Source organism: Bubalus bubalis, chromosome 5 (genome assembly GCF_019923935.1).
Source record: "Bubalus bubalis isolate 160015118507 breed Murrah chromosome 5, NDDB_SH_1, whole genome shotgun sequence".
In the NCBI taxonomy this organism is placed as follows: domain Eukaryota; kingdom Metazoa; phylum Chordata; class Mammalia; order Artiodactyla; family Bovidae; genus Bubalus; species Bubalus bubalis.
Window position 1 is genome coordinate 26,096,618 of NC_059161.1, and position 288,358 is coordinate 26,384,975.

General features: G+C 41.4%; 4 protein-coding genes and 1 long non-coding RNA gene across 15 annotated transcripts in view; 4 read left to right on the forward strand and 1 right to left on the reverse strand.

Moving 5' to 3' along the window:
- Nucleotides 1-1,050: 1,050 nt before the first annotated feature.
- PRDX6 (peroxiredoxin 6) lies at nt 1,051-12,800 on the reverse strand. Its single transcript, XM_006063640.4, has 5 exons — nt 12,629-12,800; nt 8,439-8,595; nt 6,436-6,582; nt 3,446-3,592; nt 1,051-2,153 (listed from the first exon to the last, which is right to left on the reverse strand). Exons 1-5 carry the CDS (start codon nt 12,721-12,723, stop codon nt 2,025-2,027), a joined length of 675 nt encoding a protein of 224 aa, XP_006063702.1. The 5' UTR covers nt 12,724-12,800; the 3' UTR covers nt 1,051-2,024.
- Nucleotides 11,848-178,275, forward strand: AADACL3 (arylacetamide deacetylase like 3). 10 transcript variants are annotated; one of them, XM_044942824.2, is made up of 9 exons: nt 12,935-13,113; nt 37,954-38,077; nt 90,644-90,881; nt 153,531-153,609; nt 166,750-167,028; nt 168,696-168,829; nt 171,519-171,735; nt 173,749-173,812; nt 174,985-178,275. In XM_044942824.2, exons 6-9 carry the CDS (start codon nt 168,710-168,712, stop codon nt 175,757-175,759), a joined length of 1,176 nt encoding a protein of 391 aa, XP_044798759.1. In that variant the 5' UTR covers nt 12,935-13,113; nt 37,954-38,077; nt 90,644-90,881; nt 153,531-153,609; nt 166,750-167,028; nt 168,696-168,709; the 3' UTR covers nt 175,760-178,275. The 10 variants fall into 10 exon arrangements, with proteins under 10 accessions (XP_025141418.1, XP_044798759.1, XP_025141417.1 ...); XM_025285632.3 differs by lacking the exons at nt 153,531-153,609; nt 166,750-167,028 and adding an exon at nt 56,535-56,560; XM_044942825.2 differs by lacking the exon at nt 166,750-167,028.
- Nucleotides 178,276-193,474: 15,199 nt separating this feature from the next.
- CFAP107 (cilia and flagella associated protein 107) lies at nt 193,475-233,753 on the forward strand. The gene is made up of 4 exons (XM_025285638.3): nt 193,475-194,370; nt 218,993-219,106; nt 231,632-231,809; nt 233,351-233,753. The coding sequence occupies exons 1-4, from the start codon at nt 194,257-194,259 to the stop codon at nt 233,533-233,535; spliced, it is 591 nt and encodes a 196-aa protein (XP_025141423.3). The 5' UTR covers nt 193,475-194,256; the 3' UTR covers nt 233,536-233,753.
- A 17,197-nt stretch (nt 233,754-250,950) lies between these two features.
- Nucleotides 250,951-255,273, forward strand: LOC123333841. Of its 2 annotated transcripts, none has more exons than XR_006641038.1 (3): nt 250,951-252,108; nt 252,532-253,112; nt 254,105-255,273. It is a non-coding gene; the product is annotated as an uncharacterized LOC123333841 (long non-coding RNA). The 2 variants fall into 2 exon arrangements; XR_006641039.1 differs by lacking the exon at nt 250,951-252,108 and adding an exon at nt 252,128-252,436.
- A 29,247-nt stretch (nt 255,274-284,520) lies between these two features.
- Nucleotides 284,521-288,358, forward strand: part of LOC102411360 (PRAME family member 8) — a 21,494-nt gene continuing 17,656 nt past the window's right edge. The window contains exon 1 of the mRNA XM_025285640.2: nt 284,521-284,640. The gene's annotated coding sequence lies outside the window, so the exon portion shown is untranslated. The remainder of the gene's footprint in view (nt 284,641-288,358) is intronic.

Below are 288,358 nucleotides of genomic sequence, written 5' to 3' on the forward strand. Positions count from 1 at the left end.
GGTTACTCAGAAGAGATGTGCCAAAGAGCACCAGATAGTCTTGGTTCTTTACGTACAAAACACAGTGACTTGGAGACAAGGTGACAGCAAGATGCCAGCCCAGTTAAATCTCTCAGACCAGCATTCCCAAGGATATGACTTGGAATTTTCACCTTCCTTCTCAACCTTCTTAGCATCACCCAAATTTTACATGTGGTGAAATCAAGGAAATGAAAAAGTAATGACTTCTCTAAAACATGGCACCAGGGATCAGATTTTACATTATTCTACTCAATAAAAGTATAGAGGGCTACATGCAAGAGATTATACCAGGTATGGGACCCTTCTTTCTAAACCTAGGACAGTATACTAAGTCTGAGAGACTCTTGAGTTGGGAATCCTTCATACCCTTTCCAGAGAAGGCAATGGCAACCCACTCCAGTACTCTTGCCTGGAAAATCCCATGGATGGAGGAGCCTGGAAGGCTGTAGTCCATGGGGTCACGAAGAGTTGGACACGACTGAGCGACTTCACTTTCATGCATTGGAGAAGGAAATGGCAACCCACTCCAGTGTTCTTGCCTGGAGAATCCCAGGGGCAGTGGAGCCTGGTGGGCTGCCATCTATGGGGTCACACAGAGTTGGACAAGACTGAAGCAACTTAGCAGCAGCATACTCGTTCCAGAAAAGCAAAAGATGTCCCATCACCCTCAAGATTGGTATACTTAAATCTAGCACCCCTGTTAAGGTATTAGGTTAGAGGAGCTCTTTGTTGCAGGGGTCAGAGATTCCACAGGGCCCAGTTAATACAAAGGTGCAAAGTAGGCCAGGAGATGTGGCAGGATCACATTTTCATCAGCAGCTCCTCCATTTTCATTACATGAACTTTTATATACCTGTCTTTGGAGAGAAGCATCAGTGTCAGTCCTAGCGAGGAGACGTCTTGCCTTCAGGACATGAGTCTGAACTAGTACTTCAAAATGTGACAAATTTGATATTTGGCAAAACTAATACAATTATGTAAAGTTTAAAAATAAAATTAAAAAAAAAATGTGACAACAGAATTCTCTGATCACGTTTTTGACAAAGGATTTATTTGCTGATCCCTAAGAAGCAAAAATCAGAAAAACATCTCCGTCCCCCACTGCAAGAATAGATAATAAAACATTTTCAGTCATCCTCTTCCCTCTTCCCATGGTGGGCCGTTTCACATGCACATCATCGTGGAACAGACTGACAGCCAGAAATTCTCCAAAAGGCACCTGGCACCATCATGTTGCTCATGCCTTCTGCTCCACCTCTCTGGCAGGCAAGTGGAGCCTTTTCTGTAGCTTCTCGCTTTCAATAGAAATTTATTGAAAAATTTTCTTGATAGCAAAATATTTAAAGATTCTCTCCCCAGGCTCATCTTTCATTTATCTACTAGAGAAGTATTGAATTGAAAAGGTTTTTTCTCCCAGTTGTGATCAAAACATGGAAAACTGAAGAACTTGCAGGTTACTCTAAGTTCTTAGGTTACACACGTAGATATGTACAGAGGAAGTTGAACCCCAAGTTCTATTCCTTCCCAAAATGGATAACAGAGGATTTGATTAGAACAGAAAAAAAAAAAAAAAAAAAACCCAAACCTGATAGTCATTCTATTGGCTTGGCCAAAACGTTCGTTCAGGTCTTAAAAAGCCAAATGAACATTTTGGTCAACACAGTATGATGGAGCAAAGCAGGCTTTTTCAACCGTAAACTGATACCACCTCTTAGTCATAAACCCTGCAGAGATCCAAGATAAGTCCCAAATTTCAAAGAAAGTCAGCAGAGAGTGTGAAGATATATGAACAGAGGAGAAAGCTGCTGAAGGCACAAAGGATCCCAAGGAATTTTCAGTGCTGTTTTCATTTAATAAGCCAGTAGTATAGCAACCTAAAGACCTTGGCTGTGATCACACCAGAATGTTTTTAATGGACTGCTGCGGGGAAACATGATGGACAGTTGGCATCCTCTGGCTCATGGTGCTAAGTGGGCAGCTCCAGAACCAACTCCGTGGCGAGCCTATGGCTGGGGTGTGTAGCGGAGGTATTTCTTGCCAGATGGGAGCTCTTTGGTGAAGACTCCTTTAGGGAAAAGTTTTTTGGCTTCCTCTTCAGGGATGGTTGGAAGGACCATCACGCTGTCCCCATTCTATTGAAAAGACATTGAGAATGGTGAAGTTCAATCTTTCATGATGAGAATAATCAAGTCTCCTTTGCTTTGCTCTATCCCCCTGAGGAATTTTGCTTTCACAAATTGATCTTTGACACTTTTGGGAAGAGAAGTGTTTCCCCACCTTAATAAGAAATAGTCCTGCTTTAAACCCAGTAACGGTTTGCTATTAGATTTTAAAATTTATTCTAAATAAGTCCTTTTCACTACCCTGTGTGACTGAACCCAGCTTCCTCTTTCACCCTTGGTCCCTACCTTCACCTCCTGCTGCTGCTTTTCCAGGCATGTTGGCTCTCCTGTTCCTTGAACATGCCAAGCTCACTTTTAGGAAAACTCCTTAGCTGTTCCTTTAAGCCTGCAGGGCTCTTCCCTCCTAAAGATGCATGACTTGGTCTCTTGCTTTCTTTACGTCCTCCCCAAAGGTCTCTTCAGAGAAGAGCTTCCTTCTTTGACAGCCAAATATAAAAGCAACTCCTCCCACCTCTGCTCCCCTTCTCCCCACCTTTGCATGATTACTCTCTGTCATACACTGTCACCTAAGATACTGTAAACTTTACTGTTGGTCTTTACCCACTGGAATGTAAGTTTTGTGAGGGCAGGGACTTTACACTGATTGTTCACTGCTAAATCCCAGTGCCCACTGTCTGGGCTCAGTAAACATAGGTTCAATGAATGGACACAGAATTTCAGTGGTTTGCCAGTCAGAAGAAACAAAATAACAAGACCAGGTATTCAGGTTATTGAATTAAAAAATGTAGTGACGTTAAGAAACTCTTGTGGTATTATCCATGTCCTACATATTGCTGGAATAATAGAGATTAAAAATTCATGAACAGGTTTCAGAGAATTCTACATAGGTTTAAAAGACTGGAGCTTAAGAGAAATATTTCAAGACATTAATACACCAAATAGTTTTATACCCATGACTTAAGTGGTCAAACTAAGTTCTGCTATAAATATTTGCCATCAGGGAAGAGTTCAAGTTTTTTTTTTAAATCCTTTTATTTAGGAAAAGGAATCATTCTAACCAATTAATCTGCCCAAATAACCTAAAAGTTAGAAATATAGGGAGTTTGTATTTTGTATAAAAGGTGTTAAAGACACTGAAAAATAGCCTCGCAGTAAATCCTAAACTCAGCCAGGAGGAAAAATCCTCCCAATATATCTGCATGCCAGAAACAGAGCCCTAGATAACACCCTAAAGGGAGCCATTCAGATGGCCCCATAGGCCTTCTAGGCAAGATGGGTTTCTGCCCTTTTAAGATCTTTACCTTCCAGTCAACTGGGGTGGCCACCCTCTTTTCTGCCGTCAGCTGGAGAGAGATAATTACTCTGAGAATCTCATCAAAGTTCCTGCCAGTGGTAGCTGGGTAGAGGATGGACAGTTTCAGTTTCTTATCAGGACCAAAAATAAACACCTGCAAAGTACACAGACACATAAACAGGAAGAACTCTCTGAGTGTTTTTGATATTAAAGCCTCTTATAAGGCTCTTTAGTCATTAAAAATATTCAAGGGTATAACAAAACAAAATAACAAAAGCCCCCAAGTATCTAGAAAGACATGCCAAACAAACTGGGTAGTTGGAATAGTTATGATTTTCTTCTCTATATTTCTAAACTTGAAGGGAATTATATTTGGTTTTGGCTGTCTCAGTAAGAAAAACTAACTTGTGAACTGAATCCAGAAAAGGCCTCAGGAAGGTACTATGTTAACTATGGAAAATGATCATAAAAATAATAATAATGGGAGTTGATGGTGTTGTTTACTCGCTAAGTTATGTCCAACTCTTTTGTGACCTATGGGCCACAGCCTGCCAGGCTCCTTTGTCCATGGGATTTCACAGGCAAGAATACTGGAGTGGGTTGCCATTTCCTACTCCAGGGGATCTTCCCAACCCAGGGATCAAACCCACCTCTCCTGCTTTGGCATGCAGATTCTTTACCACTGAGCCACTTGGGAAGCCCTATGGGAGTTGACACTGGTCCTCAAAATTTTGTATATTTTTGCAGATGTGGGAATAAGTTTGTTCTCTGGTGGATAAGGACAGAACAAATAAGAATTCAAAACGAGAGATGCCTTAAGAAGGCTATGACCCACTGCTTTAAAGAGGGCTGTCAGGAGAACTATAGCAAAAGATTTCACTATTCTAGATGACAGGATAACTTTTTATGTAGATTTTCAAAAGCTGTGAATTAAGCAGTTTATGTATGGGAAGGCCTTACAAATAGCTGTGAAAACAAGAGAAGCGAAAAGCAAAGGAGAAAAGGAAAGATATAAACATCTGAAAGCAGAGTTCCAAAGAATAGCAAGAAGAGATAAGAAAGCCTTCTTCAGCAATCAATGCAAAGAAACAGAGGAAAACAACAGAATGGGAAAGACTAGGGATCTCTTCAAGAACATCAGAGATACCAAAGGAACATTTCATGCAAAGATGAGCTCAATAAAGGACAGAAATGGTATGGACCTAACAGAAGCAGGAGATATTAAGAAGAGATGGCAAGAATACACAGAAGAACTGTACAAAAAAGATCTTCACGACCCAGATAATCACGATGGTGTGATCACCGACCTAGAGCCAGACATCCTGGAATGTGAAGTCAAGTGGGCCTTAGAAAGCATCACTACGAACAAAGCTAGTGGAGGTGACGGAATTCCAGTTGAACTATTCCAAATCCTGAAAGATGATGCTGTGAAAGTGCTGCACTCAATATGCCAGCAAAATTGGAAAACTCAGCAGTGGCCACAGGACTGGAAAAGGTCAGTTTTCATTCCAATCCCAAAGAAAGGCAATGCCAAAGAATGCTCAAACTACCACACAATTGCACTCATCTCACACGCTACTAAAGTAATGCTCAAAATTCTCCAAGCCAGGCTTCAGCAATATGTGAACCGTGAACTTCCTGATGTTCAAGATGGTTTTAGAAAAGGGAGAGAAACCAGAGATCAAATTGCCAACATCTGCTGGATCATAGAAAAAGCAAGAGAGTTCCAGAAAAACATCAATTTCTGCTTTATTCACTATGCCAAAGCCTTTGACTGTGTGGATCACAATAAACTGTGGAAAATTCTGAAAGAGATGGGAATACCAGACCACCTGATCTACCTCTTGAGAAATTTGTATGCAGGTCAGGAAGCAACAGTTAGAACTGGACATGGAACAACAGACCGGTTCCAAATAGGAAAAGGAGTTCGTCAAGGCTGTATATTGTCACCCTGTTTATTTAACTTATATGCAGAGTACATCATGAGAAACGCTGAACTGGAAGAAACACAAACTGGTATCAAGATTGCCGGGAGAAATATCAATAACCTCAGATATGCAGATGACACCACCCTTATGGCAGAAAGTGAAGAGGAACTAAAAAGCCTCGATGAAAGTGAAAGTGGAGAGTGAAAAAGTTGGCTTAAAGCTCAACATTCAGAAAACAAAGATCATGGCATCTGGTCCCACCACTTCATGGGAAATAGATGGGGAAACAGTGGAAACAGTGTCAGACTTTATTTTTTTGGGCTCCAAAATCACTACAGATGGTGACTGCAGCCATGAAATTAAAAGACACTTACTCCTTGGAAGGAAAGTTATGACCAACCTAGATAGCATATTAAAAAGCAGAGATATTACTTTGCCAACAAAGGTCCATCTAGTCAAGGCTATGGTTTTTCCTGTGGTCATGTATGGATGTGAGAGTTGGACTGTGAAGAAGGCTGAGCGCCGAAGAATTGATGCTTTTGAACTGCGGTGTTGGAGAAGACTCTTGAGAGTCCCTTGGACTGCAAGGAGATCCAACCAGTCCATTGTGAAGGAGATCAGCCCTGGGATTTCTTTGGAAGGAATGATGCTAAAGCTGAAACTCCAGCACTTTGGCCACCTCATGTGAAGAGTTGACTCATTGGAAGAGACTCTGATGCTGGGAGGGATTGGGGGCAGGAGGAGAAGGGGACGACAGAGGATGAGATGGCTGGATGGCATCGCTGACTCGATGGACGTGAGTCTGAGTGAACTCTGGGAGTTGGTGATGGACAGGGAGGCCTGGCGTGCTGCGATTCATGGGGTCGCAAAGAGTCAGACACGACTGAGCAACTGATCTGATCTGATCTAGCTGAAAATTTTACTTTGTACCAGCATTTAGATAAAAAGTGAGAGTGTCAGCACAGACTTATTTCCTAACTGGAGATATTCACTCATTTACTTGAGTTGCCCCAAGCATTTACTGGGATAGATGTTGCCTGGTCAGATTATCTAGTAGTATACAACTCACCACACGAGCAGTCACAGGCATGCCCTTTTCGTCTTTCTCTGCTGGGTCCAGCATGCCCAACTGGATGGCAAGGTCCCGATTCTTATCATCAATGATGGGAAAAGGTAACTTTTCTGTGGGCTCTTCACCATTGTAAGCGTTGATATCCTGAAATGCAGGGGAAAGGGAAAAAGGGAAGTCTAAAGCAGGCATATTCTCTAAATGCAATCAGTTACCAGCCATCATTTTGTAAGACAGGGAAGAGAGGACCATAATCATAATAATTTCTCTATATAATTTTAATAAGAAAATTAATAAATGAACACTCCTTATCCCAACTGTTCACTGACAGAAATAACAGTAGGGTATAGTACTTAGGTTATAATCTAGAGCCTTTTCATGCCCAAGGCTCTTCAAATTCAGCGTGTTTTTATTGCTTTGAGAAAGCAGCATTAAACTCTCTAAAAGTGGAATAATACAGAGTTAAGACATCAATCCCAGGTACCTCTGGGTACCAAAACACTGTAAAAAAAAAAATCAGTAACAATGAGTTCACATCCAGAAATTATGTCACAGGCAAAGATAATTCTGTAGATATGGTACTGATCTGACCCCTGCCTCAAAAGCACCCTGACTCAGACATTAAGCTACTGAAACAAAGATATTAAGAAATGAGAAGAAACACAAAGCTTAGAGCAAAAAGAATAGAGAGTTGAATATTCACTTCAGGAACAAGTCAAAGGTAAATCTCTTATGGGTAAAAAGGCAGAGGTAAGTTTACACTAGGGTGAAATGCACATAAAAAGCAAAGCATTCCAAGTCTGAATTGAAGGACAATATACTTGCTTCCGCTCTATGCCTTCCTCCCCTAGTGAAAAAACTTTATTCATTTTTCTATCCTGGGAAGTTTTTTGCGGAGAAAAAAAAATCTAGCTTTATTATTTGATCTGGCATTGAAATTGCACTTGAGGTGGGCTAGGCATTATGGTAAGTACATGTGGGATACAGATAAGTAAAGTTCCTGCCTCTAAGGGAACTTCTAATTTGGTTAGATGATTTCCATAAGAAGCTACAACAAATACAAGACGGTAATATGCAAAAGGCAGAAGCTGAAGTACACCAGCCTCCCCATGTGTAAGACTGCTGAGCTAGGAAAGGGTTTAAGGATGGGGTATGACTTTGAACTGGGCCTTGAAGGATGGATACAATTTTCACAAGGCAAAGGAAGGCATTCTAGGGAAAGGGAGCAATATTAATGAAACATGTAGGCAAGTTTGAGTATAAACTATTGACTGGAGAATGAGGAATTTATCTGGGTAGAGTTTTAGGAAGTAAGGAAAAAGAGTTAATGCTGGAATAAGGTCTATGTATTCTGTGGCACCGTGAAAGTAAAACAAGAGTTGGTGGCATCACAGATTAAGAACCTCTGTGGATTTCGCCACAGAGACGCCACAGGATAAACGTAGCATTCATGAACTTTGAAATGGATAAGAAATTATACCATGTTTCTTAATTCTATTAGCTTAACTTTCTTCCTTCTGTCACTAGCAGTCTATCATGTCACCACCACTAAAATAACAACGGATATGGTTTCATGCTGCAGGCACCCTGAGGTTTCCTATATAACCAGGTGTAAAGCTGGGACTTGTTTCCTATTTAATGTGATCACAATTCTGAAAATTCTAAGGCACAAGCTCACCAGGAAACATGAACCTGGGTGTGTTCCTATACTTTAAAGAGTATCATATCATTGGCTATAAACTCTTCTTTCTGCCACCTTGTAGTCTCAATGATTGCTATGCAGTAACTCTCAACCCTGCTATTTGCATGACAGGCATTACATTACACTCATGAAAAGCAAAGAACCATATGCTTTGGCTTTATTCTATATTAAATCAAGCTAATTCCTACCCTCTATCATTTAGTATCAAAGAAAGTATCACCTTCATCTCAAAAAAGCCAAGCTACTCTATAAAATTTATAACATGATCTGTAACCTCAAAGCTTCTGCCAACAGGTAATACCTTGCTCCATGCAAGATGGTCTTCCACACTGTCTATGGAAAGAGCAATCATCTTAACATTTCTCTTGGCAAATTCTGGTGCCAGCTTTGCTGCTCTGCCGAGCTCCGTGGTACACACTGGGGTAAAGTCCCGAGGATGGGAGAAGAGAATGCCCCATCTGAGTAAGGAAAAGAAGGTCACAAGTGAACGAAGAGATGATCACCAACATCATGTACAGTGAAAACTCACACATCCAAGATCAAAAACGGCTTTCTTTTTAAAAATGGATGCTTATGAAGACAACTGGGGCTTCCCAGGTGGTGCTAGTGGTAAAGAACCTGCCTGCCAAAGCAAGAGATGTAAGAGATGTGGGTTCCATCCCTGGGTCAGGAAGATCCCCTGGAGGAGGGCATGGGAACCCACTCCAGTTGGGATACAGCTGAAGCGACTTAGCATGCACGCATGAAGACAATCACTTTTAAACTTTTTTGTTGAGGAATGCTTTTCAATTATCCCCAGAAAAACCTGTTTCATGCCCAATTCAATCAAATATATGAAATTCAATAAGGTAAATATTTAAAAAGACTGTCAGGGTATTGCTACTTTAGTAACTCCAGAGCTACCCTGAGTCCTTTTCAGTTAAAAAAATCTGTGCTATTCAAACTAAATACTTACTAAAATAGCTTCCCCCCTCCTTTACACTTTCTACATTTTTTTCTAAGCGCAGATATTCTGACATTCACCTCCAATAATGGATGAGCCAGTATGCCTGAATCTAGACCAATGCCTGACTTAAATAATAAACACATTATGTAACCTGAAATAAATAGGCTTCTATCCTCTATTTATATGTAAAGTTAAAGCTGACACTTGGCTTCTTTTACATGAACAGATATAAAAACTTTTGTAAAACTAGTTTACTGATCTAACCTGCTACACAGGACACCCAATATTTGTACCCTGACAAAACAACAGCATTTTAAGAGTTTCACCTATCTCTTCACGTGCAGTTTCTTCTTCCTTTAGACCAAGTGTGTAGAAAAAATATAGCCTTCGCTGTTGATTTCTACAACTACAGATTCTTAGGGAAACAGTATTATTTAAATCATCATTGCCTAAGATTAAACTTGTATGAATTTTAAGCACATTTCAAGCTAAGTCACCAAGAATCTTTGGAGTATTGTCTTCTCCTGGGCAGCAGAAACTATTCTTTTAACTGAAAATCTAACACTCAGTTTCCACACTCGAGTTGACTTAACAACATTAAAGCAGGACCTTAAACTAGTAGATTTCTCACGGTAGCCTAGACACCACGCTGTCCTCCTCGAAGTTTGCCAAATTTCCTGAAGCACAAATAAGAAAGCAGAGACAGGGTACCTAATTCCCACCTACATCTGCCACTCAGCTCCCAAGGTTTCAGGAAAGGAAAAGACTTTCTTATAAAAAGGATGGATGGCTCTGTGGCAAAACTGGGAAGAGAAAGGTAATATTTTTAAGATTGTGGGAGGGTGTGGTATGTTTTTATATATATATAAAGGGCAATAAGATTTATTTAAAATGTTTAAAAATAATCTAGTTATGAATACAATCTAGGCCTTAGAGTCCATGGTGAAGGATCTATTTAAGGGTCTGATGAGACTTAAGGAAAGTCTCCAGAAGTTGAGGAAAAAAATGAACAGGGCAGTTCCTCTTGTATTGTTAAAGAGGTGATTAGTTAGAAAAATCAGGCCTTCTCTTTGCATTGTGAGTCAAGAGACTGTTTTGCTGAATCATGTTAAGAAAACTTGTCTGAAGCCACTTCACATCCTCCCCTTCAGAAGCCACCCTCTATAGTTTGCTCCAGGCGAGGAACAGGATAACCCCTGAGAATGTCTTACTGTGGCCTGTTCCCTTCTAAGTCTCCCTACTGCTGCTCTTCAGAGGAATACAATTACAGTATCCCCTTTCCTTCCTTCTTCATTTTCAAAAGACAAAAAGGTTTGATGGTCCCAACTCACTAACCCCCTGGAAAAACCCACGTTTTGTTTGGTGAAGATGTACTGGGAAGAAGCTGCTTCTGTCACATATATATGGTGACTGGGCTCAATAAACTCATTAAATAAGCTCCCAAACCCCTTGGCTGTTTCCAGGTGTCCAGGGGAAGGGTAGGTACCCATAATGTTTGAAATTGTAATTTTTTTTCTTCAAAACACATCTGATCAAAAATTGACAGTCTGAACTGAAATCACATGAAGAATGGAGTTGGGAAAAATTCTGTTTGGCACAATCCATTTATTATAGTGTTATAAAAGGCTCAAACTTATTTTGGGGGTAAGGCAGGAAATAGTACTCTTCCATACTTGACCCAAGGCAGACTTGTGTATTATTTGTTTATAGATGCAGTTTTCTCTCTCATCTTCCTCCTGCTGATTCCCTGAGAAGGTACCACTTTTAATCAGATCAACAAAAAATCCAAACAATTAGGGTTAGCTTAAATGGTGACATCATTTATAACTATTGCTACAATCAATATGCTTCATAATAATATTTAGCTTTAACCTATACAACTTAAGAGCTTTGGCAAGATTTTGTTTTATGTGGGTGGGGGCTGTAGGTAAGAATGGGAAGAAACATTCTCTGAAAATCCCATGGAGTTTTGGAGAAATACTAATAACTAGATACTTGAGTATGAGACAGGACATGGTCTGTATTTCTGGTCTTTGCCTGCTTTTAAGGTCTGAGTGTTCCATTTCTCATCCTTTTTCTAGCCTAGTCCTCTCTTTCAAAGAACTTAGCTTTTCCCTTAATCAGTGGTTGGAAAAAATCCCCAGTGGCTCAGGTGGTAAAGAATCCACCTGCAATATGGGAGACCCAGGTTTGATCCCTGGGGTGGGAAGATCCCCTGCAGGAGGGAATGGATACCCACTCCAGTATTCTTGCCTGGAGAATCCCATGGATTCTCCCTGGCAGGCTACAATCCATGGGGTCACAAAAAGTCAGACACAACTGAGCAACTAACACACTTAGAAGAGGTTGGTTAGGCCTAAGAATCTCTCCCAGGTGGGGGTGTGTGTGTGTGTGTGTGTGTGTGTGTGTGTGTCTCGGGGGGCGGGGGGGTGGGGGGAGAGGGGTGCAGGCACTGGAATATAACTAGACACAGCTGGGATGTTTCATATTAAATCTAATCATCTTGACGTTTGCTGATTCAGAAGCTGTAAAACCACAGTTCCACCAATATACTCCTAGTCATAATTTAGTATGATTGCCAGGCTAGATCACGGGTCACCAGTTTGGCCAGACTGCGTGCGGCTGGGAGCAAGGCAGAAGGGGGAGGGGCAGTAAGAGGCACTCTGCTGTGAAACAAAAGGGCCTCAAAGTGGGAGGTGTTGGTGTCCATGACCTACCCATAGTTACTGCAAACTGAACAACCTCAGAAAGCCCTTCCCTCAGGGTGCTGCAAGTTCTGGAATAAAGGACACACCCGCAAACAGAGCGTTCTGGGTTCCTCCCAAAGCCGCTATCAAATCAAATTCTAGCAGCTGGGGGAGGCTCTGGACAAAAAGTCTTTCAGCCACCAATTTGGCAGCTGGTGGTCTAAATTTTTTTGTGCTGAGAAGCCTGCAAATACCACTGCAGCAAGCAGAACCCTCAGATAACACGCTGGGCCCTTCCTAAACCTTCAGCCAGCAGCAGTGCCCTTTGACTGGCCTTGGCTACCCACCTTCCCCCGGGAATGAACTGCAGAACGGAGAGAGGGAGGGAGGTACGACCCTGGGCACGAGTCCCAGGAACTGACCGCCGATGCTGCCCGGCCCCTGCCCGCTCCGGGCCTCGGCTGGACCATGCTACTCGCACAGTTTACCCAACAGGAAGTAAATGGACTTAAACTCTCCTCCGCACCGGCCTCCCGTTCCTGGGACCCGCGGGAACCCAATTTTGTTTCCCCTCCCCCTTCCTCATCCGGGAGCCAGCCCAACCACGCGGGGGCCGAGAAGCGAGAGGCGATCAAGTGGCCGGTGCAGGGTGAGCCGGAGGGTCGCTGCCCCTCCGCAGCCCCGCCGCGAAGAAGCGGCCAGACAACGAGACGCACGTGCAGGAACCGGTGCGGGGAGGAGACGGGCGACGAGCTGGGGGCCGAGCGGTGAGGAGGACCGAAGGGAGGAAAAAGGGAAGGCACCTCTGAGTTCGGGCGTAACCCGAGGCTAGGGCAGGGCGACGAAGTGGCCACTTACGAGTCTCCCAGATAGTCGTGGAAACGGATGCGGCCGATGGTAGTATTTGCCTCGAAGTTGGGAGCCTCGTCCCCGAGGAGGAGACCTCCGGGCATGGCGGCAGCAGTGACGCGGGGAGTAAGAGAAGGTGCAGTACCGACAGCCACTAGCCTGCGGGTTCTGGCGGTGTAGGTGCTGGGGGCGGAATAAATAGGGCTTTCAGGGGCGGGACCAAAGCCGAGTCCAGATAGGCGGGGTCGCGGCGGGAGCTATGGGCGGGGCCAGGTCATTTGCAGGATGGGCGGGGCCGCATCTGGCGTCTGGCAGCGGCGGCGACCCGGGCGAGAGTCTGGAACCGGCGGGAATCTGAGGCAGGGCTCGGGGCGGATTGTTCTGGGCCCGGTCCAGCACCCCGCCAGGCCTCTGCCCTGCCGGGAGCCTGTGAACACTGTCGCGTCTTCCATGTGACAGGGGACTCAATGACGTTGCCCTTTGGAGGCTTGGAGGTGCGTTCTGGGCTTTGGAGGTAAAGGAAGAGGAACGCAATAGGAAGGGGTGCCCCTAGGCGGACAGCCGCCCTACGGAGCGGCCAGAATCCGCGGAGACCCTCCTGCCCACCTCTTCATGGCCGACTGCAGGCCGAAGCGGTCCAGAGACCCCTGCACTCCCGGCTCTGTTAGCGTGAGGGTCTGGAATCCTGACCGCCCCAGCCAGCCTAGCCATCCTGAATTCTGTTATCAGAGGATGTGGCAAGACGCAGGCATGTGGGCCACCTTACGTCAGAGGAAGTGGCTTTCTTGTTGCCCCAAAAATTCCAGCAATCATGTCAGTACGTGCTTGGGGGAATGTGACGAAACTTTTAGTTTTATTCCACTCCCAGAATTCATTATGGACCATAAGATATTCAACACAATTATCCTGAAATTTAAGCATAAATATAAAAACCTACTTGTGATCTACTGTGTGCAAGTCAACAGGGCCACCCAAGGAAATGGAAGTTTAGATTCATTTATTTAACTTTCTACCTGCCAAGCCCAAGTTAGGCAAGATGACTATTCTCTTGGAGCTTTCATTATAGTGAGGGAGACATCATTAAACAGGAATATATTAGACAGTAGCATGTGCTGGAGGGTAACAGGTGCTGCTTGGACTGGATGGTCTGCTCAGGGAAAGCCTCCAGGATAATGTAGATAAACTGTAAGTAGTTAACCTCTGCCATAGTGCACCAAGGGCTCTTTCATAGGGATAAGACCCTCAACTTCCAGGCCAGTAATACCAATTGCAGGTGCATCTGTTTTCATAACTATCTTAGTAGTTTACATAGTAAGTGCTCTGGAAATGGTAGCTATTACTTGGATGATAGTAGTTTATGCAATAACCCTCGCTTTGCCAACTGTGTTCTATGTGCTATGCTAGGCCTGGTGATACAGAAGAGAGAGTCTTTCCTCTTAGAAGGAAAGCAGGTATACATACAGTTATGATAAAAACAGTAAATGCTGATGGAGGGTTGGGGGAGGGCAGGATGCCAAATTGTTAAAAGGTAGGAAGGAAAAAGTGAAGGGTTTGGCAATGGCCGTTTGGAAGAACAATAGTACATTGCGATTGTGAACTCCTAAAAGTTAGACCATATTTTACTGATAAATGTTTGTGACCTGTTAGATATAATGGGTGTGGAACTAGATTGCACAAAGTATTGGAGAACCATTTGGCCATCTTCCTGCAGCCACAACAGCAAAGTTTCTTGTCCATTTTCTGCTGGGAATGAAAGAGCAATGTATCTCTAGTTATAATAGCAGCTAGGCAAAAATTCTTACCCACTTTGGGCTTCCCTTGTGGCCCAGCTGGTAAAGAATCCGCCTGTACTGCGGGAGACCTGGGTTGGGAAGATACCCTGGAGAAGGGAAAGGCTACCCACTCCAGTATTCTGACCTGGAGAATTCCCTGGACTGTTTAGTCCATGGAGTTGCAAAGAGTCGGACACGACTGAGTACCTTTCACTTTCACTTGGGAGGAAATACTTAAAACTTGAAATTAATGTCAGAAAGGTGGGATGATGTTTTTAAAAGTAATTCTTATAAAGCTTTCTTGTTAAATTAGATTTTCTTTTCAGAAAAAATATAGAGGGCTGGAGTACAGGAAACTCTTGATCAGGGCAGTACTATCAAGCTGCTGTGTGAGTGGGGCTGATAATCTCCACTGCTCTTCTGTATCATATTTAATGTGGTTACTCCTTCCTGTCATGTCTGCTACAAGACATCTACAATCTGGAAAGAAAGCAAAATAGGACATGTGGGAATAAAAATGAAAAGACAACAGCTTATGAAATGCTAGAATGATGAATCGTTCTCAGAGGGACATGGGAGCAGTAAATTCTGACACTTCTTTCCCCAAATACAGCACTCTTCCTGAAAGTTTACTGTTTACAATGAAAGAGACTGTTTAGTAGGTTTCACAAATAATGATTTGGGGGGGGCGGTGGATTTTTTTCATTAATGGTTAAAGAATTAGATTTTAAAACATAATAGAACGAAGACCAAGTTAACATAATAGAACGAAGACCAAAAGTCAACTTGGAATTACTTAAAGGATGATGAATTAAGTTACCAATTTTCTTAACTGCTTTTAGTTAAGCATAGGAGACTTGATGCTATAATGGAAACAAATTAATATTTTTAAAGAGTGAGCAGTGAATATCAAGTTGTGAAGCTTCATATCTGTATATCTACAGAGATTATCATAGAGAGGAGACGGGAAGGGTAAAGAGGGAGAGAAGAGAAAGCAGATAGCAGACAAGTAGTAAGAACTGAGAAAGGGAAGAAGAAAGAAAAAGGAGAGAAAAAGAAGTGTTTGGGGAGAGGAACCAATTTGAATGCCTGCCTTGCCCTGATTTCTCCTCAGCAAAGTCAACCACATGGCCCTGCCACTCTGGCTTTTGGTGGTTGCCCAGGACTGGGTACTTGACTCAAAGGCAATCAACCTGCAGACTGGGTAATAGCCTGTGGGAGCCTGGTACAAAATGTTTTGTTACTGGTTCTTCTTTTGATGACTGGAATGCAAGACAGCCAATTAAATTAACAGTTCAAAGTAGTTCACAGGAAAGGTAGAAGCTGAAAAATGGTTAAGTAAGGTAGTAAGCAGAAGCCATGAGATGGCCCAGAGAAGAGTGGAAGTGGCAGAAACTCTAGAAGCAGAACAGCAGACGACTGATGCTGAATGGTACAAGATAACCCACGTAGTCATTAAGGGATACTTTATACAGGATACTAACTAATAGCCTCCTAGCTTCCCAACTTAAATTCTTTGAGGCTTACTGCCAGGGTGAACTCGGAGAAGGCAATGGCACCCCACTCCAGTACTCTTGCCTGGAAAATCCCATGAATGGAGGAGCCTGGTAGGCTGCAGTCCATGGGGTGCTAAGAGTTGGACACGACTGAGTGACTTCACTTTCACTTTTCACTTTCATGCGTTGGAGAAGGAAATGGAAACCCACTCCAGTATTCTTGCCTGGAGAATCCCAGGGATGGAGGAGCCTTGTGGGCTGTCGTCTATGGGGTCGCACAGAGTCAGACATGACTGAAGCGACTTAGCAGCAGCAGCAGCAGCCAGGGTGAACTAAAGCTAGGTGGTGAGAGAAGTCCTCCCCAGGTACAGGCAATCAAGCTATGAATTTTCTGAGAATTTAAAGATGATGATGATTATAATAATATCAGGCTGCTTGTCATTAGCACCAAGATCTGGAACTTCTAAGCAATGTTCATGATAAAATACTTAGAAAAATCTTAATGTTGGTCTAAATTGTAAACAATTGCTTCAGTCACTGGTGAGTATTAATAATGTAATATATACCTTAGCTCTAGGTTAGCACATTTAACTTATTTGTGTTCTGTGCTTAGTCGCTCAGCTGTGTCCAACTCTTTGTGACCCCATGGACTGTAGCTCACCAGGTTCCTCTGTCCATGAAATTCTCTAGACAAGTCTGTCGCCATGCCCTTCTCCAGAGGATTTTCCCAACCCAGGGATAAAAACTGGGTCTCCCACAATGCAGGCAGATTCTTTACCATCTGAGCCACCAGTGAAGCCCACATTTAACTTACTTATCCTTTTTTTCTTTTTAAGAAAGTCTTCTACATAGAAGTTAATTTGGAGAATTCTCCACTCTTCAGTCAGCTCTCTCAGTATTTGTAGACCTCATTTATTTCAATTATAAATTCATTGTGGTTCAAGCTGTTTTCCAGCATTGTTTCTGTCTCTGAGTCCTGAGGTAATAATTCTTGCATTTAAACAACAGGTTTGAAGTAAGCAACAATAGCTCAATGATTATAAAGTTAAAGTAACAGAACTCAAGTTATGTCATTGTGAGTGACCACTTGGAATTTTTGTGTATAAAATGTGTAGGGTATCATGTCATATGCAAAGAGTGATGGTTTTACTTCTTCTTTTCCTACTTGGATTTCCTTTATTTCTTTTTCTTCTCTGTTGTGACTAGGACATTCAAGATTATGTTAAATAAAAAGGGTAAGAATGGACATCATTGTCTTGTTCCTCATCTTAGAGGAATTGTTTTCAGGTTTTCACCATTAAGTATGATCTTTGCTCTGTGTTTGTCATGTATGGCCTTTATTATGTTGAGATCTGTTCTGTCTGTGCCTGCTTTCTGAAGAATTTTTATCATAAATCGATGCTGAATTTTGTCAAAAACTTTTCATGCGTCTATTGAGATGATCATATGGTTTTTATTCTTCAATTTGTTAATGTGGTATATCACATTGATTGATTGGTGGATTTTGAAAAATCCTTGTATTCCTGAGGTAAATCCCACATGATCATGGTGTATGATCTTTTTAATGTAAAGATATAACCAGAGATCAAATTGCCAACATCCGCTGGATCATCGAAAAAGCAACAGAGTTCCAGAAAAACATCTATTTCTGCTTTATTGACTATGCCAAAGCCTTTGACTGTGTGGATCACAATAAACTGTGGAAAATTCTGAAAGAGATGGGAATACCAGACCACCTGACCTGCCTCTTGAGAAACCTATATGCAGGTCAGGAAGCAACAGTTAGAACTGGACATGGAACAAGAAACTGGTTCCAAATTGGAAAAGGAGTATGTCAAGGCTGTATATTGTCATCCTGCTTATTTAATTTATATGCAGAGTACATCATGAGAAACGCTGAGCTGGAAGAAGCACAAGCTGAAATCAAGATTGCCGGGAGAAATATCAATAACCTCAGCTATGCAGATGACACCACCCTTATGGCAGAAAGTGAAGAGGAACTAAAAAGCCTCTTGATGAGAGTGAAAGAGGTGAGTGAAAAAGTTGGCTTAAAAGCTCAACATTCAGAAAACGAAATGGCATCTGGTCCCATCACTTCATGGCAAATAGATGGGGAAACAGTGGAAACAGTGTCAGACTTTATTTTTCTGGGCTCCACAATCACTGCAGATGGTGACTGCAGCCATGAAATTAAAAGACACTTACTCCTTGGAAGGAAAGTTATGACCAACCTAGATGGCATATTCAAAAGCAGAGACATTACTTTGCCAACAAAGGTCCATCTAGTCAAGGCTATGGTTTTTCCAGTGGTCATGTATGGATGTGAGAGTTGGACTGTGAAGAAAGCTGAGTGCTGAAGAATTGATGCTTTTGAACTGTGGTGTTGGAGAAGACTCTTGAGGGTCCCTTGGACTGCAAGGAGATCCAACCAGTCCATTCTGAAGGAGATCAGCCCTGGGATTTCTTTGGAAGGAATGATGCTAAAGCTGAAACTCCAGTACTTTGGCCACCTCATGCAAAGAGTTGACTCATTGGAAAAGACCCTGATGCTGGAAGGGATTGGGGGCAGGAGGAGAAGGGGATGACAGAGGATGAGATGGCTGGATGGCATCACTGACTCGATGGACGTGAGTCTGAGTGAACTCCGGGAGTTGGTGATGGACAGGGAGGCCTGGCATGCTGCGATTCATGGGGTCGCAAAGAGTCGGACAGGACTGAGCAACTGAACTGAACTGAACTGAATGATGCCACCAGAAAACTATTAGAGCTAATCAGTGAATTTGGTAAAATTGCATAGTTGCATCTCTATACACTAACAATGAAGTACAGAGAGAGGAATTAAGGAAACAAGCCCATTTACTGTCACATAAAAAAGGGTAAAATATATAGGAATAAACCTAAGTAAGGAGGCAAAAGACCTATACTCTGAAAACTAGAAGACACTGATGAAAGATATTGAAGACAACACAAACAGATGGACAGATATACCATAGTCTTGAATTGGAAGAATCAATATGGTAAAATAATACTACTCAAGCAATCCACGGATTCAATCCAATCCCTATCAAAATGGCAATGTCATTTTTCACAGAACTAGAACAAATAATTAAAAAAATTTTGTATGGAAACACGACCCTAAATAGCCAAAACAATCTGGAGAGAGAACAGAGCTGAAGGAATCACATGTCCTAACTTTAGGCTATATTACAAAGCTACAGTGATCAAACAGTATGGTACTGGCACAAGAACAGACACATATCAGTGGAACAGGGTAGAGAGCCCAGAGATAAACTCTCACACTTATGGTCAATTGATCTATGACAAAGGCAGTAAGAATATACAGTGGAAAAGCAATCGCTTCAATATGTGATGCTGGGAAAACTGAACAGCTACCTGTAGAAGAATAAAATTAGAACATTCTCTAATACCATATACAAAAATAAATTCAAAGTAGATTAAAGACCTAAATGTAAGACTGAATACTATAAAATTCCTAGAATAAAACATAGGCAGAGCACTCTTTAACATAAATTGCAGCAATTTTTTTGGATCCATCTCCTGAAGTAAAGGAAATAAAAACAGTTGGAACCTAATTAAACTTAAAAGCTTTTGCACAGCAAAGGAAATTATCAGTAAAATGAAAAGACAGCTTACTGAATGAGATAAAATATTTGTAAGTGATATGACCAATAAGGGGTTAATATCTAGCATATATAAACAGATGATACAACTCAACATTAAAAAAAAAAAAAAACAAAACTGAGCAGACATTTTTCCAAAGAGGAAATGCAGATGGCCAACAGGCACATGTAAAAATGTTCAGCATCACTAATCATTGGGGAAATGAAAATCAAAGCCACAATGAGATAACACCTGTGATTTTATTTAATCATACATTTTGAGCCTTTGACATTTTTGACAAACTTGCCAAAATCAAATTCTGAATGAAGTTTTTTGACCATAAACTAACTTTGGGAATTTATCAGAGAGCCCCAGAATATATCAAGAAATTTCTTTTCTTATAAAAAAGAGATAATAAACTAATTAGGCTTACTTGACATGTTAAATTACATGAGAAGTGTTGTCAAGTAAGACGTGATGTTTGACTTTTTTGGGTTATATTGTGTATAAATAATATATATATTATTCATGTAAGTGTTACAGAAATTACATGAGATTCTGAGAAATCTGATATGTCCTGGTATAATGTTATCAGTTAAATTCCAGTTATCATCTTAAAACGTTGTATGTCTCAGAAATAACCATTTTTTCCCCAATTGTATCTAAATAGACTCTTATTAAGTCCTTCACTTTGGATATTTTTAAATCTTTTGTTATTCACAGTTATTGTTTTACTCTGATGCCTTCCTGAAAACTTGTAAGCAACTATGATCCAAAACTGCTTGTCCTCAAAGGTTAGTGGAAAGGACCTTGATGAATACTTTAGAATACAGAATTCTGATAACTTTTAAGATTGTGCCATTGAACTGGGTGTAAATTTCCAAAACTCAAATAGGGAAATTGATGGATTCTTAAAACTGCAAACCCAATATCAAACATCAGTTCAGTTCAGTCGCTCAGTCATGTCCGACTCTTTGCAACCCTATGAATTGCAGCATGCCAGGCCTCCCTATCCATCACCAACTCCCAGAGTTCACTCAAACTCATGTCCATCAAGTCGGTGATGCCATCCAGCCATCTCATCCTCCTTCGTCCCCTTCTCCTCCTGCCCCCAATCCCTCCCAGCATCAGGGTCTTTCCCAATGAGTCAACTCTGCATGAGGTGGCCAAACTATTGGAGTTTCAGCTTTAGCATCATTCCTTCCAAAGAACACCCAGAACTGATGTCCTTTAGAATGGACTGGTTGGATCTCCTTGCAGTCCAAGGGACTCTCAAGAGTCTTCTCCAACACCACAGTTCAAAAGCATTAATTCTTCGGCCTAATAACAATTAATTATATGACACTGAGTGAACTGGTGAGAATGATTATAATTTTTATGAATTTTTGTTTGGAACATTACTAGTTCTTTAATATTTTGTTTTTCAGATTTAAAGAAACCTTTTCCTCTCTTCCCTGAGCTACCTCTAACTTACAGCAGCTTGGTAAATTATATCTCTAACTTACAGCAGCTTGGTCAATTATACCTTTGTGGACAAGGGTGAAACAGTTACTCTTTTCCCCTATATGATGCCTCCAGAATTTGGAAAAGCTTATTGAATGTTTTTATTTTCATGATAATATATTTTCATAAATTCAGTAAAAATCTGTTCTTATCAGTTCAGTTCAGTCACTCACTCGCATTTGACTCTTTGCGACCCCATGGACTGCAGCACATCAGGCTTCCCTGTCTATCACCAACTCCTGGAGCTTGCTCAAACACATGTCCATTGAGTCAGTGATGCTATCCAACCATCTCATCCTCTGTCATCTCCTTCTCCTCCTGCCTTCAATCTTTCCCAGCATCATGGTCTTTTCTAATGAGTCAGTTCTTTGCATCAGGTAGCCAAAGTATTGGAGCTTCAGCTTCAACATCAGTCCTTCCAACGAATATTCAGGACTGATTTCCTTCAGGATGCACTGGTTGGGTCTCCTTGGTGTCCAAGGGACTCTCAAATGTCTTCTCCAACACCACAGTTCAAAAGCATCAATTCTTAGGCACTCAGCTTTCTTCACAGTCAAACTCTCACATCCATACATGACCACTGGAAAAACCATAGCCTTGACTAGATGGACCTTTGTTGGCAAAGTAATGTCTCTGCTTTTTAATATGCCATCTAGGTTGGTGGCACTAGGCCATCTAGGTTGGTGGAAGGAAAAGTCATTTTCCTTCCAAGGAGTGAGTGTCTTTTAATTTCATGGCTGCAGCCACCATCTGCAGTGATTTTGGAGCTCCAAAAAATAGTCTGACACTGTTTCCACTGTTTCCCCATCCATTTGCCATGAAGTGATGGGACCAGATGCCATGATCTTCGTTTTCTGAATGTTGAGCTTTAAGCCAACTTTTTCACTCTCCTCTTTCACTCTCATCAAGAGGCTTTTTAGTTCCTCTTCACTTTCTGCCATAAGGGTGGTGTCATCTGCATAGCTGAGGTTATTCAGATTTCTCCCGGCAATCTTGATTCCAACTTGTGCTTCTTCTGGCCCAGCATTTCTCGTGATGTACTCTGCATATAAATTAAATAAGCAGGATGACAATAGACAGCCTTGACATATTCCTTTTCCAATTTGGAACCAGTTTCTTGTTCCATGTCCAGTTCTAACTGTTGCTTCCTGACCTGCATATAGGTTTCTCAAGAGGCAGGTCAGGTGGTCTGGTATTCCCATCTCTTTCAGAATTTTCCACAGTTTATTGTAATCCACATAGTCAAAGGCTTTGGCATAGTCAATAAAGCAGAAATAGATGTTTTTCTGGAACTGTGTTTGCTTTTTGATGATCCAGCAGATGTTGGCAATTTGATCTCTGGTTCCTCTGCCTTTTCTAAAACCAGCTTGCACATCTGGAAGTTCATGATTCACGTATTGCTGAAGCCTGGCTTGGAAAATTTTGAGCATTACTTTACTAGCATGTGAAATGAGTGCAATTGTGCGGTAGTCTGAGCATTCTTTGGCATTGCCTTTCTTTAGGACTGGAATGAAAACTGACCTTTTCCAGTCCTGAGGCCACTGCTGAGTTTTCCAAATTTGCTGGCATATTGAGTGCAGCACTTTCACAACATCATCTTTTAGGATTTGAAATAGCTCAACTGGAATTCCATCACCTCCACTAGCTTGGTTTGTAGTGATGCTTTCTAAGGCCCATTTGACTTCAGATTCCAGGATGTCTGGCTCTAGGTGAGTGATCACACCATCGTGATAATCTGGGTCATGAGGATCTTTTTCGTATAGTTCTTTTGTATATTCTTGCCATCTCTTCTTAATATCTTCTGCTTCTGTCAGGTTCATACCATTTCTGTCCTTTATCGAGCCCATCTTTGCATGAAATGTTCCCTTGTTATCTCTAATTTTCTTGAAGAGATCTCTAGTCTTTCCCATTCTGTTGTTTTCCTCTATTTTTTGCATTGTTCGCTGAGGAAGGCTTTGTTATCTCTCCTTGCTATTCTTTGGAACTCTGCATTCAGATGCTTATATCTTTTCCTTTTCTCCTTTTCTTTTCGCTTCTCTTCTTTTCACAGCTGTTTGTAAGGCCCCCTCAGACAGCCATTTTGCTTTTTTGCATTTCTTTTCCAAGGGGATGGTCTTGCTCCCTGTCTCTTGTACAATGTCACGAACCTCATTCCAAAGTTCATCAGGCACTCTATCAGATTTAGTCCCTTAAATCTATTTCTCACTTCCACTGTATAATCATAAGGAATTTGATTTAGGTCATACCTGAATGGTCTAGTGGTTTTCCCTACTTTCTTCAATTTCAGTCTGAATTTGGCAATAAGGAGTTCATGATCTGAGCCACAGTCAGCTCCTGGTGTTGTTTTTGATGAGTATAGAGTTTCTCCATCTTTGGCTGCAAAGAATGTAATCAATCTGATTTCGGTGTTGACCATCTGGTGATGTCCATGTGTAGAGTCTTGTCTTGTGTTGTTGGAAGAGGGTGCTTGCTATGACCAATGCATTTTCTTGGCAAAACTCTATTAGTCTTTGCCCTGCTTCATTCCGTCTTCCAAGGCCAAATTTGCCCGTTACTCCAGGTGTTTCTTGACTTCCTACTTTTGCATTCCAGTCCCCTATAATGAAAAGGACATCTTTTTTGGGTGTTAGTTCTAAAAGGTCTTGTAGGTTTTCATAGAACCGTTCAACTTCAGCTTCTTCAGTGTTACTGGTTGGGGCATTTACTTGGATTACTGTGATATTGAATGGTTTGCCTTGGAAATGAACAGAGATCATTCTGTCGTTTTTGAGATTGCATCCAAGTACTGCATTTCGGACTCTTTTGTCGACCATGATTAAGGAAGTAAAGTTGACTTAAAAAGCCAGAAAAGATAACTTTGAAAATCCAACTTGTATCTTGCTTATAGGGTTCCCACATCACAGTGAGTGAGGGAGGTCACTACCTCGTAGAGCAGGAACCTCAGAATATTTGGGGGACCTTAGAAAGAGAGGAATTCACCCAAATCAATGTGTGTTGTAGGCAAAGTCTTGTGATGACTCCTTGACTTGGCTTACTAGCCTTGAGAAGCTTTTAAAAGTCCAATCTGAGATTCCTTATGAAAAGTTCCAGCAAAGAAAAATCAGAAGAACTTTGGTCAGTCTTGCTGCTCTTATATAAGTAATGAGGCCAAATCTAGTGAGATTAGACTATTTTGCCAAACAAATTTGTCTTACTTTAGACAGAAAAATTATCAGTGCCATAAAAAGTGGCACATCTTTTTGGGTATTAGATTCTAGCCCTTTTCATTGTCTTTGAGGTTTTAGTCCCTACCTGTAAACTGTACTGGTTCCTGAATTCTTCAGGTTTTCTCAACACCTGGCTACAACTCACCAAATTATTATTTTCATTTTTTCTCCCAACTTTCTGACTTGGAATCACTAAGAAGTACAACTGCCCTTTTCCCAGAGCACTGCAAACTAGATGAATTGGTTATAAATTTAAGAGAAATCAGTACAACAGATGTGATGTATGGACATTCTTCATGCCTGCTGCTTTGTGGGTCACTCAGAAAGTTTACTAGAACATCCAACACCAACATAGGCATTCAAACTGCAAACCAGGAAATTCATCAAAAATTGACACTGCCATTCTTACTTTAGAGAAAGGATGGGGTTTACTGAAAGAAACCCCATATCTAGGTATATTCTCTACTGCTTGGTCTCCAGACTAAAAAAATTGGTTTGTAAGTTTTCTCCTATCATTAAACTTTGTTTTTAAAATTTCTATAGGAATACGTTTTATTCAATACCTGATTGCTTGCACCATACACAGAGACCATGTTTAGGTGGAAACCTGCAACATTGCCTCCTTAGATGAAACACAATTGTTTAACTGGACTGACCTATTCATAAGAGACTGAAGTAAGATATGGGACATTGTAATTAGATATATTCTTTTCTGCTTTTTCCAATTTTTTTTTTTTTTTACCCTTTGACTTGATCTCTTATTTCACAATATCTAACTCAAGTCTTTCTGCAGCTTCAAACTCAGCCTTAATACGTGAAACCTCCTGAAGATAAAGTTTCAAATGGGAAACGGAAGAAAATCAGAATGTCACCTCAAAATATGCTTCTTTGACATGAAAATTATTTGAGCTGAAGGCAATTAAGAAGCATCAAAGCCAGATAAAGCTGCTCCCTTTCTTTCTAAAGGCAATATGTAAATTCTCCTTTTGCTGGAGACAGACTTTTATCAACTCAGAGATGGCACCAGAGAAATCTGCAAGCAAACTTAACTCCATTAGTTTCCTCACATATATTTACCTTCCTTTGGCTTGCCAGTCTTGGAAGCCTAAAACTACTGTCCTCTGTTCTGGCATTTCTGTTCAAATTTATTCCTCCTTGTTGAAAATGCTACATAAGTCACACTTCTAAGCAGGTATCTCTCCATCCTCAGGGCAGCCAGATGCCTCAGGGAGGCTGACCTCACCTTCAGCTCCAGAGATAGTCCTAATTTGTCCAAGATAATCAATATTAGCATTACCTGGGGACTTACAAGAAATACACATCATCAGGCTCCATGCCAGACCTACTGAATCAGAAACTGGGGATGGGACCCTGTGATATGTGTTTAAATAAATCTTCCAGGGGATTCTGATGCTACAGACTAAAACAATACCTTGTCATTTATTGGAATTGGCCCAGGAATAGACATTTGATCTAGTTCTTTCTACTGAGACATGACATCTGCTAGGAGAGCTTCTGGAAAAATTGTCCTTTCTCTGAAGTGAAAATCAAAGGGAGTCATTTTTCCATCTTCCTCTGAGAATTGTGCCTGGATGCTTGAAAATACTGCTGTCATATTTCTACAAGACTAGCAATGACATAACACCAAGAATGGCACAGAAGAGACATGGGGAAAAAAATCTGGATTTTTAATAACATCATTGAACTGCAGCCTGTCCTAAAACTTACTCTACCTCTAGACTTCCGTCTGAGTCAAGAAATACTCATGTGGTTAAAAATAATTTGAATCACGGTTTCTGTTGGCTGCTGTCAAAAGTATCCTATAGTGTGGTAAATTAGATTTGTTAATATTTTACTTTGGATTTTAAAATTTATATTCCGTGGTGAAAATGACCCAAGGTTTATTTTATTTTTGCTAGCATTGTTAGTTTTTATTTATAATTTTTTATGATTTGTTTGGTCGCACCGTGTCTTCCTTGCTATGCGAGGGCTTTCTCTAGTTACGGTGAGCAGGGGCTACTCTTCGTTAGGGTGCACGGGCTTCTCACTGTGGTGGCTTCTTTTGTTGCCAAGCATAGGCTCCAGGCCCAAGGGTATCAGTAGGTGCAGCATATAGGCTCAGTGGTTGCAGCCCTTGGGCTCTAGTGTGCGGGCTTAGTAGCTCCAAGGCATTTGGAATCTTCCCAGACCAGGGATCGAACCATGTCCCCTGCGTAGGTAGGCAGATTCTTACCCACTCTACCAGCAGGGAAGTCCACATAGTCACTTTTTAGAGTCAGGATAAACTTCTTAAAAAAGTAAATTGGGAAGCTTGTCATAGTTTTTATTATCTGAATGATTTAAATAACTCAGAAATTATCTGTTCTTTAAAATATATTGGACTTTCTGGTAAAACAGTCTCGACTACTGCTTTTTTGAAGTTAGAACTTTTGCTACATTTTTAAGTTCTTCTCTAATTATTAGGCTAGTTTTCACTCTTAAAGAGTCAATATTAGTTATTTATATCTTTCTAAAATATGTCTATTTCATGTGAAAGTAAGTGAAAGGAAAGTGAAGTCGCTCGGTCATGTCTGACTCTGCGATCCTGTGGACTGTAGCCCACCAGGCTCCTCCATCCATGGGATTCTAATTTATTGGCATATGTTGGAAATTTTAATTTTAGTCCGTTTTTGGTTATATTCACTTTCTCATTGTATATATTTTTATTTCCGCTTCCTTTTTTCTTGGTTCTGCTAACTAATGGTTTTTATGTTGTAGTATTTAACAACAAAACAAAAACAAAATTACTGTTTTATCAGGTTTATGCAGTTTTCCTATGCTTTCTAGTTCATTAATTTCTACTTTTACTTAGTTCCCCCTATTCTCTGTTGGTTTATTTTGATGTTCTTTAATTGTTGTTCAGTCACTCAGTCATGTCTGACTCTTTGCGACCCCATGGACTGCAGCATGCCAGACTTCCCTGTCCTTTATCATTTCCTGGAGCTTGCTCAAACTTGTGTCATTGAATCAGTGATGCCATCCAACTGTCTCATCCTCTGTCATCCCCTTCTCCTCCTGCCTTCAATCTTTCCCAGCATCAGGGTCTTTTCTAATGGGCTGGCTCTTTGCATCAGTTGGCCAAAGTATTGAAGCTTCAACTTCAGCAAGAGTCCTTCCAATGAATATTAAGGATTGATTTCCTTTAGGATTGACTGGTTTGATCTCCTTGTTGTCTGAGGGACTCTCAAGAGTCATCTCCAATACCATAGTTCAAAAACATCAATTCTTCAGTGCTCAGCCTTTTTTATGGTCCAATTCTCACATCCATACATGTGTACAGGAAAAACCATAGCTTTGACTATATGACTATATTGACCTTTGTCAGCAAAGTAATGTCTCTGCTTTTTAGTATGCTGTCTAGGTTGGTCATAGCTTTTCTTACAAGGAACAAGTGTCTTAATTTCATAGCTGTAGTCACCATCGGCAGTGATTTTGGAGTCCAGGAAAATAAAATCTGTCACTGTTTCCATTGTTTCCCCATCTATTTGCCATGAAGTGATGGGATCAGATGCCATAATCTTTGTTTTTTGAATGTGAGTTTTAAGCCAGCTTTTTCACTCTCCTCTTTCACTTTCATCAAGAGGCTCTTTAGTTCCTCTTTGCTTTCTGCCATAAGGGTGGTGTCATCTGCATATCTGATGTTATTGATATTTCTCCCAGCAGTCTTGATTCCAGCTTGTGCTTCATCCAGCCTGGCATTTCTCATGATATACTCTTTGTGATCCCCTCGAGTATGCAGTCCATGGAATTCTCCAGACCAGAATACTGGAGTGGGTAGCCTTTCCCTTCTCCAGGGGATCTTCCCAACCCAGGAATCAAACCCAGGTCTCCCGTATTGCAGGCGGATTCTATACCAGCTGAGCCACAAGGGAAGCCCAAGAATAATGGAGTGGGTAGCCTATCTCTTCTCCGGTGGATCTTTCTGACTCAGGAATCGAACTAGGGTCTCCTGCATTGCAGGCATATTCTTTACCAACTGAGCTATCAGGGAAGCCCTGGTGTACTCTGCATATAAGTTAAATAAGCAGGGTGACAATATACAGCCTTGACATACTCCTTTCCCAATTTGGAACCAGTCCATTGTTCCATGTCCAGTTCTAACTGGTGCTTCTTGACCTGCATATAGGTTTTGCTGGAGGCAGGTAAGGTGGTCTGGCATTCCCATCTCTTTAAGAATTTTCCATAGTTTGTTGTGATCCACACAGTCAGAGGCTTTAGTGTAGTCAGTGAAGCAGAAGTAGATGTTTTCCTGAAATCCCTTGCCTTTTCTGTGATCCAGTGTATGTTGGCAAGTTGATCTCTGGTTCCTCTGCCTTTTTTAAATCCGGCTCGTACATCTAGAAGTTCTCAGTTCATGTACTGTTGAAGCCTAGTATGGAGAATTTTGAGCATTACTTTGTTAGTGTGTGAGATGAGTGCAGTTGTGCGGTAGTTTGAATATTCTTTGGCATCGTCTTTCTTTGAGATTGGAATGAAAACTGACCTTTTCCAGTCCTTTGGCCACTGCTGAGTTTTTCAAATTTGTTGGCATATTTAGTGCAGCACTTTAACAGCTTCATCTTTTAGGATTCGAAATTGCTCCACTGAAATTCCATCAGTTCCACTACCTTTGTTCATGGTGATGCTTCCTAAGGCGCATTTGACTTTGGGTGGCACTCCAGGATTTCTGGTTCTAGGTGAGTGGTCACACCATCGTGGTTATCTGGGTCATTAAGATCTTTTTGTTAGTTCTTCTTTGTATTTCTTCTGTGTATTCTTTTATTAGTTTCTTGATTTGAATGCTTAAGTCATTTAGTTTGTCTTCAGTATGTTAAGAAAATCACTAAAATTCTGAATGTTTCCTTCCGTTAAGGCTTTGGTGGGATCAGATGAATTTTGAAATGTAGTTGTTGTTTTTTTTTTAATTTCTAAACATTCTGTATTTTAGTTTTGACTTCCAGATAACCCAAGAGTTATCTAGAGAACTGTTTTATATGGTTCATGATGTTAGATTGAGTTTGCTGCCTTTTTCTTGTGAATTTCTTATTTTCTTGCAATATGAACTGAACCTTTGAAAGCATATTAAGATTTTATTTGCAGCCTTCAGTTCAGTTCAGTTTAGTCACTCAGTTGTGTCCAACTCTTTGCGACCCCATGAATTGCAGCACGCCAGGCCTCCCTGTCCATCACCAACTCCTGGAGTCCAGCCTAGACCTTGGTAAATGTTTATTAATGCTTCATGGCCATATATAAAGATTGGATAGCCTCTGTTTACTGGAGAAGGAAATAAATGGCAACCTGCTCCAGTATTCTTGCCTGGAGAATTCTATGGATGGAGGAGCCTGGTGGGCTACAGTCCATGGGGTCGCAAAGAGTTGGGTGTGACTGAGTGCACACCGTTTCTTTTTAAAGGATATGAGAAATATGTGCAGGTGTACATCTGTCTTTCTCTCTGTCCATCAATCTATGGTTGTTTCCCCACTTCTCCTTATCTCTTAAAGCTTATTTATGATTTCCCTCTTCTGCTTTCTCTTTCTACATTTATCAATCTCTGCTTCTCCCCTGCTCATTCTGTTAGCATGCAAACATGCTCTAATACAGTTCTCTCTAATAGGAAGATAAAGTGAGCCATGTATGTATTTAAAATTTTATGATAGCCACCTTAAAAAAGTGAAAAGATGGATATTCCTGGTGGTCCAGTGGATAAGAATCCGCCTGCCAATGCAGGGGACATGAGTTTGATCCCTCATCTTGGAAGATCCCACATGCCACAGGACAACTAAGCCCGTGCACCACAACTACTGAGCCCTCAGACCTAGGGCCAGTGCTCCACAACAGAAGAAGCGGCGACAGTGAGAAGCCTGAGCACCACAACTAGAAAGTAGCCCCTCCCCCTTCGCTTAACTAGAGAAAGCCCACACGGGGCAGTGAAGACTCAGCACAGCCAAAAACTAAAATACATAAATAAAATTCTACCAAGAAAAGTGAAAAGAAGAAAAACTAATTGTAATACACTTTATTTAACACATTATATACAAAATTTACCATTTTAACATGCAAGTAATATAAAAATTATTAACAAGATATTTTATACTTTTTTTGTACTAAGTTTTAAAAACTTGGTGCATTATTTATACCTGTAGCACATCTCATTTTGCACTAGTCATATTTCAGGTGCTCAGGAACTACCTGTGACTAGAGGCTCTCATATCAAACAGCTCAGTTTAAAAGTCCTACCTTGACCCACCGTTTCCTCTTGCTACAACTCACTTCTCTGCTCCTTTCTCTTTTCCTCTGTTCATTTAAACTCATCTTATTAAATCCAGTGGAATTGGTATTTGACAGAATTGACTACTTTGGGGGTAAACCCTTCTTACTCTGCCTCCATAACCCCAAATTCTCCTGATTTTTTCCCTCTTCTCTCACTGGCTAATTTGTCTCCTTTACTCGCGCCTCAATCCCTTCTCTGATTTCTATGTGTTCGAGCTTCTCAGAGCACACTGTTGCCCTTTTATCTAAGTACAGTTTCTCTGTAAGTGATGTCCTCTAGTCCTGTGACCTGAAATAGCATCTACCTGCTGATGATGCCCATTTTTATCTTCAGCCAGCCTCAAGTTTTGCATTGCTGTCTGCCATTTGACACCTTGACCTCTGTCATAGATATATGGAATATGCCCAAAATGTAATTCTTAATTCCCTACCTCCCCCACCAAACAAAACTCATTTGATACAAGACTGAACATCCCCAGTTTTCCCCCTTCTCTCAGGAGAACATCATCCTGAGCCCTCCTTTTACTCATTTCCAAAAGGACTCAAAATCAAGTACAAGTGCTTCTGCCTCTAAGTATATCTTGTAATTATTTACCTCTTTCCATCTTTCCTCCTAGTGTTTATGTTCAGGTATTCCAATTGCTCATTCATTTTCCTTTAGCTCCACATCTGCCTTTCATCATACTGCTATATGATCCTGGAACTGTACTCTTGCAAGCTACAGTTTTTTCTCTGCCAGATGTTGGGTTTGACCAACTGGGGGTGAAGGGTGTGCTGATGGGATTCTCCAAACTGGAGAATGAAGGACTCATCTTGATTGTTTTTCTCCACATGACAGTGAATGAATCAGGCCACAGCTGGCCTTGTCAGTATTCCTTGTGGTGGTGCTTTGCTCCCATGGCTCCAGCTAGTGAGTGTCCTCTAGAAGGTTTACTCTTCATCCAAGTGGTGAGTGACGTGTTTCTTTAATAGCTGAGCCATCTCCTTAGAGACCCAAATCTTAGCCTGGAGCAGCTTTTCTCTACATTTTGAAGTTTCCTCCTTATTTATCCTTCCCTCAGCTCTGAGAATAATAGCTGTATTCTGTGGTTGCCATTTCTATTCCCATAAAATTCTCTTACACTCTTGTAGTAGCTAACTACCTTTTCACCAAGTGAATAATTCATTATATTATGCTTTCCCTGGTTGAATTGCTGCAGTTTCTGCATCTTAACTGAACCCTGACTGAAATAGAAATTGGTATTAGGATTAGTCCAAGGAGAGAAACTCTTTTGAAGATTGTTTCTGTGGTTGGGTTGGTCTGAGCCCCTCGCCAAGGGGAAATGTGATGCTACTTTTACATGACACTCAGTGGCATCACAATCAAATAGCCACATGTGGTTGATGGTGATGAAACACATGTTCTTTGGGGGCCCAAGTGGCTGCCGCACCTGTTACAGAAGCAGCAATCACTGCAAGGACCTTGTTGCAGATTGGCTGTTACTGAGTACAGTGGAGTGCTTACAGAAAGAAAGTGAAAATCTCAGGATCTTAAACTCTTAAACAACTTAAACAACTTCATTTCTTGGCCTGAGAACCAGAGAGTTTCCACAGAAACCCTAAAAGGATCTTTTATTTCTTATAGTCATAGGCATGATATTATTGAAAATCAAATGCAAAATTTGATTGTGCAGATTGCAGAATTACATCAGTTTAGTTCACAGCCTTGCAAGGTGTTCCATGGGAAAGTAGGTCATTGATAAGGAAGGAATGAGGTCCCAAAACTTGAAATAAGGAGTTTTGGTTGAACTTGAAACTTGAGAATCTTGAGTCACTCTTAGTCTCTCTTGCCTGCACCTCTGTATCTGAGGAGTCTTTTTCTCCCTCAAAAACCCTACAGTTACCTCACCTGGAGCAGATAGCTTACAAAAGAGAAGATGCCCATCCTCCTTAAAACCTACCCAAGGGATTTCCGTGGTGGTACAGTGGTTGAGACTTCTTTCAATGCAGGAGGTACAGCTTTGATCCCTAGTTGGGACGATAAGATCCCACATGCCTCATGGCCAAAAAACTAAAACATAAGAAAAGAAGCAATAAATTCAATAAAGACGTTTTAAAAAGCTTTAAAAAACCTACCCCAAACACTCCTATTGTCATTAGACCCATAACTAGGGTTACATTTCAGCATGTTCTAGTGGCTTGGAAGTGGGCAGGTCTCTGCATATAACTGGTGCTGAATCCAGGTTCCCAGTTTTGCCCCTTCTTTCAGAAATCACTATTTGCTCTGTAGAGTGAATATGGATCAAATAACCTCAATAAATACTAGGTTCCAGATTCTCAGCCAGTGTGTTTTAAAACCATGATTTTGAAAACTAAATTTGAGAGGTACTTTTCAGGCTCTTGAGTAGAGGAATTCTCCTTAAATATATCTGTGGTAACTATCGTTCACTTCTGGACCTATCAGCATTGTCTCTTTGATGGCTTTCAGACTACATGGGTGATACTTAGGTGGCATGTAAATATTGGGTGGGAGAAGTGGGGCATTTCACAGAGGCAGTTTCTCTTTGAGATTTGTTCTCCTGAGCTTTCTGGGCACTGAGTCATCTTTAGCATATGGCTGGAATTTAGTTGTTGAAATAAAAGATCTCTGTGTTCCTAGGAGAAGGAATGTAGTCCTTAGATACTGAGCTCAAATGTCTCTGAACTAAATTCTTTCATTTTTCAGGAAGCCAGACAATTAAGATTATATATGCAAAGTATTTATATATATTATCCAGTCAGTGACACTGTTTCCCAAGGGTCTCCATGGGCAAATAGGCTTATTTTGCAATTAACAATAAGATCTTTTGTGAAATTTTTGTAGATTGGAAGCCCAGAATTTCATCTTATACCTTTGGTTTATTTTTTTTTGTATATGCACTAGGTATGTAGTCAGTTCTTATAAATAGGCATTCAGCCTTCATTTCCGTCTCATGTTAGTTGAGAGTATAGTTCCACTGGAAACCAAATTGTGGGTTCAGATCTAATAGGCATCTGTTGCTCTTTTCCATTCTGGGATCAACATCCTGGTGATAAAGGGAGATGGGTAGGATATATGGCTGATTCATATCCAATAGAGGATAAACAATAGGAAGTACATATTTCTGATTGGAGGAGCTTGGAAGGAGTATCATTAGTGTTATCTTTTTATATAAAGGCACATGTGCTTAGTATTTAGAGAGTTAAACCTATTTATAAGTTAACATATTCATGTATCTTGTTTCTCGCTCATTTTTCATGAATGTTCATTCATTCATTCATTGAATAAGCATTTCCCTCTCTAAGTGCAAGGTACTGTACAAGGTATTGGTATATGGCCTCAGTGAACTTATAGGGTAATGTTCTCCTTCCTTATTTCTTCTCTCTTTTTTTAATATAAATTTATTTATTTTAATTGGAGGTTAATTACTTTACAATATTGTATTGGTTTTGCCATACATCAACATGCATCCGCCACAGGTATACATGTGTTCCCCATCCAGAACCCCCCTCCCTCCTCCCTCCCCGTACCATCCCTCTGGGTGGTCTCAGTGCACCAGCCCCAAGCATCCAATATCATGCATCGAACCTGGACTGGTGATTTGTTTCATATATGATATTATACATGTTTCAATGCCATTCTCTCAAATCATCCCTCCCTCTCCCACAGAGTCCAAAAGACTGTTCTATACATCTGTGTCTCTTTTGCTGTCTCGCATACAAGGTTATCATTACCATCTTTCTAAATTCCATATATATGCATTAGTATACTGTATTTGTGTTTTTCTTTCTGGCTTAATTCACTCTGTATAATAGGCTCCAGTTTCATCTACCTCATTAGAACTGATTCAAATGTATTCTTTTTAATGGCTGCGTAATACTCCATTGTGTATATGTACCACAGCTCTCTTATCCATTCATCTGCTGATGGACATCTAGGTTGCTTCCATGTCCTGGTCTACTTTTTCATCCCTTTGTCATTCTCTTTCCCCTAAACATCTCTCCTTTCTCATCCCTTTTGCCCTTTACATTATTATTGAAGTATATGATTAAAAAAAAAAAATATATATATATATATATTTTTTGCTTAAAGAAACAACTCAAATCAGGAACATTTAAGTAGTTCTTATAGCAGTGATGGGCTTTACTCCTGGGGTTTACCTTGTCACCAACAATACCTGCTGGTGGGACAGTTGGGGACTTGGGGTAGCACAAGCAATGAGATCCTTACCTTACTGAGATCAGTTCCATGATGTTGGACACTAACCTCTAATCACCTGCTCTTTCAAAGTCTATCTTTATCCTCCTCCAGTGTAAGTACAACCCCTACTTCCCTTAGAAACAACGGGATTGAGTTTTAGGAGATTCTCTGCCTAGCTACCTTGCGCATATGAAGCCTAGAAACTTTAGTCACACAGAGGCATGCCACCCAATGAAAAGAGTTTGGAATTGCTCTGTAAACACAGTCTGTGAAAACATAAAGGTATATGCTTACTCTTCATCAAGAATGGACTGTGCACAAATCTGGCTTTGTGTCTTCTCGTGGTTGCATACTACATGATCAACTTTAATTGCACAATAAATCTCTTGTGATTACTTAATAGATATTTACTGATTGCAGTGAATAAAAACTGAGAATCTGAGCTGGTTATTTCAGTGGTCATGGGGACAGATTCTGTGAGAACAAACATTTCTACCTTCCCTTCCAAGCTGGAGTTTGCTTTTGTACTTCAGCTTTGGGTCCTTAGTTGGAGCCAGAAACTGTGGGTCAAAGGATTATATAACCACTGAAAATAAACAAGGCCAGAGATGGGAGCTACACATACTGCAGTCTTTTTTTTTGTTTTTTAATACTTATTTGTCTTTATTTGATGTAGTTGCAGCATGTGGGATCTAGTTACCTGACCAGGGATCAAACACAAGTCCCCTGCATTGGGAGCCTGGAGTCTTATCCCCTGGACCACCAGGAAAGTCCCACCTCAGACTGTTTTATAGCAGGTGTTTAGTGAAGGCATAATATATAGATTATTTTGGTCCATACTTATTCTGAAGAGGAGGTAGTGCTTCCTTGGAAGAAGGGGCAAATCTGAGAACCTGCACTCAGCACCAGTTGTACCCAGGGATGTGCTACCACTTCCAGGCCACCAGGACATTGCAGAAATGTAACCTTTGTTATGAGATGAATGAAAATAGGGATATTTGGGGTAGGTTTTAAGGAGGATGGTCATCCTCTCTTTTGTGAGGTTTCTGCTCCAGATGAGGTAATTGTAGGGTTTTTTATATTGGGGAAGGTTCCTTAAATACAGAAGAGCAAGCTAGCTACGTGTTTTTTTTTGTTTGTTTGTTTTTTATGCTGAGGTATAATTGACACATAACATTAAATCTAGTCACCACAAAAAATCTAGTTAACATTGTCACTGGACATAGAGAATTTTTTTGTTCTGATGAGACTGCAAGCTACTTTTTCTCCCTAGAATTTTATTAGTTTTAGATTTTTCATTTAGGTCTGTCAGTTGATTTTGTATAAGATAGAGGGTATTTGTCAAGGTCTATCTTTCTTACATAATATGTATATACACGTATATATATACATATATGTATAATACATATATTATTAGCTTCTAAATGTCCAAATGTTCCAGCACCATTTGTCAAAAATAGCATAATTTCTCTGTTGAACTGTTTTGTAACTTTGTTAAAAACCCACTGACCATAAATATAAGGGTTTATTTCCAGACTCTCAATTCTGTTTCATTTATCTATATTCCTATCTTTTAATTTCATGGCTACATTCACGGTCTGCAGTGATCTTGGAGCTCAAGAAAATAAAATTTGTTACTGTTTTCACTTTTTTCCCCTCTATTTGCCATGAAGTGATGGGACCTGATGTCATGATCTTAGTCTTTTGAATGTTGAGTTTTAAGCCAGCTTTTTCACTGTCCTTTTTCACCCTCATCAAAGGGCTTTTAAGATCCTCTTCACTCTCTGCCATTAAAGTGATATCATCTGCATATCTGAGGTTATTGATATTTCTCCTGGAAATGTTGATTTCAGCTTTGGTTCATCCTGGCATTTTACATGATGTACTCATACAAGCATGGTGACAATATACAGCCTTGACATACTCCTTTCCAAATTTTGAACCAGTCCATTGTTCCATATCTCGTTCTTACTGTTGCTTCTTGACCTGCATAGTAGTTTCTCAGGAGACAGGTAATGTGGTCAGGTATTCCCTTCTCTTTAAGAATTTTCCAGTTTGTTGTGATCTACAGTTAAAGGCTTTAGTGTAGTCAATGAAGTAGAAATAGATGTTTTTCTGGAATTCCTTTGCTCTTCTTCTATGATCCAACAGATGTTGGCAATTTGATCTCTGGTTCCTCTGCCTTTTCTAAATCCAGTTTGTACATCTGGAATTTCTTGGTTCATGTACTGTTGAAGCCTTGCTTGAAGGACTTTGAGAGTTGCCTTGCTAGCATGTGAAATGAGCACAATTATACAGTAGTTTGAAAATTCTTTGGTTTTGCCTTTCTTTGAGACTGAAATGAAAACTGACCTTTTCCAGTCCTGTGGCCACTGCTGACTTTTCTAAATTTGTTGTGAGTACATACAGGCAGCGTGCAGATTAAGGTACATGCAGTTAACCAGAGCTATGGGAGCCCCCTGATCCTGAGGTTGAAAAGTTGGAGGTGGCATCCAAGCTAGTTCCTGAAATGTGAAGTCAAAGGGCTTCTCAGCAGGGAAGTACAGTCGGACAGACCAAGTGGAGCTAAGGAGACATGTGCTTGGAGAAAAATGCTTAAGTCGGTCTGGGCAAAGGAGAAGTTATTGGAGACGAGGTGGAAAGGCACAGTGTGACAGACCTTGATGAAAGTGATGATTGGGGGAGGCTGAGCTGGTGGCAAATGGCTGTGTTTGGTGCATCACAGGCACCAAGAAGATTTTTTTCTGTTGACGAAGTGCGGTCTTTCTACACCAATGCCAACATATAACTGGATAAGAGGAGGTGACTTTCCTCAAGGAGGTGTGTGGGAGCTGGCTTGTACCAGTTTATGAGAACAAAATGTTACATTTTCAGAAATTTTGCAAGCTAGTTGTCCAGTATAGCCATTATTAAAAAATAAATTATGTATTCTTAAACTTAAATAAGTTAAACTGTGAACAAAGGTAAAAATACTAAAACCCCATTACTTTCTAATTATTTTAGCAAAATTTAGTATTATCTATCCTTGAGGTTATTTACATCTAGTGTATCTGCATGGTAGAAATACTATTTAACAGTGGGCTTACTGTGCATTGACTCTCAACTCCGTGTTCAGTGATGCCATGGTAGTAGCTTGAAATTGGTCATGATGGGAGCATTTACGCCATAGTAACCAGCAAGTGCTACAACTCAGATTTTACCCTTGACCAAGTTAAATATTACTGGCATGACATGACTTCTCATTCCTCAGTTTGCCAGAGCAATTGGAAACTCCAGCCATCTTTTGGGGGATGCTTCGTGTGAACCTGGTAAGAACGCGTCAGCCCCCTCCTCAGGACTTTATCTTCAGGTGTCTGTGCATCCAGAAGAGATAAGTGAGTTCAAGCAGATTTGAAAGGGCTTGTCCCAATGTATTATAACTCTAGAGCATATATCCTTTTTCTCTTTCAAGGTCCACTGATCCTCATGGGGAACACTGTGAACACCTGTAGGCACAAACACACATCCGTGGGAAAAGTAAATGTTTATTTTAGAGTTAAAAATGGAAAATATTCAAAGCACCCACTTTAAAAATGAAAACAAACAGTTCTCAAAACAAACAATAACAATTTGTGTTTGGACTTCATTTTATAGCCTTTGAATGGCAAGGAATGAGAGGTGCAAGGGAGGGCAGGGAAAGACTGAGTTAGAGAATGGGGGAAAGAGGAGGGGGGAAATGGAGGAAAAAGAGGGAAAAGATAAGAAAAAAATGTGCAGAGAGGAAAATATGTAAAGGGCAGGTAGGAGAAAAGGTAGATGGTGAGATAAAGGATGAGGATGCTGCTGGTGGTGTTAGAGTTAATTCTGTTCTGGTTTCATTTAAATAAAAAGATAGGAGATGTGTTACCCTACTCTGAGCAGCACTCCAGGGGTGAGCAACAATAGAAGTAGCTTTAGTGTATTTGTTTCTTTTTTTCAAATTGAAGTATAGTTGATTTACAATATTGTATTAGTTACAGGTGTACAACATTAGTTTCAGTATTACGTGGGAGCCTGCTGGGCTGCCGTCTATGGGGTCGCACAGAGTCGGACATGACTGAAGCGACTTAGCAGCAGCAGCAGCAGTCCATTTAAACTTACTATAAAATATTGGTTATATTCCCTGTCCTGTACCATTATACCTTATTTATTTTATACATAGTACTTTGTACCTCTTAATCCTCTACCCTTATCTTGCCTCTCCCTTCTTCCCTCTCCCCACTGATAACCAATATTTTGTTCTCTATGTCTGTGAATCTGTTTCTGTTTTCTTATATTCATGCAATTTATTTTACGTTTTAGATTCCACATGTAAGTTTTATCATATGATATTTGTCTTTCTGTTTGACTTACTTCTTAAAGCATAAGGCCCTCTGAGTTTCATCCATGTTGTTGCAAATGGCAAAATTTCATTCTTTTTTTTTATGGTGAAGGAAAATGCAGCATTTATTGTTGTTTTGTTGTTTAGTCATCAAGTCTTGTCCAACTCTTGTGACCCCATGGACTGTAGCCTACCAGACTCATCTGTCCATGGGATTTCCCAGGCAAGAATACTGGAGTGAGTTGCCATTTCCTTCTCCAGGGGATCTGCTCAACCCAGGGATCAAACCTGTGTCTCCTGCATTGGCAGGTGGATTCTTTACCTCTGAATCACCAGGATAGTTAGTGCTCAAAGAAACTCTAACTTCTCATTTTTTTCTTATGGCTGAGTAATTTTCCACTGTGTGTGTGTGTGTGTGTGTGTGTGTGTGTATCAATTCTTTATGCATTCATCTGCTGAGGAAGCTTTTATTCTTTTTGGGGGAGCTTTGATTCTTATTTTCCATTTTATTGTTTATTTTTGACAATGAAGGTATTTTCTCACAGAATTTTGAACGTCTTCACTTTGTGGCAAAATTATTTAGAATTTAAGATTTTAGTAATTTATATTACATTATATAAATATAGGCTGCATTTTGGTTTGAGGGATTTTAAACTTGACAGATTGTATTATTTTAAGAGAGATTTAAATGCCTCATCTCACAGTATCTATAGATTATACCTGAAAACAATGTTTATTTAAAAATAAATCTTAAAAAAACTTTGTTTTTGGTCTGTTTAGGACTCAGTATGAAGAACATACAATGCAAACAAATATAAATGAGAAGAGGTATTTCAACAGGAGGCTTCACTAGCTTATTGTTTCATTAATGGCTTTGAATGAAATGCTTGGTTCTTACTTAAATGAGAAAGTGAATGAGACTCAGGTATCTACAAGGATGAAAATTAGATTCTGATTGAAGCTTCTGCTGCCAGACAACACTGTCTCCTCTAGCATGGATGAGCAGCACTGTCAAGCAGGTGAAATTAAGAATGTACAGAACTGGGTTTCCCACCACGGAGGAGTGTACATTTGATTGATTATTTACAAGTTGTATACTTGATGGTGGTGGTAGGGGTAGGGGTCATACTTGCCTCTTGATCACAAGCAAGTCTCTAGAATCATTCAGCAGCTTTTCTGGCAGACTTAGCCTGTGTCTCAGGGTCACTGACTTTCTCCTGAAGTCATAATTGGTGGCCCTTAACTTCTCATCATATATGATGCATGGGGTGTGTCTCTTTTCTTCTCAGGCTCCTTCTCAATTTCTGTGAAAGATAATGAGATCGTGGCCACTGACTGCCACTTGGGGTGTGTGAGAATGATGCATGGGGTGGCATGGAATCCCATCTTGAGGAGATGGGGTTGGTGGAGGCCGCTGATACCCCTGTTTGCACATGCTGCAGGCAGTTGATCCATCAAAAGGAAGGCAGCTGTGATCAGCAATGGCAGAGTCTCACTATGGAGAGAGTAGAGGATTCCAGAGAAGAAAAGTGTCAGCTGGTGCTGAGTCAGTAGGAATTGATGCTGTAGGTGGCAAATGGCAGAGCAGGAAAAAGAAAAGCAAGATAATGCAAGCCTGAACAGGGAGTAATTGGAGTGAGAAGAGTCCTGTTGGCTGTAACAATCTCAGATATTTGCATGTACAGCACGTTTCTGGTTAGAAAAGAAGGTCTTTATTCTGAAATGTCTTCATCAGTTAAAGTCAAGGAGATGAGCTCAGCAGGGACGCAGTGAACACAAGTCCTCTCCTCTTCACTGATGGGGTGTCAGGACTTGTCTGCAGAACTCAAAGTTACCTTCTGCAACAGCTTTTCCTGGCTCTCAGCCTACACATGCTCCTCTGTCTCTCAAGTTCCTGCAGTCCATCAGCTTAGCAGGCGTTGATGATTGATGGTGGGAGCAGTCTCAAATTGTTTTCCAAGTTTTTACTCTGTTAGATCAAAGATTATGCTTTATATTTCCCCTGTACCCCCGTTTATCTGTCATATAGTTGGTGTGTTGCTGGCTAAAATCTTGTCTTCCTCTGCCCAATGAAGCTGAATGAAAAATGTGGAGACAGAGTTTGGAGGAAATAGAAAGGGCTTTAATTCTCAGCCAACGGAGAGGGGAACACAGTAGGCTCCTGCCTCAAAACTTGTGCCTGCCCCCCCACCACCCCGCCACCTTGAGGAGCCTCAGTTCAGTTCAGTTCAGTCGCTCAGTTGTGTCTGACTCTTTGCAATGCCATGAACCACAGCACGCCAGACCTCCCTGTCCATCACCAACTCCCGCAGTTCACCCAAACTCATGGCCATTGAGTCGGTGATGCCATCCAACCATCTCATCCTTTGTCGTCCCCTTCTCCTCCTGTCCCCAATCCCTCTCAGCATCAGGATCTTTTCAAATGAGTCAGCTCTTCACATCAGGTGGCCAAAGTATTGGAATTTCAGCTTCAACATCAGCCCTTCCAATAAATACTTAGGGGCTTATATAAGGTAAGGGCTCACAATCAGAAGTTGGTGATGAGGAACAAAATGCTTACAGGTCTAAGAAAACATATACCTGCTTAGTCTTCTCTTTATCTTCTTTGTTCTCAGGAAAGGGATAGAAAAAACTCATTTGTTGAGTTCCTTTAATGGACCAGAACCTTGTGGTCCAGAGTCAACGATAAGAAAGTAAAAGAGAGAGAAAGAGGCTGATATTCCTTGGTTTACGCAGAAAACCAATAAAGCCCTTGCCACGGGGCTTGCACTGCTTCACATAGGCACAGGGGGCCCTCTCGCGAGGGTCTTGCAAGCCCGGGCAAAAAGTGACTTCAGAGAGCTTCTGTGCTCCAAAGAATTAGCCTGAGAGAGAGAGAAAGAAAGAGAGAGAAAAAGAAAGAAAGACACTGGGACCCAAGCTCGAATGGAACAAGGGTGTTTTATTCAACATAGTGTGGGTATATATACTGTCTTACAAGGTAGCTTTGTTCAGCAAAGATAAAGATCAAAAGTCCAGACTTAAAATTATCAAGGAAACATAAGGCAATCCATATCAAAGAGAGAGGGTTGTAAATAATCACTTTTACCATATGGTTCATAAAAGGAAGAGGGTCGTAAATAGTTACTTATCACCGTATGGAAAAACTAACAAAGGAAATGCATGCATTCCTCAGCCCCACTGCAGTTTGCCACTCCTTTTAATTCCTGAATATTCAGGAATTAATAAGGAACAGAGGATTCATGACAGATCCAGAATAGCCACAGGAAGCCTCCTGTTAAATGATTCCTGACAATTGCCCCTATTTTATTATATTTGTAAAAAGGGTCCTGACCAATTGAATTTGCCAACCTTATAGAAAGGCAATGATAAACAGCAAATATAATTACCAAGATAATCATCAAAGTTACAGTTCCAGACCCGATGCTGTGGGAAATACTTTGAAACCATCCTCATGGTCTAGCCCAGATAATTGATCAGCTAGTTGTTCAGCTAAAGTTTCCAAATTAGTGGAAGAGGGCAGACGTTTAGAAAAGGTTTCAAAGATTTCCTTTTGCAGTAATTGTACATTCAGAGAGGAATTATCATGTATGTTTTGTAAATGAAATTTGATTTGTTCCCAGTTGTAGGCACTATGATTGAAATGAACAGGAGTAACCCAAAATTCAGTAGAATTCCAATCACATTTTAGTATCACTTGTTTTTGCAAATCTATTAATTGATCTCCAACCCATTTGATGGCTCTTTTTAGTTCCTGTATTTCCTCTTGAATATCCTCATCTTCCTGAGGCTGAGTAGCCCATATATTATGAGCATCTTCAGTCCAATTTTGGATAAAATTATGTGTTTGAATCGAGGTATATAAAGCAGCACCGGCGACAGCAGCAGTGGTGCAAATAGCTATTAACCCCAAATGCCAAGAATCAGCCATCCAATGAATTGTTTAGATTGTTGGAGCAGCTTAATAAATAATCTGGAAGCAAGTCCAGCCATGGGACCTTCTTCCCAGGGTCGTTGGAGATTTATTGGTAACCACAAATTATGTTGAGATCGAAGAATCAAAAGCGAATAATTTCTTAAAGAAATAGAGGAGTTAAGACAAGTATATAGTTTGCAATTAATACAAGTTACAGAACGTAAAGTCTTATTAAATTGTAAATTTCCCATGGCTATAACAAAAGGAAGTGGGACACAGGCCTGTATAAAATATGATTGATTATAGCGAAAGAAATAGTTACTATGACTATGACTGGTCCCTGTGAAATGTCTGGTCCAAGTCCCAAGTTCTTCAGTGCTCCCAGCAAGTTTCAAAATGTCCCATTGTTCAGGCCCACTCTGTTTATCAAGGACGATCCTAGGACGAGGTGGGGCTAATCCACCGTCAAGCCACCCAAGAAGTCCTTTGTCATGGTAATGCTCCATCCTAGTGTCAGTGACCTCCCATGTCCCTTGAGTAGCATAGTCACACACACAGTGCTGTTAATATCATCTGAGCAGTTAGATAACCACATACCATGGGGTCCCCAATCAACAATTGTATGATTAGCCACAAACATTAATTTTCCTGATTTGGCTTGACATTTGTCCCAATGAACAGGAGTATATGTAAAGTTCTTATAAGTAAACCCTTTGTATAATGTTTTTTGTTTTTTCCCTAACTCTTTCCCTAAAGTCTCAGTAGTATAAACGTGGTTCACAGACAAAGAAAGGACAGTAAATAATCCAATCAACTTCCGAAAGTCCTTTTTGGGAGGCAGGGCAAAAGCCCAAGTTTGTCGGCTAACGTTTATGCATAATTCTGCTGGGCCCATGCACAAAGGAAGGACTTCATAACCTAGAGAAATATTAATTAGCTTTCCTTCTTCTTCAGGGTGTAAGGGCCCTTTAATGCTCCAGGGAGAAGGCATATGTATAGAGTCATTGGTTGAAACGATTGGTCCTCTCTCCATCCATTCGACCACCTGTAGTAGAGGGGTGTTGGATATGTAAGCTCAGTAAGTATGATTAGTTAGAGCTCGAATGGAGGAGGCACAGGCAAGCAGACAGTATGCCAGGAGAATGTATTCAGGACTCCGAGGCATTTCCTGTTGAGAGACCAAACTTTCAGCTCGATTAGTAAGGGTTTTTATTTGTCCCCGCATGGAGAGATCATAAGGTTGATGTCGCCAAGGGTGGTGCTTCCTGGAGATCTTTAGAGCTGCCATGGCCCGTATTGGAATTTCTTCCTCCTGGGGTTTTTGTTGTTTTGTCTCTATTTTGAAGGCCTGGGGCCCCCTTGGGTTGAATCTCCTGAAGAGGAAGCCATGATTCATTGGATACATCTGGGGAAACACAAGCATACTCCTTTCCCTGTAAGATTAGTTTCCCAGATTTCCATTGTTTCATTAACCCGTCTTGGTACCAAATGGGCAGAGGAAGAGAAGTATCCTTCAATTTCTCGAAATGCTTTTCTGCTCTTGTTAAGATATCTCCCTGTGGTACGTTAAAAAAATTAAAACAAATAAAGCTGTATTAACAATAGTTACAGGTATAGAAAATATCTAATGTTGGAATCTAGTAAAGTCTGTTTTAGATAAGGAAGACTGTAGTGTTCCTGTGTATTCCCCCTTTAAAAAATTTTTTTATTTGCAACTTTAGTGTGTGATGTGCTCGTTTGACTATTCCTTGTGCCTGTGGATTATAAGGAATACCTGTAATATGTTTAATAGAAAAATATTGTAAAAATTGTTTAAAGTGTCTAGAAATATAGGCAGGGCCATTGTCTGTTTTTATAGAACTAGGAGTTCCCATTACAGCAAAACGTACAGCTAATAAGTGAGTTATAACATGCTGTGTAGCCTCACTGTGAAGAGGTGTGGCCCAAATAAAAGAAGAATTAGTGTCGATACGGACATGCAAGAAAGAAAATGGAGAAAATTCAGGACAATGAGTTACATCCATTTGCCATAGTTCATTAAGTTGCAAGCTGCGAGGATTAACACCTTGTGCAATGGGTTGAAGGTGTAGGCGTCTACAAGTAGAGCAATTACTAATAATTTCTTTAGTCTGGCGGTATGGGATTTTCCATAGCTGGTATAGGGAGCCAGCAGTGTTATGCAACAGAGCATGCTGTTCCTCCGGAGTAGCAAAGGAAATCAGTTTATCAGCCTGCTCATTACCATGAGTCATGGGGCCGGGAAGGCAAGAATGTGCTCAAATATGTGTAATATAAGTGAGAGAATTGCAGTTTCTAACAACAGATTGTAGTTCGAAAAAGAGTTGTTGGATAATAGGTTGATTGGAGTTTATGGTGGAGATTTATATATTTTTTAATACAAAAACTGAATATATAGAGTCAGAGACTATATTAATGGGGTAAGGATGTAAGCAAATAACTTTAATAAGAGCGTATAATTCATTTTGTTGAGCAGAATGAAATTTAGTATAAAAGACTTTATATTCCTTAAGGGACCAGAATGAAGCTTTGGCGTTTTTCAGTCAGTTCACTTCTGTCACTCAGTCATGTCCGACTCTTTGTGACCACATGAATCGCAGCATGCCAGGCCTCCCTGTCCATCACCAACTCCCAGAGTTTACTCAAACTCATGTCCATCGAGTCGGTGATCCCATCCAGCCACCTCATCCTCTGCCGTCCCCTTCTTCTCCTGCCCCCAATCCCTCCCAGCATCAGGGTATTTTCCAATGAGTCAACTCTTCACATGAGGTGGCCCAAGTATTGGAGTTTCAACTTTAGCATCATTCCTTCCAATGAACACCCAGGACTGATCTCTTTTAGAATGGACTGGTTGGATCTCCTTGCAGTCCAAGGGACTCTCAAGAGTCTTCTTCAACACCACAGTTCAAAAGCATCAATTCTTTGGCACTCAGCTTTCTTCACAGTCCAACTCTCACATCCATACATGACCACTGGAAAAACCATAGCCTTGACTAGATGGACCTTTGTTGGCAAAGTAATGTATCTGCTTTTTAATATGCTGTCTAGGTTGGTCATAACTCTCCTTCCAAGGAGTAAGTGTCTTTTAATTTTATGGCTGCAATGACCATCTGCAGTGATTTTGGAGCCCACCAAAATAAAGTCTGACACTGCTTCCACTATTTCCCCATCTATTTCCCATGAAGTGATGGGACCAGATGCCATGATCTTAGTTTTCTGAATGTTGAGCTTTAGGCCAACTTTTTTACTCTCCTCTTTCACTTTCATCAAGAGGCGTTTTAGTTCCTCTTCACTTTCTGTCATAAGGGTGGTGTCATCTGCATATCTGAGGTTATTGATATTTCTCCCAGCAATCTTGATTCCAGCTTGTGCTTCTTCCAGCCCAGCGTTTCTTATGATGTACTCTGCCTTAGCCGCCCGTAATTTCTCTTTCGTGAGGGGCTACTGCTCTGTCTAAATAGGCTCGTCATTCTTCCAAGTTATTTTAATAATTGTATTGTTTGTTAAATGAGCAGTGGCCCCTAGGAAAAATGTGGAATGTATATCTGAGTTTGCCATTGCATAAGTAAGTCACTTCCTATTAGATTAAGGGGTGTATCTATCACATAAGGTCTTAATGTTGCAGGTTGGCCTTCTGGTCCCTCACATGGATAAATTTGAGTACTCTGATAAACCTCTTGTACTTTGGTTTGAGAAATCCCTGGAATTTGGCAAGAAATGTTTTGTACAGGCCAGGATTTGGGCCATAAATGTTTGGAAATAATAGTAATATCAGATACAGTGTCAAGGACACCAGAAAATCTTTTACCATTAATTTTGATGTTTATAGTCGGTCAGGCAAATTCAGATACTAATGATGTCCAAAAGGACTGTTTTTGATCTGTACTGCTGAATCTGCCCATCCGTACATCATTAGAGGAGTTAATAGAAATGTAAGATAAAAGAAATAATTGAGCAACTTTATCCCCCTTTTTGAATTGCCATAAAATCTGAGATGACATCATAATAGGAATTTCTCTTTTATAATCTGAATCAATTACTCCAGGGTGAGCAGTAATTCCTTTAGAAGTTAAACTAGATTGGCCAAGTAAAAGACCAAAGGTTTGTGGGGGCAGGGGTCCAAAAAGTCCGGTAGGTATTCTAGAGGGGACTGCTTGAGGGTAAAGGAGAAAGTAATTTAGGGCTGGTATATCAATGGCAGCACTGCCAGATGTTGAGGGTTTGAGGGAAAAGATGAAATTTGCCCCTGGATTTTGTTGAAGGGGACCTGTGGGGTCCCCTGCTTGGAGTTTCCCAGAATAGGTTTCCTTTCAATGTCAAATTTAGATTTACAATCTTTGGCCTAATACATTCCTCTATGGCAGTGAGGGCAGATTTTTGGAGGTTTTTTTTTGTTAGCTTTCTTAGAGCAGTCCCTTTTAAAATGGTTCTTATCTCCACATGTAAAGCATCCTTCATTTCCCTTTCTTAAGGCAGCAACCATTGTTTCAGCTAGCATTTGCATCTTTTGAGTTTCTGATCCTAGATTGTGACAAGCCTTCAAATAATCAATAATAGTCCCTGTTTCATGAATTGGAGCTATAGCCTTTGACATTCCTGATTTGCATTTTCATAAGCAAGTAATTTCTCTAGTTGCCTTTTGGCTTCTTCTCCAATTACAGTACAGGAAATAGCAGTTTCTAAGCTAGCTAAAAAATCAGCATACGTTTCATTAGGTCTTTGCAATATTTTAGTGTGGCTACCTGTAGGCTTCGCTTGAGGAGTAATTCGATCCCAACCTTCAAGGGCCACTGTTTTTAATTGTTCGTGCAACAAAGGAGGGCACTGTATTTGAGCTTCTATAGCATCAAATTGTCCTGTACCAGTTAGCATCTCAAAAGTAATTTGATTTTGGGGAGCGCCAGCTCGAGCATTTCTGTTAGCATGATCTCTGGCTATATCATGAAACCACATTATCCATTGAAGATATTCTCCTGGTTTAAGGAGAGCTTTTATTGAAGTTCGCCAATCATGGGGAATAAAATTTCCAATACAGGATGTTATAGAATTTAGAAGTACTTTGGTAAAAAGTGAATGTGCGCCGTACATAGTTATAGCTTTTTTAATTTGTTGCATGTGATAAAAGTTAATACCCTCATATTGAGGTATTATATGCCCTTGAACGTCAGGATTTCTAAAAACTGGAAAGGTGGAGAAACCATCGGCTTCAGAGACTTGTGATTGCAAAGCCAGCAATTCAGAGAGCCTCTGTCATGAAGGAGAGTGAGTAGGTAGCACATTCTTACAATTAAGAGTATGTGGTAAAAACTTATTATTGTTATTCAGAAAGGTGTTGTCGGTTTTAATGTCAAAGGGTGTCTTAGGGGAGTTGTTGCCAGAGTCATTAGGTTCTAGCAAGGGAGAGACTTTGGGATTTGTGCCCACTGGCAGGGGAGGAGCACTTGGAGCAACTGGGGCAGGGCTTGTAGGAAAATTCTGGAATATTTTATGTTGTTCTAATGGGGCCTTCTGTAAGATTTCATCATCTAAATCATATTCATGTAATAAGTGTTCTGCCTGTTGCCGAATATCAGGAGGGCTAGACTTACCTTGAAATGTCAGAATCACAGCTTTAATGAGAGCCCATAGGGGCCAGAAATCTATTGGAATATTTTTTCCCTGTCTGGTGGCTCGTTTAACATTCTCTTTCACCCAGTGCCAAATTTCTAAATCAAAACTAGCTTCATCAGGGAACCAAGGGTTACATTCAACCACTGTCTGAAGGCAAGCCTCTATTCGCTGGCGCGAAACTGAAAGTCCCTGAACTTTAAATACGTGATGAAGTAAAATAGAAAAGTGATGGGGCTTTCCAGCCGTTTGACCCATGTCTTAATACTTACCGACCTCAATAGGTCCTTAAGTCACTCTGTCCGAATCTGCCACGTGTACCAGGCCTGTTCTGGGCGCCACTTGTTGAGGTCCTTTAATGGACCGGAACCTGGTGGTCTGGAGTTGACTATAAGAAAGTAAAAGAGAGAGAGAAAGAGGCTGATATTCCTTGGTTTACGCAGAAAACCAATAAAGCCCTTGCCACGGGGCTTGCAATGCTTCACGTAGGCACAGGGCGCCCTCTCACGAGGGTCTTGCAAGCCCGGGCAAAAAGTGAGCTCAGAGAGCTTCTGTGCTCCAAAGAATTAGCCTGAGAGAGAGAGAAAGAAAGAGAGAGAAAAAGAAAGAAAAACACGGGGACCCAAGCTCGGATGGAACAAGGGTGTTTTATTCAACATAGTGTGGGTATATATACTGTCTTACAAGGTAGCTTTGTTCAGCAAAGATAAAGATCAAAAGTCCAGACTTACAAATTATCAAGGAAACATAAGGAAATCCATATCAAAGGAAAAGTGTTGTAAATAATCACTTTTACCATATGGTTCATAAAAAGGAAGAAGGTCGTAAATAGTTACTTATCACCGTATGGAAAAACTAACGAAGGAAATGCATGCATTCCTCAGCCCCAGGAGTGGTTTGCCACTCCTCTTAATTCCTGAATATTCAGGAATTAATAAGGAACAGAAGATTCATGACAGATCCAAAATAGCACACAGGAAGCCTCCTGTTAAGTGCTTCCTGACACTCATTCTTTTTTAAAAATTCTTTTTCACTGCAACAGGTGCACAAAAATACATTCTAAATGAAACTGGAGAATGCAGAGGGTTTTGAACTTGGAGGCAGATGACCTGGACTTTAATTCAGTTTTATACTTGTCAACTGTCTCATCTCTATGCAGAGAATACTGAGATCTGCTTTGCCTGCTTCACTGGATTAATGTAATAATTCATAAAAAATGCTGTTGGTTTGCAAACTGGTACCTGTACATGAAGGGCAAGGAGAGACTGAAGAAAGGGACAGAGCACTCCAGATAGGCAGGTGATGTTTTTAATAAGCAAGGGAACTTACTTGTAAGGCTTGCCTTGGGGGAGGCCACTAAATGAGTAGATCTCGGTACCTGCTCACCAGAATCTTAAAAAGTTTTACATATAGCTGGGTTTGTTACCCAGTCCAAGCTCACTCTCCTTGCCACATGATGGGCCAATAAATCTGAGAGATGAGGGGTTGAGGCAAGGAAGAACCTTTATTCAGGGAGCCATCTGACTGAGAAGATGGCAGGCTAGCACCTCAAAATAACCATCTTATTGGGGTCTGGATGCCAGGTTCCTTTGTAGAGTCAGAGAGAAAGAAGCAACTAAAGTCATAAGGCAGAATAGAGAGGGAGAGACAGTGGGGAAGAAAAGTGAAAGGGTCTTCAGTCTTGAAAAACATCTCCAAGAAAATGGCCAGCCTTTGGAAGGGGTGTGTTAATCTCTTCTCTCAGCAGGGAGCTTTCTGGGAGCAAAGGAGGAAACAGACAGAACAGGCTCCATCTTGAAAGCAGGACTCCATCTTGGGCTGGACTGTGGAGTTTGAGCTATATGCCCAGTATCTATGGAAACAACATACCAACTGCAAAACCAGACCCCTGGATGGAAGAGCCCCAGGGCTTGCACCTAGACTCTCCATTGCCTGAAAGAATACCCTAATTGTCTGTGTAATCGAATAGAATCATAAATTCTATTCTGCTTATTGGGGTATGACCACAGGCCTATTGATAATTGTCCACTGTTAACACCTAGGCCTAAGGCATATGATCACAGGTTAGCTTTGATTATATCTTTCTTTTCCTTTGTTCAGACCAGTTTCAGGGAATTTGGGGAGGTAGATTTGGGCCTGTACACTTAGGGTATATAAGGTTTTCACAAAAACTGGTTGGGGTCCTTGGCTAAGAGGAGACTCTGCCTTGGGCCTGCCAGTGTAATAAACTGGACTCCACTATCTGCATTGTCCTTCTGAGTGAGTTTGTTTCCTGGAACATGTGGCTATAACAGGAGAAATATCAATAAGCTCAGATATGCCAATGACACCATACTTATGGCAGAAAGGGAAGAGGAACTAAAGAGCCTCTTCATGAAGGTGAAAGAGGAGAGTGAAAAAGTTGGCTTAAAGCTCAACATTCAAAAGATGAAGATCATGGCATCCAGTCCCATCATTTCATGGAAAATAGATAGGGAAACAATGGAAACAGTGACAGCCTTTATTTTCTTGGGTTCCAAAATCACTGCGGATGGTCACAGCAGCCATGAAATTAAAAGATGCTTGCTCCTTGGAAGAAAAGCTATGACAAACCTAGACAGAATACTAAAAAGCAGAGACATTGCTGACAAGGATCCATCTAGTCAAAGCTATAGTTTTTCCTGTAGTCATGTATGGATGTGAGAATTGGACCATAAAGAAGGCCAAGTGCCGAAGAATTGATGCTTTTGAACTGTGGTGTTGGAGAAGACTCTTGAGAATCTCTTGGATTGCAAGAAGATCAAACCAGTCAATCTTAAAGGAAATCAACCCTGAATATTAATTGGAAGGACTGCAACAAAGGTCCGTCTAGTCAAGGCGATGGTTTTTCCTGTGGTCATGTATGGATGTGAGAGTTGGACTGTGAAGAAGGCTGAGCGCCGAAGAATTGATGCTTTTGAACTGTGGTGTTGGAGAAGACTCTTGAGAGTCCCTTGGACTGCAAGGAGATCCAACCAGTCCATTCTGAAGGAGATCAGCCCTGGGATTTCTTTGGAAGGAATAATGCTAAAGCTGAAACTCCAGTACTTTGGCCACCTCATGTGCAGAGTTGACTCATTGGAAAAGACTCTGATGCTGGGAGGGATTGAGGGCAGGAGGAGAAAGGGACGACAGAGGATGAGATGGCTGGATGGCATCACTGACTCGATGGATGTGAGTCTCAGTGAACTCTGGGAGTTGGTGATGGACAGGGAGGCCTGGTGTGCTGCGATTCATGGGGTCGCAAAGAGTCGGACACGACTGAGCGACTGATCTGATCTGATCTGATGCTGAAGCTGAAGCTTTGGCCACCTGATGCGAAGAGCTGACTCACTTGAAAAGGCCCTGATGTTGGGAAAGATTGAAGGCAGAAGGAGAAGGGGATGACAGAGGATGAGATGGTTGGATGACATCACCAACTCAATGGCCATGAGTTTGAGCAAACTCTGGGAGCTCGTGAAGGACAGGTAAGCCTGGCATATTGCAGTCCAGGGTGGTCAAAAAGAATCGACACAACAGAGCTACTGAACAGCAACAATCTTTTCTATTCACAAGTGGGCAGGGACAGATTATCTGTCTATGAGCTGAACAAAGGCACTTCAGTTTACAGTCAGGCAGAAGGATAGGGTCCTCTGAGGCAAGTTATTAAGTATGATTATAATAACAAAAGCAATGACCATCACGTCAAAGAAACAGTTTCCAACATGGAGTCAGAATTGGCTTCCTCTCTACAAGAGGTTCCATTACATATACTCTCCAGATGATCTCAACAATGCCTTAGTCCCTCAAGGCTTTGTCTTTGAAAATGGTTCTTAAGCAGAAGTGTATGGAGTGTACGCTCTAAGGACAGGGGCATTGAATAAGAATCCTGATTGCCTGGGTCCAACTCTAGGGTCAGCCTGAGGTCACATCCTCTCAACAAACTTCTCCAACAAATGTGAATCTCCTTTTGTGAGCTTGTGTACTGAATCTAAGCTCGTTCTGCTCACTGCACAACAGGGCAATAATTGGGAGGTGAGGTTTGTGGCAAGAAAGAGCAGCTATTCAGAAAACTGAGCTTCTGAAAAGATGGTGGATAGGTGTCCTAAAGCAGTGGTCCCCAACCTTTTGGGCACCAGGGACCAATTTTGTAGAAGACAATTTATCCACGAACTGGGGGTGGGGGGGATGGTTTCAAGATGATTTAAGCACATTACATTTATTGTGCACTTTATTTCTAAGCTAATGAATGCTGCCACTGATCTGACAGGAGGTACCAGTCCACTGCCTGGAGGTTGGGGACCCCTGTCCTAGAGTACCATCCATTGGGGTCTGGATGCCAGTATCTTTTATAGAACACAGAGGTGGAGGAGGTGAGGAAGTCAAATAAAAAGGCCATGAGTCTGGCAGAATATCTCCTGGCTTAGTTAGCATTGGGAATTGGATGTGTTAATTTCTTCTTCTCTGTAGCCATTCACAGGTGGGCAGGGTCAGAAAGTCTCCCTGTGACCTGAACAAAGACATTTTAGTTTAACATTCAGGCAGAGGGGCAGGGCTCCTTGAGGCAGGTTGTTATATATGCTTAAAGCTATAGACTCACATGCTAGCAAAGTAATGCTCAAAATTCTCCAAGAGAGGCTTCAACAGTAGGTAAACCAAGAACTTCCAGATGTTCACGCTGGATTTAGAAAAGGCAGAGGAACCAGAGATAAATTGCCATCATCCGTTGGATCATAGAAAAAGCAAGAGAGTTCCAGAAAAGCATCTACTTCTGCTTTATTGACTATACCAAAGCCTTTGTGTGGATCAGAACAAACTGTGGAAAATTCTTCAGGAGACAGGAATTCCAGACCACCTTACCTGCCTCCTGAGAAATCTGTATGCAGGTCAAGAAGCAATAGTTAGAACTGGACATGGAACAACGGACTGGTTCCAAATTGGGAAAGGAGTACATCAAGGCTGTATATTGTCACCCTGCTTATTTAACTTATATGCAGAATACATCATGAGAAATGCCAGGCTGGATGAAGCACAAGCTGGAATCAAGATTGCAGGAGAAATATGAATAGCCTCAGATATGCAGATAACACCACCCTTATGATACAAAGCGAAGAGGAAGTAAGAGCCTCTTGATGAAAGTGAAAATGAGAGTGAAAAAGCTGGCTTAAAACTCAACATTCAGAAAATGAAGATCATGGCATCTGGTCCCAACACTTCATGGCAAATAGATGAGGAAACAATGGAAACCATGACAGACTTTATTGTTTTGGGCTTCAAAATCACTGCAGATGGTGACTGCAGCCATGAAATTAAAAGATGTTTGCTCCTTGGAAGAAAAGCTATAACCAACCTAGACAGAATATCAAAAAGCAGAGACATTACCTTACTGACAAAGGTCCATCTAGTCAAAAGTATAGTTTTTCCTGTAGTCTTGTATGGATGTGAGAGTGGACCATAAAAAGGCTGAGTGCCAAAGAATTTATGCTTTTGAACTGTGGTATTGGAGAAGACTGTTGAGAGTCCCTTGGACTGCAAGGAGATCCAACCAGTCCATCCTAAAGGAAATCAGTCGTGAATATTCATTGGAAGGACTGATGCTGAAGCTGAAGCTCCAATACTTTGGCCACCTGATGGGAAGACGTGACTCATTAGAAAAGGCCCTGATGTTGGGAAAGATTGAAGGCAGGAGGAGAAGGGGACGTCAGAGGACGAGATGGTTGGATGGCATCACCAACTCAATGGACATGAATTTGAGCAACTCTGGGAGATGGTGAAGGAAGGGAAGCCTGGCGTGCTGCAGTCCATGGGGTCACAGAGTCGACATGACTGAGTGACTGAACAACAACTAAGCTATAGATAGCATCCTTTCAGTGATTATAGTAACAAAAGCAATGGGGAGAAAAGCTTAAAATGAGAGAAACAGGTGTAACTTGGAGTCAGATTCTCTTCTTCCTTGTTACACTTGGAACTAATACAGAGACATACTCTACCCATCCTTTAGGGGTTTTTTTGTTGTTTTTTTTTTTTTTTTTTTCAGCTGTCACCTTCACTGTAAGAACTTTCTGGTTCTTTAGACAGATCTAGACTTGGGGAAGTGACTGGCCTGAAGCCTGGACTTACCTTTGCCTGTCACACCCTGTCCTGTGAATGAGTTATTTGCAAAGGCTCAACTGTTTCCCTAAATTCAGCTTTTTATTGTGGACGCTTAAGAGGTGTACGCTGCTGAGGTGGTACAATCTTGGTCTGTGTTGTTTATAGGGAGCAGGCAGGCTATGTTTCTTGTTTATTTATTTATTTATTTGGCAAATTGTGTCAAATGTTAAAGAATCAGAAATCAATTTTTGGCAAATTGTGTCAAATGTTAAAGAATCAGAAATCAATTTTTAAAGAAGACTTACAGTCCAGTGAGGGAAACAGAACACAAGCAAGTAGACAAGTATATGATTACAAATTGTGATAAGTGCCAAGAAGGAAACTAACAGAGAGGATATGGTTGGAGGGAGGTATCCTCTGTTAGCAGGGACCTGAGGGAGAAACATGCCAGCCATGCAGAGAGCTGTGATAAGAACATTGTGGGCTGAGAGAGCAGAATGTAGGAAGGCCCAGAGGCTAAGTAAATTTTCTAAATGAAGAACTGAAAGGTGGCTGGCAGGACTGGAGTCTAGTGCAGAGAAGCAGAAAGAGAATGCCCCAAGTGAGTTGGGAGGGTGGACTAGGGTCAGGTCACAAGTGACTGAAAACCGTAGAGTGTGTAGTTCTAAATCACCTCATTGTCTGAGTCCGAGACATTCTCTGTCTCAAAGCCAAACTCAGAACATTGCCTTTGATGCTCACACTTTCATACTCATTAAAACCTGGGAGATATTCTCCTCTTGTTAATGATTTCAAACTCGCTCTGTTTGCTGCATGAGAGGTCGATGAATCCAAGATATGAAGTGTTGAGGCAAGGAATACGACTTTATTCAGAAAGCCTGCTGATGGAGAACATGGTAGACTAATGTCTCAAGTTAACCATCTTGTGGGTTCTGGATGCCAGGTTCTTTCATAGAGCCAGAGGGAGAAAAGCAATAAGGAAATAAAGTCAGAAGGCACAATAGAGAGGGAGAGGCAGTGAGGAAGTAAAGTAAAAAGGGGTGTTCAGTCTTGCTGAACATCTCTGGGAAGGGCCAGCCTTTAGAAGGGGTGTGTTAATCTCTTTTCAACAGGTGGGCAGGGTCAGATTATCTCCCTGTGAGCTAAACAAAGGCACTTGAGTTTAATAGTCGGGCAGAGGGGCCGGGTTCTCTGAGGCAGGCTATTATATATTATTGTAATTTAAAAAGCAATAAAAAGCAAATCAAAGAAATAGCTCCAACATGGAGTCAGAATTGGCTTCTCCCTACAACACTCTCTCGCCTCACCTTGACCACCCCATCCCATATCCAACCTGTCAGCACCTCCTGCTGATTCCATCTGTAAATAACTTTCCAAATCCATCCACTTCCCTTCACCTCCACTGTCACCACTCTGGATCACACTGCCTCTCTTCCCTGATCCCCTGTAGAAGCTTTATAGCCTCTCCAGTGCTGGTAAACTGGCTCTGGAGGGTGGACAGGTAGGGAAGTCCTGATTTGTAGTATTTGCAGGTTTATTTGGTATAAATATTCACACCATGGCTTCCTTCAGCCTACCAACCTGAGGCCACTACATGTGGCTTTGGGAAAATTATGGACACAGTCAACTTTCTTGAGCCAGAGCAAACCAGCAGCTGCATGCCACCATGTAGGCATACCTGCTCCCTTCTTACAGCATTCCCCTCCATTGTCCATACAGCAACCAAAGTTCTTTTTTTCTTTTCAATTAAGTATAGTTGATTTATAATGTTGTGTTAGTTTCATGCATATGACATATATACTATATATATAAAAAATATATATATATAATAAATTCTTTTTCATATTCTTTTCCATTATAGGTTATTATAAGATTCTGTGCCATACAGTAAGTAGATCCTTATTGTTTATCTGTTTTATATATAGTAGTGTGTATCTGTCAAACCCAAACTTTAAATTTGTCCTTAACCCTCCCCACAACTTTTCCTTTTGTTAACCACGTTTGTTCTCTATGTTTGTGAGTCTAGTTTTTTTAATAAATAAGTTCATTTGTAAAATTATTTTTAGATTCCACATATAAGTGAGATCATATAATAGTTGACTTTGACTTCCTTCACTTAATATGGTAATCTCTAGGTCTGTCCATGTTGCTGCAAATGGCATTATTTCATTCGATTTATGACTGAGTAATATTCCCTTGTGTATATATACCACATCTTTATCTGTTCATCTATCATTGGACATTAGGTTGCTTCCATGTCTTGGCTGTTGTAAATGGTGCTGCTACAAACATTGGAGTAAACGTATCATTTCGAATTATGATTTTCTCCAGATATCTGCCCAAAAGTGGGGTTGCTGGATCATATGGTAACTCTGTTTTTAAAGAAATATCCATACAGTTCTCCATAGTGACTGTACCAAGTTACATGCCCACCAACAATGCAAGAGGGTTCCCTTTTCTCCACACCGTCTCCAGCATGTTATTTGTAGACTTTTTCATCATTGCCTTTCTGACCATTATGAGATGACACCTAATTGTAACCAGAGTATTCTTTTTAAAGCACGGATCTGGTCATATCCCTCCCTTCTCAATGCCTTTCCCTTGTGTGTTTTTTAAAAAACTTGTTTATTCGATGCACAGGCTCTCCATTGCTGTGCGTGCGTGGGCTTTCTCTAGTTGCAGCAAGTGGGGGCTACTCTCTAGTTGCGGTGTGCCAGCTTCTCCTTGTGGTGGCTTTTCTTGTTGAGGAGCACAGATTCTAGGGCACGTGGGTTTCAGTAGTTGCAGCATGGGCTCAGAAGTTGTGGTGCATGGCCTTAGTTGCTCTGTGGCATGTGGGATCTTAGTTCCCAGACCAGGGACTGAACTCATGTCCCCTGTATTAGCAGGCATATTTTTAACCACTGGACCACCAGGGAAGTCCCCTCCCATTATGTTTTGACTTTATCCAGACTTAGGCAGTTTCCCTGAAAGAAGAGCCCAGACTTGGTCCTGGGTTCATGTCAAGAATTTTGAACCTAATTCTTATAGGTACACAAACACATCTTTGAGCCGGCCAAACTTTTTTATTTAGTTGGCTGCACCAGTTCTTAGTTGCCCCATGTGGGATGTAGTCCCATGACCAGGGATTGAACCCAGGTCCCCTGCACTGGGAGTGCAGAGTCCTAGCCACTGGACCACCACGAAAGTCCCGAGCTAGCTAAACTTTTAAATCATTTTACAAGTATCCCATTGACTCCACCCAACTTGTATGTAAATTTATCTCACTTTCTCAGTCCTGTAACTGCCCAAGGATGAGAATGTAGTTAGTTCATACTTGCAAACACCCTCTGGCCTATGATATATGTGCCAGTGATATTTGTCCATAATGAATCATTATGGACCTCATGAGTCTGATACAGTGAAAATTAAAGCAAAAAGTGCCAGGACTGGCCTCATGTGTCTCTATTTTGCTAGCATATCTTTCAGTGCTCCACATATGGTAGGTACTCAATAGATGTTATTCCTCTTTTTCCTTCCTAGACACAGTGCTTACTTTCTTGAAGGCTCCAGGCTTAAGCTAATGTACTCTCTGCCCTGGGAAGTGCTATGGGCAGGAAGCATGCATGGTTCAGAGGTGGGGCATGACTCGAGAGGAGGCAGTGGGTGTCCATATAGTGTTTCCCCAGGACAGGCTGAACAGGCCAGGGACAGCAGGTGTTACCTTCTCCTCTTGAATTAGAAAAGTAGAGTAAGTTCAATTATAGGCTAATTAATAGCTACTAATGTTTGGACCTGTGCATTACAGTTTACATAATATATCCCTATAATTTTTCTCATTTAGTTTTTGCAGTAGTCCTATGAGGTCACCCGTTTTATAAGAGAGGAAATTGAAACTCATTAAAATGATTTATGAAGATCAAATCACTGGTGTTGGAACAAAGACTCCTGGCTTTCAGACATTCAATATAATGTTCCTTGTACTGTACCGTATTTGATTTCGAGAGAGGTTTCTCCTGCTTCTTAGGTTTGCTGTGTTGATAGTACATTGCTGGAAATCTTGAACCAGATCTGCCAAACACATTTGATTTCTCAGAGAGTTTTGTTTCCCTTTGGTTGTAAGAATGCCAAACTTGTGAGTGTAAATTAATTCTCTGTACCCTTGGGGGATTGAGCCTTCCAAGTGATTTGTAGCAACACATTTTTACAGATGGTGCTGGTAAAACAACCTCTTTAGCTCTTTGCAACTTTCAGAGGACTCAGGAAAGTCCTAATGCTATGGCAAGTAGCAGTTGAATGATACACAACATTCTTTAAGCTAAAAAGTATCTTGTTAGATACACTAGAGAAGGCTTCAGCTGTAATTGCTTAAATTCCTTTCATAATGAGAACATTTTATTACTCCACTGAAATGTGTGCCAAGAAATTCTGTACTTAAAAATTACTAAGTAAACCAAATCACTTTGACACAGAATAACTTCCAAAAAGAGAATGACCATGGTTCAATATACAGACTTAAATAAACTAATCCCTAAAACTCAAAATGAATCCCAGGCTTTATTTCATTTTTACTATGTGTGTGTTAGTTGCTCAGTCATACCTGACTCTTTGAGACCCAATGGACTATAGCCCTCCTGGCTCCTCTGTCATTGAGATTTTCCTAGCAAGAATAGTAGAGTGGGTAGTCATTCCCTTTACCAGGGGATCTTCTGCACCTAGAAACTGAACCTGGGTCTCCTGCATTGCAAGCAGATTCTTTACTGTCTGAGCCACCAGGGAAGCCCATTTATATCATAAACATAAAATCAATGTAGATTTGGGAATTAAAATTTAAACAGAAGAATATATACATGACTATAAGAAAACAGACACAAATGTTATATGATCTTTGAATTGGAGGACTTCCTAAGTATAAGTGAAGAAATTGTAAAGAATAGATTTACATAGATAGAAAATTTTAAAATTCTATATATCCAAAAACATAATAAACAAAATTAAGAGGCAAATGATGTACTGGGAAAAATACTTCCACCTGGGGAATCAAAGTATATTATTCTTAATATAAAAAATAGGCAAAAAATAAAATAGGCAAAAGTTCACAAAGAAAGAGATACAACTAATCAATAAATATGTTCAGAATCATTCAACCTCATGAAAAGTCAAAGAAGTGCACATTATATCTATAGTGAATACTTTTTTTACCTGCTCAGACTGGCAAGAGGGCATTTTCAGTTTTATATTTTGTGAAAATTTTGTGGAGATAAATAATGTAGCGATGTGCATTAAGAGCCATAAAATTTCTTATTTCCCTGAAGTTAACAAGAAACTTGCTGGACCTATATGAAGAACATCAACATTTTTTAATGTATTTATTTTTACTGTGGGACATATCATATTTCTGCCTGGACAGACTTAGCCTTATAAATGCATATACCAATTTTCCCCAAATTTTTAAGTTTAATGTAATTCCAGTGAAAACCTATATTAGTATTTTATTTTGGGAGGTCGATGGGAATTGACAAACTGATTTTAATTTTTCTTTTATGTTCTGAGTAAAACATTTTCTTGGGACACAGAAAATTTTGTTGTGGAAGAATAAATAGGAAAGTAAGCCAAGAAGATTTTAAATATGAACATTAAATAGGAAAGATGCCTGCAGGGGGATATTAATACATGTTATGAAGCCAAGAAATCTAAAAGCAGGATGGTGCAAGAAAAGATAGCCATATAGATCCAACAGAATAGATTGACCACATGCAAACCCTAATATATGTGGGAATTTTGCATGTGGGAACAAGGTAGAAAAATATGATTATTCAAAAGCTGTTGCTGAGTCAATTGAGAAACTGTATGGGGAAAAAAGTAACAACAGATTTTTACTTAGTAGCATATGGAACATAAACCCCAAATGAAATTAGTTAATAAAGAGAAATAGTACTGTAAAAAACTAGAACATAAAGATATAGGAGCATGAGCTGGGATTCTTGGTGTCCCCACTGGCATAAGCTTCAGTGTGATGCAGGGAGGACCAAGGAAGCAGAGGCAGCTGGTGCCAGAGCCAGAAAAGAGAGGAAGAAAATAAAGATGAATGCCTATTTCATTTTCTAGTGAAAAAGGCCTTTTTAAGTAAACAAAAACTTTAACGGGAAAGATTGATAAAGCTGATTACACAATAGTTTAAAACTACCACAAGTTAAATTAGTAAGTAAATAACTATTTACTACAGAATAAAAGACAAAGTTAAAATCCTTAAAAAAGAAAAAAACCTAAAGAGCCATGACCATCCTCAGGTTTCGTAACTCACTAGAATGACTACAGAACTCAGGGAATCACTATAATTATAATTAAACTTTTATTGTAGTAAAAGGACAAAAGAAAAACACTAAAATCAACAGAAGGAAGAAACAAGTCAGGGCAGAGTCTGGGAGGGGTCCAAGCATGAGGCTTCTGATTTTCCTTCCCCCCCTGAGTCATGGATGGCATTGCTTCCTGGTCACGATATGTGACAACAGTCACAGAATACTGCCAATCAGGAAAGCTCACCAGAGCTTTTGGCGTCCGGAGTTTTTAGTGGAGCTTGATCACATATTGTCCACAGGGCTGACTCTGTTTTCATCCACTCCAGGGGCTCAGACTAATGCTTTTAGTCTCTAATTCCTACAGCATGGCTCAAAGCTCCTATCATAATCACATCATTAGACTGTCCTCCAGGAAAACAAAGACACTCTTGACTGTAAGGGCCCTTCCTGGGGCCCGGAGATCACCTGCTGCTGCTACTGCTGCTAAGTCGCTACAGTCGTGTCCGACTCTGTGCAACCCCATGGACTGCAGCCTACCAGGCTCCCCCGTCCCTGGGATTCTCCAGGCAAGAACACTGGAGTGGGTTGCCATTTCCTTCTCCAATGCATGAAAGTGGAAAGTGAAAGTGAAGTCGCTCAGTCATATCTGACTCTTTGCGACCCCATGGACTGCAGCCCACCAGGCTCCTCCGTCCATGGGATTTTCCGGGCAACAGTGCTGGAGTAGGGTGCCATTGCCTTCTCCGGAGATCACCTACCAGCTGCCAAGCACAAAATTGAGGTGCCAGTGGATTCCAGTCCTGGTGAGGGCCCTCTTCCGACCTTGCAGATATCCACCTTCTTCCTGTGTCCTCATGTGCTGCGGAGAGAGAGTGTGTCTCCGCTAATAAGAACACTAATCCTGTTGGAACAAGGCTCCATCCATATGATCTCATTTAACCTTAATTACTTCTTTACTCCAAATATAGCCACAATGGGGGTGAGGGCTTCAACACAAGAATTTTGAGGGGATACAATTCAGTCCACAGCATATATTAATAAATAGCTCAGTTATTTAGTGAGTTCTAGAACTTTAGTGTTTGCTCTGCCTTGGCCATTTCCAGCTTCCCGTGTTATATCTTTTAATTAGTATCTCTAGTAAGCATGGCTCTGTTCTCTTGTCAATTTCTGGATCCATCAGAATAGGGGCATTTGATGTCATTACCCAAAAGATTCAGCCTTGCTTCCTATCCTGTGGTATCAGAGTGCCAGAAATGACCATGAGTACCCATGAAGCTTGGAGTCTTAGCAGTCCCCACAGACTTCATTTGCTGTGTCTTCCCACAACCCTGGAAAATTCCATGGACAGAGGAGCCTGGCGGGCTACACTCCATGGGGTCTCAAAGGGTCAGATATGACTAAGTGACTGAACACATGCCCCACCCCCCATCCTGCTTTGGTGGTCCAGCCTACAGGTGGAACCTCAGTATTCATGTTCAGCATTCCAGTCTTCACCCTAGGGATGAACCTAGGCTAGTTGATGAGGGTTCTGTTTATTTAGTGTTTCCCCATCTCCCATAGGAAATGGCAACCCACTCCAGTGTTCTTGCCTGGAGAATCCCATGACAGAGGGACTTGGTGGGCTACAGTCTATGGGGTTGTAAAGAGTTGGACATGACTAAGCAACTAACACACACACACATCTCCCATAGGAGTACTGGATGCTCTCCCAGAAAAGAGCACACCTATCATCAGAATTTCCCTGTATTTCCTTCTTTTGTCTGCCAGGTTAGAAATAATAATAATAAAAAAACATGTGATCTATGCCTATATTTGCCACTTTCTGCGGACACTGTATCAGTTACTCAGATGGCTTTATGTGTGCCAACCTCTGCAGAGGCGACTCTTTGCTGTCATCCCTCATTCGGTCCCTGTGTCATTGAATGCCTGCACATTTTAACACCTACTCCATTTCATGGCCCTAAAATCTCCCAAACATTAAATTATAACTTTTGAAAACTACTAAGTAGTTTGAAGAGTCCTGCCTATCCCTCCCGGTGCATCCACGGCCTCTCAGCCTATCTCTGCTTGCACCCCATCTTTCACCCCATTCCCATGTTGAGTCTCAGTGGCATCATCTACTTATTCAGCATTTGGTGATAAAAAAGGTGAAAGGTTAGTGATCAAATTGGCTACATCAAAATATCCTATTTTGTTGCAGTGCACCCATTTTTGCTTACTCACCGATTTTTCTACTAGGTCTCCAAAGTGATTTTTGTACAAAAAGAAGAGAAAATGCCACAAGGTAATTTATGGGGCTTAACAGGGACTAAAAAGCAACTGAAAGAAAAGAAGTGAAAGTGTTAGTCTCTCAGTTGTGCCTGATTCTTTGCCATCCCTTGGACTGTAGCCCACCAGGCATCTCTGTCCATGGGATTCTCCTGGCAAGAAGACTGGAGTGGGTAGCCATTCCCTTCTCCAGGGCATCTTTCCCAACCCCATGGATCCAACTTAGGTCTCCTGCATTGCAGGCAGATTCTTTACCATCTCAGCCACCAGAGAAGCCCCCCAGTAGCAACTAGATCATAATAATAACAATTACCACACACAGGTAATATCATAATTAGACACAAGGCAAGAAAATGAAAGGTAAAGTCATCAAAAATTTTTGTGTGTTAGTTTTCTAAGACTACCATAACCGATTACCGCAAACTGGGATGCTTGAACAACAGAAATTACTGTCTCAGAGTTCTGGAAACTGGAAGTCTTAGAACAAGATGTCAGCAGACTTAGTTTCTGTTGAGCCTCTCTTCCTGGTTTGCAGGTGGCCACCTTCTCACTGTATCCTCACATGGCCTTTCCTCTGTGTGCAGAGAGAGCCTCTGGTGTCTCTTCCTCTTCGTGTAGGACACCAGTCCTATAGGATTAGGTCCCTACCCTTTAACCTTAATTACCTCATTAGAGGCCCCATTTCCAAATACAGTCACACTGAGGGTTAGGGCTTCAACATTTGAATTTGGGGAGACACAACTCAGTCTATATAACTCTGGTTCTAACTGTAATTTTCTAATAAAGACCTAGCTATCTTGGGCTCAGTGGTGCATTACCTTACTTATTTCTCATATAGCCCATTCTACCATGAGGGTCAGAGATTCTCAAAGGTTAGGTGGTGTCCTCAGGCCACCTGCAAGTAAGTGCTTGGCCAGGATCAAAACTCCAAACTTCATCTAACATCAAAATAGTTTATGGTCCTGAATGCTCCTTTTATGCCATGCATCCTGAGACCATGGATTCCTGTCAGTCGAGGACAGCATGTAGGGTAATACATTTGAAAGCAATTTGCGAACTGTGAAATACTTTATTCAGAAAGCAAGTACTGGCAAAAATAATCTTTTTAACAGCCAACCTTCTTCCTGGGGAGAAAGCTCAACTGAGTTTGGTTCTCTAAAGATAGATGAATTGGCACTTGCAGCTGAGGTCCAATGAAGGGCAGTATTTCTCTGTGCTGGTAGGAGGCCCCAGCAGGGTGCAAAGCCCAGAGGACAGGGTGAGGTTTCTCTTCTGTTGCACTTCTAACAATTGCTGCCCCAGGATGCTGAAAGCACCCTTTATGACCCAGCATCTTAAGAAGGTAAAGACCTTTAAGAACCTTAAGCTGGAAGGCACCACAGTATTTCTGAATTTCAAGCTCAATTTGAAGGTTACTGTTTAAAGGACCTTTCTTAAAAGGATCTTTCTTAAAAAAGAGATTGTATTTGGAGATATTCAGAATGTAAAAGTATTCTCTAAAGAAAGTTGAAACAACTATAGTAATTCATCCACTTTACGTCTATAAATAAATATTCATTTAACAATATAAATAACATGCTCTTTGGCTCTTTGGAGGATGGCAGTGGGGAATACCTAAAAATAATGATTGGCTAAATAACATTGTAAGAAATCTTACTAACATGAAAGGTGAAAATTCAAACATATCCCTTTGGAGGCTGGTATTCACATTATAAATGGATCCTTCATTTTACAGAAGTCTTCAGCATAGGTCTAGGGTTGATTGCCAATTATCTTCACCCCAGCAGAGCTCTGAAGATCTGAAAAAGTGGGGGTTTGTGGGCTCTTGGGGCACAAGGGGAAGACTTTTTTGTCTTGGGTTTTGTTTTGTTAAATTAAGTATACAGCCTGAGTCATATCTGACCTAAGTGACAAATTATATAAAATATTGGGATTGCATATGTTGTATGTGTGTGTGTCAGTCACTCAGTCATGTCCAACTATTTGGGACCCCATGGACTGATTGACTGTAGCCTGGCCAGGCTCCTCTGTCTGTGGAATTCTTTAGGCAAGAATACTGGAGTGGGTAGCCATTCCCTTCTCCAGGGGATCTTCCTGACCCAGGGATTGAACTCAGGTCTTACGCATTGCAGGCAGATTCTTTACCATCTGAGCCACCAGGGAAGTAGTACAATGATTTATTTGTTCATACAGAGTATGAAGTTAGTTCCTGCTGTGAATATCTTCATAGTCCCTTTATCTTAAGAGTGAAATCATATTTACTATGCTCACACTCTTTAAAAGAATCTGCTAGGAAATATGAATGCCAAGCTAATTATTCTTGTAACAAGCAACAAGAAGAAAACAGTGAAATGCCTATTCTATCTCTTCCCCCATGATAGTTCCACTCTCCTTTGCTAAAAGTGTCTCCTCTTGTAACCAAAAGTAGGATCTGGTTACTCGCTACTCAGAAGCCAATAAAAGGCCAGGCAGATGGATAGCAAAGTTTGCTTTATTTTGGATGCCAAGAGGTTGAGGGGGGATTTCTGTCCAAAGACTGACTCCCCATCAGTGATAGTCAGTGATCAAGAGCTTTTGTAGACGAAGGGAGGAGGCTACCATGCAGAAACAGCACAGTCAGCTCAAGTCATCTTGAAATTGGTCCTGTGGTGGTCTGATCAGCATCTTCTTGATTGTTTTAGGTACAGTAACTCTTCTAGGGTTTGTTTGTGCCCATTTCCTTGAAGCCAGTTCTCAGGATTGTGGCAGTTTATGTCATGTGCCCATTGTCTGGTCATCCCGCACCTGGTGGAGGTTTCAGTATCTACAAGACAGCTCACAGGATATGGCTCAGAATATTATCTATAGCCCTTGAGAAGGAACTAAAGGTCCTTGACTATGTTTACTGACTATCATTGTTTAGTCTTTTTGAACTGTTTTCCTTTGTTTCTGCATTTTCTCGCTTCTCTGATTAAACTTATTCTTTGGCTAAAGTTTTTGCACAGACAAAAGGCAGGCAGAGGATGGGGGGTGGGGAAGGACCATAGGGTCTTGCCTGGTTTTATTCTGGCATTGTCTCCTTTAAGCCAGATGGCTATCAAATGTTTGTTTTCTCAAGCATGCTAAGTTTCATAACATCTGCTCTCGATACAGAACGTGGAAGACTTTTTAAGAAGTCATTTATATTAAACAGGAAAATATGAAGAAAGTTTGGTAACCAGCAGAGTGTGCCAAGGAAGCATTTGTGAATTCTGTACCCTCAGTATGAAATATCTTTGTGTCTGATAGATAGATCTTTGTCTGGGTAAATAAACACCATTCTAAACAGCAGGCTGTTCTTTCTCAATGCTGGCTGAATATTGGGTTCCCTGTAAACCTGTTGTGTTCTTTGACCCCATGTTCCTTTGAATAGCAAGCTCAGCAATGCTTCTTTATTGAGGTAGGATTGTTAAACAACAAACTATACATATAGTTGTCTCTTGAACAACTCAAGGCTTGGGACACTGACCCTCCTGGGTGCTGAAAATCCAACATAGAGTTGGCCCTCCTCATCAGTGGTTCCCCTGTATCCTTGTTTCCCCCTTATCTGTGGTTCTACACTGGCAGATTCATCCAACCACTGATCATGTATTACTGTAGTATGGATTATTGAAAAAAAATTCTGCGTACAACTGGATCTGGGCGCTTCAAACCTGTGTTCTTCAAGGGTCAACTGTGTTTAATGTATACAGTTTAATGAGTTTGGAGATAGCTGTGAGACTATCACTACAATATATGCCATAACATATCCGTCTCCTCCCCAGAGTTTCCTCCCACCTTTATTTATGTATTTATGTAATATGTTTATTTGTTTGTAATAAGAACACTAAACAGGAAATCTACCCTTTTAGCAAGTTTTTAAGTATATCGTGCAATAATGTTACTTCTCTACTGTACAGCATAGCTGCTGTATAGCAACTCTCTAGCCCAAGGTAAGGAGGGGTGGGGTGAGCTTAGGGGTGACTCAACAGCTGTGGGCGAGACTTTCCACATCTTACCTTGAGAACTGTGATAAAGGTTAAAAATAAGGTGCACTGGAGTGGACTTGTGAAGAGTAGCTATTTAAATATAGGATTTGTCTTACAAAGCAGCACCTGACAGCTTTAGCTACAGCACCTTCCCAAAAAGTCCCTGCTAAGACAGGAAACTCTACATCTGTGGTGGTGAGGTCACTTTACGGGCATGATGGTTGTAAAGCAAAGACATCTGTGGAGGAATGGAGGCTATTTCTGACATGCCATAAAACATGTTATCCATGTTCACTTAAAGACTAAACCTGCTCAGGGCTTCCCTGGTGGTCCACTGGTTAGGAATGCACCTACCAGTGCAGGGAACACAGGTTCGATCCATGGTCTGGGAAAATCTCACATACCTGAAGGCAACTAAACTCATGAGCCACAACTGCTGAAGCCAGGGGCCCGAGAGCACATGCTCCACAAGAGAAGCCATTGCAGTGAGAAGCCCACACATCATAACTAGAGAGCAGACCCGATTCTCACAACTAGAGAAAGCCCACGCACAACAATGAAAACCCAGGGCAGCGACACACACACAAAAAAGCCACCCCTCCAAAATAAAATACTAAAAACAAAAAACAACTAAACCTGCTAAATCAACCCCCTCCTTCTCTGCCTTCCAAATATGTGCAGTATGCCCAAGTGCCAGCACAGTGCCAGGGGCTGATGGTAAGAGATGAATGCGGCGTGTAGTCTTTTTCCCCACAGGTGGTGGAGGTGGTAGCCCAGCCCGTGCCCAGTCCTGGGTCTCAGCTTTTTGAGCGTCGTTTCCTCCATCTGCTCTGTTTTATAAGAGCCACAGAGAGCTATTGGAATCTAACACAGGACAGGGGCCCTCCCAGTTTCTCTCTTCACAAGTGAATCCACACACTTGAAACTGGAATATTTTAAATGTATTTAGCACCTAATTAATGGCAAGTGAACTCTGAGTATGTTTTCTTCTGTTTTGATCCAGAGTACATTTCTGAGCATGGCAAATGTGAACAGATAATTTGGAGCAATGAGGGAATATAGGAAAAGGGGAGAGACATTCTCTCTTTCTGAAAAATAGACATATTTAAAGTAGAAACAGATAGTTTTGTAATATTCTTTTAAAAATGCTTTAATATGGAAAATTTTAAACATGCTTTAGAGAGAATAGCATAATAAACCCTCCTTGTGCCCTTCATCAACTTCAGCAATTATCAACTAATGGCCTAATCTAGTTTCAAACACAGCCCCTCTCCTATATTATTTTGAAGGAAATTTGATATACTGTTTCATCTGTAAACATTTCAACATGTAGTTCTAATAGATAAGGACTCCATTAAAAAAGTAGCCACAGGACAACTCACCTAAATTAGCAATAATTCTTTTATATAATACATCATCTGCTGCTGCTAAGTCACTTCAGTCGTGTCTGACTCTGTGTGACCCCATAGACGGCAGCCCACCAGGCTCCCCCATCCCTGGGATTCTCAGGCAAGAACACTACAAATATATCATCTAGTCAGTATTTAAATTTCTAATTATCTCATAAATGCATATGTGCATTTTTATAGTTTGTTTGAATTAGAATTCAAATCATCTCCATATATTCCAATTGGTTACTTTGTCTCAAGTCTCATTTATTCCTTAGATTCCCCCCACCACTCCCCCACCCCTTCCATTTCCTTTTGTTTTTTATTACTCTTGCAGTCTGTTGAAAAACTTTGTCCAGTAGATTTTACTGATTGGATCCCTGGATGTTATATAACAGAATCGTCCATTCTTTGTTTCCTGTAAATTAATAAATTAATAGTTGGATCTAGAGACTTGATCAGATTCAGGTTTCATTTTTCTCTCAAAATGACATTGTAAGTAGACTAATCACTCTTTTTATCCCCCATGACATTCTTTTTTTTTTTTTAATACTTGTGTTAATTTCTGCTGTACAGCAAAGTGATTCAGTTACACATATATGTGCATTCTTTTTTAAATATTATTTTCCATTATGATTTTTATAGAATATTAAATATAGTTCCCTGTGCTATAGAGTAGGACCTTGTTGCTTATCCTTTCTATATATAATAGTTTACATTTGCTAACACCAACCTCTCACTCATCCTTCCCTCAACCCCCTTCCCCTTGGCAACCACAAGTCTGTTTTCTATACCTGTAAGTCTCTTTCTCTGTCATAGATAAGTTTATTTGTATCAAATTTTAAACTCCACTTAAAAGTGATTATTGTTGTTATTCAGTCACTGTGTCATGTCCTACTCTTTGTGACCCCATGGACTGCAGCACACCAGGCTCTCCTATCCTTCACTGACTCTAAGTGATCATATGATATTTGTCTTTCTTTTCCTGACTTACCTTCACTTAGTATGATAACCTCTAGTTGTATCCATGTTTTTTCAAATAGCATTATTTTGTTCCTTTTTAATGGCTGAATAAAGGCAATGGCACCCCACTCCAGTACTGTTGCCTGGAAAATCCCATGGATGGAGGAGCCTGATAGGCTGCAGTCCATGGGGTCGCTAAGAGTCAGACACGACTGAGCGACTTCACTTTCACTTTCCACTTTCATGCATTGGAGAAGGAAATGGCAACCCACTCCAGTGTTCTTGCCTGGAGAATCCCAGGGACAGGGGAGCCTGGTGGCTGCCGTATATGGGGTCGCACAGCGTCGGACACGACTGAAGCAACTTAGCAGTAGCAGCAGCAGCAGTATTCCATTGTGTCTTTGTACCACATCTTTACCCATTCATCTGTCAGGGAACATTTATTTTATTTTTTTTTAATTTTTACAAAAGCATATTTTAATTGACTGCATATTTCATTGAGTAGCTTTACCATGGTTCAATTAACCAATATTCTCTTATTGATTACTCTCAGTTTTCCTATGATAAACAATACCAAAAGATACATCTTTGTGCAATAAATATTTTTTCCACATTTAAAATTATTGACTTTTGCAAATAATACCAAAAACAGATTTTCAGAAATGAAATTATTTGATCAATGAGTATGAATATTTACAGGACTTATGTGCATATCTTTTTTTTTTTTTTACTTTACAATATTGCATTGGTTTTGTCATACACTTACTTGAATCCGCCATGAGTGTACATGTGTTCCCCATCCTGAACCCCCCTCCCACCTCCCTCCTCATCCCATCCCTCTGGGTCATCCCAGTGCACCAGCCCTGAGCACCCTGTATCATGCATCAAACCTGGACTGGCGATTCATTTCACATATGATAATATACTTGTTTCAATGCCATTCTCCCAACTCATCCCACCCTCGCCCTCTCCCACAGAGTCCAAAAGACTATTCAATACATCTGTGTCTCCTTTGCTGTCTTGCATACAGGGTTATTGTTACCTTCTTTCTAAATTCCATATATATGCATTAGTATACTGTATTGGTATTTTTCTTTCTGGCTTATTTCACTCTGTATAATAGGCTCCAGTTTCATCCACCTCATTAGAACTGATTCAAGTGTATTCTTTTTAATGGCTGAGTAATATTCTATTATGTATATGTGCTACAGCTTTCTTATGCATTCATCTGCTGATGGATATCTAGGTTACTTCCATGTCCTGGCTATTATAAACAGTGCTGCGATGAACATTGGGGTACACGTGTTTCTTTCCCTTCTGGTTTCCTCAGTGTGTATGCCCAGCAGTGGGATTGCTGGGTCATATGGCAGTTCTATTTCCAGTTTTTTAAGGAATCTCCACACTGTTCTCCATAGTGGCTGTACTAGTTTGCATTCCCACCAACAGTGTAAGAGGGTTCCCTTTTCTCCACACCCTCTCCAGCATTTATTGCTTGTAGACTTTTGGATAGCAGCCATCCTGTCAGGGAACATTTAGATTGTTTCCATGACTTGGCTATTGTGAATAGTACTGTTGTGAATATAGGGTTGTGTGTCTCTTTTTGAATTAGAGTTCTGTCTGGATGTATGCCCAGGAGGGGGATTGCTGGATCATATGATAATTCTATTTTTAGATTTCTGAGACGCCTCCATACTGTTTTCCATAGTTGCTGCACCAACTTACATTCCCACCAACAATGTAGGAGGGTTCCTTTTTCTCCACACCCTCTCCAGCATTTATTATTTATACGCTTTTTAATGATGGTCAATCTGACCAGTGCACGGTGGTACCATCTTGTAGTTTTGATGTGCATTTCTCTACTAATTAGCAATGTTGACCATCTATCTGTATGTCTTCTTTGGAGAAATGTCTGTTTAGGTCATTTGCCTATTTTTTTGATTGGGTTTTCTTTTTATTGTTGAATTGTATAAGTTTTTTGTGTATTTTGGAAATTAAGCCCTTGTTTGTTGCATTGTTTGCAAATATATTCTGCCATTCGGAAGGCTTTTTGTCTTGTTTATGGTTTCCTTTGCCGTGCAAAAGTTTCTAAGTTTAATTAGATCTCATTTTTTAATTTTTGTTTTAATTTCTGTTGCTCTGGGGGACTGGCCTAAGAAAACATTGGTATGATAAATGTTTTGCTATGATCTCTTCTAGGGGTTTTATGGTGTCATGTCTTATGTTTAAGTCTTTAAGCCATTTTAAGTTTATTTTTGTGCATGGTGTGAGGATGTGTTCTAACTTGGTTGATTTAAATGTAGCTGTCTGACTTTCACAAAGCCACTCACTGAAGAGACTTTGTTTTTCCTGTTGTGCATACTTATCTCCTTTGCCAAAGATTAATTGGCTGTAGGTTGTTGTTCAGTTGCCCAGTTGTCTGACATTCAACTCTTTGCAACCCCATGGACTGCAGCATGCCAGTCTTCCCTTTCCCTCACCATCTCCCAAAGTTTTCCCAAGTTCATGTCCATTGTATCGGTGATGCCATCCAGCCATCTCATCTTCTGACACCCTCTTCTCCTTCTGTCCTCAATCCTTCCCAGCATCAGGGACTTTTCCAGTGAGTCAGCTGTTTGTATCAGGTGATCAAAGTACTGGAGCTTCAGCTTCAGCATCAGTCCTTCCAGTGAGTATTCAGGGTTGATTTCCTTTAAGATTGACTGGTTTGATCTCCTTGCTGTCCAGGGGACTCTCAGGAGTCTTCTCCAGCACCACAGTTTGAAGGAATCAATTCTTTGGTGCTCTGCCTTCCTCACAGTCCAGCTTTCACAACCATATGTGACCACTGGGAAGACCATAGCCTTGACTATACGGACCTTTGTAGGCAGAATGATGTCTCTGCTTTTTAATACACTGTCTAGATTTGTCACAGCTTTCCTGCCAAGAAGCAGTTGTCTTTTAATTTCATGGCTTCATTCATCATCCGCAGTGGTTTTGGAGCCCAAGAAGCGGAAATCTGTCACTGCTTCCACGTTTTCCCCTTCTATTTGCCATCAAATAATGGGGCCAGATGCCATGATCTTAGTTTTTTAATATTTAGCTTTAAGCTGGCCTTTTCACTCTTCTCCTTCACTCTCATCAAGAGGTTCTTTAGTTCCTCTTTGCTTTCAGCCATTAGAGTGCTATCACCTGCATATCTGAGGTTGTTGATGTTTCTCCTGCCTATCTTGATTTCAACTTGTAACTCATCCAGCCTGGCGTTTCTCAGGATGTGCTCAGCATATAGGTTAAGTAAGCAGAATGACAACAACATGGTGTCATGTCTTATGTTTAAGTCTTTAAGCCATTTTAAGTTTATTTTTGTGCATGGTGTGAGGATGTGTTCTAATTTGGTTGATTTAAATGTGGCTGTCTGACTTTCACAAAGCCACTCACTGAAGAGACGTTGTTTTTCCTGTTGTGTATACTTACCTCCTTTGCCAAAGATTAATTGGCTCTGTTGTACTCCTTTCTCAGTCCTGAGCCAATCAGTTGTTCCATACAGGATTCTAACTGTTGCTTCTTGACCCGCTTACAGGTTTCTCAGGAGACAGGTAAGATGGTCTGGTATTCCCATCTCTTTAAGAGCTTTCCACAGTTTGTCGTGATCCACACAATCAAAGGCTTTAGTGTAGTCGATGAAACAGAGGTAGATGTTTTTCTGGAATTCCCTTGCTTTCTCTATGATCCAGTGAATGTTGGCAATTTGATCTCTGGTTCTACCTTTTCTAAACCCAGCTTGGATGTCTGGAAAATCTTGGTTTGCATAATGCTGAAGCCTAGCATGCAAGATTTTAAGCATGACCTTACTAGCATGGGAGATGAGTACAATTGTCCAGTGGTTTGAACATTCTTTAGTTCTGCTCTTCTTGGTAATTCAGATGAGGATTGACCTTTTCCAGTCCTGTGGCCACTGCTGGGTCTTTCAGATTTGCTGACATATTGCGTGCAACACCCTGATAGCATCATCTTTTAGGGTTTTGAATAGCTGTACTGGATTTCCATCACATCCACTTCTTGACAGCAGTGTTTCCTAAGGCCCACTTGACCTCATACCCCAGAATGTCTGGCTCTGGATGATTGAGCACACGATTGTAGTATCCAGTTCTTTAAGGTCTTTTTTTGTGGAGTTCTTCTTTGTGTTCTTTCCATTTCTTCTTGATCTCTTCTGTTTCTACTAGGTCTCTACTGTTTTTGTCCTTTATTGTGCCCATCTTTGGCTGAAATGTTCCCTTGATATTTCCAACTTTCCTGATGAGATCTCTAGTCTTTCCCCTTCTGTTGTTTTCCTTAATGTTCATTGAAGGTCTTCTTGTCTCTCCTTGCTATTCTTTGGAACTCTGTGTTTAGTTGGGTGTATCTTTCCCTTTCTCTCTTGCTTTTTGCAAGGTATGTTGGTTTACATCTGAGCTCTGTATTCTGTTCCATTGATCCATGTGTCAGTTTTTGTACCAAAAGGTTTTTGTACCATGCCATTTAATTACGATAGCTTTGTAGTATTGTCTGAAGCCAGGGAGGGTTAGGTCTCTTGTATTGTTTTTTTTCTTCAGGATTGCTTTGGCAAGCCTGGGTCTTTTATGGTTACATATAAATTTTAGGATTATTTTTTTCTGGTTCTGTGAAAAATGTCATGGATAATTTAATAAGGATCACATTAAATCTGTAGATTGCTTTGAGCAGTATGGCCATTTTAGCAATATTAATTCTTCTAGGAGATGGGATATCTTTCCATTTCTTTGAGTCATCCTCAGTTTCCTTTATTAATGTTCTATAGTTCTCAGGATGTAAATCTTTCACTTTCTTGGTTAGGTTTATACCTAAATATTTTATTTTGTGCAGTGCTATTGTTATTTTAAAAGGTTTTTTTTTTTTTTTACATTCCCTTTCTGATATTTCATTGTTAGTGTTGAGAAATGCAACAGATTCTGTATGTTAACCTTGTATCCTGCTACCTTGCTGAATTCATTTAAAAGTTCTAGTAGTTTTTGTGTGGAGTCTTTAGGGTTTTTTATATGTATATATATAATATTATGTAACCAGCATATAATGACAATTTTACTTCTTCCTTTCCAATTTGGATATCTTTTATTTCTTTTTATTGTCTGATTGCTATAACTAGGACTTCCAATACTACTTTTAATAGAAGCATTCAGAGTGGGCACTCTTGTCTTGTTCTAGATTTTAATGAAGGCTTTCAACTTTTCACCACTGAGTATTATATTGGCTGTGGGTTTGTCATAAATAGCTTTTATTATGTTAAGGTAATACCTACTATAGTAAGAGTTTTTATCATGAATTGATGTTGAATTTTGTCAAATACTTTTTCTGCATCTATTGAGATGATCATGTGATTTTCCTCTTTTCTTTTTTTTGATGTGGTGTATCACCTTTTTTGATTTGCGTATGTTAAACCATTCTTGTGAACTTAGGAAGAATTCTGCTTGGTCATTGTGTATGATCTTTTTGTGTGTATTGTTGAATTTGGTTTGCTAATATTTCATTGTGTATTTTTGCATCTACATTCATCAAAGATATTGGCCTGTAATTTTCTTTTTTGGTGGTATTTTGGACTGATTTTGGTTTCACAGTGATAGTAGCTTTGTAGACTGTTATTTGAGAGTATAAGTTCTTCTTTGTATGTTCAGTAGAGTTCTCCTGTGAAGGCGTATGGTCCTGGACTTTTGTTTGTAGGAAGTTTTTCTCTTTTTGTTACAGATTCTATTTCACTTCTATTGATCAGTCTCTTCAAGTTATCTACATCTTTGTGATTCCGTTTTGATGGACTGTATGTTTCTAGAAGCAAAACATGTCCATTTCTTCTAGGTTGTCCAATTTTTGGCTTATAATTGGTCATAGTATTCTCTTAGAGTTTTTTGTCTTTCTGTGGTATCAGTTGTGATTGCTCCTCTTTCATTTCTTATTTTGTTTACTGTCTCTCTTCTTCTTGGTGAGCCTGGCCAGAGGTTTGTCAACTTTGTTTGCTCTTTCAAAGAACCAGCTCTTGACCTTATTGGGGTTTTTTTTCCTATTTTTTTTTAAGTCTCTATTTTATTTCCTCTCTGATCTTTATTATTTTGTTTCTTCTGCTGAGTTTATATTTTGTTTGTTCTTCTTTTTCTAATTCTTTTAGGTAGAAGATTAGATTGTTTGAGATTTTTCTTGTTTCTTAAAGAAAGCCTGTGTTGCTATGAGCTTCCTTCTAACAGCTGCTTTTGCTGCATCCTATAGATTTTGTCAGAGAAGGCAATGGCACCGCACTCCAGTACTTTTGCCTAGAAAATCCCATGGACGGAGGAGCCTGGTAGGCTGCAGTCCATGGGGTCACTAGAGTTGGACACGACTGAGCGACTTCACTTTCACTTTTCACTTTCATACATTGGAGAAGGAAATGGCAACCCACTCCAGTGTTCTTGCCTGGAGAATCCCAGGGACGGGGAAGCCTGGTGGGCTGCCGTCTATGGGGTCACACAGAGTCAGACATGACTGAAGCGACTTAGCAGCAGCATAGGTTTTGTATGGTAGTGTTTTCATTGTCATTTGTCTCAAGGTATTTTTAAAATTTTCTCTTTGATTTCACATTGTTGATCCACTCGTTTTTTAGTAGCATGTTGTTTACTTTCCATGTAATTTGTTTTTTTATCGTTTCTTTTTCTGTTATTGATTTCTAGTTTCATGCAACTGTGGTCAGAAAAGATGCTGGAAATAAGTTCTATGCTCTTAAATTTGTGGAGGCTTGTTTTGTGCCCTAGTATGTGATCAGTCCTAGAAAATATTCCATGTACAGTTGAAAGGAATGTATATTCTGTTTTTTTTTTGCTTTTTTTTTTTTTTTATGTAATGTCTGCAGTGATACCCACCCTGTGGTCATGACCATCAAATATATCTCAGACTTTCACAATGTCCCCCTAGGGAGAGGAGGGCAAAATTCCTCTTGTGAGAACCACATTTAACATTCTTAAATGTTATCTGTCCACAACCTTCCATTTCTCAAGTGCTAATCAACTGAATAGCTTAGGCCGTTCACCACACCTGTTGTATTAGTTTCCTATTGCTACTGTGACAAATTACTGCAGAAATAGCTTAAAACAATACAGATTTGTTATTTTATAATTCCAAGGGCCAAAAGTCTGAACTGAGTTTCACTAGCCTAAAATCAAGGTGTTAACATGGCTGTATTTCTTTTAGACCGTCTAGGATAGAGTCTGTTCCCTTGCATTTTCCAGCTTCTAGAGGCTGTCCGAATTCATTGGCTCATGCCCCTTTCTTATCTTCAAAGCCAGCAGGCTAGTCACATCTTCCAACACATCTTCCATCTCTCTCTGTCTCTCTGACTCTCTGCTGCTGCTAAGTCACTTTAGTCGTGTCCGACTCTATGTGACCCCATAGACGGCAGCCACCAGGCTCCCCCATCCCTGGGATTCTCCAGGCAAGAACACTGGAGTGGGTTGCCATTTCCTTCTCCAATGCATGAAAGTGAAAAGTCAAAGTGAAGTCGCTCAGTAGTGTCCGACTCTTCGCGACCCCATGGACTGCAGCCTACCAGGCTCCTCCATCCATGGGATTTTCCAGGCAAAGTACTGGAGTGGGGTGCCATTGCCTTCTCCACTCTGACTCTCTATACCCCTTTTATAAGATCACTTGGAATTACATTGGGTTTACTGGAATTGTCCAGAATAAGCCATCATTTTTTTAAAAAATTTAAACTTAATTAGGGTTACAAAGTCCCTTTTGTCCCACAGGGTAATATATTCAGTTCAGTTCAATTCAGTTCAGATGCTCAGTCATGTCCAACTCTTTGCAAACCCATGAATCGCAGCACACCAGGCCTCCCTGTCCAGCACCAACTCCCAGAGTTCACTCAGACTCACGTCCATCGAGTCAGTGATGCCATTCAGCCATCTCATCCTCTGTTGTCCCCTTCTCCTCCTACCCCTAATCTCTCCCAGCATCAGAGTCTTTTCCAATGAGTCAACTCTTCGCATGAGGTGACCAAAGTACTGGAGTTTCAGCTTTAGCATCATTCCTTCCAAAGAAATATATTAACAGGTTCCAAAGATTAGGACATAGACATCTTTGGGGAGCTGTTGTTTTGTTATAATGTCCATATAATTGAGAGTCAGAAAGAATGGAAAGTTTTCAGGAGGTTTACAAAGCGTTATTTTAATGGAAAGACACCAAAAGTGTCTAGAATGTAGAAACAGTCCATGATTTAGTCACAGTATGCTGACTAAGCCTTCCAGCTTCTGGTGTGAACATACAAAAGGCTGTGTAAATGTCAACCCTCTAGTTCTCCCTAAACAGGCTGAATTCTTAACTGCTGTTAAAAAAAAAAAAAAAACAGAGATGAACATAAAATGGTAAAAATAGATTTTATTTAGAAAAATTATTGCAATAGGAGAAAAAGATCTTGGTATAAAACTTAGCTCATTTCAAAACAGAAGAACAAGTGGGAAGGAGAAGAGTTTGGGTCAGTGGATGGACAGTTATAAGAGGAAACCTCAAGGAGAAAGGGGTGGGTTCTGGCTAAACTGACCTAACAGGATTCTTGCTGAAGGCAGACCAGGATGATCAGACATCACATGGAGGATGAAGAACCCAAATAGATATTGAGGGTGATCACATAGGGAGGATGGAGTTTCTGGCTAACCTGACTTAGCAGGATTCTTGCTAAAATGCAGAGACAGACATGGAGTCTGAGCAGAGTTTGGTCAAGGAGAGAATCTATAAAGAACTCTCTCTTTCTTATTTTTTCCCTGCCTGGTTACACTATTACTGGCCCCTAACTGAATGTGTCCCAACAGATTCAGTGATTTTCTTTCCAAATCTGCTCCTTTTTTCCCTCCTCACTAGTTCTGTTAGTGACAGTAAAGTCCTCGTAGAGCCCAGATTTCAACCTCTTCCTTTACTTTATTTCACACATTAGTTCTTTGCCAAGTCCTCAGGATTCTATTTCAGTGAGAGCTTTTAAATTTATCCTTTCTTCTCTATCCCCACCACCTTTCTCTTATTTCAGGCCTTCAGATTTTTTTCTTGGATTATGTAATAGTCCTCCTAAATTACCTCTTAGCCAGTCTCCATTACTTCAGTTTCTCCTCCTTCACTTTGTCTCTCAGTGATAACTATAGCTATTCTTACAGAACACTCAATTTTTGTAATCTCATTAATCCTTGTAAGCATTCTTTGAACAGAGTTGAGCCAAGGGATGGGCCAGAAGGGCATAAGTTCAAAATCACAGCCTATAAGGGATATTGAATTCACCAGGAACTCCTATTGAAGGGTCTGAACATAGTTCAAAGAGAGGAGAACACTCATATTAACTACAGGGTGTTGTTTGACTGCCTGGAACTTTGAAATTGCTTGAGACAGTAGAAGAAAGGCAGGTGTCTCTACCTGCCTCAGTGCTCAGCCTGTCTTTTAGAAAATTTGAATCCATATTTAAAGAATATCAGATAGAAGGGACATCACATTATTGCTTGCCTGGGGACCCTCCTGTCTGGTCCCATTTTACAGATGAGGTAACTTGAGTAACTGGCATTCAGGAATTTAAATAATTTGCCCAAGACCACATAAGCAGGAAATGATAGAATAGTAATTTTTTCACAGGACTCCAAAGTTTCATGTTCTTTTCACTCCATGATATTGCTTCACTTGTGTTTTAACTTAATTTTCCACTCTTTGTATCTACAAGATTGCAGTAAAATGAGACCCCTTACACATCTTTGCTGGATTTGAACTTTCCTACCTTTCTTTTTGTGTGTGGGTTTCTCTGCCTCGTGGAACAGCCTGGAACGCATCTTCATCTTTGCAAATCCTATCCTCCTTGCAAAGCTAGCAGCAACACCATTGTTTCTAGGAAGCTATCAGAAAGACCCCCACCTGGAAGTGATAGGTTCTTCTAATGAACCATAGCAGTCCATATCTTGTTTATGGTTGTTTCAACTTTGTACATTTTATTAGAGATATTTATGTATAGGTCTTCCTCTCCTTGCAAGCAGGAGAAGATAGGTCTGTGAATAATTCATCTTGGTACCTCTCACAGAGTCTTGTCCATAGAAGGCCCCCCAAAAAGAAGCACATATAAGATGATTCAATCAGAATTGTTTATTTCTCTCTAATAATCAGAGATTTGGCAAAATATAACATTAAAGCCAGAGACCTAGAAGATAGATGTAATATTGTTTTTCCCCTTCCTACCCCAGATGCATTTAGTAATTCATAGCTTCCACTGTCTTCAAGACCTGGGTCAAAGCCTGTTGCTGCTAAGTCGCTTCAGTCGTGTCTGACTCTGTGCGACCTCATAGATGGCAGCCCACCAGGCTCCCCTCTCCTTGGGATTCTCCAAGCAAGAACACTGGAGTGGGTTGCCATTTCCTTCTCCAATGCATGAAAGTAAAAAGTGAAAGTGAAGTCATTCAGTCATGTCCAACTCTTAGCGACCCCATGGACTGCAGCCTACCAGGCTCCTCTGTCCATGGGATCCCCCAGGCAAGAGTACCAGAGTGGGGTGCCATTGCCTAAGCCTGCTGCTGCTGCTAAATCACTTCAGTCGTATCTGACTCTGTGTGACCCCATAGACAGCAGCCCACCAGGCTCCCCCGTCCCTGGGATTCTCAAGGCAGAACACTAGAGTGGGCCTAGCCCTTCACATAAGACTTCTCTCCTGAGTCCAGGCTGCTGTGGTTGCTCTTTTCCCCATGGTTACATTGTACCCACACAGATCAGCCCTTGCTAAACAATCATTGATTATCATCTTCAAACATTAAACTGTTACTGAGTGCTTGGCCTATGAAAGGCTGTGTGTGCTGTAGCAGAGGCCAGAGAAAGCTTTGCAAGGAGGTGGGATTCAAGCGAGGTCTTGAAAGCTGTATTTTCATTAAAGAGGTGGAATGGAAGGGGAAATAAAATTGTGCATACTATTGAAATTCAGTTCCTGTTCTTTCTGTTAGTGGCTGTGATCTTGAGAAAAATCATTTAATGTCTTTGGGGATCAGTTTCCTCATCTTTATGGTGGGATAATAAAATCTATGTTAGGATGGTTATGAGGGTTAATGTCATGTATTGATTAGGTCTCTTTTGGTTGCAAGTGATATTAATACAGTTAAGATACAACATGTAACAATATTTTCAGTGGTCAGTACGTGAAGCAGACAAAACTTTCTCCATGTCACCAAATCTCCATCTTGTGGTATTCACCCTCTTAACTCAGGTTGGCTAGCGATGCGAGAAGTCTTTTTCTTAGGGGACCTTTGTGGGTTGTATATAGTTCTAGTAGCTACATGTTGCTCAATAATTGACTGGTTTCCCAAGGCAGAGGGGAACTGAAGTGTTCCCACTTCCCCTGTACACATTTGGCTGCTTTAAGTCTGTGTCTGCTTAGTGTTCCTTTTTCACCTGGAATGGTCCATCTTCCCAGCTTTAGCCTGGCCAGCTCTCACTGCCCCAGAGAGGCAGCTCTGGAGTCATTCTAGGACATTTCCCTGACCCCTGTTTGACCTCCTCGACTGGCTTTGGTTCCCTTTGTCTGTGCTTCCCTGCTGCACTGGGCATCACTCTTTCATTGCAATTATCACATTGTACTATAAAGACCTGCCTCCCTTATCAAACTCCTCAGCCTTTGAAAACTGGCATGTAGCACTCATTTGCTAAATGGCTATTGAATGAATGAGTGGACTTTCTTCATTCTCTCTTAATCTTATCTTTTTTTTTTCTTTTTGCCTCTGGCACCACCATTCCTTCTGTCCCTTTCTGCATTATTTATGACTTACTAGTTATAAAATCACTTCCTGATCTAACCATCCATTTTGTCCCCAGGTATTGAAACTAGCTTACATCTACTGAGCACTTATTCTTTGCCTGGCACTGTTTTAAGCATTTTATGGGTATAAATGCCTTTAAATGTTTGCTTGTTGTCAAATGTTTCCACTAGAAAATGAAAGTCACTCAGTTGTGTCTGAATGTTTGTGACCCCATGGACTGTATAGTCCATGATATTCTCCAGGCCAGAATACCGGAGTGGGTAGCCTTTCCCTTCTCCAGGGGATCTTCCCCACCCAGGGATTGAACTCAGGTCTCCTGCATTGCAGGTGGATTCTTTACCTGCTGAGCCACAAGGGAAGACCAAGAATGCTGCTACTTCTGCTGCTAAGTTGCTTCAGTTGTGTCCGACTCTGTGCGACCCCATGGATGGCAGCCTACCAGGCTCCCTGTCCCTGGGATTCTCCAGGCAAGAACACTGGAGTGGGTTGCCATTTCCTTCTCCAATGCATGAAAGTGAAAAGTCAAAGTGAAGTCACTCAGTCGTGTCCGACTTTTTGCGACCCCATGGACTGCAGCCTACCAGGCTCCTCCATCCATGGTATTTTCCAGGCAAGAGTACTGGAGTGGGGTGCCAATGCCTTCTCCGAAGACCAAGAATACTGGAGTGGATAGCCTATCCCTTCTCCAGAGGGTCTTCCTGACCCAGGAATCGAACCAGGGTCTCCTGCATTGTAGACAGATTCTTTTCCACTAGAAGTTAGCTTTAACCTTTGATGTTCTGTCCTGTTATAGTCTCACCATAGCACAACAGATTGTGTAGTAATGCACAAGCTTAGTAAATCTGTTATCATTAGGCACTTAAAGATATGACTAGAAAAAACAGAAATGAAAAGAAGTGTTGAACATGTGGTATCCCTATAGTGCAGTAACACTAGAGTTTTTATGTTTAGGTCTAAATTGCTATATTATGTTTTAGGTAATTTAAGCCAGATGCACAAGTTGGGTTTGGCTATTGTATTAAAATTTCAGTTTCCCAGAGACAGAAAGAATTATAGAAACATAAATATCAGTATGAGAAAAATTAGGCGATTGTTATTGTTTTTCTAAAGGAGGTAAATTAGCTGGGGTCTCTATTGTCCCATTGATCTATATGTCTGCTTTTATGCCAGTCCCATACTGTTTTGATTACTATAGCTTTGTAATAATGCTTGAAATCAGGAAGCCTGATGCCTCAGCTTTGTTTTTCATTCTCAAGATTGCTTTCACTGTTTGAGGTTTTACACATTTTCGAATTACTTTTTCTAATTCTATGAAAAATATCATCGCAATTTTGGAAGAGATTGGATTGAATCTGTAGATCACTTTGGTCAGCATGGAAATTTTGATAGTATTACTTCCTCCAATCCATAAGCATAGAGTACCTTTCATGTAATTGTGTTTTTAGTTTCTTTCACCAATATCTTATAGTTTTCATGAGAGATCTTTAACTTCCTTGGTTATTTTATTATTTTTTATGCAGTTTTAATGGGATTATTTTCTTAATTTCTCTTCCCTTTAGTTTGTTAATAGTGTACAGAAGCACAATTGATTTTTCTGTATTAACTTAATCTATATTTTTAATTGCATCCTAAAACTTCACTGAATTTATTATTCTCATATTTTTTGTTGTTGTTGAAATATTTAGGATTTGCTCTATATAATGTCATGTCATCTGCAAATAGTGACAGTTTTACTTCTTTCTAATTTGGATATCCTTTTTCTTGTCTGATTGCTCTGGTTAGAACTTCCAGTGCTAGATTAAAAAAAGTGGCAAGAGTAGGCATTCTTTTTTTTTTTTTTTAATTTTTTTTATTTTAATTTAATTTTATTTTTTTAAACTTTACATAATTGTATTAGTTTTGCCAAATATCAAAATGAATCCGCCACAGGTATACATGTGTTCCCCATCCTGAACCCTCCTCCCTCCTCCCTCCCCACACCATCCCTCTGGGTCGTCCCAGTGCACCAGCCCCAAGCATCCAGTATCGTGCATCGAACCTGGACTGGCAACTCATTTCATACATGATATTTTACATGTTTCAATGCCATTCTCCCAAATCTTCCGAAAGAGTAGGCATTCTTATCTTTTTCCTGATCTTAGAGAAAAAGCTTTCAGCTTTCCCCATTGAGTATGTTAGTTATGGCTTGTCATATATGGCCTTTGTGTTGTATATACTCATTTGTTGAGAGGTTTGTTTTTTTGTTTTTTTTTGTTTTTTTAAATCATGAAAGGATGTGGAATTTTTCAGATGCTTTTTCTGCACTGTTTGAGATGATCTTATGATTTTTATCCTTCATCTTCTTAATGGTTGTATCACATTGATTGATTGTGAATGTTGAACCTTCCTTGCATCTCTGGAATAAATCCCATTTGGTCATGGTGTTTGATCCTTTTAGTGTACTGTTGAATTATATTTACTAATGTTTTTTTGAGAATTTTTGCATCTATGTTAGTTGGGGATATTAGCCTATAATTTTCCTTTCTTGTAGTATCCTTGTCTGGTTTTGGGGTCAAGGTAATACTGGCCTTGTAAAATGAGTCTGCAAGTGTTTACTCCTCCTCTTTTTCTGAAAAGAGTTTGGGAAGGATTGGTATTTATTCTTATTTAAATGTTTGTTAGAATTCACCATGAAGCCATCTTTTCTTGAACTTTTTTTTTTTTTGGTAGGAGGTTTTTGATTACTGATTCAAGCTCCTTACCTCCTTAATAGTAATTGATCTGTTCAGATTTTCTATTTCTTCTTGATTAAGTTTTGGTAGGTTGTATATTTTTAGGAATTTATCCATTTTCTCTAATTTGGCTAATTTGTGGGCAAATAGCTGTTTATAGTCGTCACTTATGCTCATTTGTCCTATGTAATGTCAGTTGTAATGTCTTCTCTTCCATTTATAGTTTTATTTATTCAAGCCCTCTCTTTTTCTTGTTGAGTCTAACTAAAACTGTGTCAATTTTGTTTTTCTTTTCAAAACCTACCTTTGAATTTAATTGATTTTTTTTCTATTGTCTTTTTTAGTCTCTTTTATTTATTTCCACTCTTATCTTTAATAGTTTATTCTTTATACTAATTTTGGACTCAATTTGTTCTTCTTTATTAAGTTTCTTGAGGTGTATATTTAGTTTTTTTGAGATATTTCTTATTTCTTAATGTAGGCATTATTATTAAACAATAGTATATTGTGTAATATCCACATATTTGTGAGTTTCCCAGTTTTCCTCTTGTAATTGATTTTTAATTTCATTGTAGTTAGAAAAGGTACCTGATTTGATTTCAGCCTTCTTAAATTTATTAAGACTTGTTTTGTGGACTAACATATGATCTTTCCTAGAGAATGATCAATGTGCAATTGAGAGGAATTTGTAATCTGGTGCTGTTGGATGGAATTTTCTGTAAATGCCTGTTAAGTCTACCTTGTCTAATATGGTTTTAAGTCCCATGCTTTCATATTAATTTCAGTCTGCATGATCTACTCATTGTTGAAACTGTGTATTGGATTCTCTGAGATCTATTTCTCCCTTTAATTCTGTTAATATTTACTTTAAATATTTAGTTGCTCCTATATTGGATGCATAAGTATTTACAAATGTTACCTCCTCTTGTTGGATTAATCCCTTTGTCATTATATAATGACCTTCTTTGTCTCTTACTAGTCTTTGTCTTAAAGTATGTTTTGTCTGTTATAATATGCTACTCTTGCTTTGCTTTGGTGTCCATTTGCATAGACTATCTTTTCCCAACCATTCACTCTCATTGTGTTTATGTATATTTAAAGCTAAAGTGGATCTCTTTAGGCAGTATATAGTGGAGTCTCTCTCTCTTTCTCTGGTATGGAAGTTAAAATGGAGGAAGTCTTGTTCAGGCTTCAAAAGCAGGCAGGCGGACCTTTGACCTGCTTCTGACCTTCCTGGACACTGCCTGGATTCTATGCCTGCCTGCAAGCACAGCAAGTTATGCAGACTTTAGATAAGAAAGGGGGGAGTGGGTCTTGGCATTTTTGAGCCCCTGAGGGTCTGGCCAACCCTCTGGGGTATAAGAAAATCCTATGATTTACCAGGTGAAACAAAGAGCTTTGTAAAAGTTAAGAAAAACCAGAGCTGCATTTTTGCAGAAAAACTGATGATAATAACACTTTACAGCCTGGGATTATAAGCAGAGTCCCCAAAACTGCAATTTGAAGTCTCACATGTGGAGTGGATGAACCATCTGGGACATTTTCACAACTGGGACTCCAGCTTGCTGTTAATGAGAGTATTTCCAGCACTCTTCAAGACTAGATGTAGGGTGCCCCAATTTTGTGATGTATGTGCTTTTGCTTCTCTCTTTTCTCATCTTTTAATGACTGTATATTGAAATTAAGTCAAATGATCCTCTACTAAATATTGAAATTGTTTGGGGTGTGTGTGTGTGTGTGTGTGTGTGTGAGAGAGAGTGGTTTCTTTTGTTAGTGAATCCTTTGGACCTAAAATGAAAGTAAAACTTTTGGGAAAACACTCTTCTTTCCACATAGCTACTCTATGTATTCTGATTGGAGAATTTAATTTATTTATATTTAAAGTGATTAGTGATAGTTATGGACTTAAATTGCCAGTTTGTAGTGGTTTTCTGGATACTTTGTAAGTCCTTTTTTCCTTTCTTTTTCTCTTGCTCTCCTCCTTTGTAATTTGATGAGTTCCTGTAGTAATATGCCTATATTCCTTTCTCTTCTATTTTGTGTATGTACTGCTGCTGCTGCTGCTGCTCCTAAGTCGCTTCAGTTGTGTCTGACTCTGTGCGATCCCATAGATGGCAGCCCACAAGCTTCCGCCGTCCCTGGGATTCTCCAAGCAAGAACACTGGAGTGGGTTGCCATTTCCTTCTCCAATGCATGAAAGTGAAAAGTGAAAGTGAAGTTGCTCAGTCATGTCTGACCCTCAGTGACCCCATGGACTGCAGCCTTCCAGGCTCCTCCATCCATGGGATTCTCCAGGCAAGAGTACTGGAGTGGGGTGCCATTGCCTTCTCCATATTTTAGGCTAGTAACAGTTTATTTTTGAACATGTACTAAAACCTCTCCCTTTTTACTGTCCCTCACACATTTTTCTTTGTTTTCAGTGTAACAATTTACTTTTTTAACCTTGTGTATCCACTAACAAATTATTATAGTTATAGTTATTTTTACTACTTGTGCTTTTAACCTTTATACTAGATTTATAAGTGATTTATCCATTACCTTTACAACATTAGAGTATTTTGAATTTCATTATATATTTAACTTTAGAGTTATACTTTCATGTTTTCCTATTACTAATTATCATCCTCTTGCTTGAGCCTGAGGAAGTCCTTTTAACATTTCTTGTAAGACTGGTCCAGTGGTGATGAAAACTTAGATTTTGCTTGTCTAGAAATTGTCTCTCATTCATTTCTGAAAGACAGCTTTGCTGGGTAGTATATTCTTGGTCAGCAACCTTTTCTTTCATCACTTTGACTATATTGTGGCACTCCCTTCTGGCCTGCAAAGTTTCTACTGAAAAATACGCTTATAGTCTAATGGGAGTTCCCATGTACTTAACAGGTTATTTTTCTCTTGCTGCTTTTAAGATTTTCTTATTTTTAACTTTTGAAAATTATAACATGTCTTAGTGTGGGTCTCTTTGAACCTTTTTTTGTATTGTCTGGGCTTTCTGGATTTGGATATGTATTTATTTCCCAGGTTAGGAAAGTTTCAGCCATTATTTCTTTAAATATGTTTTCTTCTCCTTTCCCTTCTTTACTTCCAGGATCTCTGTGATGAATAGTTGATCTTCTTCATGGTATCTCCTAAGTCCCATTAAGCTATCTTTACTCTTTTTCATTCTTATTTTTCTCCCTTGTTTGGATGAATGCCACTGCCTTATTTTTGAGTTTGGTGATCCTTTCTTCTGCCTGATGTGGTCTGATGTTGAGTCCCTCTATTGAATATTTCAGTTCAATTATTGTATTTTTCAGCTCTGTGATTTGTTTGGTACCTTTAAATATATTCTTTGTTGAAATTTCATTTGGTTTATGCACTGTTCTCTTGGCCTCAGTGGTCCTTGTTTTGAACTTTCTATCCAGTAAATCACTTATCTCCATTTCATTAAGATCTATTTCTGAAGTTTTGACTTGTTCTTTTATTTGGTACATAATCTTGTTTTCTTCATTTTCCTTGACTCTCTGTATTGATGTCTGTCCATCAGCTAAAACAACTGCCTTTCCCCAGGTCTTGTGTAGGGGATGAACTTATCATTCAGCTTGGTCCGAGCTGTGGGTTGTTTCTCAAACCTTCATGATGTCCAAGCTGTTCTCAGTGACTCACAGTAGTTGGAGATATGTTGAGCTCCTTTTATATGTGGGTATTTTGTTATTCACCCAGTGTGTAGTAGTCACTCTGCTGATTTCTGGTTTTCTTTCAGAGGGAGTTGCCTCATGTGTATCTGCAGGTTTGGTGTGTCCATGAGAGGAGGTGTGTTCAGGTGCCTTCTATGTGCCATCTTGTACTGGAACCCTTTCAAGAGCCTGTCAGTCCAGCTCCTACCTGAACACCTTCTCTGAACCCTCCAGCCCACAGCAGCAAAGTCTCGGTGCATCTTATATCTTTAGTTTTATTTCATGTTCTGAGCACACTGCTTTCAGAATGAGGTACTTAAATATTTTCTCCTCAGCAGAGACACAACTCAGCAAGGGACCCCAGCATCCATGAAGTCCTTTAAGTGGCAATATGCCTTACAGGGAGCCCTTGGTGAAAGTTTCTGAATCTAATTTAGGGAAAGGTAAATTATAAGTGAAATCTGGGAACAAGATTTAGAATCACATGGTATTAACTCGGAGAGGGGGAGAATTGATAAATTATGTCTTTATTTAATTACTTCGGAGATTTCTCTTTGAAAGTTTGTTCCCTACTAAGGCAGACTTTATTCAGGACTTTATTCAGAATACAAAGTTTTATTCAGAATACAACTTTATTCAGTTGTAATAGATACAGGGACCACTGCAATATGGGCAAGTGGTATCTATAGCCAAGAAGCAAATGGGGGTCAGTGTATGGAAAATTACTAAGAGTTAAATCGACTAACAGGAGTCTTGCTAAAGACAGCCAGGGTGATCAGACATTACCTCAGAATGCTGGAGGATGAGGAACCTGATCAGATATTGATGGTGATCAGATGTTGAGGGTGGGGTTTCCGGTTAAACTGATTTATTAGCATTCTTGCTAAAACTAGATTTTACAAGGACATTTACAGATGGGCCTAAAAAAAGTTTCAGGAGTCTGACTAAACTTTTAAATGTTTATTAGCATCATTAAAAAATATATATGTATGCTAGTCAGATTGATGTTTTTAGTGTCATGTATTTTTTTGTTTCATTTTTAAATAGAGGGAAGGTATATTTAACTTTCTGAAGGAAATTTAGCATCTTAGGGAAATTAAGTAGTCTTAATATTAACCCTGATAGTAGGCTCTTCTGACAAGGAAAAAAGACCTTTACCGCCACCTGATGGCCATATCATCTTACCGCAACATTTCTAAGAGCAGCCCTAGAGGAAAGTCAAGTGTTTGAACTTTGCCAAATTCAGAGAACCCTGACTGTGTGGTGACAGTAAGAGCCGTGAACAACTGTGTCTTTACCCCCAGTTCCCTCCCTCCCAACACCTCAGGTTGAGAATTAGTGGCTAACTAGAGGAGGTGAAGAGGCAAAACAGGGGAAATAGTGAAGTCCATGCACTCCTCCTCTGTACAGTGGGTTTCCAAGACTGAAGAAACAAACTGGAGAGGAAAGCTTTGCATCGAGTGGGGTGCTATTATTACTTTGGGCTGGTCTTTTAAAGGAAGACAAAGGACCTCTTTGTTGCACGCCTAAGAGTGGTTAGAAAATCCATGTATTGTTCAGGTTTCATCCAAACGGCAGGGAAAACACATATCCAGATCAGATCAGTCGCTCAGTCATGTCCGACTCTTTGCGATCCCATGAATCGCAGCACGCCAGGCCTCCCTGTCCATCACCAACTCCTGGAGTTCACTCAGACTCATGTCCATCGAGTCAGTGATGCCATCCAGCCATCTCATCCTCTGGCGTCCCCTTCTCCTCCTGCCCCCAATCCCTCCCAGCATCAGAGTCTTTTCCAATGAGTCAACTCTTCGCATGAGGTGGCCAAAGTGCTGGAGTTTCAGCTTTAGCATCATTCCTTCCAAAGAACACCCAGGACTGATCTCCTTCAGAATGGACTGGTTGGATCTTCAGATAGTGGGGCTGAAAGGGCCAAGGGAAAAACAAGGGCTTTTTACTTGCACTCTGTTGCGTGCAGCTCATTCAGTACACACATGTCATAGGTGTGTCATGAGGGAAGAACCAGTGGGAAAAGAAGCATAGGGATGCTGCCAAAGGACAGGCCAACTGAATTGTGTTTGGATCCAGCTTTTCATCTTAAACATGAACAAACTGAGGTTAAAATCAGAGGAGGATTGAGGCCAGGGTAACATTAACAGTGGAGTTAGAAGCCTATTTAAAAAAAAAAATCTTAAAAAATCCTTCAGTCCATTATAGCAGAGACATGAGGGGAGTCCACTCCTGGCCCACCTGACCCGACTCTGGCCTGTAGCTGTTTTCTCTTGTCCTCTCTTCCTTTCCCCATGGATCTTTTGCAGGCACTGCAGAGAGTTGTGGACTTCCCAGGTGGTGCTAGTGGTAAAGAACCCACCTGCCAATGCAGGAGACATAAGAGACACGGGTTTGATCCTGGGTCGGGAAGATCCCCTGGAAGAGGGCATGGCAACCCACTCCAATATTCTTGCCTGGAGAATCCCATGGACAGAGGAGCCTGGTGGGCTACTGGTCCATAGCATCGCAAACAGTCAGACACGACTGAAGTGACTTAGCACGCATGCATGCAGCAAGGTGTGGAAGCTGGTTCAATCAGTGTCTCTTCCCCAGCATTCATCCTTCTCTCTTTTCTATGAACTCTCTGTCTTCTGCCTCTGTAGCTGGAAATAATGCCTATCTTTGAATACTGCCTGGCAGTTGGCCCAGGCTCACACCCACTAATCTTCCCCACCTCCTAGGGAGGCATTGATATCTCTCTTCACATGGGAGGATCCTGAGAGCAGGGGCTGACCTGCCCATGGAACACCTGGAAGTGGCAGGGCTGCCTGGGAACTTGGGTCTTTGGTTTATGTTCAGGCCTCTCTCTGTTATATTTGCTGCCCTAGCCTCTCTACCCTCAATTTCTGGCTTCCCATTTTGGACTGGCGACTTTCTCAACTCTTTTTTTTTCTTTTTTAGTGTGAAAGTTTTCAAGACGCCCACAAGTGGAAAATGCACTCCCCCCAGCCAAATAAAACTTCACCAGATTCTTAACAGCTGTGTGCATTGAAATGACTAATAAAAGATCCCTCTGCTGCCTGTGGAACTTTCACACAAGGCATCGTCTCTGCTGCTCACCAGGACCAGGCCCTGAGTATTTGCATACTGGACGTCACTCCAAAAGTCTGCGACCAGGGGATTTCCAGGATGTTAATAAGTAAGAACGCTGCTCTGGGCCTTGGAAGGTGCACTGTCTGAGCATCCCTACTGCAGTGAGGAGGTGGATAGCGTTTCAGACCCTACCTGTCTCTTGTTGAGGGCCTTTCTCTTTGGGAGATGTCCAGATTCAGTTGTAGATCCGTCAGTGCCAAAGTATTGCCTGTCAGCTGTGGAATGAGCTGCTGGGAATACCTCGAGGAGTAAGTCAGGGCCCCAGCATGCCTGAAGCTTGATATCTGGTTAAGGCAAATGAGACAAGCACTTGGATAATTTCAGCTGGTAGAGTTGGTATAGAGGGGTGTTGTGGAAGCTCAGGAGAGGGGTACCTAAGTTGGGGGTGGTCAGGAAACACTTTCTGGAGCTTTTACTAACTGAGCAGAGTCTTTAATATTTTTTAAAGAAGTGTTTTGCTTTTATATCTAGTTACTAAGGTATTACCTTTCATTGAAAATAAACCTTACAGAAACAGGCTTCTTTAGAAAAAGTTCAGGGAGTGACGAGGAAGAAAGAAAAGTAGATTAGTAGGATCTCTACTCAACTGGAGCATGTGGCTTTCTTCCTAGGAAGGATTTGTGTATGTGTGAGTGTGTGTGTGTAAAGGGGAGGAGGAGTGCCCAAAAGAGGGAGGTGAAGACTCTAGCTGGAGGGGGAGGTGTCTTGTCCCTGTGGCCCTAAGCTCTATGCCATGATGCCAGCCTGAGTGAGAAATCAGTCGACCCCTTACTGGGGACCCACCCACTATGGGACCCTGGTTTTTTCCAACCTCTTTTTCCAGGTTTTGGTCTTAGCTATTACTGTCTTATAACTTCAGTCTCATCTCTGCCCACTCCTCCAAGTGGTTTATCAAGGTGTTTTCTTAACAAAATCAATCTCCTTGTTAGAACTATAGGACCAGGTTTACGGTGTTAACAGTATTTAACCTGCTGCAAAACCAGTAAGAGCTCACATTTATTGAGGATTTTATTTGTGCCAGCTTTGTGTCACAGCAACCTTATGTAGTTGGTGTTTTATTATTTCCATTTTACAGATGAGGCAGTCAAGTCTGCTATTTGCTCAAGCTCCCTGGCTAATAGTCAGCAGAACCTGGCCTCAAATCTAGGTCTCTGTGACTCCTAAGTCTGTGCACATGAACACGAGACTCTCTAACATTATTTTTCAAATGTTTGGCTACAGAAATTTTTTTTAATCCTCTGCCCCTCATTGCTCAGCACTATCATTACCATATCATGGATCACAATTTGGCAAACGCTGACCCAAGAAACTACCTTGCTCTGTCTGTAAAACAGAGATAATAACACAGCCTCAGTGGTTGCTGTTGTCTGTTTGCAGTCTCAGTGTTATGACGATTACAGAAGTTTTAGAAACTGCGTGCTGAGGATGCTCACCTTCCACCAGGAATGTGTGTGTTTTAAAAATAGCAGTCGTAATGCCCTGGATGAAAGGACACAGTATTTTGATGACAATGAAGGTTGTTGGTTGCTAGGCCTGGAGACCTTCCAGCCCTGGGTTGGGGGGCAGGCTTTTGCACGCTGCCCCCTCCCGCCACAGTCCCTTTGGTGGCCTCTTCTTCCCGTCCGCAGATTCCCTCCCATCCCTTTACAATGCTTTTGTTTGTTCCACAAATAGTGGTTCAGATAGCTGCCACCAGGGGCTGGCGCCTTGCTCTGCATCACACTACTGCCCCAGAACCCCTCTCCTGCAAATCTGACTCTGTCCTGAGCCCCAGCTGCAGGCCGGGCCCCTGTCACAAACTGGTCAGACCACCCTCAGCCCTGCAGCCGCCACCCGCCCGATGGCCTGGCGTCTGTCTGCCCAGAGAACTGTGCTGCCGCTTCTCCACTACCCACTACGTCCCAGCGACTGCCCACCGTTTTTGGAGATAAGGATGAACCCAAAAGATGCCTGAGTTGGCTTCACCCGCTAGATGCAGATTTGGGCAGCACACCAACCCGCAAAGGGTCCACTCCTACAGCTTTGTTTGTTCTCTACCTGCCCCCGTCAGACTGCTGTGCGTACATGTGCCTCGCAGCCAAATCGTGACGGTGACATCTGTTCTCTCCTATGTCCCAGTTTTACACAAGTCACTCTTCTTTCAAAATTTCAGCAGGCCTGCAGATGTGCACGTTTGGAAAAAGTCTGCTGAGAAGAGAACAAACAAAAACATGCCCTCTGCCCAGGTCCTTCATTCTACCTGGAAAAAGCATTTACATTCCTTTCAATAAGTTATTGCTGCTGCTGCTGCTAAGTCGCGTCAGTCGTGTCCGACTCTGTGCGACCCCATAGACGGCAGCCCACCAGGCTCCCCCGTCCCTGCGATTCTCCAGGCAAGAACACTGGAGTGGGTGCCATTTCCTTCTCCAATGCATGAAGGTGAAAAGTGAAAGTGAAGTCACTCAGTCGTGTCTGACTCTTAGCGACCCCATGGACTACCAGGCTCCTCCATCCAGGGATTCTCCAGGCAAGAGTGCTGGAGTGCGGTGCCATTGCCTTCTCCGTCAATAAGTTATTAAGCACTACTAAAAAAGAAAAAAAAAATCTTTTTACATATTTCTCTCCTTGCACCTGTGCTGCTAAGTCACTTCAGTCATATCCGACTCTCTGCAACCCTATAGACGGCAGCCCACCAGGCTCCCCCGTCCCTGGGATTCTCCAGGCAAGAACACTGGAGTGGGTTGCCATTTCCTTCTCCAATGCATGAAAGTGAAAAGTGAAAGGGAAGTCGCTCAGTCGTGTCCGACTCTTCAAGACCCCATCTACAGCAGCCTACAAGGCTCCTCCGCCCATGGGATTTTCCAGGCAAGAGTACTGGAGTGGGGTGCCATTGCCTTCTCCGCCTTGCACCTGTGAGGAAGCTGTTACTCTCATTTCACACATGGAGAAGATCAGCTGTTCAGCGTCATACAACTAAAAGTAGCAAAACCAGGGCCAGAGCAGTCATCCTGTGTTTGTTCATCTGCCAAATGCTGCCTCTTAGATCTGGGGTTCTCAGGCCCAGCCCAGGGCTGGGGGACCTTCAAGGTTGGGGCCCTTTGTATCTGGAGTGGCCCAAAGCAGCAGTGTAAGGTGGTTCCCTTTGATTTTTTTTTTCGTTTCATACATGATATTTTACATGTTTCAATGCCATTCTCCCAAATCTTCCCACCCTCTCCCTCTCTCACAGAGTCCATAAGACTGTTCTATACATCAGTGTCTCTTTTGCTGTCTCATACACAGGGTTATTGTTACCATCTTTCTAAATTCCATATATATGCGTTAGTATAGTGTATCGCTGTTTTTCTTTCTGGCTTACTTCACTCTGTATAATAGGCTCCAGTTTCATCCACCTCATTAGAACTGATTCAAATGTATTCTTTTTCATGGCTGAGTAATACTCCATTGTGTATATGTACCACAGCTTTCTTATCCATTCATCTGCTGATGGACATCTAGGTTGCTTCCATGTCCTGGCTATTATAAACAGTGCTGCGATGAACATTGGGGTACACGTGTCTCTTTCCCTTCTGGTTTCCTCAGTGTGTATGCCCAGCAGTGGGATTGCTGGATCATAAGGCAGTTCTATTTCCAGTTTTTAAAGGAATCTCCACACTGTTCTCCATAGTGGCTGTACTAGTTTGCATTCCCACCAACAGTGTAAGAGGGTTCCCTTTTCTCCACACCCTCTCCAGCATTTATTACTTGTAGACTTTTGGATCGCAGCCATTCTGACTGGTGTGAAATGGTACCTCATAGTGGTTTTGATTTGCATTTCTCTGATAATGAGTGATGTTGAGCATCTTTTCATGTGTTTGTTAGCCATCTGTATGTCTTCTTTGGAGAAATGTCTATTTAGTTCTTTGGCCCATTTTTTGATTGGGTCATTTATTTTTCTGGAGTTGAGCTGTAGGAGTTGCTTGTATATTCTCGAGATTAGTTGTTTGTCAGTTGCTTCATTTGCTATTATCTTCTCCCATTCTGAAGGCTGTCTTTTCACCTTGCTAATAGTTTCCTTTGATGTGCACAAGCTTTTAAGGTTAATTAGGTCCCGTTTGTTTATTTTTGCTTTTATTTCCAATATTCTGGGAGGTGGGTCATAGAGGATCCTGCTCCCTTTGATTTTGACGTGTGCCAGGCACCCCTGTTTTCTCCCCTTTGTTCTCCTCCATCCTTCTGTTTCAAGTTGATCCTATCTGCCACTCTTCATAGGTATCAAGGTGCTTTTGATTTTTCTCTGTAGCTGGTCCCTGGAGTTCTTTGCTGTCACTTAACTACCTGTGCATTGCTCACCTCTTGACAAACCCCTAGTTGGGCCACTTGCTAAGTTCCGTGGAGATATGTAAAGAGAAATGTGAAATGTAGGTCTCACCCCTAGTAAACTGTTGAAGAAAAATTATCCTGAGATTTAAAATGGCAAGGAAGACTTTAAATTTACTGCAATAGTGAGAGAGATTGAATTCAACTTTTTAATGTAACAGTGGGGACTTATAGCCAAAGGACAGGTGTGGGAATAGATGGAAATTTATTGAGAAACTTGATTAAATGCCAAAGGTAGAAGAACTAGTTTTTGTTGTTCAGTCGCCTGCTGCTGCTGCTGCTAAGTCACTTCAGTCATGTCCGACTCTGTGAGACCCCATAGATGGCAGCCCACCAGGCTCCCCCATCCCTGGGATTCTCCAGGCAAGAACACTGCAGTGGGTTGCCATTTACTTCTCCAATGCATGAAAGTGAAGAGTGAAAGTGAAGTCGTGTCCGACTCCTAGCGACCCCATGGACTGCAGCCTACCAGGCCCCTCCGTCCATGGGGTTTTCCAGGCAGGAGTACTGGAGTGGGGTGCCATTGCCTTCTCCGTGTTCAGTTGCCTAGTCATGTCCAACTCTTTGAGACACATGGACTGCAGCATGTCAGGCCTCTCTCTCCCTCACCATCTCCTGGAGTTTGCCCAAGTTCATATCCATTATATTGGTGATGCTATCCAACCATCTCATCCTCTGTCACCCTCTTCTTCTGCCTTCAATCTTCATTGGATATAAAAGGTGAGCTGATTCTTGATTGACTGGCTTAGTGTATTCTTTGCTAAAACTGGACTCAGCAGGCTGAAGGAGGCTTGGTACAGTGGCTCTGAAGGAACTTGACTTTTCTGTCAAAGATAGAGTTTTTGTCAGCATTCACAAAGTAGTGTGAGAGTAAGGCCCCGAACATTGGACCCAGAATGACGAGATTCAGGGAAAAACAGGTGCCAGCCATGGATACAGCTGGAGATTGGAGAGGCGCCAGTGGGTGAACTTGGGCTATCCCAGTCACTGACATCAGGGCTGAAGACTGGACAGGCACACTGACATCATCCCGTGTTTGTTTGTTTCTTACTACTCTGTGTCAACCACATACTCTTCATCTGGCAAGCTTGTGTTTCTAGGATCTGATACTTTCTGCTGCTGCTGCTGCTGCTAAGTCGCTTCAGTCGGGTCTGACTCTGTGCGACCCCATAGATGGCAGCCCACCAGACTCCCCCATCCCTGGGATTCTCTAGGCAAGAACACTGGAGTGGGTTGCCATTTCCTTCTCCAATGCATGAAAGTGAAAAGTCAAAGTGAAGTCGCTCAGTGTGTCTGGCTCTTAGTGACCCCATGGACTGCAGCCTACCAGGCTCCTCTGTCCATGGGATTTTCCAGGCAAGAGTACTGGAGTGGGGTGCCATTGCCTTCTCCATGATACTTTCTACCATAAGCCATAAGTGAGCTTCATGGTAGCTCAATCAGTAAAGAATCTGGCTGCAATGCAGGAGACCCGGGTTTGATTCCTGAGTTGGGAAAATCTCCTGGAGAAGGAAATGGCAACCCATTCCAGTATTCATGCCTGGAGAATACCATGGACAGAAGAGCCTGGCAGGCGATGGTCCATGGGATCTTGAGAGTCACGACTTTGCAACTAAACCACCACCACCACAAGTGAGGCTGGGAGGTGCAAAGGCGTCATTCAGACCTTAGACAAGGGCTTTAACCTCATGTTTCTCTTCTTCAGTGTTGGGACAATACCTGTAGTAGACTGAATTGTGTCTCCCAAAATTCATATATTGGAACCCTCAGCACTAGTGTAACTTTGTTTGGAAATAGGGCCTCTAAAGACGCTTACTCCTTGGAAGGACAGTTATGACCAACCTAGATGGCATATTAAAAAGCAGAGACATTACTTTGCCAACAAAGGTTCGTCTAGTCAAGGCTATGGTTTTTCCTGTGGTCATGTATGGATGTGAGAGTTGGACTGTGAAGAAGGCTGAGCGCCGAAGAATTGATGCTTTTGAACTGTGGTGTTGGAGAAGACTCTTGAGAGTCCCCTGGACTGCAAGGAGGTCCAGCCAGTCCATTCTGAAGGAGATCAGCCCTGGGACTTCTTTGGAAGGAATGATGCTACGGCTGAAACTCCAGTACTTTGGCCACCTCATGCGAAGAGTTGACTCATTGGAAAAGACTCTGATGCTGGGAGGGATTGGGGGCAGGAGGAGAAGGGGATTACAGAGGATGAGATGGCTGGATGGTATAACTGACTCGATGGACGTGAGTCTGAGTGAACTCCGGGAGTTGGTGACGGACAGGGAGGCCTGGCGTGCTGCAATTCATCGGGTCGCAAAGAGTCGGACACGACTGAGTGACTGAACTGAACTGCACTGAACTGCAGGAGGTAATATGGTTAAATGAGGTCATAGGGTTAACCTGTCATAATCCAACAGGACTGAGGTTCTTACAAGAAGAAGAGATACCAGAGACCTCTGTTCTCTGCTTCTCTATCTGTGTGTCTCTGTCTCTCTCTCTCCATGCATGCAACAGAGAAAAAACCTTATGAGGACACAGTGGGAAGGTGGCTGGCTACAAGCCAGGAAGAGAGACTTCACTAGAAGCTGAATTGTCCAGCACTTTGATCTTGGACTTCTCGCCTGTGGGATGGCGAGAAAAGAAATTCTTATCATCTCAGCCATCCAGTATCTGGTATATTATGGCAGTCCTAGTATAAGGATACAGTACCATCTGTTGGGTCTATTACAAGAACAGAACATAATACAAGAGGAAGCCCTAACAGTCATTTGCATCTATTAGCTCCATCCCTTCCCTCTTGTCATGTGATTTGTGGGCTGGAAAATCCCATGAATGGAGGAGCCTGGTAGGCTGCAGTCCACGGGGTTGGAAAGAGTTGGACACGACTGAGCGACTTCACTTTCACTTTTCACTTTCATGCATTGGAGAAGGAAATGGCAAGCCACTCCAGTGTTCTTGCCTGGAGAATCCCAGGGACGGGGGAGCCTGGTGGGCTGCCATCTATGGGGTCGCACAGAGCTGGACACGACTGAAGTGACTTAGCAGCAGCAGCAGCAAGCAAATGGAAACTGAGATCCTCTCTGGTCTGCAGTAGCGGAGGCTTTAGGAAGCCCACATGAGTCAAAGGGCCACAGCAGACCAGTGTCAGTAGGGGGGAGTCATAGGGACTTCCCCCAAGTCCTTCCTGTCAAAGAAAGAAGCATTAGAGACCTTCACAAAGGAAAAAAAACATCTCAAGTACTATTCCCAACTGGGGAAGTGTCTCTTAGTGGGGTGGTAGCCCCTTGAGTTTTCCTCCAGGACAATGGGCTTCATCCTTCAGCTCTAGGAATCTGGGATTTAAAGCAGGATCACTCAGCTTCAAGCAAGTCCTCAGCCAAGGCTCAGTTCCAAGGAGGACCAGGCGGGAAGCAGGGAGGAAGTAATGGACATTTGGATGCCTTTGAATTTGTGGATGAACTGGAGGCCAGCAATATGGTGAACTGGTGACTCCAGGAGGTCTCTTCTTACCTTCTCTGCTCCTGTGTCCAAGTTTCCCTAAATTAGTGTAAGAACCAACATGTACAAGGGCTCATTTAGAGGTGCTCATAACTGTTAAAGCATCATTAGGGTCTTTATACTGACCACATCCCTTCACAACAAACATCTTTTGAATGTTCCCCCACATTATTAGAGGAAGGCAGTGGTTCCTAAATTCAGTTGGGTGGACTGGTGGCAGGCTGGACTGGTGGCAGGTGTAAGAATCACACTTGTGGGTCTTGGCTTGGGCCTAGGAGTTTATGATTTTAACAAGCCTTCCAGGTGATTATGATAAACAAATGATTCAAAATCTCATTTTGCTATTTTTGTAGTTTGGGATCTGACAGATCTGGGTTTCAATCCTGGCTCTGTTTTACCACTTAAAAATTGAATTTCCTTGCACACAAATAGCCTCTTGGGCTTAGTTTTTCTGTCTAAGTGAGTGATAACAATAACGCCTGCCTCACAGTGGTGTTACGGAGTGAGTGAGATGACGTGAAGTGTCAGCATGTGAAGCTGAAGTACAGGGTTGGCCACTCAGTAAGTCATATTAATATTCACTGTGATTTTTATTTGTCATCATTATTATTTTGCTTGTATATGTGTTTTACCTTTTCTCTCCATGATTGTGGCTTCTTTTTATGCCCTAACTATCTATTAACATTGCTTAGTTATAAAAGAGTGCTCAGACTAAGTTTTACTTAATATGCACAGAACAAAGTACACATTATTATTTTGATTTATAGATGAGGAAAGAGGTACAAAGATGTGAAGTATTTTGTCCTAAATCACATAACCTACAGGTTCCAGAGCCGAAGTCTAATGCAGAACAATGGGATTCCTATAGCCAAGAAGGGCAAAGTTGAGTCATCCCTTTGTATCCACAGGGCATTTCATCCTTGGATGCTCACACCACTTGTAGTTGGCTGTCTGAGGCTGTGGATTCTGATCTGCAGATTTGACCAACCAAGGCTGGAGTATTTTTACAGCAGTGGGAAGAGACACTATCTACTCTCACCCTTCTTGATGGCTTCATTATTATATGTTTTGAGTATTTGCATAGTCGTAGAGAAGCTCCATTGATTCCTCAGTGCACTTAAAGTTTTACCAGCTGAACCCTTCCCCACAAAGGGGAAGCAGATTGATGAAATAAATGAGGGCTGGTTTCCCATCACCTGGCTGACTAGAGGAGCCTGCTGATCAGCAGCACTGGCACAACCATGTTAGAAAGCTGAATTGCCTGCAATCCCAGTCGAAACCTGTGTTTTAACAAGGTCCCTAGGTTGAAATCTGACAAGTACTAAGAGGAGGCAGAACCATCCTGTGGAGTAAAAGTCCTGATCCAGGTAGCAGGGTCCACATGCTTGCACAGTTGTGCTATTTTCCTGATTGAGGGAGTTGGAATTTCTAGGGTAAAATGCCTCACCCTCAGTGAGGAGGAAAGGGCTGCTACACTTAGATGGGAACGTGTGTTGGAAGTTTATCCCTGCTACATCCATCATGCAGGAGTAGATGGGCTCCTGCCTTTATTTTTATTCACATCCTTCGGAGTCCTGCCGACATCATTGTTTAGGTGTAAGCACTACGTGGGCTCACTCGGATAGGCTTGTAACTATTAAAGAATATGGGGGTCTCCCCATTGACCAAGTCCCTTTACCATAAACATTTTGAATGTTGCCTCGCATTGTTGGAGGAAAGCAGTAACAAGGAGTAGTGAAATTGGATCTTGATTTCCATCTTCCACTTTTGTATGAGAAGATGTCATGAACAGATAGTGAGTGTATTTTTTTACTACTAGGGCCCCCAGTAACTTTCTCTCTTGAATTTTTGTTTACTCACCAATTTAGAGCTTCTTAGGTTAGTTTTATGGTTCACTGTTGATTTGTGAGAGTTAGATATGCAACTCTGAGAAATTGGCATCATCTAGAGTATATAGCGGAGAAGGCGATGGCACCCCACTCTAGTACTCTTGCCTGGAAAATCCCATGGGCAGAGGAGCCTGGTAGGCTGCAGTCCATGGGGTTGGGAAGAGTTGGACACGACTGAGTGGCTTCACTTTCACTTTTCACTTTCATGCATTGGAGAAGGAAATGGCGACCCACTCCAGTGTTCTTGCCTGGAGAATCCCAGGTACGGGGGAGCCTAGTGGGCTGCCGTCTATGGGGTCACACAGAGTCAGACACGACTGAAATGACTTAGGAGCAGCAGCAGCAGAGTATATAGTGGATTGTGGATTTTTAAAAGTTAAAGATTATGTCTTTTTTCATTTACATTTAAGTTTTATTGAAGTATATCCTTGCCTGGAGAATCCCAGGGGCGGGGGAGCCTGGTGGGCTGACGTCTATGGGGTCACACAGAGTCGGACACAACTGAAGTGACTTAGCAGTAGCAGCATATCCTGCATACAGAAAAGAGCACAGATCTTATGTGTGCAGGGTGAGGAAATACATAAAGGACACATAGCTAGCACCCAGGTTAGAAAACAATACTTGAACAGCAGAAACTTTTCACCACTCTTTTCTAGTCACTGTTCCCCGTTATTCTCTCACCAGGGTAACCAGTGCCCTAGCTTCTCATACTGTAGATTAAGTTTGCCTGTTGGAGCCATATTTTTATATCAGAAAAAATACTTGATTTAAAAAATGTTATAAATCAATAAAAGCAAATGTTTTTTGAGGAATACACAATAGTTAAATAACAAATTCTGTAGTCCTTGGTTTTAATTTTGTCTTCTTAGTTTGAAATAATTTCAAACTAAAGTTTCAATAATAGTATAATAACCTGGTTTCCTGAACAACTGAAGAGGAAATTTCTGGCATGACTACTCTATCACTCCAGGCCCCCACCCCATATTTTAGTGTATCACTCACAGGGACATCCTACTACCGAATGATAATACAGCCATCAAAATCAGGAAAATAACATTGATATAATCAATGCAATATAATCTGCAGATACCTTCAAGTTTTACCCACAAGTCCAGGATTGTATATTGCAATTAGTTGTCATGTCTAGCTTTCTTCCAATAAGGGACTTTCTCAAGCTTTCCACGACTGTCAGAGCCCTCACAGTTTATTAAATTGCAGGGCAGTTATTTTTGTTGAATGTACCTAAGTTTGAATTTGTCTGATGTCATTATTAGATTTCAGTCAGGCTTTATTTTATTTATTTATTTTATTTTTCCAGGCTAACAATTTTATTTATTTATTTTTTACTTTACAATATTGTATTGGTTTTGCCATACATTGGCATGAATCCACCATGGATGTACATGTGTTCCCCATCTTGAACCCCCCTCCCGCCTCCCTCCCCATCCCATCCCTCTGGGTCATCCCAGTGCACCAGCCCTGAGCACCCTGTATCGTGTATTGAAACTGGCGATCCATTTTACATATGATAATATACATGTTTCAATGCCATTCTCCCAAACCATCCCACCCTCGCCCTCTCCCACAGAGTCCAAAAGACTGTTCTATACATCTGTGTCTCTTTTGCTGTCTCACATACAGGGTTATCGTTACCATCTTTCTAAATTCCATATATATGTGTTAGTATACTATATTGGTGTTTTTCTTTCTGGCTTACTTCACTCTGTATAATAGGCTCCAGTTTCACCCACCTCATTAGAACTGATTCAAATGTATTCTTTTTAATGGCTGAGTATTTTTCCATTGTGTATATGTACCACAGCTTTCTTATCCATTCATCTGCTGATGGACATCTAGGTTGCTTCCATGTCCTGGCTATTATAAACAATGCTGTGGTGAACATTGTGGTACACGTGTCTTTTTCAATTCTGGTTTCCTTGGTGTGTATCCCCAGCAGTGGGATTGCTGTGTTATATGGCAGTTCTATTTCCAGTTTTTTAAGGAATCTCCACACTGTTCTCCATAGTGGCTGTACTAGTTTGCATTCCCACCAACAGTGTAAGAGGGTTCCCTTTTCTCCACACCCTCTCCAGCATTTATTGCTTGTAGACTTTTGGATAGTAGCCACTCTGACTGGCATGAAATCACCTCATTGTGATTTTGATTTGCATGATGAAAGTGAAAGTGGAGAGTGAAAAAGTTGGCTTAAAGCTCAACATTCAGAAAACAAAGATCATGGCATCTGGTCCCATCACTTCATGGGAAATAGATGGGGAAACAGTGTCAGACTTTATTTTTTTGGGGCTCCAAAATCACTGCAGACGGTGACTGCAGCCATGAAATTAAAAGACGCTTACTCCTTGGAAGGAAAGTTATGACCAACCTAGATAGCATATTCAAAAGTAGAGACATTACTTTGCCAACAAAGGTCCATCTAGTCAAGGCTATGGTTTTTCCTGTGGTCATGTATGGATGTGAGAGTTGGACTGTGAAGAAGGCTGAGTGCCGAAGAATTGATGCTTTTGAACTGTGGTGTTGGAGAAGACTCTTGAGAGTCCCTTGGACTGCAAGGAGATCCAACCAGTCCATTCTGAAGGAGATCAGCCCTGGTATTTCTTTGGAAGGAATGATGCTAAAGCTGAAACTCCAGTACTTTGGCCACCTCATGCGAAGAGTTGACTCATTGGAAAAGACTCTGATGCTGGGAGGGATTGGGGGCAGGAGGAGAAGGGGACGACAGAGGATGAGATGGCTGGATGGCATCACTGACTCGATGGACATGAGTCTGGGTGAACTCCGGGAGTTGGTGATGGACAGGGAGGCCTGGCGTGCTGCGATTCATGGGGTCGCAAAGAGTCGGACACAACTGAGCGACTGAACCGAACTGAATAATGAGTAATGTCAAGCATCTTTTCATGTGTATGTTAGCCATCTGTATGTCTTCTTTGGAGAAATGTCTGTTTAGTTCTTTGGCCCATTTTTTTATTGGGTCGTTTATTTTTCTTGAGTTGAGCTGTAGGAGTTGCTTGTAGATTCTCGAGATTAGTTGTTTGTCAGTTGCTTCATTTGCTATTATCTTCTCCCATTCTGAAGGCTGTCTTTTCACCTTGCTAATAGTTTCCTTTGATGTGCACAAGCTTTTAAGGTTAATTAGGTCCCATTTGTTTATTTTTGCTTTTATTTCCAATATTCTGGGAGGTGGGTCATAGAGGATCCTGCTCCCTTTGATTTTGACGTGTGCCAGGCACCCCTGTTTTCTCCCCTTTGTTCTCCTCCATCCTTCTGTTTCAAGTTGATCCTATCTGCCACTCTTTATAGGTATCAAGGTGCTTTTGATTTTTCTCTGTAGCTGGTCCCTGGATTTCTTTGCTGTCACTTAACTACCTGCGCATTGCTCACCTCTTGACAAACCCCTAGTTGGGCCACTTGCTAAGTTCCGTGGAGATATGTAAAGAGAAATGTGAGATGTAGGTCTCACCCCTAGTAAACTGTTGAAGAAAAATTATCCTGAGATTTAAAATGGCAAGGAAGACTTTAAGTTTACTGCAATAGTGAGAGAGATTGAATTCAACTTTTTAATGTAACAGTGGGGACTTATAGCCAAAGGACAGGTGTGGGAATAGATGGAAATTTATTGAGAAACTTGATTAAATGCCAAAGGTAGAAGAACTAGTTTTTGTTGTTCAGTCGCCTGCTGCTGCTAAGTCACTTCAGTCGTGTCCGACTCTGTGGGACCCCATAGATGGCAGCCCACCAGGCTCCCCCGTCCCTGGGATTCTCCAGGCAAGAACACTGCAGTGGGTTGCCATTTACTTCTCCAATGCATGAAAGTGAAGAGTGAAAGTGAAGTCGTGTCCGACTCCTAGCGACCCCATGGACTGCAGCCTACCAGGCCCCTCCGTCCATGGGGTTTTCCAGGCAGGAGTACTGGAGTGGGGTGCCATTGCCTTCTCCGTGTTCAGTTGCCTAGTCATGTCCAACTCTTTGAGACACATGGACTGCAGCATGTCAGGCGTCTCTCTCCCTCACCATCTCCTGGAGTTTGCCCAAGTTCATATCCATTATATTGGTGATGCTATCCAACCATCTCATCCTCTGTCACCCTCTTCTTCTGCCTTCAATCTTCATTGGATATAAAAGGTGAGCTGATTCTTGATTGACTGGCTTAGTGTATTCTTTGCTAAAACTGGACTCAGCAGGCTGAAGGAGGCTTGGTACAGTGGCTCTGAAGGAACTTGACTTTTCTGTCAAAGATAGAGTTTTTGTCAGCATTCACAAAGTAGTGTGAGAGTAAGGCCCCGAACATTGGACCCAGAATGACGAGATTCAGGGAAAAACAGGTGCCAGCCATGGATACAGCTGGAGATTGGAGAGGCGCCAGTGGGTGAACTTGGGCTATCCCAGTCACTGACATCAGGGCTGAAGACTGGACAGGCACACTGACATCATCCCGTGTTTGTTCGTTTCTTACTACTCTGTGTCAACCACATACTCTTCATCTGGCAAGCTTGTGTTTCTAGGATCTGATACTTTCTGCTGCTGCTGCTGCTGCTAAGTCGCTTCAGTCGGGTCTGACTCTGTGCGACCCCATAGATGGCAGCCCACCAGACTCCCCCATCCCTGGGATTCTCTAGGCAAGAACACTGGAGTGGGTTGCCATTTCCTTCTCCAATGCATGAAAGTGAAAAGTCAAAGTGAAGTCGCTCAGTGTGTCTGGCTCTTAGTGACCCCATGGACTGCAGCCTACCAGGCTCCTCTGTCCATGGGATTTTCCAGGCAAGAGTACTGGAGTGGGGTGCCATTGCCTTCTCCATGATACTTTCTACCATAAGCCATAAGTGAGCTTCATGGTAGCTCAATCAGTAAAGAATCTGGCTGCAATGCAGGAGACCCGGGTTTGATTCCTGAGTTGGGAAAATCTCCTGGAGAAGGAAATGGCAACCCATTCCAGTATTCATGCCTGGAGAATACCATGGACAGAAGAGCCTGGCAGGCGATGGTCCATGGGATCTTGAGAGTCACGACTTTGCAACTAAACCACCACCACCACAAGTGAGGCTGGGAGGTGCAAAGGCGTCATTCAGACCTTAGACAAGGGCTTTAACCTCATGTTTCTCTTCTTCAGTGTTGGGACAATACCTGTAGTAGACTGAATTGTGTCTCCCAAAATTCATATATTGGAACCCTCAGCACTAGTGTAACTTTGTTTGGAAATAGGGCCTCTAAAGACGCTTACTCCTTGGAAGGACAGTTATGACCAACCTAGATGGCATATTAAAAAGCAGAGACATTACTTTGCCAACAAAGGTTCGTCTAGTCAAGGCTATGGTTTTTCCTGTGGTCATGTATGGATGTGAGAGTTGGACTGTGAAGAAGGCTGAGCGCCGAAGAATTGATGCTTTTGAACTGTGGTGTTGGAGAAGACTCTTGAGAGTCCCCTGGACTGCAAGGAGGTCCAGCCAGTCCATTCTGAAGGAGATCAGCCCTGGGACTTCTTTGGAAGGAATGACGCTAAAGCTGAAACTCCAGTACTTTGGCCACCTCATGCGAAGAGTTGACTCATTGGAAAAGACTCTGATGCTGGGAGGGATTGGGGGCAGGAGGAGAAGGGGATTACAGAGGATGAGATGGCTGGATGGTATAACTGACTCGATGGACGTGAGTCTGAGTGAACTCCGGGAGTTGGTGATGGACAGGGAGGCCTGGCGTGCTGCAATTCATCGGGTCGCAAAGAGTCGGACACGACTGAGTGACTGAACTGAACTGCACTGAACTGCAGGAGGTAATATGGTTAAATGAGGTCATAGGGTTAACCTGTCATAATCCAACAGGACTGAGGTTCTTACAAGAAGAAGAGATACCAGAGACCTCTGTTCTCTGCTTCTCTATCTGTGTGTCTCTGTCTCTCTCTCTCCATGCATGCAACAGAGAAAAAACCTTATGAGGACACAGTGGGAAGGTGGCTGGCTACAAGCCAGGAAGAGAGACTTCACTAGAAGCTGAATTGTCCAGCACTTTGATCTTGGACTTCTCGCCTGTGGGATGGCGAGAAAAGAAATTCCTATCATCTCAGCCATCCAGTATCTGGTATATTATGGCAGTCCTAGTATAAGGATACAGTACCATCTGTTGGGTCTATTACAAGAACAGAACATAATACAAGAGGAAGCCCTAACAGTCATTTGCATCTATTAGCTCCATCCCTTCCCTCTTGTCATGTGATTTGTGGGCTGGAAAATCCCATGAATGGAGGAGCCTGGTAGGCTGCAGTCCACGGGGTTGGAAAGAGTTGGACACGACTGAGCGACTTCACTTTCACTTTTCACTTTCATGCATTGGAGAAGGAAATGGCAAGCCACTCCAGTGTTCTTGCCTGGAGAATCCCAGGGACGGGGGAGCCTGGTGGGCTGCCATCTATGGGGTCGCACAGAGCTGGACACGACTGAAGTGACTTAGCAGCAGCAGCAGCAAGCAAATGGAAACTGAGATCCTCTCTGGTCTGCAGTAGCGGAGGCTTTAGGAAGCCCACATGAGTCAAAGAGCCACAGCAGACCAGTGTCAGTAGGGGGGAGTCATAGGGACTTCCCCCAAGTCCTTCCTGTCAAAGAAAGAAGCATTAGAGACCTTCACAAAGGAAAAAAAACATCTCAAGTACTATTCCCAACTGGGGAAGTGTCTCTTAGTGGGGTGGTAGCCCCTTGAGTTTTCCTCCAGGACAATGGGCTTCATCCTTCAGCTCTAGGAATCTGGGATTTAAAGCAGGATCACTCAGCTTCAAGCAAGTCCTCAGCCAAGGCTCAGTTCCAAGGAGGACCAGGCGGGAAGCAGGGAGGAAGTAATGGACATTTGGATGCCTTTGAATTTGTGGATGAACTGGAGGCCAGCAATATGGTGAACTGGTGACTCCAGGAGGTCTCTTCTTACCTTCTCTGCTCCTGTGTCCAAGTTTCCCTAAATTAGTGTAAGAACCAACATGTACAAGGGCTCATTTAGAGGTGCTCATAACTGTTAAAGCATCATTAGGGTCTTTATACTGACCACATCCCTTCACAACAAACATCTTTTGAATGTTCCCCCACATTATTAGAGGAAGGCAGTGGTTCCTAAATTCAGTTGGGTGGACTGGTGGCAGGCTGGACTGGTGGCAGGTGTAAGAATCACACTTGTGGGTCTTGGCTTGGGCCTAGGAGTTTATGATTTTAACAAGCCTTCCAGGTGATTATGATAAACAAATGATTCAGAATCTCATTTTGCTATTTTTGTAGTTTGGGATCTGACAGATCTGGGTTTCAATCCTGGCTCTGTTTTACCACTTAAAAATTGAATTTCCTTGCACACAAATAGCCTCTTGGGCTTAGTTTTTCTGTCTAAGTGAGTGATAACAATAACGCCTGCCTCACAGTGGTGTTACGGAGTGAGTGAGATGACGTGAAGTGTCAGCATGTGAAGCTGAAGTACAGGGTTGGCCACTCAGTAAGTCATATTAATATTCACTGTGATTTTTATTTGTCATCATTATTATTTTGCTTGTATATGTGTTTTACCTTTTCTCTCCATGATTGTGGCTTCTTTTTATGCCCTAACTATCTATTAACATTGCTTAGTTATAAAAGAGTGCTCAGACTAAGTTTTACTTAATATGCACAGAACAAAGTACACATTATTATTTTGATTTATAGATGAGGAAAGAGGTACAAAGATGTGAAGTATTTTGTCCTAAATCACATAACCTACAGGTTCCAGAGCCGAAGTCTAATGCAGAACAATGGGATTCCTATAGCCAAGAAGGGCAAAGTTGAGTCATCCCTTTGTATCCACAGGGCATTTCATCCTTGGATGCTCACACCACTTGTAGTTGGCTGTCTGAGGCTGTGGATTCTGCATCTGCAGATTTGACCAACCAAGGCTGGAGTATTTTTACAGCAGTGGGAGGAGACACTATCTACTCTCACCCTTCTTGATGGCTTCATTATTATATGTTTTGAGTATTTGCATAGTCGTAGAGAAGCTCCATTGATTCCTCAGTGCACTTAAAGTTTTACCAGCTGAACCCTTCCCCACAAAGGGGAAGCAGATTGATGAAATAAATGAGGGCTGGTTTCCCATCACCTGGCTGACCAGAGGAGGCTGCTGATCAGCAGCACTGGCACAACCATGTTAGAAAGCTGAATTGCCTGCAATCCCAGTCGAAACCTGTGTTTTAACAAGGTCCCTAGGTTGAAATCTGACAAGTACTAAGAGGAGGCAGAACCATCCTGTGGAGTAAAAGTCCTGATCCAGGTAGCAGGGTCCACATGCTTGCACAGTTGTGCTATTTTCCTGATTGAGGGAGTTGGAATTTCTAGGGTAAAATGCCTCACCCTCAGTGAGGAGGAAAGGGCTGCTACACTTAGATGGGAACGTGTGTTGGAAGTTTATCCCTGCTACATCCATCATGCAGGAGTAGATGGGCTCCTGCCTTTATTTTTATTCACATCCTTCGGAGTCCTGCCGACATCATTGTTTAGGTGTAAGCACTACGTGGGCTCACTCGGATAGGCTTGTAACTATTAAAGAATATGGGGGTCTCCCCATTGACCAAGTCCCTTTACCATAAACATTTTGAATGTTGCCTCGCATTGTTGGAGGAAAGCAGTAACAAGGAGTAGTGAAATTGGATCTTGATTTCCATCTTCCACTTTTGTATGAGAAGATGTCATGAACAGATAGTGAGTGTATTTTTTTACTACTAGGGCCCCCAGTAACTTTCTCTCTTGAATTTTTGTTTACTCACCAATTTAGAGCTTCTTAGGTTAGTTTTATGGTTCACTGTTGATTTGTGAGAGTTAGATATGCAACTCTGAGAAATTGGCATCATCTAGAGTATATAGCGGAGAAGGCGATGGCACCCCACTCTAGTACTCTTGCCTGGAAAATCCCATGGGCAGAGGAGCCTGGTAGGCTGCAGTCCATGGGGTTGGGAAGAGTTGGACACGACTGAGTGACTTCACTTTCACTTTTCACTTTCATGCATTGGAGAAGGAAATGGCGACCCACTCCAGTGTTCTTGCCTGGAGAATCCCAGGTACGGGGGAGCCTAGTGGGCTGCCGTCTATGGGGTCACACAGAGTCAGACACGACTGAAATGACTTAGGAGCAGCAGCAGCAGAGTATATAGTGGATTGTGGATTTTTAAAAGTTAAAGATTATGTCTTTTTTCATTTACATTTAAATTTTATTGAAGTATATCCTTGCCTGGAGAATCCCAGGGGCGGGGGAGCCTGGTGGGCTGACGTCTATGGGGTCACACAGAGTCGGACACAACTGAAGTGACTTAGCAGTAGCAGCATATCCTGCATACAGAAAAGAGCACAGATCTTATGTGTGCAGGGTGAGGAAATACATAAAGGACACATAGCTAGCACCCAGGTTAGAAAACAATACTTGAACAGCAGAAACTTTTCACCACTCTTTTCTAGTCACTGTTCCCCGTTATTCTCTCACCAGGGTAACCAGTGCCCTAGCTTCTCATACTGTAGATTAAGTTTGCCTGTTGGAGCCATATTTTTATATCAGAAAAAATACTTGATTTAAAAAATGTTATAAATCAATAAAAGCAAATGTTTTTTGAGGAATACACAATAGTTAAATAACAAATTCTGTAGTCCTTGGTTTTAATTTTGTCTTCTTAGTTTGAAATAATTTCAAACTAAAGTTTCAATAATAGTATAATAACCTGGTTTCCTGAACAACTGAAGAGGAAATTTCTGGCATGACTACTCTATCACTCCAGGCCCCCACCCCATATTTTAGTGTATCACTCACAGGGACATCCTACTACTGAATGATAATACAGCCATCAAAATCAGGAAAATAACATTGATATAATCAATGCAATATAATCTGCAGATACCTTCAAGTTTTACCCACAAGTCCAGGATTGTATATTGCAATTAGTTGTCATGTCTAGCTTTCTTCCAATAAGGGACTTTCTCAAGCTTTCCACGACTGTCAGAGCCCTCACAGTTTATTAAATTGCAGGGCAGTTATTTTTGTTGAATGTACCTAAGTTTGAATTTGTCTGATGTCATTATTAGATTTCAGTCAGGCTTTATTTTATTTATTTATTTTATTTTTTCCAGGCTAACAATTTTATTTATTTATTTTTTACTTTACAATATTGTATTGGTTTTGCCATACATTGGCATGAATCCACCATGGATGTACATGTGTTCCCCATCTTGAACCCCCCTCCCACCTCCCTCCCCATCCCATCCCTCTGGGTCATCCCAGTGCACCAGCCCTGAGCACCCTGTATCGTGTATTGAAACTGGCGATCCATTTTACATATGATAATATACATGTTTCAATGCCATTCTCCCAAACCATCCCACCCTCGCCCTCTCCCACAGAGTCCAAAAGACTGTTCTATACATCTGTGTCTCTTTTGCTGTCTCACATACAGGGTTATCGTTACCATCTTTCTAAATTCCATATATATGTGTTAGTATACTATATTGGTGTTTTTCTTTCTGGCTTACTTCACTCTGTATAATAGGCTCCAGTTTCACCCACCTCATTAGAACTGATTCAAATGTATTCTTTTTAATGGCTGAGTATTTTTCCATTGTGTATATGTACCACAGCTTTCTTATCCATTCATCTGCTGATGGACATCTAGGTTGCTTCCATGTCCTGGCTATTATAAACAATGCTGTGGTGAACATTGGGGTACACGTGTCTTTTTCAATTCTGGTTTCCTTGGTGTGTATCCCCAGCAGTGGGATTGCTGTGTTATATGGCAGTTCTATTTCCAGTTTTTTAAGGAATCTCCACACTGTTCTCCATAGTGGCTGTACTAGTTTGCATTCCCACCAACAGTGTAAGAGGGTTCCCTTTTCTCCACACCCTCTCCAGCATTTATTGCTTGTAGACTTTTGGATAGTAGCCACTCTGACTGGCATGAAATCACCTCATTGTGATTTTGATTTGCATGATGAAAGTGAAAGTGGAGAGTGAAAAAGTTGGCTTAAAGCTCAACATTCAGAAAACAAAGATCATGGCATCTGGTCCCATCACTTCGTGGGAAATAGATGGGGAAACAGTGTCAGACTATTTTTTTGGGGCTCCAAAATCACTGCAGACGGTGACTGCAGCCATGAAATTAAAAGACGCTTACTCCTTGGAAGGAAAGTTATGACCAACCTAGATAGCATATTCAAAAGTAGAGACATTACTTTGCCAAAAAAGGTCCATCTAGTCAAGGCTATGGTTTTTCCTGTGGTCATGTATGGATATGAGAGTTGGACTGTGAAGAAGGCTGAGTGCCGAAGAATTGATACTTTTGAACTGTGGTGTTGGAGAAGACTCTTGAGAGTCCCTTGGACTGCAAGGAGATCCAACCAGTCCATTCTGAAGGAGATCAGCCCTGGTATTTCTTTGGAAGGAATGATGCTAAAGCTGAAACTCCAGTACTTTGGCCACCTCATGCGAAGAGTTGACTCATTGGAAAAGACTCTGATGCTGGGAGGGATTGGGGGCAGGAGGAGAAGGGGACGACAGAGGATGAGATGGCTGGATGGCATCACTGACTCGATGGACATGAGTCTGGGTGAACTCCGGGAGTTGGTGATGGACAGGGAGGCCTGGCGTGCTGCGATTCATGGGGTCGCAAAGAGTCGGACACAACTGAGCGACTGAACCGAACTGAATAATGAGTAATGTCAAGCATCTTTTCATGTGTATGTTAGCCATCTGTATGTCTTCTTTGGAGAAATGTCTGTTTAGTTCTTTGGCCCATTTTTTTATTGGGTCGTTTATTTTTCTGGAATTGAGCTGCATGAGCTGCTTGTATATTTTGGAAATTAATTCTTTGTCAGTTGCTTTGTTTGCTATTATTTTCTCCCATTTTGAAGGCTGTCTTTTCACCTTGCTTATAGTTTCCATTGTTGTGCAAAAGCTTTTAATTTTAATTAGGTCGCATTTGTTTATTTTTCCTTTTATTTCCAATATTCTGGGAGGTGGATCATAGAGGAGCCTGCTGTGATTTATGTCAGAGAGTGTTTTGCCTATGGTTTCCTCTAGGAGTTTTATAGTTTCTGGCCTTATGTTTAGATCTTTAATCCATTTTGAGTTTATTTTTGTGTGTGGTGTTAGAAAGTATTCTAGTTTCATTCTTTTGCAAGTCGTTGACCAGTTTGCCAGCTGCTGCTGCTGCTGCTAAGTCGCTTCAGTCGTGTCCGACTCTGTGCGACCCCTTAGATGGCAGCCCACCAGGCTCCCCTGTCCCTGGGATTCTCCAGGCAAGAACACTGGAGTGGGTTGCCATTTCCCTCTCCAATGCATGAAAGTGAAAAGTGAAGTGAAGTCACTCAGTCGTGTCCGCACCACTTGTTAAAGAGATTGTCTTTTCTCCATTGCATATTCTTGCCTCCTTTGTTGAAGATAAGGTGACCATAGGTGCATGGATTTATCTTTGGGCTTTCTATTTTTTTCTATTGATCTATATTTCTGTCTTTGTGCCAGTACCATACTGTCTTGATGACTGTGGCTTTGTAGTAAAGTCTGAAGTCAGGCAGGTTGATTCCTCCAGTTCCATTCTTCTTTCTCAAGATTGCTTTGGCTATTTGAGGTTTTTTGTATTTCCATACAAATCGTAAAATTATTTGATGTAGTTCTGTGAAAAATACTATTGGTAGCTTGATAGGGATTGCATTGAATCTATAGATTGCTTTGGGTAGTATACTCATTTTCACTGTATTGATTCTTCCAACCCATGAACATGGTATATTTATCCACCTATTTGTGTCCTCTTTGATTTCTTTCATCAGTGTTTTATAGTTTTCTATATATAGGTCTTTTGTTTCTTTAGGTAGATATATTCCTAAGTATTTTATTCTTTCCGTTGCAATGGTGAATGGAATTGTTTCCTTAATTTCTCTTTCTGTTTTCTCACTGTTAGTGTATAGGAATGTAAGGGATTTCTGTGTGTTAATTTTATATCCTGCAACTTTGCTATGTTCATTAATTAGCTCTAGTAATTTTCTGGTGGAGTCTTTAGGGTTTTCTATGTAGAGGATCATGTCATCTGCAAACAATGAGAGTTTTACTTCTTCTTTTGCAATCTGGATTCCTTTTATTTCTTTTTCTGTTCTGATTGCTGTGGCCAAAACTTCCAAAACTATGTTGACTAGTAGTGGTGAGAGTGGGCACCCTTGTCTTGTTCCTGACTTTAGGGGAAATGCTTTCAATTTTTCACCATTGAGGATAATGTTTGCTGTGGGTTTGTCATATACAGCTTTTATTATGTTGAGGTATGTTCCTTCTATTCCTGCTTTCTGGAGGGGTTTTATCATAAATGGATGTTGAATTTGTCAAAGGCTTTCTATGTATCTATTGAGATAATCATATGGTTTTTATTTTTCAATTTGTTAATGTGGTGTATTACATTGATTGATATGCAGATATTGAAGAATCCCTGCATCCCTGGGATAAAGCCCACTTGGTCATGATGTATGATCTTTTTAATATGTTGTTGGATTCTGTTTGCTAGAATTTTTTTTAAGGATTTTTGCATCTATGTTCATCAGTGATATTGGCCTGTAGGTTTCTTTTTTTGTGGCATCTTTGTCAGGTTTTGGTATTAGGGTGATGGTGGAGTTTGGAAGTTTACCTTCCTCTGCAATTTTCTGGAAGAGTTTGAGTAGGATAGCTGTTAGCTCTTCTCTAAATTTTTGGTAGAATTCAGCTGTGAAGCCATTTCATCCTGGGCTTTTGTTTGCTGGAAGATTTCTGATTACAGTTTCAATTTTTGTGCTTGTGATGGGTCTGTTAAGATTTTCCATTTCTTCCTGGTTCAGTTTTGGAAAGTTGTACTTTTCTAAGAATTTGTCCGTTTCTTCTGAGTTGTCTATTTTATTGGCATATAGTTGCTGATAGTAGTCTCTTATGATCCTTTGTATTTCTGTGTTGTCTGTTGTGATCTCTTCATTTTCATTTCTAATTTTGTTGATTTGATTGTTCTCCCTTTGTTTCTTGATGAATCTGGCTAATGGTTTTTCAATGTTATTTAACTTTTCGAAGAACCAGCTTTTGGCTTTGTTGATTTTTGCTATGGTCTATTTTGTTTCTTTTGGATTTATTTCTGCCCCAATTTTTAAGATTTCTTTCCTTCTACTAACCCTGGGGTTCTTCATTTCTTCCTTTTCTAGTAACCTTAGGTGTACAGTTAGGTTATTTATTTGACTTGTTTCTTGAGGTAAGCCTGTATTGCTATGAACCTTCCCCCTTAGCACTGCTTTTACAGTGTCCCATAGGTTTTGGGTTGTTGTGTTTTCATTTTCATTCATTTCTATGCATATTTTGATTTCTTTTTTAATTTCTTCTGTGATTTGTTGGTTATTCAGCAGTGTGTTGTTCAGCCTCCATATGTTGGAATTTTTAATAGTTTTTCTCCTGTAATTGAGATCTAATCTTACTGCATTGTGGTCAGAAAAGATGCTTGGAATGATTTCAATTTTTTTGAATTTACCAACGCTAGATTTATGGCCTAGGATGTGATCTATCCTGGAGAAGGTTCCATGTGCACTTGAGAAAAAGGTGAAATTCATTGTTTGGGGGTGAATGTCCTATAGATATCAATTAGGTCTAACTGGTCTATTGTATCATTTAAAGTTTGTGTTTCCTTATTAATTTTCTGTTTAGTTGATCTATCCATAGCTGTGAGTGGGGTATTAAAGTCTCCTACAATTATTGTGTTATTATTAATTTCCCCTTTCATACTTGTTAGCATTTGTCTTACATACTGCGGTGCTCCTGTGTTGGGTGCATATATATTTATAATTGTTATATCTTCTTCTTGGATTGATCCTTTGATCATTATGTAGTGACTGTCTTTGTCTCTTTTCACAGCCTTTGTTTTAAAGTCTATTTTATCTGATATGAGTATTGCTACTCCTGCTTTCTGTTGGTCTCTATTTGCATGGAATATCTTTTTCCAGCCCTTCACTTTCAGTCTGCATGTGTCCCCTGTTTTGAGGTGGGTCTCTTGTAGACAACATATATAGGGGTCTTGTTTTTGTATCCATTCAGCCAGTCTTTGTCTTTTGGTTGGGGCATTCAACCCATTTACATTTAAGGTAATTATTGATAAGTATGATCCCATTGCCATTTACTTTCTTGTTTTGGGTTTGAGTTTATACACCCTTTCTATGTTTCCTGTCTAGAGAAGATCCTTTAGCATTTGTTGGAGAGCTGGTTTGGTGGTGCTGAATTCTCTCAGCTTTTGCTTGTCTGTAAAGCTTTTGATTTCTCCTTCATATTTGAATGAGATCCTTGCTGGGTACAGTAATCTGGGCTGTAGGTTATTTTCTTTCATCACTTTAAGTATGTCTTGCCATTCTCTCCTGGCTTGACGAGTTTCTATTGAAAGATCAGCTGTTATCCTTATGGGAATACCCTTGTGTGTTATTTGTTATTTTTCCCTTGCTGCTTTTAATATTTGTGCTTTGTATTTGATCTTTGTTAATTTTATTAATATGTGTCTTAGAGTGTTTCACCTTGGGTTTACCCTGTTTGGGACTCTCTGGGTTTCTTGGACTTGGGTGACTATTTCCTTCCCTATTTTAGGGAAGTTTTCAACTATTATCTCCTCAAGTATTTTCTCATGGCCTTTCTTTTTGTCTTCTTCTTCTGGGATGCCTATGATTCTAATGTTGGGGCGTTTAACACTGTCTGAGAGGTCTCTGAGGTTGTCCTCATTTCTTTTCATTCTTTTTTCTTCTCTGTTTCATTTATTTCTACTATTCTATCTTCTACCTCGCTAATCCTATCTTCTGCCTCTATTATTCTACTATTGGTTCCCTCCAGAGTGTTTTTGATCTCATTTATTGCATTATTCATTATATATTGACTCTTTTTTATTTCTTCTAGGTCCTTGTTAAACATTTCTTGCATCTTCTCGATCTTTGTCTCCAGGCTATTTATCTGTAACTCCATTTTGTTTTCAAGATTTTGGATCATTTTCACTATCATTATTCAGAATTCTTTATCAAGTAGATTCCCTATTTCTTCCTCTTTAGTTTGGTTGGGTGGGCATTTATCCTGTTCCTTTACCTGCTGGGTATTTCTCTGCCTTTTCATCTTGTTTATATTGCTGTGTTTTGGGTGGCCTTTCCATATTCTGGTAGTTTGTGGTTCCTCTTTATTATGGAGGTTCCTCACTGTGGGTGGGGTTGGACGTGTAGCTTGTCAAGGTTTCCTGATTAGGGAAGCTTGTGTCAGTGTTCTGGTGGGTGGAGCTGGATTTCTTCTCTCTGGAGTGCACTGATGTGTCCAATAATGAGTTTTGAGATGTCAGTGGGTTTGTTGTGACATTGGGACGCCTGTATATTGAAGTTCAGGGCTATGTTCCTGTGTTGCTGGAGAATTTGTGTGGTATGTCTTTCTCTGGAGCTTGTTGGCCCTTGGGTGATGCTTGGTTTCAGTGTAGGTATGGAGGCATTTGATGAGTTCCTATCGATTAATGTTCCCTGGAGTCAGAAGTTCTATGATGTTCTCAGGATTTGGACTTAAGCCTCCTGCCTCTGGTTTTCAGTTGTATTCTTACAGTAGCCTCAAGACTTCTCCATCTATACAGCACCAATGATAAAACATATAGGTTAATGATGTAAAGAGTCTCCACAGTGAGGGACACCTGGAGAGGTACACAGAGTTACATGGAGAAGAGAAAAGGGAGGAGGGAGATAGAGGTGACCAGGAGGAGAAGGGGGGAATCGAAAGAAGAGAGCAAGCTAGCCAGTAGTCATTTCCCTATGTGCTCTCCACAGTCTGTACCCCTCAGAGATGTTCACGGAGTTACACAGAGAAGAGAAGAGGGAGGAAGGAGAGAGAGGTGGCCAGGAGGATAAAAGGGGGAATTAAAAGGAGCCAGACAGATCCAGCCAGTAGTCAGTTCCCTAAGTGTTCTCCACAGCCTGGAACACACAAAGAGATTCACAGGGTTGGGTAGAGAAGAGAAGGGGGAGGGGGAAGATAGAGGTGACCTGGTGGCAAAAAAGGAGAGTCCAAAGGGGGAGAGAGCAATCCAGCCAGTAATCTCGCTCCCAAGTAAAAATGGGTAGTGAAGATTGGGTTCCTAAAGGTACAAAATTAATAACAAATACCAAAAAGCAAAGATTAAAAGTCTAGAGTACAGGTTAGATTCTCTAAAATACAGTATTAAAAAAAAAGTCACAAAAAAATGATAAAATATATATATATATGAAGTTTGCTTTAAAAGTAGGGGGTTTTTTTGCAAAGTAATAGTAAGTTATAAAAATGAAAATTAAAGGAGTAATAGAGGACTTAAAATTTTTTTTAAAAAATTAAAAAAATGATAATAGTAAAAATATATCTAGGACTTTCTCTGGTGGTGTTGTGGACACTGTGGGGTCAGTTCATTTTCAGATAGTTTGTTGATCTGGCTTACACTTCTCAAGATCTATAGGCCCATTCCTATGTAGTCCATGCTAACTGCAGAGTTTTAATCTATTGCAACTGTTACTTCCAAAGCAGTTCCCTCTGTTTAGTTTCTGTTTGCTGGCCTCTTCAGTGTCTAATTTCCACCCTGACACAAGGGGGCGGTGGTGGTCACTTTTTTTAGGCTCACTTGTTCAGCTGTGCTGTGGGGAGGGAGGAACACTGCAAACAAATATCACTGGTGTCGTGCGCTGTGCTCCCAGTGTCTCAGCCACAATGGGTTTGCCCCCACTCACGGACTGTGTGCTTTCCCAGTCTACACTGCTCAGGCTCTAGGTTGCTCTGCTGGGAACTGTCTGAGGCCGGTCCTGGGTTGAGTGCATTTCCCAGGTCAAAGCCGTTCAGGTTCTCGGGTACTCCACAAAGCCACAGATTTGATTTGGCCTGCGTTTTGTGCCCTTCCCCAGTCCAAGCAGCTCAGGTGACCAGGTGCTTGGGGAGCTGTGACTTATCGCCTCCCCCGTCCCAGCCGCTTGGTTTTCTGGGTGTACAATGGGCGTGCCTTCTCAGGTGTGCCATGTGTCTCCTCTGGGGAGCTGATCTCTGGCTGTGACCCTCCCAGTGGATGTCGGCTGTCCGCAATCCCACGGAGTCTTGATTAACAACGAAGCCTGCTTGCAGTTTGGTAGATGCCTCTCTGGGGCCATGAGTGCCCCCTTCCGGCTCTGGCTGCCCTCGCCTGCCTATCTCCAGTGGGGGATGGGCCCGTCTGCAGCCAGCTAGCTCTGCTCAGTCCTTTGTTCTCTTTTCAAAGACAATGGGCTGCCTTTCTGGGTGCCTGATATCCTCTGCCAGCATTCAGAAGTTGTTTTGTGGAATTTGCTCAGCGTTCAAATGTTCTTTCGATGAATTTGTAGGGGAGAAAGTGGTCTCCCCATCCTATTCCTCTGCCATCTTAGGACCACCTTCTCAGTCAGGCTTTAAAATTATTATTTTTTTTTTTTGGCAGGAATATCACAGCATTGATGGTCTTTTCACTGCCTCCAATAGGTGGTGCACAATTCCAGTTTGTTTTATTAATGGTGACATTTGCTTTGATCAGCCTTCCTTATTGTTGAAGTATTCTTTACCCCTTTATAGTTAGTATTTTGTGGGAGGTATTTTGAGACTATTTGAATATTCCATTCTGCATCAAATGTTCACCCCTCAGTTTTAGCATCCATTGATTATTCTTGTCTGAATCAATATTATTAAGTTGATTGCCAGATAATGATTTTCTTATTTAGCTTATTCATTCTACATTCTACATTTATCAGTTGGTATTCTGCTATGAGGAAAAGCTTTCTCTTTTCCCTATAAATCAATCAGTTAACAGATTCACTCATTTATATTGGTGTGGCCTCATGGATTCCTATTTTATTTATTGAGTTCTAATCTATTGAGTACATCATGAGAAACGCTGGGCTGGAAGAAGCACAATCTGGAATCAAGATGGCCGGGAGAAATATCAATAACCTCAGATATGCAGATGACATCACCTTTATGGCAGAAAGTGAAGAGGAACTAAAAAGCCTCTTGATTAAAGTGAAAGAGGAGAGTGAAAAAGTTGGCTTAAAGTTCAACATTCAGAAAACGAAGATCATGGCATCTGGTCCCATCACTTCATGGGAAATAGATGGGGAGACAATGGCTGACTTTATTTTTCTGGGCTCCAAAATCACTGCAGATGGTGATTGCAGCCATGAAATTAAAAGATGCTTACTCCTTGGAAGGAAAGTTATGACCAACCTAGATAGCATATTCAAAAGCAGAGACATTACTTTGCCAACAAAGGCCCGTCTAGTCAAGGCTATGGTTTTTCCAGTGGTCATGTATGGATGTGAGAGTTGGACTGTGAAGAAAGCTGAGCACTGAAGAATTGATGCTTTTGAACTGTGGTGTTGGAGAAGACTCTTGAGAGTCCCTTGGACTGCAAGGAGATCTAACCAGTCCATTCTAAAGGAGATCAGTCCTGGGTGTTCTTTGGAAGGAATGATGCTAAAGCTGAAACTCCAGTACTTTGGCCACCTCATGCGAAGAGTTGACTCATTGGAAAAGACTCTGATGCTGGGAGGGATTGGGGACAGGAGGAGAAGGGGACAACAGAGAATGAGATGGCTGGATGGCATCACCGACTTGATGGACGTGAGTTTGAGTGAACTCTGGGAGATGGTGATAGACAGGGAGGCCTGGTGTGCCGCAATTCATGGGGTCACAAAGAGTCGGACATGACTGAGCAACTGAACTGAATCTGTTGTCATCAGTATTTATCAAATCTGTTATCACATTGTCCCCAGTTTGACAGTACTTCCCTTGATCCACCCTGCCTAGGCTATGACATCCCACACCAGACTGTGCTAATGTCCTCCTCATCCTGCTTGGCCCCACTCCAGGCAATTTCTTCTGCTCTCCTAGCCTTCCCAGAGTACCTCCTGATCCCCAGTGGCTTCTTAATGGGTCACTGCCACCACCTAGCACCCTTGCATAGACATCTGCCCTACTCCACGCAGGCTTTGGCAGCCTGCACTGAGCAGTGAGGTCCCTCTCTTCCTGCGCTCCTGCTCAGCTATCCTGCCATCGCTATGGTGACCCTGACTCGCAACTAGATTTCCTCCTCACTCTGCTCAGATCCTAATACCTCCCACTGCTGTCCCTGTCTCTCCACACAGCTGCCTTTCTTACCCCCTCACCACAGGCACCCTCCCCCCTACCTTGGAAACTCTCAAAAATTACCCTGCAGGACTCCCACACTCTGGAATCCCACCTACCTATCTTGCTCAGCCCCTTCAATTAATGTTTAGACTGAATTATTCAGGAGAGATGGCAGGAAGACAGAGACTGTTGTGGGGCTGACCCTTTTATAAGGCACAGTGGACAGATACCCAGGGCCCATGATACTTTTGGGGGCCTACCACATTGTTGTAGTCTTAATTTCATTTAAATTCAGAAGAAGTAATGAAAATAATAATAACCATGAGTATAATGGGCTTCCCAGGTGGATCTAGTCTTAAAGAACCCACCTGCCATTACAGGAGTCATAAGAGATGTGAGATCAGTCCCTGGGTCAGGAAGATGCTCTGGAGAAGGGCATGGCAACCCACTCCAGTATTCTTGCCTGGAGAATCCCTGGGACAGAGGAGCCTGATAGGCTACAGTCCATAGGGTCACAGAGTTGGACAGGACTGAAGTGACTTAGCACACATTGCACACATGAGTATAATAATGAATCCAGTCCAAGTACGATTGTGTTTATATTAACACAAGGTAAAACTTTTAATATTGTTTTATTGGAGGAAGGGACCCATGAAGACAAAAATGCCTAGAACCCATGAGAGTTAGTATGCACCCCTCTGGTGTCTTAGCTTTGTAGGCCCAGCTCCTTGAAGAGTTTCTGTAACATATGTATTTAGTAATATGGTTGTGAAATTAGTGAATGAGTAAGTGGCCAATCAGTGGAGCTTATATTTCTTATGTTTCCCGTAACAGAAAAGACAGGAACAGAGTAAATAATACTTGTTAATGGCCTCTTTACTAGAATGCATTTTTTTTACTCTAATAGTTCAAAGTTATCCATATATTCATCCATTCATTTAAATATTTCCTGAGTTCATTTAAATATTACCTACTATATACCAAGGTCCTGTTTCTTTTATGTGTGCCAGGCTGGGACTGAGAAATGTTTGCTTTAGTCTTAGGAGAGCAGAATGTGTCTATAATCCCTGAACTAACCAGCCAGTGTGGGAATGGAACTGGCCCCACTTCCTTCGCAGAGCTCTCTATTTAATGGGGCCTACAGGTTAAAAATATGTTAACATAATCCTCCAGGTCCAATAGTACATATCTTTGCTCCATGCAGCCTTTTCTATGCCACTGAGATTAACTAACTCTGTTTTTCAGTATGAGTCGATAAGAAATGCACATGTCATCATAACTGGCTTAGTTCCTAATCCTGTTAGTTGCTATTTTTAACTTTATTTTTTCTTTGACCATGCTCTGTGGCTTGTGGGCTCTTAGTTCCCCAACCAGGGATTGAACTCTGGGCCCATAGGCAGTGAAAGTACTGACTCCTAACCACTTGACTTCCAGATAGTACCTGCTTTTTAAACAGTAATAAAATCAAATTTAAGGCTCAGGCTGGGAACTTGGTCTTCTTGGTTAGGTATAATTTGAGACCGATGAGATGTTTGGACCCAGAATTGTTTACCATCTACTATTGAAACTTGAATTTAATGTAGTCTTCACATACCACAGAATAGTCTTCTTTTTATTTTTTCAACTACTTAAATATGTAAAAAGCACTCTTAGTTCACAGGACATACAAAAACAGGCAGTAGGCTGGATAAATTGGGGCTAGTTTGAAAACCACTGACCTACAACACTGGAAGGGTTCGGAGAGTTTACCATCTACTATTTTATTGAGCACATCCTTATTCTAGTCTCACTAATTTAAATATATTAAAAAAATAAAGATATCATAGTTCACAGTGTATAAAGTAAGTTAAATTTTCCTCTGCACTTGGAAAACACAGTAACAACATGAACATGATTGTATAAGTAATGCCTAATATACTTAAAATAATGTAGCACTTTCAAGTACCCTTGAGTACTTTGGCATAAAAGCTTCCATTAGCACCCTTACAATGTTCTAGGTCAGTGGTTTTCAAACTGACCCATGGCCAAATCCTGCCTGCTGCCTGTTTTTGTAGAGCCTGTGAACCAATAATTTTTTTTGTTGTACATATTCAAGTGGTTGAACAAATAAAATGAAGAAGGATATTCTGTGATAAGTGAAGAATGTATTCAATTCAGGTTTTAATATCCATAAATAAAGTTTTATTGGACCCAGCCACACCTGTTTGCTTGCGTATTATCTGTAGCTGGTTTCTAATTATGAAGGCCAAGTTGAATAGTTGTATAGTCCACAAGATGTCTGCCATCTGAAACTTTACAGAAGAGTTTGCCTCTTTCTGTTCTAGGTATTTGGGATATATCAGTGAACAAAACAAAGATCTTTGTATAAGTGGAGGACATCGCTGCTGGTTGACCCAAGAGCTAGACCTCGACAATTGAAAGCGCCTTACTTCCTGCCCTGTACTTGGAATATGTTGGGTTGGCCAAAAAGCTTGTTTAGGTTTTTGTAACATTTTACAGAAAAATCTGAACAAACTTTTTGGCCACCCCAATATGTTCTACCCACACCATCCCATAGTTAGGGCCATTTCAAAGATGAAACCTTATAAATGTAAGGTTTTGTTAAGACCATCTGTCTGAATTGTGTATGTGGCTGAACCCCATTAAACCTCTATGTAAACTTTGAAAGTTCTGGTACTGTGAGTTGACATTGGGTTAGAATTCCTTATCACCTGACTCGCATAAGCACCTGCTCAAACTGGTATACTGTAGAGTGGTGTTATTGGTTATAAGAAATTAATGTTAGCTCAGCATTTGTGGCCAACATTCCCCAAAGATTTGGGGGTATTTTTCAGGTAAATGGCTTGCAGCCCACTTGGGCAAAGTCATGAAATTGAAAGGTTTTGATACTAGAGTATTTTGGCTTATATAAAGTATTTGTTTGTAAAATTCATATTTTTCTATCTTTGTAATAAGAGTCACTCAAAACTCTAAATTTTATCCTTGGAAACCCCTTGGTCTATATGTCAGAGTTAGGCATCTCTGAGCATCAGGCCACTGATTACTATATCAGATCAGATCAGTCACTCAGTCGTGTCTGACTCTTTGCAACCGCATGAATCGCAGCACGCCAGGCCTCCCTGTCCATCACCAACTCCCGGAGTTCACTGAGACTCACGTCCATCGAGTCAGTGATGCCATCCAGCCATCTCATCCTCTGTCGTCCCCTTCTCCTCCTGCCCCCAATCCCTCCCAGCATCAGAGTCTTTTCCAATGAGTCAACTCTTCACATGAGGTGGCCAAAGTACTGGAGTTTCAGCTTTAGCATCATTCCTTCCAAAGAAATCCCAGGGCTGATCTCCTTCAGAATGGACTGGTTGGATCTCCTTGCAGTCCAGGGGACTCTCAAGAGTCTTCTCCAACACCACAGTTTAAAAGCATCAATTCTTCGGCACTCAGCCTTCTTCACAGTCCAACTCTCACATCCATACATGACCACAGGAAAAACCATAGCCTTGACTAGACGGGCCTTTGTTGGCAAAGTAATGTCTCTGCTTTTGAATATGCTATCTAGGTTGGTCATAACTTTCCTTCCAAGGAGTAAGCCTCTTTTACTTTCATGGCTGCAGTCACCATCTGCAGTGATTTTGGAGCCCCCAAAAATAAAGTCTGACACTGTTTCCAGTTTCCCCATCTATTTCCCATGAAGTGATGGGACCGGATGCCATGATCTTCGTTTTCTGAATGTTGAGCTTTAAGCCAACTTTTTCACTCTCCACTTTCACTTTCATCAAGAGGCTTTTTAGTTCCTCTTCACTTTCTGCCATATGGTAATTGATAATCATCCTCACTTTATTTAGGGGTTGGTTTAGACATTCCAGCTGGGTCACTAGGATGGAATGGGTTAGACTGAGGTAGAACAAGGAGGAGAAGCTGTCAGAATTGTAGGGAGAGGGAGATAAAACTTGGCTTTCTAGTGTGGTGGGAAGGGAAAGAGATGAACTACCAGTTCAAGTTCAAGAATGAACAAGGTCATAGTAGATTTATGAGAAGTAATTCTCAGGATATAGAGCTGAGATGGTATAGGAGATTTTTTTTTTTTTTTTTTTTGCTTTCTAAGGAAGATGGAAAAATGGGAAAGCCTTAGATATGTTGAACATCTAGATGAATTTTCATATGTTCATTTAGAAAAGGAACCAGACAGAGACATAATCTGGAGTGGACTGGAGGGAGGGAGGGAGGGAGGGAGGAGGCACAGGAGAAAGAGAGAGAGAAAATGAGGGAGAGAGAAAAGCTGATTTGAAGCTGAGGCTGGGGATATGTAAACAAGGAGGGAGAAAAAGTGGCCTGTAAGACCAGGTGCTGTGCAAGGGAAGGCTAGAGCAAGAAGCCTCTGATGGCCAGACTGCCTGGAAGGCTGAGAAGAGAAACGTTGAATATAGATTTTTGACATTGGCTGTGATTATGTATTCTTTAGTAGTCAAGGGAAGAGGAAAACATGACTAATTCTACAATTTACAGTTTTTCATAAGAGAGGAATGTGGAAATTAGGTTGATAATAATAACTTTGACACGGGAGTCTGCCTTTCCATTGTCTTACAAAGTTTGAGAAATATGGTGATTTGTATTTGAGAAGAGAAATAATTTGGAGGATAAATTTGGTTTTGTCTTCAGGTGACCTAACCTTGATCAGTAAAGTATGATGAAGACTTCTGTTTCTAGCAGTATGGTGGGCTAGAGTATCTGGTACCTTTTCCAATGCAAAAAAAAACCGAGAAATGCTGGACAAACTACAACAGGCATTCTTTTCAATGCATACTTACAAGAATTTGCAAGAAAAGAGGGGCAATTCCCAGGGCCAAAACTCAAGAGTAAAATGAAAACTAGAAAGGGTTTGCAGGTCTCAGTAACCCATGTGCTTAGTTTTTAATGGCCTTATAAGATCAGGAGACATGGCCTTATGTCTCCTAGAGATGACATTGAGATCTTTGTGCACAAAGCAGATACCTGCAGTGGCAGCAACAGTGAACAGGGTGGACTAGAAAATAACTTTTTCAGTCCAGTACCAACTGCAAAAAAGTGTTTCATGATGAATGGTACATACAGGATTATTCTTACATGGTTTAGGGGTTCAAATTTATATTTTCCACATACTTTAGTAAAAACCAAACCAATAAATTACCATAAAAGTGAATCCTTTGACACCTGGTAGAAGCAAATGCTAAATTTGTTTGGAAGGACATACCCTCAATCCATGTCCTGCAAGACAAATCACAGGAGTTAATTCCCAGGAGCTTCAGATACCAGAATTATTCAAATTTCTAAAGTAAATATGTCCAATTGAGTAAATAAACCAATGAAAGAATAAAAATATAAAAGAGAAACAGGGCCTTACAAACAGAAGAGATTAGCTATTTGAAAAAAAATCAAATAGAGTTTTCTGAACAATATAGAGTAATTGATAGTAAACTCATTGGAGAGAAATCAGCTGATAGACTTATGGGAGTTCTCTTGTAATAGCACAAGGAGCTATATTCAATATCCTGTGATAAACCATAATTTTAAAAAATGTAAAAATGGATGTATGTATTTATATAACTGAATCACTTTGCTGGGCAGCAGAAATTAACACAACATTGTAAATCAACTATAATAAAAAATCTCAATGGAAGGGTTAAATTTCAGATTATATGCAGATTAAGGAAAGAATAGAAACTTTAATTTAGAAATAATTAAGAATGTACCAGAGACAGTTAAAGAAGGATATTTTCTTTGGCTAGATTTCATACATGTCTTTGGGTTACATTCTGGTTATGTTGGCATTGTTACTACACTCCTAAAGAGAAGAAAGTGACTTAGTGTTCTAATTATTTAGAACTGTCTTACTAGCTCAAAGATAAGGTGATATTAAAAATATTAAAAATGGAAATTTTCTTATAATCATAGATACGATATACATTTTTCTCACCCTGTCATTGGCAGATGGGCATCCAAAGAGAAGTGTGTGTGTCTTTGAAAGACTCAGTAATTTCTGGAAGAGTAGACACACAATGTGTTTCCAAGGACATGGAGAAGGAAGAGTTGAAAAGTGTGATGAAATGATGGTAACTACTTTTCCTCATTTCAGAATTCTCGGTCAGTGTGCATAATAAACTGCCATTTATAAAAAGAAAAAAATACATGATACATTTACTTACATATGCATGTAACACATAGGAAACTATCAAGAGGGGTTGCCTCTGGTCAGGGAAACTGGTGACTGGAGGAATAAATAGGTAAGGGGAAGAGACTTATTTATATGTGTATATTAGTGATCCCCAAACTTTTTAGTTTGAGGACTCCTTTAATATTTTGAAATTACTAAAGTTACCGAAGAGTTTTTGTTTATTTGAGCAATACATTTATTGAAGAGATTATCCTTTCCCCATTGTATATTCTTGGTTCCATTGTTGTATTAGTTGGCTATATATGGGTGAGTTTATATCCGGGGTCGCTATTCAGTTCCATCATTTCAGTGTGTCTGCTTTTATGCCAGTACCATGCTGTTTTGATTACTGTCAACAGAAAACCAGTAAGGGAATATGGACCTTAAACAACATATAGTAAAATTTCTAATATTTTCTATATTAGAAAATATAGACTTAACAGACCTATGCAGAACATTCTGTTCAAAAGCAACGGAATACACATTCTTAAGCACACATGGAATGTATTTCAGGGTAGATCATATGTTAAGCTATAAAACAAGCTTTACTAGATTTAAGGTGATTGAATCATATAAGTATCTTTTCCAACCCGCAATGGTATGAAACCAGAAAATAATTACAAGAAGAAAAAAGGAAAATTCACAGATATGTAGAGATTAAACAACATACTACTGAACAACTAATGAGTCAAAGGAGAAATCAAAAGGGAAATTAAAAAGTACCTTGAAAAAATGGAAACACAACATACCAAAAATTATGGAATGCAGCAAAAGCAATTCTAAAGGGAAATTCAGAGTGATAAATTTTTTATTAAGAAATTTGAATGATATCAAATAAACAAATTTTACACCTCAAGGAACTAGAGAAAGAAGAAATGAACCCTAAAGTTGGTAGAAGGAAGGAAATTGTAAAGATCAAATTGAAGTAGCTCAGTCATGTCCAACTCTGCGACCCCATGGACTGTAGCCCCCCAGGCTCCTCCATCCATGGAATTTTCTAGGCAAGAGTACTGGAGTGGGTTGCCATTTCCTTCTCCAGGGGATCCTCCTGACCCAGGGACTGAACCTGGGTGTCCTGCATCACAGGCAGATGCTTCACCTTCTGAGCCACCTGGGAATCCCTAATAAATGAAATAGGGACTAGAAAAGAGCAATGAAATGAAGAACAATAAAAAAAAAATACCCCAAATATACAAACCTTTAGCTAAGAAAACAAAGTATATAAACTGTCACCAAAATAAGAGAGGACTCAAATAAAATCAGAAATGAAAGAGGAGATGTTCCAATAGGTACTATAGAAATACAAAAAATTATGAGACTACATAGACTGGTTCCAAATAGGAAAAGGAGTACGTCAAGGCTGTATATTGTCACCCTGCTTATTTAACTTATATGCAGAGTACATCATGAGGAACGCTGGGCTGGAAGAAGCACAAGCTGGAATCAAGATTGCTGGGAGAAATATCAATAACCTCAGATACGCAGATGACACCACCCTTATGGCAGAAAGTGAAGAGGAACTAAAAGGCCTCTTGATGAAAGTGAAAGTGGAGAGTGAAAACATTGGCTTAAAGCTCAACATTCAGAAAACGAAGATCATGGCATCTGGTCCCATCACTTCATGAGAAATAGATGGGGAAACAGTGGAAACAGTGTCAGACTTTATTTTGGGGGGCTCCAAAATCACTGCAGACGGTGACTGCAGCCATGAAATTAAAAGACGCTTACTCCTTGGAAGGAAAGTTATGTCCAACCTAGATAGCATATTCAAAAGCAGAGACATTCCTTTGCCAACAAAGGTCCATCTAGTCAAGGCTATGGTTTTTCCCAGTGGTCATGTATGGATGTGAGAGTTGGACTGTGAAGAAGGCCGAGCGCCAAAGAATTGATGCTTTTGAACTGTGGTGTTGAAGAAGACTCTTGAGAGTCCCTTGGACTGCAAGGAGATCCAACCAGTCCATTCTGAAGGAGATCAGCCCTGGGATTTCTTTGGAAGGAATGATGCTAAAGCTGAAACTCCAGTACTTTGGCCAGCTCATGCGAAGAGTTGACTTATTGGAAAAGACTCTGATGCTGGGAGGGATTGGGGGCGAGAGGAGAAGGGGACGACAGAGGATGAGATGGCTGGATGGCATCACTGACTCGATGGACATGAGTCTGAGTGAACTCCGGGAGTTGGTGATGGACACGGAAGCCTGGCGTGCTGCAATTCATCAGGTCGCAAAGACTTGGACACGACTGAGAGACTGAACTGAACTGAACTGATGACCAATTATGTGTCAATAAATTGGGCAACCTAGAAGAAATAGATAAATTCCTAGCAACATACAATTTTCCAAGACTGAATCATGAAGAAATAGAAAATTTGAACAAACTAATAATGAATAAGGAAATGGACTCAGTAATCATGAGCCTCCTGACAAAGAAAAGACTAGATGCTTTCACAGTCTAGGATGCCCAGCTCTAGGTGAGTGACCGCACCATTGTTGTTATCTGTGTCATTGAGACCTTTTTTGTATAGTTCTGTGTATTCTTGCCATCTCTTCTGCTTGTGTTAGGTCCCTATTGTTTCTGTCCTTTATCATGCCCATCCTGGCATGAATGTTCCCTTGATATCTCCAGTTTTCTTGAAGATATCTCTAGTCTTTCCTATTCTATTGTTTTCCTCTATTTCTTTGCATTGTTCATTTAAGAAGGCCTTTTTATCTATCCTTGCTATTTGCTGGAACTCTGCATTCAGTTGAGTATATCTTTCCCATTCTCCCTTGCCTTTCTTCTCTCTTCTTTCCTCAGCTATTTGTAAAGCCTCCTCAGACAACCACTTTGTCTTCTTGCATTTCTTTTTCTTTGGGATGGCTTTGGTTACTGTCTCCTATACAATGTTATGAACTTCGCCCATAGTGCTTCAGGCACTCTGTCTACCAGAGCTAATCCTTTAAATCTCTTGATTACCTTCACTGTAGAATCATATAGAGTTTAATTTAGGTCATACCTGAATGGCCTAGTGGTTTTTCCTACTTTCTTCAACTTAAGCCTGACTTTTGCAATAAGGAACTCATGATCTGATCCACAGTCAGCTCCAGGTCTAGGATCCTTTGGACTGCAAGATCAAACCAGTCAATCCTAAAGGAAATCAACCCTGAATATTCGTTGGAAGAACGGTTGCTAAAGCTGAAGCTCCAATAATTTGGCCACCTGATGTGAAGAGCCAACTCATTGAAAAAGACCCAGGTGATGGGAAAGATTGAAGGCAAAAGGAGAAAAGGAGTAGCAGAGGATAAAATGTTAGATGGCATTACTGACTCAATGGACATGAACCTGAGCAAACTCCAGGAGTTAGTGAGGACAGAGGAGCCTGGAATGCTATGGTCCATGGGATTAAAATAATTGGAAATGACTTAGCCACTGAACAACAACAACAACAAATGACTTCAGTGGTGAATTCTACCAAACATTTAAAGAATTAATATCAATTCTCAAACTCTTCTGAAAAATTGAAGAGCATAGAATACTTTCAAACATTTTACAATACAAGGATTACCTGGTTACCAAAACCAGCCAAAACACCCCAAGAAGACAAAATTATAGCTCAGTATCTCTGATGAACATAAATGCTAAATACTCAACAAAATATTTAGCAAATAAAATTCAATAATACATTAAAAGGATCATATAGCATAATCAAATGGAATTTATTCCAGGTATACAAGGATAACTCACCAACTGTGAATCAATCAAAATGATAAACCACATTGACAAAATAAAGGATAAAATATGATCATCTCAAGATGTAGAAAAAATATTTGACAAAATCAGCATCCAGTTATGATAAAACTTTTAAGTGTGGGTATAGAGGGAACATATCTCAACATAATAAAGCCATATATGAGAAGTCCATAGTTCCTTTAAGCTTGGGAACAATACTATGTTGAATAAAAGCAGTAAGAGTAAGGATATTGACTCTTACTGCTTTTATTCAACATAGTATTGTTAGTCCTAGGAAGGGCAATTAGGCAAAAATAAATATATAAATAAACAGAAGGCATCAATCAGAAAAGAAGAAATAAAACAGTCAATATTTGCAAATGACATATTATAGATAGAAAACCCTAAGGACTTCACCAAAAAATTATCAGAACTAATAACAAATTCACTAAAATTGCAGAATATAAAATCAACTTACAAAAGTCTGCTGCATTTCTATTCAGCAAAACTATCAGAGAAATTAAGAAATCAATTTCATTTACAAATACAGCCAAAATTAAAAAATTTAGGAATAGATTGAAAGATCTGTATAGAGAAAAGTATAAGCTATTAATGAAAGGAATCAAAGAAAATACAAATGAAAGATATATTTCATGCTTATGGGTTAGAAAAGTAATAGTGTTAAAATATCTGAAGTACTATAGATTAAATTCAATCCCTATAAAATACCCAATAATATTTTTCACAAAAATAGAATTAACAATCCTAAAATTTGTATAGAACCACAGAAAACCCCAAATAGCTGAAGAAAGTGTGTGAAAGAAGAACAAAACAGGGGACAACAGGATTCCTAATTTCAAAGTGTATAACAAAACTGTGGTAATCCAAACAACATTGTATTGGCATAAAAACAAACACAGAGATCATTGTTAGAAATAGAAATCCCAGGCAGATATACATGTCAGACAGATATAAATTCAGATATACATGTCAATTAATTTATGACAAAGGAGCAAGGAATACAATGGGGAAATGATAGTCTCATATATATGTATGACTATACATATATAAAATGGAATATTACTCAGCCAAAAAAGGAAGGATATTTTGCCATTTGTATGGTCTCACTTATTTGTAGAATAAACCTCCCACACCCATCTACACCTGCCCCCGGCGCAATGCTCAGACTCATAGATACAGAGAATATAGGTTGGTGGTTTCCAGATGTAGGGTGGTGGTAGGTGAAATGGATGAAGGTGGTCAAAAGGTACAAACTTCTGTTTATTAAATAAATAAGTTTCGGAGATGTAAAGTACATGATGGTGACTATAGTTAATAAATACTGTATTGTATATTTGAAAATTCCTAGAGAATATATCTTAAAAGTTCTCATCACAAGAAAAAATGTGTACGTATTCTTGGTGATAGATGTTAACTAGACTTATTGTTGGAGAAGGCAATGGCACCCTACTCTAGTACTTTTGCCTAGAAAATCCCATGGACGGAGGAGCCTGGAAAGCTGCAGTCCATGGGGTCGCTAAGAGTCGGACACAACTGAGCGACTTCCCTTTCACTTTTCACTTTCATGCATTGGAGAAGGAAATGGCAACCCACTCCAGTGTTCTTGCCTGGAGAATCCCAGGGACAGGAAGCCTGGTGGGCTGCCGTCTATGGGGTCACACAGAGTCGGACACAACTGAAGCAACTTAGCAGCAGCAGCAGCAGCAGACTTATTGTGGTGATCACTTCACAATATATACAAATATTGAATCATTTATGTTGTGCCCTTGAAACTTATAGAATATTATATGTCAATTATATATTAATAAAAAATAAGTAAGAAAACAAATTCTAAAAAAGAAAAAAGAGTAGCTGGCTAGGAAACAGGAAAATGTAGGAAAATAGTATTATAGAAACATATAATTAATAAAAAGTTATTTTCTGGATTATGTCATTGTATTTTTTGGCTTTCTTTTACTTTTTTTAAAATAATTGCTCTTATTTTTCTTAATAAATATTCACTTTTTACCTGATTTTATTTTCATATTTTAAAAATTCTGTTTCTTAAATGAGACCTCTCCTGTATAAGCTTTGGGCCCCACATAACCTGGTTCCAGCCTTGCCTGTTTGGTATAGAATGTGGATCTCCTGGAAAAACTAGTGATATGGTTAGTGATGCAGTATTCCCATTTCCCTAGATTTATTTTTTTCTCCAATTTTTAAAATAAATATATATAATTTATTGAAGTACAATTGAAATGTTTCAGGTACGCAGCATGGTGATTGTTATAAAAATACGCATATTATTTTTGAAGTTATTTTCCATCATAGGTTATTATAAGATATTGACTATAGTTCCCTATGCTATACAGTAAACCTTGTTGCATATCTATTTTTTAATTAGAAATCTAGCATTCTATTCATACTAGATCAAACAAGTGGAATCAAAATGTCATAATTTTTTTAATTAGGCAAAAACTTATAAGTTTTGTAAAAGATATATATATATTATACATATTTTTATATATGTATACAAAAGCTTTTCTACTACACTTAATAAAGGCTTAAAAGAACATCAAAAAAAGAGAAGAGATGGAAAAATTGGAGAACATAAAAAATGAAGCACTGCATATGAAATAAAGTGAAACAAACTAGATAAAAGTAAAAGGTCATCATATAGTCTAGTTGTTTTTAAACATAACAGCTCATTAGAAACATCTGGAGCACTGGGGGAAAAAGCAATACCTGAGCATTTGTATTTTTCAAAAAATTTCAAGATAATTCTGATATGCATCTGGATTTTAAAAAGTGATTGCAGGTCTTTCTATTAGATCCTAATTTTGGTGATAATGGGCTTCCCTGATAGCTCCTAGAAGCTAGATACCTGCATAACTTATCTCCTCAAAGCTAAGCATTGTGCCTTAAAATATTTTTCCTGTGTCACTTAAGTTGACAGATTAATATGGATTCAACCTTCTAAGCCGTATATCTTTTCCTTTCCAGACACAAAGCCACTTATCTATAGGAAGCAGAAAGTGGGGGGCAAGGGGAGCAAAGCATTCACATTACACTCATGCAGCAGTATTCAAATACAGTGTGATTGTGTTTTTTTCTGGATAAATCTCTAGTAGCTCAGCTGGTAAAGAATCTGTCTGCAATGTAGGAGACCCTAGTTCTGTTCCTGGGTCAGGAAGAGCCACTGGAGAAGGGTTAGGCTACCCACTCCTGTATTGGGCTTCCTTGGTGGCTCAGCTGGTAAAGAATCTGCCTGCACTGTGGGAGACTGGGTTCGATCCCTGGGTGGGAAGATTCCCTGGAGGAGGGAAAGTCTACCCACTCCAATATTCTGGCCTGGAGAATTCCGTTGACTGTATTGTCCATGGGGTCACAAAGAGAAGGGTTTGGCTACCCACTCCAGTATTCTTGGGCTTCCCTGGTGGCTCAGCCAGTAAAGAATCCGCCTGCAATGTGGGAGACCTGGGTTAGGAAGATCCCCTGGAGAAGGGGACACGACTGAGGGCCTTTCACTTATAATTTCACTTTTGCTTTTGACTCTCAGTTCAGTTCACATTGCATACTCAGTTCAGTCACTCAGTCATGTCTGACTTTTTGCAACCCCATGGACTGCAGCACACCAGGCCTCTCTGTCCATCACCAACTCCCGGAGTTTACTCAAACTCATGACCGTTGAGTCAGTGATACCATCCAACCATCTTCATCCTCTGTCATCCCCTTCTCCTCCCGTCTTCAATCTTTCCAAGCATCAGGGTCTTTTCAAATGAGTCAGCTCTTCGCATCAGGTGGCCAAAGTACTGGAGTTTCAACTTCAACATCAGTCCTTCCAGTGAATATTCAGGACTGATTTCCTTTAAGATGGACTGGTTGGATCTCCTTGCAGTCCAAGGGACTCTCAAGAGTCTTCTCCAACATCACAGTTCAAAAGCATCAATTCTTCTGTGCTCAGATTTCTTTATAGTCCAACTCTCACATCCATACATGACTACTGGAAAAACCATAGCCTTGACTAGACAGACCTTTGTTGGCAAAGTAATGTCTCTGCTTTTGAATATGCTATCTATGTTGATCATAACTTTCCTTCCAAGGAGTAAGCGTCTTTTAATTTCATGGCTGCTGTTACCATCTGCAGTGATTTTTGGAGCCCCCAAAAATAAAGTCTGACACTGTTTCCCCATCTATTTGCCATGAAGTAATGGGACCAGATGCCATGATTTTAGTTATCTGAATGTTGAGCTTTAAGCCAACTTTTTCACTCTCCACTTTCACTTTTATCAAGAGGCTCTTTAGTTCTTCACTTTCTGCCATAAGGGTGGTGTCATCTGCATATCTGAGGTTATTGATATTTCTCCTGACAATCTTGATTCCAGTTTGTGCTTCATCTAGCCCAGCGTTTCTCATGATGTACTCTTCATATAAGTTAAATAAGCAGGATGACAATATACAGGCTTGACATACTCCTTTTGATATTTGGAACCAGTCTGTTGTTCCATGTCCAGTTCTAACTATTGCTTCCTGACCTGCATACACATTTGTCAAGAGGCTGACTCTCAGAGCAGATCAGAGCAGATCAATCCCTCAGTCGTGTCTGACTCTTTGTGACCCCATGAATCGCAGCACGCCAGGCCTCCCTGTCCAGCACCAACTCCCGGAGTTCACTCAAACTCATGTCCATTGAGTCAGTGATGCCATCCAGCCATCTATCTCATCCTCTGTCGTCCCCTTCTCCTCTTGCCCCCAATCCCTCCCAGCATCATAGTCTTTTCCAATGAGTCAACTCTTTGCATGAGGTGGCCAAAGTGCTGGAGTTTCAGCTTTAGCATTATTCCTTCCAAAGAAATCCCAGGGCTGATCTCCTTCAGAATGGACTAGTTGGATCTCCTTGCAGGCCAAGGGACTCTCAAGAGTCTTCTCCAACACCACAGTTCAAAAGCATCAATTCTTCAGTGCTCAGCCTTCTTCACAGTCCAACTCTCACATCCATACATGACCACAGGAATAAACCATAGCCTTGACTAGACGGACCTTTGTTGGCAAAGTAATGTCTCTGCTTTGAATATGCTATCTAGGTTGGTCATAACTTTCCTTCCAAGGAGTAAGCGTCTTTTAATTTCATGGCTGCAGTCACCATCTGCAGTGATTTTGGAGCCCAGAAAAATAAAGTCTGACACTGTTTCCACTGTTTCCCCATCTATTTCCCATGAAGTGATGGGACCGGATGCCATGATCTTCGTTTTCTGAATGTTGAGCTTTAAGCCAACGTTTTCACTCTCCACTTTCACTTTCATCAAGAGGCTTTTGAGTTCCTCTTCACTTTCTGCCATAAGGGTGGTGTCATCTGCATATCTGAGGTTATTGATATTTCTCCCGGCAACCTTGATTCCAGCTTGTGTTTCTTCCAGTCCAGCGTTTCTCATGATGTACTCTGAATATAAGTTAAATAAGCAGGGTGACAATATACAGCCTTGACGAACTCCTTTTCCTATTTGGAACCAGTCTGTTGTTCCATGTCCAGTTCTAACTGTTGCTTCCTGACCTGCATACAGATTTCTCAAGAGGCAGATCAGGTGGTCTGGTATTCCCATCTCTTTCAGAATTGTCCACAGTTTATTGTGATCCACATAGTCAAAGGCTTTGGCATAGTCAATAAAGCAGAAATAGTTGCTTTTCTGGAACTCTCTTGCTTTTTCCATGATCCAGCAGATGTTGGCAGTTTGATCTCTGGTTCCTCTGCCTTTTCTAAAACCAGCTTGAACATCAGGAAGTTCATGGTTCACATATTGCTGAAGCCTGGCTTGGAGAATTTTGAGCATTACTTTACTAGCATGTGACATGAGTGCAATTGTGCAGCAGTTTGAGCATTCTTTGGCATTGCCTTTCTTTGGGATTGGAATGGAAACTGACCTTTTCCAGTCCTGTGGCCACTGCTGAGTTTTCCAAATTTGCTTGCATATTGAGTGCAGCACTTTCACAGCATCATATTTCAGGATTTGGAATAGCTCCACTGGAATTCCATCACCTCCACTAGCTTTGTTTGTAGTGATGCTTTCTAAGGCCCACTTGACTTCACATTCCAGGATGTCTGGCTCTAGGTGAGTGATCACACCATCGTGATTATCTGCGTCATGAAGATCTTTTTTGTACAGTTCTTCTGTGTATTCTTGCCATCTCTTCTTAATATCTTCTGCTTCTGTTAGGTCCATACCATTTCTGTCCTTTATCGAGCCCATCTTTGCATGAAATGTTCCTTTGGTATCTCTGATTTTCTTGAAGAGATCTCTAGTCTTTCCCATTCTGTTGTTTTCCTCTATTTCTTTGCATTGATCGCTGAAGAAGGTTTTCTTATCTCTCCTTGCTATTCTTTGGAACTCTGCATTCAGATGCTTATATTTTTCCTTTTCTCCTTTGCTTTTTGCTTCTCTTCTTTTCACAGCTATTTGTAAGGCCTCCCCAGACAGCCATTTTGCTTTTTTGCATTTCTTTTCCATGGGGATGGTCTTGATCCCTGTCTCCTGTACAATGTCACGAACCTCATTCCATAGTTCATCAGGCACTCTATCTATCAGATCTAGGCCCTTAAATCTATTTCTCACTTCTACTGTATAATCATAAGGGATTTGATTTAGGTCATACCTGAATGGTCTAGTGGTTTTCCATACTTTCTTCAGTTTAAGTCTGAATTTGGCAATAAGGAGTTCATGGTCTGAGCCACAGTCAGCTCCTGGTCTTGTTGAGGCTGACTCTACTCCTTAGGAAAAAACAAACCCTGGTTTTTTTTGGTGTAGTCATATTTTCCTTTGTTCTCACTTAATTATCATTACAAAGGGTCACTGGATTAACTGAGACTGCCTCTATTTGACTTTTTGAATCAAAGGGCTCCAGATTAAAGTAGTTTCTCTCTCTTTAAAAGTACAGTGAAAAAAGTTCTTTCAGCCATAAAAAGCAGAGATGTTCCAAGGAGAGAGACTGAACCAACTCTTTGAAGAGCTATCTCTATTTCTATATGTGGCTTTGTCAATAATTCAGTGGCAGTGATCGTGATGAAGTCCTAAGTGAACATTGACAGTTTGTATTAAACTTTCAAAATTTATTTTAGTTTTTGTGAGTTAGCTAAATTTAAAAAGTAATTTTTAATTACTAATTTAAGAGTACATACTCTCTTCCCTCCCATTTTCTAATAATACATTTGGTCTCTAGATGTTAAAGTTAGAAATACTTTTCTCTGGGAAATAAAACTAGCAGTATGCATTACAACATGAAAAGCACACAAATATAAAAATGAGGCTGATAGAAATTTTAAATCTCTGCCAGACATGAACATTGGACTAAAAGAGAAGGAAGCCAAATGATACTGTTGAAGCTCCTAATATTCTAAGTTATCATTGTAGATGTTTTCCCTTATATTATCTCATTATATCTCTTTAACCTTAAAAAGTAGGTTTTATTCTGTGTGTGTGTGTGTGTGTGTGTGTTTCTCTCTTTGCAAACAAAGACAGTCAAGTTTACAGAATTGAGATAGTTTTCTCAGGGTCCCAGATATCTAGATGCAAAGCTGGAATCAAGGACTCTTTGACTTAGAAGCTCTTGCACTTTTCTCCAATGTCTGCTTATGTCAGGGGGACAGAATTATTACATTCTTAGCTATTGTTACAGAATATGTGGAGCAGTAATTTAAAATGTAAAGTTGTAACATACAGTTTACAGTGGAAGCAAAAAGCTGTGAAATGTCTTGTGTCTTACATTCTGTGTATTTACGCAACTGATTAGTCTGTTATTGACTTCTCTCCAGCCAGTTTGCATCTGTAATCCACAAAGATCTGAGCAGCTGCCCCATCAGTCTCTCTGTATTATCACAGTTTGGTTTAAATAAACTATATAGTAACAATGAAAAAGTCCTGCATGTTCAGCTATACAATAGTACCATCAAATATTACTTCAGTACAGTAGTACTATAGCCTTGCTTTGTATAGTCTTATACCTATATATGACTTTATTTGTTTGGGCTCCAAAATCACTGCAGATGGTGATTGCAGCCATGAAATTAAAAGATGCTTACTCCTTGGAAGGAAAGTTATGACCAACCTAGATAGCATATTCAAAAGCAGAGACATTCCTTTGCCAACAAAGGTCTGTCTAGTTGAGGCTATGGTTTTTCCTGTGGTCATGTATGGATGTGAGAGTTGGACTGTGAAGAAAGCTGAGCGCCGAAGAATTGATGCTTTTGAACTGTGGTGTTGGAGAAGACTCTTGAGAGTCCCTTGGACTGCAAGGAGATCCAACCAGTCCATCCTAAAGAAGATCAGTCCTGGGTGTTCATTGGAAGGAATGATGCTGAAGCTGAAACTCTAATACTTTGGCCACCTCATGCGAAGAGTTGACTCATTGGAAAAGGCCCTGATGCTGGGAGGGATTGGGGGCAAGAAAAGAAGCAGACGACAGAGGACGAGATGGCTGGATGGCATCACCGACTCGATGGACATGAGTTTGAGTGAACTCCGGGAGTTGGTGATGGACAGGGAGGCCTGGCGTGCTGCGATTCATGGGGTCGCAAAGAGTCAGACACGACTGAGCAACTGAACTGAACTGATACCTATACATCTTATAGTCTTTGTATAGTCTTATACCTATATACTTTAGAGAGCAGACATCTTGATTATCAGTCCTTTTTCTTATCAGTCCTTATCACAGTTATAGAGTACAGGCTCCAGGCACATGGACTTCAGTAATTGTAGCATGTGGGCTCAGTAGTTGTGGTGTGCAGCTCCAGGGTGTGGGGGCTTCAGTAGTTCCAGCACACAGGCTCAGTAGTTGGAGCTTATGTGCCCTAGAGTGTGTGGGCTTCAGTAGTTGTGGCTCATGTGCTTAACATTTAGAAACCAAATGTGTTATGAGGAAATGGGAGGGAAGAGAGTAGGTACCAAATTACTTTTCATATTTATCTAACTCATAAAAACTAAAATATGTTTGAAAGTTTTATACAAACTCTCAATGTTCACTTAGGACTTCATCATAATCACTGACACGTTTCCACTGAATCATTGGCAATCATTATCACAGGGAGTGAAATTTAGAAAAAGTTCAATAAAAGGCTGCTAAAATGGATGAATGAATTAGACTTGGTGATTATAATAACTTTTCCAAAGAAGCTCCTCATATAAGAATTCCTATTTTTCTTTTCTTTTTTGTGTAAAATAATTTATTTTAATTGGAGGTTAATTACTTTACAATATTGTAGTGGTTTTTGCCATACATTCACATGAATCAGCAATGGGTGTACATGTGTCCCCCATCCTGAACCCCCTTCCTACTTCCCTCCCCATCCCATCCCTCAGGGTTGTACCAGTGAACCAGCCCTGAGTGCCCTGTCTCATGCATTGAACCTGGACTGGTGAGCTGTTTCACATATGGTAATATACGTGTTTCAATGATATTCTCTCGTATCATCCCATCCTCGCCTTCTCCCACAAGAGTCCAAAAGTCTGTTCTTTACATCTGTGTCTCTTTATCTGTCTTGCATATAGGGTCATTGTTACCATCTTTATAAATTCCATATATATGCATTATTATACTGTATTGGTGTTTTTCTTTCTGACTTACTTCACTCTGTTTAATAGGCTCCAGTTTCATCCGCCTCATTAGAACTGATTCAAATGCATTCTTTTCTGTAGCTGAGTAATAGTCCATTGCGTATATGTACCACAGATATCTTATCCATTCATCTGTCAATGGACATCTAGGTTGCTTCCATGTCCTAGCTATTGTAAACAGTGCTGCGATGAACAATGGGGTACACGTGTCTCTTTCAATTCTGGTTTCCTTGGTGTGTATCCCCAGCAGTGGGATTGCTGGGTCGTATGTTAGTTCTATTTCCAGTTTTTAAAGGAATCTCCACATTGTTCTCCATAGTGGCTGTACTAGTTTGCATTCCCACCAACAGTGTAAGAGAGTTCCCTTTTCTCCACACCCTCTCCAGCATTTATTGTTTGTAGACTTTTTGATAGCAGCCATTCTAACTGGTGTGAGATGATACCTCATTGTGGTTTTGGTTTGCATTTCTCTTGTTAAGCATCTTTTCATGTGTTTGTTAGCCATCTGTATGTCTTCTTTGGAGAAATGTCTGTTTAGTTCTTTGGCCTATTTTTTCATTGGGTCGTTTATGTTTCTGAAATTGAGTTGCCTGAGCTGCTTGTATATTTTGGAGATTAATTCTTTGTCAGTTGCTTCGTTTGCTATTATTTTCTCCCATTCTGAAGGCTGTCTTTTCACCTTGCTTAAGTTTCATTCGTTGTGCAAAAGCTTTTAAGTTTAATCAGGTCCCATTTGTTTATTTTTCCTTTTATTTCCATTACTCTGGGAGCTGGGTCATAGAGGATCCTGCTGTGATTTATGTCAGAGAGTATTTTGCCTATGGTTTCCTCTAGGAGTTTTATAGTTTCTGGCCTTATGTTTAGATCTTTAATCCATTTTGAGTTTATTTTTGTGTGTGGTGTTAGATTCTAGTTTCATTCGTTTGCAAGTGTTTGACAAGTTTTCCCAGCACCACTTGTTAAAGAGATTGTCTTTTCTCCATTGTATATTCTTGCCTCCATTGTCAAAGATAAGGTGTCCATAGATGTGTGGATTTATCTCTGGGCTTTGTATTTTGTTCCATTGATCTATATTTCTGTCTTTGTGCCAGTACCATACTGTCTTGATGACTGTAGCTTTGTAGTAAAGTCTGAAGTTAGGTAGGTTGATTCCTCCAGTTCCATTCTTCTTTCTCAAGATTGCTTTGGCTATTCGAGGTTTTTTGTATTTCCATACAAATTGTGAAATCATTTGTTCAAGTTCTCTGAAAAATACCATTGGTAGCTTGATAGAGATTGCATTGAATCTATAGATTGCTTTGGGTAGTATACTGATTTTCACTGTATTGATCCTTCTGATCCATGAACACGGTATATTTCTCCATCTATTTGTGTCATCTTTGATTTCTTTCATCAGTGTTTTATAGTTTTCTATATATAGGTCTTTTGTTTATTTAGGTAGGGTTTATTCCTAAATATTTTATTCTTTTCATTGCAATGGTGAATGGAATTGTTTCCTTAATTTCTCTTTCTGTTTTCTCATTGTTAGTGTATAGGAATGCAAGGGATTTCTGTGTGTTAATTTTATATCCTGCAACTTTACTATATTCATTAATTAGCTCTAGTAATTTTCTGGTGGTGTTTTTAGGGCTTTCTATGTAGAGGATCATGTCATCTGCAAACAGTGAGAGTTTTACTTCTTCTTTTCTAATCTGGATTCCTTTTATTCCTTTTTCTTCTCTGATTGCTGTGGCCGAAACTTCCAAAACTATGTTGAATAGTAGTGGTGAGAGTGGGCACCCTTGTCTTGTTCCTGACTTTAGGGGAAATGCTTTCAATTTTTCATCATTGAGGATAATGTTTGCTGTGGGTTTATCATATATGGCTTATATTATGTTGAGGTATGTTCCTTCTATGCCTGCTTTCTAGAGTTTTGGGGGTTTTTTTTATCATAAATGGATGTTGAATTTTGTCAAAGGCTTTCTCTGCATCTATTGAGTTAATCATAGGCTTTTTATCTTTCAATTTGTTAATGTGGTATATCACATTGATTGACTTATGAATACTGAAGAATCCTTGCTTCCCTGGGATAAAGCCCACTTAGTCATGATATATGATCTTTTTAATATGTTGTTGGAGTCTGTTTGCTAGAATTTTGTTGAGAATTTTTGTATCTATGTTCATCAGTGATATTGGCCTGTAGTTTTCTTTTTTTGTGGCATCTTTGTCTCGTTTTGGTATTAGGGTGATGGTGGCCACATATAATGAGTTTGGCAGTTTACCTTCCTCAGCAATCTTCTGGAAGAGTTTGAGTAGGATAGCTGTTAGCTCTTCTCTAAATTTTTGGTAGAATTCACCTGCGAAGCCATCTGGTCCTGGGCTTTTGTTTGTTGAAAAATTTTTGACTACGGTTTCGATTTCCATGCTTGTGATTGCTCTGTGAAGATTTTCTAGTCATGCTTCAGTTTTGGAAGGTTATACTTTTCTAAGAATTTGTCCATTTCTTCCAAGTTGTCCATTTTATTGGCATATAGTTGCTGATAGTAGTCTCTTATGATCCTTTGTATTTCTGTGTTGTCTGTTGTGATTTCTCCATTTTCATTTCTAATTCTGTTGATTTGATTCATCTCCTTTTGTTTCTTGATGAGTCTGGCTAATGATTTGTCTATTTTATTTATCTTCTCAAAGAACCAGCTTTTAGTTTTTTTTGATTTTTGCTATAGTCTCCTTTGTTTCTCTTTCATTTATTTCTGCCGTAATTTTTATGATTTCTTTCTTTCTACTAAGCCTGGGGTTCTTCATTTCTTCTTTTCCTAGTTGTTTTAGGTGTAAAGTTAGGTTATTTATATGCTTTTTCTCTTGTTTCTTGAGGTAAGCTTGTATTGCTATGAATGTTCCCCTTAGCACTGCTTTTACTGAATCCTGTAGGTTTTGGGTTGTTGTGTCTTCATTTTCATTTGTTTCTATGCACATTTTGATTTATTTTTTTATTTCTTCTGTGATTTGTTGGTTATTCAGAAGCGTGTTGTTTCGCCTCCATATGTTTGTATTTTTAATAGTTCTTTTCCTGTAGTTGACATCTAATCTTACTGCACTGTCATCAGAAAAGATGCTTAAAATGACTTCAATTTTTTGAATTTACCAAGACTAGATTTATGGCCCAGGATGTGATCTATCATGGAGAATGTTTCATGTGCATTTGAGAAAAAGGTGATATTCATTGTTTTAGGGGTGAAATGTCCTATAGATATCAATTAGGTCTAACTGGTCCATTGCATCATTTAAAGTTTGTGTTTCCTTGCTAATTTTCTGTTTAGTTGATCTATCCATAGGTGTGAGTGGAGTATTAAAGTCTCCCACTATTATCGTGTTACTGTTAATTTCCCCTTTCATACTTGTTAGCATTTGCCTTACATATTGCGGTGCTCCTATGTTGGGTGCATATATATTTATAATTGTTATATCTTCTTCTTGTATTTATCCTTTGATCATTATGTAGTGTCCTTCTTTGTCTCTTTTCATGGCCTATATTTCAAAGTCTATTTTATCTGATATGAGTATTGCTACTCCTGCTTTCTTTTGGTCTCCATTTGCATGAAATATCTTTTCCAGCCCTTCAATTTCAGTCTATATGTGTCCTTTGTCTTGAGGTGGGTCTCTTGTAGACAGCGTATATAGGGGTCTTAGCAATCTAAACAAAATGAAAAGGCAGAGAAATATTCAGCAGGTAAAGGAACATGATAAATGCCCACCAAACCAAACAAAAGAGGAGGAGATAGGGAGGCTACCTGAAAATGAATTCAGAATAATGACAGTAAAGATCCAAAATCTTGAAAACAAAATGGAGTTACATATAAATAGAATAGAGAGAAGGATTAAGAAGATGCAAGAAATGTTTAACAAGGACCTAGAAGAAATAAAAAAACAATCAATAATGAATAATGCAATAACTGAACTCAAAAGCACTCTGGAGGGAACCAACAGTAAAATAACCGAGGCAGAAGATAGGATAAGTGAGGTGGAAGATAGAATGGTGGAAATAAATGAAGCAGAGAGGAAAAAAGAAAAAAGAATGAAAAGAAATGAGGACAACCTCAGAGACCTCTTGGATAACATTAAATGTCCCAACATTGAATCATAGGCGTCCCAGAAGAAGAAGACAAAAAAGGTCATGAGAAAATACTTGAGGAGATAATAGTTGAAAACTTCCCTAAAATGGGAAAGGAAATAGCCACCCAAGTCCAAGAAACCCAGAGAGTCCCAAACAGGATAAACCCAAGGCAAAACACCCCAAGACACATATTAATAAAATTAATGAATATCAAACACAAAGAGCAAATATTAAAAGCAGCAAGGGAAAAGCAACAAGTAACACACAAGGAGATTCCAATAAGGATAATAGCTGATCTTTCAATAGATTTTCTTCAGACCAGGAGGGAATGGCAGGACATACTTAAAGTGATGAAAGAGAAAAATCTACAACCCAGATTACTATACCCAGCAAGGATCTCTTTCAAATATGAAGGATAAATCAAAAGCTTTACAGACGAGCAAAAGCTGAGAGAATTCAGCACCACCAAACCAGCTCTTCAGCAAATGCTAAAGGATCTTCTCTAGATAGGAAACACAGAAAAGGTTTATAAACTCAAACCCAAAACAACAAAGTAAATGGCAATGGGATCATACTTATCAATAATTACCTTAAATGTAAATGGGTTGAATGCCCCAACCAAAAGACAAAGCCTGGCTGAATGGATACAAAAACAAGAATTCCTATTTTTCTTAAGCCTTCCATTTACTAGAACCCATGAGATCATTCAAGGGACTTTTTCTCTTTGGCTACTTTAATATTCATAAATTTATCAGATATATCATTTAAAGTTTTTTTAAAAGTATTTATTTATTTATTTTTGATTGCACTGAGTCTTTGTTGCTGTGTTCTGGCTTTCTCTAGTAGTGATGAGTGGGGGCTACTCGTCTTTGCAGTACATGGGCTTCTTATCATGTGGCTTCTCTTATTATGGACTACAGGCTCTAGGCACGTAGGTTTCAGTAGTTGTAGCATGAGGACTCAATAGTTGCAGTGTGTGGCTCCAGGGTGTGAGGGCTTCAGTAGTTGCAGCACACAGGCTCAGTAGTTGCCACTTACATGCCCTGGAGTGTGTGGGCTTCAGTAGTTGTGGCTCATGGGCTCAAGAGTTGTGGCTCATGGTCTCTAGAGCAGGGGCTCAGAAGTTGCAGTGCATGGGCTTAATTGCTCCATGGCATGTGAAATCCTCCCAGAGCAGGGATTGAACTGGTGTCCCCTGCATTGGCAGGTGGATTCTTATCTACTATGCCACCAGGGAAGTCCCAAAAATGTCATTTTATGTTTTAAATGTCTATAACACCTGACTCTTTTTATTTTCATTGTCACTACTTCTATTCCATATCTCCTCAGGGACTGTTTTCTGTACTTCAGTTCACTCTGTCTTTTATTCTATTTATCCATCCATCATTTCATTTCTCCAGCAAAGATTTTGATAGCGTTTGTTCAAAACACAGTAAGCAGAGTATCAAAATACAGTGTGATAAGTGCTGTAAGAAAAGATTATTTATGGTGCTATGTGATCACAGAAAAGGATAACTTTTACCTAATTTGGGAGGGAGATTCAGTGACAGCTTCTTGGAAGAGATGTTATTTGAGTTGATCTTCAAAGAATCAGTTGAGTTAGAAAGGCAAAGAAGATGGAAAAGGGCAAAATAACAACAGTGTTCCTTGTTCCTCCCCTGTTGTATAACCATTTATTATTTTTTCAATTAAGAATTGATGTATAGTTTGCTTGCAATATCATGTTAGTTGTAGGTGTTTGTACGTTCATGCTCAGTCACTTCAGTTGTGTCCAACTCTTTGTGACCCTGTGGACTATAGCCAGCCAGGTTTCTTTGTCCATGGGTTTCTCCAGGCAAGAATACTGGAGGGGGTTGCCATGCCCTCCTCCAAGGAATCTCGCTGACCCAGGGTTTGAACCCGTGTCAACCACATCTCTGCCTTGCTGGCAGATTCTTTACCACTGAGCCACTGGGGAAGCCCCAGTTTTAGGTGTACAAGATAGTAATTCTATGTTTTATAGGTTAGGAACAATACAAAGTTATAATATTACTGACTATAGTCCCTATGCTGTACATTACATCCCTGTGACTTATTTTTTTTTCTCCTTTGTAAAAAACCAACTTTAATTTTTTTTTAATTTTATTTTATTTTTAAACTTTACAAAATTGTATTAGTTTTGCCAAATATCAAAATGAATCTGCCACAGGTATACATGTGTTCCCCATCCTGTGCTGTACATTACATCCCTGTGACTTATTTTATAATTGATAGTTTGTACCTCTTAATCCCCTTCATCTATTTTGTTCATCACCCTTCTAGCCTCCCCTTTGGCAACCAATAATTTGTTCTCTGTATCTGTGAGCCTGATTTTGTTTTGTTATATTTCTTCATTTGTTTTGCTTTTTAGATTCTATTTAATGAAAGAAAAATACACTGTCTTTCTTTGTCTGACTTATTTCATTTAACGTAATACCATCTAGGTCCATCCATGTTATCACAAGTGGCAAGATTTTGTTCTTTCTATGGCTGATTAATATTTCATTTTATATATACACAACATCTTCTTTATCCATTCATCTGTCAGTGGACACAGATTGCCTCCATATCTTGGCTATTGTAAATAGTGCTACAATGAACAGTGAGGTACATACAAATTAGTGTTTTCATTTTCTCTGATAAACACCCAGGAGTGGAATTGTTGGATTGTATGATAGTTCTATTGTTAATTTTTTGAGGAATCTTCATATTGTTTTCCAGAGTTAGCTGCACCAATCTACATTCCCATCAGTGCACAAGGATTCCGTTTTCCTCACAACCTTGCCAACACTTGTTATTTCTTGTCTTTTTTATGATAGGCATTCTGACAGATATGAGGTGATATTATTATGGTTTTCATTTGCATTTCTCTAATGGTTAGTGATGTTGAAAATCTTTTCATGTTCTTGTTGGTCATCTGTAGGTCTTCTTTGGAGAAATGCCTATTCAGGTACTCTGCCTATTTTAAAATCAAGTTGTTTTGATATTGAGTTGTATGAGTTCTTTTTTAATTTTGGATATTAACTCCTTATATATAATTTTAAAATATCTTCTCCCATTCAGTGGTTACCTTTTTGTTTTGTTGATTGTTCTCTTCATTGTATAGATGCTTTTTAGTTTGATATACTCCTTTTTGTTTAATTTTGCTTTTGTTTTTCTTGTCGGAGGAGACAAAACCAGTTTTCTTCTAGGACTATTATGGTTTCAGGCCTTACATTTAAGTCTTTAATATACTTTGTTTCTTTTTGTATATGGAGTTACAAAATGTTCTGTTTTCATTCTTTTGTGTAATAACTGTCCAATTTTCCTAGCACTGTCCAATTTTCTTTTTCCCATTCTAGTCTCTTTTGTCATGTGTTAGTGAAAGGTTGTTGTTGAATCACGTGAATACACCGGGATTCTTGGCCCCCGGAGGAGAAGAATTCAATCAGGGGCCAGAGACGAGGCTTGATCGCTCAGAGCTTTTGTGTAATTAAGTTTTATTAAAGTATAAAGGAGATAGAGAAAGCTTCTGACATAGGCATCAGAAGGGGGCAGAAAGAGTACCCCCTTGCTAGTCTTTAGCTGGATGTTATATAGTCACTAGCAGTCTGTTAATGAAAGAAAGGAATGTCTTATAATTCAGAATGGCACCAATGGTTTATCCTGGGCCATAAAATAATTAACTTGAATCTTAAAGAAGGGCAGACCACCATACAAATAGTTTCATTTACATAGATTAGGGGAACAATATCTGAGTATAACATACTGGTTTGTCAAGTAGGTTTTGGGCCAAGAGGCGGAACCGACTTGGAGACAGAGTTTGGGGTAAAGGCGTAGTACATTAGCATAGCTTAAGACAAACATTTCCATAAGAAAAAGGCATTGGTTATCTCTAGGCTCAAGAATAGCTAACTTCAGGAGAAACCAGGTGTCATTATGGCAACACAGTATTTTAAGAGAAACCTCTCTTTAAATTTGTATAGAGAAGGAAAAAAATATTGCTAGTTTGTTTCCTCCTGCCGCTTAAGAGAGAGAAAAATGTCTGACACTTGCAGGCTATTTCCTCCATTTGGAGACCCCTGGCCTTCCTGCCTGTTACCCTCTCCTTAGTTAACTATATGTGGTGGGTTTATTTCTGGGTTTTCTATTCTGTTAATTGATCCATGTGTCTATTTTGTGCTAGTACAATACTAATTTGATTATTACATTTTTGTAGTATAATTTGAAGCCGGGGAGTGTGATACCTCCTGCTGCTTCTTCCTCAAGATTGCTTTCTTTATTCAGGGTCTTTTGTGATTCCGTACACATTTTATGATTATTTGTTCTAGTTCTGTGAAAAATGCCATTGATATTTTAAGAGAGATGGGTTTGCCATAGATGACTTTTATTATTTAAGGTGTGTTCCTTCTGTACCCACTCTGTTAAGAGTTCGTATCATGAATGGATGTTGAATTTTGTTAAATACCTTTTCTCTATCCAATGAGCTGATCCTATAATTTTTATTAATGTTATGTAGTGTATCATGTTGATTGATTTGCAAATGTCCCTGGACTGAGTCCGACTTGATTGTGATGTATGAACCTTTTAATGTATTGTTGAATTTGCTTTTCTAATATTTTGCTGAGGGTTTTTGCATCTAGTTTATCAGGGATGTTGGCCTGTAATTTTTATTGTAGAGTCTTTGTCTTGTTTTGGTATCAGGATAATGCTGGCCTCGTGGAATGAGTTTGGAAGCATTCCCTACAGTCTTTAATACTTCAGAATTGTTTGAAAAGGACACGAATTAACCTGTCTTTAAATGTTTGGTAGAATTCCCTGTGAAGCTGTCTGTTCTTGGACTTTTGTTTATTGGTAGTTTTTTTTTTAATTACTGATTCAGTTTTATTACTGGTCCGTTTGAATTTCCTGTTTCTTCCTGATTTAGCCTTGGAAGGTGGTATGTTTCTTGGAATTTATCCATTTCCTCTAGGTGATCCAATTTGTTGTTGTATTATTATTCTTAATATTCTGTTATGATTGTTTGTATTTCTATAATATTGGTTGTAACTTATCTTATTTCTAATTTTATCCATTTAGGTCCACTCTCTCTCTCTTTTTTTTCTGGTGCACCGCACCATTTCTTTTCCCTTGTTTCTGTTTTTCTCCATAGCAGTTCTTTACATCTGACATATTGCATATTTCTACATATTCACCTGCCATGTCTTTTATCAGAATTATCCAGTGACTTCCCTTCTTACCCTTAAGAAAAGTGGAACCTAATCACAGTGGCTGAAAAAACTATCATGAATGGCTTCTGTTACCCTGCTGACCTGTTTTTTTCCTATGAATCTCCTCAGTCATTCTGCCTCAATCACACTGGGCTCCTTGTTCCTTGAAGTCATCAGACTGCTTTCTGCCATAGGGCCTTTGCACTTGCTTTTCCCTCTGTTCATATTGTTTTCATAGATATATGCATGGCTAACACCCTCATTTCCTTCAGGACTTATTCTCATGATCACACAGCTCTTCCTTAACTATCTATTGTAATCCCATCAACTCCCCTCCCCACCCTTTTGCACCCCCTCCCTATTCCCCTTTTACTGTCTAGCAAATATCACCTTTTATCATACCATGCATTTATTTATTTAACTCTTTTATTCCATGAAAACTGTAAGCTTCATGAGAACAGGGATTTTTGATTCCCTTAAAATCATGTAGAAAGTCTCAACAAATAGTGGTCAAATGAATGAATGAAAGTCTGGAAATGCAAAGATGTAAGGGATTTTAAGAAAATGCTAAAACTAATTTGGCTTGGTGACTTCTGAGATCCCTGTTTGCATTGCTACAGTATTGTGGATACAGCAATGAAGCATCTCCTTCCTTAGACACTAGCTCAGTGCTGACTTTACTAAAGGGAAGGAAATATTTCACTTTAAGGGGTGGTAATGACTAACTTTCTCTCTCTCCCAGATAATGTTGTTTTGAACCTTCACCACCATCAGGGCTTTTCCATATGACCAACCTATGGGACTCTACTTCTGCAGAACTATGAATTTCCTGACTGCTGTTCATTGTCACATTATATAAGGATGTAGAGGAAAGGGAAGTTGGAGTTTTCAATTAATGGCCTCTTGGTGTGTAGGAGGCAAAACCATCTGCTGTGAAGGGATGAAAGTAGGGTAGAGATGATGAAATATAAACTGTCATTGAAGAGATTGGGAATGGCTGAGGAGAGAAAACAGAGTGGTTGAGCAGAAAGAAGTGTTTGGGAAATACATAGTATGTCAGGTATTTGATGTTGGTTTTTGCACTATGCATTATTTGTGCTATTGTTTTGTTAGGAAGATGAATGAATGAATTGAACCCCAATTCCTACTGTTAGCAACTGACAAACAAGAAATAATAACGTATTGTGATTTACCTATAGGAATCCTTGTTGTTCTCAAATTATAGGAGCTGCTAAAGTTGGGAGAATCCCATAAGACCAGCTAATCATTACCATTTATGAAATGACCAAACATCTGATAAGTTTATAAAGAATGAGCATAGGGACCCTGGGACTTCCAAAAGGCAGGTCTTGGGGTTATTTTCTAGTCCTAGAGAGATTAACACTGAGACTGTGATTTACCAAGGATTCCTTGTGTGAGCTGTGCCTATTACCAGGCAAAGCCTCAGGAAGAACATCCATACTCAGAGCATCACTCAGGTCCCTTCCCTCTGGAATCAGGAGAGACTGCTGGAGATCAAATGTCTTAGTTCCTACCTTCATTAGACTCCCATAACATCAGCAATGAGAGTTACTTTTCAGAACAGAAAGTTGGATTAGAAGAATGTCCATGGGTGTGATATGATTGTACTCTATATAAGCAGAATAGGGGTACAAGTAATCAGGAAAGGAGAGGAGCAGGAATTTTAGGGGTAAGCCTAGAGCCATTAAGACTTCCAGAAGAGGTGAGGAGACATCTACGAGATCCAGGACCTGGGATTCAGGACAGGAATTCAGGGACAGGAAATGGTTAGAACACATCTACAATGGAATATGAAAAAAATTTCATATTCAATTGGTGCCATGGAGGACCAACTGGAGCCCATACCAAAAGAGAAGGAAGTAAAATAACATTTATAGGATACTATATACCTGAGATTTGTCTAGTACTTGTTCCATGGCACTGACACATATTTATATCTCATAACAGTTCTGTAAAAGTACCATAATGCTTCGATTCTGCAAATGGCAAAACTGAGGCCTAGAAAAGCAAATTAAGTTGTTCAGGTATACACACTAATAAGTGGCCATGTTGAGATTAACCCTCAGTCTCCTGACTTGACATCCAGAGCTCTCATTAGCTCATCCCACTTGGGCAGGAAATTGTAGCAGCCAGGCCACCGGATGACAAGATTTTTGTCATAGTCTGGCAAAGGGCCTGTGTATACAAATGTGTTAAATGTCTTCTGATGGATAGATATAAAGCTCTACTGATTGTTTTCAGTTTCTGGATTCTACTTATTTCCCAGAGTCTCCTTGTGTCTTCTTTCATAGGCATTGGCCCATGGTTGATCTTCCAGTGCTGTGGGCCCTATTTGCCACATATGGCTAAGAAGGAAGGGTATTTCTCCTGTTTTACAGGCCCTGCAGCCCTAATAGACATGATAGCTCTCTGCTAGCAAAGATGGGGGATGGATAAAAAGGGAGAGGGAAGAGAAAAAGGTCAATCCCTCTATTTTGTCTCTTTCTCCCTTCCCCTCTCATAGCTGCCTTTGCCATTCTCAGGCTAGACTGGGGAAAGAGACCTCCAGAGAAACAAAAGCTTTCTCCTGTGTCTGCTTGCTCATTTTTTATCGGAAAAATATAGATTTCTTGAACTCTATATTTCCCCCATGCTCTGGGGATATGATAAGGGCTATGTGAAAGTTGCTCAGTCATGTCCAACTCTTTGAGACCCAGTGGACTGTGTAGTCCATGGAATTCTCCAGGCCAGAATACTGGAGTGGGTAGCCTTTCCCTTCTTCAGGGGATCTTTCTAACCCAGGGATCAAACCCAGGTCTCCCACATTGTAGGCAGATTCTTTACCAGCTGAGCCATTGGGGAAGCCCAAGAATATGGGAGTGGGTAGCCTATCCCTTCTCCAGCGGATCTTCCCACCCCAGGAATCTAATGGGACCTCCTGCATTGCAGGCAGATTCTTTATCAGCTGAGTTACCAGGGAATTCCACTGAGGGCTATAGACTTCTGAAAACAAACCTCCTCCCTCATTAAATCATCTAACCTGTTTTTGAAAGGTCACGATCACTGTAAATGGTGATCAAGTAGAGGGAATTCCCTCTATTCATGGAAGGGTAAACCTTTTTGTTTTATTCAGGTCTTCAACTGATTGAATGGGGCCAACCTACATTGTGGAGGGCAATCTGCTTTACTTAGTCTACCATTTCACATGTTAATCTCATTCAAATCACACCCTCACAGAAACATCCAAAAAATGTTTGCGCAGCTGTCTTGGGCACCCTGTGGCCCAATCACGTTGACACATAAAATTATGTATCACAGCTACTCTTGCCGCCCTGAAGACCTTTCTGTTCCTTCTGATCCACATCTGTATCCTACTAACCCCAGGATACCACATGTAAATTTGAAAGGACAAAATTGCCTCGGATGCTTCATTGGTTATTTGTGTCATCTCATCCACTAGATTCTATACTTCTAGATGGTGACAGCATAGATTTTTATTCATTAAGTAAGAGACATATAAATCTATTATATAACTGTATTGTTCTTAATGGCAAGCAGGTGGGTGTTTACTGTTTAGAACTGTGTGTTCCATCCAGTTGGAGAGCATGACCACTTGCCTTTCCATGAAAGCAGCTAGGAAAGGTGAATATTGGGAACCTTGAGACTAAAACAGGTTTCTCAGACCTTCCCTCAGCCCTCTGCATGTCCTCACCCTGGGGCTCTGCCCTAGGACAGAAAGGGAAGCCTGCTTTGCTTCTTCACTCTTGCTGAGTGAGAAAATCTGGATATGAGAAGCTTTGTTTCAGGGTCACAGTCATAAGGCACACCTAGAAGATTTCCTGGGTCTGAGGCATTGGTTGGGGAAGCTCTGGATAGCTGACATTTGTCTGGAGCAGATATCATCCATCTTGTGACTACCGATATTGGGGCTGGATAATTCTTTTTTTTTTTTTTTTAATTTTTATTAATTTTTACAATGTTGGGTTAGTTTCTACTGTACAGCAAGGCAAGTCAGTTATACACATAAGTATATTCTCTTTTTGGATTTCTTTCCCATTTAGGTCACCAGAGAGCACTGAGTTCCCTGAACTATGCAGTATGTTCTCATGACTGATCTATTTTATACATAGTATCAAAAGTGTAAGTATGTCAGTCCCAATCTTCCAAGTCATCCTCCCACCTTTCCCCCTCTTGGTGCTCATGTTTGTTCTCTATATCTGTGTCTCTATTTCTGTTTTGCAAATAAGATCATCTATACCATTTTTTCTAGATTCCACATGTATGCGTTAACATATATTTGTTTTTCTCTTTCTGACTGACTTGACTCTGTGTGACAGTTTCTAGGTCCATACACATCTCTACAAGTGACCCAGGTTTTTTTCCTTTTTATGGCTGAGTAGTATTCCTTTGTATATATGTACAGTCAGGCATTTCATTTGCTCAGTCATGTCCAACTCTTTGCGACCCCATGGAATGCAGCACGCCAGGCTTCCCTGTCCATCATCAACTCCCAGAGCCTACTCTTAACTCCATCACATCAGTGATGCCATCCAACTATCTCACTCAGTCATGTCCGACTCTTTGCAGCCCCATGGAATTCTCTAGGCCAGAATACTGGAGTGGGTAGCCTTTCCCTTCTCCAGGAGATCTTCCCAACCCAGGGATTGAACCCAGGTCTCCCACATTGCAGGCAGATTCTTTACCAGCTGAATCCGCCCATGTATATAAAGGGAAGCCTGTATATATGTACTGGGCTGGATAATTCTTTGATGTAAGTTTCTGTCCTGTACACTGTCAGATGTTTAACAGTATATTTGGTCTTGACCTGCTAGATGCCAAGTAGCACCTGTGCCCCCAGTTGTGACAATCAAAAATGTCTCCAGACATTGGCAAATGTACCCTGGGAAGAAAAGCATTTAAGACCCTCTTATCCTGGGCTTTGTTCTTTATAAAGCAGTTCCATCTATGTTACCACATCTGAGAGTCACTATATCTCTGAGAATCAGGAAGGAACCTGTTCTTTTCTCTCTTTTACACAGCTGGTCAAGTGTCAGGAAAATAAATAGAACTTACAGCTGACTTTAAACTTAGAACTCTTTCTTTTATTCATTTCTGAGGTCAGGGTAAGAAAGCTCCTTCAGGATGATTGATTTAAAAAGATAGTTTCTTGACCCCACCCTAGTGGAGATGTCAGATCTGAGTTGAGGAATAAAATCCTCATTAAATTAAAGTTTTGACAGAAGAATACTATTTAACCATTTTGCTATTTTCAGAATTTGATTCTTCATTTTATTTTGATGACCTTTCATTTCACTGCTTTGAAAGCGAAGTTTAGGCTTCTTAAGTGGCTAGTTTTATTTTTGACCACTAGGGTTTCCAAACCTTTCAAACCTTTTATGATGAAGAGGAAGGTCCTAATAAAACTTGTTCACTTCCTCTTGGGGCTGCCTCATTGTGATAACAGTGTGTAACCAGTGGTGTTTTCCAAGAAAACCAAAATACAATACTGTCTTCAAAAACAGAAGTTTATAGTAATTGTTACTGAGACTAGATCAGAAAACCAGAAGTACTGAAATATGTATCTGAAAGGCACAGACTTTCTGAGACTATAGATAATAATCTTATTTTCTGTGTTTTGAAAAGAGAAAAGGTCCTGTGTTGCTTTTAAATTGGTGTCTAAAGATAAGGAACTAAAGTTGGCTAAGTAGGGTTAAAATAAAATTGAGATTTTAATTAAATTAAAATACATTTATTTTTTCAGGATGTATTATTGCTTTGCCTTTGAAATGTAATTCAGCTTTGCTTAGGTATCAGACTTTAAGTTCATCATTTTTGAATTACATGGCAACTAATGTTTGCTGTTGTTTAGTTGCTAAGTCATGTCTAACTCTTTTGTGACCTCATGGACTGTAGCCTGCCAGGCTGTCTTCCATGGGATTTCCCAGGCAAGAATACTGGAGCAGTTTCCCATTTCCTGGGAATGGGGATCTTCCCAACCCAAGGATCTACCTTGTGTTTCCTGTACTGGAAGGTGGATTCTTTACCACTGAGCCACTAGGGAAGCCTGATTAATAATAATCAGTAATATTAAATGATGGCCTACTTTGTGCTGCTACTGAGGCTGTTCTAGGAGCTTCAGCCTGGGAAGGCACTGTGCTGAAGCACAGAGCATGGCTAGAGAGTTGCCAAGATCTCCCTTTTCTATACGTTTAAAATGTTTTAACATTTTCTGGACATTTGGCCTTATTTAAATTATGTAGGCTCTTTGAACTTCAGCTTCCTCCATTCTAAAATGCAGTAATAATATCAACCTTATGCTGTGAAGACAAAATAAAAAATAATATGAAAGCTTAAGATTAAATTAGTATTTAATATGTTAATAATATTACTTATTAATTAATTTTGCTGAAGTTGAATGGTTCTATGAAGACCTACAAGACCTTCTAGAACTAACACCAAAAAATGATGTCCTTTTCATCATAAGAGACTGGAATGCAAAAATAGGAAGTCAAAAGATACCTGGAGAAACAGATGAGTTTGGAGTGCAAAATGAAGCAAGGCAAAGGCTGACAGAGTTTTGCCAAGAGAACACACTGGTCATAGCAAACACCATCTTCCAACAACACAAGATACAATTTTACCTATGTATATCCCCAGATAGTCAACCCTGAAATCAGACTGATTATGTTCTTTGCAGCTGAAGATGGAGAAGCTCTATACAGTCAGCAAAAATAAGACCTGGGGCTGACTGTGGCTCAGATTGTGAGCTCCTTATTGTAAAATTCAGAATTAAATTGAAGAAAGTAGGGAAAATCATTAGACTATTCAGGTATGATCTAAATCAAATCCCTTACAATTTTACAGTGGAAGTGACAAATAGATTCAAGGGATTAGATCTGATAGACAAGAGTGCCTGAAGAACTATGGACAGAGGTTCATAATACTGTACAGGAGGTGATGACCTAAACCATCCCAAAGAAAAAGAAATGTAAGAAGGCAAAGTGATTGTCTGAGGAGGCCTTACAAATAGCTGAGAAGATGAGAGAAGTGAAAATCAAAGGAGAAAGGGAAAGATATACCCAACTGTTATGCAGAATTCAAAGAACAGCAGGGAGAAACAAGAGATCCTTCTTAAGTGAACAGTGCAGAGAAACAGAGGAGAACAATAGAATGGGAAAGAATAGAGATCTCTTCAAAAAAAATGGAGATACCAAGGGAACGTTCCATGGAATGATGAGCACAATAAAGGATAGAAAGGGCAAGGACCTAACAGAAGCAGAAGAGATTAAGAAGAGGTGGCAAGAATACCCAGAAGAACTATACAAAAAAGGTCTTAATGACCCAGATAACCATGATGGTGTGATCACTCACCTAGAGCCAGACATCCTGGAGTGCAAGGTGAAGTGGGACTTAGGAAGCATCACTACAAACAAAGCTAGTGGAGGTGATGGAATTCCAGCTGAGCTATTTCAAATCCTAAAAGAGGATGCTGTTAAAGTGCTGCACTCAATATGCCAGCAAGTTTGAAAAGCTCAGCAGTGGCCACAGGACTGGAAAAGGTCCATTTGCATTCCCAAAGAAGGGCAATGCCAAAGAATGTTCAAACTCTTGGACAGTTGTGCTCATTTCTTATGCTAGTAAGGTAATGCTCAAAATCCTTCAACCTAGGCTTCAACAGTACGTGAAATGAGAACTTCCACACATACAAGCTAGACTTAGAAAAGGTAGAGGAACCAGAGATCAAATTGCCAACATCTGCAAACTTGTATGCAGGTCAAAAAATGGAACAATGGACTAGTTCAAAACTGGGGAAAGAGTACATCTGGTGACAATATTGTCACCCTGTTTATTTACCTTATATGCAGAGTACATCACAGGAAATGCCAGTCTGGATGAATCACAAGCTGGAATCAAGATTGCTGGGAAAAATATCAACAACCTCAGATACACAGATGATACCACTCTAATGACAGAAAGTGACGAGGAACTAAAGAACCTCTTAATAATCAGGATGAAAGAGGAGAGGGGAAAATCTGGTTTAAAATCCAGCATTCAAAAACTTAAGATCATAGCATCCAGTCCCATCATTTCATGCAAATAGAAGGGGGAAAAGTAGAAACAATGACAGATTTTATGGGCTCCAAAATCATTTCAGATGGTGACTGCAGCCATGAAATTAAAAGACGCTTGCTTTTTGAAAGAAAATCTATGACAAACCTAGACAACGTATTAAAAATAAAAAGACATCACTTTGCCAGCAAAGGTTTGTATAGTCAAAGCTATGGTTTTTCCAGTAGTCATGTACAGATGTGTGTGAGTTGGACCATAAAGAAGGCTGAGTGCTGAAGAATTGATCCTTTTGAACTATAGTGCAGGAGAAGACTCTTGAGAGTCCCTTGGACAGCAGGAAGATCAAACTAGCAATACTAAAAGAAAATCAACCCTGAATGTCCATTGGAAGGACTGATGCTGAAGCTGAAGCTCCAATAGTTTGGTCACCTGAGGTGAATTGCTGACCCATTGGAAAAGACCCTGATGCTGAGAAAGATTGAGGGCAGGAGGAGAAGGGGGCAACAGAGAATGAACAGAGAATGAGATGGTTGGATGGCATCACCTATTTAATGGACATGAGTTTGAGCAAACTCCAGGAGATAGTAAAGGATGGGCAAGCCTGGTGTGCTGCAGTCCATGGGGTCATAAAGGGTCGGACATGACTTGGAGACTGAACAACAACAACAGCAATTATTTAGTATTAATAATAAGTGACATAAAATGAAAATTATGTGACCATAAATATCAATATAAATGCGTTAATCATTATTTTTGCGTATATTGAGTTAGTTTTGAATAATTATGAACATTTTTGATCAATAAGGTGGGTTGATTTTTGAAGATTTCCATATTTTTCTCCAAATTGGGTCAATTTATTTTTTATGTTTTTATTTTTCTGATTTTATTTTTGAGTGCTAGTGTTACTTCCCTATCCTTAAACAATCATGTGAATGGAAACCTATCTGTAGATTTGAAACAAATATCATTGGAGAAATGGTGTCTAGAACTAGTATATCACTGATGACATTTATTTGGGGAATGATTTCAGGACTGCAGGTGATGATGGCATTTTAAAAATTATTTTAAAAATTAGATTTATTTTTTATTCAGGTAATACTGACTTATGTAACATTATATGTTTCATATATTCAACATTAATATTTCTACCTCTGTATACAGTATAGCACTATTATATTTCTACTTCTGTATACAGTATTGATGCTTTTGAACTGTGGTGTTGGTGAAGACTCTTGAGAGTCCCTTGGACTGCAAGGAGATCCAACCAGTCCATCCTAAAGGAGATCAGTCTTGGGTGTTCTTTGGAAGGACTGATGCTAAAGCTGAAACTCCAGTACTTTGGCCACCTCATGCGAAGAGTTGACTCATTGGAAAAGACTCTGATGCTGGGAGGGATTGGGGGCAGGAGGAGAAGGGGACAACAGAGGATGAGATGGCTGGATGGCATCACCGACTCGATGGACGTGAGTTTGGGTGAACTCCGGGAGTTGGTGATGGACAGGGAGGCCTGGTGTGCTGCGATTCATGGGGTCGCAAAGAGCCAGACATGACTGAGCAACTGAACTGAACTGATACAGTATAATTTCCATCTATCACCATATAGTTGACCTCTTTACCCATTTCACCCTCCACATCCTCCCTGTACCTCTGGTAACCACTACTCTAATCTCTTATATTTATGCATTTCTTTTTGTTTGGTTTGGTTTGTCCATTTATTTTTATTATTTTTATTAATTTTTATATAATATTATACATATGAGTGATATTATATATCTTTGTGCATCAGATTTATTTCACTTAGCATAATGCTCTCTAGGTCCATTCATGTTGTTGCAAATGGTAAGCTTTCATTGTTTTTATGGCTGAGTAGTATTCCATTGTGTGTGCGTTTATATATATGACTTCATACATGCTTATATATATATACACACACACACAATGAACTACTACTCAGCCATAAAAACAATGATATCTTGCAGTTTTTCTCTGGTGACGCTAGTGATAAAGAATCCGTATGCCAGTGCCTGCAATGCAGGAGACATGGGTTCGATTCCTGGGTTGGAAAGATCCCCAGGTGTGGGAAATGGTAACCCACACCAGTATTCTCACCTGGAAAATTCCATGAACAAAGGACTGGAGGGCTATAGTCCATTGGGTCACAAAGTACAGGATACAACTAAATGATTGAGTAGATACACATACATTTCTTCATCTGTTCATTTACTGATGGGAACTTCAGTTATTTTCATATCTCAACAATCATACATAATGTGATGAACATAAGGGTGCATGCATGTATCTTTTCAAACTGGTGTTTTCATGCTGTGTGCTAAGTTGCTTCAGTTGTGTCTGACTCTTTGCAATCCTATGGAGCATAGCCCACCAGACCCTTTGGTCCATGAGATTCTCCAGGTAAGAATACTGAAGTGGGTTGCCATACTTTCTTTCAGGGGAATCTTCCCAACCCAGAAATTGAACCTGTGTCTATTATGTCTCTTGCATTGGCAGGCATTAGTGCCACCTGATGTTTTCATATTCTTGGATAAATACCTTGTTTGGCGTGTAACTGGATCATACAGTAGTTCTATTCTTAATTTTTTGAGGAACCTCCACACTTTCCCATAGTGGCTGCATCAATTTACATTCCTATCAACAGTGTACAAGGGTTCCCTTATCTTCATATCATCACCAACACTTGTTATAGCTTGTCTTTTTGATAATAGCCATTCTAATATGGGTGAGTTGGTATCTCACTGTGGTTTTGATTTGTATTTCTCTGATAGCTAGTGATGTTAAATGTCTTTTCATGTGCTTGTTGGTCAACTGTATGTCTTCTTTGGAAAAATGCCTGTTCAGGTCCTCAACCCTTTGGATAATGTTTGCTCTTTAGTTGTTGAGTTGTATGAGTTCTTTATGTATTTTGGATATTAATCCCTTATTAGATATATAGTTTGTGAATATCTTCTTCTGTTTGGTAGGTTGTCTTTTCATTTTGTTGTGCAGAAGCTTTTTAGTTTAGTGTTGCCCCATTTGTTTAATTTTGCTTTTGTTTCCCTTGCTTGAGGAGATGTATTTAGAAAGATATTGCTAAGACTGACATCAAAGAGCATGCAGCCTATGTGTTCTTCTAGGAGTTTTGTAGTTTTGGTTCTTACATTCACGCCTTTAATCCATTTTGAGTTGATTTCTGTGTATGGTGTGAGGTAGTGATCTAGTTTCTTTCTTTCTTTTTTGCCTGTGGCTGTCCAGTTTTCTTAAAACTATTTATTGAAGAGACTGTCTTTCCTCCACTGTATATTCTTTGCTTCTTTGGATGATGGCATTTTTGAGGAAGTGCAGAACTATGTTGTAACTCTGGGATAGCTCAATAAAATACTTCTACTTTATACCTTTCCCTTTTCCTTCCCTCTCTGCCTCTATCTATCCTTTTTTCCTTCCTTTCTTGTCAAGACTCAAATGTCTCATGTTTGAAACACGTGTTTTCCTTTTGAAATTCTTCTGTAATGCCACAAACTTCCATTTATACACAATAGAGCCTAGGGTACTGCCTGGCATTTATTAGGTCTCAATATTTGCTTATTGAACTGAACAAATTGCCCAGATTACATTAAATTTGTTATAGCCCTGAAGTTTGTTCTCTAGTTGTCATATGAATAAGAAAGAATCTTCTCACCTCTTCTCTAATATATAACTGTATTTAATGCTGTATTGTTTCCTTTTTGTAAGTTATGATTGTGTTTTAGAATAGTTTGTTTTCACTCTACTTTTATTCTTTCATATTACAGTATAATCATTTTTGTGGTTCTTTTAGATATAATTTTAAAAGTGTACATCATAGTTCCTATTCTTTTAATTATGTATCTGTTGCTGTATACTTATGTTGTTTTCCAATATTTTAATGCTATAAAAGTGCTACAGTGATTGTCTTGATATATAAGGCAACTTTCTTTAGTACTTTGCAATATTTCCTTAATATGTATTTTTAATATGTGAAATTACTGGGCCAAAGGACCCAGAGCATATTTATTAGGTTGATGAAAAAGTAATTACAGCTTTGAACCATGAATTTTAAATCATTATAACTAGACTCACACACATCTTTATTAATCAAAATAGGACCCATTACAATCAACAGATTTTTGCCAAAAAGAAATAAGTTTATATATTCCTGTAGTATGAAAATCCATGTTTCAAGATTCAACAAACTCCTGAAAAACATTTTCTGCATCCTGCTGGTTGTAAAGTATTTTCACTGCAAGAAGTTGTCAAGATGCTTGAAGAAGTGGTAGTCAGTTGGCAATAGGTTGAGTGAATATGACAGATGAGGCAAAACTTCGTAGCTCAATTTGTTTAACTTTTGAAGCATTTGTTGTGCGATGTGCAGTTGGGTGTTGTCATGGAGAATTTGGCCCTTTCTGTTGACCAATGCCAGCTGCACACGTTGCAGTTTTTGGTTCATCTCATTGATTTGCTGAGCACACTTCTCAGATGCAATGGTTTCACTTGGATTCCGAAAGCTGTAGTGGATCAGATGGGCAGCAGACCACCAAGCAGTGACAGTGATCTTTTTTTGATGTAAGTTTGGTTTTGGCAAATGCCTTGGAGCTTCTTCTTGGTTCAACCACTGATCTTGGTCATCGTCAGTTGTCGTATAAAATTCAATTTTCATCACACGTCACAATTCGATCAAGAAATGGTTTGCTGTTATTGCGTAGAATAAGATAAGATGACACTTCAAAATGACAGTTTTTTTTTACTTTCGGTCAGATCTTGAGGCACCCAGTTATCGAGCTCTATCACCTTTTCAGTTTGCTTCAAATGCTGAATGACCATGGAATGGTTGACACTGAGTTTTTCAGCAGCTTCTCCTGTAGTTCTAAGAGGATCAGCTTCAGTGATCCTTTCAATTGGTTGTTTTCAGCTTCCAATGACCGGTCACTATGCTCCTCTTCTTCAAGGCCCTTGTCTCCTTTGCAAAACTTTTTGAACCACCACTACATTGTGTGTTCATTAGCAGTTCATGGGCCAAATGCATTGTTGATGTTGTGAGTTGTCTCTGCTACTTTATAACCCATTTTGAACTCGAATTAAAAAAAAAAATCACTGGAATTTGCTTTTTATCTAACATTTTTTCTATAGTCTCAAATAAATTTAAAATAAATAGCAAGTAATAAGTCATTAACCAAAGAACATAAAATGAGAAGTGTACATTAAAAAGATGTATAACATAACCACATTTATTTAAGAATATATTCCAATAGCAAATGGCAAATTTCAACACTGCAAAATCACAAGTACTTTTGCATCAACCTAATAGTTACTACTAATATTCAAGGTATAAAGCATTTTTAAGTCTTGTGATACATATAGCTGAATTGTGTTCTGAAAGGTTAACAGCTTTATGTACATATTCTTGCTTCCTTACCTTTGCGAGGATTGGATATTCCCATTAAAGTATTTTGGTATGAAAAAAATATATATCAATATTTAACATACGTTTTTTGTTTTTTAATTTTTACAATGTTCTGTTGGTTTCTGCCATCCAACAACATGCATCAGCCATAATTATACATATATCACCTCCCTCTTGAGCCTCTGTCCCCTCCCCCCCATCCTACCGCTCTTGGCCATCACAGAGCACCAGATTGGGCTCCCTTTGTGGTACAGCAACTTCTCACCAGCTATCCATTTTACACACGATAGTGTATGTGTGCGGATGCTACTTCTCCATTCATCCCACTCTCTCCCTCCCCCACTGTGTCCCCTAGTCCATTCTCTACAACTGTGTCTGCATTCCTTCCTTGCAAATAGGTTCATCAATATAATTTTTTCTAGATTCCATATAAATGCATTAACATACTATATTTGTTTTTCTAATTCTGACTTACTTCACTCTGTATAGTAGGCTCTAGGTTCATCCACCTCACTAGAATTGACTCAAATTCATTCTTTTTTATGACTGAGTAATATTCCATGGGATTTTCCAGGCAATAGTACTGGAGTGGATTGCCATTTCCTTCTCCAGGGGATCTTCCTGACCCAGGAATCGAACCCGGTCTCCCACATTGTAGACAGACGCTTTACCATCTGAGCCACCAGGGAAGTCCTATATATGTACTACATATACATTTTTAAAGATATTGGTGAGGCTGAAATTTTAAAATGTATTTGGTTAATCATTTAAATTTTAAACCACAAATGATGCATTTTTCTAAAACCTACTTCAAACATCTTAAATACTGTGTTTTTCCCAAACACATTTATCCTGCTCAACCACTCTCTTTTCTGTTATCAGCCATCTTTCCCAGTCTCATCAGTGATGATTCATATTTCATCATCTCTATCCTAGCTCAACCCTCTCTCAACAGATGATTTTGCCTCCTACACACCAAAGCAACAGAGGTCATTAACTGAAACTTTGACTTCCCTTTCCTCTGCCTCCAAATGCCTGTTATGTGACAATGAACAGCAGTCAGGAAATGCATAACTCTGTAGGAGTAGAATCCCATGGGTTGTCAAAGGGAAAAGCCCAGCTGAGAAATCTGGAAGTGATCCTTTGGTGGCGGTGAAGGCTCAAAACAACGTTATCTGGTAGAGAGAGGGAAAGTTAGTCACTACCTCCTTGCAAAATGTAATGGTTCCTTCCCTTTAGCAAAGTCAGCATTGAGTTAGCATCTAAGGCAGGAAATGCCACACCACTGTATCCACAATACTGTAGCAATGCAATCAGGCATCTCAGAAGGAACCAGGCCAAATTAGAATTTTAATATTTTCTTAAAATCCCTTACATCTTTGCCTTTGCATTTCCTATTTTTCAGTCTTCTGTTCATTCATTCAACCACTGTTTATTGAGACACTTTACATGATTTTAAGTGAGTCAAAAACCCCTGTTTTCATGAAACTTACAGTATTCATGGAGTAAATGAGATAAATAAATGCATGGTATGATAAAAGGTGATATTTGCTAGGCAGTAAAAAGAGAATGAGGAGTTCTGGTGCAGAGGGGAATTGATGGAATTACAAATAGGATAGTTAAGGAAGACCTGTCTGATCATAAATTCTGAAAGAAATGAGAGTGTTAGCCATGCAGATATCTGTGAGATGAACCTAATAAACAGAGGGAAGAGAAAGTACAAAGGCTCTATGGCAGGAAGCAGCCTGATGCCTTCAAGGAGCAACAAGGAGCCCAGTGTGACTGGCAGAGTGACTGAGGAGACAATGAAAAGAGGTCAGTGGGGTAACAGAAACCATTCATGGTGGTTTTCTCAGCCACTGTGATTAGTTTGGCTTTTCTTAAGGGTGAGGAGGGAAGTCACTGGATAATTCTGATGAGACATCATTTCAGTTCAGTCGCTCAGTCTTGTCCGACTCTTTGTGACCCCATGGACTGCAGCACGCCAGGCCTCCCTGTGCATCTCCAACTCCCAGAGTTTATTCAAACTCATGTCCATTGAGTTGGTGATGCCATCCAAAAATCTCATCCTCTGTCATCCCCTTCTCCTCCTGCCTTCAATCTTTCCCAGCATCAGGGTCTTTTCAAATGAGGCAGCTCTTTGCATCAGGTGGCCAAAGTATTGGAGTTTCAGCTTCAGCATCAGTCTTTCTATGACTATTTAGGACTGATCTCCTTTAGAATGGACTGGTTGGATCTCCTTGCTGTCCAAGGGACTCTTAAGAGTCTTCTCCAACACTACAGTTCAAAAGCATCAGTTTTTCGGTGCTCAGCTTTCTTTATAGTCCAGCTCTCACATCCATACACGACTACTGGAAAAACCATAGCCTTGACTAGACAGACCTTTGTTGGCAAAGTAATGTCTCTGCTTTTTAATATGCTGTCTAGGTTGGTCATAACTTTTCTTCCAAGGAGCAAGTGTCTTTTAATTTCATGGATGAGACATAGCAAGAGAATATGTAGAAATACGCATTATGTCAGATGTTGAGAATTGCTTGGAGAAAGAAACAAGAGAAAAGAAATGGTGATGTACCAGAACAAAAGAGAGAGGACCGAAATGAATAAAATTAGAAGTGAGAGGAGAAGTTACAACCAATATCACAGAAATGCAAACAATCATAAAAAATACTGAGAACAATTATATGATTACAAATTGGGCCATTTTGAAGAAACATATCATCTTCCAAGACTGAATCAGGAAAAACAGAAAAATCTGAGTAGACTAGTTAATAATAATAAAACTGAATGAATAATTTAAAAACTATCAATAAGCTAAAGTCAAAGACCAGAAAGCTTCATGGGTGAACTTTACCAATATTTAAAGAGCTAACATCAAGGGAGTGAATGCTTCCAAACTCATTCTATGAGGCCAGCATTACCCAGATACCAAAACCAAAGATACACACACAAAAATTTATAGGCCAATATCCCTGACAAGCATAGATGCAAACTGCTCAACAAAATGTTAGCAAATCAAATTTAATAATGCACTGAAAGAATTATGCATTAGGATCAAGTAGGATTTGATTTGCAAATTGACTGATTTGCAAATCAGTCAGTGTGACACACCACATAACATTAATAAAAATCACATGATCATGTCAATAGATATAGAAAAAAAATTTGACAAAATTCATCATCCATTAATGATAAAAACTCTCTACAAAGTTGGTGTAATTGGAACATACCTTAACGTAATAAAGGCTATTTATAATAAAGCTAACATCATGCTCAACAGTGAAAAATTAAAGCATTTTCTCTAAGATCACATTTTTTTAGTAGCATATGGTTTAGTCTTTACATGTTTGCAATTTTCCCATTTTCTTCCTGTATTTGATTTCCAGTTTTATACTATTGTGTTCAGAAAAATACTTAACGTAATTTCTGTCATCTTAAATTTGTTGAGTCTTGGTTTTTTCCCCCTAGTATGTGATCTGTTCTAGAAAATGCTCTATATGCACTTGAAAAGAATGTGTGTTCTGTTTTTGGTTGGAATGTCCTGTAGACATTCCTTTCAACTTCAATTTATGTCTCACTGCTTCCTTATTGATCTTCTGCCTGGGTGATCTGTCCATTGATGTAAGTTGGCTGTTAAAGTCCCCTAATCTTATAATATTATTATCAGTTTCTTCCTTTATGTCTGTAAATATTTGCTTAATTATTTGCTATATTAGGTGCATATATGTTAATGAATGATATTCCTCTTTTTGTATTGATCCCTTTATCATTATATAATGTCTTTTTGTCTTTTGTTATAGACCTTGTCTCAGCCTTGCTCTCTGAAATGTATTGAGTGTTCCCACATCCAGGAGAAGAGGATGACAGAGAATGAGATGGTTGGATGGCATCCCTGACTCAATGGACATGAATTTGAGCAAACCCTGGGAAATAGTGAAGGACAGGGAAGCCTGGAGTGCTGCAGTTCTTGGGGTCACAAAGAGTGGGACACGACTTAGCAACTGAACAACAAAACACCCAGGCTCAGGCTAGGTGCTTACAGACACAGTGCCTTTGTTTCACCCAACAGCTCCATGGGGGTACTATTATTATCCTTCCCATTTTACAGATTTGGAAATGGGGGATCAGAGAGTATAACTTGCTCATGATCAGAATGCTGGCATTCAGCAGGATACAAATCCAAGTCTTATTAACTCAGGGTTTTTCAACCTCAATATTATTGATACATTGGACCAGAAAATTCCTTGTTCTGGGGACCATTCTGTGCACTGTACAATGCTTCCCAACATCTCTGGGGTCCACCTGCAAGATGCCAGTGCCAGTCCCCACCCCACGGAGTGGCGAAAACCAAAAATGCCTCTAGACATGACCAGATATGCCCAGGGGGGCAGGGTAAAATCCCCTTGTTTAAAAACCACTGCCCTGACATGAGGGTGGGGGAGGTAGGAGAAATGGCAGACATCATCATTATTACAGAGGATGAGGGACTGTGTTGTTAGGGAAGATTCTGAATGCTAATATCAATCTCTGACCCAATCTGGAAAGAGGTGAGTTCAGTTTTTTCTTCTCTGCTTTATGATGAAAAGAACAAAGCCTGTTCATTCATTCTTTCATTCAGTAGACATTGCTGAGCATCCACTAAGTACCAAACCCTGATCTAGCTTTTGAGGAGAAAGCAAGGAACAAAACAAAAATTCCTGTCCTCACAGAGGTTACATTCAAGGTAATACGTGAACAAGTGAAGCATGTGGTATCCCAGACAATGATAAAGGCCATAGCAATAGAGTATGCAGGTGGGCCAGGGTGGGTATAGGAATACTGGTGGGGACTTACAATGTTAAATAAGGTGGCCAGGTTTGGCCTCACTCAGAAAGTGACATTTGAGCAGAGACTCACAGTAGGGGAGCCATTGAGGCCAGCTGAAGTCTCAGGGAAGAATGTTGCACACGAATAGTAAGTTCCAAGGCCCTGGGTCCTCTGGGAGGTTGAGGATTAGTAAGCGCAACCAGAGTGGAATTAGGAGGTGGTGATGAGGTCAGAGTGTTGGTGGAAGGAACAGTGTGTATGATATCCACAGTCACTTTGTTATTGTTCAGCCTCTAAGTTGCGTCCGACTCTTTGCAGCCTCATGGGCTGCAGCATGTTAGGCTCCACTGTTCTTCACTATCTCTTAGAGTTTGCTCGAACTCATGTCCATTGAGTCAGTGATGCCATCCAACTGTCTCCTCCTCTGCTGCCCTCTCCTCTTTTTGCCTTCAGTCTTTCCAAGCATCAGGGTCTTTTCCAATGAGTTGGCTCTTCATATCAGGTGGCCAAAGTATTGGATCTTCAGCTTCAGCATCAGTTCTTCCAATGAATCTTCGGAGCTGATTTCCTTTAGAACTGACTGGTTTGATCTCCTTGCAGTCATTTAGCTAAGGCCATTTCTAATAGCAGTGCTAGATGCAAGCTTGGACTTTGGAGTTCTCCTTTCCAGCTGGGTCAGGTTGCACAAGCCACTTTGTCCTCTGTATGGGCCCTGTCCTAAAACCAGGCCCTCACCTGAGTTTGTGACTCACCTGGCTGGACCAATGCTTGCAAGATATGGGAAGGTGGACAGTGCAGGTGGTGGTGTATAAGTGGAGCACATCTACCGTCTCCCAGCTGTGTCAAATGGTCCTGTCCTGAGCACAGTCTCCTCTTGGCCTCTCCCATGGTAAAAACAGCAGGATGTTGATCTCATTCTTCCTCCTGCTCCTTGCTATAGCTTGTGTGGCCTCCATGGGTGTTGGACTATGGGTCTTCGGCAACCACTTCCTCACCACAGATATCCCTGCTGCCATCAGCCATCCAATGAGACTGAGGGTCCTCAACTGCATCCTCCAGCTTTTGATAACATGGGTGAGTTTTGTGTTTTGTTTGTCCCCTCCTCCAGAGAATAATATCCTGGGTCAGGAAGATCCCCTGGAGAAGGAAATGGCAACCTACTTCAGTGCTCTTGCCTGGAAAATCCCATGGAAGGAGGAGCCTGGCAGGCCTCTGCAGTCCACGGGGTTGCAAAGAGTCGGGCATGACTGAGCAACTTCACTTTCTTTCCAGAGAATTAAGAGCAGATTAGGAAAACAAAGGGCTGCCCTGGTGATTTAGACAGTAAAGAATCCGCCTGCAAGGGCAGGAGACCCGAGTTTAATCCTTGGGTTGGGAAGCTCCCCTGGAGAAGGGAATGGCTACCCATTCCAATATTCTTGCCTGAAGAATCCCATGGACAGAAGAGCCTGGCGGGCTACAGTTCACAGGGTCACAAAGAGTCAGACATGACTGAGCAACCAACACAAACTAGAAAAAGGACATACCAGTAGCTTTCAGTTAAATTAACAGTCACATCATGGCTATGGAGGCTGATGGTGTATTACCAAACTTGAAGATTTTCTATTGGCTAACATGGTTCTTAACCTCTTCCTGATGTTTTTCAAGCTGGCCTGGGCTAAGAGCCACAACATTCCAAAAATGATTCACTTCCTCAGATAACCGAGAAATTCCACCCCACCTCCTGTCTTATTTTCTCCATGGCATCCACCATTCTGTAGAGTGGTGAAGACAGGGATAATTGTTCTGAATTTGGGGCCTGTCTTGGCTACCTGCTACCTAGAACCCGCCAACCACAAAATAAAGAGATGCAGCAGATGAGTAAATGAGTAGAGATGAGTGCAACTCCAGAATGTGACTTCTTAGAAAAATATTTTATTGCTTTTGAGAGATGGAAAACTCTTTCTATAATATAGTCAGATTCTGCTCATTGTTGCTGGTTTGTATAATTTAATCAAATACTTGTAAGTATATCATGGCAAGGATTGTGTAAATATTGCCAATTAGTATTTGCTGTGATTTTCCAGAGGGCTGATGGAGATTGAATACAGAAGATACATTTTAGTCTCTTACTTCATGAAAAGTGATGGCAAGCACTTGTTCTCAATGTAACCTTGATGCAGGAGAACTCAGGGGCCAATTTTCTTACCTATAGGGTCAGCTTGTATGAGATGGGATGGTTCAGTCCTGTGGTTTTCCTGGCCTTGATTCTCATAGTCTACACTTTGGGTTTCCAAATACAGTGACTCAGTTTCCTCATCTGCAGGATCAGGGAAAGTAATAGACCCAGTTTCATAGCACTTGGTGGGTACGTAATGAGTTAATCTACTCAGAGTGGACTTTATGTACCCAGCACAGAGTAAACCGTCCATAAATATTAGCCTTATTGCTATGTTTTGATTTTTTTTCCTACAAAGTTGTGTAACTGCTATGTGTCATTCTCCCTTTCCAGCTCTGAGGATTAGTGATGAGTCAGAGAAATAAAGCCCCAGACAGAGGTGACTTGCAGGCAGTCTGAACGCTCATGGCAGTGCCAGGTGGGGAGTCAGCAATAAATAAGCAAACTTGCTACAAATAAACCAAATGACAAAGTGGGAGGTGCTGTGAGGAGAGTAAAACAGTAGGGCTACAGTAGAGTATAGTAGGGTTTCTTAACCTGGAGTTCCTAGAACCGCCAAGGGTAACAGAATGCAAAGAGTCCATGAGTTTGGATGGGGTGAAAATTGCCCCATTTTCACTTAACCGCTAATGCATATGTGGTATTTCCTTCCATCATGCATGAAGGGAACAAATCACCATTGGGACAGCAGAACCCTCAACTTTGTCAGCAAGAGGAATCACGGATATTCTCAGAGCCTATTACAGGCATAGCAGATTGCAAACAATCGCATGTGTACCTTGTTCTTTTGAAATTATGATAGTATTAGACCAGCCACTAGATCTTCTATTTAGTATGCTAATAAGGAAGTACTGAAGGTGTATTATTACAGCATACATTTACTCTAGTATTTTGATAACTATATTTCAGTAAAATGTAATAATCCTATGTATTTTATTTTATATATTCAAATGTATTCTGCGAAAAGGCCACAAAATTTGCTAAAAGCCCAAATGCCCTTGGTACAGAAAGGATGAGGAACCACTAGAAAGAGAGTGCCTGGGGGAGATCCCACATTACTTGTTTATATTTTTTATCATGCAAACTTACAGACATAACCCAGGGAGACAGAATAGTATAAAGAAGCCTCAGACATTCAACTCATATTATTCATGATTATTGATTCCCAACCAATCTTACTTCATCTGTGCCCCTACGTTTTCCCTCATTCCCATTTCCTTATAAGTAGATCCCAGATATCATATTATTTTTAGCAGCAGATGCTTAGGATGGCCATGATGACTAGAATGGTCCAGAAAGGCCTCCCTGGGAAAAGACCACACATGCAGGCTGAGGTGGGAGCCTTTCCAGGGTCCCTTGAGGGGTGACCAGAGCCTGGTTTGTGGGGCTGGGTGTCTGAAGAGAGAGGATTGAGAGGTGCTGGTACTGGAGCCAGGAGGGTCTCAGTGAGGATGGATTTTCTGCAAGTGATGGAGGCACAGTGGGGGACTTGCAGGCTTGTGGTCCAGTCTGCAGCCACTCTGCAGAGGGTACTGTGGTGGTAGAGCCCTGGCACAGCACACTCTGAAACCCTTCTCATCCCATTTCCTTTTCTCTCACCAACAGGGGCTGATTTTGGAGAAACTGAGAATCTGCTCTATGCCCCAGTTTATCCGTTTCGTTCACGATCTGCCGCCACTAAAGAAGCATCCGGATGTGGTGGTCAAGGACCTCCGGTTTGGGACGATCCCGGTGAAGCTGTATCAGCCCAAGGCACCCGCGAGCGGTCTCAGGCCTGGCATTGTGTTCTACCATGGCGGTGGGGGCATCGTAGGGAGCTTGAGTAAGAGTCCTTTCCTTAGATCCCTTGCACAGATGTCCCAGAGCACAGCCAGGTGGACACACCTTTCAGTAGGAGGTGGCACTCCTATCATCTTCCTGGGGTCTCAAAGCTGCTATTATGGCCAGGGGACACCAGGACAGTTACCGGGGCCCAGATCATATACCGGGGCCCAGATCATGGTATATGTATATATACCATGCTGCTGCTAAGTCGCTTCAGTCGTGTCCGCTTCTGTGCGACCCCATAGACGGCAGCCCACCAGGCTCCCCCGTCCCTGGGATTCTCCAGGCAAGAACACTGGAGTGGGTTGCCGTTTCCTTCTCCAATGCATGAAAGTGAAAAGTGAAAGTGAAATCGCTCAGTCGTGTCCTACTTTAGCGACCCCATGGACTGCAGCCTAGCAGGCTCCTCCGTCCATGGGATTTTCTAGGCAAAAGTACTGGAGTGGGGTGCCAGTGCCTTCTCCGATATATACCATACATATATATTAAGGATTTCTCTGGTGGCTCAGATGGTAAAGCGTCTGCCTGCAATGTGGGAAACCCGGGTTTGATCCCTGGGTTGGGAACATCCCCTGGAGAAGGAAATGGCAATGCACTCCAGTACTCTTGCCTGGAAAAGTCCGTGGACAGAGGAGCCTGGTAGGCTACAGTCCATGGAATCACAAAAAGTCAGACATGACTGAGTGACTTCACTTTCTCTGTCTCTCTCTCTCTCTATATATATACACACACACACAAACAATTCACACAACATAAAATTCACCATTTTAAAGTGTACAATTCGGTGATATTTAGTACATTCAAATATGTGACCACCACCTCTATTTAGTTGTAAATAAGGATTAAAAACAATGAAAACACAAGCGTGTTTCACAATAGGTATTGCTTGAGACAAATTTCTGGTACAGACAGACAGGAGAACCAAAGAGTAGAGGAAAATTAGTGAGGGGGGGAAATGAGCGCAAAATTGGGTCAGTGTTATATATCTTAATTTTTTCTATTGTGGAAAAATTAGGGAGAAGAAACACCATTACATAGTACTTCTTGATCTGTGGAATGCCAGGGTCTCTTTGCTGTAGACTTTGAGAATAAGGGATTTAATACAACCATGGTTTTGTTATGGTTTGCATAATCAATGATAGTGAGCCAATATTTATTTGTTGACATTATTAATATTTACATGGCAGATACTATGGAATCTGTGTAGATGCATAATCTTTTTTGTAAATTTTTTTTAATTGTAGTAAAAGCCACATAATGTAAAACATATTTATTGGTACAGTTCAGTGGCACTAAATACATCCACATTGTTGTACAACTCTCACCATCATCTATTTCCTGAATTTTTTACCTTCCTAAACTGAGTCTCTGTCCCCATTAAACACTTAGTCCTCATTTCTTTTCCCAACACGCCACTGGACCCTGGCATCTACCAGTGTACTCTCTGACTATGAATTTGACTATTCTATATTCTACATACCTCGTGTAAGTGGAATCAAACAGTATTTGTCTGCACCGAATATATATTGGAAAGCATCTCATCTAAGTCCCCAGCAACCCTATCACTGTCATTATATCCATTTTACAGAAGAGGAAATGAAGCCTCAGGGAGGTGAAGGGACCCACCCGGTACAACTTTAGGTCAAGCTAAAAGGAGGAAAACTTGGGATCTGGACTCAGGTCTGAATCCATAGCTCACCCACTGAACTACTGTACTCCATGGTCAGACATCTTCTCAGATGCTGTGAATGCAGTGTAGAATCAATAGGGTTGCAAGTGTGGGGTGGGGGTGAATCGTAGAGAAAGCTGCTGAGACAGCTCGACAGACGAGAGTGAGAAAGTAGAGAGGAAGGCTGACTACAGCTGGAGGAGAATCTGCAAACCCTTGTTAGAATCAACCCAGCCCTTTGACCTCTGAGGTTATCCTTAAGAAGGAGCAGGTGAGGATGGCTGGCAAAAGGAGCCCACTTAACCTCCCTTGCTTGAACGTTTCAAACCTTTTATTTTTTAGAAACATACCATGGCATATGCTGTAGCTTGTGCAAGAAGAGTGATGCAGTGGTTCTAGCAGTTGGGTGAGTAAGGCAAGGGTGGAGAGATGCTGGGATTCCAGGAGCCCCAGGGGCAATAAAGGGGAGGGAGCCAGGAGTCTGTGGCAGGCAGGTGTTGAGGGACGCTAGGAGCACAGGATGGGCTGTGAGATGATGGTGAGCAGGAGCCTAGGGAAGAGAGAGAGGAAGGGAGAAGCAGGGAGAGGCAGAGATGGGGCATTCCTCCTGCGGGTGGCCCTTGAGAGTGAAAGTGAAAGTTGCTCAGTCGTGTCCAACTCTGTGCGACTCCATGGACTATATAGTCCATGGAATTCTCCAGGCCAGAATACTGGAGTAGGTAGCCTTTCCCTTCTCCAGGGGATCTTCCCAACCCAGGGATCAAACCCAGGTCTCCTGCATTGCAGGCAGATTCTTTACCAGCTGAGCCACAAGGGAGGATGCCTTTAGAGCATTGCATCATCTGGAAACTGGATAGGGGGTGGTATTTGCAAAGTACATCTGGGTGGTCTTTGCAAAGTACATCCGGGGCAGAGCTTCACTACCAGTGCATGTCTGGGTGGAATACTGTACGTGAAGCAGAACAGCCCTGCACCTTCTACACACTGAGTACCTCCCTCCACCAAATGCACACAATGCCCTGCACTGTAACCAGGACAGCCTCAAACACTGCCACATCATTTCCATGCTCCAGAGAGGGAGGTCCACCCTGGTGAGACCCACTGAAGGAAGCAGGAAAAATGAAAACGCCACTGTCTCTCCTAACTGATCTGGGCGAGTCACCACACGACCTGGAACCTCAACAGGGCACAGATACCTTCCCTGGGTGTCCTGCCTGCTGCCTGACACATCATCACCCAGGGCCTGGGTGGTTCCTTCTGATGTGAAGCTGTTCCTGCAGTTTCATTTAAATGCACATGCCAGGAAGAGATATCCACTGCCAACATTTTGGTGGGGATATAACCAGTGAAGTAAGTAAAATTGACAGAAGTCAGTCCTCAGGCATTTCTGAGCCTATGTGCCTGGGCATTGAAGGCTTTGTCTATCATCTCATTTAAGCCTTCTACTTTGACTTCATGTTCTCAAGCCTCAGAAAAAGAACTTTATAGAAGAAATATGGGTAGAAGGATGTTAGACACAGGTGTTTTGGGCCCTGTAGGAGTGGTAAGTGTAAACCATATTCCTTGATTCCTTTTCAGATACCGCATGATGCCTAAGCATAGGTTTCCAGTGATAGTAACAGACTGCATGGTGGGTACAATCCACTTCTTGAAGTCCTTGGATACGTATGGGGTGGATCCAGCCCGGGTCATAGTCTGTGGTGACAGTGTGGGCGGGAGCGTGGCAACGATTCTTTGTCAAAAGTTTGTGGACCGTTCTGATCTCCCCAAGATTCGTGCTCAGATCCTCATCTATTCCGCTCTCCAGGGCCTGGATTTCCAGTCCCCTTCCCATCAGCAGAACAAAAACATACCACTGCTCAGCCACAATTTGGTCTTCTATTGTTGGTGTGGTTACCTGGACATCAGCCCCTCCTGGATAAGCACTGTATTGAAAGGCGCCCACTTGCCTGCGGAAGTCTGGGAAAAGTACAGGAAGTGGTTGGGTGCAGAAAACATCCCAGACAAGTTTAAGAAGAGAGGTTACCTGCCTGTGTCCCGTGAGCCCCTGAATGAGGCTGCCTATCTGGAGACAAAAATCACTCTAGATGTGATAAACTCACCCTTGATTGCAGACGATGAAGTAGTGTCTCGGCTCCCTGAAGCTTGCATCGTGAGCTGTGAGTACGATATACTTCGGGATGATTCGCTGTTGTACAAGAAGAGGTTGGAGGACCTAGGGGTTAGAGTAACTTGGCACCACATGGAGGATGGTTTTCATGGAGTGTTGGCCACCAATGACATGAGCTTCTTTTACTTCCCCTGCTCCTCGAGGATTCTGGATGCTGTGGCTCATTTCATAAAGGGGCTGTGACCATCTTTCCTTCCTGCTGCAGTTGCAAAAGTGTGGATGCTGCCATCATCTAGTTCTCATCGAGGGTCCCTGTTGTTCATGTAGGTGATGCTGGGTAGGGCTGGGGAGAGTGTGGAGGTTACCATGTCATCTTACTTCAGGTTCTGGAATCCTAGAATGCATGTCTCTGATGTCTAAAAGGAGAACAGCAGAAAGACAGGTTTAGGGAAAAGGTGGGTTCTCTGCCCATGATCCATGATCACTGTCAGGGAAAAATTCAGCTGACATTCTTAAGTGACCATTTGCAAGAGAGAATGAGCAAGTAAAGACCATTCATGGCCTCCTTGAGGGAGAGTTCAGGCTGCCCAGGCTGATCCAGGCTGTGGGCAACAGGAGTGTCTACTTGTCTGGACCTTGGAATAAGCTGGGAGCATCATGTGCAGTCTTGTGGGCCTCTTCCAATCTGGCTCAGAGGGCAGGGGTCCTGATGTCCTAGTGCTGGGTGGTGGTGCAGAAACTGGTTTCATCTTCCTCCCCTGGGTACATGGTAACATTTTTCCTGCCCTTTCTCTGAGCTCAGAGTCTCAACTGCCTGGACTGGAAGAGTGAAGATGGATTGAGTAGGTTTTCCATAGTGGTTGACACTTAGTGGTGGATAAAGACAGACTGGAGCTCTTGGAGTCAAAGTCAGGCTTTCAGCCAAAGGCTCGTAAGCAATATTATATGTGCTCAAGCAGCAGAGTCCAGAGGGAAGCTAAGTCCCAAGCTGGAGACCTATGACGATGAAATCTGATCAAACTCAACCATGTCCACAGTGGAAATCAAAGGAGGGCCCAAAGAACTGAAGATATGTTAGTGCAAACTATCACTACTTTAAGAAAACAGAACCAGCTCAAACTGGCCTAAATCAAAGAGAATATATTGGCTAATGTAACTACAAACTGCAAGGATAAATCAGTCATGGTTTGATCCAGGAACTCAAACAGTATCACCAGCTACGTTCTCTTTACTATAGTCTATGCTTATGAACTTCACCTTCCCCTTTCTAGATTTGGCTTGTCTTTTCCCATAGTCAAGTTCATTATAATGAATTTACTGAATTCTCAGCAGTCCCAGCAAAAATCACACTGCAATTTGATGGCTCTGTTGGTTTTCTGAGTGGTGTATCCAGTTGCTAAAACCAAGAACATGGAAGGTTATGACTGACCAGCCCCAAGTCCTGTGCCCTCCCTGGAGTGGAGGGTGGGGTCAACTCCATCTGGTGCTTGGATGGGCATGGGGGATGCATGAGTTCTCCCTCACATCAACACTTACTCTACTGTAGAAGCCCAACTGAAGCCTGAGACAAGGTCCTTGGAAGTGGCAAGAGATGTCAAGGACCACTGGGCAACTTGACCACTTGCCACTTAGGAATAAAAATTCCTTTGAAAGGGATAGCCCAGGCTCTCAGGCTGGCCCCACCTGGTCCTCAGGAGGCTCTGCTCCTGACTGGCCAGTGGCTTTTATAGGCCAAGAACCAAAGGACCTGCACAAAGTCTACTGCACAAAGGGCCCCATGTTTGCCCTTAAGTTGCATTCAGGTGAATGTTCAGGCTGACATGTGGGGCAGAGAGGAATCCCACTGGATGGCTTCTTGGTCCATTCACAGCAGGAAGACCAGCTTTGTTAGAGAATTAGGAATCACTCACTGAAAGCACATAGCTTTTACTGAATTGTCCCCTCTGAGACAGGTCTCTGAGCTGATTGGTGGCCTTGGGCCTGTACTGTGGCCTTGGTTCACCCCCAGCTCTGGAGATAGGTGGAGGGAAGTGAGCTGACCTGGAAATTTGGGTGGTCAGCTCTTCAATGGTGGGATGGTGAGGAGTGGCTGAGCCACAGGAAGATGGTGCCCAGTGGAGATAGTGGGTTACCCTTTCACCCACTTCCACTAGGTATGGAAGAATGCTGGGTGGGCTTATTTCTGAGGCTGCTTCCTTCTGCAGGCAGTGGGGGAGATGAAGCCCTTTCACTCACAATGGTTGGTTTGATCTGGGGACATGATACTCCTCTCTTCTCCTTTATGCTTCATGGCTGTCCTTCCTGAAGAGGCTCAGGGAGTGGAAAAGGGGTAGGAATGAATGTTCACTGAGAGTCCGCTGCATGCTAGGCTCCATACAGGGCTGTTTAAATCTGCCACCTCACTGTGATGAAAAACAGCTCTGCTGGGTTGCTGCCTAGGCGTTTCGTGGCGTGACAGCTCTGCTCACACCCAGAGTCTGGACATTATGATAAAGACCCGTGCTCAGGATTCCCAGCACAAGTTCCTGCTTTTCCCCGGTCGTCTTCTAGAATAACCATTTTAGAGTTGATCCTGTGAAAAGTCAGTGACCTCCACCCCAACACCTTAGAAGGAATAGGTGCTTGCTTGCTGTCCTGTTCTTCATCTCCTGCTCACTCATGACCTGGAACAGAGGACTGCGCTCCCTGCCCCTGCTCATTGCACACCCCCACTCCACCCCCATTTCTGGGATCTGTAAATAATAAATACTGTGACTTTACGTCCTTCGTGTGAGTGTATTGAAGTTGTACTTTCAGTTGAAATGACCCCTACGTGTTCACTTCCTGAAAGAGAGAGTTTGGATGTGGGGGGAGCTCCCTGTTGACCCTGTGTGAGGGGCTGGTGCCCCCTCATTCAGCAAGCCATCATCTTCAGTCTTAATACACCAGCTATGCTGTCCTGCCCCACCCCACCCTTCACTATGTGTACACGTGAATTCTACAAAGTGTGTACTCTTAAGCCCATTTTACACATAAGGAAACTGAGCCCAGAGATGTTAACAACACTCATTTCCTGACACTTTCTAGTAAGGCTCAAGGTGAGCTGATTCAGTAGTTTACCCAAGGCTTTGTAGTTGGTGGGACACTGAGCATAGCAGCTCTGGTCAGACAGCAAACCCTTTCTGCCAAGCCCTGTAGCCCATTAGCTCATTTCTTTCCTATCATTCAGAATTAAAATGAGAGACATGACTGAGTTACATGACCTTATGTGAGTCATTTCCCATCCAGCGAGGTATTAGCTACCCTCTGATCTGAGGCAGATTGATAGTGTCAAGTCTTTTTGCCAGAAGCTTTTTTTTTTTTTTTTTTTTTGCTTTCTTGACTTTTCTTTTCAGTTCAGTTCAGTTCAGTTGCTCAGTCATGTCCAACTCTTTGCGACCTCATGAATCACAGCACGCCAGGCCTCCCTGTCCATCACCAACTCCTGGAGTTCACTCAGACTCACGTCCATCGAGTCAGTGATGCCATCCAGCCATCTATCTCATCCTCTGTCGTCCCCTTCTCCTCCTGCCCCCAATCCCTCCCAGCATCAGAGTCTTTTCCAATGAGTCAACTCTTCGCATGAGGTGGCCAAAGTACTGGAGTTTCAGCTTTAGCATCATTCCTTCCAAAGAAATCCCAGGGCTGATCTCCTTCAGCATGGACTGGTTGGATCTCCTTGCAGTCCAAGGGACTCTCAAGAGTCTTCTCCAACACCACAGTTCAAAAGCATCAATTCTTCGGCGCTCAGCTTTCTTCACAGTCCAACTCTCACATCCATACATGACCACTGGAAAAACCATAGCCTTGACTAGACGGACCTTTGTTGGCAAAGTAATGTCTCTGCTTTTCAATATGCCATCTAGGTTGGTCATAACTTTCCTTCCAAAGAGTAAGAATCTTTTAATTTCATGGCTGTAGTCACCATCCGCAGTGATTTTGGAGCCCAGAAAAATAAAGTCTGACACTGTTTCCACTGTTTCCCCATCTATTTCCCATGAAGTGATGGGACCAGATGCCATGATCTTAGTTTTCTGAATGTTGAGCTTTAAGCCAACTTTTTCACTCTCCACTTATCACCTTCATCAAGAGGCTTTTTAGTTCCTCTTCACTTTCTGCCATAAGGGTGGTGTCATCTGCATGTCTGAGGTTATTGATATTTCTCCTGGCAATCTTGATTCCAGCTTTACTTTAGCTTTCTCTAAGTCACAATGGCTTTGGAATAGGTAACCACAGCCCCATTTGGGAATGGACAGCTGGCATGCCCTGCTAACTCGGCTCAGGGAAGATGGAGCCACCTTTAAGCCCAGACACTCCGGGAGTGTTTTCTCAGTAAGTTCCCAGTATTTCCCTGCAAAGATCTGCCAGTTTGCCCATGGCAAGTGCCATCAGATAAAAGATAACGCATTGTAACCAAAATTGTTTTCTTTTGTCAGAAGGCAATTGAGGACAAGATCTTAGGGCAAAGTAAAAAAAAAAAAGGTGTCTTTCTCAGGGTACTTCTCACCTCCACCCAGGACCTCCCTGCCTGTCTGGCTCTAAACCCTGTCTCCCTCTACCCTGTACCCTCTGCACTGGAGTACCTGCCTGCTCTCTCCTCCTAACTCTGTGCTCGCTAGTGATATACAGGCTAGTACAGGTCAGGCTCCACTGAAGTGACAAATGGCACCGCAGTCTCAGTATCTTATGAAGCAAAGGTCTATTTCTTGCTGAATTACATATTACAACCCTCAAATGTCAGCGACTTCCCAGGTGGCTCTGTGGTAAAGAACCCGCCTGCCAGTGCAGGAGATGTAAGAGATATGGGTTCGATCCCTGGGTGGAGAAGATCCCCTGGAGGAAGGCAACCCACTCCAGTATTCTTGCCTAGAGAATCCCATGGACAGAGGAGCCTGGTTGGCTACAGCCCGTAGGGTTGCAAAGAGTTGGACACAACTGAAGCACCTTAGCAAAGGTCAGTGGCAGCATGGCTCCACATTCATCTACCCCCAGATCCAGGCTGATGGAGCAGCCTCTATTTGAGATATCTCCAGTCTCATGGCAGAGGGAAAAAGAGCATGTTGATTCACATTGGCTCCCCAAGCTTCTGCTTAGAAGTGATGCTCACTGTTTCTGCTCACCTTCTACTGGTCAGAGCAAACAAAACCTATGTTCTGTCAACTAAGCTTGATGTTGACAGGACAGAGGAGAATAAGAAGAGTGACAGATACTTGTGGTCAGTATTACAGCTAACCACATTCTCAATCATATTTTCATTTCCATTCTTGTTCAGTTGCTCAGTTGTGTTTGAGTCTTTGTGACCTCATGCACTGCAGAATGCCAGGCTTCCCTGTCCTTCACCATCTCTCAGAGCTTGCTTAAACTCATGTCCATCGAGTTGGTGATGCCATCCAACCATCTCATCGGCTGTCGTCCCCTTCTCCTCCTGCCTTCAATCTTTCCCAGCATCAGGGTCTTTTCTGATGAGTTAGTTCTTTGCATTAGGTGGCCAAAGTACTGGAGCTTCAGCTTCAGCATCAGTTCTTCAAATGAATATTCAGGGTTGCTTTTCTTTAGTATTGACTGGTTTGATCTCATTGCAGTCCAAGGGACTCTCAAGAGTCTTCTCCATACATCAACATGAATCCACCACGGGTATACACATATTCCGCATCCTGAACCCCCCTCCCACCTCCCTCTCCGTACCATCCCTCTGGGTCATGTATAAAAAAAAAATTAAAAAAAAAAAAAAGAGTCTTCTTCAACACCACAGTTCAAAAGCATCAATTCTTCAGCATTCAGCCTTCTTTATGGTCCAACTCTCACATCCATACATGACTACTGGAAAAACCACAGAAAGAAAGAAAGTGAAGTTGCTCAGTCATATCCGACTCTTTGCGAGTCCATGGACTGTAGCCTGCCAGGCTCCTCCATCCATGGGATTTTCCAGGCAAGAATACTGGAGTGGGTTGCCATTTCCTTCTCCAGGGGATCTTCCTGGCCCAGGGATCAAACCCATGTCTCCTGCACTGTAGGCAGACTCTTTACCATCTGACCCACCAGGGAAGCCCAAAGCTATGGAAAAACCATAGCTTTGACTATATAGATCTTTGCTGGCAAAGTAATGTTGCTGCTTTTTAATACACTCTCTAGGTTTATCATAGTTTTTCTTTCAAGGAGCAAGCATATTTTAATTTCAAGGCTGCAGTTACCATCTGCAGTGACTTTGGAGTCCAAGAAAATAAAGTCTGTCACTGTTTCCATTGTATCCCCATCTATTTGCCATGAAGTGATGGGACCGGATGCCATGATCTTAGTTTTTTGAATGTTGAGTTTTAAGCCTGTTTTTTCACTCTCCTCTTTCATTTTCATCAAGAGGCTCTTTATGTAAGTGATGTGGTGCTAAAGAAGACTCTTGAGAGTCCCTTGGACTGCAAGAAGATCAAACCAGTCAATCATAAAGGAAATCAACCCTGAATACTCACTGAAAGGATAATTCTGAAGCTGAAGCACCCATATTTTGGTCACCTAATGTGAACAACTGACTCATTGGAAAATTTCCTGATGCTGGGAAAGATTGAGGGCAGAAGGAGAAGAGGGTGTCAGAGGATGAGATGGTTGGATGGTATCACAAATGCGATGGACATGAACTTGGGCAAACTCTGGGAGATGGTAAGGGATAGGGAGGCCTGGCATGCTGCAGTCCATGGGGTTGCAAAAAGTTAGACACGACTGAACAGCAGCAGCAAGTGATATGCAAATATACTCTCCTTTTATTTATTTATTTTGGCTGCACTGTATTACTTGCAGAACCTTACTTCCCAGACCAGGGATGGAACCTGGCTCCTCCACGGTAAAAGCACAGGATCCCAACCACTGGACTACCAGGGAATTCCCTTTTATAAAAAGATCTCCTTTTAGAGATAAAGCTAAAGTCTCTTTGACCACCCTCCCTCAACTCTAGTCCTTTTGATCTGGATGTATCAGCTGTTACCTTCTTTGAGGTGTGCAGGGTTGGTTTCCCAACCCTTTAAAACCTGTTTCTAGGCTTTCACATGTACAGATAGGTACCTACAGAAATACAGAGTATTATTTTGTGGGATGGCTTTGCTGTATATTGTATATAACAGATTATTCTGAACCTGTTGTACCACTTGAGTTTTTTTTCACTCAACAATGTATCTTAGAAATCTAGCCTAGCAAGCCATATAGATTCCTTTTGCTCTGTATAGCAACTGCATGGTAATCCATGGGATGGCTCTATTACAGTTCTTAGTCATTCCCTACAAATTTTTAGTGAATGTATCTGCATGTGCCTGCTTCTATATGTGTGATTCTGTGTGATAGATTCAAGAAGGACTGAATCTATCCCTGGCCTGACACAATTTTCCACATTAATAGATACTGTAAAGATGCCTGTTTGGGCTTCCCTGGTGGTCCAGTGGTTGGAAGTTTGCCTATTAATGCAGGGGACATGGGTTCGATCCCTGGTCTGGGAAGATCCCACGTGCCATGGGGCAACTAAGCCTGGGCACTGCAACAAAGAGTGGCCCCTACTCACCACAACTAGAGAAAGCCCAGACATAGCATCAAAGACCCAGCACAGCCAAAAATTAATAATAATAATAATAAAGATGTCTGTCCCATTCCCCCCTTTGCCCCAGCAGATCTCAGCTGGGAGGGAAGTAGTTGGATTGTAACCACCAATCCCAAAAGCAGAAATAAAATTGATTTTGAAAGAAAATTGAAAATTGCTTGACACCTGGTTGCGTGGGACCTATCAGGCTGGTAGGTCTATATTTTAAAGGGAAATGTCCTTAACTCAAATGAACCTCTCCAAGAATCAGCTGAGGAATTGGGGCAGGCTGCAATGTTACTGGTGTGTTAACTCTAACATCCTTATCTTCGTCTAGCAAAGTAAAGGACACCAGAGTCAGCAGATTAGCTCCTCTTTCCCAGGTTGCCAAGACTCGCTATTGGCTAGATCACCCCTGCTCCAACATTGCAGCTGGTTTCTTGCAAATGGCTGTACAAGGTTGACTCTGATAAGGCAGTGCCTGGGGTTTAGTTTCAAAGCACTTCTTATTGCAGGGAAAAACCCACAAGTGTGGGTCTGACCTCATTATTGTGAAACAACTCCCTGCTTTGTCATCACCAAAGGATAGAGCAGTTTTAAGTTGAAGAGACATATTGCATTCTGGATTTGTTACAGCAGCTTCTGCAAAGAGGCAGAGTGATGGCAGACACGTAGTCTAGAACCAGTTGGAGGCCCGACATTTATTTAACCTCCTAAGCCCTCAGTTTTCTTGCCTTGAAATGGGGATAATCATGTTGAGCACATCTGGGTGTTTGTGTAAAGCAGGCTGAATCAATGTAAGTTGTGGTTAGGTATCTGCTGTTCAGTGGACAGTTACAGATGTGCTGGTTACCAGACTCATAGCTTATCCCCTGGTGGGGATAACAAGCTGTTTTTGTGCTCAGGAATTCTCTATTCAAAAAGAATATACAATTGTTCCCTTTGGGATATTTTTGCCCCAATTTCCCAAATTCACTCCTCTAATATAGGGAAAGGAATGGACTTTGTTGCTAAAACAGGCTTGGTTTAGGCACAAAGGAAAGAGAGGATTGAGCATTTATTGACCTCTTATACGTGACAGGTATTTTATGAAGTGTTTTGTAGGTGACATTTCATTGTATTCTCATAATCTTATTTCATGAAGTATAGGATATTGACTCCCAATTTTGTTTTTGCTGTTCAGTTGCTAAGTCGTGTCTGACTCTTTGTGACCCCATGGACTGCAGCACTCCAGGCTTCCCTGTCCTTCACTGTCTCCCAGACTCTGCCCAAACTAATGTCCATTGAGTCAGTAATGCCATCTAACCATCTCATCCTTTGTCACCCCCTTCTCCGAGGAGGAACTAAAGAGCCTTTTAATGAGGGCAAAAGAGGAGAGTGAAAAAGTTGGCTTAAGACTCAACATTAAAAAAAAATAAGATGATGATATCTGGTCCCATCACTTCATGGCAAATAGATGGGGAAAAGGTGGAAACAGTGACAGACTTTATTTTCTTGGGCTCCAAAATCAGTGTGGATGGTGACTGCAGCCATGAAATTACTCCCAGTTTACAGATTAGGACACCAAAGCAGGCTTGACCCAGGAACTTGGTCAAAAGGAAACAGCTGATTAGAGGTGGGACTTGAAGTGGAAGCCAAGTTTGTCTGAGTACTCAGCAACCCCTTCCCCCCATCCCCAATCCCATTCCTTGTGCAATAACCCGAAGCTGATTGCTCATCTTTAAGAAGTGTTTCTAGTATGTACTGGACTGGGAGAAGTCAGTTCATTATCCACCTGTGAGGTCCCACCATAGAAGGGTGCCACCTTCTCTGAAATTAGACCCTTCTCCTGTGGCTTGCCGAGTCTGCTGTAGCTCCTCCTGTGTGGTGCTGAGCAGACACCAAAAGTGTCTGAACCTATGCTGGATTAAAGTAATCCTGTTTCTAATAGGTACAGGTGATTGGAAAAGCAAATGGCAATCATCTCTGGAGGAAGATAGTATCATCCTAGACCTCATACCATTTTCACATTTAGTTTTTCAGATTACCAGACCTATGAGAAGAGAGAAACTAGCAATAGATACCTACAGAAACAACAGGTAAAAAGAAAGGAAGCCACAGACTATAAAATAGCTCTGCTTATTATGTCCAAGTAAAATCTCTCTCTATATATATATTTATAAATATAATCTATATACATAGAATATATAAATCTTTATATAATGGCAACCCAATCCAGTACTCTTGCCTGGAGAAGTCCCCAGAACAGAGGAGCCGGGCAGGCTATAGAGTCCATTGTGTCACAAAGAGTCATACATGACTTAGTGACTAACACAATACATAACTACAATCTATAAGTCTAAAATATATAAATCTGTAGATTTATAAACCTACAGATTTGAACATTTGTGGCAACAAGGAATAATCTGTAATTCAGAAGTTAAAAAAAAAACCCTGGAATTATAAAAAGTAGCATATATACATAGATTATTAATCAAGTAAAATTTAGAACTGAAAAATGCAACAAATCAATGGGTGGGTTTAATTTCACATTAGGCACACTTGAGAGAGGATGTGTGGGCTGGGATATAGATCAGAAGATACTATTCAGAAGTACAAAGAAGCAAAAGGATAGAAAATACAGAAGGAGGCCAGAGACTTTGAGGATTCACAGAGAAAGTTGTGGCAAATATGCAGCTGGTGCTCCAGAAAGAAAGGAAGCAGAAGCAATATTTGAACATGTAGTAGCTGAGAATTTCCTAAAATAATTGAATGAGTAAATATCATATATTAATGCATATATATGGAATCTATAAAAATGGTACTGATGAACCTATTTGCAGGGCAGGAATCGCGATGCAGACATTGAGAACGGACTTGTGGACACAGGCAGGGTGTGAAGGAGAGGGTGGGGTGAATGAAAGAGCAACACTGACATATATTCACTACCATGGATAAACTAGATAGCTAGTGGGAAGCTGGTATATAGCACAGGGAGCTCAGCTCGGTGCTGTTTGATGACCTAGATGCGTGGGATAAGGGTTGGGAGGGAGTCTCAAGAGAGAGGCAATATATGTATGCATATGGTTGATTCATGTTGTTGTACAGCAGAAACTAACACAATATTGAAAAGCAATTATATTCCAATTAAAAAGACTATAAAAAGTATTTTATACTTTCCAATATACTTATCTTTATATGTATATTTTTGGCAAAATCTCTAAAATACTGATGCAAAAGGGCCGATCAACAATGCCACATTTTGGCTCTCTGAAAAGACTAATAAAATTTATCATTATCTACTGAGACCAATACAGAAAAAAATGTGCAAGAGTAAATTCTAGAAATAAAAAAGGGACTCCATCAGAGATCCTAGAAATATTTAAAAAACAAGGGCACATTATGAACAACGTACAACCGCAAATTTGAAAATTTAGATGCAATGTGTAAATTCCTAGAAAAACACAACTCGCCAAACTGACACAAAAGGAAAGAGAAAAACGAGATTAGTTTTGTAACTAATAACAAATATTAAGTCTACAATGAAAAGCCTTTAAACAAAGATAAACAAAACAAAAATCTCCTGGCCCAGATGCCTTGACTTACTTAATATTCAGGGATTAAACACATTAATCTTATGTAAACTGTCCTGCTGCTGCTGCTAAGTCTCGTCAGTCGTGTCCAACCCTGTGCGACCCCATAGATGGCAGCCCACCAGGCTCCCCCGTCCCTGGGATTCTCCAGGCAAGAACAATGGAGTGGGTTGCCATTTCCTTCTCCAATGCATGAAAGTGAAAAGTGAAAGTGAAGTCGCTCAGTCGTGTCCGACTCTTAGCGACCCCATGGACTGCAGCCTACCAGGCTCCTCCATCCATGGGATTTTCCAGGCAAGAGTACTGGAGTGGGGTGCCATTGCCTTCTCCATGTGTCAGTATATGATATTTATATTTCCCTTTCTGACTTACTTCACTCCGCATGATAGGCTCTAGATTCCCGCACCACGTTAGAACTGACTCAAATGTCTTTCTTTTTATGGCTGAGTAGTATTCCATTGTATATATGTACCACAGCTTCTTTATGTCTTCATCTGTCAACAGATATCTAGGCTGCTTCCTTGTTCTAGCTATTGGTAAATAGTGCTGCAATGAACATTGGGGGTACAAGTGTCTTTTTCAATTTTGGTTTCCTCAGGGTATGTGCCTAGGAGTGGGATTGCTGGGTCATATGGTGATTTTATTCCTAACTTTTTAAGGAATCTCCATACCATCTTCCATAGTTGCTGTATCAATTTACATTCCCACAAGCAATGCAAGAGGATTCCCTTTTCTAGAAACTGTCCTAGAGAATATAAAAAGTAGGCATATTCTTTCTGTGAGGTTAACTTAATCATAATAATAAAAATCAAAAAAATTGCACAAATGAAACATTCAGGCTACAAAAGTCTTACTCATGGATATAGAAACAACATTTCTAAAAAACATTTGGCAAGCAGAATCCAGAAATATTAGAAAAAAGATACTATATTGTGATCATATATATGACAATTTATACTAGAAATGCAAGATAGTTTAACATTGCAGAATTAACCAATATAATTTATCACATTAATGGATTCAATGAAAGAAACTGTGATTATCTTAACAGATGCAAATAATTAAATATTATTTATGAAAGCTGTCTCAGCAAATTTAGAATAGAAGGAAACTTCTTGAACTCTATAAATGGCATTTACAAAAACATCATCCTTAATAGTAAACATTAAACTTTTTTCCTTACTAGGAATAGGACAAGAGTTGCTCATGTCATTTTTAATCAACACTGTACTGGTGAAAGTGAAAGTGAAGTTGCTCAGTCGTGTCCGACTCTTTGCAACCCCGTGGACTGTAGCCTACTAGGCTCCTCTGTCCATGGGATTCTCCAGGCAAGAATACTGGAGTGGGTTGCTATTTCCAGCCAATGTAAAAAACAAGTATAAAACCAATTAGAATTGGAAAGGAAGAAATAGAATAGTTATTACTTGCAGATGTTATATTCCTGCATGCATCCTGCATGCAGATGCTATATTCCTGCATTCTTTGAGAGAATCTACTGGGAAAGTACTAGAATTAATAAGGAATCTACAGGGAAAGTACTAGAGTTAATAAGATAATTAACAAAGTGGATAGCTATAAAGTTATTGTTTTAAAAAATTAATTGTATTTTAATATATAGACAATAATCAGAAAATGAAATAAAAATAATTCATTTAAGTAGCATAAAATATAAAATACATAGGAACAGGAGATAGCAAGAGAGTAAAAAGAACTCACAGAATGAGAGAAAATATTTGTAAAACTTATATCTGATAAGGGATTAATACTCAGAATTTAAAGAACTCCTACAACTCACTCCCACACACACCCACAAACATCCCCCCCCACACACAATTTAAAAATGGGCAAAAGACATTTCTCCAAAGAAGATATACAAATGGGCAATAAGCACAGAAAAGATGATCAATACCCTTTGTGTGTGTTAGTCACTCAGTCATGTCCACCTCTCTGAGACCCCATGGACTGTAGCCCATCAGGTTCCTCTGTCCATAGCATTCTCCAGGCAAAAATACCATCCATTTTTTTCTCCAGGGGATCTTCCCAACCCAGGGATTGAACCCACGTCTCCTGCACTGAGGCAGATATTGGGAAAATACAAATTGAAACTACAATGAGGTAGTACCTCACACCTATTAGGATAGCTTATCACACACACACACACACACACACACACACACACACAAAAGAAAGAAAGAAAAGAAACATAGCAAAAAGAAAAAATAACAAGTGTTGGCAAAGAAATGGAGAAACAAGAACCCTGTGCATTGCTGGTGGGAAAGTAAAAATGGTGTGGTTGCTGTGTAAAATAGTTTTTTGGGGCTGATTCCATTCTTAGGTGAAAACTCAATAGAGTGTAGGTCAAACAGCTATCTGTAAACCAATTTTCACAGCTGTATTATTCACAGAGCTGAAAGGTGGAAACAGTCCAAATGTCCATCAACAGATCAAGAAAGTGTGATGTATACACACACACAGACAAAATAGAATATTATTATTCAGCCATAAAAATCCAGCACTGAGGACTCTGCAGCAAGAGAGACCTTGTTTCAAAGATAGGTTATTTCATGCAGTTTGACTACTTAATTTCTGTCTCTTCGTGTGTCATTTTTAACTAAATAAACTCATAGAGTTTTGCATCAAACAAAAAGAAGGAATGAAATTCTGACACATGCTACAACATGGATGGATCTAGAAAACATTAAGTTAAGCGAAATAAGTTATGAGGTATGTGGAGCAGTCAAATTCACGGAGATGAGAAAGTAGAAAAGAGGTCACTTGAGGGATGATGGAATGGGGAGCAATAATTAACCATTATTGCTTAATGGGTACATAATTTCTGTTTGGGATGATTAAAAAATTCTAGAAAATGTGGAGTAATGGAAACAAAGACTTATACACTGTTGAGAGGATGCATAATAAATTGATGTAATGCTCTGGAAAATATTATTAGTTTGGCATTGTCTAGCAAAGTTAAGACACGCATACCCTATGACCCAGAAAACCTGCTCCTAGGTATATATCCAAGAGCAGAGGTTTTCACAGCTTGGTCCATGGACCCCTGGAGATCCCCAGGCTCCTTTCAGGAGATCTTCAATGTCAATACTATTCCAGGTGGCATAGTGTTAAAGAATGTGCCTGCCAATGCAGGAGACTCAAGAGACTTGAGTTCAGTCCCTTCTTCCCAAGAAGATCCCCTGGAGAAGGAAATGGTAACCTACTTCAGTATTCTTGCCTGGGAAATTCCATGGACAGAGAAGCCTGGGGAGCCATAGTCCATGGGGTCTCAAAGAGTCAGATACGACTGAGTGACTGAGCATGCCTTCTTAATAATATTAAGGTACTATTTGCCTTTTCCCATGTTTTTGGCATTTGCATTGACAGTACAAACGTGATGGTGGGTAAAACTGCAAGAGCCTGTGCATAAATCAGAGCAGTGCCGTTATCAGTTATATTCTTCACCCCCACACACTTGCAGTTTAAAAAAAAATCACTAGTTTCACATAGAGTGTCCTTGATGAAGAAGTAGAAATTATTAATTTTATTAAATCTCAACATTTGAGCAGACATCTTTTTTACATGCTGTGTGAGGAAATGGGAAGGACACGTGTGAGAAAGCACTGCTGTGCCATGTCCACATTCAATGGTTCTCTTGAGAAAGAACGCTGTGTGTGCAATTGTTTAGGTTGTGAGCGAAGTGAGTTGGGCTTTTTTTTTGTACCTTGTGGGATTTTAGTTCCTTGACCAGTGATCAACCTGAGCCCCTTTCAGTGGAAGCACAGAGTCCTAACCATTGGGCAGCCAGGGAATTCCCAGGGCTTTTTTTTTTTTTTTTAATGAAACTTTTACTTGGAAGAAAAATTGGCAGACAAAACCATGGTTATTAGAGTTGGAACATTTGCTAAATATGAATGACGAAAGGCTCTCACTTCAAAGAAAGCAATAGTCAGTAGTTACTGCCAATAACAAAACTTTGAGTTTTCAAGCTAAACCTAGAATTTTGGGAAAACTTGTATCTAGCAATGTGACTTTGTCAACTTCCTACTATGTGCTTTTCTGATGATATCAGTAGGGATATTAGCAAATGTGATTTTGGGGAATATTGTATAATGAAACATGTTAACATTTGGAAGATCTATCTACACAGCTCTATAAAATAATATTTTCCAAAAGACCACCATGATGTTACAAAATTACAAGTAGGTTAAAGATCTATACGAAGCACAAGATCAACCAGTGGATTTTAATATAGTAGGGCTCAAAGAGTTCATTGAGTAGTAGACTTCATTCAGACTCCACAGTGCAATTAAACTTTGAAAACTGCCACTTGGGGACTCCCCTAGTGATCCAGTGGTTAAGACTGTGCATGTCCCTTGCAGGAGACATGGGTTCCATCCCTGGTCTCAAAGTGGGATCCCACACACTGCAAGACATGGCCAAGAAAAAAAGCAAAACAAAACAATTTCAAAGGCTAGTGAAATTCTTCTCTCTCTTCTAACTACATATCTCTGTAAGACTGATTTTCTCCTTTAAACTAAACAGCATACTCCAATAGATCAAAAGTTTGCTGTTACTTATAAATTAATACATATTAATATATAATATAATTCATTGGATTGGCCAATTCTGTGGTGTAAATATTCCTACCATGACCACTTTCAAGTAACCAACATGACTAGAATGTAGTGTCAGCTCTCACAAACTGGTACAATCTGGCTCCAGACCACTAATATAATCCACACTTTAAGAAGTCGTATGAGTCTTCTATAGGTTGCATGAGACTAAAAATTTGAAAGAACACTGCCCTAGAAAAATGGCAATATCTGGCCATCAGGATACTTGTTCTGTGCCCCCACCCCCCAAACTTATAGGAACCACAGCTGCAAGGGCTTCCCTGGTGGCTCAGGTGGTAAAGAATCTGCCTCCAATGTGAGAGACCTGGCTTCAATCCCTGGGTTGGGATGATCCCCTGGAGAAGGGCATGGCAACCCCTTCCAGTACTTTTGCCTGGAGAATTCCCATGGACAGAGGAGCCTGGTGGGCTACAGTCCATAGGATCGCACAGAGTTAGTCACGACTGAGCACCTAAGCACAGCACAGCTACATGCAACACAAATGATTCTTAAAAACATTAACTGTATTGAGGAAAAGAAATCAGACTCAGATGAATACATGCTATAGGATTACATTTATGGAAAGCATGGAATTTATTATAGCTAAATTGACTATAAACCATTTCATTTATTTTAAATGTAATTTTTCATGTTTGTGTTACACTTTATAATAAGAAGTTTTTTAAAATGGAATTATACAGAACATGTAGCTCTCCTGTGTTTTGATTGGAAGGACATCCCGTCTTACTGGCTTAAGCCCTACTCAAACTATAGTCCTGCCAAATAGAAGTTCGCTCTGTTCTATCTATCATGCCCTTTCCTTGCCACATGCTTTGTTTCAATATGGAACAAATAGTTTCCTGGAATTCCTCTACTTTAGTTTCAAGGTCATTGGAAAACACTTTCTCTGAATTGCCTGCTTGAAATCGAATGTCTTTACTTGTGGCAAGCAAGACTACTAAAAAAGAAGAACTAAAGAGCCTCTTGATGAAAGTGAAAGAGGAGAGTGAAAAAGTTGGCTTAAAATTCAACATTCAAATAACTAAGATCATGGCATCTGGTCCCATCACTTCATGGCAAATAGATGGGGAAACAATGGAAACAGTGACAGGCTTTATTTTTTGGGGGGGCTCCAAAATCACCGCAGATGGTGACTGCAGCCATGAAATTAAAAGACACTTGCTCCTTGGAAGAAAAGCTGTGACCAACCTAGACAGCATATTAAAAAGCAGAGACATTACCTTTTAAAGGTCCATCTAGTCAAAGCTATGGTTTTGCCAGTAGTCATGTATGGATGTGAGAGTTGGACTGTAAAGAAAGCTGAATGCCAAAGAATTGATGCTTTTGAACTGTGGTATTGGAGAAGACTCTTGAGAGTCCCTTGGACTGCAAGGAGATCCAAACCAGTCAATCCTCAAGGAAGTCAGCCCTGAATATTCATTGGAAGGACTGATGCTGAAGCTGAAACTCTAATACTTTGGCCACCTGATGTGAAGAACTGACTCATTGGAAAAGACCCTGATGCTGGGAAAGATTGAAGGCAGGAAGAGAAGAGGATGACAGAGGATGAGATAGTTGGATGTCATCACCGACTCAATGGACATGAGTTTAAGCAAGCTCTAGGAGTTGGTGATGGACAGGGAAGCCTGGTCTACTGTAGTCCATGGGGTTGCAAAGAGTTGGACATGACTCAGAGACTGAACTAAACTGAAAATAAGACTACAGTGTGCTGCTTCTTTAAAGTGAAGCCACTTAGTTGTGTCCGACTCTTTGTGACCCCATGGACTGTAGCCTACCAGGCTCCTCTGTCCATGGGATTTTCCAGGCAAGAGTGCTGAAGTGGGCTGCCATTTTCTTCTCCAGGGGATCTTCCCAACCCAGAAATTGAACCTGGGTCTCTTGCATTGCAGACAGATGCTTTACCTTCTGAGCCACCAGGGGAGCCTACTGATTCTTTAACTTAACCATATATTGCAAGGCATCTTCCTATGTCAGCATTTTTTAACAGCTACAGGGTATTTCATCATATGATATGCCACAGTTTGTTGAGCCAGCCCTCCATTGGTATATATCTAGATGGTTGGTTCTTGATTTTTTGGCTTAATGGATAAGCAAAGTCATGGTTTTTATCCCAATGGACTGAGCTCTATTGGGATGGAGCCCTGGTCTAGCCACTGATGCATTGTACTAATAATTCCAGGTCAGTGCTCTGAATGTAGCATACGCTTGATAGAATGGCTGTGGAATGAATGAATGAAGATGATCTGAATGAATCATATTTATTAGCATTCTTCCTGGAAGCCCCTTAGGCAAAGGGGCAGACAAGCAATGATTAGAGCCCAGTGGTAAAAGAACTGAATCAGAGTGGATTTAAATCTCAGGTCTCCAGATGTGTGACTTGAGGTAGCTACTTAATCCCTCTTTACTTCAGTGTCCTCATCCATAAAATGGGTACAGTTATGGCACCTGCTTCATAGGACTCTTTGAGGGTTAAACAAGTGTGTACATGTAAAGGTCTCAGCATGGGCCTAGCATGTCAGCATTCATTAAATGGTAGAATGTAATCATCTCAGCTCATCTAGGTATAAAAATGCAGCATGCATGATACGTCTTGGTAACCAGGAAGTTACATGACATGGAAACCAGGTCCTTCTGGCTCCTGCTTTTGTGGTGACTGCTGTTGGTTTGATTTACTTTTTTAACATCAATTTTGCTTCTGAGGAATCAGCTGCCCCCTTAAGGAGAGTATTTATACTCACAGTCTATCACCATGGAGATTGTCAACAGTAGGGAATCCAAGATCACATCACCTCTTCTGGAGGCTGAAAGTGGACTCTCAGGGCCCTTTAATCCTGCAAATTTAGCTGGGTGTCATCTACATTCTGACTGCTGAAAAGAAAAAAAGGCACCCCAAACTTCAGCAGCTTCATAACATCTCCCACCCCAAAACCTTAAACTGTGTCAAGTCAAAGAAGCTTGGGACAAATGCAGTTTCTTACTGCAGTAAGTCCACAGTCATCCTCCACGCCGAGCTGGAAGATTGAGACCAAGTATTCAACCAGAGTGCTCACTGGAAACTGGACAGAGGAGAGGAGGAAGGTAAGTAAAAAGAAGGTGGACAGAGGGCTCAGAAGGAGACCTGGCAGGGAGGATGAGTGAGGGCACTGTGTGCGTGTGTGTTCAGTCACTCAGTCATGGCCAACTCTCTGCAACCCTGTGAATTGTAGCTCGCCAGATTCCTCTGTCCATGGAATTTTCCAGGTAAGAAAAGAGCGGGTTGCCATTTCCTACTCCAAGGGATCTTCCCAACTCAGAGATCGATCCCTTGTCTCCTGCATTAGCAGGCAGATTCTTTACCACTGTACCACCCGAGGGTATTATTATTTCTAAATCAAGAACCACAAATACTTGGATCTTAAGAAGGTGGCATTAGGAACTCTGTGCAGAGAGACTCCCTAACACAGAGGAGTTATATTCAAGCAGTCATCAAAGTCCCCATTTATATCTTGAAAAATCATAGTACAGGTGTCAATAAGGTTGTGCCTTGAAGTTCTATAGTCAGTGGAGTGTTTCTAGGCATCTGATATTCTCTGTTCCTAATTTAGCTGCATCTTGATTTGAAGAACATCTGCTCTCCCTGGGCTGGTCCTTCCAGATGTATTACCTGTCAAGGCAGGCTTGACACTCCTTGTCTTGATGTCCAGGTGCTCTCTGGCGCCTGTTCCACAACTTTGCCCTGCCTGTGCATTTCATCTTTCACTTTCAAAACAGAACAGGTGTGTTCTTGTTGTTCCCATGTATCTTAAAGATCATCTCAAAATACTTTTCCTAAATTGACCTGCATAAAATTGAGTATCTTCATTTGTGGCAATCAAGACTGACCCACATAAGTTTTTGCAGAGACATCTAGACATCTTCATATCTTCTTGGAAAATAGTCAAGGGAAAGAGGGTGAGACAGAATTGGTAGCTTTGGTGTAAGTGTGGGGAAGGTTAATAGTGACTTCTGAGAGCTAGAAAAGGCTCCTTTCATGTGGGAACCTTAGCATTTGTCACCCTTCTGGTCAGACATGGCTTTGGGCCATTTTTTAGCTCTGACTGCACTTGTCTTTGTTTGTGGAGTAGGTGTGTGTGTGTAATCCAAGAGCAAGAAAGAATGGTTAAGCAATCCCATTGGGCTCCTGTAGGCAAAGCAGTACCCTGGGAGATTATGGGCTGATCCTACACTGACTGAGAGGAGATTGCATAAAGAGAGCAGAGTTGGAGCAATTTCAGAAAGATGGCAGACTAAGAAGTTCCAGGTCCCTTCTTATCCCACGGAAACACTTCAGTTAAGTTCAGTTCAGCCATTCAGTCGTGTCCGACTCTTTGCGACCCCATGAATGGCAGCACACCAGGCCTCCCTGTCCATCACCAACTCCCGGAGTTCACTCAGACTCACGTCCATCGAGTCAGTGATGCCATCCAGCCATCTCATCCTCTGTTGTCCCCTTCTCCTCCTGCCCCCAGTCCCTCCCAGCATCAGAGTTTTTTCCAATGAGTCAACTCATCGCATGAGGTGACCAAAGTACTGGAGTTGCAGCTTTAGCATCATTCCCTCCAAAGAAATCCCAGGGCTGATCTCCTTCAGAATGGACTGGTTGGATTTAAAAAGCAACTATTGAGGGAGGAGCCAAGATGGCGGAGGAGTAGGACGGGGAGAACATTTTCTCCCCCACAAATTCATCAAAAGAGCATTTAAACATCGAGTAAATTCCACAAAACAACTTCTGAATGCCGGCAGAGGACATCAGGCACCCAGAAAAGCAGCCCAACTCTTCGAAAGGAGGTAGGAAAAAATATAAAAGACAAAAAAAAAGAGACAAAAGAGGGAGGGACGGAGTTCCGTCCCGGGAAGGGAGTCTTAAAAAGAGAGAAGTTTCCAAACACCAGAAAACCTTCTCACTGCCGAATCTGTGCCGAGATTTGGAAGCACAGAGGGCAACATAAAAGGGAGGAAAAAAAAAAATAAACAATTAAAAATTGCAGATTGTGAGCCCTACGGTAACTCCCCCAGCGGAGAAGCAGCACAGACGCCTGCACACGGCATTAGCAAGCGGGGCCTGGGCAGGGAAGTGCGGGCGGGCTGTGTCCCTTAGAGTAAGAATCGGGCCGAATGTCCGGAGCGCTATCTGAGCGAAATAATTTGGGCTAGCAAACCAGACTGTGGGATATCTACCACGCGAAAAGCCAGCCCTAACCTAAGACACCGCCAGGCCCGAGCACAGAACAAAGGACTGAACAGAGATAGCCGGCTGCAGACCTTCCCCCTCCGGTGACAGGCAGCCAGAGCCAGAAGGGGGCAATCGCAGCCCCAGAGAGTCACTATCTATAAAATTGTAAGCAGGCTTCTTTGCTAACTAAAACTTCTTGGGGGTCTGGACGGTCAACATCTGCCTGAGAAGGTGCGCCGGTTTTACACCCAGATAACTGAGTGGCGGGGAGGCGATAAGTCGCAGCATTGGCGCCCGTCAAACACATCACCTGAGCTGCTCGGATCTGGGAAGAGCACAAAACGCAGGCCCAACCGAGTCTGCACCTCTGAGGACTACCCGAGTGCCTGAACCTGAGCGGCCTGGACCTGGGAGCTCAGCCCAGGGCCGGCCTCTGATTGTTCCCGGCGGAACAACCTAGAGCCCGAGCAGTGTGGGCAGGGAGGCTACACGCGCCTTGAGCGGGGGCAGACCCAGTGTGGCTGAGGCACTGCGAGCGCACGCCAGTGTTATCTGTTTGCAGCATCCCTCCCTCCCTTCCCACAGCGCGGCTGAACAAGTGAGCCTAAATAAAAAAAAAAAAAAAATAGTGTCCTCCACCGTCCCCTTTGTGTCAGGGCGGGAACCAGACACTGAAGAGACCAGCAAACAGAAGAAGCTATAACAGAGGGAAACGCCTTGGAAGCTACAGGCCATAGATTAAAACCCTGTGGTTACTACGGATTACATAGGAAGGGGCCTATAGATCTTGAGAAATATAAGTCGGACTAAGGAACTAGCCAAAAATGAACTGAACCCACAATACTCACAACAAAACCAGAGAAAGACCTAGATATATTTTTACTATTTTTACGATCAATCTTTCTTTCTTTCTTTCTTTTTTTTTAATTTTTAAAAAAAAAAATTTTAAGTCCTCTATTGTCCTTTAATTTTCACTTTTATAACTATTACTTTGCAAAAAAAAAAAAAGACCCTATTTTTTTTTTTCTTCTTCAGCAAACTTCATATATATATTTTGTAATTTTTTGACCGTGTTTTTTTTTTTTTTTCCTTCTTTTTTTAACATTGTATTTTTGAAATTCCAAACTCTACTCTAGATTTTTAATTTTAGCCTTTTGGTATATGTTATCAATTTTGTACCTATAGTTTTTTTCATAATTTCTGTGACTTTTTTTCCCCTCTGTTTCTTTCTCTTCTTCTTTTATATAACATCATATATCTGCAATTCCAAACTCTACTCAAGATTTTTAATTTATGCTTTTTGGTATTTGATATCAATTTTGTACCTGTATTTTCTTTACAATTTTTGCGACATTGTTTTTGTTGGTTTGTTTGTTTTCTCTCTTTATTTTTCTTCTTCTTTTTTTTTTTAACATTGTATTTTTGAAATTCCAAACTCTACTCTAGATTTTTAATTTTTGCTTTTATGTATTTGTTACCAATTTCGTACCTTTAAGAACCCGATCTTCAGGACCCATTTTTCACTAGGGTACGAGATTACTGGCTTGACTGCTTTCTCTCCCTTTGGACTCTCCATTTTCTCCACCAGGTCACCTGTATCTCCTCCCTAACCCCTCTCTACTCTACCCAACTCTGTGAATTTCTGTGTGTTCCAGATGGTGGAGAACACTGAGGGAACTGATTACTGGCTGGATCTGTCTCCCTCCTTTTCATTTCCCCCTTTTATCCTTCTGGCCACCTCTGTCTCCTGCCTCCTTCTTCTCTTCTCTGTATAACTCCGTGAACATCTCTGAGCGGTCCAGTTGTGGAGTGCACATAAGGAAGTGACTACTGGCTAGCCCACTCTCTCCACTATTGATTCCACCTCATCTCATTTGGGTCACCTCTAACTCCCTCCTCCGTCTTCTCTTCTCCATGTAACGCTGTGAACCTCTCTGAGTGACCCTCACAGTAGAGAAACTTTTCATCTTTAACGTAGATGTTTTATCAATGGTGCTGTATAGAAGGAGAAGTTTTGAAACTACTGTAAAAATAAGACCAATAACTGGAAGTAGGAGGCTTAAGTCCAAACCCTGACTCCAGGGAACTCCTGACTCCAAGGAACATTAATTGACAGGAGCTCATCAAATGCCTCCATACCGACACTGAAATCAAGCACCACACAAGGGCCAACAAGTTCCAGGGCAAGACATACCAAGCAAATTCTCCAGCAACAAAGGAACACAGCCCTGAGCTTCAAGATACAGGCTGCCCAAAGTCACCCCAAAATCATAGACATCTCATAACTCATTACTGGACATTTCATTACACTCCAGAGAGAATAAATATAGCTCCATCCACCAGAACATCGACACAAGCTTGCCTAACCAGGAAACCTTGACAAGCCACCTGTACAAACCCACACACAGCGAGGAAACGCCACAATAAAGAGAACTCCACAAACTGCCAGAATACAGAAAGGACACCCCAAACTCAGCAATTTAAACAAGATGAAGAGACAGAGGAATACCCAGCAGATAAAGGAACAGGATAAATGCCCACCAAACCAAACAAAAGAGGAAGAGATAGGGAATCTACCTGATAAAGAATTCCGAATAAGGAGAGTGAAATGGATCTAAAATCTTGAAATTAAAATGGAATCACAGATAAATAGCCTGGAGGCAAGGATTGAGAAGATGCAAGAAAGGTTTAACAAGGACTTAGAAGAAATAAAAAAGAGTCAATATATAATGAATAATGCAATAAGTGAAATTAAAAACACTCTGGAGGCAACAAATAGTAGAATAACAGAGGCAGAAGATAGGATTAGTGAATTAGAAGATAGAATGGTAGAAATAAATGAATCAGAGAGGACAAAAGAAAAACGAATTAAAAGAAATGAGGACAATCTCAGAGACCTCCAGGACAATATTAAACGCTACAACATTCGAATCATAGGGGTCCCAGAAGAAGAAGACAAAAAGAAAGACCACGAGAAAATACTTGAGGAGATAATAGTTGAAAACTTCCCTAAAATGGGGAAGGAAATAATCACCCAAGTCCAAGAAACCCAGAGAGTCCCAAACAGGATAAACCCAAGGCGAAACACCCCAAGACACATATTAATCAAATTAACAAAGATCAAACACAAAGAACAAATATTAAAAGCAGCAAGGGAAAAACAACAAATAACACACAAGGGAATACCCATAAGGATAACAGCTGATCTTTCAATAGAAACTCTTCAAGCCAGGAGGGAATGGCAAGACATACTTAAAGTGATGAAAGAAAATAACCTACAGCCCAGATTATTGTACCCAGCAAGGATCTCATTCAAGTATGAAGGAGAAATCAAAAGCTTTTCAGACAAGCAAAAGCTGAGAGAATTCTGCACCACCAAAGCAGCTCTCCAACAAATACTAAAGGATATTCTCTAGACAGGAAACACAAATACAGTGTATAAATTCAAACCCAAAACAATAAAGTAAATGGCAACGGGGTCATACTTATCAGTAATTACCTTAAACGTAAATGGGTTGAATGCCCCAACCAAAAGACAAAGTCTGGCTGAATGGATACAAAAACAAGACCCCTACATATGTTGTCTACAAGAGACCCACCTCAAAACAGGGGACACAAACAGACTGAAAGTAAAGGGCTGGAAAAAGATTTTCCATGCAAATAGGGACCAAAAGAAAGCAGGAGTAGCAATACTCATATCAGATAAAATAGACTTTAAAACAAAGGCTGTGAAGAGACAAAGAAGATCACTACATAATGATCAAAGGATCAATCCAAGAAGAAGATATAACAATTATAAATATATATGCACCCAACACGGGAGCACCGTAGCATGTAAGACAAATGCTAACAAGTATGAAAGGAGAAATTAACAATAACACAATAATAGTGGGAGACTTTAATACCCCACTCACACCTATGGATAGATCAACTAAACAGAAAATTAACAAGGAAACACAAACTTTAAACGATACAATAGACCAGTTAGACCTAATTGATATCTATAGGACATTTCATCCCAAAACAATGAATTTCACCTTCTTCTCAAGCGCACATGGAACCTTCTCCAGGATAGATCACATCCTGGGCCATAAAGCTAGCTTTGGTAAATTCAAAAAAATAGAAATCATTCCAAGCATCTTTTCTGACCACAATGCAGTAAGATTAGATCTCAATTACAGGAGAAAAACTATTAAAAAATCCAACATATGGAGGCCGAACAACACGCTGCTGAATAACCAACAAATCACAGAAGAAATCAAAAAAAGAAATCAAAATTTGCATAGAAACGAATGAAAATGAAAACACAGCAACCCAAAACCTGTGGGACACTGTAAAAGCAGTCCTAAGGGGAAAGTTCATAGCAATACAGGCACACCTCAAGAAACAAGAAAAAAGTCAAATAAATAACCTAACTCTACATCTAAAGCAATTAGAAAAGGAAGAAATGAAGAACCCCAGGGTTAGTAGAAGGAAAGAAATCTTAAAAATTAGAGCAGAAATAAATGCAAAAGAAACAAAAGAGACCATAGCAAAAATCAACAAAACCAAAAGCTGGTTCTTTGAAAGGATAAATAAAATTGACAAACCATTAGCCAGACTCATCAAGAAACAAAGGGAGAAAAATCAAATCAATAAAATTAGAAATGAAAATGGAGAGATCACAACAGACAACACAGAAATACAAAGGATCATAAGAGACTACTATCAACAATTATATGCCAATAAAATGGACAACGAGGAAGAAATGGACAAATTCTTAGAAAAGTACAACTTTCCAAAACTCGACCAGGAAGAAATAGAAAATCTTAACAGACCCATCACAAGCACGGAAATTGAAACTGTAATCAAAAATCTTCCAGCAAACAAAAGCCCAGGTCCAGACGGCTTCACAGCTGAATTCTACCAAAAATTTAGAGAAGAGCTAACACCTATCCTGCTCAAACTCTTCCAGAAAATTTCGGAGGATGGTAGACTTCCAAACTCATTCTATGAGGCCACCATCACCCTAATACCAAAACCTGACAAAGATGCCACAAAAAAAGAAACCTACAGGCCAATATCACTGATGAACATAGATGCAAAAATCCTTAACAAAATTCTAGCAATCAGAATCCAACAACACATTAAAAAGATCATACACCATGACCAAGTGGGCTTTATCCCAGGGATGCAAGGATTCTTCAATATCTGCAAATCAATCAATGTAATACACCACATTAACAAATTGAAAAACAAAAACCATATGATTATCTCAATAGATGCAGAGAAAGCCTTTGACAAAATTCAACATCCATTTATGATAAAAACTCTCCAGAAAGCAGGAATAGAAGGAACATACCTCAACATAATAAAAGCTATATATGACAAACCCACAGCAAACATTATCCTCAATGGTGAAAAATTGAAAGCATTTCCTCTAAAGTCAGGAACAAGACAAGGGTGCCCACTTTCACCATTACTATTCAACATAGTTTTGGAAGTTTTGGCCACAGCAATCAGAACAGAAAAAGAAATAAAAGGAATCCAAATTGGAAAAGAAGAAGTAAAGCTCTCACTGTTTGCAGATGACATGATCCTCTACATAGAAAACCCTAAAGACTCCACCAGAAAATTACTAGAACTAATCAATGACTATAGTAAAGTTGCAGGATATAAAATCAACACACAGAAATCCCTTGCATTTCTATACACTAATAATGAGAAAACACAAAGAGAAATTAAGGAAACAATTCCATTCACCATTGCAATGGAAAGAATAAAATACTTAGGAATATATCTACCTAAAGAAACTAAAGACCTATATATAGAAAACTATAAAACACTGGTGAAAGAAATCAAAGAGAACACTAACAGATGGAGAAATATACCATGTTCATGGATTGGAAGAAGCAATATAGTGAAAATGAGTATACTACCCAAAGCAATCTATAGATTCAATGCAATCCCTATCAAGCTACCAACAGCATTCTTCACAGAGCTAGAACAAATAATTTCACAATTTGTATGGAAATACAAACAACCTCGAATAGCCAAAGCGATCTTGAGAAAGAAGAATGGAACTGGAGGAATCAACCTACCTGACTTCAGGCTCTACTACAAAGCCACAGTTATCAAGACAGTATGGTACTGGCACAAAGACAGAAATATAGATCAATGGAACAAAATAGAAAGCCCAGAGATAAATCCACGCACATATGGACACCTTATCTTTGACAAAGGAGGCAAGAATATACAATGGATTAAAGACAATCTCTTTAACAAGTGGTGCTGGGAACTTTGGTCAACCACTTGTAAAAGAATGAAACTAGAACACTTTGTAACACCATACACAAAAATAAACTCAAAATGGATTAAAGATCTAAACGTAAGACCAGAAACTATAAAACTCCTAGAGGAGAACATAGGCAAAACACTCTCTGACATACATCTCAGCAGGATCCTCTATGACCCACCTCCCAGAATATTGGAAATAAAAGCAAAAATAAACAAATGGGACCTAATTAACCTTAAAAGCTTCTGCACATCAAAGGAAACTATTAGCAAGGTGAAAAGACAGCCTTCAGAATGGGAGAAGATAATAGCAAATGAAGCAACTGACAAACAACTAATCTCGAGAATATACAAGCAACTCCTACAGCTCAACTCCAGAAAAATAAATGACCCAATCAAAAAATGGGCCAAAGAACTAAATAGACATTTCTCCAAAGAAGACATACAGATGGCTAACAAACACATGAAAAGATGCTCAACATCCCTCATTATCAGAGAAATGCAAATCAAAACCACTATGAGGTACCATTTCACACCAGTCAGAATGGCTGCGATCCAAAAGTCTACAAGTAATAAATGCTGGAGAGGGTGTGGAGAAAAGGGAACCCTCTTACACTGTTGGTGGGAATGCAAACTAGTACAGCCACTATGGAGAACAGTGTGGAGATTCCTTAAAAAACTGGAAATAGAACTGCCATATGACCCAGCAATCCCACTGCTGTTCATACACACTGAGGAAACCAGAATCGAAAGAGATACGTGTACCCCAATGTTCATCACAGCACTGTTTATAATAGCCAGGACATGGAAGCAACCTAGATGTCCATCAGCAGATGAATGGATAAGAAAGCTGTGGTACATATACACAATGGAGTATTACTCAGCCATTAAAAAGAATACATTTGAATCAGTTCTAATGAGGTGGATGAAACTGGAGCCTATTATACAGAGTGAAGTAAGCCAGAAAGAGAAACACCAATACAGTATACTAACGCATATACATGGAATTTAGAAAGATGGTAACAATAACCCTGTGTACGAGACAGCAAAAGAGACCCTGATGTATAGAACAGTCTTATGGACTCTGTGAGAGAGGGAGAGGGTGGGAAGATTTGGGAGAATGGCATTGAAACATGTAAAATATCATGTATGAAACGAGTTGCCAGTCCAGGTTCGATGCAGGATACTGGATGCTTGGGGCTGGTGCACTGGGACGACCCATAGGGATGGAATGGGGAGGGAGGAGGGAGGAGGGTTCAGGATGGGGAACACATGTATACCTGTGACAGATTCATTTTGATATTTGGCAAAACTAATACAGTTATGTAAAGTTTAAAAATAAAATAAAATTAAAAAAAATAAATAAAAAGCAACTATTAGCCTAATTGAAACAAATATATGGGAGCTCTGGAAAAGAAAGGTCTACAGCAAAAAAATCTAATGCCCATTTTAGAGAAAGCCACATTCAAAATAGTAGGAAACTCCATGGTGTTTTTACCTTCCCTCCCCCATTCCTGCCCCAGCACAGCACAGTGCAGTGTGGGGAAGCAGTGGCCCAGCTCCCAGTTCCCTCCCTGGAACACAGAGGGAGTGGAGCAACACTGTAACTTGTCTGGGAACTGCCGGAGGGATGGGTCTCTGTTTTGCTAACTCAGAGCTCAAACAGGAAAAAGTGGATTGTTCATATTTCAGGCTAGGAAGAGCTTGGAAAGCAGTAGTTGTCAACAGCTAGTGACTGCTGCCAGGGGACTACACATTTGCAAAGGTCTGGGGGTAAGAAATTATAGGTAGATGAATGCAACAGAACATCTAAGACTCTGAAAAGAAACCAGAGAGAGGCTTCTTGGAAAAATAAAGGAATTTTAAAGCAGCTATGTATACAAGGAGAAATAAAAAGCACAGATACACAGACAGAGTCCTAGGCAGGATGCATGCTCATGTTCAGAAAAGTCCAAAGAAGAATGAAAACCTTCATACCTGACTCCAAGGCTCAGAACATGCCCACTACTTAGTAGAGATCTTTCCTTGTGTGGAGCCAGTCTGCAGAGACCAGGAGAGATGGCTATTTTTCTCTCAAGCGCTCAGTGTTAAAAAAAAAAAAACAACAAAAAACATAAGACTTATAAAGAAACAAGGAAAGATGGTCCACTCAAAGGAAAAAAATTAAGTGGCAGAAACAGTCCCTGAAGAAACACAGGCAGCAGTAGTACCAGAGAAAAACTAAAAAACTAAACAACAAAAAGAAACCTGTCTTAAATATACTTAAAAAGCTAAAAGGAAATGTGGACAAAGAATTGAAGGAAATCAGGAAAATAATATATAAGCAAAATGAGAATATTAATGAAAGAAGTTCTAAAAAGGAATCAAACAAAAATGTGTGTGTGTGTGTACTCAGTTGTGTCTGACTCTTTGTGACCCCATAGACTGTAGCCCACCAGGCTCCCCTGTCCATGGAATTCTCCAGGCAAGAATACTGGAGTGGGTTACCATTTCCTCTTCCAGGGGATATTCCTGACCCAGGGATCAAAGCCACATCTCCTGCATTCGCAGGCAGATTCTTTATCCCTGAGTCACCTGGGAAGACCAAATAAAAATAATGGAATTGAAATATACAGTAACATTTATGAAAAAAAAAAATTCACTAGAGACATTCAAAAGTGGGTTTGAACAGACAGAAGTAAGAATCAGAAAACTTGAAGATAGACTATTTGAAATTATTGAGCCTAGGTAGCAAAAAGAGAAATGAATAAAGAAACATGAGCAGAGACCAAAGACTTGTGGGGCACCCTCAAGCTGGCATATACTGACTATGGGATAAATTAAAAGAGAAAGGGGCAGAGAGATTATTTGAAGAAATAATGACTGAAAACTTCCCAGACTAGATATGGATCTACAAATCCCAGAAGCTCAGTGGAGACCAAAGAAGTTAAATCCCTCGATACTCACACAGAGACAATTATAATCAATCTGTTGAAAGTCAAAGAAAAGGAGAGAATCTTCAAAACAGCAAGGGAAAAATGATTCATCGCATACAAGGGAGCCCTAATAAGATTATCATTAGATTTTTCAGCAGAAACTTTGGAGGTCAGAAAACAGTGGGGTGATATGTTTAAAGGGCTCAGTCCCCACAAACCAAAACCTAAACAAAACCAAGCCCCACACCCCAAAAAACCCCATCCCACTATTGACTGAGAATAACTTAGCCAACAAAACTTTCCTTCAAAAATGGAGAAATAAAAACATTCCCAGATAAACAGAAGCTGAGGGAGTACTGCTACATCTTCCCTACAGGAAGTGCTAATGGGAGTCCTTGAAGTTAGTATGGAGAAATGCTAAACCGTAACTTGAAGTTATATGAAAATATAAAGACCCCTGGTAAAGATAAATGCACAAATATAGACACCATCATTATTGTCATTTTGGTTTGTAATTCCATTATTTTCTACACAATTAAAAAACACAAAAGCATAAAATATGATAAATTAATGTTAATGGGTACACAGTATATCAACATGTAATTTGTGACATCAATAACAAAATGAGGGAGGGCAAAGCTATATCAGAGTGGGTTTTTATTAATGAGTTAATGCAAGATAGTATGAATTTTAAATAGATTGTTATGCAATTTGGATGGGCATAGAGATTATCATACCGAGTGAAGTAAGTCACATAGAGAAATAATATATGACATCCCTTATACAGAATCTAAAAAGAAATGATACAAATGAACTTACTTACAAAGCAGAAACAGACTCACAGACTTAGAGAATGAATTTATGGTTCCCAGTGTGGGAAGGGAGGGGAGAATGGGTAATTAGGGAGTGTGGGATAAACATGTACACACTGCTATATTTAAAATGAATAACCAACAAGGACCTACTATATAGCCCAGGGAACTCTGCTCCAGGTTATGTGGCAGCCTGGACTGGAGGAGAGTTTGGGGGAGAATGGATACATGTGTATGGATGGTTGAGTCCCTTTGCTGTCCACCTGAAACTATCACATTATTAATCAGCTATACTCCAGTATAAAATAAAAAGCTGAAAAATTAATTAAAAAATAAGATAGATCACTATAAATTTAAAATGTTATGTATAATTCCCATGATAACTACAAAGAAAATCTCTCTAAAATATACACAAGAGGAAATGAGAAAGAAAAATAGGTCACTACTAAAAATTAAATAAACACAAAGAAAAGTAGTAATGGTGAAAATGAGGGGCAAAAAGCCCTATAAGACAAAAAAGAAAACAACAAAACGGTAAAAGTAAATAACAGTAATTACTTTATTTTTTCTTTTTTTTCAGTAAGTACTTTAAATGTAAATAGATTAAATGCTCGTCAAAAGAGATTTGCAGAATGGGGAAAAAAACACAATTTTTTTTCATCCACCATCTATGAGACTGTTTTTAGATCTAAGGACATGCAAAAGTTGAAAATAAAAGACTAGAAAAAGATACTCCCTGCAAATATCAACTCAAAGAGAATGAGGTGGCACTGTATTAATTTCATAGAAAATGAAGTCTAAGTAAAAAAATGTTACAAGAGCCAAAGAAGAGGAGGGTATATTGAAGAAAGGATCATGAAGAAATAGAAAGTATGAATAGACATATAACTAGTAAGAAAATTGAATCAGTAATCAAAGAGCTCCCCAAAATAAAAGCCCAGGACTAGGTGGCTTCACTGGTGAATTCTACTTAGCTTTTAACTACTTTAACACAGGGCTTCCCTGGTAGCCAAGATCTGCCTGCAGTACAGGAGACCCCGGTTCCATTTTTGGGTCAGAAAGATATGCTGGAGAAGGGACAGGCTACCCACTCCAGTATTCTTGGTGGCTCAGCTGGTAAAGAATCCATCTGCAATGCGGGAGACCTGGGTTTGATCCCTGGGTTGGGAAGATCCTCTGGAGAAGGAAACACCCACCCACTCCAGTATTCTGGCCTAGAGAATTCCATGGACTATATTCCATGGACTGAATTCCATGGGGTCACAAAGAGTTGGACACAACTGAGTGACTTTCACTTCACCTTAACATAATAAAGACCATATATGAAAAGCCCAGCTACAATCATACCCATGCAAAGGAATGAAGTTGGACACCTACCTCACACCATATTCAAAAATTAATTCAAAATGAATCAAAGACATATATGTAAGGTCTTTAGGTCTATATGTAAGGTCTTTAGGTCTATATGTAAGACCTAAAATTATAAAACTCTTAGAAGAAAACAGGAGAAAAGCTACATGACATTGAATTTGGCACTGACATCTTGGATATGACACCCTAAACATAGGCAACAAGAGAAAAAATAGATAAACTGGACTTCACCAAAATTAAAAACTTTATGTATGAAAGAATTTATTATCAAGAGTGAAAGCAGGCTCTTGCAGAGAGATATTTGCATATTTATATTATTAACAGCATTATTCACAGGAACTGGAAGGTAGAAGTAATTCAGTGAGGAATGGATAAGCAAAATAGAGCATATACATACAATGGAATATTACTCAATTTTTAAGAGAAAGGAAATTATAAAACATGCTACCGTATAGATAAACCCTGAAGACACTAAGTTAAGTGCAATGTTCAGTTCAGTTCAGTTGCTCAGTCATGTCTGACTCTTTGCAACCCCATGGACTGCAGCACGCCAGGCCTCCCTGTCCATCACCAACTCCTGGAATTTACTCAAACTCACGTCCATTGAGTCGCTGATGCCATCCAAAAATGTCATCCTCTGTTGTCCCCTTCTCCTTCTGCCTTCAATCTTTCCCAGCATGAGGGTCTTTTCAAATGAGTCAGCTCTTTCATCAGGTGGCCAAAGTATTGGCCTTTCAGCTTCAACATCAGTCCTTCCAATGAATATTCAGGACTGATTTCCCATAGGATGGACTGGTTGGATCTCCTTGCAGTCCAAGGGACTCTCAAGAGTCTTCTCCAACACCACAGTTCAAAAGCATCAATTCTTCCATGCTCAGCTTTCTTCACAGTCCAACTCTCACATCTATTCATGATCACTGGATAAACTATAGCCTTGACTAGATGGACCTTTGTTGGCAAAGCAATGTCTCTGCTTTTTAATATGCTGTCTAGGTTGGTCATAACTTTTCTTCCAAGGAGCAAGTGTCTTTTAATTTCATGGCTGCAGTCACCATCTTCAGCGATTTTAGAGCCCCCCAAAATAAAATCTCTTACTGTTTTGACTGTTTCCCCATCTATTTGCCATGAAGTGATGAGACTGGATGCCATGATCTTAGTTTTCTGAATGTTGAGCTTTAAGCCAACTTTTTCACTCTCCACTTTCACTTTCATCAAGAGGTTCTTTAGTTTTTTTCACTTTCTGCCATAAGAGTGGTGTCATCTGCATATCTGAGGTTATTGATATTTCCTCTGGCAATCTTGATTCCAGCTTGTGCTTCATCCAGTCCAGTGTTTTTCATGATTTACTCTGCATATAAGTTAAATAAGCAGGATGACAATATACAGCCTTGATGTACTCCTTTTCCTATTTGGAACCAGTCTGTTGTTCCATGTTCAGTTCTAACTGTTGCTTCCTGACCTGCATACAGGTTTCTCAAGAGGCAGGTCAGGTGGTCTGGTATTTCCATCTCTTTCAGAATTTTCCATGGTTTGTTGTGATACACCCAGTCAAAGGATTTGGCAGAGTCAAAAAGCAGAAATAGATGTTTTTCTGGAACTCTTGCTTTTTTGATGATCCAGTGGATGTTAGCAATTTGAGCTCTGGTTCCTCTGCCTTTTCTAAAACCAGCTTGAACATCTGGAAGTTCACAATTCACGTACTGTTGAAACACGGCTTGAAGAATTTTGAGCATTACTTTACTAGCCTGTGAGATGAGTGCAATTGTGTGGTAGTTTGAACATTCTTTGGCATTGCCTTTCTTTGGGATTTAAATGAAAACTTACCTTTTCTAGTCCTGTGGCCACTGCTGAGTTTTCCAAATTTGCTGGCATATTGAGTGCAGCACTTTCACAGCATCATCTTTTAGGATTTGAAATAGCTCAACTGGAATTCCATCACCTCCACTAGCCTTGTTTGTAGTGATGCTTCCTAAGGCCCACTTGACTTCACATTCCAGGATGTCTGGCTCTAGGTGAGTGATCACACCATCGTGATTATCTGGGTCATGAAGATCTTTTTTGTACAGTTCTTCTGTGTATTCTTGCCACCTCCTCTTAATATATTATGCTTCTGTTAGGTCCATACCATTTTTGTCCTTTATTGAGCCCATGTTTGCATGAAGTGTTCCCTTGGTATCTCTAATTTTCTTGAAGAGATCTCTAGTCTTTCCCATTCTATTGTTTTCCTCTATTACTTTGCATTGATCAGTGAGGAAGGCTTTTTATCTCTCCTTGCTATTCTTTGGAACTCTGTATTCAAATGGGTATATCTTTCCTTTTCTCCTTTGCTTTTTGTTTCTCTTCTTTTCACAGCTATTTGTAAGGCCTCCTCAGACAGCTGTTTTGCTTTTTTGCGTTTCGTTTTCTTGGTGATGGTTTTGATCCCTGTCTTCTGTACAATGTCATGAACCTCCGTCCATAGTGCAATGTTAGTCACCAAAAGACAAATACTGCGTACTCCCACTTATACAGTGTGTGCGTGTGTGCTCAGTCACTTTAGTCATGTCCAACTCTTTTCGACCCCATGGACCTCCCCCAGGCTCCTGTGTCCATGGGATTCTCCAGGCAAGAATACTGGTGTGGGTTGCCATACCCTCATCCAGGGGATCTTCCTGACCCAGGGAGGGAATCCACGTCTCTTATATCTCCTTCACTGGCAGGCAGAATTACCACTAGCGCCACCTGGGAAGATCTGAGGTACAGCAGAGTAGTCAAATTCATAGAAATAGAAAGCAGAATGGTGGTGCCAGGGGCTGAGCAAGGGAGAATGGAGAGCTGTTGCTTAAAGGGGACAGAGTTTCAGTTTGAGATGATGAAAAAGTCCTGCAAGTGGAATGAGGTGGTGGTTGCTCATCAATGTGAATGTAGTTAATGCCACTGAGCTGCACACTTAAAAGTAGTTAAAAATGGGACTTCCCTGGTGGTCCAATGGCTAACACTGCAAACTCCCAGGGGACCTGGGTTTTGATCCCTAATTAGGGACGCACCTAATTAAGTGGCTCAGTAGTAAAGAACCTGCCTGCCAAAGCAGGAGAACCAAAAGATGAGGGTTTGATCCCTGGGTCCAGAAGATCCCCTGAAGAAGGAAATGGCAACCTGCTTCAGTATTCTTGCCTGGGAAATTCCATGGACAGAGGAGCCTGGCAGCCTACAGGACATGAGGTCACAAAAGAGTTGGACATGACTTAGCGACTGAGTGTGTGTGCGCACGTGCGTGCACACGCACACACACGGAACTAGGGTCCACATGCTACAACTAAAAAGATTCTGCATGCCAAGACTAAAAATCCTCTGTGCTGCGACTAGTATGCACTGCAGCCAAATAAAAATAAAAATAGTCAAAATGGTAAATTTTATTATGCATCTTTTACTACGATGAATTTCAAAAAACAATGAAAAAATCTGATATAATAGGGCTTTTCTGGTGGCTCAGATGGTAAATAAATGCAGGAGACCTGGGTTCAATACCTGGATGGGGACAATCCCCTGGATAAGTGAATAGCTATCCACTCTAGTGTTCTTTTCTTTTAAAATTTATTTATTTATTTTTATTGAAGGATAACTGCTTTATAGAATTCTGTTGTTTTCTGTCAAACCTCAACATGAATCAGCCATAGGTATACATATATCCCCTCCCTTTTGAACTTCTCTCCCATCTCCCTCCCCATCCCACCCCTCTAAGTTGAGACAGAGCCCCTATTTGAGTTTCCTTAGCTATACAGCAAATTCCGGTTGGCAATCTATTTTACATATGGTAGTGTAAGTTTCCATGCTACTCTTTCCATGCATCTCACCCTCTCCTCCCCTCTCCCCATGTCCACAAGTCTATTCTCTATGTCTGTTTCTCCACTGCTGCCCTGTAAGTAAATTCTTCAGTACCATTTTTCTAGATTCCATATATATATGTGTTAGAATATGATATTTATCTTTCTCTTTCTGACTTACTTCACTCTGTACAATAGATTCTAGATTCATCCACCTCATTAGAACTGACTCAAAGGCATTCCTTTTTATGGCTGAGTAATATTCCATTGTGTATATGTACAACTTCTTTATCCATTCATCTCTAGATGAATATCTAGGTTGCTTCCATATTTTAGCTATTGTAAATAGTGCTTCAATGAATAATGGGATACATGTGTCTTTTTAAATTTTGGTTTCCTCAGGGTATATGCCTAGGAGTGGGATTGCTGGGTCATATGGTGGTTTTATTCTTAGTTTTTTAAGGAGTCTCCATACTGTCTTCCTTTGTGGCTTAGCTGCTAAAGAATCTGCCTGCAATGCGGGGGACCTGGTTCGATCCCTGGGTGGTGAAGATGCCCCAGAGAAGGGAAAGGCTACCCACTCCAGTATTCTGGCCTGGAGAATTTCATGGACTATATAGTCCATGGATACAACTGGATACGATTGAGGGACCTTCACTTTCACTTCACTTTCAAACCATCTTCCATAGTGGCTGTATCAATTTGCATTCCCACAAACAGTGCAAGAGCATTCCCTTTTCTCCACACCCTCTCCAGCATTTACTGTTTGTAGACTTTCTGGTGATGGCCATTCTGACTGGTGTGAGGTGATAGCTCATTGTAGTTTTGATTTGCATTTCTCTAATAATGAGCAAAGCTATGGTTTTTTCAGTGGTCATGTATGGATGTGAGAGTTGGACTGTGAAGAAAGCTGAGTGCCGAAGAATTGATGCTTTTGAACTGTGGTGTTGGAGAAGACTCTTGAGAGTCCCTTGAACTACAAGGAGATCCAACCAGGCCATCCTAAAGGAGATCAGTCCTGGGTGTTCATTGGAAGGACTGATGCTAAAGCTGAAACTCCAATACTTTGGCCACCTCATGCGAAGAGTTGACTCATTGGAAAAATCTCTGATGCTAGGAAGGATTGGGGGCAGGAGGAGAAGGGGACGACAGAGGATGAGATGGCTGGATGGCATCACCGACTCGATGGACATGAGTTTGAGTGAATTCCGGGAGTTGGTGATGGACAGGGAGGCCTGGTGTGCTGCGATTCATGGGGTCGCAAAGAGTCAGACATGACTGAGCGACTGAACTGAACTGAACTGAATAATGAGCAATGTTGAACATCTTTTCAAGTGTTTGTTAGCCATGTGTATGTCTAAACAGAGAAATGTCTATTTAGGTCTTATTCCCACTTCTTGATTTTTTTTTTTTTAAAGCAGACCTATGGGTTTATTTATTTATTTATTTTTACTTTACAATATTGTATTGGTTTTGCCATCCATTGACATGAATCCACCATGGGTGTACATGTGTTCCCCATCCTGAACCCCTCTCCCACCTCCCTCCCCATCCCATTCCTCTGGGTCATCCCAGTGCACCAGCCCAGAGAACCCTGTATCATGCATCAAACTTGGACTGGTGATTTGTTTCACATATGATAATATACATGTTTCAATGCCATTCTCCCAACTCATTCCACCCTCACCTTCTCCCACAGAGTCCAAAAGACTGTTCTATACATCTGTGTCTCTTTTGCTGTCTCGCATATAGGGTCATTGTTACCATCTTTCTAAATTCCATATATATGTGTTAGTATACTGTATTGGTGTTTTTCTTTCTGGCTTACTTCACTCTGTATAATAGGCTCCAGTTTTATCCACCTCATTAGAACTAATTCAAATGTATTCTTTTCAATGGCTGAGTAATATTCCACTGTGTATATGTACCACAGATTTCTTATCCATTCATCTGCTGATGGGCATCTAGGTTGCTTCCATGTCCAGGCTATTATAAACAGTGCTGCGATGAACATTGGGGTACACGTGTCTCTTTCAATTCTGGTTTCCTTGGTGTGTATGCCGAGCAGTGGCATTGCTGGGTCATATGGCAGTTCTATTTCCAGTTTTTTGGGTTGTTTGTTTTCCTGGTATTGAGCTGTATGAGCTGCTTGTGTATTTTGCAAATTAATCCTTTGTCAGTTGTTTCATTTGTTATTATTTTCTCCCATTCTGAAGGTTGTCTTTTCACCTTGCTTATAGTTTTATTTTTTGTGCAAAAGCTTTTAAGTTTAATCAGGTCCCACTTGTTTACTTTTGTTTTTATTTCCATTACTCTAGGAGGTGGGTCATAGAGGATCTTGCTTTGAATTATGTCATTGAGTGTTCTACCTATAGTTTCCTCTAAGAGTTTTATAGTTTCTGGTTTTACATTTAGGTCTTTAATCCATTTTGAGTTTATCTTTGTATATGGTGTTAGAAAGTGTTCTAATTTCATTCTTCTGCATGTCACTGCCCCGTTTTCCCAGTACCACTTATTGAAGAGGCTCTCTTTGCTCCATTGTGTATTCTTCCTTCTTTGTAAAAAAAAAAATAATAATAATAAGGTATCCATAGGTGCATGTGTTTATTTCTGGTTTTTTTTTTTTATCTTGTTCCATTGGTCTATATTTCTGTTTTTATGACAGTACCATACTGTCTTCATGACTGTAGCTTGGTAGTATAATCTGAAGTCAGGAAGGTTGATTCCTCCAGCTGCATTCTTCTTTCTCAAGACTGCTTTGGCTATTCAGGGTCTTTTGTGTTTCCATTTGAATTGTGAAATTTTTTGTTCTAGTTCTGTGAAAAATGTTATTGGTAATTTGCTAGGGATTGCATTGAATCTGTAGATTGCATTTGGTAGTATAGTCATTTTCACAATATTGATTCTTCCTACCCAGGAACATGGAATATCTCTCCATTTATGTTGACTTTGGTTTCTTTTATTAGTGTCATAATTTTCTGTGTACAGTTCTTTTGCCTCCTTAGGTGAGTTTATTCCTAGATATTTAATTCTTTTTGTTGCAATGGTGAATGGGATTGATTCTTTAATTTCTCTTTTTGATGTTTCATTGTTAGTATATAGAAATGCAAGTGATTTCTGTGTATTGGTTTTGTATCCTGTGACTTTGCTGAATTCACTGGTTAGCTCTAGTAATTTTCTGATAATTTCTTTACAGTTTTCTATGTACAGTATCATGTCACCTGGAAACAGTGAGAGCTTTACTTCTTTTCTGATCTGGATTCCTTTTATTTCTTTTTCTTCTCTTATTGCTGTAGCTAGGACTTCCTATGTTGACTACTGTGTTGAATAATAGTGGTGAAAGTGGACATGCTCATCTTGTTCCTGATCTTAAGGGGAATGCTTTCAGTTTTTCACCATTGTGACTAATGTTTGCTCTAGGCTTATCATATATGGCCTTTACTATGTTGAGGTAGGTTCCTTCTATGCCCATTTTTTGAAGAGTGTTCATCATAAATGGGTGCTTAATTTTGTCAAAGCCTTTTTCTGCATTATTGAGATTATCATATGGTTTTTATCTTTCAGTTTGTTAATATGGTGCATCACATTGATTGATTTGCATATGTTGAAGAATCCTTGCATCCCTGGAATAAACCCAAATTGATCATGGTGTTTGAGCTTTTTGATGCATTGCTGAAATCTGTTTGCTAAAATTTTGTTGAGAATTTTTGCATCTATGTTCATCAGTGATATTGGCCTGTAGTTTTCTCTTTTATGTGTTATCTTTGTCTGGTTTTGGTATCTGGGTGATGGTGGCCTCCCAGAGTGAGTTTGGAAGTGTTTCTCCCTCTGCAATTTTTTAAAGCATTTTAGAAGGATAGGCATTACCTCTTCTCTAAATGCTTGATAGAATTCTCCTGTGAAGCCATCTGGTCCTGGGCTTTTGTTTTTTGAGAGATTTTTGATCACAGTTTCAATTTCAGTGCTTGTAATTGGGTTGTTCCTAATTTCTATTTCTTCCTGGTTCAGTCTTGTTTTCTAAGAATCTGTCCATTTCTTCCAAGTTATCCATTTTATTGCCATATAGTTGTTCATAATAGTCTCTTATAATCCTTTATATTTCTGCATTGTCTGTTGTAACTTCTCCTTTTTCATTTCTAATTTTGTTGATTTGATTCTTCTCCTTTTTTGCTTGATGAATCTGGCTAAAAGTTTGTCAATTTTATTTATCTTCTCAAAGAACCAGCTTTTAGTTTTATTAATCTTTACTATTGTTTCTTTCATTTCTTTTTCATGTATTTCTGCTCATATCTTTATGATTTCTTTTCTTCTACTAATTTTGGGTTTTTGTTGTTCTTCTTCTTTTTCCAGTTGCTTTAGGTGTAAAGTTAGTTGTCTATTTGATGTTTTTCTTGCTTCTTGAGGTAGGATTGTATTACTATAAACTTCCCTCTTAGAACTGCTTTTGCTGCAGCCCATAGGTTTTGAGTTGTCATATTTTCATTGTGATTTGTTTCTAGAAAATTTTTAATTTCCCTTTTGATTTCTTCAGTAACCTGTTGGTTATTTAGAAATGTATTGTTTAATCTCCATTTTACAGTTTTTCTTGTAATTAATATCTAGTCTCATAGCATTGTGGTCAGAGAAGATGCTTGTTATGATTTCAATTTTCTTAAATTTACTGAGGTTTGACTTGTGACCTGAGATGTGGTCTATCCTGGAGAATGTTCCATGCGCACTTGAGAAGAAGGTGTATTCTTCTGCATTTGGTTGGAATGTCCTGATGATATCAATGAGATACATCTCATCTAATGTACAATTTAAGACTTGCATTTGCTTATTAATTTTCTGTTTTGACAATCTGTCCATTGGTGCAAGTGGGGTGTTAAAGTCTTCTACTATTAATGTGCTACTGTGAATTTCTCCTTTTATTTCTGCTAGTGTTTGTCTTATGTATTGAGGTGCTCCTATGTTGGGTGCATAGATATTTACAATTGTTATGTCTTCTTCTTGGATTGATCCCTTGATCATTATGTAGTGTCCCTCCTTAATCTTAATTACAAGTGTCCCTCTTGTAATCTTCTGTATTTTAAGGTCTATTTTGTCTGATGTGAGGATTGCTACTCCACCTTTCTTTTGCTTCCCATTTGCTTGGAATATATTTTTCCATCCTCTCACTTTCATTCTATATGTGTCTTTAGGTCTGAAGTGGGTTTCTTTTAGACAGCATAAATATGGGTCTTGTTTTGTATTCATTCAGCCAGTTTGTGTCTTTTTCTTGGAACATTTAATTAATTTACATTTAAAGTAATTATTGATATATATGTTCCTATTGCTATTTTCTTAATTGTTTTAGGGTTGATTTTGTAGGTATTTTTCCTTCTCTTGTATTTCTTTACTATATAAATCCCTTTAATATTTGTTGTAAAGCTGGTCTGGTAGTACTGAATTCTCTTAACTTTTGCTTGTCTGAAAAGCTTTTTATTTCTCCATCAATTTTGAATGATACTCTTGCTGGGTACAGTAATCTTGGTGGTAGATTTTTTCCCTTTCAGTACTTTAAATATATCCTGACATTCCCTTCTGGCCTGCAGAGTTTCTGCTAAATTATCAACCATTAAATGTATGGGGTTTCCCTTGTATGTTACTTGTTGTTTTTCCTTTGCGGCTTTTAATATTCTCTCTTTGTGTTTAGTCCTTGTTACTTTGATTAGTATGTGTCTTGGCGTGTTTGTCTTTGGGTTTATCCTGTATGGGACTCCTTGGACTTGGACTTGAGCCTGTTGGACTTGATTGACTATTTCCTTTTCCATGTTGGGGAAATTTTTAACTATAATCTCTTTAAAAAATTGTCTCATACCCTTTCTTTTTCTCTTCTTCTTCTGGGGTCCCTATAATTTGAATGTTGGTGTGTTTGATATTGTCCCAGAGGTCTCTGAGACTATCCTCAGTTCTTTTCATTCTTTTTCCTTTATTCTGCTCTTCAGAAGTTATTTCCACCATTTTATCTTTCAGCTTACCAATTCGTTCTTCTGCTTCAGATATTCTGCTATTAATTCCTTCCAGATTAGTTTTAATTTCAGTAATTGTGCTTTTTGTCTCTGTATGTTTATTCTTTAATTCTTCTAGATCTTTGTTAATTGATTCTTGCATTTTCTCCATTTTGTTTTCAAGGTTTTGGATCATCTTTACTATCATTATTCTGAATTATTTTCCGGTTGTTTGCCTATTTCCTCTTCATTTATTTGGACTACTGTGTTTCTAATTTGTTCCTTCATTTGGGTAGTATTTCTCTGCATTTTCATTATTTGTCTTTTTAACTTATTGTGTTTGAGTTCTCCTTTTCCCAGGCTTCAAGGTTGAATTCTATCTTTCTTTTGGTTTCTGCCCTCCTAAGATTGTTCCAGTGGTTTGTGTAAGCTTCGTATAGGGTGAGATTTGTGCTGAGTTTTTGTTTCCTTGTTTGTTTTTCCTCTGATGGGCAAGGCTGAGTGAGGTAGGTGGTAATCCTGTCTGCTGATGATTGGGTTTATATTTTTGTTTTGTTTGTTGTTTAGATGAGGCATCCTGCACAGGGTGCTACTGGTGGTTGAAATTCAAAGGGTTCGTGAGTGCCTCTTTGGTGTTACTTGCAGTCAGCTTCCAAGCATGCTGATCAACAGAAATTCTCTGGGCTTCTATTTCAACTTCAATGATGGGGCTCCAGAGGACTAGGGCCACCTCTTCTGTGAGTCCAAGGAGAAGCTTGAGGGTGCCCAGTGTCTCTTGTAGACACAAAACCAGTGCAGAGGCTGTTCTCACCCTACTGAGATGGGCCAATGCCATCCCAGGATGAGTTGGGTAAAGCCCTGGACACCATGGAAGGCATGGTGGCCCTGGCCACTCCGGTATTCTTGCATGGAGAATTCCATGGAGAGAGGAGCCTGGTGGGTTACAGTCCATGGGGTTGCAAGGAGTTGGACACAACTGAGCTTCTAACATTCATTTTCAGGGGAAAGAAAGCATAGAACTGGGAAGACTGAGAAACAAAGAAGAAAAAGAAAGGGAAGAGTCAAGCAGGAGGGAGGAGGGGCAGGGAGTGAGAAGAGAGAAAGGAAACAGGTGTAGACCTTGAGCGACCAGGTGACACCAAACAGCTTTCCCAAGGGGTCTTGGACTGGAGTGCCAAGTCCCTGAACGCATTCCTTTTCAAGTACTGAAAGGGAGGGGGTACAATCAAGTCCACATTGTGCAGGACGCCTATTTACCCTTTCTCTGCCCAGCTTCTAATGGTTGGGAACTGAGGGGATGCAGCAGAAGTTTGAGAATGGGCATCACAGAAACTGTCCTGAAAAAAACTTTTTTTTTTTTTTTCAGTTCACAAAAGCCACTGAGAAAACCCCCCAGACCATTTACAGAAAAGAGTACGTCCCTTTCCCAGGCCACAGACCTGACCAGATCTCCAGGTGGTACAGCAAGAGGAGAGTTGAGGTAAGAGGGCTCAGGGCCCCACACTTTGCCTGGCCCCCTTCCAGTGCTCAGGAGACACTAAACAACCAGATTATTTCTAGGTTCAATTCTCTCTTGAGGACACAGGAGTGGTCTCATTAATACCCTCCCCAGCCAAGCACGGTGCAGGGAGGCTGCTGATATCATTTACCCTTATTCACTGGGTGGGCAGATGTCCACCTGATCTCATGCAGGTGGCATTTCCCTTGCTGGGTATCCCAGCACTTTTTCTGGGCCATTTTCCCCATCCTTCCACACCCTTGCAACAGGAGGTAGGCAACGGGTGTGTGAAACAAACAAAGGTTGATGTTGAGTTAGGGTAAATGTAGTCAGGAACAACACAAAGCACTCACAAGTGATGATGTTTGCATAGACAGTGTTTGTATAATATTACTGATGGCCAAGCATCCTGTTCTTTTGTATGAAAAGTCAAGGGCCATTCAGTTTGCTTTCACTCGTTGAGTGTCTACTTGTGAGTGTGGTTGAGTTCCGGGCCTCCAGAGCAGGGAGCAGGGCGCTGCAGCCTCAGAACCTGCCTCCCAGGTGCGAGACCACACATTTGAGACATTTATTAAATTAGATGAGAGAGTGTTGAAGCTCAGAAATCCTGGCCCTTACAGAAACAGGAGAGAACCTCCTCTTATATCAACCCTTGAGGGTGCCACCCACTAGGCTCAGCCTGGGAATAAGCCTGTGAGTGTTCACCCACTGGGTGCACAAGTATGCCCTTTTCTCGCTACAATCTGGGTGCTACCCCAAGTTCTTCTTCTGCCAGTCTGCTGCTTATAGAGGTGATGTCTGTCCCCTCACTTCTACCCCACATAACCCTATTGTTGTTGCTGTTGTTTAGTCACTAAGTCGTGTCCAACTCTTATGCAACCCCATGATCTGTACCCTGCCAGGCTCCTACATAACCCTCAGTTCAGTTAAGTTCAGTCGTTCAATCATGTCTGACTCTTTGCGACCCCATGAACTGCAGCATGCCAGGCCTCCCTGTCCATCATCAACTCCCAGAGTTCACCCAAACTCGTGTCCATCGAGTCGGTGATGCCATCCAGCCATCTCATCCTCTGTCGTCCCCTTCTCCTCCTGCCCCCAATCCGTCCTAGCATCACAGTCTTTTCCAGTGAGTCAACTCTTCACATGAGGTGGCCAAAGTATTGGAGTTTCAGCTTTAGCATCAGTCCTTCCAAAGAACACCCAGGACTGATCTCCTTTAGAATGGACTGGTTGGATATTTTTGCAGTCCAAGGGATTCTCAAGAGTCTTCTCCAACACCACAGTTCAAAAGCATCAATTCTTCGGCACTCAGCTTTCTTCACAGTCCAACTCTCACATCCATACATGACCACTGGAAAAACCATAGCCTTGATTAGACAGACTTTGTTGGCAAAGTAATGTCTGCTTTTCAACATGCTCTGTAGGTTGGTCATAACTTTTCTTCCAAGGAGTAAGCGTCTTTTAATTTCATGGCTGTAATCACCATCTGCAGTGACTTTGGAGCCCCCAAAAATAAAGTCTGACACTGTTTCCCCATCTATTTCCCATGAAGGATGGGACCAGATGCCATGATTTTAGTTTTCTGAATGTTGAGCTTTAAGCCAACTTTTTCACTCTCCACTTTTACTTTCATCAAGAGGCTTTTTAGTTACTCTTCACTTTCTGCCATAAGGGTGGTGTCATCTGCATAGCTGAGGTTATTCAGATTTCTCCTGGCAATCTTGATTCCGGCTTGTGCTTCATCCAGCCCAGCGTTTCTCATGATGTACTCTGCATATAAGTTAAATAAGCAGGGTGACAATATACAGCCTTGACGTACTCCTTTTCCTATTTGGAACCAGTCTGTTGTTCCATGTCCAGTTCTAACTGTTGCTTCCTGACTTGCATACAGGTTTCTCAAGAGGCAGGTCAGGTGGTCTGGTATTCCCATCTCTTTCAGAATTTTCCACAGTTTATTGTGAGCCACACAGTCAAAGGCTTTGGCATAGTCAATAAAGCAGAAATAAATGTTTTTCTGGAACTCTCTTGCTTTCTTGATGATCCAGCAGATGTTGGCAATTTGATCTCTGGTTTCTCTGCCTTTTCTAAAACCAGCTTGCACATCAGGAAGTTCATGGTTCACATATTGCTGAAGCCTGGCTTGGAGAATTTTGAGCATTACTTTACTAGCATGTGAGATGAGTGCAATTGTGTGGTCGTTTGAGCATTCTTTGGCATTGCCTTTCTTTGGGATTGGAATGAAAACTGACCTTTTCCAGTCCTGTGGCCACTGCTGAGTTTTCCAAATTTGCTGGCATATTGAGGGCAGCACTTTCACAGCATCATCTTTCAGGATTTGAAATAGCTCAACTGGAATTCCGTCACCTCCACTAGCTTTGTTTGTAGTGATGCTTCCTAAGGTCCATTTGACTTCACAGTCCAGGATGTCTGGCTCTAGGTGAGTGATCACACCATCGTGATTATCTTGTTCATGAAGATCTTTTTTCTGCAGTTTTCCTGTGTATTCTTTCCACCTCTTCTTAATATCTTCTGCTTCTGTTAGGTCCGTAGCATTGCTCTCCTTTATTGAGCCCATGTTTGCATGAAGTGTTCCCTTGGTATCTCTAATTTTCTGGAAGAGATCTCTAGTTTCCCATTCCATTGTTTTCCTCTATTTCTTTGCATTGATTGCTGAGGAAGACTTTCTTATCTCTCCTTCCTATTCTTTGGAACTCTGCATTCAGATGCTTATATCTTTCCCTTTCTCCTTTGCTTTTAGCTTCTCTTCTTTTCACAACTATTTATAAGGCCTCCCCAGACAGCCATTTTGCTTTTTTGCATTTCTTTTCCATGGGGATGGTCTTGAGCCCTGTCTCCTGTACAATTTCATGAACCTCCATCCATAGTTCATCAGGCACTCTGTCTATCAGATCTAGTCCCTTAAATCTATTTCTCACTTCCACTGTATAATCATAAGGAATTTGATTTAGGTCATACCTGAATGGTCTAGTGGTTTCCCCTACTTTCTTCAATCTAAGTCTGAATTTGGCAATAAGGAGTTCATGATCTGAGCCATAGTCAGCTCCCAGTCTTGCTTTTGCTGACTGTATAGAGCTTCTCCATCTTTGGCTGCAAAGAATATATTCAATCTGATTTTGGTGTTGACCATCTAGTGATGTTCATGTGTAGAGTCTTCTCTTGTGTGGTTGGAAGAGGGTGTTTGCTATGACCAGTGCGTTCTCTTGGCAAAACTCTATTAGTCTTTGCCCTGCTTCATTCCATATTCCAAGGCCAAATTTGCCTGTTACCCCCAGTGTTTCTTGACCTCCTATTTTTGCATTCCAGTCCCCTATAATGAAAAGGACACCTTTTTTGGGTATTTGTTAGTTCTAAAAGGTCTTGTAGGTCTTCATAGAACTGTTCAACTTCAGCTTCTTCAGTGTTACTGGTTGGGGCATAGACTTGGATTACTGTAATATTGAATGGTTTGCCTTGGAAATGAACAGAGATCATTCTGTCATTTTTGAGATTGCATCCAAGTACTGCACTTCTGACTCTTTTGTTGACCATGATGGCCACTCCATTTCTTCTAAGGGATTCCTGCCCGCAGTAGTAGATATAATGGTCATCTGAGTTAAATTCACCCATTCCAGTCCATTTTAGTTCGCTGATTCTTAGAATATCGACATTCACTCTTGCCATCTCCTGTTTGACAACTTCCAACTTGCCTTGATTCATGGACCTAACATTCCAGGTTCCTATGCAATATTGCTCTTTACAGCATCGGACCTTGCTTCCATCACCAGTCACATCCACAGCTGGGTATTGTTTTTGCTTTGGCTCCATCCCTTCATTCTTTCTGGAGTTATTTGTCCACTGATCTCCAGTAGCATATTGGGCACCTACTGACCTGGGCAGTTCCTCTTTCAGTATCCTATCATTTTGCCTTTTCATACTGTTCATGGGGTTCTCAAGGCAAGAATACTGAAGTGGTTTGCCATTCCCTTCTCCAGTGGACCACATTCTGTCAGACCTCTCAACCATGACCCGCCCATCTTGGGTGGCCCCACACAGCATGGCTTAGTTTCATTGAGTTAGACAAGGCTGTGGTCTGTGTGATTAGATCGACTAGTTTTCTGTGCTTATGGTTTGTGTGTCTGCCCTCTGATGCGTCTCACAACACCTACCATCTTACTTGGGTTTCTCTTACCTTGGACGTGGGGTATCTTTTCACAGCTGCTCCAGCAAAGAGCAGCCGCTGCTCCTTACCTTGGATGAGGGGTGTCTCCTCACTGCTGCCCCTTCTGACCTTGAATGTGGAATAGCTCCTCTCGGCCCTCCTGCGGCCGCGCAGCCACTGCTCCTTGGACGTAGGGTAGCTCCTCCCGGCTGGCAACCCTGACCTCGGGCGAGGGGGTAGCTCCTCTTGGCCATGTTTCTGCATGGTCCTGTCGCAGCCGGCGCACTTCTGCCGCATGGTCGGTCATGTAACCCTACCTCTGCTTAAATTCTGGGTGAGGGATGGATATTTACCAGGATGGAGCATTTTAGAACTAGAAGGGACCCAAAGGATTGTCCAGCTCAACACCCTCATTTTCAGATAAAATGTGGCCAAGAGTGGTGAGTGTCTCATCTAAAATCTGTAGCTTGTCCGTAAGGCACTGAGCAGGGGCTGATCAGCAAATCAAACAGTCAAGCAAGGAGGCTCCTCAGATCTTGTTTTATCATCTGCTAGAGCTGACTGTTCATCTACCTTGTACTGCAAGGAGATCAAATGAGGTAATCCTAAAGGAAATTCACCCTGAGTATTCACAGTAAGGACTGATGCTGAATCTCTAATACTTTGGCCACCTGATGAGAAGAGCCGACTCACTGGAAAAGACCCTGACGCTGGGAAAAATTGAAGGAAAAAGGAGAAGAGAGTGGCAGAGGATGAGATGGCTGGATAGAATCACTGACTCAATGGACATGAGTTTGAGCAAACTCCAGGAGATAGTGAAGGACAGGGAATCCTGGTGTGCTGCAGTGCATGGGGTAGCAAAGAGTTGGACACAACTTAGTGACTGAACAACAGCAATGACAACTTCTGCATCTGGAAATTCATGTTAGGATAAACAGTGTCAGATTTTCAGTTCTGTGTTAGCATCCCTGGTCCACTGGCATTCCTGGACCATACTGGTGCTGCATGGGGACCATCCTGCATGGGGCTGCCAACCACTAGAATTAGTTTGCACCAAAGACACAAATACAATTTTATTTATTTTTGTAGTTCTTTTATTTATTTATTTATTTATTTACAATGTTGTGTTGGTTTATGCCATACAACATGAATCAGCCATAATCATACATATATCCCTTCCCTCTTGAGCCTCCCTCCCATCCCCTCATCCTACCTCTCTAGGTCATCACAGAGTGCCAGACTGGGCTCCCTGTGTTACATAGCAACTTCCCACCAGCTGTCTATTTTAAAACACATGATAGTGTATATATGTCAATGCTACTTTCTCTATTTGTCCCACCCTCTCCTTCCCTCACTGTGTCCAGAAGTCCATTCTCTACATCTGTGTCTTCATTCATTCTCTGCAAATAGGCTCATTAATACTATTTTTCTAGATTCCATATATATGTGTTAATATGTTATATTTGCTTTCTGCTTTATTGTTTTAAAATTTATTCATTTGTTAATTGAAAGAGAATTGCTTTACAGAATTTTGTTGTTTTCTGTCAAACCTCAACATGAATCAGCCATCAGATCAGATCAGATCAGTCACTCAGTCGTGTCCGACTCTTTGCAACCCCATGAATCATAGCACGTCAGGCCTCCCTGTCCATCACCAACTCCTGGAATTCACTGAGACTCACATCCATCGGGTCAGCGATGCCATCCAGCCATCTCATCCTCTGTCGTCCCCTTCTCCTCCTGCCCCCAATCCCTCCCAGCATCAGAGTCTTTTCCAATGAGTCAACTCTTCGCATGAGGTGGCCAAAGTACTGGAGTTTCAGCTTTAGCATCATTCCTTCCAAAGAAATCCCAGGGCTGATCTCCTTCAGAATGGACTGGTTGGATCTCCTTGCAGTCCAAGGGACTCTCAAGAGTCTTCTCCAACACCACAGTTCAAAAGCATCAATTCTTCGGCACTCAGCCTTCTTCACAGTCCAACTCTCACATCCATACATGACCACAGGAAAAACCATAGCCTTGACTAGACAAACCTTTGTTGGCAACTCCCTCAGGAACCTTCCTCCCATAAATATGTGTTAATATGCTATATATGTGTTATATACATATATTCCCATATGCTATCTATATATGTGTTTTATATATATGAGTGTGTGTTATATATATTCTAGATTCTGTATATACATGTTAATATGCTATATTTGTTTTTCTCTTTCTGACTTTACTCTATAAAGCAGCCTCTAGTTTTATCCACCTCACTGGAACTAACTCAAATTCATTCTTTTTTCATGGCAGTGTAATATTCCATTGTATATGTACCGCATCTTCTTTATCCATCCATCTCTTGATGGACAACTAGGCTGCTTCCATGTCTTGGCTACTGCAAATAGTGTTGCAATGAACATTGAGGGTACATGTGTCTTTTAGAATTGTGGTTTTTCTCAGGGTTTATGCCCAGTAGTGGGATTGCTGGGTCATATGGTAGATTTATTCCTAGTTGCATTTTAATACAAAGAAGTCAAAATTAGAACACACAGTCTGAGGCTCCCTGCTTCTAACCATCAATGTACATGAGGTATGTGGCCTAGATCTCAATACACATCAGGTGCCCTTTTTTAAAGAACTTTGCTTCCCCATCACAAACCCTGATGAAAGGGATAATCAATCCACATATATAATCTCATTTAAATTAAGATATCTCCTCCAACACACACACAAAATAGAACCAAGCAATGGGACATTCATTCCTAGGGACTCTGTTCAAATAGTCTGCTTGTGTGCCTGGACACAGCATCATTTTCACATGGCTGCTTCAGTTCTATCAGCTCTTCTGGCTCCTTCATCCTATGCTGCCCCACTGCCACAGCCTCCTTTTCCATCTCCCACCCAGCTTAACTCTTCTCCCTTCAGCTCTTCAAAGTGACCATGAATCAATGGGATTTTTATCCCCTTCAGTCAGTCAGTCCAGTTGCTCAGTCTTTCCAACTCTTTGTGACCCCATGGATGGCAGCATACCAACCCTCCCTGTCCATCATCAGCTCCCAGAGTTTACTCAAACTCATGTCCATTGAGTCGGTGATGCCATCCAACTATCTCATCCTCTGTCATCCCCTTCTCCTCCCACCTTAAATCTTTCCCAGCATCAGAATCTTTTCCAATGAGTCAACTCTTCACATCAGGTGGCCAAAGTATTGGAGTTTCAGCTTCAGCATCAGTCCTTCCAATGAATATTCAGGACTGATTTCCTTTAGGACTGACAGGTTTGATCTTGCAGTCCAAGGGATTCTCAAGAGTCTTCTCCAATACCACAGTTCAAAAGCATCAGTTCTTCGGTGCTCAGCTTTCTTTATACTCCAACTCTGACATCCATACATGACTACTGGAAAAACCAGAGCCTTGACTAGATGGACCATGGTTGGTAAAGTAATATCTCTACTTTTTAATATGCTGTCTAGGTTGGTCATAACTTTCCTTCCAAGGAGTAAGCGTCTTTTAATTTCATGGCTGCAATCACCATCTGCAGTGATTTTGGAGCCCAGAAAAATAAAGTCAGCCACTGTTTCCCCATCTATTTGCCATGAAGTGATGGGACTGGATGCCATGATCTTCGTTTTCTGAATGTTGAGCTTTAAGCCAACTTTTTAACTCTCTTCTTTCACTTTCATCAGGAGGCTCTTTAGTTCTTCATTGCTTTCTGGCTTCAGGGTGGCGTCATCTGCATATCTGAGGTTATTGATATTTTTCCTGGCAATCTTGATTCCAGCTTGTGCTTCTTCCAGCCCAGTGTTTCTCATGATGTACTCTGCATATAAGTTAAATAAGCAGGGTGACAATATACAGCCTTGACGTACTCCTTTTGCTATTTGGAACCAGTCTGTTGTTCCATGCCCAGTTCTTTGCAGCCAAAGATGGAGAATCTCTATACAGTCAGCAAAAATAAGACTGGGAGCTGACTGTGGCTCAGATCATGAACTTCTTATTGCCAAATTCAGATTTAAATTGAAGATAGGGAAAATGACTAGACCATTCAAGTATGACCTAAATAAAATTCCTTACAATTATACAGTGGAAGTGAGAAATAGATTCAAGGGATTAGATTTGATAGAGTGCCTGATGAACTATGGACAGAGGTTCATGACATTGTACAGAAGGTAGGGATCAAGACCATCCCCAAGAAAAAGAAATACAAAAAAGCAAAATGCTGTCTGAAGAGGCCTTAGAAATACCTGTGAAAAGAAGAGAAGTGAAAAGCAAAGGAGAAAAGGAAAGATATACCCATATGAATACAGAGTTCCAAAGAATAGCAAGGAGAGATAAGAAAGCCTTCTTCATGGATCAGTGCAAAGAAACAGAGGAAAACAATAGAGTAGGAAAGACTAGAGATCTCTTCAAGAAAGTTAGAGATACCAAGGGAATATTTCATGCAAAGATGGGCTCAATTAAGGACAGAAACAGTATGGACCTAACAGAAGCAGAAGATATTAAGAAGAGGTGGCAAGAATACATAGAAGAACTGTACAAAAAAGATCTTCACGATCAAGATAATCACGATGGTGTGATCACTCACCTAGAGCCAGACATCCTGGAATGTGAAGTCAAATGGGCCGTAGGAAGCATCACTACGAACAAAGCTAGTGGAGGTGATGGAATTCCAGTTGAGCTATTTCAAATCCTAAAAGATGATGCTGTGAAAATGCTGCACTCAACTTGCTGGCAAATTTGGAAAACTCAGCAGTGGCCGCAGGACTGGAAAAGATCAGTTTTCATTCCAATCCCAAAGAAAGGCAATGCCAAAGAATGCTCAAACTACTGCACAGTTGCACTCATCTCACACGCTAGTAAAGTAATGCTCAAAATTCTCCAAGCCATGCTTCAACAGTATGTGAATCGTGAACGTCCAGATGTTCAAGCTGGTTTTAGAAAAGGCAGAGGAACCAGATATCAAATTGCCAACATCCACTGGATCATCAAAAAAGCAAGAGTTCCAGAAAAACATCTATTTCTGCTTTATTGAGTATGCCAAAGCCTTTGACTGTGTGGATCACAATAAACTGTGGAAAATTCTTTAAGAGATGGGAATACCAGACAACCTGACCTGCCTCTTGAGAAAATCTGTATGCAGGTCAGGAAGCAACAGTTAGAATTGGACATGAAACTATAGACTGGTTCCCAATCGAGAAAGGAGTATGTCAAGGATGTATATTGTCACCCTGTTTATTTTATACCCTTGGCAGATGTATTAATCATGTTTTAAAATTTTCTGTATTTAATGATACTTTGATATTTTAGGGACCTTGCTAATCCTGGCAAGGCTCTCCCTCCCAGGGCTAATTCCTAGGGATAATACACAACTTGCCTGCCATCTGCCTTTCAGATGCAAACTAACCAATTCACAGCCCATCCCTCCAACCACCTCCTTATCTAAGGCTCACATGCTAGGCCAACATCTCCCACTCCAGAGCCAGGCACTGACAACCAGAGATACCCTGGAATTATTGGAACTTTGCAATCCTACACCTCTCAAACTTGCCCACCCTGCCTTGCCCATACTCTGTTGGAAGTGTCGACTTAAAAATATAGTCACAACCTGAATGTAAAGAGTTGTTTTATTTGGTGGAAATGTTTAGGACTCTGAGCCCGGTAGACAGCATCTCAGTAGCTCTGGTAAAAATGCTCCAAGCAAGCAGGAAGCAAGTAAGGCTATATTCAAATTTGCAACAAAGGGAGCAGGCAGTCTGAACATCAGAGATCAAGTATCAAGTTAAGGAATTTAGCATTCTGTGTATGGGAAGATGCAAGCCCCTTGGCTCACTGAATCCATTCCTTTCATATGCACCTCAGCTATCTGGGGCCAATCCTGTTTTCTTGTTTCCCTTGTTTCTTGCATTCCCCTGAACTCCTCAGGAATCACCGTTGGGGGGAGGTGGTGGTAGTGGCAATATCTGCTGGATCAGTTTTGAGAGCATTTTGAGAGCCCTCATTTACATTTGGAAGGCAGAAATCCTTGATGGCTGTGATATCGCCTGTTAGTCAATATGGCAGGAGATCTTTTCATTTCACAGAAACCAGAACAAAGACTCTGGACCATGCTCTCTTCACTCCTTCTGTCTCCTGACTCACCCTGGTGCTTCCCATGTGGCCCTGTGAGATGTGACATACCCCTTCTCTTAGGAATTGTAAGTGATAATCTCTTCTTTCAAAGGCAGTTGTCTCAGACTTCCCTGGTGGTACAATGGATGAGAATCCGCCTGCCAATGCAGGGAACACAGATTAGATCCTTGGAATTCGAGAAGTTCCACATGCCATGGGGCTCTTAAGCCTGTGTGTCGCAACTCCTGAGCCCTCATGCTGTCACTGTTGAAGCCAATGTGCTCTAGAGCCCATGTTCTGCAACAAGGGAAGCCACTGCAAAGAGAAGCCTGTGCACTGCAACGAAGAGTAGTCGTTTCTCGCTGCAGGTAGAGAAAGCCTATGCACAGCAATGAAGACCTAGAGCAATAAGAAACAAGCAAACAAACAAAAAACAAAGGCAGTCCTCTCTATGTCAGCTTACAGTGGTTATTGTTGCTCAGTTGCTAAAATATGTCCAACTCTTTGTGACCCCATAGACTACAGCATGCCAGGCTTCCCTGTCCTTCAATATCTCCAGGAGTTTGCTTAGATTCATGTCCATTGAGTCCGTGATGCTATCTAACCATCTCAGCCTCTGCCACCCTCTTCTCCTTTTGCCTTCAGTCTTTCCCAGAATCAGGGTCTTTTCCAATGAGTGGGCTCTTCGCATCAGGCGGCCAAAGAATTGGAGCTTCAGCTTCAGCGTCAGTCTTTCCAGTGTGTATTCTGGGTTGATTTCCTTAAGGATTGACTGGTTTGATATCCTTGCTCTCAAGAGTCTTCTCCAGCACCACAATTCGAAAGCATCAATTCTTCAGCACTCAGCCTTCTGTATGGTCCAAGTTTCACATCCATACATGACTACTGGAAAAACCACAGCTTTGACTATATGGACTTTTGTCAGCAAAGTGATGTCTCTGCTTTCTAATACTCTGTCTAGGTTTGTCATAGCTTTCCTTCCAGTGAGCAAGTATCTTTAAATTTCATGGCTGCTGTCATTATCCACAGTGATTTTGGAGCCCAAGAAAATAAAATCTGTCACTGCTTCCACTTTTCTTTCATCTATTTGCCTTGAAGTGATGGGACTGGATGCCATAATCTTCATTTTCTGAACGTTGATTTTTTAAGCCAACTTTTTCTGACTGAAACAAAAATCTTGTCTACATGATCAAGAAGGCAGGACTGTGCCCCAAACCAAGAGAAACAGTAAGAAAATCCCTCCTGGTTTCTCTTCTTCCCCGCTGTGTTGCCTCTTCAGAACTTTCCTTGGTTGATGGGAACACTTGGGTGATGGGAACTTGCTTTCCCTGACCTTGGAAATATACTCCAGACATCCAGATCTGGTGATGTGGATCTTAGGAACTCCGGCTTAATGTCTGTGCCCATCCCCCTTGACTTCTCTGGCATTGTGATCTGACCGGTTTATGGAGCCACCATAAACCAGTGTATTTAGTGTATTTAGGCCATAGCAGACGTGGACCTCCCCGTCTGTTCCAGACAAGAGGAGGAGCCTGGGAATCCATGTTATCCTCCCCTGTAAATCAGACCAGGCCCCTAGGATTCCCTTTTAGGATCAAGAGGCTTTTCTTAGGAAAAGCAGTGATTCAGGCAAATGTCCCAGTGTCAGGAGAACACAGCTTTCTTCTCCCTGTAATTTCTCTCCACCGAAGAAATCACTCGCTGAGTTTCAGCTGAGGGAGACTTAAATCCTTTGCAGGAGAAGGCAATTTATGGAGCATTCTCTGACTCTTTCCATAGTAACTGATGGAAATAGAAGGTACAGATGTCAGGCTCACCGTATAGCATCCTTCACTTGCCTCAGAAATAGACACTTGGATGGATGAGACTCAAGACAAATCAAAGGAGTTAATTTCAGATCACAGGAGTGTGCAATGAGATAGCACAGGCTCTTCTAGTTCAGCTGGGTGTCTTGACTTTTATTTCAATGTGTCCCCTTAGTCATTTTCAGGGTGAGTTGACTTGGCTGGGGGCCCCTCATACAGAGACCTGACTGCTGCCAAACTGGGGTGTGTCTTTGAAGGTGAGCTGTGTTGGGGTGGGGCAGACAAGTGTGTCTCCCACTGGTGCTCCCCAGGGCTCAGGCAGACACATCTCCATAGCGGGGACCCTCTCCATCAGCACCACAGACTGCATAGCAGGCACCTTGTGCCTCCAGCCACAGCCAGATGGATGCCTTGCTCTGACTGGTAACACGTGCACTGTGTCTGTCTTTCCAGGGGCTCCCATACAAACACCTGATCACCCACCACCAGGAGCCCTCACAGCGCTATCTGATCAGCACCTACGACGACAATTACAACCGGCATAACTATCACCCAGGCTTGCCTGAGCTCCGCACGTGGAACAGACATAAGCTGCTGTGGCTCCCAGAGAAAGCTGACTTCCCTCTACTCGGTATTTTATCTTTCGGGATCATCTCCTTTACTGGGCTCTAAGGGGTTCAGAAGCACACAGGGCTGAGGTGTGCCCACCTTAGTGGGAGGACTCAAGCAGATGACCCTGACTCCAGCAGAGCATTAGAATGAGAAGGGAAGGGAAGAGTCCTATTTACCCCCCAGGTCACCCACCCTCTCCCTGTGATGCTGGATTATGTTGCTGTGTGATGAAGCCCTCACCTGCAGCATGTTTACCTGGAGCACAAGTGATAGAGAGCAGCATCGCTGCACACTCAGGTCCATCATCTACTTCATCAACACCAACTGAGTATTCCCCAGGTGCCTGCCCTACTGAAGCACGCGGGGACACAGCAGTGACAAGTAGGGAGGAATTCCTGCCCTCAGGGAATTTATACTCCAGTGAAGAGACATAGAAGATTTTATCAAGGGGGACACATGTACACATGGCTGATTCTTGTGAATGTATGGCAAAAACCACTACAACATTATAATTAGCCTCCAATTAAAATAAATAAATTAATTTAGAAAAAAGAGAAGATATTATCGATGAATAAGACAACCTAAGATCTAGTAAACACTATCATATTGGACTAGGATATGTGGTACATAGAAAAGAAAACCAGCGGGTAATGGGGAGAAAGTGAGGCAGGTATGTTGATTCTCATTTGGATGGGATGACACGGGACGGTCTTTTTGGAGGAGCTCTGAGTTGAGAAGGAGGGAGCTATGCAGGAACATGGAGGAAGAGTGTTCCTGGGGAGGGAGGGCATAGCAAGTGAAAAAGCTTCACATCAGGGGTAGAGGAGGTCCAGGTAGGGGCTCACCAGAGTGTGGATTGTGTCCTTCCTGTAGAAACAAGACTTTGCTCAGATTTGCCAGGAGAGTGACTTGATCTGACATCCATTGCAAGCTCCCACCACACTTTGCTCTTATCTTTCTGCAGTTCTACCCTTGCATATGAAGGGATATAGGGTAAAGGGCGAGCTGCTTGTTACAGTGCATTTCTCTGTAAGAGTTTCTCCTGCAGATCACTCTCCCAAGTGCATGCTCTTCCCAACTGGGCCGGGTCAGTGAGTACCCAGGAGGTGATGGGGTCATGCTCAGTCAAGTCATCGAGCTGAATTGTCCAAGGTCTCCGGCAATGTCTGGTCCCTCCTGAGTAACAGGAGGCAAGCCACACACTGAGAACTTCAGGGGTTGGCAGGACCAGCACTTTCTTGTAAACCTCTGACCTGAGTTCAATCCTGGGGTTGGGACGATCCCTGGGAGAAGGAAGTGGCATTCCCCTATAGTATTCTTGCCTGGGAAATTCCATGAACAGAGGAGCCTGGTGGGCTACAGTCCATGGGGTTGCAAAGAGTTGGACACAACTGAGAACACACCTACTACTACTCTCTCTCCGCTCAGGCACACTGACAATCCAGGTGCCTGGTCCAGCGGCCTGGGGAACCTCATAGTCCAGCCATTCATTCTCCTGTCCCGAGGATGCTGGCCTCCTCCTCTAAGCCTTGTTCACCTGGATTCTGGTTTGTCTTGCAGGTCCCCCTACAAACTATGGACTCTACGAACAGTTGAAGCAGAAATGGCTCCCACCACCAGAGGCCACCCTCCGAGAGAGCATTTACACTTCCTCCTACCGCAGACCACCAGCAGGTGCCATGTCCCGGAGGGAGCATGCGATTCCAGTGCCTCCCCCTCGCCTGCAGCCTGTCCCACACTTCTGAGATCTGTCACCCCATCACAGCACAGATGGGGCCACCTGGAGACCCACCTGGAGACCATCTGCCAGACAGCAGGCAGCTGCAGATATACCCAGAGTTTTAAATCAAGCTCACCTGAGGGGCCTTTGAAATCATGGTCTGTGTTTTACGGTTCCAGTCCTTCCTCTTAACCTACAGGTTCCTTTCTTTTTCATTCCACAAATAAATCCTTTGACACAAGGTATCACATGTGTGCAGAAGAGACACTTGTATGTCAGGAGAAATGGAAGGACCCTTAAGTTCCCTCATTTCACACAAGGGAAAACTGAGGCCCAGAGAAGTAACATGACACCAAATTCTCACAACTTGCTACTTACCCTCCAGGAGTAAAGTTTGTTGAATGAATGACTGATGGGAGAATAGGGACTAGAGGAAGGTTGTGGTGAAGACACAAGGGACAGCTGAGCTGGAGCCAGGTGGCCTCCTCAGACCTCCTCCACCTTCCATTCATCCCACAAACCTCCCCTGGACCATGGTCAAGCCAGCCTCTGGCCTCAGAGCCATCAGTCCAGAGGAAAGGGATGTTACACAAATACTCATGTGAAAGGGTGATGTCACGGGGGTAGGCTCACAGAGGTGGGGAATCAGCGGGCCAGTGGGGTCCTAAGGGAGCTCCCTGAGGTGTGTTGAAGTAAAGGGGTGCATGACAGTAGTCCTGGGGGCCATGAGGACATGACCTGGTTGGGGAGGGCTTCCCTGCAGAGGAGACATTTAGGCTGAGACTAGAATGCTGAGAGGGACCAACCAGGTGCAGGGACAGGTAGAAAGGGCAGCAAGGGTGGCTCAGGCTGCAGGATGGCTTGTGTGAGGCTCCAAGTTGGGAAGGAGCCTCGCAGGTTAGGTAAAGGCCCAGAAAGTACTTATTGCTGCTGAAACAAATACCATGAACTCAGTGTCTTAAAGCAACACAGATTTAGTCCCTTCAGTTTAGTTTAGTTCAGGTGCTCAGTCATGTCCAACTCTTTGCGACCCCAAGTACTGCAGCATGCCAGGCTTCCCTGTCCATCACCAACTCCCAGAGCTTTCTCAAACTCATGTCCATTGAGTCGGTGATGCCATCCAACCATCTCATCCTCTGTTGTCCCCTTCTCCTCCTGCCTTCAATCTTTCCCAGCATCAGGGTATTTTCCAAAGAGTCGGTTCTTTGCATCAGGTGGCTAAAGTAATGGAGTTTCAGCTTCAGCATCAGTCCTGCCAGTGAATAATCAGGACTGGTTTAGGATTGACTGGTTTGATCTCCTTACTATCCAAGGGACTCTCAAGAGTCCACTCCAACACCACAGTTCAAAAGCATCCATTCTTCGGTGCTCAGCTTTTTTTATGGCCCAATTCTCACATCCATACATGACTACTGGAAAAAAACAGAGCTTTAACTACAGCTCTAAAAATGAAAAGTCCACAGGAAACTCGAGGGGCTTTAGGGGTGAGTTATTTCCTTGCCTTTTCCAGCTTCCAGGGGGCACCTGCATTCTTTGACTCCTGGCCTCTTCCTCCACATCCAGAGACTGCAGCGTAGCATCTTCATTCCTGTCTGTCTCCCTCACTAAGGACCCTGTGAACACATCAGGCCCACTGGATAATCAGCGTCATCCCCACATCTCAAAATCCTTCATCACAACTGCCAAGTTCCTCTTGAATATAAACAGTTTTATTCACATAGTCCAGGGATGAGGATGTGGTCATTCTAGGGGTGGGCATTTTTTCATCTGCAGCCTGGACACCAGGCAGGAGTTCTCTGGACACAGTACATGTTTCATTTCTTAGACCGCAATTCATGTAGCTAGTCCTTTCCAGGCATTTGAGAAAGTGGAGGGAAAATGGTTGGGGTTGGAGGTGGGACTGAGTGTATTCCAGAGTCTATGGCTGCCCACATGTGGTCAACGTTCCATGACCTTACACACACACACACACACACGCACACTCTGAAAAATGGCTGTTAACACTGCAGTGACAGAAGTACTTGAGCTGGATTACTGAGCATTCAAAAGTCAGACTAAAACAGTGCTATCAGATTAACAGTTAGGCTCACCCACCTATAGCAGTGGTCTGTTTGGTGAAGGATTTCCTGACCTTCTCTGATGGAGTGTAAAGAAGGGCGGAATTGAGCCAGAGAAGATCTTTTTCCTACATCCTTGCTTTACCTGGACTCTCCAAAAAAGAAGCCTCAACATCTCTGGCAGATGTGGTGGAGGTTGGAGGAGCTACTTCCTAAAATTCCATTGTTGGTCCCACCCTCTGAGTTTCTGGATCAACAGGTCTGCAGAGGGGAAAGAAATCACTTTTAGCACAAGTTCTCAAGCGATACTGATGCTGCTGGTTGGGGGACCAGACATTGGGAACTACTGTAGAAGGTGGAACTACTCCATTTTTATTTCATCTGGGCAGTTTCTGGAATATCAGATTCTTCAGAGAAAACAGCAAGGAAAACATCTGAACCTCATGCTCTTCCATGTTTCCTCGAATAAGACAGGAGCCTATGACTCCAGTATTTTATTAGAAAGCTCAGAAGGGGCACCATGCTGTTGGGCATTGGGACAGCACAATGCAGTATTCAAGAGCACTGACAAGCAGAACTTCCATTTCCACCACTTGCAGGCTGTGTGCCTTGGAGAAAGTCACTACCCCTCTCTGAATCTATCACTCCTGTACTGAACGGGTACCATATGATCTCTAACTCAGATAAAACCACTGAGCCCAGAGCTTGGTGCAGAATAAACCCTCCATAAACGGCAGGGCTATTGTTTGACACTGGAAGACCACAGGCCTTTGCAACAACCAAGGGCCACAGCGACAACCAGAATCTGAGGCAGAAACCCACGTGCTAGCCAATTCCTCTGCCAAGATGTGATGCTTTGACTGTGGAAGCCAGCATCTTAAAAGAAAACCCTGGGTGCACCCCACGACCCGCTTTCTAGAGTTTAGCCTACTGGCTGGGACAAGCCTGCCCTCTGGTGGCGAACTTGACAATTATTTACAGCTGGTTATGGCTTCAGGGTGCAGAAGGCAATGGCACCCCACTCCAGTACTCTTGCCTGGAAAATCCCACGGACGGAGGATCCTGGTAGGCTGCAGTCCAAGAGGTCACTGAGAGTCGGACACAACTGAGCGACTTCACTTTGACTTTTCACTTTCATGCATTGGAGAAGGAAATGGCAACCCACTCCAGTATTCTTGCCTAGAGAATCCCAGGGACGGGGAAGCCTGGGGGACTGCCGTCTATGGGGTCGCACAGAGTCGGACACAACTGAAGCAACTTAGCAGTAGCAGTAGCAGTATGACTTCAGGGTCAGGGTTTCTCTGTGCTGCGCTGTCACTTCAGTTATGTCTGACTCTTTTCGACCCTATGGATGTAGCCCACCAGGCTCCTCTGTCCATGAGGTTCTCCAGTCAAGGATCCCAGAGTAGGTTACCATGCCCTCCTCCAAGAGATCTTCGTGACCCGGGAATCTAACCCTTGTCTCTTATGTCTCCTGTATTGGCAAGCAAGATTTTTTTAGTGAAAAAGCTGGCTTAAAACTCAATATTCAGAAAACTAAGATCACGGCATCAGGTCCATCACTTCATGGCAAAAGGATGGAGAAACAGTGGAAACAGTGAGAGACTTAATTTTTGGGGGTTCCAAAATCACTGCAGATGGTGATTGCAGCCATGAAATTAAAAGACACTTGCTCCTTGGAAGAAAAGTTATGACCAACCCGCTGCTGCTGCTGCTAAGTTGCTTCAGTCATGTCTGACTCTGTGCGACCCCATAGATGGAAGCCCACCAGGCTCCCCCATCCCTGGGATTCTCCAGGCAAGAACACTGGAGTGGGTTGCTATTTCCTTCTCCAATGCATGAAAGTGAAAAGTCAAAATGAAGTTGCTCAATCGTGTCCGACTCTTCACGACCCCATGGACTGCAGCCTACCAGGCTCCTCCATCCATGGGATTTTCCAGGCAAGAGTACTGGAGTGGGGCGCCATTGCCTTTAAGATAGCATATTAAAAAGCAGAGATATTACTTTGCCAACAAAGGTCCATCTAGTCAAAGCTATGGTTTTTCCAGTAGTCATGTAAGGATGTGAGAGTTAGACTATAAAGAAAGCTGAGCACCAAAGAATTGATACTTTTGAACTGTGGTGTTGGAGAAGATTCTTGAGAGTCACTTGGACAGTGAGGAGATCCAACCAGTCCATCCTGAAGGAAATCAGTCCTGAATATTCATTTGAAGGACTGATGCTGAAGCTGAAACTCCATTACTTTGGCCACCTAATACGAAGAACTGACTCATTGGGAAAGACCCTGATGCTGGGAAAGATTGAAGGTGGGAGGAGCAGGGGATGACAGAGGATGAGATGGTTGGATGGCATCACCGACTCAATGGACATGAGATTGAGAAAGCTCTGGGAGTTGGTGATGGACAGGGAAGCCTGGTATGCTGCAGTCCATGGGGTTGCAAAGAGTGAAATGACTGAGCAACAGAACTGAACTGAAGCTATGGGAAGTTCTTAGGGTATGCAATTTTTAAGAACAATGAAGGCAAGCTGAACAGGTGAAGGCAGCTTACAAGAAGATGGTTTTAAACAAGTTGTTTCTTTATCTGTTGTTCTGTGACACAAACTCAAGAATTTCTGTTACTTATAAGCTTCTACTAAACCTATGTGGTGGGTTTCATTTCAATAAATATTGGATCCCTGTAACTTTCACTTCCAAAACTCATTTAGGCCTTATGGAATCCCAGGAATATAATAAATCTTTGTAAGAAATGACCGGAAATAATGAATGAAAGAATGATTGTTATATTCACAGAGAATGTTATGCAAGAATAGATTACATTATAAAGACAATCACTTGAACTGAACTTTCCTTTAGCCTACTCTGGACAGTACCACCTACTTAATGTGTTTTGGGTGATTTGGCCAAAGGAAAAAAATCATGTGGCCATGAAGACCTTACACCTTCCCATATGTTCCTTCAATCCCATTCACACATGTTTTAGTCGAATCAGGCTATTATAACAGAATACCAAGGACTGAATGACTTAAACAGAAAAGATTATATATTACGATTCTGAAGGCTGGAAGCCTGAGATCAGGGAGGCACCATGGTCTGGTTGTGGAGGGAGCCAGTTTCCTGCTTTCTTCACATTTTGGGGGGTGGGGGAACACAGGACTCTTCATTCCCTTCTAAGGGCACTAAAGCTAAAATGGGACTCTACTTCCATTACCTCATCCAAATCTAGTTACCTCCTATGGTAACTCAAATCTCATCCTACTACAGATTAAAGCTTCCACATATGTATTTGTGGGGTGTGTGTTGGGGTGTGTGTATGGCAGGTGAAGTAATGGATTGGGAACGAGCATTCAGTTCATAACAATCCATCACCATAAAGAGAAGACAAGGCCCTGGTGGACCAACCAACTGTCTAATGGCCACCCTCCTCTTTGTTTCCTCCACACCCACACCCAAGCCTCTTGCAAACAGTTAAGAATGCGGTGCCTCCTGTGTCAGTCCACCTCTGTGGACTGGCATGTATTGTTGTTGTTGTTCAGTCACTCTGTCAAGTCAGACTCTCTGCAACCCCAAGGACTGCAGCACGCCAGACTTCCCTGTCCCTCACCATCTCCTGGTGCTTGCTCAAACTCATGTCCATTGAGTTGGTGATGCCATCCGGCCATCTCATCCTCTGTTGTCCCCTTCTCCTCCTACCTTCAATCTTTCCCAGCATTAGGGTCTTTTCTAGTGAATCAGTTCTTTGCATCAGGTGGCCAAAGTATTGGAGCTTCAGCTTCAGCATCAGTCCCTCTAATGAATATTCCGGTCTGATTTCCTTTAGGATTGACTGGTTGGATCTCCTTCCAGTTCAAGGGACTCTCAAGAGTCTTCTCCAACATCACAGTTCAAAAGCATGTAAAATGAGTACAATTATATAGTAGTTTGAACATTCTTTGGCATTGCCCTTATTTGGGATTGGAATGAAAACTGATATTTTCCAGTGGCCACTGCCTGAGGTTTCCAAATGTATGAACATATTACAGGTAATTATAAAAGGGTTGATGATATGGGGTTTAAAGTGTCTTTTGAGTAGAATCCAATTTAACCTTATTTACACAAACGCATTGCTTCCAGGTGGCACAGTGGTAAAGCATCTGCCTGCGAATGCAAAAGAGTCAAGAGACAAGGGTTCAAACCCTGGGTTGGGAAGATCCCCTGCAGGAGAAAATGGCAACCCATTCCAACCCCATGAACAGAGAAGCCTGGTGGGCTGCAGTACATGGGGCTGCAAAGAGTCAGACATGACCGAGCACACATGCATGCAAAGCTTATTTATATCCATGGGAGAATATAGTGAAAGGAGTCTTCCCCAAAGTTACCAAGAGGGAGAACACCCTTCAGAGAGTCATCTTGGTGGCCAGAGATATACAAGAATAGTATGATCATCAAATAAATGGGATGGAAGAGAGGCATGGACAATTCTTGAAGACGGAGAAAGGATCTCCTTTTATGTACAACAATACATAAAGGAATCTTTGTGTGATGCATCCCAAAGTGAGAGTCATCCCTGAGTGTGGTAGAATGTTAAACACAAATAAGAGCTTCTGTATTTAGCACAGAGAAGGTGTTGCTATTTAAGAAGATAAAAACAATATTATTTATTTCTGTGCCTAATGGCTTCACCTTGATCAGAGTCTGTGTTGAACTTAGATAAGTCTGAGGAAACAGTAATGAGCTGATTATAATTGGAAAGGGGACAATAAAATTATGGTTTGTCTTATAAGACCCCTGAAAAATGACTGGGGAAATTTTCCATCTGGAAAATGTCCTCAGTGAGAATAATACATAAATAAATTAAAAAACCCTCTCCTGGTAGCAGCTGTCTCTAGACGGCAGGGTTATTTGGTAATGACCCAGGTTTATTTCTTCTCTGACTCCAAGCTCCCAAGAGCCCACAGTGCCCCCCTTCAGTGCCTCACAGTCTTGGGGAAAAAGTCTTGATCACAGGATTCACAGTCTTTCCTCTTCTTACATCTTAGTTTTCATCTTTTCATGAAGTTTGCTGTGCTGATCCCAGCTTTCTGTGAAAAAACTAAGGTGACACTGTCTCCTCTGAGCCACTCTCTTTTTACTTTTTTTTTTTTTTTTTGCTTTTTTTTTTTTTAAAAGAAATTATTTTATTTTTGGTCGAGATGGGTCTTTGTTGCTGAGCATGCTTTTCTCTCGGAGAAGGCAATGGCACCCCACTCCAGTACTCTTGCCTGGAAAATCCCATGGACAGAGGAACCTGGTAGGCTGCAGTCCATGAGGCCGCGATGAGTCGGATATGACTGAGCGACTTCGCTTTCACTTTTTACTTTCATGCATTGGAGAAGGAAATGGCAACCCACTCCAGCGTTCTTGCCTGGAGAATCCCAGGGACAGGAGAGCCTGGTGGGCTGCCGTCTATGGGGTCGCACAGAGTCGGACACGACTGAAGCGACTTAGTAGCAGCAGCATGCTTTTCTCTAGTTGAGGCCACTGGGGGGCGCCTCTCTACTGTCGGTACACAGGCTTCTCACTGCAGTGCCTTTGCCTGTTGAGGAGCATGGACTCTAGAGGGCATCTTCGCTGAGCAGGATCAAACCCGTGTCCCTGCATTGACAGGCAGATTCTGTACCACTGAGACACAGGGCAGCCCTCTTTTACTACCTTAATATCACTCAGAATAGCATCTTTGTGAATCAGTGAATGGATCCTTGATTACCCAGCCACCCCATCATTCTCTGCTTCCTGAATGTGTATCTGATTCAATCAATTAATCTAGAGAAAAATGAAGATCCAATCAGGATCAATCCAACGAGCTCTTTAATCAGGTGTCCCTTTCTGACTGGGTTAGTAGTGGGACAGAAGGATGATGGAAATAGAAAGGCTTATAGCAGTCTGGAGCACTAGAGAAGAGATGCAGGATCTTCCTACTCTGGAGACACCAGTTGGGTTCTCCACAGCGTCTGGGGTCTGAGCACCCTGCCAGACACATAAGAGTCGTGAGTGACTACCCTCAGGTAAGGAAACCCTTTTCTTACCCATGATTAATTATCTCCACAGTGTGGACAGGAGTTGAAGCTATTCCAGAAGGTCCTGGGACGTCCCAAATCCTTCAGAATCTCAAGCAGTTCAGCCCGACACTGGACAAGTCTCCCCAGGTGGAGTATTCCCTGAGAAACTCTCACTTAAACTGGGCAACCTGAAGGTGTGTTGCAGCAGCTTCTCCATGATGGCCATGGAGAGAAGGTTCCCACACAGACTGAAGGATATGGACTGGAAGCAGCGGCTCAGGGCAGGCAGAATGGCTTTGAGGTGGGAGTCCCTGATTCCACATTGCTCTAAGTACAACCCCTGGAGGGTGGCTGCACTTTCTCCAGCAGAGCTGGGAGGAGCTCGGGACTGGAGTAGGTCATTGTGACCTCACTCGGATCCAGGGCCTTTAGCTGACTAATTCTATCATCCTGAGCCCATCATACATGGCGGTAACACCACTGCCTAGTTGAGTGCATCAGTGAAAAATTTTCTTCTGAACACTTGGAAACTGAAATCTAGGACAAGATACATCATGAAGTGAAAATAGACCCATGGTTTTGGACATCTGCTCAATGTGAATGTGAAAAGGAAAGGTGATCCTGCAGGGGAGCCAGGACTGCAGGGGGAAATGTCATCTCCGTGGTAATAGAGTGCTTGTGGACATGTGTCCTGTAGAGTCAGAACTAGGAACCTAAATTTCTCTAGGTGGATTGGAGCTTGAGACTCATAGGTTGGAGTCATCCCGGGGTTCAGTTGCTCAGTCATGTCCGACTCTTTGCAACCCCATGGACTGCAGCATGCCAGGCTTCCCTGTCCATCACCAACTCCCAGAGCTTACTCAAACTCATGTCCATTGAGTCGGTGATGCCATCCAACCATCTCATCCTCTGTCGTCCACTTCTCCTCCCACCTTCAATCTTTCCCAGCATCAGGATATTTTCCAAAGAGTCAGTTCTTCGCATCAGGTGGCCAAAGTAATGGAGTTTCAGCTTCAGCATCAGTCCTTTCAATAAATATTCAGGACTGATTTCCTTTAGGATTGACTTGTTGGATCTCCTTGCAGTCCAAGGGATTCTCAAGAGTCTTCTCCAACACCACAGTTCAAAAGCATCAGTTCTTCAGTGCTCAGCTTTCTATCCCTGGGTAGATGGTTGTAAAGAAATGGTCAGAAATAGAGACCCTCATCGTAAACATACTGTTGTCATCCATGATGTATTTTTCCTAATTTTTCAGTTCATACCACGGGAATTTCCAGACATTAAATTTTTTTTTTCTTTTAAGGCAAGCACCAGGATATGGTGAGGGACAGGGAAGCCTGGCGTACATCAGTCAATGGGGTTGCAAAGATTTGGACACAACAGAGCAACTGAACAACAGTGCAACTGAACAAGAGTAACTTCTTACCCAGGAACATCAAAGTTTCTGGAGCTCAAGCCTTCATACTATGAACTTTAAACCAGTGGACCCTTGACTCTCAGGTCGTTGGCCCCAGACATAGAGTAACTCCGTCAGCTTACCTGGTTCTCAGCCTCTATGAGCAGGCAAGCCCTTTACCATAGTAAATCTCCTCTAATATATATAGATGACCCTGTAAAATACTGGTTTGAAATGCCCGGATTCACTTACAGATGTTTTTCAAGAGCAAATATAGCTCTATGGGATCTAGTTGGTGGAATCCAAGAATGTGGAAAAGGAGGGTAGACTATAAGTGATATGGGGATTTTCAACTGAACAAAGGGTAGTGCCCCTAACTGACACATTGCTCAACAATCAGCCGTACCCTAGTGGTTACTCAGGAGAACCCTGACAAATGCAGTATCTTACCACAGGCAAGGAGGTCACATACACCCACAGGTGTTTTGTTATACAACCTGACATCTGATGTCAAAACATGCCATTTTAGCCTTTTGTAATGGAGAAAGACAGGAGATTTTAAGGGAATAAAGACAATTTCTCATTAATATAATGTAGCCCTTGATAGAATATAATTTTAATGAGGTATAGAAACACTAAAACCATGTTATGTGCCTCTATGATTTTAGTATTTTTCTAAAAGATTTTTATATAACTTCCCTAGCCCAGTAGATTAATTAATAAGGACCATTATCCACCTGGGTAATGAGCTGGCAAGGCCCAGAAATTCAGCTTATCTGCAGCATGGATGACTCCTTCTAGAATTGGGAGCCATGCCTTTTGAAGTTAAACCTTTTCCTCCCACAAAGAAAGGTCAAGAACTGAAACATATGGAGGAACCAGGACAACCACAAAGAATGCTCATGTCCAGGGTCATGGCCTGACTCAGCAGGAAGAGTCCTGAAAGGCTTTTCACTCAGGTGGCTCATTGCACACTAAGTATGTTCCTCTCTGTGTGTATTAACCCACTGAACCGCCCCAGAAGTAAGCAAGGAGGTCAGAGATGCTCCAGAGAGAATAAAGACCTGGTGGGAATGGTAAGGATTTGGATTATAGACAACTCAGTGTCTTAAAAGAAAAAATAACTGTCTATAGTGGTAGAATTCAGTCAGTATTTGTGAAATGGATCCGTGTATAGATCCTTGATTACCTGGCCACCCCATCATTCTCTGCTGCCTGAATGTATATCTGATCCAATCAACTAACCTAGAGAAAATGGAGATCCAACCAAGATCAATCCAATTCGAGCTCTACAATCTAATCAGGTGGCCATTTCTGATTGGCTTGGCAGCAGGACAGAGGGATGAGGGGAATAGAAAGGCCTACAATAGTCTCAAGCACTGGAGAAGAAGTGCAGTTTTCTGTCTCTGGAGACACCAGGTGGGTTCTCCACAGAGTCTGAGGTCTGAGCATCCTGCCAGCTACATCGGAGCAGTAAGTGACCACCCTCAGATAAGGACACTCTTTTTCTTACTTATGGTTAGTTAATCTTGAAGGGAAGCATGTATCTCTGGATGGTAGGGAGGGTTTTCAAAAGATTGTTTCTTTCCAATGAATATATTTCAGATTCTGGTTTTGCCTCTCAGCCTAGTTTTGCCTGAATCTGAAACATTTTGATTTGTTACTTAGTTGATAACATTTTAAAGTCAAAGCTCCTCTGGAAAATAAAGCTTACTAATTAAAAAATAATGGGGAAAGGCCAGGCAAGTGTGCTTCCTTATAAAAGATTTGAGTTTCCTAAGGTCAGGGGTTCCCAAACTATGATACAAACCTGGCAAAAGCACACCATTACCTGGGGGGTTTCTGTAGTTTCCTTGGGAGAATCATTGCTAAAATGAGATTCATTCTGTTTACTGTGATATAAGTAATAAAAGTCTTTTTGGGGGGCCATGCTTCAGGGTTTGTGGGACCTTACTTCCCTGATCCTTTACAGATCATAGCCCAGTGAAGGCAAAGGGGCTTAGGTAACTCAGTGAAGACAGGAACCATTCCCTGCAGGACCACCTAAGACAGACGGGTCATAATGAAGAGTTCTGACAAAACATGGTCCACTGGAGAAGGAAATGGTAAACCACTCCAGTATTCTTGCCTAGAGAACACCATGGACAGTATGAAAAGGCAAAAAGACATGACACTGTAAGATAAGCCCCCCTAGGTCAGAAGGTGTCCAATATGCTGATGGTTAAGAGTGGGTGACCATTACTTATACGTCCAGAAAGAATGAAGTGGCAGGGCCAAAGTGGAAATGACACTCAGCTGTAGATAAGTTTGGGTGTGAAAGTAAAGTCTGATGCTAAAAAAAAACCCCCCAAAACACCAATATTGCCTAGGATCCTTGAATGTTAGGTCCATGAATCAAGGTAAATTGGATGTGGTCAAGCAGGAGATGGCAAGAATGACATTTTACGAATCAGTGAACTGAAATGGATGGGAATGGGTGAATTTAATTCAGATGAGCATTGTATCTATACTGTGGGCAAGAATTGCTTAAAAGAAATGGAGTAGCCCTCATCCAGTTCAGTTGCTCAGTCATGTCCAACTCTTTGCTACCCCATGGACTGCAGCATGCCAGGCTTCCCTGTCCATCATCAACTCTTGGAGCTTGCTCAAACTCATGTCCATCGAGTCGGTAATGCCATCATAGTCAACAAAAAAGTCTGAAATGCAGTACTTGGATATAATCTCAAAAACACCAGAACTTAATCTTTGGTTTGATTCCAAGGCAAACCATTCAGTAACACAATAATCCAAGTCTGTGCCCTAACCATGGATGCTGAAGAAGCTGATGTTGACCAGTTCTATGAAGATATACAACACCTTCTAGAACTAACACCAAGAAAGTTGTCCTTTTCATCATAAGGAATTGGAATGCAAACGTGAGAAGTCAAGATACCCAAAACAATAGGCAAGTTTGACCTTGGAGTACAAAGTGAAACAAGACAAAGGCTAACAGAGCTTTCTTAAGAGAAAAAGCTGGTCATAGCAAACACTCTTTTCCAGCATCCCAAGAGAGGACTCTACACATGGACATCACCAGATGATCAATACCAAAATCAGACTGATTATGTTATTTGCAGTCAAAGATGGAATAGCTCTATACAGACAGTAAAAACAAGACCTGGAGCTGACTGTGGCTCAGCTCATGAGCTCCTTATTGCAAAATTCAGGCTTAAATTGAAGAAAGGAGGAAAAGCCACTAGACCATTCAGTATGACCTAAATCAAATCACTACCGTGGAGGTGACAAATAGATTCAAGGGATTAGATCTGGTAGACAGAGTGCTTGAAGAACTATGGACAGAGTTTCGTAACACTGTACAGGAGCCAGGGACTAAAACCATCCTCAAGAAAAAGAAATGCAAGGCCAAGTGATTGTGACAGTGACAAATAGCTGCAGAAAGACGAGAAGGGAAACACAAGGGAGAAAGGGAAAGATATACTCAACTGAGCACAGAGTTACAGAGAAGAGCAAGGAGAGGTAGACTTTCTTAAAGGAAAATGCAAAGAAATAGAGGAAAACAATAGAATGGGAGAGAATAGATATCTCTTTAAGAAAATTGGAGCTATAAAGAAAACATTTCATTCAAAGATGGCCATAATAAATGGCAGAAAAGGTAAGGGCCTAACAGAGCATAAGAGATTAAAAAGAGAAGGTGAGAGTACATGGAAGAAGTATACAAAAAAGGTCTTAATGACCTGGATAAAGACAATGGTATGGTGACTCACCTAGAGCCAGACATCCTGGAGTATGAAGTCAAGTGGGCCTTAGAAAGCATTTGTATGGACAAAGCTAGTGGGGGTGTGGTGAGCAGATTTTAAATAGCTCCAACTGAGCTATTTAAAGTCCTAAAATATGATGCTGCTGAAGTGCTTCACTCATATGTCAGCAAATTTGGAAAATCTCAGCAGTGACCATAGGGCTGGAAAAGGTCAGTTTTCATTCCTATCCTAAAGAAGAGCAAAGCCAAAGAATGTTCAAACTACCACACAACTGCACTCATTTCACAGGATAGCACCATTATTCTCAAAACTTTTCAATCTAGCCTTCAGCAGTACATGAACTGAGAACTTCCAGATGTAGAAACTGGGTTTCAAAGAGGCAGAGGAACCAGAAATCAAATTGCCAGCATTCCTTGGATCACAGAGAAATCAAGGGACTTCCCGAAAAACATCTACTTCTATTTCTTGACTACACTAAAGCCTTTGTGTAGATCACAACAAACTGTAGAAAAGTCTTAAAGGGGTGGAAGTACCAGACACCCTATCTGTCTCCTGAGAAACCTGTATAGGGGTCAAGAAGCACTATTAGAACCAGAAATGGAAAAATCGACTGGTTCCAAATTGGGAAAGAATTAAGACAAGACTGTATATTTTCACCCCACTTATTTACCTTCTATGCAGAGTTATTATTGTTGTTCAGTCCCTCAAGTCATGTTTGATTCTTTGAGAATCCATGGACTGCAGCACGCCAGGCTTCTCTGTCCTTCACCATTTCCCAAAGTTTGCTCAAACTCATGTCCATTGTTTCAGTGATGCCATCCAACCATCTCATCCTCTGTTAATCCCTTCTCCTGCCTTCAGTCTTTCCCAGCATCAGAGTCCTTTCCAACAAGTCAAGTCTTCCAGTCCTCAGGTGGCCAAAGTATTGGAGCTTCAGGTTTAGCATCAGTCCTTCCAATGAATATTCAGAGTTGATTTCCTTTAGGATTGACTGGTTTGATCTCTTTGCAGTCCAAGGGACTCTCAAGAGTCTTCTCCAGCAACACAGTTTGAAGGCATCAATTCTTCAGTACTCAGTCTTTTTTATTGTCCAGTTCTCACATCCATACACGACTACTGGAAAAACCATAGCTTTGATTATATGGACCTTTGTCGGCAAAGTAATGTGTCTGTTTTTTAACATGCTGCCTAGGTTTGTCATTGCTTTTCTTTCAAGAAGCAAGTGTCTTTTAATTTCACAATGGAAGTTACTGTCTACAGTGATTTTGAAGCCCAAGAAGATAAATTCTGTCACTGTTTCCATTGTTTCCCCATCTATTTTCCATGAAGTGATGGGACTGGATGCCATGATCTTAGTTTTTTGAATGTTGAGTTTTAAGCTAGCTTTTTAACTCTCCTCTTTCACTTTCATCAAGAGGCTCTTTAGTTCCTCTTTGCTTTCTGTCATAAAGATAGTGTCATTTGCATATCTGAGGTTATTGATATTTCTCCTGGCAATCTTGATTTCAGCTTGTGCTTCATCCAGCCTGGCATTTTACATGAGGTACTCTGCATAGAAGTTAAATAAGCAGGGTGACAATATACAGCTTTGATGTACTCCTTTCCCAGTTTTGAACCAGTCTGTTTTCCACATTCGGTTTTAACTGTTGCTTCTTGATCCACATACAGATTTTGCAGGAGGCAGGTATGGTGGTCTGGTATCCCATCTCTTTAAGAATTTCCCACAGTTTGTTGTGATCCACACAGTCTAAGGCTTTAGCATAGTCAATGATGCAGCAGTAGTTGATTTCTGGAATTCTCTTGCTTTTTTGATGATCCAATGGGTGTTGGCAATTTGATCTCTGTTTCCTCTGCCTTTTAAAAATCCAGCTTGTACATTAGAAGTTTTAGTACACATACTGTTGAAGCCTAGCTTGAAGGATTTTGAGCATTACTTTGCTAGCATGTGAAATGAGTGAGTGCAATTGTGCAGTAGTTTGAACATTCTTTGGCATTGCCCTTCTTTGGGATTGGAATGAAAACTGACCATTTCCAGTCCTGTTGGCACTGCTGAGTTTTCCAAATTTACTGGCATATATTGTCACACTGTCAATCCTAAAAGAAATCAACTCTGAATATTAACTGGAAGTATGGATGCTGAAGCTGAAGCACCACCTGATGCAAAGAGCCAACTCATTGGAAAAGACTCTGATGTTGGTAAAGATTGAAGGGAAAAGGGGAAGGTGATAGCAAAGGATGTGGTGGTTAGGCGGCATCACTGATTTAGTGGATATTATTATTGTTGTTCAGCGGCGTGGATAACTCTTGAAGGTGGAGAAAGATTCTCCCTTTATTTGTGACCTTAAACTTCAAATGATTTTTTGTGTGATGCAGCCCAATGTGGAGTAATCCTTGAATACAGTAAAATGTTAAACACCAATAAGAACTTCTGTATTTAGTGGAGGAAACTTGTCAGTATTTATGAAGAGAAATAAAGAATTTTATTTCTGTGCCTAATAGTACCACCTTGGTCAGAATCTGTTGAAGGAAGCTAAGTTTGAGGAAACAGTAATCATCTAAATACACTTGGAAAGGGATAATGAAATTTTGATTTGGCTTCTAAGATACCTGAGGGCTTCCCAGGTGGCACACTAGTAAGGAATCCACCTCCAAATAAGAAACACAGGAGACTTGGTTTTGACCACTGGGTAGGGATGATCCTCTGAAGAAGGAAATGGCCACCCATTCCAGCATTCTTGCCTAGAAAATTCCATGGACAGAGGATCCTGGTGGACTACAGTCCATGGGGTCACAAAGAGCTGCACATGACTGAGCATGCAGTCACATACTGATTTGACTCCTGAAAAATGACTGGGGAAATTTGCCATCTGGAAAGTGTCCTTGGTGAGGAAAAAAAAAAAAAAAACAACAACAACTTAAAGGAAACCTCTTCTGGTAGCAAATGCCTCTGGATGGCAGGGATATTTGGGACTTAACCAGATTTTTTTCTTCCCTGGTTCCAAGTCCCAAGGAGCCTGCAGTGCCCACCCTCATTGCCTCTCAGTCTTGAAAATGTCTGATCCAAGGAAATGTCAGACCTCTCCTCTTCTCACATTCTTAGATTTAGTCTTTTCATGCCATTTGTTATCTTGATCACAACTTCCTGGAGGAAAAAAGCCATCTAAGTTGAGAGTGACTCCTCTGAGCCACTCTCCTTTGCTATGTTGTTTTTCTTTTTAAACTTCGTTTTCCTGATTTTTGGTTGCCTTGTTCTTCATTGCTGTGCAGGCCTTTCTCTAGTTGTGGTGAGAGGGAGCTACTCTTCCTTGTGGTGCCCAGGCTTCTCATTGTGGCTTCTCTTGTTGTAGAGCACAGGCTCAGTAGTTGTGACTCCTGGGCTTAGTTGCCCTGGAGCATGTGGCATCCTCCTGGATCAAAGATCAAGCCAGTGTCTCCTGCATCTGCAGGGGGATTCTTTGCCTCTGAGTCACTAGGGAAGCCTTCTTTACTACCTCAATAGCACCTCAAATAACGTCTTTAAATTTTCTTGTTTCCAAAAATATAAAAATGAAAAGAAACCTTTATTTTACATTGTTGGTGTCATTCCCATTGTCCCTTTAGGAATGCCCAGCTCCAACTTGTCCAGACCCATTCTTACTTCTCACTGAGAAGTGTTCTGACTTGTCCACCTTCAGAGAAGATGTGGCTTAAGACGTGATCACATCTTGGACAGCTCTTCCCTTGCTGCCTGAGTAGGCGCACAACCTCCTGTGTTTCCTACATAACACCTGAGTGACAAGCTGATACAGGGATGAGTGTATTTTGTTTTCTTTGGGAACAGCATCACTGCTTTCATGAAGCTATTTTAATTCAGGGTCATTTTGCTAATTTTGACTTCATTAAAATTCCCCCAATAATGATACTTTCAACTTTCTTTTTTTTTTTTTTTAATTCAATGTTATGAACCAGTAATCCTTTCCTGTCTGACCCTCAACAGTATAACTGTCTATATCAGTTGAATTCAGTCAAAGTTTGGGAAGTGAATCAGGGAATAGGCCCTTGATTACTCAGCTACCTGACCATTCTCTCCTTCCTGAATATATATAAGATTCAATGAACTAACCTAGAGAAAAATGTAGATCCAATCAGGATTTATCCAATGGGCACTCTGTAATCAAATCAGGTATCCCTTTTTGATTGGGTTAGAAGTGGGACAGAGATGGGAATAGAAAGAACTATAAAAGCCTCAAGCACTGGAGAAGAGGTGCAGAGTTTTCTGGCTCTGGAAACACCAACCAGCTGGGTTCTTTAGAGTCTGAGGTCTGAGTGCCCTGCCAGTCATTGCAGAGCAGTAAGTTATCACCCTCAGATAAGGATGTCCTTTTCTTACTATGGTTAGCTAATGTTGAAGGGTAGTGTGTATCTGTGGATGGCAAGCAGAGTTTTCAGAAAAAATAATTTCTCTCCCAAGAACACATTTCAGGTTTTTATTTTTCCTCCCAGTGTAGTTTTGTCTGAATCTCAAACATTTTGATTTGTGATTTAACTGGTATCATTTTAAATGTCTTTACCAAGCAGATATTTTTAATGCAGCACATAAGTTTGGAATTTTATTTCTTGAAATTTAAGATACATATTTAGTTCACAAATGGCATTCATCTTAGGAATAACTGACAATGGAGGTTGTATGGATCCACATGACTCTCCTCTTCCCATAGAGTTAGAGCTCTAAGTGATGGTCATATTTTCCCCCAATAAAGATACAGTCAGCTTTCATGCACTTCAGTATGCATTTCTAGGTGGGACATGAAAAAAGCAAAGCAGTAGATGGACCTGAATGGGCTAGTGGTTGCCTTTTGCCTCCTTAGTACTAGCAATCTCGCTAGTTCATATTCAGAGTAAAGAAAGAGTTAACACCTTGTCCCCCTGACCCCTGCCTAGTGTATTATGGCTAAGTGCCTCACTTGCATCCCAGCTAGAGCAGTGATCTTGGCCCTGAGTGGATTCCTTGGAAGGGTAGGGAGACTGCCTAAGGTATGCTCCTGAATTGCCTAAAATGGACCACTTGTTCCCTGGCAGTTTCAACAGGAGTCATTTTGGAGCAGAGTCAGCATGAGTATCCAGACCCCACCCAGACTCCTTGACCTGGTGGGAATGCACCTGCCGAGAGATGATGACTTGGCCTTTTCTACTCTGGTGAGTCTGCCCACAGAGCTCTTCCCACCCTTTTCCTGGAAGCCTTCCATGGAAGATGTGTTGAGACCCTGGAATCAATGGTGTAAACCTGGCCCTTTGGCCGCCTGCCTCTGGGGGCCCTGATTGACCTGGCTCATGTGGGGCCCCTACAAGCTGGAAGCACTCGATGTCCTGCTTGCTCAGAAGGTCCGATACAGGTGAGTCTGACTCAGGTAACTTGGTAAACTCCTGGGAGTCCCAGGGAGACAGCTGGGTTGAGGGAATGTGGATGAAAAGGGATGGATCAGAGAGTTCTAAGATGGCAATGATGAAGCCTTGGCTTGCTGTGGGAACTACCTTTTGGAAGTATAATAGTGCCTTTAATGAAGGGTAGCCTGAAAGAATATTTCCCAACCCCTCTCAGTCATGCTTAGAGTTACTAGAAGTAGAGAATCAGAAAGGATAAGAGGGCAAAGAGGAAAGTGAGGCAGAGAGGGAAGAAGGCAAGGCAGCTGGTGACATCAGGAATGTTAAGTTACAGCACAGGTGGGCAGTCTGTTGTCGCATTGTGAGGCTTTTTTTTTTTTTTTCACTCTGTGTATGTTTTAATACATCCTAATCAATCTCTTTCTCCCCCCCAGGAGGTGCAAACTGCGGGTGCTAGATTTACGAAACATGGGCCAGAACTTCTGGAGCATGTGGTCTGGAGCCAGCAGTTATGGGTGCTCAGGCTCAGGAATGGCACTAATGACTGAGCCCAGGTCAACGACAAAGCAGCACTTGGCTCCACTAAAGATTTTTATGGACCTTTGCCTGAAGAAAAAGACCCTGGACAACTTCCTCACCTACTTCCTTTGGTGGGTGGAGCAGAGAAAGTCTTCCATCCACCTGTGTTGTTAAGAAGCTGATGATTGTTTCAATGCCAATGGACAATATCGTGAAGGTCCTGAGCGTGGTGCAGCTGGACTGCATCCAGGAGGTGCAAGTGAGTTGCACCTGGAATCTGTCCACCCTGGCCACATTTGTTTGCTCCTTTCCTGGGTGAGATGAGTAATTTGCAGAGAATCCATTTCTTCCCCATCCACGTGTCTGCCTTTAAGAAGCAGGAACAGGATTACCTCCCAGTGCAAATTACCTCCCAGTTCCTGAGGTTGGGCCACCTCCAGGATCTCCATCTGGAGTCTCCCTCCTTCCTTGAAGGCTGCCTGGACCAGATGCTCAGGTGAGTGTGCACCACTGACTGGGTAACATTGAGCATTAGAATGTCAAAAGCACTGTCTCCTTTGTTGCTCTCTCCTAGAATGTGGTGTTCCACAACCACACAAATCAAGGTAGGGGGTTACACTGGTCTAGTGGCTCTTGTGAGACACCCTGCTAGAGAGATACAGATTAGTGACTGGGATGTTTGCACCCCAGAGTAGGTAATTTCCTCCTTCTTTGGAGGTGTCTATATTGAAATGATAAAAATAGGTAAGTAAAAAGGACATTGAAGTGGGGAAACTACAGCAGATCAGATCAGAGCATTCCTGAAGGGAAGCTCTATGCTCCCAAGGTTGGTGCCCACAATGAACCTGTTCTAAATTCCCTGTGTGTAGAAGGGTATTTTGTGCTCTAGGTAAGGTAATTAATATATGGAAGAAGCATGGTTCTGCAGATGATGTTAATCAATCTGAGAGAAAAGAATTATAAAAAGTGATAGAAAGATTGCAGACGATGCAGAAATGTGAGCCCTTTTAGACTGGCATCACATTTCATGTTCTGGGATCTTGTGTAAGTTGTTCCTTCTGCATGCTTCCCTAGAGCCTCACCTGGATAGAGATACAGGATCTGTAGCTCAAGGTTGGACTTAATGAAGCCATACCTGAAACCATTTTTAAATCTCGTCTCCCAACACGAATATTCAGTGATGTCCACACTTGATGGAGACTCTCTCTGGATCTCCTCCTGGCATGTTCTTGTGATTCCATGAACTTCATTCATCCTCAGAAGGAAGTGGAGTATGTTGTACTCTGCTTGATATAGGAGGGGCTGTGAAGTGACTCAGTACCACAGTGAGGTTGATAGCCCTCACACTATAAGGAGACTGGGAAAATCAGCATATTGACCCTCAATAGATGGTCAGACGAAACTTAGCCCTGTAGAAACCATTTATCTGTCACCTGTACACAATCTGGCACCCGGTTCCCAAGAACTAATTGTTTGGTTTCTCCTCAGGTGCCTGAAGTTCCCCTTAGACAGCCTGTCAAGAACCAGTTGCTGGCTTACAGAATCACACTTGACTTCCCTGTCCCAGAGCCCAAACATCAAGTCAGCTAAAGGGCCTGGATCTGACTGGTGTCACCATGACTGACTTTAGGTCTGAGCTCCTCCAAGTTCTGCTGCAGAAAGTCGCAGCCACCCTCCAGGAACTGGACTTAGATGCATGTGGGATCACAGACTCCCAGCTGGAGGCCTTCCTGCCTGCCCTGAGCCGCTGCTCCCAGCTCAGGGCCGTCAGCCTGTGTGGGAACCTCCTGTCCACGGCCGTCATGGAGAAGCTGCTGAGACACACCGCTGTGCTGCCTTGTTTAAGGCCAGAGCGTTATCCTGCCCCTCAGGAGAGTTACAGACCTCGGGGTGTTCTCCTGGAAGCGAGACTTGCCCAGCTTCAGGCTCAGCTGTTGGAGATTCTGAGAGACTTGGGACATCCCAGTATCATCTGGATTAGCCCCAGCCCCTGTCCTCGCTGTGGGGAGGAGGTATGCCATCACACGGAGCCCATTATATACAGCTGTCCTGCCCCTGCCTAGGGCATTGCTTGCTTCTGTGCACCTTGAAATGGAAATCTAGAACTTGGGGATATCATGAAGGGAACACAGACCTAGGGTTCCAGATATCTGCTCAATGTGAACGGGGAAAGGAAAGGTGATAGTGGGGGTGGTGCAGGATTGCAGGGGGATTTGTAGACTCTGGGAGAGGATGGGACTTCCATGGACATGTGCTTCCAGAATCTGATATGAACCTGAGTGGAAACACGTTGGAGACCCATGTGTTAGAGTTATCCCTGGGAAGACAGTTGTGAAGAAATTGTCGGGAAATATCATATGACATCCCTTATATGTGGAATCTAAAAAGAAATGATACAAATGAGCTTACTGGCAAAACAGAAAGAGACTCACAGATTTAGAACATGAACTCATGGTTGCTGGGGGGACGGGGTGGTTGGGGATTTTAGGAAAGTCATGTACACAGAGCTGTATTTAGAGTGGATAACCAATGGGAACCTATTGTATAGCACATGGAACTCTGCTCAATGTTATGTTCCAGACTGGATGGGAGGGGGATTTAGGGGAGAATAAGTGAGTGAAGTTGCTCAGTCAAGTCTGACTCTTTGAAACCCCATGGACTGTAGCTCCCAGGTTCTTCCATTCATGGGATTTTCCAGACAAGAATACTGGAGTGGGTTGCCATTTCCTTCTCCAAGGGATCTTTCCAACCCAGGGATCAAACCTGGGTCTCCTGCACTGCAGGTAGACTCTTTACTGTCTGAGCTACCAGGAGAGAAGGGATACATGTATATGTATGGCTGAGTCCCTTCGCTGTTCACCTAAACTATCACAACACTGTTAATTGGCTGTACTCCAATAAAAATGTTTTTGGTGTTAAAAAAATAAAAATAAAATTTAAAAAAATTTTAAAAATGAGAAATTATTAGGAATAAAGAGATCCTCCAGCTGACATAAATAAGAAGGACATTTAAAATGAGAATAGATAAATGTATAGATATGACTTATTTATTTTGTTGTATAGTAAGAAAATAGTGGACATTATAAAGCAAATCTACTCCAATAAAAATTAATTAAAAGAATTAATAGACACTCATAGAAAACCAACTGCTATCCTCCATGATATATTATTCTGTGTTCAGTTATTGCCTCAACTTTCTCCAGTTACTGATAAAAAAAAACAAAGGCACAGTGATGTCCATGATTCAAAACCTTACCATTCCTGTAACTTCTTTATTCTTTCTGGGGGCATCTCCTGTGTGTGTGTGTGTGTGTGTGTGGTTTTCTTAGTCAGTCAGTCATGTCTGACTCTATGCAACCCCATGGACTGTAGACAGCCAAGCTCCTCTGTCCATGGAATTCTCCAGGCAAGAACACTGGAGTGGGTTGCCATTTCCTTCTCCAGGGGATCTTCCTGACCTAAGGATCAAACCTTGGTCTCCTGCATTGCAGGCTGATTCTTTACTGTCTGAACCACCATGTAGGACCCCGCCCCGCCACCTCCCGGGGCAGCTCTTACCTCCTTTAGTACTTCTGTGACTGTTCAGTGGGGTCAATACACACAAAGGGGAACAAACTCAGTATCCAGTGAACTATTGGAGTGACGAGGTCTTGGAGGGCTCTCACTGCTGGCATAGGCCATGACCTTGGGTGTGGGTTTCCTTTATGCTTCTACCAGTCAGAGCATAAGTCACAGTTTCTTGCCCTTGTGTGTGCTTCTCTTCAAAGGCAAGGTCCTCATTTCTGCAAGATGTATTCCCCACTGCCAACAAGGTTGAAACTGGTTTCACCATTTCATGCCTGCCTTGGGTGGATAGTATTCCTTATAGATATAATCGAATGGTGGCCAGACTTCCAAATTTCTTTTAGTAAAATGCTAGAAAAGCAAAAACATTTAACATGGATTTATTATTTCCATACTGCATTCCAGAATTATATCATTTTGGGTGGTTGGTCACATAAGAATTGGCTGATAATTCCCATTACAATTCCAGTCCCTCCCTATCAGAAAAAGTCAAGGACAGCTTTTCTGGTTATCAGAATGTTCAAAAGTATAACAAATATATGTTACGTATTACATGTAACTCAGAGTCAGCTCTCCCTATCCTCAGTTCATCATCCTCAGATTCAACCAACTACATATAGACCAAATTCAATCACTGTTAAAAAAAAAATCCTCATTGAAGTGAGTCTGAGCAGTTCAACCACATGTTGTTCAAGATTCACCTGTTATATAGACAGGTGCAGAAAGGCTGATATGATTTACAGAGGCTTAACAGTACCACTGTCTGCTGTCTGTTCCCTAGAGAACTAGAAAAAAACTACGGTTTAATTCAGACCTTAAGTTTGAAAAGCAGTGGAAGTGATGGTCAAGGCAAAAGGCCTGAGAACAAAGGACCCACTTGTGTATGTCCTAGAGTTTCAAGGTTCAGGAGCCAGAAGCTCCAGTATTCATGGCCAAGGAGAGAGGGAGAGCAGTAGCCCTTGTTCCATCAGGCCCCCACAGGATAAGACGATGCCCTCCCACACTGGTGAGGGCTGATCTCTTGACTCACTCTGCTGATTCCAATGCTAATCTCCTCCAGGAAATCCCTTGCAGATTCCCCCAGAATGAATGATTGACCCGAGAACTGGGCATCTTATCTTACAGTGAAGTTGACACATAAATTTAATCCTCACAGTGTGTCTAGACAAAATGCAACCAAATAACATTTACCTGCTAAGGATTCAGAGGCTACAATTGCTTATTCTGGGGTGGAATGGGATATGGGGCTGGCATTATAGCTCTGAGCAGGGCTTTGATTTCCCCCTACAATAAATATAATGATGCACACATTGTTTATGGGACTTTTAGTAAGATCCAGTGACATATTGCTTGTTGAGGGCTTGACCCTGAAGTTGTTGAGCAACAGCCCCTTATTATGTAGAACTTCATAAGGTTTTTGTTTTTTTTTTTTAATCTTCTTCCTTATAGTGAACAGCATTACTCTTCATCCCTTGAACTTACCCTCTATTGCTGACAACAGTGAGGAAACCAAACCCCAGGGACTGAAACTGGCCTCACATATTTCATGCCATCACCAATGAATCAGGATTCACCCAAGCTGTTCCAGTAGCCCGTGCAGGGAGGCTGGGGGTGGGAGAGCATAGGAGAGACTGGATTCATCTTCAGTAATAAACATTCTGAGCCTCAGGTCTCCTAGGCCTCCTGTTGGTAGATCTGACCCAGAGGATAGAATTCAATTTTGTAATCAGGACAGTATACGTTAGAACTTTCATTAAGTCTTGCTATCCTAGAACTTTTCTTGTGGTCCAGGGGGTATGACTCCATGCTGCCAAAGCAGGGGGCACTGATTCAATCCCTGGTCAGGGAACTAGATCCCAAGTCCTGCAACTAAGTGTAAGCCACAACTAAAAGACCTTCACACTTCTCAGGTGGCACAGTGGCCAAGAATCCGCCTGCCAGTGCAGGAGACCCAGATGTGAGTTTGATTCCTGGGTTGGTTAAGACCTTGGAGAAGGAAATGGCAACCCATTCCAGTATTCTTACCTGGAAAATTCCATGGACAAAGGAGCCTGGTAGGCTATATAGTTCATGGGGTGCAAAGAGACAGACATGACTGAGCACACACACACACATGCACAGGGTCACAAGATCCAAAGAGGGCAACTAAGACTAGGCACAGCCAAATAATTAAATACATATTTAAAAAATTCTGTAAATGCCATTTGTGTATAAATACTTGCACAGAGATTTATATACATAATTTCTCTAAAGGTTATTGAGGTAATGTAGTATTTTTAAGAATGCATGTGGGTAATTTAAAAATGTTTTACTGCTTTAAAGTCACAAAAAGACAAATGAGACTTTAAAACTGATTTTGATCATAAATGAACAAGATTTCCTTCTTTAAAAAATATGTATACCAATAAAATTTTGAGCCACAAGTCTTCCAAGTATATTTTTTAAATATATTATTATATTTTAGAGCAGTTTTAGGTTTACAATAATATTGAATAGAATGTACAGAAAGTTTTGTGAAATGAAAAGATCTCCTGCCATTTCAATAAAGAAGAAATGTTGCAGCCACCAGTGATTTCTGGCCCTAATTTGAATGAGGGCTCCCAAACCTCCAATCCAGCAGATGTCGCCACTCCCCAGGGTGATTGCTGAGGAGCTAGAGGAATGGAAGAAGCATCTATCTGCCGTTTCTGCCACCCCTTAAGGTGAAGGAACTCCGGGAGTTGGTGACGGACAGGGAGGCCTGGCGTGCTGCCATTCATGGGGTCGCAAAGAGTCGGACACGACTGAGCGACTGAACTGAACTGAACTGAACTGAACTGAAGGTGACGCAGGAAACAGGATTTGGCCCCAGAGAGCTGAGGTGCTTATGGTGAGCCCAGAGGCTTCCATCTTCCCATACATACAATGCTAAATTCCTTAACTTTGAAGAGGAAAATTTAAAACTTAACACCCAGCTAGAAATAACCTCATGCCTATTCTGCTTCTGTAACTCAGCTTGTGCCTTGAAAAGACACTTAAGTTACATAGTTTCTGGCCTGCCCACCCACGCTGCAGGGGAATAGAAATTTACAACAATGCTAGGAGCTGAAATTTACCGCACTCCCCTTTGTTCTACTTTTGCAATTACCCAGCCCCTATAATCCTGCCTAACCGTTGTTTGTGTAAAGGTCAGGCACCCCCCCACCCCACCCCACCCGCTGTGTCCTAATGGCTGTTCCGGCTTGTGGGAAACCCCTGCTGCTGCTGCTGCTGCTGCTAAGTCGCTTCAGTCGTGTCCAACTCTGCCACCCCATAGACAGCAGCCCACCAGGCTCCCTCCGTCCCTGGGATTCTCCAGGCAAAAACACTGGAGTAGGTTGCCATTTCCTTCTCCAGTGCATGAAAGTGAAAAGTGAAAGAGAAGTCGCTCAGTCGTGTCCAACTCTTAGTGACCCCATGGACTGCAGCCCACCAGGCTCCTCCGTCCATGGGATTTTCCAGGCAAGAGTACTGGAGTGGGGTGCCATTGCCTTCTTCTAGTTTAGCCTATTAACAGTCAGCAGTGCCCACTAAAGTCTGATGTCACGCACTGCCTATAAAAACTTGGTAACCCCTTTGTTCAGGGCTCAGAGCTGAAAGTGTTAACTCCTCTGGGCACTCCAGCGTAATAAACCCGAGTTCTCCAGCTCTCTGGGTGTGGTGCTTGGGTTCTGGAAGGTCCTGCCTCTGCAACAACTTGATACCTGATTTTTGTTTTTTTTTTTTAACCTCATAATAATCTTTGATGTTCAGACTGCCTGCTCTCTCTGTTACAAACTTGTATATAGCCTCCCACCCCGCCCCCGCCCCCGGCCCCCTGCCCATGCCTCACCCTCCCCCAAGAGGTTTCTCAGAGGTACTGAAACAATGTTTGTTTGTGTAAAGGTCAGGGACCCCCCACACCCCTTCTGTGTCCTAATGGCTGTTCCCTCCTCGTGGGAAACCCCTGCTGCTGCTGCTGTTAAGTCGCTTCAGTTGTGTCCGACTCTGTGCGACCCTATAGACGGCAGCCCACCAGGGTCTCCTGTCCCTGGGATTCTCCAGGCAAGAACACTGGAGTGGGTTGCCATTTCCTTCTCCAATGCATGAAAGTGAACTCAGTTGTGTCCGACTCAGCAACCTCATGGACTGCAGCCTACCAGATTCTCTGTCTATGGGATTTTCCAGGCAAGAGTACTGGTATGGGGTGCCAGTGGGAAACCCCTAGTTGAGCCTATTAACAGTCAGCACTGCCCACTAAGTGTCAGACATGACTGAATGACTTCACTTTCACTTTCATGCATTGGAGAAGGAAATGGCAACCCACTCCAGTGTTCTTGCCTGGAGAATCCCAGGGATGGGGAAGCCTGGTTGGCTGCCGTCTGTTGGCTGACGTCTATGGGGTCGAACAGAGTTGGACACGACTGAAGTGACTTAGCAGCAGCAACAACTGCCTGATAAAGTCTGATGTCATGCAGTCAGTTCAGTCGCTCAGTCATGTCCGACTCTTTGCGACCCCATGAATTGCAGCACGCCAGGCCTCCCTGTCCGTCACCAACTCCCGGAGTTCATTCAGACTCACATCCATTGAGTCATGCCATCCAGCCATCTCATCCTCTGTCGTCCCCTTCTCCTCCTGCCCCCAATCCCTCCCAGCATCAGAGTCTTTTCCAATGAGTCAACTCTTCGCATGAGGTGGCCAAAGTACTGGAGTTTCAGCTTTAGCATCATTCCTTCCAAAGAAATCCCAGGGCTGATCTCCTTCAGAATGGACTGGTTGGATCTCCTTGCAGTCCAAGGGACTCTCAAGAGTCTTCTCCAACACCACAGTTCAAAAGCATCAATTCTTCGGCACTCAGCTTTCTTCCCAGTCCAACTCTCACATCCATACATGACCACAGGAAAAACCATAGCCTTGACTAGACGGACCTTTGTTGACAAAGTAATGTCTCTGCTTTTGAATATGCTATCTAGTTTGGTCATAACTTTCCTTCCAAGGAGTAAGCATCTTTTAATTTCATGGCTGCAATCACCATCTGCAGTGATTTTGGAGCCCCCAAAAATAAAGTCTGACACTATTTCCACTGTTTCCCCATCTATTTCCCATGAAGTGATGGGACCAGATGCCATGATCTTCATTTTCTGAATGTTGAGTTTTAAGCCAACGTTTTCACTCTCCTCTTTCACCTTCATCAAGAGGCTTTTGAGTTCCTCTTCACTTTCTGCCATAAGGGTGGTGTCATCTGCATATCTGAGGTTATTGATATTTCTCCCGGCAATCTTGATTCCAGTTTGTGTTTCTTCCAGTCCAGCGTTTCTCATGATGTATTCTGCACATAAGTTAAATAAGCAGAGTGTCAATATACAGCCTTGACGTACTCCTTTTTCTATTTGGAACCAGTCTGTTGTTCCATGTCCAGTTCTAACTGTTGCTTCCTGACCTGCATACAAATTTCTCAAGAGGCAGGTCAGGTGGTCTGGTATTCCCATCTCTTTCAGAATTTTCCACAGTTTATTGTGATCCACACAGTCAAAGGCTTTGGCATAGTCAATAAAGCAGAAATAGATGGTTTTTTTGAACTCTCTTGCTTTTTTGATGATCCAGTGGATGTTGGCAATTTGATCTCTGGTTCCTCTGCCTTTTCTAAAACTAGCTTGAACATCTGGAAGTTCACGGTTCATGAATTGCTGAAGCCTGGCTTGGAGAATTTTGAGCATTACTTTACTAGCATGTGAGATGAGTCAATTGTGCGGTCGTTTGAGCATTCTTTGGCATTGCCTTTCTTTGTGATTGGAATGAAAACTGACCTTTTCCAGTCCTGTGGCCACTGCTGAGTTTTCCAAATTTGCTGGCATATTGAATGTAGCACTTTCACAGTATCATCTTCCAGGATTTGAAATAGCTCAACTGGAATTCCATCACTTCCACTAGCTTTGTTCGTAGTGATGCTTTCTAAGGCCCACTTGACTTCACATTCCAGGATGTCTGGCTCTAGGTGAGTGATCACCGCATCGTGATTATCTGCGTTGTGAAGATCTTTTTTTGTACAATTCTTCTGTGTATTCTTGCCACCTCCTCTTAATATCTTCTGCTTCTGTTAGGTCCATACCATTTCTGTCCTTTATCAACCCCATCTTTGCATGATGTTCCCTTGGTATCTCTAATTTTCTGGAAGACATCTGTAGTCTTTCCCATTCTGTTGTTTTCCTCTATTTCTTTTCATTGACGGCTGAGGAAGGCTTTCTTATCTCTTCTTGCTATTCTTTGGAACTCTGCATTCAGATGCTTATATCTTTCCTTTTCTCCTTTGCTTTTCACTTCTTTTCACAGCTATTTGTAAGGCCTCCCCAGACAACCATTTTGCTTTTTTGCATTTCTTTTCCATGGGGATGGTCTTGAGCCCTGTCTCCTGTACAATGTCACGAACCTCAGTTCGTAGTTCATCAGGCACTCTGTCTATCAGATCTAGTCCCTTAAATCTATTTCTCACTTCCACTGTATAATCATAAGGGATTTGATTTAGGTCAGACCTGAATGGTCTAGTGGTTTTCCCTACTTTCTTCAATTTCAATATTGAATAATATTGAAATTTTCTTCAATATTGCCTGAATTTGGCAATAAGGAGTTCATGATCTGAGCCATAGTCAGCTCCCAGTCTTGTTTTTGCTGACTGTATAGAGCTTCTCCATCTTTGGCTGCAAAGAATATAATCAATCTGATTTTGGTGTTGACCATCTGGTGATGTTCATGTGTAGAGTCTTCTCTTGTGTTGTTGGAAGAGGGTGTTTGCTATGACCAGTGCATTTTCTTGGCAAAATTCTATTAGCCTTTGCCCTGCTTCCTTCCGTATTCCAAGGCCAAATTTGCCTGTTACCCCCGGTGTTTCTTGATGACCACCTACTTTTGCATTCCAGTCCCCTATAATGAAAAGGACATCTTTTTTGGGTGTTAGTTCTAAAAGGTCTTGTAGGTCTTCATAGAACCGTTCAACTTCAGCTTCTTCAGCGTTACTGGTTGGGGCATAGACTTGGATTACTGTGTTATTGAATGGTTTGCCTTGGAAATGAACAGAGATCATTCTGTCGTTTTTGAGATTGCATCCAAATACTGCATTTTGAACTCTTTTGTTGACCTGATGGCTACTCCATTTCTTCTGAAGGATTCCTGCCTGCAGTAGGAGATATAATGATCATCTGAGTTAAATTCACCCATTCCAGTCCATTTTAGTTCACTGATTCTTAGAATGTCAATGTTCACTCTTGCCATCTCTTGTTTGACCACCTCCAGTTTGCCTTGAGTCGTGGACCTGACATTCCAGGTTCCTATACAATATTGGTCTTTACAGCATCGGACCTTGCTTCTATCTCCAGTCACATCCACAGCTGGGTATTGTTTTTGCTTTGGCTCCATCCTTTCATTCTTTCTGGAGTTCTTTCTCCACTGATCTCCAGTAGCATATTGGGCCCCTACTAACCTGGGGAGTTCCTCTTTCAGTATCCTATCATTTTGCCTTTTCATACTGTTCATGGGGTTCCCAAGGAAAGAATACTGAAGTGGTTTGCCATTCCCTTCTCCAGTGGACCATATTCTGTCAGACCTCTCCATATTGACCTGCCCATCTTGGGTGGCCCCATGGGCTTGGCTTAGTTTCATTGAGTTAGACAAGGCTGTGGTCCTAGTGTGATTAGATTGACTAGTTTTCTGTGAGTATGGTTTCAGTGTGTCTGCCCTCGGATGCCCTCTTGCAACACCTACCGTCTTACTTGGGTTTCTCTTACCTTGTACATGTGGTATCTCTTCATGGCTGTTCCAGCAAAGCACAGCCGCTGCTCCTTACCTTGGATGAGGGGTATCTCCTCACCGCCCCCCCTTATAACCTTGAATGTGGAGTAGCTCCTCTAGGCCCTCCTGTGCCCCTGCAGCCACTGCTTCTTGGAGGTGGGGTTGCTCCTCCTGGCCGCGGCCCCTGGCTTCCGGCGTGGGGTAGGTCCTCCCGGCCTCCGCCCTGGCCTGGGATGTGGGGTAGCTCCTCTTGGCCACCACCCCTGACCTCGGACGTGGGGTAGCTCCTCTCCGCTGTTCCTGTGCCATCGCAGCCTGGCACTCTCGGCCACTGCCCCTGACCTCGGACGTGGGGTAACTCCTCTTGCCACCTCCCCTCGGGCATGGGGTCTTCATGGCTTCTGCCCCTGACCTCGGACGTGGGGTAGCTCCTCTCGGTCATGATAAATGCGCCAGTAGCAGCCGCCCGTGCTAAAGTTCGTCTTAAAAGAGGGCAATTCATAATTGTTCTGTACACAACAAAGTGTTTTCCTGGCAAATGGCTCCTTTCCTTCTGGTAATACAGGGAACCACCAGATAAAACTTTGTAACCCCTTTGATCAGGGCTCAGAGCTGTAAGTGTTAACACTTCTGGGCCCTCCAGCGTAATAAACCTGAATTCTCCAGCTCTCTGGGTGTGGTGCTTGGGTCTGGAAGGTTCTTATTTTACCCAGGCTTCTTATTTTACCCATGGACTGTAGCCCACAAGGTTCCTTTGTCCTTTTAATTCTCTAGGCAAGAATATTGGAGTGGTTTGCCATTTCCTTCTCCGGAGTCTTCCTAACCCAGGGATCAAACCCAGTTCTCCCTCATTACAGGCAGATTCTTTACCGTCTGAGCCACCATGGAAGCTCAGGCTTGGGTCATAAGTATTCCCACCAAATAAAATAATTCTCTACTTTCAGGTGGTGACTAATGTTTTAGTTGACAGTTTCCATCTAGTTCCTGGAACTCAGATGAGTGGGGACAGGATGCTGTGGGTTGAGAAAAGGTCTTGGAAGAGCATGTCATATGACAAAAAAAATGCACAACCTCAGACATGAGAAAGGTGTTTTATTTGGTTACTTTACAGAAGATTAGAATTGTTCAGAAATTTAAGGGGGAGCCAGAGTACCTAAGATCATTTGCTGAAAAAACATTCAGAAAACATCAAAAGATCACTGCCTATGATTAAAATGATACATCTCAAATTAATGATTTTCACACATTTTAAAATTATTTTTTCATTTTTCTACTTTTATTTTTTTACTTATTTTGTCTGTACTGATATGGTACTTACATATTTTTTCTTCCTTGCTGAGCACAGCCTTTCTCTTGTTCTGGCAAGCAGGTGCTTCTCTCTAGTTGAAGTGCGTTGGCTTCTTATTTTGATCGCTTCTCTCATTGCAGAACATGGGCTCCAGGGCATGTGGGCTTCAGTAGTCATGGCTCCCAGGCTCTAGCTGAGTGCTCAGTAGTTGTGGGACATATGTTTAGTTCCTCCACAACATGTGGGATCTTTCCAGACCAGGGATTCAACCTATGTCCCTTGCACTGGCAGGTGGATTCTTAGCCACTGGACCACTGGGGAAGTTCCTTTTCATGCCTTTTTATGTATGGAAAGAGGCAAGAGTCTGGGCTTATTGAAGTCATCCATATGATATGCATCTTAACCTCCACAGGACACCATCTACTTTTCTCCTCCTTGAATTTCCCTCAGAGCACACTATCTAGGGGGGAGGGTGGCTGCAGTGGATAATGGCCTTTTGGCTGCAACAGCCTTTGTTTACTGAAATGGCAACTGAAATATTTGTCCACAAGGAGAAGCTTAGGAGAAAACCACAAGTGAAACAGAGAGAATGTCTATTGAATCCCCTCTAGATGAACCTGTTCACTGGGTTACAGAAGTGAAGCAGGGAAAACATTCTTTGTTTGACTAAAATTTTTTCAGGCTCATGGACCTCCTCCTAGAATTATCTGAGAGCTTCCTTATAAAAATCAGTTTGAACAAGAATTCTAAGTCAGTTCAGCAAGAAATCCCACTCTTGATATCTGATCACTCTAAGAATCTGATCAGAATTCCTTACTGCCCACTATTAATATCTGGTCCAGATGGGCTGCACTCAGCAAAACATCTATTAGGTTGGTTCAGCCAATATCCTTTGCAGACCTGATGTCTCCTCTTAGGAATTTACCAGCCAGGAAATACACTGCTTCTTAACGGTGAGTCCCTATCACTTGTATCTGTTGAATTTGGATGACATGAAGTGCTAGGGTATCCTTGTCTCTATTGTCATCGTCCTAACTAATATTTGATGTCGTCTCTTATACCTGTGTCTGTCTCTGATTTTCCTTGGACAAAACACCCTCAGCTAATTACTGCTCAGGCAAGAAGTGTTCTTCCATGTATCTCCCAGATTCTGAAAAATCCAAGAATGACTCACTTGGAGTCTGGCCACTTTTGTAGCTTCCATATTGGCCCTCGAGGTTTTTGTTTTTTTTGGTTCTTTCTTTCTTTCTTTCAGAAAATTAGTTTCAACTTGCCACTTTAAAACAATATTCTTTTTGATCTCATGGTAACTGTGATCCCATAGGAACATCCCCAGCTTAGATTCTGAAGTTCTCACACTTCCACTAATGTCAGGTGAAGTCTCACAATCAGCCCTTTCCAACATTTAGGTTGTCTGACAATTGGAGGGGTATTTCTCATCCCTTCAGCTAATTTTTCACTACTTGGAAATGGACATGGAACAGCAGACTGGTTCCAAATCAGGAAAGGAGTACATCAAGCTTGTATATTGTCACCCTGCTTGTTTAACTTATATGCAGACTATACTATGTGAAATGCCAGGCTGGATAAAGCACAAGCTGGAATCAAGATAGCTGGGAGAAATAATCAATAACCTCAGATACGCAGATGACTCCACCCTTATGGCAGAAAATGAAGAGCTAAAGAGCCTCTTGATGAAAGTGAAAGAGGAGAGTGAAAAAGTTGGCTTAAAGCTCAACATTCAAATAACTAAGATCATGGCATCTGGTCCCATCACTTCATGATAAATAGATGGAGAAACAGTGGAAACAGTGAGAGACTTTATTTTTGGGGGCTTCAAGATCACTGCAAATGGTGACTGCAGCCATGAAATTAAAAGACACTTGCTCCTTGGAAGAAAAGCTCTGACCAACCTAGATAGCATATTAAAAAGCAGAGACATTACTATGCCAACAAAGGCCCATGTGGTCAAAGCTATGGTTTTTCCTAGTCATGTATGGATGTGAGAGTTGGACTATAGAAAGAAAGCTGAGCACTGAAGAATTTATGCTTTTGAGCTGGGGAGAAGACTCTTCAGAGTCCCTTGGACTGCAAGGAAATTCATCCAGTCAATCCTAAAGGAAATCAGTCCTGAATATTCATCGAAAGGTCTGATGCTGAAGCTGCATCTCCAATATTTTTACCACCTGATGCAAACTGATTAATTGAAAAAGACCCTGATCCTGGGAAAGATTGAAGGCAGGAAGAGAAGGTGATGACAGAGAATGAGATGGTTGGATTGCATCACTGACTTGATGGACATGAGTTTGAGCAAGCTTCAGGAGTTGGTGATGGACAGGGGAGACTGGCATGCTGCAATCCATGGGGTCACAAAGAGTCAGACACGACTGAGTGACTGAACTGAACTGGAGGGGGCCTGGCCAACCAAGCCCCAGGCTTAACAACATTCCAAGTTTTACAAGACAAAACAAACGGCATTAACAGGAAACCAGACTTACAGTTTGATGATGATTCGGTCCTGGGATTATAAGCAGGAACATTGAACTGCAATTTTGATGTCTCACCCACGGAGCTAATGCTCTGCTTGTGACCTTTTCCCAATTGGGACTCCAGATGTGCTGTGACAGGGGACTCCCCAGCACTGATTAAGTCTGGATGTTGGTTAAAACCCAATTTGGTAATGTATCCTCTGCTGTTTCTATTTCTCTTTTCTTTTAATGTTAGTATGTTGAAAGTAAGCTAGATAATTCTCTAATAAATATCTGTATTATTTATTTGTATATAATGAGTGGTTTATTGTGTTAACAAATTCTTTGAATATGAGATGAGAGTGAAAAGTTTTGGCAACACACAGAGCTCATCCAGACTCCTGGACCTGGCAGGAACAAACCTGCTGAGGGGTAAGGCCTCAGCCATTTCTGCTTTGGAGTTTCTACCCACAGAGCTCTTCTCACCTCTCTTCAGGAAAGCCTTCGATAGGAGATGCATTCAGGACCTTAGTGATATTTTCCATGGCATTGCAAAGATCTTCAGCTTCTTTCAGCACAAGTGTATGGAAGCTTTTCTCTGCTCCACCCACCTAAGAAGGTAGGTGAGGAAGTTGTCCAGGGTCCTTTTTTTCAGGGAAAGGTCTATGAAAATCCTCAGTGGAGCCACATGCTGCTTTGCCATCGACTTGGACTCAGCCACTGGTGCCCTTCATGACTTGTGCATCTGGGAGTGCTGGCTCCAGCCCACATGCTCCAGAAGTTAGGGCCAAAGTCCCTCAAATCTAGCACCCATACACTTGTGCTGAAAGAAGCTGAAGATCTTTGCAATGCCATGGAAAATATCACTAAGGTCCTGAATATGATGCAGCTGGACTGTATCCAGGAGGTGAATGTGAATTGCAGCTGGCATCTGTCCACCCTGGCAGTGTTTGCTCCTTTCCTGGGCCAGGTGAGTAATTTACAAAGGTTCCATCTCTTCCCCATCCACATGTCTGTCTGTGAGAAGCAGGAGCAGTCCAAATCACCTCTCAGTTCCTGAGGTTGGGCCACCTCGAGGATCTCCATATGGAGTCTCCCTCCTTCCTTGAAGGCTGCCTGGACCAGTTGCTCAGGTGAGAGTGGACTACTGGCTGGGTAACACTGAACATAACATTAGAATATCAAAGGCGCTGTGTCCTGAAGTGTGGTACCCCATGACCACACAAATCAAGGTTGGGGGCTGACCTGATATAGTAGCTCTTGAAAGGGACACCCTGCTAGGGAGGTATAGATTATAGACTGAAATGTTTGGATTTGGCACTAGAAGGTTGATAACTTTTTCCTTCAATAGAGGTGTCTATGTCAAATGACTTAAAATATAGAAAATACAAGGACTTTTACATGCGGAAAACACATAAGACCAGAGCATTTCTAAGGAAAAACTTGTGATCACAAGGTTTGTCACCACAATGAGGATGTCTCTGTAAAAGATTGACTTGTGCTATAGATGAGGTAATTAATATAAGGGAAAAGCATGATTCAGGAGATGATGCTAATCAAGCTGAGAGAAAAGGGTAATAGAAAGTGATAGAAAATTTGTAGAGGATGCAGGGATGTAAGTGAGCCCCTCTAGACTGGCATCACATTTGATGTTGTGGGATCGTGTAAGTTGCTTCTTTATACACATCTCCCCAGAGCCTCACCTATCCAGACGTGTAGGCATCTAGAGCCAACGGTGGACTGAAGGAAGCCTTAGCCAAAATGATTTTTCATCCAATCACACAGCAGTAAAAATTAGGGATGTCCACACTTGACTGAGGCTATGTCAGCCTCTCCTCTGAGCACATTCTAGTGCATTGCATTATATTCATTCATCCTCCGAAGGAAGTGGAGTCATGTTGTACACTGCTTGATAGATGAGGGAGAAAACTTTCAAGGTTCTGTGAATTGACTCAGTTATATAGTGAAGGTGACAGGACTGAGCCTAGAATGAGACTGGGCAATCAGTGTTTTGACCTTCATCAGATGGTCAGACTTAATATTTGCCCTGAACAAACCATCTGTCTAATCACCTGTAGACAGCTGACACCCAGTTTCCAAGAACTAATTGTTTGGTTTCTCCCCAAGTCCCTAAGACAACCTTGGAAAAACCTCTGAATAACTAACCGCTAGCTAACAGAATCAGATTTGACCCCCCTGTCCCAGTGCCCGAACATCTCTCAGCTAAAAGACCTGGATGTGAGTGGTGTCTGGTTGGTCAACTTTAATCCAGAGCTCCTCCAAGTTCTGTTGGAGAAAGTTGCAGCCACCCTCCAGGAACTGTACTTAGATCAATGTGGGAACAGGGCCTCTCAGTTTGAGGCCATCCTGCCTGCCCTGAGCTGCTGCTCACATCTCAAGTCCTTCAACCTAAGTGGGACCTTCTATCCATGGCTGTCATGCAGAAGATGCTACAACACACTGCTGTGCTGCCCTGTTTAAGGCAAGAATGGTATCCTGCCCCTCAGGAGAGTTACAGCCCTCAGGGTGTTCCTCTGGAAGGCAGACTTGCCCAGCTTGGGGCTCCACTGATGGAGATTATGAGGAACTTAGTCCAGCCCAAGACCATCAGAATTTTCCTAAGTCCCTGTCCATACCATAGTGATGACATATGAGATCATGTGGAGCCCATTATATACAGCTGTACTAACCCCTGCCTAGTGGTTGCCTCTATCCAAACCTTTCTCTGGGCACTTGGAAACTGGCTTCTAGGACATGGGGATTTCTTAACGTGAAAACACACCTATGGCTTCAGACATTAGTTTAATTTGAATGGGAAAAGGAAAGGTGGTGGGAGATTCAGAATTGCAGAGAGAAATATAGACTCGGGGAGGTGATGGGACTTTCTGGGGCATGTATTTATAGCATCAGAAAAAATAATCTAATTTTTTAGAGCAAACTTGGGATGTACATGTGGCATCATTCCTGGGTGGATGATTGTAAAGAAATAGAAATAAAGAAAACTTTGGTGTGTATGGACTGGTGCCCTTCCTGATATGACCTGTTTTCTCTGTTCCATCTCAGAAATCTTCAGTTACTTTCAGTTACTGAAAGAAAGGGAGCTGAATTGTCTATGATCTTCAATCCCCATTATTCCCGCCAGTTCTCTATTCTGTCTGGGACATCTTTGCCTCCTTACTTACTTCTGTGATGGCTCAGTGGGTTAACTGCACACAACAAGGAAAACGTACTCATTCACCATGAACCATTGGAGCGAAGACTCTTGACATGGTCCTCACTGCTGATTCAGGCCGTGAACCTGGACATGAGCAGTTCTCATTGTTCTCCTAGTGATTCCACATAGGTCTCAGTTTCTCCTTCTGTGCTGTGACATGGCTTCGCTTCACAATTCAAGACTCTCAGTTCTGGAAGGCATCATCCATATGCAGATGAGCCAGGACCCCTTGTCCTACAACCCATGCCTATCATGAGTATGAAGTTTTGACCAGTAAAGACATCCATTTCCTTTTGTCTTAATACTAAAATCATACAGGTGCATCACTTGGTTTTAGTATTTCTAAGTCACATTAAGAAATTGTATCCTTTTATATGTTAGGTTATGTCAGTGAGAGATGTACTTTATTCCTGTAACACCTACTATCTCTTCCTATCAGGGAAGCCTGTTTTATCATCCACATATTATTAGCCCATAAAAAAAAAAAACCTCCCTCTATTTACACCTTATAACTCATAGTCAACTCTCCCTACCTTTGGTCCACATCCTGAGATTTAAGCACCTGTAGGTGGGGTAGTGCTATATTTACTATAGAAAAATGTCCACGAGTAAGAGGATCGGAGCAGTTCCATGGCATGTTGGTCAAGAGTGATCTGTATATGTAGGTATGTATTAGAAGGGATTATTGTGGGGATGGGTTCAAAGGGGCTACAGAGATGGAGAAGTCCCATGGTCTGCTCTCTGTAAGCGAGAGAACCAGGAAATCCAGTTTTATAACTCAGGCCAGTACTCAGGGTTGAAAATGGGGGAAGCTGGTGATATAATTCCAAGTGTGAGGCTAAAGTCTTGAGGACCAGGGGACCACTCATGTAAGCCACAGAGTCTCAAGTCTCAAGAGCCAGAAGCTGCTGTGTTCATGGGGAAGAAGAGAAAGAGGGAGAAAAGATAGTATCTTGTTCCATTCAGGCCCCCAGGCATTGGATGAAGCCCCATCACATTGGTGAGGGCAGATCCCTTCACACAGTTGGTGGATTCAAATGATAATCTTTCCCAGAATCACCATCTCAGAAATGCCCAGAATCAATGTCCCATTAAATGAACCAGTACAGTGTCTGTAAACAAGGGCATCCAAATGAAGGCTCCTTGCTGAGGATTCAGGGGCTGATATTGTTGGTCTGGGGATGGAGGGGGATCTAAGAAACAGGTACAGCTTCTATAAAATGGAGGTAATAATGCACACAGGCATACAGGGATCCTGTAGGATCAATGAGATGATGCACACTGAAGCCTTTGCTCCAGGTTTGGCATAGAGGAGGAAGTTCAATAAATGAGTTGTTTCCTTCTTTTCCCCTGCTAGCAGACACCCCTAGGATTCTTCATTCCTCAAGATTACCCTTTATTCCTTCAACAGAAAGGAAAGAAAAAGGACTTAGCATTTATATGAGGCCATGAATAAATCATGGGCTTCCCAGTAGCACTAATAGTAAAGAACCTACCTGCCAATGCAGGAGACCTAAGATAGGTGTGATCCCTGGGTCAGGAAGATCCTTTGGAGGAGGGCATGGCAGCCCACTGAAATATTCTTCCCTGGAGAATCCCATGTTCAGAGGAGCCTGGGGGGCTACAGGTAACATGCATGTATTTGTGTGGATAGAATGTTTCAAATCCTTTGGAAGGATACCAAGGCGTGAACCTGCTGGGTTGTAGGATAACAGTATGTATTAAAAATATTTTTTTCTCAGCAATCTCCTCAGTTAGGCAAACATTGTCCCATAAAGGGTAGGAACAGTGTCTCTATCACCCCGTGGTCCCATAACTGACCACAGATCCTGACAAGGCAGTAAATGACTATAAATGCATGGTCCATGGGAAAATTTATCATTAGTTTATAGTCAAATATTATTTTTCATTATAAAGTCAATATGGGGAAAATCAACATTATATTATCAGCTGATAATAATATAAAAATACAGGATATAGAAGAAATAACACTTGATTTGGGGTCAATATATATTTTCATGTAAATTACCTATAACCTGAAATAATGAATGAATGTTATAGTCATAGGGAATTTTCTGTTAAGAGTGGATTACATTATAAAGTCAGCCATATCACCTGTATTTTACTTTAACCTAGTATATACAGCACCGACTTCTTACAGTGTGCTGTGTGATTTTCCAAGAAAAAAAAAATCATAAGCCCATAAATACCTTCCACCTTCCTGTACACTCTTTCTATCCCTTTCAGGTGTGTCTGAATCAGTTCAGGCCATTATAACAATACCATGGACTGAGGGGCTTAAACAAACAAAATTTACATCTTCCAATTCTGGAGGTTGAAAGTCTGAGATCAGAGAGGCAGTGAGGTTGGGTTGTGGAGGGAACAAGCTTCCTAGTTTCCTCACTTCGTGTGGGGAGGGGAGCTCAAGTCTCTTCATTTGGCTCTAAGGGCACCAAATGGCTCAAGGATCTCCAGCTTCATGACCTCATCCAGACCTAGTTACCTCCTAAGGAAACTCCAACTCCCATCACCCTGGGGTTTGAGGCTTCAAGATATGAATTTTTGGGGTGTGAGGGATGGTGTATGAGAGATGGAGTAGGAGATGGGGAACAAACATTCAATTCATAGGAACACATCACCATAAAGAGAGGACAAGACCCCAGTGGACAAATCAGCATTCCAGTGGTCATCCTCCGCTCTATGTTTTCATCACATCTACACTCAAGCTGCCTGCAGCCAAGGCTGTGGTGCCCCTGTGTCTGTCCACCTACGTGTGTCCAACACAAATACTCTAACCAAGCCAGGATGCAGGTTGTGCTCTCTCCCTGCTCCCCATTCCTGTTCCTTTGTCCATTGACAAAATCATCTCCCTGCAACCATTGCAGAGATATAGGGAATATGACTCAAATTGTGGAAATCTTACCAAGTAGCTCATCTTTATTCCAAGTCCCATGTGACCTGCCTGAGTCCTCCCTGCCCATCACCAGTGACCTTTACCTGTTCCTAAGTTGGCCACACACTTCATTATATCAGTATTTGCACAGTCCACCCAGTGCTCCAACAAAATTCCCTCAACTAAAAACATTGTTTGATCAATGTTTATTCAAGTTCCTGACCTTCTCCCAGGAATGTCTCAGGGTTTGCATGTAAAATCCACTTTGAATAAGAATTGTTAAGCAAGAAACCACACTCTTGATATCAAACCATCTCCAAAATGTGATCAAAATTCCTCACTGTCCACTCTTGTTATCTGATAATGTTGTGTTCCCTTCAGCAATAAATCTTCTAGATTGGTTCATCCAGAATCCCTCCCAGATCTGATGTCTCCTCTTAGAAATTTCAAACCCGGCAAAACCCTGCTTCTTGGTGGTGACTCCATACTTGTACCAGTTGAATTGTGAATGAAGTCCATTTTCATGATGGGGTATATTTTCCTGTATTGTATAGTTTTGAATAAAATATGACTTTACCACTGATACCTTTGTCTGATTTTCTCTGTCACAACTTTACAGCTGATTATTGCCCATGCAAGGAAGGTCCCCTGAATACCCTCCATGTTCCCACATCCTCGAATGGCCCACTTGGAGTCTGGTCACCTTTAGAGCTTCCATATCAGCCCTTGCTCCCAGCACATCCCAGCACACTTCTGAAAACTGCCACACCACCGCAACACCATGTGAATCACATGGAGGTCCACCACACCGTTGGATGCGCCAGAGAGCAGGTGGCTGCACCAACACTAGTTTTAAAGAAGGCCCACCTTTGAGGTCTTGGAATCACTGTCTGTGTTGTGTAGCTCCTGCCTCTCCTCCAAATCTTCCCAGCTGCTGCGGTGGTAAAGAACTTGCTGCCAGTGCAGGAGACGTAAGATACTCAGGTTCAATCCCTTGATTGGGAAGATCCCCTAGAGGAGGAAATGGAACCCACTCCAGGGTTCTCACCTGGAAAATTCATGGACAGAGGAGCTTGTTGGGCTACACCCCATGGGGTCACAAAGAATTGGACAGCCCTGAGCATGCATGCTTGCAGGCACCTCCTCCAAACCCACAGGTTTTTTTCTTTACCAGTCCATGAATAAATGAGTATTAAACATGGAATGTCATTAGTTTGCAGGAGACAGAAGTGAATGTCAGGAGATGCTGGAGGGATCTTCAATTACCCCCATTTCACACAAGAAAAAACTTAGGCCCAGAAATATAACATGATTCCAAGTTCTGCAAACTTGGTACAGACTCTCAATGAATAATTTTTATTGAATGAATGACTGATGGGAGAATATAGAAGAGAGGAAAGTTGTGATAAACACAGAAGTGACAGCTGAGCTGGAGCCAGCTAGCCTCCTCGCACTCCTGCACCATCCATTCATCCCACAAACATCCACTGAGCCATAGTCAAACCAACCTCTGATCTCAGAGCCTTCAATTCAGAAGGAAAGGAATGTTAAACAAGCACTAATGTGAGAGTGTGATGTCAGGGGACAGGCTTACAAAAGTGGGGGCCTTGATGGCCTGTGGGTCATAGAGAGTTCCCTGGGGGTGTGCTGAAGTAAAGGGGTGCATGACAGCAGTAATGGGGCCATGAGGATCTAGCCAAGGAGGCCTTCTTTGATGAGTAGACATTTAGGCTGAGACTAGAATGCTGAGAGGGATGAGCCAGATGCAGGGACAGGTTGGGAGGGAGGACAGAGTGGCTCAGACTATAGAAATGACATGTGTTGGCACTGACCAGGGAAGGAGTTTGACAGGTTTGTTAAAAGGACCAGAAAGATAGTATAAGTCCAATTGAGGCTGTAACCAAAATCTCAGTGTCCTAAAGAAACACAGGTTTATTCCCTTCCTGATCTAGAAATGCGAAGTCCACAGGGAGCTCTAGGGGCTGTGCTCCCTCTGGAGGCTCTAGTTCAGTTCAGTTGCTCAGTCGTGTCCAACTCTCTGAAGCCCCATGAATCGCAGCATGCCAGGCCTCCCTGTCCATCACCAACTCCCGGAGTTCACTCAAACTCACGTCCATCGAGTCAGTGATGCCATCCAGCCATCTCATCTTCTGTCGTCCCCTTCTCCTCCTGCCCCCAATCCCTCCCAGCATCAGAGTCTTTTCCAATGAGTCAACTCTTCGCATGAGGTGGCCAAAGTAGTGGAGTTTCAGCTTTAGCATCATTCCTTCCAATGAACACCCAGGATTGATCTCCTTTAGAATGGACTGGTTGGATCTCCTTGCAGTCCAAGGGACTCTCAAGAGTCTTCTCCAACACCACAGTTCAAAAGCATCAATTCTTCAGCGCTCAGCTTTCTTCACAGTCCAACTCTCACATCCATACATGACCATTGGAAAAACCATAGCCTTGACTAGACGGACCTTTGTTGGCAAAGTAATGTCTCTGCTTTTGAATATGCTATCTAGGTTGGTCACAACTTTCCTTCTAAGGAGTAAGCATCTTTTAATTTCATGGCTGCAATCACCATCTGCAGTGATTTTGGAGCCCCCCAAAATAAAGTCTGACACTGTTTCCACTGTTTACCCATCTATTTCCCACGAAGTGATGGGACCAGATGCCATGATCTTCGTTTCCTGAATGTTGAGCTTTAAGCCAACTTTTTCACTCTCCTCTTTCACTTTCATCAAGAGACTTTTTAGTTCCTCTTCACTTTCTGCCATAAGGGTGGAGGCTCTAAGGGTGAATTATTTCCTTGCCTTTTCCAGCTTCCAGTCATCTGCCTTCATTAGCTCATGGCCTCTTCCTCAGTTTCTAAAGCCGGCAGTGTAACATCTTCTTTCCTTTCTGTCTGCCTCTCTCAGTTCAGTTCAGTCGCTCAGTCGTGTCCGACTCTTTGTGACCCCATGAATCGCAGCACGCCAGGCCTCCCTGTCCATCACCAATTCCCAGAGTTCACTCAGACTCACGTCCATCGAGTCAGTGATGCCATCCAGCCATCTCATCCTCTGTCGTCCCCTTCTCCTCCTGCCCCCAATCCCTCCCACCATCAGAGTCTTTTCCAATGAGTCAACTCTTCGCATGAGGTGGCCAAGGTACTGGAGTTTCAGCTTCAGCATCATTCCCTCCAAAGAAATCCCAGGGCTGATCTCCTTCAGAATGGACTGATTGGATCTCCTTGAAGTCCAAGGGACTCTCAAGAGTCTTCTCCAACACCACAGTTCCTGGGTAAGTGCCCAATAAGCTACTGGAGAAGAGTGGAGAAGTAACTCCAAAAAGAATGAAGAGACAAGCCAAAGTGAAAACAACACCCAGTTGTGGATATGACTGGTGATGGAAGTAAAAGTCTGATGCTGTAAAGAAAAATATTGCATAGGAACCTGGAATGTTAGGTCCATAAATCAAAGTAAATCGGAAGTGGTCAAACAGGAGATGGTAAGAGTGAGCATTGACATTTTAGGAATCAATGAACTAAAATGGACTGGAATGGGCAAATTTAATTCAGATGATCATTATATCTACTACTGTGGGCAAGAATCCCTTAGAAGAAATGGAATAGCCCTCATAGTCAACAAGAGTCTGAAAGGCAATACTTGGGAGCAATCTCAAAAATGACAGAGTGATCTCTGTTTGTTTCCAAGGGAAACCATTCAGTATCACAGTAATCCAAGTCTATGCCCCAACCACTAATGCTGAAGGAGCTGAAGTTGAACAGTTCTATGAAGACCTATAAGACCTTCTAGAACTAATACACACACACACACACACAAATGTCCTTTTCATCATAGGTGACTGGAATGCAAAAGTAAGAGGAAGTCAAGAGACACCTGGAGTAGCAGGCAAGTTTGGCCTTGGAGTACAAAATGAATCAGGGCAAAGGTTAACAGAGTCTTGCCAAGAGAACACACTGATCATAGCAAACACCCTCTTCCAACAACACAAAAGAATACTCTACACACGGACATCACCAGATGGTCAATATGAAAATCAGATTGATTATATTCTTTGCAGCCGAAGAAGGAGAAGCTCTATACAGTCAGCAAAAACAAGACTGGGAGCTGACTGTAGCTCAGATTGAGAGAGTCAATACCTAGGTTGGTTGGTAAGAAGTCCAGGGTTCCTGAGGAGGAGGAGGAGGAGGAGAAGGGGAAGGTGGAGGAGGAGGAGTTGGAGAAATGGGTCTGGGGCTCTCAAGGAGAAAAGGACAAATGTTCTTTTCTACATTGCTTTGTCTTAGTCAATATAACAATGTATCTTGCTTGAGGACATGTTTCTCCTTAACAAGAACCTTCTGACTAATCCTGTCATCTTAAAATGTATATTATGGGAGTGGGTCTGGTAAGATCTTTCTATTGTTCATTCTAATCTTGTTAATTTAAGATGTATGTTGTAGGAATGGGTCTCCAAAAAGTATATAAGGCCTTGATAAAACTAGCTAGGGGGGCACTCTCCATACCCCTTCTGATGTCTGTGTCACAAGCTTTCTCTGTCCCTTTTCTTATTTTATTAAAACTCTGCTACATAAATGTTCTTGAGTGATCAAGCCTGGTCCCTCGTCCTAAAGCTAAATCTTCTTCGGAGATCATGAATCCAACATCGTTCACTGTAAGCTATCAAAATCATGAACTCCTTACTGCCAAATTCAGGCGTAAATTGAATAAAGTAGGGAAAACCATTAAACCATTCATGTATGACCTAAATCAAATCCCATACAATTTTACAGTGGAAGTGACAAATAGATTCAAGGGATTAGATTTGATAGACAAAGTGCCTGAACTATGGACAGAGGTTTGTGACATTGTATAGGAGACAGTGATCAAGACCATCCCCAAGAAAAAGAAATTTAAAAAGGCAAAATGATTGTCTGAGAAGGCCTTACAAATAGCTGAGAAAAGAAGAGAGGCTAAAGATAAAGGCGAAAAGGAAAGACATACCCATCTGAATGCAGAGTTCCAAAGAATACCAAGGATAGATAAGAAAGCTTTCCTGGGTGATCAAAGCAAAGAAAGGAAAATAATAAAATTGGAAAGACTAGAGATCTCTTCAAAAAAATCAGAGATACCAAGGGAACATTTCATGCAAAGATGGGTGAAATAAAGGACAGAAATGGTATGGATCTAACAGAATCAGAAGACATTAAGAAGATGTGTCAAGAATACACAGAAGAACTATACAAAAAAAGATCTTAAAGACCCAGATAACCACAATGGTATGATCACTCACCTAGAGCCAAACATTCTGGAGTGAGAAGTCAAACGGGCCTTAGGAAACATCGCTATGAACAAAGCTAGCGGAGGTGATGGAATTCCAGTTGAGCTATTTCAAATGCTGAAAGATAATGCTGTGAAAGTGCTGCACTCAGTATGCCAGCAAATTTGGAAAACTCACAGCGGCCACAGACTGGAAAAGATCAGTTTTCATTCTAATCCCAAAGAAAGGCAATGCCAAAGAATGTTCAAACTACCACACAATTGTACTCATCTCACATGCTAGCAAAGTAATGCTCAAGATTCTCTAAGCCAGGCTTCAACAGTATGTGAACCGTGAACTTCCAGATGTTCAAGTTGGATTTAGAAAAGGCAGAGGAACCAGAGATCAAATTGCCAAAATCTGTTGTATCACAGAAAAAGCAAGAGAGTTCCAGAAAAACATCTATTTCTGCTTTATTGACTATGCCAAAGTCTTTGACTGTGTGGATCACAATAAACTGTGGAATATTCTTCAAGAGATGGGAATACCAGAACACTTGACCTGCCTCCTGAGAAATCTGTATGCAAGTCAAGAAGCAACAGTTAGAACCAGACATGGAACAATGGACTAGTTTCAAACTGGGAACGGAGTATGTTAGGCTGTATATTGTCACCCTGCTTATTTAACTTATATGCAGTGCATATCATGTGAAATGCTGGGCTGGATGAAGCATAAGCTGGAATCAAGATTGCAGGAAGAAATATCAATAACCTCAGATATCCAGATGACACCACCCTTAAGGCAGAAAGCAAAGAGGAACTAAAGAGTGAAAGAGGAGAGTGAAAAAACTGGCTTAAAACTCAACATTCAAAAAATGAAGATCATGGAATCCAATCTCATCACTTCATGGCAAATAGAAGAGGGAAATAAGGGAAACAGTGACAGACTTTTTTTTGGGGGTGCGTGCCAAAATCACTGCAGATGGTGACTATGGCCGTGAAATTAAAAGATGCTTGCTCCTTGAAAGAAAAGCTATGACCAACATAGATAGCATATTAAAAAGCAGAGACATTACTTTGCTGACAAAGGTCTGTCTAGTCAAAGCTATGGTTCTTCCAGTAGTCATGTATAGATATGAGAGGTGGATGACAAGGAAAGCTGAGTGCTGAAGCACTGATGCTTTTGAACTGTGGTGTTGGAGAAGGGTCTTGAGAGTCCCTTGGACTACAAGGATATCCAACCAGTTCATCCTAAAGGAAATCAGTCCTGAATATTCATTGGAAGAACTGATGCTGAAGCTGAAACTCCAATACTTTGGCCACCTGATGCAAAGAACTGACTCATTTGAAAAGACCCTGATGCTGGGAAAGATTGAGGGCAGGAGTAGAAGGGGACGGCAGAGGATGAGATATTTGGATAGCATCATTGACTCAATGCACATGAGTTTGAGCAAGGTCTAGGAGTTGGTGATGGACAGGAAAGGCTGGCTTGATGCAGTCCATGAGGTTGTAAAGAGTCAGACATGACTGAGTGACTGAACTGAGTATGTAATCTGGCACCCATTTTCCAAGAACTAATTGTTTGGTTTCTCCTCAGGCGCCTGAAGTCCGCCTTGGACAGCCTGTCAATAACCAAGTGCTGGCTTACAGAATTAGACTTGACCCACCTGTCCCAGAGCCCAAACATCAGTCAGCTAAAGAGCCTGGATCTGAGCCGTGTCACCATGACTGACTTTAGGCCTGAGCTCCTCCAAGTTCTGCTGCAGAAAGTCGCCGCCACCCTCCAGGAATTGGACTTAGTTGTGTGTAGGATCACAGACTCCCAGCTGGAGGCCTTCCTGCCTGCCCTGAGCCGCTGCTCCCAGCTCAGGGCCATCAGCCTGTGTGGGAACCTCCTGTCCACGGCCATCATGGAGAAGCTGCTGAGACACACCGCTGTGCTGCCCTGTTTAAGGCAAGAGCGCTATCCCGCCCCTCAGGAGAGTTACAGCGCCCGGGGTGTTCTCCTGGAAGCGAGACTTGCCCAGCTTCAGGCTCAGCTGTTGGAGATTCTGAGAGACTTGGGACGTCCCAGGATCATCTGGATAAGCCTCAACCCCTGTCCTCGCTGTGGTGAGGAGGTATGCCATCACATGGAGCCCATTGTATACAGCTGTCCTGCCCCTGCCTAGGGGGTTGCCTCTATCAGAAGCTTTCTTCTGTGCTCTTGGAGACTGAAATCTAGAATCGTTTCAGGAATATGCACAATATGAATGGGAGAAGGAAAGGTGATAGTGGTGGGGAATGGTGCAGGATTGCAGGGCAAATGTAGACTCTGGGAGGGGATTGGACTTTCAGGGACATGTTCTTCTAGAATCTGTTATGAACCTGGGTGGATACACACTGGAAACCCAAATGTGGTTCAGTTAACCCTGGGGATACTGTTGTGAAGAAATTGTCAGGAATAAAGAGATCCTCCTGGTGACCTGAACAGGAAGGAAATCTAAAACGAGAGTGGATAAATGTATTGATATGACTGATTCTTTTTGTTGTAAAGCAAGAAACTAATGTGACATTGTAAAGCTAATCTCCAGTAAAAATTATTAAATAATAAATAAAGAAACACTCATGGAAGACCAACTGCTATCCTCCATGATATATTCTGTGTTCAATTTATGCCTCAGCTGTCTCCAGTTACTGATTAAAAAAGGCACATTGTCCATGATTCAAAACCTTATCAATCCTATAATTTATTCATTCTCTAAGACAGAATAAAGAAATTTTTCTTGGGGCATTGCTTGTGCGTGTGTGTGTTTGTGTGTGTGTGTGTGTTTGTGTGTTTAGTCAATCAGTCGTGCCTGACTCTTTGGGACCCCATGGACTGTAGCCCACCAGGCTGTTCTGTTCATGGGATTAGCCAGGAGAGAATACTGGAGTGGGCAGGCATTCCTTTTTCCAGGGGATCTTCCCAACCCAGGGATCGAACCTAGGTCTCCTACACTGCAGGCAGATTCTTTACCATCTGAGCCACAATGTAAGCCCCCTGAGGCAACTCTTACCTCCTGGATTATTTATTTGTCTGTTCAGTGGTTTAATAGACACAAAAGGGAACATACTCAGTGTGCAATGAACTATTGGAATGAAGAGCTCTTAGCAGGGCTCTTACTGCTGATTCAAGCCTTCACTTTGGGCATGGGTATTCTTCATGCTTCTACCAGTCAGTGTATACATCAGTTTTTTGCCACTGTGTGTGCTTTAGTGCCAAAGGAAAGGTCCCCACTTCTGCAAGATGTTTTCCCTACATCCAAAAAGGTTGAGACTGGTTCTCACTGTTTCATGCCTGTCATGGGTAAGTAGTGGTCCTTATTGATATAATTGAGTTGTGGCCAGACATACAAATTCCTTTTAACAAAATGCTAAAATAACAAAACATTTAACATGGATTTATTATTTCCATACCACATTCCAGTATTGTATCATTTTGGGTGGTTGGTCACATCAGAATTGGCTGTTGATTCCCATTACAATTCTAGTTCCTCTCTATCAGAAAAGTCAAAGACAGCTTGTCTGGTTATCAGAATTTTCAAATATATAACAAATATATGTAATGTTTTACATATAACTCAGAGTGGGCACTCCCTATCCTAGTTCATCATCCTCAAATTCAACCAACTACATATGATGTAGACCAAATTCACTGTTAAAAAGAAATCCTCATCTAAGTTAGACTGAGCAGTTCAACCATGTGTTATTCAAGATTCACCTGTCATATAGACAGGTAAAGAGGGGCTTATATGGTTACAGAGGCTTAATAGTCCCACTGTCTGCTGTCTGTTCCCTGGAGAACTAGAACAAAGTGTGGTTTAGTTCAGACCTTATCTTAAGTTTGAAAAACAATGGAAGTGATGGTGTAGCACTAAGTCGAGGCTAAAGGCCTGAGAACAAAGGCACCACTTGTGTATGTCCTAGAGTTTCAAGGTTCAGGAATCCGAAGCTCCAGTATTCATGGCCAAAGAGAGAGAGAGGGAGAGCAGTAGCCCTTGTTCCATCAGGCCCCCACAGGATAAGACGATGCCCTCCCACACTGGTGAGGGCTGATCTCTTGACTCCGTCTACTGATTCCATGCTATTCTCCTCCAAGAATTCCCTTTCAGATTCCCCCAGAATTAGTGTTTGATCTGAGATCTTGGCATCTCATTTCACAATGAAGCTGACACATAAATTTAATCCTCACAGGGTGTCTAAACAAAATGCAACCAAATAAAGTTTCCCTGCTAAGGATTCAGAGGCTGCAATTGTTTATTCTGAGGAGGAGGGGGATATAGGGCTGGGATATAGCTCATAGGCAGAGCTTTGTTTTCCCCACGATGAATATAATGATGCACACACTGTTTATGGGATTTTTAGTAGGATCCAGTGAGATATTACTTGTTGGAGGACTTGGCTCAGGAGTTGTTGAGCAAGAGCTCCTTATTGTGTAAGAACTCCATAATGCTTTTTTTCCTCCCAATCTTCTCCCTCCTAGAGAATAGCATAAGTCTTTATCCTTCTACTGCTCACAACGCAGAGGAAATCAAAACCCAGGGACTGATATTGGACTCACGTATTACATGTGGTCACCAATACATGATGGTTCACTTAAGCTGATCCAGTAGCTTGTGAAGGGGGGATGGGGGTGGGAGGAAATAAGAGACTGGATTCATCTTGAGTGAATAAACATTCTGAGCTCTAGGTCTCCTAGGCCACCTGCTGGTAGATCATAGAAATGATCACCTGCTGGTAGAAGATAGAAATCAATTTTCTGTTCAAGATGGTAGACTTTAGAATTTTTAATAATTCTTGACATCGTGGAACTTCCCTGGTGGTCCACTGGGTACGACTCCATGCTCCCAATTCAGGGGCCCTGGGTTCAATAGCTGGTTAGGGAACTAGATCGCATATCCCGCAACTAAATATTCGCCTGCCACAACTAAAAGATCCCTCAGGGGCACAAGGGAGATCAAAGATCCTGCATGCATGATTAAGGCCCAGCACAGCCAAATAATCAAAATAATAAATATATATATAAAAAATTGGGCTGTCCTGTACATGCCATTTGAGTACAAATATTTGCACGGTGATGTAAACCTCCAATCCAGCAGATGTCGCCATTCCCCAGGATCGTAGCCGAGGAGCTGGTCGGGAATGCAAGAAGCAGCCATCTTCCACCTTTGCCACCCTTAGCGTGAACAAGGGAACAAGATTTGACCCCAGAGAGCTGAGGTGCGTATGAAAGGAATGGATTCAGTGAGCCCAGGGGCTTGTATCTCGCCATACATACAATGTTAAATTCCTTAACTTGATATCTGTTTTTTGTGTGTGTTTTTTTTGTGTTTTTTTTTTTTTTAACCTCACAATAATCTTTGACGTTACTGCCTGCTCCCTTTGTTACAAACTTGTAAATAGCCTGACTCCCCCTCCTGCCTCCTTGGAGCAGTTTTCTCAGAGCCTCTGAGATGCTGTCTCCTGGGCTTGGGTCCTAAACATTCCGAACCAAGTAAAATAACTCTCTACTTTCAGGTGGTGACTAGCGTTTTAGTCGACGGTTTTCATCTAACGCCTGGAACTCAGGTGAGTGGGGACAGGACACTGTGGGTGGGAAAAGGTCTTGGAAGAGCATGTAAAATGACAAGAAATGCACAACTTAAAATGTGACAAATATGTTTTACTTGGTGACTTTACAGAAGATTATGGCCAGAAAGGTGGCTTCTCAGATTGTTCTGAGGAACTGAAAGTTATAAGGAGGGAAAAAAGTTATATGGGAAAGCCAGAGTATGTAAAGTCATTTCCTGAAAAAACATTCAGAAAACATCAAAAGATTACTTCATATGATAAAAATGATACATCTCAATGATTTTCATGCTTTTTAAAAATTGTTATTTATTTATGTACTTTTTGAGGGAGGAGGGGAGGCTATGCTGGGTCTTCTTTGCTGAGTGCAGCCTTTCTCTTGTTCGGGCAAGCAGGGGCTACTCTCTAGTTGAAATGCATTGGTTTCTCATTTTGCTGGCTTTTTTCATTGCAGAGCATGGGCTCCAGGGCATGTGGGCTTCAGTAGTCACAGGTCTCAGGCTATAGTCGAGTGCTCAGGAGTTAGGAGCATGGGTTTAGTTCCTCCACAGCATATGGAATCTTCCCAGACCAGGGATCCAAGCTGTATCCCTTGCACTGACAGGTGGCTTCTTTTATTTTTTTTTAATTTGTTTTTTCATTGAAGCATAATTTCTTTACAGAATTTTGTTGCTTTTCTGTCAAACCTCAACATGAATCAGCCATAGGTATACGCATGTCTCCTCCCTTTTGAACCTTGCTGTCTTTTCCCACCCCATCTTATCCTTCTAGGGTGATACAGAGGCCCTGTTTGAGTTCCCTGAAACATACAGCAAATTCCTATTGGATATCTATTTTACATATGGTAATGTAAGTTTACATGTTACTCTCTCCATTCGTCTCACCCTCTCTTCCCCTCTCCTCATGTCCATAAGTCTGTTCTCTATTTCTGTTTCTCCTTTGCTGCCCTGCAAATAAGTTCTTTGGTGCCATCTTTCTAGATTCTGTATATATGCATTAGTACACAATATTTATCTTTCTCTTTCTGACTTACTTCACTCAGTATAATAGGCTCTAGTTTAATCCATCTCATTAGAACTGATTCAAATGCGTTCCTTTTTATGGCTGAGTAATATTCCATTGTGTATATGTACCACAACTTCTTTATCCTTTCATCTGTTGATGGACATCTAGGTTGCTTCCATGCTCTAGCTATTGTAAATAGGGCTTCAGTGAACATTGGAGTACGTATGTCTTTTTCAATTTTGGTTTCCTCAGGGTATATGCCCAGGAGTGGGATTGCTGGGTCATATGGTGGTTTTATTCCTAGTTTTTTTTATGGACTCTCCATACCATCTTCCATAGTGGCTGTATCAATTTACATTCCCACCAGCAGTGTAAGAGGGTTCCCTTTTTTCTATAACCTCTCCAGCATTTATTGTTTGTAGACTTTTTGATGATGGCCATTCTGACTGTTGTGAGGTGATGTCTCATTGTAGTTTTGATTTTCATTTCTCTAATAATGAGCGTTGTTGAGCATCTTTTCATGTGTTTATTAGTCATCTGTATGTCTTCTTTGGAGAAATGTCTGTTTAGGTCTTTTCCCCACTTTTTGATTGGATTGTTTGTTTTTCTGGTTTTGAGTTGTATGAGCTGTTTATGTATTTTGGAAATTAATCCTTTGTCAGTTGTTTCATTTGCTATTATTTTCTCCTATTCTGTGGGTTGTCTTTTCACCTTGCTTATAATTTCCTTTGCTGTGCATAAGCTTTAAGTTTAATCAGGTCCCAACTGCTTACTTTTGTTTTTATTTCCATCACTCTAGGAGGTGGGTCATAGTGGATCTTGCTTTGATTTATGTCATTGAGTCTTCTGCCTATGTTTTCCTCTAAGAGTTTTATACTTTCTGGTCTTACATTTAGGTCTTTAATCTGTTTTGAGTTTATCTTTGTGTATGATGTTAGGAAGTGTTCTAATTTCATTCTTTTACATGTCACTGTACAGTTTTCCCAGAATCACTTATTGAAGAAGCTGTCTTTGCCCTATTGTATATTCTTGCCTCCTGTGTCAAAAATAAGGTACCCATAGGTGCATGGGTTTATTTCTGGGCTTTCTATCTTGTTCCATTGGTCTATATTTCTGTTTTTATGCCAGTACCATACTGTTTTGATGACTGTAGCTTTGTAGAATAATCTGAAATCAGAAAGATTGATTCCTCCACCTCCAATCTTCTTTCTCAAGAATGCTTTGGCTATTTGGGGTCTTCTGTGTTTCCATATAAATTTTGACTTATTTTTTTCTAGTTTTGTTAAAAGTGGCATTGGTAATTTGATAGGGGTCTCATTGAATCTATAGATTGCGTTTGAATCTATAGTATACTCATTTTCACAATATTGATTCTTCCTAACCAGGAATATCTCTCCATCTTTTATGTCATCTTTGATTTCTTTCATCAGTGTCTTATAATTTTCTGCATACAGTTATTTTGTCTCCTTAGGTAGGTTTATTCCTAGATATTTTAATCTTTTTGTTGCAAGGTGAATAGGATTGATTTCTTAATTTCTCTTTCTGATTTTTCATTGTTGGAATATAGGAATGCAAGTGATTTCTGTGTATTGATTTTGTAACCTGTGACTTTGCTAAATTCAGTCTTTAGCTCTAGTAATTTTCTGATTAGGGTTTTCTATGCATAGTATCATGTCACCTGCAAACAGGTGAGAGCTTTACTTCTTCTTTTCTGATCTGGATTCCTTTTATTTCTTTTTCTTCTCTGAATGCTGTAGCTACGACTTGCAGAACTATGTTGAATAATAGTGGTGAAAGTGGTTATCTTGTTTCTGATCTTAGGGGGAATGGTTTCATTTTTTTCACCATTGAGAATAATGTTTGCTGTAGGCTCTTCATATATGTCCTTTACTATGTTGAGGTAGGTTCCTTCTATGCCCATTTTTTTGAAGAGTTTTCATCATAAATGGGTGCTGAATTTTGTCAAAGCCTTTTTCTGCATTATTGAGATTATCATATGGTTTTTATCTTTCAATTTGCTAATATGGTGTATCACATTGATTGATTTGCATATGTTGAAGAATCCTTGCATCCCTAGAATAAACCCAACTTGATCATGGTGTATGAGCTTTTTGATGTGTTGCTGAATTCTGTTTGCTAAGATTTTGTTGAGGATTTTTGAATCTGTTCGTCAGTGATATTGACTTGTAGTTTTCTTTTTTATGTGTGTTATCTTTGTCTGGTTTTAGTATCAGGGTGATGGTGGCCTCCTAGAATGAGTTTGGAAGTGTTCCTTCCTCTGTAATTTTTGGAAAGAGTTTTAGAAGGATAGGCATTAGCTCTTCTCTAAATGCTTGATAGAATTCTCCTGTGAAGCTATCTGGTTCTGGGCTTTTGTTTTTTGGGAGATTTTTGATCACAGTTTCAATTTCAGTGCTTATAATTGGGTTGTCCCTAATTTCTATTTCTTCCTGGTTTAGTCTTGCAAGATTGAACTTTTCTAAGAATCTGTCCATTTCTTCCAGGTTATCCATTTTCTTGCCATATAGTTGTTCATAATAGTCTCTTATAATCCTTTGTATTTCTGCATTGTCTGTTGTAACCTTGCCTTTTTCGTTTCTAATTTTGTTGATTTGATTCTTCTCTCTTTTTTGCTTGATGAGTCTGGCTAAAAGTTTGTCAATTTTATTTATCTTCTCAAAGAACCAGCTTTTAGTTTTATTAATCTTTACTG

What these genes read in the sequence shown, in the direction of transcription:
- AADACL3 (XM_006063641.4), top strand. Translation starts at nt 168,659, where the DNA reads ATGTTGATCTCATTCTTCCTCCTGCTCCTTGCTATAGCTTGTGTGGCC. An exon ending in GGGCATCGTAGGGAGCTTGA is followed by an intron (nt 171,736 to 173,748) that starts GTAAGAGTCCTT and finishes TTTATTTTTTAG; the next exon opens with AAACATACCATGGCATATGC. An exon ending in GCAGTGGTTCTAGCAGTTGG is followed by an intron (nt 173,813 to 174,984) that starts GTGAGTAAGGCA and finishes ATTCCTTTTCAG; the next exon opens with ATACCGCATGATGCCTAAGC.
- PRDX6 (XM_006063640.4), bottom strand. Translation starts at nt 12,723, where the DNA reads ATGCCCGGAGGTCTCCTCCTCGGGGACGAGGCTCCCAACTTCGAGGCA. An exon ending in ACCATCTTGCATGGAGCAAG is followed by an intron (nt 6,583 to 8,438) that starts GTATTACCTGTT and finishes CCTGCATTTCAG; the next exon opens with GATATCAACGCTTACAATGG. An exon ending in CCACCCCAGTTGACTGGAAG is followed by an intron (nt 2,154 to 3,445) that starts GTAAAGATCTTA and finishes TCTTTTCAATAG; the next exon opens with AATGGGGACAGCGTGATGGT.
- CFAP107 (XM_025285638.3), top strand. Translation starts at nt 194,257, where the DNA reads ATGCAGTTTCTTACTGCAGTAAGTCCACAGTCATCCTCCACGCCGAGC. An exon ending in GGACAGAGGAGAGGAGGAAG is followed by an intron (nt 194,371 to 218,992) that starts GTAAGTAAAAAG and finishes TTTTTTTTTCAG; the next exon opens with TTCACAAAAGCCACTGAGAA. An exon ending in ACAGCAAGAGGAGAGTTGAG is followed by an intron (nt 219,107 to 231,631) that starts GTAAGAGGGCTC and finishes CTGTCTTTCCAG; the next exon opens with GGGCTCCCATACAAACACCT.